The sequence below is a fragment of the Aotus nancymaae genome, unplaced genomic scaffold (assembly GCF_030222135.1).
Source record: "Aotus nancymaae isolate 86718 unplaced genomic scaffold, 86718_ANA_hifiasm-v0.15.2.pri h1tg000041l, whole genome shotgun sequence".
NCBI classification, from domain to species: domain Eukaryota; kingdom Metazoa; phylum Chordata; class Mammalia; order Primates; family Aotidae; genus Aotus; species Aotus nancymaae.
Window position 1 is genome coordinate 34,965,887 of NW_026988455.1, and position 243,793 is coordinate 35,209,679.

Below are 243,793 nucleotides of genomic sequence, written 5' to 3' on the forward strand. Positions count from 1 at the left end.
GAACAAGGGAAGGGCAATTGTGAGGATACAGCCAAGCCCGTAATATGGATATTTAATTTATATATCTTATATAAACTCAATTAAATTTGTTCTGAGTTAAAAAGAGAGAAAATGATTATTATTTTTTTTTTTTTTTTTTTTTTTTTTTTTTTTTTTTGCGGGGGGAGATGGAGTTTCGCTCTTGTTACCCAGGCTGGAGTGCAATGGCGCGATCTCGGCTCACCGCAACCTCCGCCTCCTGGGTTCAGGCAATTCTCCTGTCTCAGCCTCTCGAGCAGCTGGGACTACAGGCATGCGCCACCGTGCCCAGCTAATTTTTTGTATTTTTAGTAGAGACGGGGTTTCACCATATTAACCAGGATGGTCTCGATCTCTTGACCTCGTGATCCACCCACCTCGGCCTCCCAAAGTGCTGGGATTATAGGCGTGAGCCACCGCGCCCGGCCGAGAAAATGATTATTGAAACCACATCTGTGATTTCACTCACCATTCTGCTCAATGAGCTCAGAGTCAAGAGTCAGGGGGAAATAGGGAATATCAATCTCTGTTCTCTCAGGAAGTCCCACTCCTTGGAGCCTCTCATTCCAGAAGCATCTTGCTTTTTGCATTTTTCAAGTGAAGGGTGACACAACATGCATCCCAAAATATGCCACTTTCGTATAAGAATTATTGTGAGCAAAAGGCACTTTAAAAATAGCAGATGCAAGAAGAACATCCTAATCTTGCCATTTCTTTCTAAAAGCAGAAGATAAAAACTCCTTCCTGAAAGATGCACCAGTCAATGGGGAGTCACGGCAAGGAGATTTCTGTACACACAGACCTTGTTCAAATAATTCTTATCTTCTTTTGGCCTCCCCATATAATTTAGTTACTTTTCCACAGTTGCCTCTCTTTGTTCAACCTAATACAAAAGAGTTTGGGTTTGGCCACTTCTTTGGGGCTTCATTTCTTTGTAAGGACTCTCATGTCACGTAAAACTGAAATGCTTTTCTTCTGTTCATCTACCTTATGCCAATTTAGTTCTCAAGCCCAGCCATGACCCTAAGAGGGTATAGATAGAGTTATGCCTGCTCTACACAAGCAAAATTATTCCTAAGGGCAAGCGACCCCTTCATCTGGTTCTCAAAGAAACAGCAGTCTCTCCTAATTCTAAGGGAAGAATTGACTACTTTGGCTCTTTGAGAAACAATCATGTAGGTTTCCCAAACGGTATAGGCCTAGGGAATTATTCAAAAATAATTAACCGTTATCAATGGGATTTTTTTGGTCACCAGAGTGGAAAGGGAAGGATAGGAAGGGATTTGTTAAAGGCTACAAAATTACAGTTAGACAGGAAGCATAAGTCCTAATGTTCAATACTACTGTAGAATGACTATATTAATGATGATACATAGTTTCAAATAGCCAGAAGAATATTGAACAGTCCCAACACAAAGAAATGATAAATGTTTGAGATGATGGATATACTAATTACCCTGATCTGATCACTATACACTATATGTACCGAAATATCACCATGTACCCCATGAATATGTAATTATTATTTGTCAATCAAAAAAATAAAATTTATCACTGGGCACTGTGATACGTACCTGAGGAAGCTGAGGCAGGAGGGTCTCTTGAGCTCACAAGTTCAAGGCCAGCTTGAACAAGATAGCAAGACCCCATTTCTGAAAAAATATAATAATTAATTTTTTAAAAAAGAAACTAACCTTCCCATCGCATATGACTTGCATAAACTGAAAGAGAAGAGAGAGAAAGGCAAGTGAATCAAGGGCTGCGAACCCAAGGAGTCCAGAGAGTTTGTGGAAAGCAACAGAAAGGGAACGTCCAGTTAGTGGCCTCCTAGGGAAGACAGGAGCCCAGTCTTTCGTGGGCTCAGCAAGTCATCTTCTCTTCCTACATCCTACACTTTCCTTCTCTGCTGACTCCTTTCTGCCCACGTTGAAATAGCCACAGGCTCTCCCCTGGGGGAAGTGCGCTCCCTCTCCTCTGTCCTTGGCGTCCCTCTGTTCAGTCCTCTAGTATTTCCCTTCACCACTGGGTTTCTCGTCCTGGCTTCTGTTGCGCCCCTCCCCTCTCCCCTTCAGTCCACTGCAGTCTGGTTTCTGCCCCGCTATTCTACAGGAACTGCTCTCCTTGAAGCCCATGATGATTTGTTTGTTGACAAATCCCAAGCACTATGTCTCACTCCTTACTTACGTGACCTCCAAGCACAGTTGAACCTATTAGATGATGCCTCTAGCTTGAAAACAGCTCTTTCCTGGGTTTCTGTGCCAACACCTTCCTGATTGTTTTCTCCCTCCCATCATGCCCTCTCAGTCCTCTTCTGAGCTTCTCTTTTCCGTTGGTGTTTCTCAGGTTCTGTGTCTGGTCCTCTGCTCTCTTCCTTGGCTGTCTCTCTGGAGGATCTCCTCCACTTCCCTAGCTGAAATCTGTCTCCCTCCAAGACCTCTCTCCACAGCTTGAGACCTCTATATATGACTTCCTGTGAAATATCTCCCTTTGAATGTCTCATACAGACACTCGAAACTCAACTCACCTGTATCAGTCAATGTTCGGTCAGAAAAACGGCCCATGAAAGGTCATTCAGCGAAGCATATTTCCTCTGATGATGGAAAAGCCAAAAGGCCAAACGGGAGGTCAAAACAGCCCACAGAGTCACAACAGCTGGAAGCCACAGCCACCCCATGGCTGGTGGGGACTGAAGGAGATGGTGTGACCGCAGCCCTAGCACAGAGCTGCCTGGTGAGGGCGGGGACTCCAGAGACAGAGCAACAGCCTGAGTAGACACAGGGGAGGAAACATGCTGGCTTCTCTCTTGCTTCTGTTCTCCAGCCTCCTGCCAATGCTTTCCATTGGCTGAACCTACCTAGAGGAGTTGGCAAGGAGCTCTGAGAGGTGGCATTTTCAGGGCCAGCCCCTTGTGACACCAAACAGAGCAGTGGAAAGCCAGGGACTGCATCTGAATCAAACCGGCAAATGATGCACAATACCCACTTCTTCCTTTGTCCCCTATTCGAGTGAGTGGACCATCTTATAGTGCATGGTATTAATATTTTAATATTTCATTTTGTGGCTGGGCACGGGTGGCTCACGTCTGTAATCTCAATACTTTGGGAGGCCGAGCTGGGTGGATCACCTGAGGTTGGGAGTTCGAGACAATCCTGACCAACAGGGAGAAACCCCGTCTCTATTAAAAAATACAAAATTAGCCTGGTGTGGTGGTGCATGCCTGTAATCACAGCTACTCCGGAGGCTGAGGCAGAAGAATCCCTTGAACCCAGGAGGTAGAGGTTGCGGTGAGCTGAGATCATGCCACTGCACTCCAGCCTGGGCAACAAGAGCAAAACTCCATCCCCGACCTCAAAAAAATTGTGTTTTGAATGTACCATAGTTTGTGGAACCCATTTCCTCGTTTGAGCATTTTAGGTAGTTCCTAATGCGTGAGCAGGTATAAATAATGCTGCCATCAAATAACTTTTCGTGCATATGTGTTTTCATATTGTTAGAAGTATGTCTTCAGGATAAATTCCTAGACGTGGGGTTGCCAGGTCAAATGTTAAATACACAGGTATTTGTTAAGATGTTGCCAAATTGCCTTTCATCAGAGTTATACCTTTTTGTATTCCCATCAACAATATATGAGAGTGCTTTTTCCTGAGGCCACTTGTAAGAACGGCAGCCTCTGGAGGGTGCCATATTGCTTGTATATTTTGAGTATCACATACCAACTCTCTTAAGAGAAAGTCAAATGAAAAATGTACCCTCAAATATACCCAAATTGCTTGTCTCTCCTTAATCGCTTTTTTAAAAAAATTAACCCCTGCTCTACCATTCAGATCTTAGCTCAAATGTTACCTCCCACCTCCCAGGTTGGATGGTGCCCCTCTGACATACAGTCTCACAGCTTCAAATGGCTTCAGATTTGACATCCAATTGTTTACTTGTTAATGTTTGGCTCCCCAACTAGGCTGTAAGCTCCAAGAGGGCAAAAGAAAGCAGAGTTTATTTGGCAAACTACCCAGGCTTCCATATGGCTTAGGTGTGCTTGACTCCATGCCCAGCCCCAAAGTGGGACCTGATTTTTATTCCTGCCAATTAGCATAGCTATTCCTCATTGGTTTAGGAGTGAGAACCTGACCTCAGACAGTCCAATAGGAACAAGGCTCGACACCATCACTGGGGAGGCTGACACCTGTTTTCATCACCTGGGCAACCTCATATGAATAGGCAATGTGAGGAATGTCTGTGCCCCGTGGTTAGAATAAAACAAGACATGAAGAAGGGCAGTCACTGAGCCCTAAAAAGGCAGGTCCTCTAGAGCAAACCAGACTTGGGGCTGGCCCTGAGTTCTGATTTAGATATGGTGTGTCTTGTTGAAAATTCATGTTGAAATTTAACTGCCAATGTAAAGGTGTTGAGAGGTGGTGGGATCTTTTTGGTTGCTTAGTATGTTTGTTTAGATCCAGGGACAAACTGGAAAAGAGGCATTTGAGTCTTGAAGGATCTACCCCCATGAGGGATTAATTTAGTCTCTCCAGAGACAGTGAGTTCTTGCTCTTGTGGGACTGGATCATTTACTGCAAGAGCAGATTATATCAATCAACTATATATATACATATATGTATTTTTTGCTTTAGGCAGTTTGGATCAAGTTTTTTATTTATTGTGAACATCAAAATCCTAATTGATGCAAAACCTTCATTATTTTTCTTGTCCCTGTATCTATGAGCACCCTGCTCATGGAGGATGCTGAATAACTACTGTATCTGTTGTATAATGTGCAGTTGTATTTGGGGTGGCTTAATTTAGGGGGTGACAGCTGAAGCCTTAATTTGAACTTATTTCCTTAGAAAATGTGTAATATTGCCCTAGATTTAAATGCATCTGAAATCCTAAAGTGTTTCCCTATGTATTTTATAGCAGAATGTTTGCTACCTGAGATTATTAAGCTGCTTACCTATCTTTTCCCAATAACATCTGCATATTTCTGCTTCAATCCTGGACTTTCAACCTCAAGAAACTAGGGTTTTAAACTGGGGAAGGGAGCAGAAAGGAGTGATTCAGCTCTAGCTGCTGTTCTCTCTGCTGGATAAGATAATCATTTTTTTTCTCCCCCAAAATGACCTGTAACTTCTTAGATTTCAACTTCAAGTCTCATTTCTCAGGCATTTAAGATGCCTTAGGCTTTTTACCTGGCTAGATGGAAGCCAAGATTTTATTATTCTCTTGAGGACTATTCTGATGAGCTAGAGCCATCAGAGGCAGCTTTAACTTTAGGTTGTTATATGATGTCTTTCAAAGTATAATCAGTCTGTGTGGTTCATGATCTGGCCATGCAGTTAAAGGTATGTGTTGCCAAAAGGCTGCACTTCTGAAAATACTGAGAGATAAACAAACTTGACCTGACAGAAAATGAAAATTCTCCAAGTTGAGTCTCTATATTTTGATCAGGGAATTTTTTCCCCTACTTTCCTGGTTCACCAAAAAGCACAGTTGCTTAGACTATTTACATTCTTGAAATGCATTTGTTACTCTCAGAGTTGCTGGAATATATATCCTACAACTACTGATTTTGACTACCCAATGTATTTTTTTGCACACTTTTGCTTATATTTTAGGGTGGTTTTTTGGGGGAGGAGGAAGAATAGATTGCAAAAAATACTGGTGAAAAAGCAGTGATAAATCACTTTACCTTTCCCGTCAAATAATTCCTCTTGTATTATCCTTTCTATGGAACATCTATGCAATTTGTTCGGTGAAGATCAGGATATTCAGTCTTAAAACATCTCCTTATAATCACTTATTAATTACAAATAGATAAGCAATAGCTCGACAGTGGAGAAACCTCACAGATACCACATGAACAAAGACACCAGCGACAATATCATCAACAAGACGAACCAACATCAGGTGCCTCCTGCCAGGATGCACTGAGGAGGACACGGTATGGCTTCCATGGTATCCCTGCCAAGAATGCTTAACCTGAAACAGTCATGAAGAAATAAACTTGAACAAACCCAAACTGCGGGATGCCACAACTTGCCTATACTTTTTCTTTCTTTTTGTTTCTTTCTTTCTCTTTTTTTTTTTTTTACACAGAGTCTCACCCTGTCACCCAGGCTAGAGTGCAGTGGAGCAACTTGCAGCCCCAGCCTCCTGGCCTCAAGTGATCCTCCCACCTCGGCCTCCAGTAGCTGGGGCTACACACACACACCAACCTAAAGCCCAGCTAATCTTTTTTTTTTTTTTTTCGGAGAAATGGTCTCTCTACCTAATGTAGATTTCTTATATGTTTAAATACTCCAAGTGCAAATTCCATACTTGTCCCCAGGTGAGGTCTAATGTTGTTACTATTCTTGTGTGTGCTAACAAATAAGCAGAGCTTTCTGCATAACCTAACTCTTGCAAACATAAACTTCTTGTAATATGCCCAATTTCCTATTTTCTTAGAAAATCCAATCTATATCTCTAGGGTTTCAGATATCACAAGCTCTTATTTCTGTTATATCAAATGAATAATTTTATTCTTCAGCTTCTTAAAATAGATTCAATAAGCCTTTGTTCATTTCTAGCTTTTCTCTCTCTCTCCTGATCTCTTTGATCAAGATTTTCTGTCCACTCTGGAATAATAATCCAGGAGTAATTATAACTTCTTACCTTCTTTTGCTCAAAAGGAACCGATTTATCACAAACTGTCAGGGATTCCATCTTTAAATTATCAAGAACCCAATTACTGACAGAGACCAGGAATCTTCCTCCAATTAAAGTGATCGATTTCTTAGCACAGCCGGTAGCATTTCACTTTTTAATTATATTCATTCCCATCAAATGTAAAATTCTTCCTCGTTTTATTCTCCTTCCAAAGAATGGGATACAACAAACATTAATCATGGAGGGCAAGGCCAGACCTTGTAATGCCTTGGGCAGAATTGGACAACATCTAATGTTTGTCCATTTTTATGTGCCTTCAGCTTTTAGAGTTCCTTCAGCTCTAAAAGGAGGGAGGAGGGACTATGTGTTTGTTACCTCACATAGTCCATGTAAGAGCATGCCAAACCTTCCAGCTTCAGGTAAGTTATGACGAGACAGCATTAGGTATTTCAGTGAACGGGCTCTAGCAGGGGATTCAGACCTTCGGGACAGAACACAATTTTGCTTCTCGTGCAAAGAACAGAATTGCAGTATTGGGGACAAAGCAGTGCATAGAGGTAAACACAAGAACAAATTTGTTTTTTCTTGGTTGTATGGCATTAGAATGATTACATGTTGTCAATTATTTTATTTTATTTTATTTATTCATTTTGAGATGGAGTTTTGCTCTTGTTGCATGGGCTGGTGTGCAATGGCAAGATCGTGGCTCACTGCAACCTCCACCTCCTGTGTTCAAGCGATTCTCCTGTCTCAGCCTCCTGAGTAGGATTACAGGCATGTGCCACCACGCCCAGCTAATTTTCTATTTTTAGTAGAGATGGGGTTTCACTATGTTGGGCAGGCTGGTCTCAAACTCCTGACCTCAGGTGATCTGCCCACCTCAGCCTCCCAAAGTGCTGGGATTACAGGCATGAGCCACCATGCAAAGCCTTAAACAATTTTAAAAGAAAAAAAAACTTCCAAGTTCAGTTTGGGGAAGAAGAACTATTTAAAGGCACCAAAGGAACATGAGGCAGCCCCTCTCACAGCCTCTGCAAGGCTGCAAAGACACCTGTCGATCTACTTTGCTTTCCATTTTAATCTTCAAGGAAAGACCAACGAGTTCTGGCTCCTTCGGTTTGCTGACCCAGAAGCCTGTATCCTTATCTCCCCTTTCACCCCTCTCTACATGGTCAGCAGGTTGGCATCAGTTCATTTTCTCAAGACATACAAAGGTCAAGTTTTTTACTCTGATGAAAATTTTCCAACAATCTCTATTCCAGAACCTCCCCATATGGCCACACACCAGTGATTACCCCTTGTCCATATGCAGTAGTTAACCATTTCCAAAAGCTTTCAGATTTATAAAGATGGTTATGGGGAAACTCACAAAATACTAAATTTCCACATTCAACCACAGAATCATATTTGACCATTTTAGTAGAAAATGAAGTTGGATACTAAGCTCTTGAAACACACACACACACACACACACACACACACACAAGTCCATATATGTGGCAGTGGCTCATGCCTGTAATTGCAGCACTTTGGAGTGGTGGCAGGTGCCTGTAATCCCAACTACTTAAGAAGCTGAGGCAGGAGAATCATTTGAGCCCAGGAAGCAGAGGTTGCAGTGAGCCAAGATCACACCACCACACTCCAGCATGGGCAGCAGAGCCAGATCCATCTTTAAAAAAAAAAAGGACGGGGCAAGATGGCTCATGCCTTTAATCCCAGCACTTTAAGTGGCCGAGGCAGGTAGATCACCTGATGTCAGGAGATCAAGACCATCCTAACACGGCAAAACCCTGTCTCTACTAAAAATACAAAATGTTAGCCAGGCGTGGTGGCACGCACCTGTAGTCCCAGCTACTCAGGAGTCTGAGACAGAATCACTTGAACCTGGGATGAGGAGGCTGCAGTGAGCCAAGATCACACCACTGCACTCCAGTCTGGGCGACAGAGCGAGACTCCATCTCAACAACAACAAAAAAAGTTCATGTCATGTGAGAGAGTGTACCTCTCTGCCTTTACTCCAAGCTCAGTTTACAATACTCAGGAAGATCAGTGTGACCTATGTTAAGATTTTTCATTCAGCCAGATGCAGTGGCTCTTGCCTGTAATCCCAGCACTTTGGGAAGCCAAGACAAAAGGATCGCTTGCAGCCAGGAATCAAGACCAGTCAGGGCAACATAGCGAGACCCTGTCTCTACAAAAAATTTAAAAAGTTAGCCGGGCGTAGTGGCATATACCTGTAGTCCTAGCTACAGGGGAGGCTGAGGCAGGAGGATCATTTGAGCCTAGGAGGTCGAGGCTGCAATGAGCTAGGATCACGCCACTGCACTCCAGCCTGAGTGACAAAGTGAGACCCTGTCTGAAAAAAACAGAAGACTTCACTGGGTAAGTAGGCTTTACCGAGCACCTTGAAGGGCAAGGCAGGACATTAGGTGCTGGAGATAGAGAACCATGGTTCTTTCCACGCTGCTCTATGGGGAAAGCACATAGGCAGCCATCTTGGCACCAGTAAACAAAACAGTGTGATGGGAGAAAAGGATCCCCCTGGTGAGAACAAAGGAAATGAACATTGTCCCAATGGAAAGGATGCCAATGAGGTTTGGAAGAGGTTGGCCAGTGCCATGAAGGCTGGTCTTCCTGAGTGGGCACAGAAACTGCAGGCTTATGTCATAGTGTGGGCAAATGCATGCCACATCCCAAGAATCATAAACACAGGAGAGGCACGAGAGGCCAGGCCCCATGCTACAAAGTCCTGAATGCCAGGCTAGGAGTATTTTTTTTTTTTTTTTGAGTCAGAGTCTCACTCTGTTGCCCAGGCTGGAGTGCAGTGGCACAATCTCGGCTCCCTGTAACCTCCGCCTCCCGGGTTCAAGAGATTCTCCTGCTTCAGCTTCTTGAGTAGCTGGGATTACAGGCATGTACCACCACGCCTGGCTAATTTTTGGTTTTTAGTAGAGAAAGGGTTTCACCATATTGGCCAGATTGATTTCGAATTCCTGACCTCGTGATCTGCCCACCTCGGCTTCCCAAAGTGCTGGGATTACAGGCGTGAGCCACTGCGCCTAGCTGGAGTTCTGGACTTTTTATGCATCAACAAGGAGCAAAAGGGGAAGTTATTGTCCAAACTGGCTATGGTGGGAGGGGTATATGGGGGCAGAGAAGAGGCTGCTGAATAATCCATGGAGGGCTGACACAGCAGAGCTAGCGTGCCAATGGAATGAAAATAAGTAGATATTCGAAAAGCACAGGTCTGGTACAGATGACAGGGATATACAACCACATATGAAAGGGTGAGGAAGGTTACTGAGCGTGACTATTATATGCGAACACTTAGTTGGAATCCATAGACTTCCTGGCTTTTGCTACTTAAGACTTTATTGTGGTTATTATTCACATCCTGCATCAAGCCCTCGTTTTAAACTTTTAAACATCCTTAAGGTAAGTAAGTGGGGGAGTTATTTCAACCCTCCTTTTACAGATGACAGAACAAAGCCTTGGAGGCTGTGACCTGAACAGGGGAGCCAACTAACCAGTGCAGAGATGGGACAAGAAACTGGTGGAGTCCTCATTATACAATCAGACGAAACAGGAAGATAGCTCAAAACAGTTCCAGGGGCATGTTTCTGGGGCAAATGGGACAGAGTTCACAGAACTTTACACCTTGAGCTTTGATGGAAGGTGGTTTGCTGATAACGCCTGTTCCAAAAGCAAATGGAAAGCTCCTACACTGTGCTGAATTTGTTTAAATGGATGCACGAGAGTAAAGTCTCACACCTTTGGTTGAACTAAATTACCCTTAGCAGGTGCTATTTTTAGACCTCAAGCTTTCACGTCATAAAATTTAAAAAAGAACTATTTGTCTGAAAAGCAGGTAGAGAAATTCATTGACAAGGGCTTAGATGTTTTAGGACTTTAATGTTCTTCACATATTTAACATAAAATACTGACAATAGGTTAACAATGGGGGAAGACTTTTCAGCAAAGTATCACTCTCATTGTCAAACATTACAAAGAAAACAGTCAAGAGAACAGAGGATAAGGTAATTTAACAGAAATGTTTAGTTTAATGGCATGATTAAAAAAACAACCAATCAATCAACTTTCTCTTCTACCTATGGAAAGAAGGGTAAAAATGAATCAAGAACTTCTAGCTCTTTTTCATAAAACAGCTTAAAAAGAGGAAGGGGAAGACTGAGAAGGGGATGCCACTGTTGCTAATGGAATGCTATAATGCACAAGGTCAAGGATTTAATAAGTTCTAAAAGTCTCTATGTGTATCAGTGATAACTGTATTATTAGAAATACAAATGCATAGACATATAAAGTATATGGTATTAAAAACAGAGCTTGTTAATATAAACATATATAAGGTATGTCACTTCTCTTGTAATAACAGTAAAAAGATGGATCTACAGTTTGCCCTTTGCCTGGTACTCCTAAACCATTCCCCCAATGGTCAGTGTTGACCTTGAATCAATAGCCGCTGAACCCATAAACCCCCATGGAAGACAGAGCTGCATTGTACTCTAAGCTGGGGAATTATGCAAAGGGTTTCATAAAGAACAGGAGGAAGGCACATCTTTGTAACAACTGGGTTGGCCTAAAAAATTATATAACTGCTACTCCAAGCTAAGCAGGCGCCTATGGATTTGTTTTATTCTGCATTTGAAAGAGTAAGCCAATTCTTTGCCAAGCCCACCGATGTCTAGACTCAGTACCTAGAGGGCCCCACCTACCCTCTAATGCTGTGTGTTCCCATGACTCCAGAAATAATTAATTGCAGTTTGCATTATTAAGTTCACAGGCAAGTTTGAAATCTAACTAGAAAAAGTAGCAGCAAAGGCAAAATAAGCTGGAATTTGTTAGAAAAGCAATGAGAAGATTTCTTAAAATGCTTCCAGTTCAAGTCAGAATTAAGGCGAACATTAGGTCCCACCAGCTTTGCAGAGCTATAGATGTTTTGCTGCTGTTCATAATAAATATGTTCATTTGAGAAAAATACTGTTTGTTAACTTTTTGTAGCCATCCCCAAGTTACTTTAAACTTTGTATGTTGTTCAAGAACAGAGCATATCCTGGTTAAGATGTGTTCATAGCTGATGCATCTCCAAAAAATTTTTCATGAAGGCGGCCAGCTTCTGAACATCTTCAATAGTGACAGCATTATACAGAGAGGCCCGGATGCCTCCCACAGACCTAGAATAACCAAAGATCCAACCATTATGAAGGAAAACATCTAACTTAGCACCAAAATGACATTTTCTAGCCACCAGCTCCTGAGAGTTGCAGCACCTGAGACCATTGTGTCCAGTCTCCCACCTGAAAACTCCAGACAGGTGGCACAGAGCTCCACACCTCTCAGTCATCAGAAAATTCTCCCTTAAGCTGTGAAGGTTCACCATGCTCACATTTAACTTAGAGTCATTCGAACTACTCACTCTTGGCAAAGAAAGAAAACAAGATGTGGGGAAGAAAAGATAAGCTGGAAGAAGATAGTTATTCTGCTCACCATTCATGAGCCTCCTGTGACACTGACATCAAGATGGGGGCCAGGCATCTCCCTGTTGCTATTCTTATGTGAGGACATTTATTTTTCAGACAGCATGCAAGACTAGCTATGCAATTTGACATTCAGAGGGAATAATGATGTTCTACCTTCAAACCAGAGTGGTGCCGGCCTCAGCAGAGATGGAATGGCAACCTCTGTGCTATACAAGCAGTGTAAGAGATTTTCAAAGGTAATTTTGCCAAAACCCCCATGGAAGATGTAGTTCCATTATACTCTCAGCTGGGAAATTATGCAAAGGTTTCCATAAACAACAGGAGGAAGGCATATCCTTGTAACAGCTGGGTTGGCCCAACAAATTACATAATTGCTTCTCCAAGCTAAGCAGGTTCCTATAGATTTGTTTTATTCTGCATTTGATAAACTAAGCCAATTCTTTGCCAAGCTTGTGGATGGCAGATGTACTCACCTATGCCCTTTCAAGGACAACATATTGAGTTCAAGAGCTTTATCGAGAAATCTTTTTTCTAAAGCATCATCTCCTTTGGCATTGCCAATGCGGAATGGAATATTCATCTTGCTTCTATTCTGGGGCTCCACTGGACATCTGAAAAACATGTTTCTTATTCCAGTTACTTTTCTGAAATGTATAGGTTGCCATCAACAAATCAACAGATTTTTTTTTTTTTTTTACTTTTTAATACTTCCTAGATGCACACATGAGATTTTTTTAAAAAACAAAACATCTGCCCCAGCACATTTGTTTACTTGGGGAAATCAGACTCTTGCATATGGAACAGTGGGTTATCAACCCCTTGTATGACTTGTACTTAATTTCCATCAGCCTCAGTTTCCTCTCCTGGATACTCGGAATAATAATATCTCCATTTCATTTCAGACAAGTTGTGACAGTTTAGTGGTATTACATATATGAAGCTTCCAACACATGGCAGCCACACGGCAACTGTGACTGACCCCTTTCTCTGCAAGCCTGCAGAGAAATAATAAGTTGGTCCTATAGTGGCTGTAAGGTAAAAATAATGAGCAGCAACTTCCAAAGGACTTACCATGGTATATTGCCCCAAGCTGTGTGACCTTAAGCAAGTTACTTAACCTCTCTCAGCTGTGCCTCATCTTCCTCATCTGAACAATGGGAATAATAAGGAACCTACCTCAACCGCCTCAAATTGTACTGAGGATTACATAAATCAGTGTTCATAGAGAATTTTTGTGGCCCTTTTAAAATTAAGAAGAGGTGGAATCTAGTTTTCCACCTTTTGAATCCGGGTTGGCCTTGTGACTGGCTTTGGCCAAGAGAGTACAACAGACTGCAACTTCCAACGCTAGGACTCAAGAGACCTTACAGCCTCTCTTCCCACTCTCTCTCTTTTTTTTTTTTTTTTTGAGACAGAGTTTCACTCTTATTGCACAGGCAGGAGTGCAGTGGCGTGATCTCAGCTCACCGCAACCTCTGCCTCCTGGGTTCAAGTGATTCTCCTGCCTCAGCCTCCCAAGTAGCTGGGATTACCTGCATGCGCCACCACACCTGGCTAATTTTGTATTTTTAGTAGAGACAGGGTTTCTCCATGTTGGTCAGGCTGGCCTCAAACTCTAAAGCTCAAGCGATCTGCCCGCCTCAGCCTCCCAAAGTGTTGGGATTGCGGGCGTGAGCCACCACACTGGTCAGGCTGGCCTCAAACTCCAAAGCTCAAGCGATCTGCCCGCATCAGCCTCCCAAAGTGTTGGGATTGCGGGCGTGAGCCACCACACCCAGCCTCTTCTCACTCTCTTAAAATACTGCTGTCACTTAAGCATGTCTGAAGTGACAGCATGCTGAAGATAAGTGTCCCAGCCAACAGCCAGCACCAACTGCCAGATATGTGAAACTACCGTAGACCATCTGGCTCCAAATGAATAACCAGATGATGACCTCAGTCGAATGAGGCCTCCCAAGACCAGAAGAAATCCCCAGCTAAGCTCAGCCCAACCTACTGACCCAAAGAACCATGAGGAAGAGAATGGTGGTTGTTTTCAGCCATTAAGTTTTAGGGTGTTCTATGATGCAGAAATAAATAACTGACACAATTTAAAACTGTGTCTGGAACATTAAACACTATATAAGCACCTGTTAATCCATTTATCTTTTTAAAAATTTTTTATTTTTAATTTTTCTGGGTACACACACAGTAGGTATATGTATTTATGGGAATAAATTCATCTTTTTATTCCCAACACCTTGCGTAAGGCACATACAGACTCTCAAAAATGATTATGAGTGAATTTTTGTCTAGAAAAGGTTCATGTTTGACTTCAGTTTCTGCTTTGGAAAATAAGCAGCCAAAATTATTTTTCACTGACAACCAAAGGAGATAAATGGAAAAATAGCTGACATTACTCTGCAATTAAAAAAAAAAAAAAAGTACAGTGGGTAATAACCCTCTCTTTCCCTTTGCCCAAGTATATCCTATTTTATTCTTATACTTCCATGGGGTAGAATTCATTAAAATTACAGCAAATGAAGGCAGTGTGAGAGGCACCCTGAGGCCACATCTGTAATTCTTGCTAAAGTTAATGAGAGTCTAGTACACACCTTCAAGCAAAAGAGAGGCCAAAATGGGGAACCAAATATATGGGAAAGACTTTGAGCCTGAATTCCAGGCCCCACTATTGGAAGTGGTAGGTTTCACAGCTGACACTGAAATTAAACATTCAGCAGCTACCCTCTTTTGATATTCCACTGCCTCAGGCTCCCTATGTGAGGCTCCAATCAGAGAGGTGGAGCAACTGAAAGCACATTTAATTAAAGAGAAACAAATTGGCCGGGCATGGTGGCTCACACCTGTTATCCTAGCACTTTGGAAGGCTGAGGTGGGAGGAGAGTTCAAGACCAGCCTGGACACAGTGAAACCCCGTCTCTACTGAAATACAAAAGAAATTATCTGGGCATGGCAGTGTGCGCCTTTAGTCCCGACTACTTGGGAGACTGAGGCAGGAGAATTGCTTGAACCCGGGAGGTGGAGGTTGCAGTGAGCCGACACTCCAGCCTGGGTGACAGAGCAAGACTCCGTCTCTACCAAAAAATAAATAAATAAATAAAGAGAGGGAGAGAGAAATTGAAAGCAGGAAGAATTAAGTATCTGTATTTACAGTTCCTTTCCCTACAATTTACCCATCCTATCGTGAAAATAGAAGATCTCACAAAGCAATAATGTCATAAAAGTGAGAAATTAAAGACTAAATTGTCATGCAACAAATATTTATGCACTACCCATGGGAGGATGTCTCTAGTATGGGACTGGAGGGAGAAAAAAAAGATTAAGGGAAATTAACAGCTCCTAGTCTACAGAGAGATGGCTCCAGAGGGAATCACGATTACTATACATAACAAAGGTTGCAAGGGCAGAGAAGCCAGATAAGGAATTCTGTGGAGGCAAGGCTGACAGGTTTCAGGGGAGGGGATGCAAACAGGTCACAATGGATGAGAAGAAGGAAGGGCATCTGGCAGACAGCTGCATCTGCAAAGGCACAAAGGCTTCGAGCAAGTCCGCTGATTTAACTGGAGCACTGGCTTCCCGGCTGGGGTGGCTGGGAAGACCCACAGGGCTGGGGCTGTGGAATGCCCTGTGGGGACCTGGACTGGATCCTTGAGCAATGAGGAGTAATTCGGTTTCTACAACAAAAGGTGGTCTGTGTTTTAGAAAAACAATTACAGCACACATAGGAGACAATGGAGGGTGAAGAAACTTGGAAGCCCAGAAACCTGCTGGAAAGCTCTTACGAAGAACTTTCTAGGGTTCCAGTGTCTAATATGGCCACAGCAGCCTTGATGACCAAAGTCATTTTTTTCCATTTTTAGGAAGCTACATAGGAACAACCAGATCCCACAGCTCTGAAGCTACTGTCATGTGAATGAACCTGTCTTCTGCATTATTCCCGAATACTGCATATCTATTTTGGATTGTACGTTGAGTTTGCGTACTTACACTTTGATTCATAGTAACATCTCATGCTATGGATTTGCACTGAATGCAAACTGTAAATTAAAAAAAGGAAGTGGCTGAAAAAAAATACTTTCTAGGTCAAAAGGCCTAGGGCCTGTACCAAGGTGCGGGCACTGAGGAGCTTCAAGCATGGGTGGCAAACTCAAAGCCAGCAGGTCCCTGTGCCACTCCCATAAATGAGTAGGACAAGTGCCCGTGTGGAAGGTGCAAATGAGCTCTCTCGCATTTTAAATGTGGAGGACTACTAGTCTTTACTTCCACAGAGAAAGAGGCTCTCCCTTTTTTTTTTCCTGAAACACATGGCTGTCCCTGTCAAAGTTGCTTTTGCCCATTCTCAGAGACACATGGATTATGGAATAAGAAACCTAGATCTCTAAGTATCTTCCAAGGGCCCAATGTTGGCTCAAATGGTGTATTTAAACAAGGGTGACCCCCACTGAGCATCACTATGGGCTGGATCTAGCCCCTGCTCCCCAGTGAGCAACCCCTGGAGTTAACACCAGATTTCAGAGGTGACCAGGTCTGTTGCTTGAATGGGTTGAGGGGCGCAGTAGGAGAAGGGGCCAAGGCGGGCTAAGAGGGCCCTGGATGGGTGCAGAACCAGCTGGTAACCCCAGGGCTACAACTATGTAAGCAGAAAGTCCAAGTGGGAGCCAGGGAAAGAGACACATTTCCCAACATCTAGGTGGAGCATGGAGAAGCTGTCAACAGGCATTCTGGGAAAGCAGTTCCCATAGCCAGAGAAACTAGGAAATGCTGCATTCACAAAGCTAGGCAGGCCTCCTCACTCCTGACTTCCTGAACCCTCTCAGTGGCTCCACGGCCACGTAAATGAGGAACCTCAGGAGGCTAGACAGGAATGCAGTGTTCCCCCACGACTCAAAAGCCCTTCCTATCGTGGGGATGACAGTTCCAGAGAGTCCCCTCAGGGAGACACTGCTCGGAGACACACCAGGACTTCCCAAGGTACTAGAGGAGAGGAACACGCGGAGATACACCTTTAGCCAGGGACACCCGTCCCACAGAGGTGGTAAGGCTCAGATGGGAATACAAGAAAGTTACAAGAGATGGGCGGGCGATGAAGAAACATCACTCCACAGTCCGGCCCCTCTGAAACGATGTGCCACATACACAGGGAACGCAAAGGAAGTGCACGTGAAAAGAGAGAAGCCCGCCAAATGCCTCTCTTTACTGCCCGGTTTTGTCAACAAAAAATTAATTTTAAATTTGTGCATGATTATGAAAATCTTGAATAAAAATACGATGCTCTGCCACCCCTGTTCCCACAGAGGTGGCTACCCTAATGGTCTGCTGCGTATTCTTCAAGATCGTTTTAGATATATACATGTACGTCTGTGTGTATATGCATATATACATGTATGTGTGTCTACGGGTATATATGTATGTATATATCACTGTTGTAGGCTTTTTGTTTTTGTTTTTGTTTGAGACAGGGTGTCACTCTGTCACCCAGGCTAGAGTGCAGTGGTCCAATCTCAGCTCACTGCAGCCTCAACCTCCCGGGATCAAGCGATCCTCCCACCTCAGCTTCCCGAGTAGCTGGGACTACAGGTGCACACCACCACACCGGGCTAATTTTTATTAGTATTATTATTTGTAGAGACAAGGTCTCACTATGTTACCCAGGCTGGTCTTGAACTCCTTGGGGTCAAGCAATTCTCCCACCTTGGCCTCCCAAAGTGCTAGGATTACAAGATCAGCCACTGCGCCTGGCCTTGTTGTCGTTTTCAAAGACTAATAGATTCGTCTCTTTCTGCACTTGCTCTTGCTCCTTTTGGTCTGATGACATAACACAGCCAATGACATAACACATATCTCCCCACGTCTGCTCAGAGACCTGCTCCATCTTTCTCAATGCAGTTATTCCATACCACCCACAGGTCCTAATTTATTTCATCAGACCCTACTGATGGGCATGTCTCCATATCTTCACCATTACATCCTACAATGGATTTGCTGGTGCCTAATTTTGTGCACAGCGCTGTATCCAGGCAGAGGGCTGGGGAGGGGTAGATGTGTAGACATAAAAATCCTTGGTCGGCCAGGCGCGGTGGCTCACGCCTATAATCCCAGCACCTTGGGAGGCCGAGGCAGGTGGATCACGAGGTCAAGAGATCGAGACCATCCTGGTCAACATGGTGAAACCCCATCTCTACTAAAAATACAAAAATTAGCTGGTGGTGGCGCGCACCTGTAATCCCAGCTACTCGGGAGGCTGAGGCAGGAGAATTGCTTGAACCCAGGAGGCAGAGGTTGCGGTGAGCTGAGATCGCGCCATTGCACCTCCAGCCTGGGTAACAAGAGTGAAACTCCATCTCAAAATAAAAATAAAAAATAAATAATCCTTGGTCAAAGCACATGTGAGTTTTGAATTACAATGAATGCTGCAATCTTTGCTCCAAATTTGTCCAGATTTATACTCTCACCAAAAGCACATTCCCTTGCTGGCACCAGATGTTACCAAGCCTTTTAATGTCTGCAGATCAAAGGCGAAATCTATCTCATGGTTTTAATCTGCATTAGCTAAGGAACTAATGGAGGCGGTAGCTTTCCATGTGTCTTAGAGGCAGTTGCATTTCTTCTGAGTTGTTTCCTCATACTATTAGCAACCACCACACCCCCCGTTTTTATGTTTCCTTATCCTTTTTCATTCATGTGTGGGTTCTTGCCTACATTAAGGATAGTAACCTTTATGTGTTATATACTACAACATCTTTCTCATTCTGTCATTTTTAATTCCATTTATGATGTCTTAAGTCATACAAAATTTTAAAATTTTAATGGACTTAAATATGTCATGCTTTTAATTTATGGCTTGAGCTGTATAGCCTCTTTAAGGCCTTCTGCACTCTTGGACTTAGACAGCAGCAGAGGCTCTGGAAGGAGGCTTCCACCCGCATGTTCATAGCCTGCTGGCCCCACTTCCCAGCTGCATCTTCGTTCTGTCTATGCTTCTGTCGCATAGGCTCAATGTCTACTTCACAGGGTTGTGATGACAAAATGCATTCACATGTGTAAGGTGCCTAGGACTCTGCCTGCTTCATTTTATTTTGGGGTCTTCACTAGACCCATTACTTGCCTCCTTCTCTTTCCTAAGGCCTGGCACCCACATAAGGTGATAAAGGTGACCTCAGATCCAGACATGGGATCTGTCACTTGGACATCCTTACGTAATAAAATTAATGTTTATTATATATATATATAAAATTAATTATATTACATAAGCTTATATAAGCACTTAGTGTTAGGAATATCCTGATTTCTTTACAGAATAATGATCACAAATAATGATATTAAGAGCTAACATGCAAGGAATGCTTTTTATATGCCAAGCACTGTTTCTAGAGCTTTATACAAATTAACCAGCACAAGAGTCCTCAATCCTTAATGTAAAAATGTTCTCAATCCTTATATTATATACTCTTGATTCAGAAACGTTTCCGTTTAATTCTCTTGACAGTTATAAGAAGTATGTATCATTATTACCTCCATTGTACAGATGAGAAAACTGTGGCTTAGAGCAGTTAGGTCATTTGCACGAGGTCACATGCACCACAATGGCAAAGTGGGACTTCTAAGCCCAGGTGGGTTCAACATGAGGTCAGCCAGCACAGTGTGGGTGACTGGGTTATGGAATCAACTTGGAGGCTTCAATTGTTCTCTTATCTAGTCCCAGCATTCCCTGCCAAGGTCACTGGAAGGGCTGGTGCAACCCCCAGCAAACAACCTGGAACTATGTTAAGTAAAAGAGCTGGCTTACGAGTCAGGGGGCATAGAAGTGGGCAGGTGTGCATCTTCTCAGAGACAAAACAGGAGCAAAGGTGGTGGTAAACTGCAAATTCTAATTCTAGGTATCCCTCTTTAAAAGTGCCCACCTCCCATGGGCCATGTTGCTCAAGTATTTCCACGGTTCCAGAGAAAAGAAGAATTTCCTGAAAACACAAGTGAGTTCAGGCACAGCCTGGGAGTCTCCAGCTGTAAACAGAAGAGAGACAGAGTAAAGCCTCCTCTCTACTCCAGCAATAAGGTAGCACAGGACACCAAGTGCCTGGGATGATGCTCAGGCAGGCAGCCAAGGGGGTGGTGGGAGTTCCCACAAAGAGGTTTATTCTGAAAAGGACCAGAAGTCCGGGGTCAAGGCAGTTCATAAATGAGTGAGGAATTCTGGGTGTGAAGGGTGACCAGATGCCCCAGAAGACCCGCCTGCCACATTAGCTCAGCAGGCTGCCTTCTGGGAGAGGCCCAGGTTGAGTGCTTGGAGTTAAAGGACATAGGGACACCGGAGATGGATTCAGGAGATTCCCAGAATTCCTTCTATGCTTTCCTATTTTGTTCCTGATTCCTTTAATTTTTTCCCAGAGGTATCACCCTTCTTTCTGTCCTCTAATATTGTGCCTACACATCTCCTGAGAAATACATAGAGCTAAAAGCTAACAGAAAAATTGGTCTCCTGTCCACTATAACCACCACATGCTTTTACTCACATTCAGGTTTTCAGCACTTTTCAGGGAGCCAGAAAAGATGATTTATTCTCTTGGTCTTCCACAATCCTAGAACAAGGCTAATCCAGAGTGGGTGCTCAGGAGCCATTCTCTGGATGGATGGATGGATGGATGGATGGATGGGTAGGTGGGTGGGTGGGTGGGAGAATGGATGAGTGGATGGATGGATGGATGGATGGATGGATGGGTAGGTGGGTGGGTGGGTGGGAGAATGGATGAGTGGATGGATGGATAGATGGATAGATGGGTGGAAAGATGGATGTATGGATGGATGGGTGGATGGATAAATGGATGGATGGGTGGGTGGGTGGGAGAATGGATGAGTGGATGGATGGATAGATGGATAGATGGATAAGTGGGTAGATAGATGGGTGGAAAGATGGATGTATAGATGGATGGATGGATGGATGGATAAATGGATGGATGGGTGGGTGGGTGGGAGAATGGATGAGTGGATGGATGGATAGATGAATAGATGGATAAGTGGGTAGATAGATGGGTGGAAAGATGGATGTATGTATGGATGGATGGATGGATAAATGGATGGGTGGGTGGGTGGGTGGGAGAATGGATGAGTGGATGGATGGATAAATGGATGGGTGGGTGGGTGGGTGGGTGGGAGAATGGATGAGTGGATGGATGGATAGATGGACAGATGGATAAGTGGGTAGACAGATGGGTGGAAAGATGGATGTATGGATGAGTGGATGAGTGAATGAATGGGTGTATATATAAATGGGTGGATGGGTGGGTGGAAGGATGGGTGGGTGATGAATGGATAGATGGATGAGTGAGTGGGTGGACGATGGATAGGTAGATGGATGGGTGGGTCAATGGTGGATGGATGAGTGGATGAATGTATAGGTGAATGGGTGGACAGATGAATGGATGAGTGAATGGGTGTATGGACAGATGGATGGGCGGGCAGGTAGACGAATGAATGAATAAATAGGTGGACTAAACACACCCTCGGAAGCTTCCACAGACCTTCCTTCCAATCCCAGCATAAGCCATCCCCTTCAAGCAGCCCATGCTCTGCTCCCCAAACACACTGTACACTCTTCCCTCCGTGCCTTTGCAGGGATGGTCCTAACCTTTCCAAAAGTACTTCTGCCCTCTTCTCTGCCTAATTCTACTCATGACCAGGGCTCATAATAAGCTGATGCAAAAGCCCTCTCTTCACCTCCAACCAAACGGTATCCCCCTTTTCCAGGCTCATGCCACATTCTTTAGCCCTTGGCTGTGAACCCCTTGGACACCTACTGCTAATTGTGCATGTTAAATGGCTTCTGTGAGCACAGGCAGGGTATCCTGTCCTCCCCACTCACACATCAAGGTCTAGGGTAGAAGCTTCCCCAGCACAGAGCCCCCAGCCTGCACTTGCTTCTCTGTTGTACAGAACCAGAGAACAGGGAGTAATGCAGAGTGTGTATCCCTTCCCTGAGATGGCATCTGGGAAAGGAGCCCAAAGGCCTAGGCATCCTGCCAAGCCTAATTCCCCCTGGACTGCAGCGAGACAAGGGCCACAGCATGCCAAGAACTCACAGGAGGAGGCAACAAGCATGGCAAGAACAAAGGTGGCAGCAGCAAGCCATCCAAAAAGTACACCAGCACTGCCCACCCATGGGTGGTTATGGAGATGTGTCAGTAAGCTTTGGCTAAAAAATACAATTCTAAGTTAGAACTGAGGCATCATTTTGTCTGTCCCATGTGGCCACTGAATTCTCTGAGAGAGAAAGCACAGTTCCAACTTACCATCAAGCAGGTATTTTGGTTACAACAGACTGAACCCCAAAGGGTAATGACCACTAAGAAGGGGGTTCTCAGTTTTGTGCGTGAGTTTAAGCATTTGTGTATATGTGTAGGTGCACACACGTGCACACAGCAGAAAGTCAGGTCTTCATATACCGTACCCACCTTGAGGGAAAGGGAAAAGCAAATGAAGATACCACCTGTCACTGCATCCCAGGCACTGCACTGGATGCTTCACACCTGGCATTTTGGTGAAGGGCCTATTGTGGATTGAATGGTGACCCATGAAAAGGTATGCCCATGTCCTAACCCCCAGAATATGTCAATAGGACCTATTTGGGGGAAAAAGCCTTTGCAGATGTCATTATGTGAAGGATCTTGAGATGAGATCATCCTGGATTATCTGGGCAGTCCCTAAATCCAAAGACCTCTCTTTTTAAGAGAAAGAAGGGAAGACACGGCAGAAAGGAGAAGGCCATGTGAAGACAGATGTGGAGGCTGGAGTGATACGACCACAAACCAAGGACCACCCGGAGCCACTAGAAGCTGAAAGAGGTAAGACATGGCTCTCTGGAGGGAGCAAAACCCTGCTGACACTTTGATTTTGAGCTTCTGCCCCCAGAAGAGTGAGAATTAGGTTTTCTGACGCTTTGAGCCACTAAGTCTGTAGTACCTTGTTACACCAGCCTCAGGAAACTAATACAAGACCCACATATTTTCTGTGGCCCACGCAGGTGCAGGGCCAGTGGTTAAGACTTATGCATTAATCATTTGGTCACAGAAATATTTAAACTGGAGTCAACCCATGCCAAAGTCAACTCCATTGACAGACTCTGGGATAACAGCATCTGTTTTATAATAAGGAAAGCAGTAACTTTCTTAAAAAGGGAAATATTGCACAAGAGGAGGCCAGGAGTGAGTATTTATCCCAAAGGTCTCTAACAGGAGTCCTTAAACTGACACATTCTAGAAAGTACACGTGTTTTTTCCCAGAAAACATACAAAGCAAGCAGGGAATAGATGGGACCCACCTCAAGGGATGAACTGAGATTCTTTCCCAGAGCGATGTCTTTGGTGTGATAAACCCACTGGGACACAGGTCCCATAGCCTGAGAGCCCCGGGGTGGCGTACAGGAGAGAAGAACTCACCACCCACTCCTCTGCTCATGGGGGCCTGGGTCACCCACCCACCCACACTCACCAGCATTTTAATGTCTCAGAGAAAGGTGAATACGTCCACTTTTCAAAGGTAGACTGCACATACACGGTTTTAAATTCACAAGCGGCAAAATATGAGATAAAATCCATTGACTTACACATAGAATCCTTGAGAATTATCAATAATCTCATAAATCATTTGGGATTTGATGGAGCTAAGCTTCTCCATGGCCGCGGTACCTCCATTATTTTTAATCCACTCCAGGACCAAGCCCATAACGTAGATGCTAAAATGAAGATTTTAAAAAAATGTATTTAGCTCATCTTTGCAAAAGTAGAACTACATTCAAGCAAATTTCTGTTTAAGTTGCATAAAAACAGACTTAATGCATTATTTGAAATAGACAAGATAGGTGCAATGGCTCACACCCCTAATCCCAGCACTTTGGAAGGCCGAGGTGGAAGGATCGCTTAAAGCCGGGAGTTGGAAACCAGCCTAGGCAACAAAGCAAGATCCATCTCCATAAAAAAGTGAAAAATTAGTTGGGCATGATGGCAGGCGCCTGTAGTCCCAGCTACTCGGGAGGCAAAGTGGGGAGGAATGCTTGATCCTAGGAATTTGAGGCTGCAGTGAGCTATGATCACCCCAATGCACTCTAGCTTGGGTGACAGAGCAAGACCCTATCTCCAAAAAAAAAAAAAAGAAAGAAAGAAAATACACAAGACAAAAGCAGGGCCTGTGTGGACAAAAGCATGTCATGAAGCAAGGATTAAGGTCAATCCAACTCTAGACCCCCGAGGGCCATTCGGAAAAAGGTTTAATGAGAGTTTTCAGTATCCTGTCAGTTCCTCCCTGTCCAGCCCAAGCCCTAATGTAAACTCTTCATGACAACCAGAACACACTTCCCTATCTCCACCAGAAGGCATCTGCCGACCCCAATCCCGCCCCTACCCAGGGTGAGTTCTTTACTTCCTCAACTCCCAGACCGCCTTGCCCATATTACCTGCACAGTTTTTTTCCACTTGCTCCTTTATCTTAAACTTCTGTGTGCCTGTGGTGTGGCCTGTGTGGTCTTGGAAGGCTAGAAGCACACACGCTGTTCATCTTTTCTACCGACAGCCTTAACACAGTTCCTTCCAGCCAGCAGAGAGCAGAGAGCAGTGTGGAGGAGTGGTTAAGAGGACTGACTCCAGTCACAGGGCAGCCACTCACTAACAGACCACCCAGGATTAGTCACCTTGGCTTTCCCATCTGGAACCGGGAGATACACCTACCTGCAGTGGACACTCGGCGTTTTATCCACCCTGTTCTTCCCACCTCCACCCTCCAGCCAATATGCAGTTCCAGTAAGGCCCCTGGCTCCCTGGTCTCAGAGTTGGGCATGGGACCTAACTGGGCTAATCAAGGCCTTCCCTGAGATTTTCTGAATTGGGAGTGGGGAGGTAAGAGTGGGGAGAGTAGAGAAAGAGGCAGAACATTAGTGCAACTGCGAGACAGGAGATGAGAGCCCTAGGGGATTGTGTTTCTAGGAAACAACTGAAGAAGGCCCCTCTGAAAATGAAGCCAACATTCCCGCTGAGAGAGGCCAGGATCAGAAATGGAGAACAGATGGAGGATTCATGTCCCTGGTTCCAAGAAGTCCAGCTGTACCTCGGCCCTTCCCACAGCTCAGGACCGTCCCTTTCTGAACTAAGTACTTCAATTTCTTCCTGCCAGACCAATGCTCAGCATAGGACTTGGCAAGTGGCAGGTGGGCCACACAAATGACAATTAGTAGTCCCTTCAAACTTATGATGAAATATGAAACACTAAGGAGCAGTGGGTGGTTTTCCCCAGTCTGGAAAGCCCTCTCCTTAAGAAGGTGCTAAAGGCTCCAAGTCTACTCAGTAAAAGCCCAGAGGACAGCAGCAGAGGTCTCCCAGGGAAGAGATACCATCTCCTTTGGGTTGGGAGTCTGGAGGTCAGCTGCCAACTATGCCCTCTCCAGAGGTGAGAATCAAAGGTCCCCTATGGGAATTGTGCAAAAATTTATTGGGAGCCAATGCTCAGCTAAGATCTGGGGGGCATACCCAGTTGCTTCCTCCTTTATTAACAGGAGGGGAGATGACAGGGTCTGGAAAATGCTCTAACAGCCAGCAGCTCGTCACAGGGAAGCTCCTTATACTAACTTGCTCATTCACTGTCTCAAGTGGGACCCAAGGCTTGGGTGTGGTGACTCATGCCAGCTCATGTTGGCAAAAGCCAACACCGGGCTGCCCAGAGGGGCCTTAGGCAGGGAGCAGCCAGCGCCCGCAATCATCCAACAACCTCTCCTGAAGCTTCGCTTCCCCAGCCTAACTCCCCAGACAGCACTGGGAAGAAAGCAATAGTGGCTGCTGGCAGAAAGGGAAGGTGGGGAGGAAGAGAAAACAGCCTCTGAGAAATCCACAGCCTCAGCGGTAGCTCTCTGGCTAATGTCCAAGAAGTCAGAGGGACAAAGGAGAAAGAAGAGAGAAAGTAAGAGAAAGGAATGAGTACTTCCTGAAGTCTACTGTGGCCTCAGCCTATTTTTATTGATAACAATAATCCTCAGGTTAAAACCACCATCATCCCATTTTGCAGATAAGGAAACAACTGAGGCTCAGAGAACTTAACTTGCCTCAAGTCATCCAGCGAGCAGCTTAAGCCAGGACTCCAGCTCCAGCCTGTCTGACTCCAAGAGTGCATGCTCTTCCCACGAGCATCCAGGCCCTCTACTTTGCCAGGGGCTGTAGGGCCCCAGCCACTAGCTCCTTTGCAAGTGGGACTACAGGGCTTAGCTCTCACCACACACCAGTCACAGTGGCCAAGTCCAGCACACAGCACACACGCACATGGGTGTGCCTTCCAGACGTGATGCTGCCCAGCCCTCTGTTCCAGGAGATGCTCTACAATTCCCACTCAACTTCCAACTGCTCCTCTCCCACACCTGCAGCCTCTCACCCCACACCTCCACAAAGAACCTCAGAAACACCCTGCCATGTGACTGAATCCAAGCAGAGCCTCCCTGTGCCAGGTCACCAACAATACTTCCAGGTGACCAAACTTCACTTTTGCCTGCAGCTCTGTTATCCCAGAGTTTCAAAGCTGACATAGGCCCTTGCTGCGCTGTGGATTTGGTTTCTCTAAATCCGAAGTACAGCAAGGGCCCAGGTCAGGTTCACCGTCCTAGCAAGACCTCAGTACTGACACCTGAACCCCTAGCTGGCTGCTGTGCTCACACTCACCGCCCATGCTTTCTGGCTTTCTTTTTTTTTTTTTTTTTTTTGAGATGGAGTCTTTTTCTGTCGCTCTCACTCACTGCAACCTCTGCCTCCCAGGTTCAAGCAATTCTCCTGCCTCAGCCTCCCAAGTAGCTGGGACTACAGGCATGAGCCACCATGCCCAGCTAATTTTTGTAAAGACAGAGTTTCACCATGTTGGCCAGGATGGTCTCAATCTCTTGCCCTCATGATCCGCCCACCTCCGCCTCCCAAAGTGCTGGGATTACAGGCGTGAGCCACCGCACCTAGCCGTTCTGGCTTTCTTAATGGGATCTGAGCAGGAGGAGCAAGCAGAAAGCTACCCACTTTTAGGGGCTGCCTGGAGCCAGCACCCTTAACCTGGGTCTATGAAGCCTCAACAAGAGGCAGACAACTAAGAAGCAAGCAGGCTGTCCTGAAGACTGGAAGACATCCCTGGGGTAGAAGGTCCTGCTCTTCCCTCCTACCTGGCCCTCTGCACAGTACTGATGTCTGGCCCCTGTGGCTTAACACAAGGCCCTTGCGGCTTCCAATTCTTTATTAACTCATGTTTCTACTCCCATACAATCTAAAATCTTGAGTGTATGGGAGTAGAAATTCCCAGACAAAGGCTCTAAAGTGCTTACGCAACTTAACAGCGTGGTATCAATTCTTCCCACTACTAGTGTGACCTTTTTAACAGATTTATGCCTTCATTTCTAAAATGCCACCTGTAAACACACAGGATAGAGTTCCTAAGTCTGCCTATTAAATGATTAAATAAATCAAAGTATGTGCATTCTATAGGACACCATATATATATTTTTTAAATGCCCAGTTGCAGTGGCTCGAGCCTGAAATCTCAGCACTTCAGGAGGCCAATGTAGGAGGACAGCTTGAGGCCAGGAGTTTGAGACCAGCCTGGGCAACATATTGAGACCATGTCACCATGAAAGTTTTTTAAAAATGTAGCCAGACATGGGCACTTGCCTGTAGTCCTAGCTACTCAGGAGGCTGAGGTGAGAGGATCACTTGAGCCCAGGAGTTTGAGGTTACTGAGAGCTATGATCACACAGCTGCACTCCAGCCTGGGCAACAGAGCACGACCCTGTCTCTAACAAAAATAAAATTTAAAATTTAAAAATAAAAATAGGCATTTGAGCTGACATAGCAGAATGCCCATGATATATTGTGGAGTGAACAAAATTTGTATGGTAAAGTTCAAGTTCCATTTGCATGATTAAATATATGACTCTATATATTTGCATATGCCCAGTTAAGGGTCTGTTAGAATACACAGCAAGCAGTGAATAGTTGTTACCCTGGTGACTCTGCCCACTTGCAAGTCTTTGCTAAGAGTGTGTTACTGTTTGTTTCTTTTTCTTTTTTTTTTTTTGAGATGGAGTTTTACTGTTAACCACGCTGGACCACCTCCCAGGTTCAAGTGATTTTTCCCACCTGAGCCTCCCAAGTAGCTGGGATTACAGGCACCTGCCACCACAGCCGGCTAATTTTTGTATTTGTAGTAGAGACTGGGTTTCACCATGTTGGCAAGGCTGGTCTCGAACTCCTGACCTCAGGTGATCTGCCCGCCTTAGCCTCCCAAAGTGCTGGGATTACATGCATGAGCCACCATACTCAACCTAAGAGTATGTTACTGTTATAAATTTTTTAAAGCAATACGAAATATTCCCTGTGCATCAGGGCTTAGCAAAGGACACCAGAAAGTCCCCCGGAAAACTCTCCCGGGCTGTTCTAAGACTCCAACTCTGCAGATGAGCTTCTGAAGTTGATGTTATGGCACAGTTTTCTCAGGAATTGGTGAAAGTAGCCACTGAGTTGAGCACTTTTCCCAGAGGAAAGCTCCCAAAACTTGCTCCATTACACACCCCACTCTGGATTCCAGGAATCTCTCATCCCACTGGGAGAAAATAGTCTGGGACCAGTGAAGCCCTCCAAACAGGCCCACAGACTTAATCTGCATGCTCCCATTCTTTCGTTGTTGTTGTTGTTGTTGTTTTTAAGACAGAGTTTCATTCTTGTTGCCCAGGCTGGAGTGCAATGGCGCAATCTCAGCTCAACGCAACCTCCATCTCCCAGGTTCAAGCGATTCTCCTGTCTCACCTTCCCGAGTAGCTGGGGTTACAGACATGTGCCGTCAGGCCTGCCTAATTTTTGTATTTTTAGTAGAGACAGGGTTTCTCTATGTTGGTTAGGCTGGTCTCAAACTCCCCACCTCAAGTGATCCACCTGCCTTGGCCTCCCAAAGTGTTGGGATTACAGGCGTGAGCCACAGCACTCGGCCTGCTCCCATTCTTTTAAAAGGTGGCCTAAATTAATGGTTTCTTTGTTTTGTATTTTTATTAGTTACTTCACTTCATACTGCAGCTAAAACAAATGTGTGCTTGTGTATTCAGTTAGTCATGGTAAGTAAAAAATATTTTGTGCAGTCAGAAGGCAAGTTTAGGGATCTTTTTCCCTATCCACTAATTGGGGTTAGTGTGTTCTACTGAAGGGTTAAAGAGAACAGCAGCGTGTTCTTTTTTCCACTCCAGTTCATCGCTCAGGGATACAGAGCAACAATTTGAAGGCAGTTTTATCCAGCACAATTAAATCAAAGTTCCCAGGGCCTATGGTCATTAGACTCTGCGGGAGGTAGGGGGAGAAGCATGGCATCTTTTCAAAAGTGAGGCCTTTTCAACTTTCAACTCTACTATGTGATACAAAGTTCTGAAGGATTCCAGGTACCCCATCAGGCTTCCATTTGCAGCTTGTTTTCATTGGGTGAGCTATGATTTTCTGACCTTGCATGTTTAAGTACTGCAAATGAACTCCATTTAAAGTCATAGATTTATGATTACTCTTCAATCATAAAGAATTATAACATTTTTTTTTCTTCTTATGGGGTAAAAAGAAAGCAAAGCAACTTCTAGGGAGTATCTTGAGTCAGAATACATTGATATCTTTGATCTTCTCTATTTACAAATTCTCATCATATTATTAACAATCCTGACTGGCCCTGAGATGGTCTCAGTGATCACTGTTCTGATCTGTGTAGGAGAGAAACTTGGCCCCTTTTCTGCCCTTGTTTCTGGCTCTGTCCTTCCTCAGGCAGAAAAGCTCTGGAAGAGAAAAGCTCTTCCTGCCCCCTTCCTACCCCACATCCTCATCCCCAGGTGGACCAGAGGAGCCCAACCACCGGTCAAGGCCAGGCCAAGGCCTGCACAGGGGGTGGTAGGGAAGTCAGCATATGAGAAACTCTTCTAGGACAACTTTCTGTGTCTCCAGGTCTGACTCTAGCCATCTTCATCTCCCATTAGAAAGACTGGCCTGCTTTCTCACTGTTCCCACGAATGGCTTCTCCCTTGATATTAACAAACAGCACGTGTTAATGTGATCTATCCTTTTTTAAAAAATGCTCTTCAAGGTAACCCTTGGAGAAGGCACCAGGGGGTGACTGTGCGCCCTGCCCCAAGCTGTACCCTGATCACAGTTTGCTGGCTGTGGAGAGTTCAGGGACAGCCCTCTTTCCCTGCCCCTCCCACCTTCTCACTTCTGAAACAGGTGATGGCCTTGGGCTCCTCTGAAAGCCTCCTCTAGCTGCAAGGCAGGCCCTGGCCCCATCTCCAAACAAGGACGGCCTCCTCTCCCTCCATCTGCCATGCGCACCCTGGCACCTCGACCCTTTCTCCAGGAGGCCAGCACTTGAGGTTCCCAGCTGTACCCTCACTGCTCAGCCTGCCCAGTTCTCCTGTCCCAGTTGGACAGTGATCACTGGTGCTTCCCCAGAGGTAAGATGGGCGAGTGGGAGGTAGGACTCAGCCCCATCCCCAACCCTACCACACATTATAGAAACATTTCAACCAAGGTGAAAGACAGTAGGGTTTAGAGCTGACCCGGAGAGTGCACCCCAGAACACCCTATTCCCTGAGGAAAGTAGGGGACACAATGTGAGGAGCTGCTCTGCATCATGTGACCATGCAGAAACCCAGTGGAATTTTCACCAGAATTCTAACATTGAAGAAAAATTCCACCCAGGTGTGGTGTCTCACACCTGTAATCCCAGCACTTTGGGAAGTTGAGGCAGGTGGATCACCTGAGGTCAGGAGTTCAAGAGCAGCCTGGCCAACATGGTGAAATCCCATCTCTACTAAAAATACAAAAATTAGCCAGGTGTGGTGGTGGGCACCTGTAGTCCCAGCTACTCGGGAGGCTGAGACAGGAGAATTGCTTGAACCCAGGAGGCAGAGATTGCAGTGAGCCAAGATTGTGCCACTGCACTCCAGTCTGGGTGACAGAGCAAGACTCCATCTCAAAAAAAAAAAAAAAAATCCTTTCTGTCCCATAGTAAGTTATGTAGAAGCCATTTTTCCTAAGCAGCACCTAGAGGAGGGGAAGCTCTGACAAAATCCTGACCCAGATGGAATCACCAACTGCACCAGCCTCAGCCCCCTCTTTCCTACGCTCCTTTAAGAGAACTTCCACCAAGACAGAAAAATCCTGTTGCGGGAAGAGCTGGACTCCAACAGTGATCATTCTCCTGAGGCAGAATCCCGTAAATCCACACTCATCCTTTTGCTGGTGAATGAAGAGAGAACACTAATGGCAGAATGTGCAGACCCACGATCTAGAGTCAGATGGCCTGGGTCCACAGCCCAGCCAGGCCACTTCCGAAAATACGACCTCGGCTTCTTCACTTGCAAAATGGGAATCATGATCCTAATAGTGGCTACCTCCCTGGGTGGTCGGGAGGATTAAACGGTTATATACACATGAAGAATCACCCTTCTGCATCATAGTGGCCCTGGAAAGATAAATCTACAAACTCCATACATACACATGCATACATCTAAATAAATATATATATAAATTTTAGATGTAATTTTTATATAAATAAATATATAGATGTAAATTTTACATAAATATATACATAAATTTATTCAGATGTATGTGTGTGTACATACACATGCATATATGTAAATGTACACATACATACATGTGTACATACACATACATATAAATGATACACACACATAAAATTAATATGTATATATAAATAAAATAGATGTATATCTCAACTGATTTAATCTTCACAGCAACCCAATGAAAAGGTACTATTATTACTTCTAGAACCTACTACACAGACATGTTAAGTGACTAACATCACACAGCCAGTAAATACTAGACTCTCTTAGGCAATTGTTAAATCTTAAGAGTCAGGAAGATTTCCTCAAAATATCCAAGTTTGGGAGTTATGGGATCCTGAGGCAGGGCAATCTTGCTCTCCCTGAAGTGCTGCAATGCAGCCCCCACTCAGCGAATGAGAGCCAGGCTAAAAGGATCTCTTCAATTAGGCTACAAAACAGAAAGGCGTTTAAACCAGTATGTTCACTGTCAGGCAGCCAGCTTCCCACAGGCCCAGCAGAGAAAGAAATGCAAGCAGGGGAGGCCCAGCCTTTGAAAGTTCTTCTCCAAAGCTGCACTGGTTGTTTGAGATGCAGGCCACAGCACCTCATCTACAGAGAGGTTTTGGGTTAATGGGTAACCCACCAGGCCCTGGATGACCAAGCTCAAACAAAAAACAACACAAGAAAGAGCAAGAGGAAAAGCTGACCAGATAGTAAAAGAGGGTCCAGAGGGAGAGCCGGGCAGAGAATCTGACCGGATATCTGGGGCATTCAGTCACTGGCTCCTGAAAACATGATTTACTTTATTTTATTATTATTATTATTATTTATATAGAGTCTCGCTCTGTCACCCTGGCTGGAGCGCAGTGGCGCAATCTCGGGTCAATGAAATCTCCACCTCTTGGGTTCAAGCAATTCTCCTGCCTCAGTCTCCTGAGTAGCTGGGGTTTTAGGTGTTTGCCACCACACCCGGAAAATTTTGTATTTTAGGTAAAGATGAGATTTCGCCATGCTGGACAGACTGGTCTCCAACTCCTGACCTCAAATGGTCCACCCACCTCGGCCTCCCAAATTGCTAGGATTACAGGCGTGAGGCACTGCGCCCAGCCTCACATGCTTTACTTTAAAATGTAACCTCTGTTTGGATGAAAAATAGTGAGACCCCTCCATAAGTCTACAGCCTGACTCCCAGAGTTACCTGAAACATGGAGGCGTGTTGTACAAGGAGTTGTTTCCAGCCTGCACCTTGTATTCCAGGACCGAGGGGCACTCTCGGAGGGCAAACCCCAGCAGGTCATCACGGACAATCACCACGGTGACCCCAGCAGAGCCAACATTCTTCTGGGCACCAGCAAAAATCACACCAAACTTAAAAAGAGAAAAACATGCTGTTTAAGAAGGATTTGGCCATTTTTCACACATGCACGCAAACTTCCCAACTCTTCCTAAAGCACAGTTTTTTAAGGAAATGACTCTATCCTGTGTGAGTAGCAGTCCATGCTCTAAAGCAATCTCCATCTGGGATGGCAAACCCACACTCAGAGTTTCAAAGCCTGAGGATGATCTGTCGGCCTGGTCCTCACCTGGATGGGGCTAACCCCATCACTGCAAAATCCTGGTACACACTCACACTCGCTCTGCATACCTCCTTTCTACTCCCAAGTCCATCTTTAAAGTGGGCCCTCTAACTCTCCCTGGTAACCAAGAAAAGAAACAGATTTTGTAATCTATTTAAATCTGTATAAAGGGACAGTCAGAAGATGCTGAGAAAGGGACTGCTATGACAAAGAGAAGGGGTGGGACAAGCTGCCTGAGGGAGAAGAAATTATAGAAAACAGATGTTTAAAGGTACTTTAGGTAATTCTGTTGTGCAAGATACAGAACCCTCCCCCAAGCCTCTCTCCATGAAACCCTTTGGAAAATCCAGCGTTGGCAGGGAGGTGGGGGTGGGGGACAGTAATTTATAGTTGTTTAAAATTGCCAGTGCCTCGAGGTCAGGAGTTCGAGAGCAGCCTGGCCAATATGGTAAAAACCCCATCTCTACTAAAAATACAAAAATTAGCCAGGTGTGGTGGCACGCACCTGTAAACCCACTACTTCAGAGGCTGAGGTAGGAGAATCACTTGAACCCAGAAGGCAGAGGTTACAGTGAGCTGAGATCATGCCACTGCACTGCAGTCTGGGCAACAGAGCGAGATTTCACCTCAAAAAAAAAAAAAAATTGCCAGTGCCTGATGATACTAAAAAGCAAACCATAAACCTAATACAGTATCTCTAAACAATGGAATATTATTCAGCCTTAAAAAAGAAAGTTCTGACATACACTACAACATGGATGAATCTTGAAGACGTTCTGCTAAGTGTAATAAACCAGACACAGAAGGACAAATAGTACATGATTCCCTTCTAGGAGGTACCTAGCATAGTCAGATTCACGGAGACAGAAAGCAGAACGGAGGCTGCCAGGCGCTGGAGGGTGGGGAGTGTGGGGAGTTCGCGTTTAACGTATACACTTTTAGTTTGGGAAGATGTAAATGTTCTGGAGACGCATGGTGGTGATGGTTGCACAACAATATGAATGCTCTTAATCCCACTGAACAGTGCACTTAAACATGGTTACCATGGTTACCATTAAATGGTAAATGTAAGCTAAATGATAAATTTTATTGTAAGTATATTTTGTCCCAATTAAAAAGGCAGAATACCACTCAGTCAGTTCAGCTGTTAGATTCTTTACCCGCATCGCCCCGAGGCATGGACCTGGAGCGCCGATCCCACTGCCCCACCTTGGTGAGCCACTCATAAAACCTATGTATCCTGTTGATGCTTTTGGAGTGGAGGTGGGTACCAGGCAAGGGGAAGCTCCCTCACATAAGTCCCCTGGACTCGGGATAATCTGCTTCTGCTCTTGAAGACAAGAAGTCACTCCCCATGTGTTGACCAAACAAGTTTCTAAGAAGCACTCTCAAAAGAGGACTCGAGTGGGACCCTGCGAGGCAATCCTCATCACGAGGCTGGGAACAGCAGGAGTCAGGTACTTCAACAGCCGGGAATTCGCACCTGGCAGCCTGCTCATTGGCAGCTGCCCTGGCTCAGGGGTTCTGCAGGCCCCAGACACCCATGGTTCTTCCTGTTCTTATACATATTAAAATGCCCCTGCAGAAACCAAGTCAGTGGGTTCCCCCCATGCTGCCTTTTATACTCTACCTTAGAAACATCCACTGGCTTGGAAAGGAAGTTTGAGGACATGTCACAAACCAGTACTGCTCCCTTGACGTCGGGTATGAAGTCAAACTCCACACCATGCACCGTTTCATTTGCGCAATAATACACGTAGGAGGCATCCGGGTTGAGGTTCCAGGTGCCTGGATCTGGAATTTCTATCACAGAAGACAAGTTTGAGACTCTGCACTTTCACTCTCCTCTTTCCTTATGCAGATGGGAGTCAACCAGGAGACTGACAGGCCTCCCCTAGCAGGGAAAGACTGACTCCAAAGCATTGCACACATGAAAGCACCAGTACCCTCCCAGCCTCATCCTTTGTTACTATCGTTACCAACATCCTGAGAGGATGAGCGATGCAACCTTTTGACTTTTACTGGGAACAAATCATCTTCAAAAATGTCATGGGAAGGTGGGCATGGTGGTGTGAGCCTATAGTCCCGGCTACTTAGGAGGCTAAGGCAGGAGGATCACTTGAGCCCAGGAGCTGGAGGCTACAGTGCATTATGATTATGCCTGTGAAGAGCCACTATACTCCAGCCTGGGTAACAGAAAGTCTCTGTCTCAACAAAATAAAATAAATTTTTTTTAAGGCATGGGAGATATCTGAGTTTTCACTTGTCACCCAGTATCCATCTATCCTTCATCTATTGATGGGCTAGTAGTTTCTTCTGGGGACCCCAGCCCTCACCGACTATCAGCCCATGTAGTTCCAGGAAGCCAATGAAACCCACAGCCAAGAGGTAGAATGCAACTCAGGCACAGTCACAGGGACTGATTCAGAATGGGGCACAGGAGACATGAGACTATTACTGGGAATGTCTGCAAAGGCACTGAAACTTGGGAGAATATAAGGTCAGAAAGAGCTGCAGCCACCTTTCAAGAAAAGGACAGCTTTTCCTGCCTGTGGAACCACCAGGTCCTGCAGACATTGTTGGAGCCCCTGATCAAGCCATATCTAAAGCCAAACCAGCCCCTGGACTTTTTCAGCTAATCAGCTGAAAAGCTACTACTAACTACTCACTAGCTTCTGCAATGAGAGTATGCATAGGCCAGGCACAGTGGCTCACTCCTGTAATCCCAGCACTTTGGGAGGCCAAGGCAGGCAGATCACCTGAGGTCAGGAGTTCAAGACCAGCCAGGCCAACATGGTTAAACTCCATCTCTACTGAAAATTAAAAAATTAGTCAGGTGTGGTGACGGACACCTGTAATCCCAGATACTTGGGAGGCTGAGAGGCAAGAGAATCACATGAACTCGGGAGGCGGAGGTCACAGTGAGCCAAGATTGCACCACTGCACTCCAGCCCAGGTGACAGAGCAAAACACCATCTCGAAAAAAATAAAAAATAAAATGAAAGTATTCATAGGCTCTAGTCTTAGCTAGTACAGCCAGCCAATCTAAACGTTAACAAACTAATGACTGACAAGGGGAGAAATGAACTGAAAACTACAGATTGCCCTGGGCAGGGGTAACCCACCAGTCAGCATTTCACCACCCAGCTCAGCTCCCAGAACTTACTTGTATAACACCCAAGTTTAGGGTGAACGATATTTATAGTCCCAAACTTCTTGGCTTCTTCTGCAGCCTTAGCTGACCAAGATCCTGTCACCACATAGTCCGCACACCTTCCTGCTTTCAAGCCAATCAGGTTTAAGGGGACAGCACTGAACTGGCCACACCCACCTCCTTGCACAAAAATCACCTTATAGTTGTCTGGAACGGCTCTGGGCAGAAGCACAGGTAACAGTAAATACATGGACTCATGCAGTCAAAGATTGAGAACAAGCGGTGCTCTACCAAGTTGGGTGGATTTACTACAAGAAATATGGTAACGTTCTAATACTACTTTATCTTCCGTAGTTCACTCATTTATCTATGCAATCCTTGGACAACTATTTACTGGGGACTGTGTTGAAAGCCTAGGGTTACTGTTCCTCCTCTTCCTAGTGACAACACCTTAATGTTCCTTTAGGAAATTACCCCTCTGCCACTCCAGTCCACATGGTTCAACTGTGGTCAACCCTGGATCAAGGAGATAAGCACCTACCCCAGGCTGGCCAGTGAAATTTGGTACTGAGACCTTTACTCCAACTTCTGGGTAAGGAAAGCTGTTTCTATTGAGGGAAAGAAGAAACTTGTAGGAGCTAATCCTGCAACCAATGGTGGCCACCTGATGAAGAGAACACATAAGAAAGCAGATCCAGAAGACGGGGGAAAACCACTTTCCTGGGATCATTTAGAAGCACCTAAATCCTCCTGCATTCCTCTGTTAGGTGAGGTAATACATTTCTTTTTACTTAAGCCAGTGAGTCGGGGGTCCTATAACTTGCAACCAATGATCCTGTGTTACGCACCATGCTATGAACCAGTGGATGATGGGCAGGAGTTTTTGATAATGTTTTAGGCCTAGCCATGAAATCATATATCTATTATACTTTAAAATAAAAAGCAAAATTCTTTGACTCCTGGATGAAAAATTAAGATAATGATGAGAATGTCTACAGGCAGTAGAATAAGGCCAACTCCGAAAGGACAAGGCCATGGAAGCTGGACCCAAGCCTTTGAGTAAGGTCAGAGCCTGGGAATGTGTGTACAGAAGCCAGACGGCCAGGGAACAGAGCTCCAGCAAAGATACAGAGGTAAATTAATAAAGGGCAGGGCAACGTGGCAGGGTCTTGGGGAATGGGTGATAGGTAAATAACTTGTCCCGAAACATGCATGACCTACATTCAGCGCTCAGGAGGATAGTAAGCTACCAGCAAGTCTTAGGAGACTCTAGCCATGAGGTTCTTAGCAGCTGGGAAGACTGAAAACCCAAGACAGAGTTCCAGGTTCATATTATGCAGATATAGAGCAGTTAACAAGGCCAGGAATTAGATGGAAGGAAACCAGGCTGAGGTCTATGCACAGGTATACAAGGTAGGACCCAGGTTAGGACAAGAAAAGGTAAGACCTTAAATTGAACTGGGACCCCAGTCAGAAGAAGCTCATAGCCATGTGGCCAAATGCCATCTCTCCCAGGCTAATGTTCCTAATACCCACTCCATGAAGGACAGGATTGTCCTGTGAATGTAACATGATACTCAGCAGGCCAGCAGATGTGGGAAGCGAAGCAGATGGCTACCAGCTCTGAACATTCACACTGTAATTAGCGTCTACTGCTCCTCACAGAAATACCACCAAGCCTGCCCCATCTGAATTATTTTATCAAAGCGATTTGAAAAAGAAAGTGTGAAATAATCAGTATAATTCTAATTTTATTACTGTAATAATGTAAGAATGGGTCCTAACATATTAGTGATTATCCCTGACTAGTGGGGTTAAAGTTAATTCCAGTTTAGTTGAAAGCTACAATGTTTTTACTGAACTGTCTACCATAAATGTGCATTATTTTTGTGATTAGGAAAAATGTGTTGGTTTATGTAAACATATTTATATAATATAAAAGAATCTCTCTTTAAACAGCAATCTATTTAAGAATAAGGTACCCTCTGGATAGGAAAGGCAGTTCAGATAACCCAGGTTTTATCAAAGCAGCAGTTCCTAGAGTTCAGAACTCTTACAATTACCCAAAGAGCCTATTAAAAATAATTTCTCGAGATTCTGATTTAGGTCTAAGTGGTGCCTACGACTTGAATTTTTTAATATTCCCCCCAACCAGGTGACTCTGATAGATGGCATGAGACCCCAACTTCGAGAACCCCTGAAGTAATTTATAGTCAATTACGCTGACAAAGATGACCATTTCTTTGTCATTTACATCCCTTTCATGCCAGTTTAACTACCACCATAGCTGAAAAATCTTTCTTAGATACAATGATTTCAAATCTTTGGAAATATCACATAAAATAAGAAGAAAACCTACAAACAGGATGGGGAACAAGTAAAAAGCATTATATACTGATAATGAGTTAGAAAGAATCTTAAAAGGATTATTTTTAATTATGGAATATTCTGAACAAACAACAGAGTATAGAAAATAATGGAAGACATCCAGGTTTAGGAAGTATCTAACAAAAGTAATGTAATTTGGTCTTTTTTAAACTTACAACAATTCCCGCACAAGATTCTCTGTATTGTTAATAATCTTGGCAAAATCTGACGATCTGTGACTCATTTCTGTGAAAGGAAAGATAAACAACAACAAAAAAAGTTCCAGTTTAAGACCAAATGAACAGAAACACCTATGAAATTTGCAAGTAAACAATAAAGGGAAAGTTCAGTTATTCTGCATACAAATTGTGGGCCAAGGCTCACTTAGTTTAGGGGACCATCCAAACTGATTTTCAAATTCCAAACATTTCAGCTTTACAGTCACGGCAGAAGGATTTTTCAAGTGGCACATTCATTGCGCAAGCTATTTATTAATTCACCACTCTGTGATGTTCTCTGTGATTCTTCCTACCATCTCTTTCTCACAAACAGGAATCCATGTGCAACAGGTGCCCTTTAGGATAAGAGCACAAAATTCTATGCTTGCTCTGAGACTGTATCTTTCTTATAGACAGCATTCGTTGAAAACAGTTGTATAAAAGTTTATAACCAAAATAATTACAAAGAATTTTAAAGACTTCTACTAAAGACTTCTACTTAGGTCTCACTTCATAGAAATCTAGGTATATGTCCCAAACCAAAAAGAACAAAATGTAACAGAAATAAGCAATACAGTAAACCCTATGGTCTCTTAATACCATACAGTCTTAGGAACTACCAAAAATAAAAGAAAATAAGTTTTAGAATGCAAAGGTCCTCTTCCCCAGAAATATAGGAGAAACTTAACGATGAAATTATTAATGTACAAGGTCTTCATAATAGGCTTGTATATTTTTTAACTTTAATAAGGTTGTATTTAAGTATAATAAAAACTGTAAATTAAATGTAACGCAATATTATAAATGTTTGGAGGCACTGTTATGCAAATGTACAGTATCTTCTAATCCTAGGTCTTGTGATTAGCAAAAACCAATTATGACAGGGTAAGCTGAGATGTCAGAGCCTCTCACTAGCATTTATGCTGTTTTCAAAATGGTTTTTATCAAACATGCAACCTAAGCTATTAAAGTTTAAAGATACATCTGTAAAGGCCTATAGGAAGACCCTACAGGCTCTGTAATTCTGTATTTGATGCATTTAAATTAGTTTCCTTTGGGCCATGGCTCGGTGGCTCAAGACTGTAATCCCAAAACTTCGGGAGGCCAATGTGGAAGGATTGCTTGAGGCCACAAATTTGAGATCAGCCTGGGCAACAAAGTGAGACCCCATCTCATGGGGTCTTTAAAAAATGTTTTAAACATATTTTAAAGATCAGCCATGTGTGGTAACATGTACCTATAGTCCTAGCTACTCAGGAGGCTGAGGCAGGAGACTCACTTGAGCTCAGGGGTTAGAGGCTGCATGAACTATGATCATGCCATTGTATTCCAGCCTGGGTGAGCAGGACCCTGTCTCTTAAAAAAAAAGTTTCCTTTGAAACTGGACATGCACAGAAGTCAAAGTAAATCTTACCAAGAACACTAATGCCAACTCCTTTGTAGTCTAATAATTCCTTTTGTATCTCTAACAACACCTAGAAAAAGATAAAAGAAAATAGGTGATTTCAATATGCTTCGCACAGCTTTCCCTCTGCACATACAAACCTGAGGGGACGAGGAAAGGTCTATAGTGAGGTCTTCAGGTATCCATCCCCGCCCACACCAGTCCCCTTCTTCCCCACGTCCACAAAGCCAGCGATGATGCAACTTACACACAAGGTAAGCATGAAATTAGGCAATGTGACTGATGCTGATACACTTTTTCCAAAGGCATGAGTGTACCGATTCCCTAGAAAATGTCCCCTTCACAAATCTCATTCACCACTCTCCTAAAGCTAAAGTACAGTGTTAAAGTACAGAATGCATAAGGTTCTGGGTTAAAGGAACAACAACAACACAAATTATGCCCAAATTATACAGGTAACTCAAGTTTCCGATCCCTTTTTGTCTAAGGTGCTAGACTGGGAAGCGTGGGGTGGGCAGGAAGAAGGAAGAGACTGCTGTGAATAAGATTTGTCCCAGGGTGCTGCAACAAGACTGGCACAATGTTGACAGTTGTTGAGTCTCAGAGATGGGTCCTTGGAGGTTCATTACACTACTTCTTCCTTTGTGTATGTGAGGATTCCCATAATAAAAAATAAAGAGAAAAAGAAAAGCTTTTAAAATGAATATAAAATAAGTGCAAAAGCAACCAGCCAGAGAAGGTCTACAAATAGGAGGCAGTTTTTTTTTTTTAAAAGGTGCTAGCTAAGGAGGGCATTATTAAAGCACAGCTATAACCTAAACTGGATTGGAACTTGTCTGAAAAAAACAATATTTTAACAATAAAGAATTAGACAAAGACTGCCTTGACGACTGGGTCTAAGAATGTGTTATTGTTTTCTGAAATGTTGGATGCTTGTTAGCACTGGCTGATCAAATAAACTAGAGTGAATCTTTTCCTTTAGTAAAGAGAAACACATTCATCTGTGAATAATCTTTGAACTTGCTCTGAGAGTGTATGTTTCTTATAGACAGCATTCATTGAAAACAGTTATATAAAAGTTTATAACCAAAATAATTACAAAGAGTTCTAAAGACTTCTACTCAAAAATCACACCTCCCTAATCTAGTAAGTTTTTTTCAAGTTGCAGAATGCATTGCTTTTGTGGATCACAAATTTTTTTTAAGGCTTGTTTCATTTTAATGGCTGATCCATGTAATCACGGAGGCCAGTATGTACAGACAAAGGGGGAGCTTTTATTGCTTGGTCTCTTCCTCTTTGGAGAAAGTCCTGATGACCTCCTCTTTCTTGGCCTGGAGGCCTCTTCACCGCACTTGCGTGGCTTCCTTGGTCTTAGACCTGCCGGCCTCAGCCTGGTCAGCCTTAAACTTCTGGGCTGAAGAGATCCTCCCACCTTACCCTCCTGAGTTGCTGGGAAAACCGGTGCACACCACCACAGCCAGCTCAACTAATTTTTTTTTAATCAAATAGAACAGACTAGAGTAGGATAGAATACAAAACAGTGTATATCACAGGTAATTGGGCTACACATCATAAGGCTTTTATTTTTATTACAATTGAATGTGTATCCTTTGTCATTTTGTAAACATGTTTTTCACTGTAGGTTACAGTCAAAAATAAGTTTGAAAGCTTCTCTAATCTCTACAATTCAACTAAATCAAGGAAACACATAAACAGCAACATTTGCCTGCCCCCTCGTCCTCTCACCCCGCAGGTTACATGAAATCCAAGGGCAAAAATCCTTCCAGAAAAATTAATAATAAATAATTGCGTTACTGATGACAATTGCTATTACAATTACTGTAATAAATTAATAACGAATTACATAAGGAACAAATATTTGGAACACTCCAAAACATGGGGGTTGGAGGAGGAGGCTACAGGAAACATTTCCACAGCTGGAGCAGGGAATCTCACCTAAAACGAACTGTTATCACTGAGAAAAGATAAGCCCTGTCCTCTCAGCTACTGTGAGCACTGCCCCTGGAAAAGCAAGACGCCTTTTCCCCTTTAAAAATGGATTCTCTGTTCTTACCACAACACAGAGGAGGCTCTGTCCTAGGGAGATTTCTACTCTGCTCCACAATTGATAATTGTAAATTATTTGGCTATGCCCCATGCTGCTCCAACATATTATCAGCTCTATCCCGGTTAGAAAAATAAAAATATAACAGCAGCGGCAGCCGCCTGACAATGGGCTCAAGGCACATCAGAGGCTTTGCCTTCTTTACTGCGGGTGGGCTGAGGAAGGGGGTTAGGCGAGGGAGGGAGGAGCCGGGCTGGGGCCTGGGAAGGCAGAGCGTGAGCTCCGCCTGCGTGGTCTGATTGCGGCCCGGGGGAGAATTCAATCATTCCGTTTACTCAGGGACGAAATGAAGAGAGAATTGGGTTACCCAAAGCCTACCAGAGTTCGAATACTCGAACGCTTTTAGGGGACAAGCAGGTTTAAAAGAGGGGGGTAGGGAGAGAGGCTTTAGGAAAGGTTAGGTTCTATGGGGGGCAAGGAGGGGAAAGTTGGACTGAAGGTTTTCAAATTTACATTTCTGAAAAGCAGTGTTCCTAAGTGCTGCTAAAGCAAACACTGGTGTAGGGGTCGAGGGTCACCCACACGCCGACCTTTTAAGTTTGCAGTCCCTTTCAGCTCACGTGACCCACTGCAATATGCAAAACCTGTCATCGGTTCATTCCCATTCACCACTCATTCACACTGTGTCCATTCATGCATCCGCTCCACACTGCCCGGGCTCGCTGCACAGCTGCGCGAGGCGAATGCAGAGATCAGAGTTCTTTTTTTTCCGCCCCACCTCAGCCCCGGGCGGCCCGGCCCCGCCTAGGAGATGGCACAGCCCGGGAGTCTGCAGGTGCGCCGCACCGGCGGGACAGCAGGCCCCAGCCAACTGAGTCGTGCACTGCCTCGCACCAGCAGGCAGCGCCGGGGCAGCTGCATGGGCACGCCTCCCCGAGTTTCCTCTCCAGCTGCATTCTTCCCGAAGCCCGCTTGCAAGAGCTGCTGATCTCGCGTGCACGCTGGTGCAAAGTGCCTGGGAGACTCAAGGCAGGCAGCGGGAATCCGGGTGCCACACGCAGGGATGCCAAGCGCGTGCTCCCGCTTGAACCTCACTCCCGGCGAGCGCTCGCGGGGACTTACTGAGTGTGGCAGCTTGGCGGGACCAGGTCCGAAGTTGACCACCTGCCTCGGGGCGTCCATGGTGCGGCGGCGAGGGCGGCGAGTCAGCAAAGGAGGACCGAACGCGTGAACGGCAAGCGTTCCCTGCAGCTGCGCTAGGAGTCTGCAGCCGGCTCTGAGCCCCAGCCGTGTTCCAGCGCCGAGTCGGCGGCCCATTGGCCCGCGCTGTCTCAGGCCCTGCGCTGATTGGTTCGCGTGAAGGAGCTCGCAACTCCATTGGTCGCGCTTCCGAGCCGAGTCGGAGCAGTTGCTCCTCCTCGCGTTTACTGTTTCAACGCCCCTTTTCGATCAATGCAAGGAGCGCGCGAGATTGCGCCAGCCAGCCAGATCCGCTGGGCGCCCGCCCGAGGGTCGTGGGCGGCGGCAAGAGGCTGCCCCTGCCAACCTACCTTCGCCCCTTAAGCCCTCCATCAGACTGGTTCGAGTCCTCCAACCCCAGCTCCTCTCTCTTGGCCGAAAGGGCAGTTGCCGAGCAGCTTTGTCGCCCCCATCCACCCACCTCTCCACCACCAGCCCCCAGTTTGGGCTAAGATGCATTTGTTCCAGAACCAGCAGTCGTTAATCTACAAAACTTTTCTAAGCATCCCCACGGGCGTCGGATACCCCAGTGGAGAGGGAGGACCCCCAGCCCAAGATGGAAGCGCAGGATGAAGGGCAAGGGGTGGGTGGATAAGGTTCTTTGTATTTGCACGTGCAGGATGAAAGAGCGGAGGTGGCCAAGGACGCAGGGGGGAACGATGGCCTGGGAAGGGTGGATGCCAGCCAGGCAAGGCCTTTAAAGTCGCTGATTCTCCATTTCCTCCTTTATGGAACGAGTGAGCTGGAACCCTGCGACAGCTCTCAGGTTGCGCCCGCGCTGACAAGCTGTGAGTTTAGAAACGTGAGGAGATAATTAATAAGAACGCGATACCCATAGGGTGCTGCAGCCCAAACCAGAGAAAGGTGGCCCCGAGCCAGGCCAGGCGCAGGGCCAGAGCTGCTCAAACTTTTCCACAGAAGTGTCCTTCTCAAAAGAACTCCAGGGGAGACCCGCATGGGGTTCTGAAAGAGAAAGCCTTCCCCCCAACCCTGCAAGGAAAAAGTTCCTTTGAAGTCTGGAATTTCATCATTTTTAAACTGTGGATTATGCATTCTGTGCTATCATTTAACCTAGTTTCTTTTAATGTAAAAATATTTTTCCACTCTCAGTAAAACTGATGCGCCAGGAGTATACACAGTGCAACTACCCCTTTTAGAAAAGACTTGTAATTGGACAGGGCTTTGGCTTTTGTTTGCTTACCCTGATGAGAATGTGGGCGGTATGGGGTTAGTGCAGAGGCACTGCTCTGGATCTGGGAGTTGACGGACAAAGTTTTCAGAAAAAGGCAAAATGAACAAGGCGTTCCTCAGCAACTTCATTAAGAAAACTACAACATCGAAGAGAGAATGTGAATCTCAGCCCAGAAATTCATGCGTGCATGAGTTTGGCGCAATCTCGCGCGCTCCTTGCGTTGATCAAAAAGGGGGATTGAAACAGTAAACGCGAGGAGGAGTGTCCCAAAAGATATGGCTGAGTTGTTTCCACTGCCCAGGTTGATGTGGCTGCTTCGGTTGATGAGCTCCCTACTACTTCTGTGTCCCACTAAGGGGCATAGGAATTTGGGGTGGGTCAGTGGTAGCTATTGTCTCATCTGCTAAGACATTCCCTGCAGCATTTCCTCCCTGGGGTCCTGCAGTTTCCAAGACAATATTTCAGGGACACAAGTCAAACATACCCTCAGCCTTGGGACCACCAACCTCTGTTTGTCTTCCTTCCGCCCGGGGGCAATCTCCTTTTCAGTCTAGGGAAGATCTATCTTTTCCATGTTTCTTCCTCACACTGTGTCCACAAACACCTTAAACCACAGCCAGAAACTCAAATGCCTCCAGGGGCCACTCAGGGATATGAAACAAGTAGTGGTGGAAATGGTGGCAAATTGAGTTCATTTGTCCATTTGTGGCAGAGGTGCACGCGGTCACTGCACATTTGTGATTCCCCATCCATGGGATAGGGTTGATGGCAGGAAGTGGCTCCCAGACTGGCTTCATGTTTCCCAGCTCCCCTTGCATCTAGGTGAGCCACATGACTGGGTCCCCCAGTGGAATGTGGGCCAAGTCATGTGTGTCACTTTCAGGCTAGGACGGTTGAGAAATGGGTGCGCTTCTCCACTTTCTTTTTCCCATTCCACAGGCTGAAAACAAAAAACTCCCTGGCCCCTAGGGACAGTGGAGACAGAGCAAAGAGGGAGCCCCAGGTCCCTGAATCACCTGCACCAGACTTGTCATATGTAAGTGAGAAATCAACTTCTTTTATGCTATGTCACTGAAATATGAGAGGCTATTTGTTACAGCAGCTCACATTATCCTAATTAATACGCCATCCTAAATGCAACAGCTGCAGTTCAGATCCAGCTGGTTGTTGCCAAGTAGGGAAATGAAGTTGCTTAAGCTATCTTCACATTTTGAAAGAAAAGCTAGAAACCCAGATTTTTATGTGACATCTCCTTATTTTTAAACATCTATAAATGTGAATTTCAGCAAAACACTGTACAAATCAATATTTTGAGAGGCAAACTCCAGCTTATCTGAGGCCTGATTGAGCCTACAGGTAACAAGCTCTCCAAAGGACTGTTTATAATGTTCTGCCCCCAGATGTCCTCCAGTTCAACAGGGAACACTCTCAGCTAAGTGCCTGAATAAAGGAGCAGCAAAGGGGGAAATATAATTTAGTCTCAAAATATTATTTTGTCCTTCTTGCCTATTTTGCCCTGGTCTATAAAGACAGCCCAGAGGAACCCCTGCGTCTCAGGAGGGATCCTCCCCTCTTAGTAGATTCTCATTTAGCAGGTACAAAGAAGCGTCTTTATGAAATACATATTTTGTAAAAAGGCAGAAATTCAATTTTCACAAGTGTTATTCATTGAGCACAAAATATGTGAAAGATGCCAGGCTCTGCCGCAATTCCCAATCAGATCTGGCCATCCTGTTTAGAGCGGGGTGAAAAGAGAAGAAGGCAACTTAAGCAGGGGAGAAAATCTATTTGGAATGAGACAAGATTCTTTCTGCTGCCCTTTTTGTAGTTGGAGCTAAAGATCCTTTTCCCTTATCATTATTCCCAGAGAAAGTGAGGAAGGGAAGCTGTGTGAGGTGGCTGATGCCTATAATCCCAGCACTTTGGGAGGCCAAGGCAGGTGGATCACTTGAGGTCCGGAGTTCTAGACCAGCCTGACCAACATAGTGAAACACCGTCTCTACTAAAAAAAAAAAAAAATTAAAAATTAGCCTTGCATGGTGTCTTGCACCTGTAGTCCCAGCTTCTCAGGAGGCTGAGGGAGGAGAATTGCTGACCGCAGCTCCAGCAAGCACCTTTCTACTTCCTCTCTCTATGAACCTGACCACTCTATGTACCTCCTGTAAGCAGAATCATACAGAATGATTGATCCCAGGAGGCGGAGGTTGCAGTGAGCCAAGATTGCGCCACTGCAGTCCAGCCTGGGTGACAGAGCAAGACCCTGTCTCAAAAACAAACAACAACAAAAACAAAAGTGGGAGAGAGGCAGGAATCATAGTTTATGTAGCAAAAAGAAGCCAAAAGTCAAAATCCTATTACTTTCTTTATTCTGACCCCAACAAATAGAAGATATCCATCCCACTCTGTTTACCTCAATTTATGTCCTTACCTTACTTTGCTTCATTTTTTTATTGTGACAAAATATGCATAACATAAAATTTACCATTTTCAAGTGTACAGTTAAGTGGCAGTAAGTACAGTCACACTTTTGTGCACTCGTCACCGCCATCCACCGCCAGACCTTTTCATCTTCCCACACTGAAACTCTGTATACATTAAATGATAACTCCCTCCAGTCCCAAGCTCCAGCAACCACCCTTCTACTTCCTGTCTCCATTGATTTGACCACTCTAAGTACCTCCTCTAAGTGGAATCATACAGAATTTGCCCTTTTGTGTGACTGGTTTATTTCGCTTAATATAATGTCTTCAAGGTTTATCTATTGTGCTTCATATTTTTTTTGTAGAGATACGGGTCTCACTATGTTGCCCGGGGTGGTCTCAAATTCTTGCCCTCAAGTGATCCTCCCGACTTGGCCCAAAAAAGTCCTGGGATTACAGGCATGAGCCACCGCACCTGGCCTCATTTTGCTTTATTTTTAAAGATCAGCATAGATCTTTAAAAGATCCACAAGCTTTGCACAAGTGAAGTCCCTAAAGAGGTTATTTAAGAGGCATGCTCTCTATGGCCTAGTGAACAAAACTACACAAAGGAGGCACACTGCTTCTACCTCTTACATCCTAAAAAGATTCCAAAGTGGAAAACCCATCAGAATTTATTTAACCTTTTTTTTTTTTTTTTTTTTTTTAAGATGGGAACACAACTCCTGGCACCATCTCTGTAGCATGTTTACACACTGGTATTCTCCATCCCCAGCCCCGCTGGTTCTGCTCATAGAAGTATGCATTTTTGGGATCAGCACTCTTCATGAGGGCTGCCTCGTAGAAAGCTTCCAAGTGGAAGCCTGAAAACCAGCCACAGAGCACTTGTTTCACCACCTGTGCTAAGTCAACACGTGCCTGTTTCAGACAGCCATTTGGGAATGACTTTTGTAGGGTTAATAATCTGTGGGTTGCTTTGTCCTTTCCTTTTCTTTATGAAGCCAGAGGAAATACTAAGGCAAAGCACAGAAACAGAACAAATCCAGAGATGCCGGGGCGGAAGCCGGTTCAGGACGTGAAAAGTCTTGCTTCTTCTTCTTTTTCTCCTGCTGAGTGCCAGCTCCAAAGAACCACACACACTGCCTCAGAGATAAGCAGGGACTGTCATTTAATTGTATTGTTTGGCTTATGTTTTGTATAGAAAGGCAGGAAAGATTAACTAAAAATAACAAGAATTCAAAGCTGCCAGGGGTGAGAGGCATTTCTGTATCTATAAAAATGAACTGGGGAGGGGCAAGGGGAGCAGCTGGCTGGAGGGGAGGGAGCTGGAGGGGAGGGAGGACTGGCTCAGCATATTGTGGTGTGCGCATCTGAGGCATATCCAAGCAGGGTGTGTGTGAAGACTTCTTAATGACATAGGAATACACCTCATATGAAATGTCAAAATAAAAGAAAAAGCCACTTCCCATCGGCATAACAGTTAACTATCTCCAAAACCTTTTTTTTTTTTTTTTGAGACGGAGTCTTGCTCTGTTGCCCAGCCTGGAGTACAATGGCGCTATCTCGGCTCACTGCAACCTCCACCTCCCGGGTTCCAGCGATTCTCCTGCCTCAGCCTCCCTAGTAGCTGGGACTGCAGGCATGCACCACCACACCCAGCTAATTTTCTGTATTTTTAGTAGAGATGGGATTTCACTGAGTTAGCCAGGATGGTCTCAGTCTCCTGACCTTGTGATCCTCCCACCTTGGCCTCCCAAAGTGCTGGGATTACAGGCCTGAGCCACCACACCCGGCCCCAAAAACAATTTTTTTAAGCTCACCTCCTTGGAGTCACAAATTCTACTCAGACAACAATTTATAGTCCCAAACCAAAACATCAACAAATGCATTCAGATCCATTCATTCAAAAAATACTGACATGCATCGCTTACCCACATGGATATGTTTTGAGAAATGTATCCCTGGGCGATTTCATCGTTGTGTGAACATCATAGAGTGCGCTTACACAAACCTAGATGGCCTGCACACACCTAGGCTGTATGATACAGCCTATTGCTCCTAGACTACAAACCTTCCCAGCATGTTACTGTACTGAATACTGCAGGTTGTATGGAATGATGTTTGTGAATCTAAACATATAGAACCTAGGAAAGGTACAGTAAAAATAGAGTTTTATAATCTTATGGGACCACGGAATGTGTGGTTCATCATTCATTATGCGGTGCATGACTATTGCATTTCTACTGTACAGAATGAAGAAAGCAGCATGGCCCTTGCTCTCCTGGAGCTTCTGGTATTTGGTATGTTTACATGGAATTGTTTGCTGTTTTACAGATGTCATCCACTGAATGCAGCTTTCTCGTCTGTTTAACACCACAACCTCTCCCCATCCACATCTGGTGCTCTGATTTCTCTTATCCTACTAACATTTTTCTTTTTCCCAAAGCAGGAATTGCCCCCTAATATGCTGTATAATTGGTTCATTTTTGCATGTATTGTCTGTCTGGCAGAATGCAAGTTCTATGCTTCTTTTCTGCTTGTTTTGCTGATATACCAAGAACAGTGTGTAGCCCAGCTCACAGTGAAGATTTGTTGAATGAGAAAATGAAGTGACACATACTATACCTATTGTGATAATTTTCCTAAAACAAAGAGAGGTCTGTTCCAAAGTTGATGTCTTCACCCCTAGAGACAGAAAACTGCTTAGTATTATTCATTATCCTGCACCACTTTCAACAAAGTTTCAAAGGAGGTTTCATATTTCCTCAGCCTCAAATTCAATCTGTTCTGCTTCACAACTTTTCTCCGCTCCATCGACTTCTGTCTCCATGAGGCAGGTCTCATCCAAGCTCCCACGATCTCTTCCAGATTCTTGGGCCTGGACTCCTTGCCTTGACTTCGCCACCTTAGAATTCATTCTCAAAACTGCAGCCATAGTCAACTTTTGAAAATGTACGTAAGGTAGATCATGTAGCTCCCCTGCTCAAAGCCCTCTAACAGCTTCCCGTTACATTTAGAACAACCGTCAGGGTTGGGCACAGTGGCTCATGCCTATAATCCCAGCACTTTGGGAGGCTGAGGTGGGCAGATCAACCTGAGGTCCGGAGTTCGAGACCAGCTTGACCAACATAGAGAAACCCCATGTCTACTAAAAATACAAAATTAGCCGAGCATGGTGGCACATGCCTGTAATCCCAGCTACTCAGGAGGCTGAGGCAGGAGAATCACTTGAATTCGGGAGGCAGAGGTTGTGGTGAGCCAAGATGGTGCCATTGGATTCCAGCCTGGGCAACAAGACAGAAACTCTGTCTCAGAAAAAAACAAAAACCATCAGACGGCTAATGGGCCCACAAGACCATACTTAGCCTGGTCCTTGGTCATGTCTTGACTCAGCCCTTGCCTGTTTCTCTGGAAACTCATAGCCTCTGCAATAGTACTTGCTTATTGTCCATTTCCACACTAGAATGTAACTTCCCAGAGAAGCTGAGACTGCGCCTGCCTTTTTCACCCATGTATCCCCAGCATCAAGCATATTAGGTGCTTAATAAATATTTCTCGAGTGAATGTACAGGGCAGGAAGAAGGAAATTAATGAAAATGCTTCAGGCTGTTGCTGGGTTGATAATTCTAAAAAAGTGAGGTGAGGATAGGCATAAGACCACCAAAAATCCCTGAAGATCCTGGATGCCACTCTGCACCCTACGAGAGCCTGTGGTTTCTCAGGCCCATCCTCCCACAAGTCATTTCTGCCCAGGCTGAAAGTCTCATCAAGTCCTAACACGTCGCCATGCAATTAGGATTCTAGGTCAGTGTCTTCAGTGCTGAGTGATGCTGCATGTGGGAGCTTACCAAATGATACGGTTTGCTCTGTGTCCCCACCTGAATCTCATGCTGATTTGTAATTCCCAATATTGGGTGAGGGGCCTGGTGGGAGGTGACTGGATCACAGGGACAGCTTTCCCCATGTTGTTTTCGTGCTAGTGAGTCAGTTCTCACAAGATCTGATGGTTTAAGTGTGGCACTTCCCCCCACCCCCGCTCTGCCCTATTAAGACGTGCTTGTTTTCGCCTTGCCTTCTGCCATGATTTTAAGTTTTCTGAGGCCTCCCAGCCATGCTTCCTATACAGCCCATGTAACTTTGCATTATTAAAACTCTTTTCTGGCCAGGCATGGTGGCTCATGCGTGTAATCTCAACACTTTGGGAGGCCGAGGTGGGCAGATCACAAGGTCAGGAGTTCAAGACCAGCCTGGCCAACATGGTGAAACCCCATTTCTACTGAAAAAATACAAAAATTAGCCAGGCATGGTGGCGTGCCCCTGTAATCCCAGCTAGTTGGGAGGCTGAGACAGGAGAATTGCTTGAACCCAGGGGGCAGAGGTTGCAGTGAGCCGAGATCACACCACTGCACTTCAGCCTGGGTGACGAAGCAAGACTCTGTCTCAAAAAAATATATATTTTCTTCATATATTACCCAGTCTCAGATAGTTCTCAGGAGTGTGAGAATGGACGAATACACCAAATAATTCACCTCCATTCATCTTGTACTGGATCCAGTTACACTTCTCCGAATTTGCAACCACTCAAAGTTCATGGCAGACTGTGACAAGTTGCAGATTGTTGAGGGGATGTATTTTGTGGAGGGAGAAGAGGTAGTTAGAGAGCCAGGCCCACAGGGTAGCATATGTTTGTTTCTCAAACTCACAGAACTGGAAGGAATCTTGGAATGTCATTTAGAATCATCTACCCATGCATTCTGAGAGCCAGTCTCTCCCAGCATTGTCCTAAGGCAGTGGGGAGGAAAAATTACATTGCCCTGTAAATCAGTACAAAGCCAATCCCAGATGAGTGCCCAAGGATTTGGGTGGATGCTTGCCGAACTGAGGAATGAGATGAAGGAACTTTTAAAGTGATAACATTTATGCTGATTCTGTATATCCTAGCATACTTTCATTGCCAAAATGGAACTCTTAGGTAACATAGAATGACTTGGTGTCCCAGGCTGGCTCCAGTGTCTCAAGTCTCTAAACATGCATAAACTTCCTTGGACAGCTGAAGATGATTAATGAATCCTAATCAGATATACTGACCATGTGGAATTTAGGAGCCAAAAGAAACTCTGCAAGTATTCTAAACTCTACGGTTAGAGATCGAAGAAAATCACCACGTGTGCTTATGACAGATAACGTCCAGAGCACCCACTCTCTTTCAGACAACACAGGCTCATTTTCATGTATCAAAATAGTATTTCCAGCGTGTCTTACATATATTTTGGGGTGTTTGTGATCGAATTATCCAATTCAACTCAAAAAAATCTCAGGAATTTAGGGCAGCTCCTTCACTTTCTGATGAGAAAAATGGTGCAAGGAGGTAAAGTGATGCTGTGAGGCCAGTTCTTCCACCTGTGGCTTCAGACATGGATGTTCTGGAACCTACTGGTAACATATTTTTCCACTTCACAGAAGGAAAAGCCAAAACCCAGATCAAGCATTTGTCCAGGATTACCAGGAGTCTGCTCTGGGCTTTGAACTACAGAGAGAACATCAAATCATTGCATTTCTATTCCAAAGAATACAACGCTTTGTGTTAGGCACGCTGCTTGGTTTTAAAAATGACTTAAAGCTAGTTAGTAAAGTCATTTGAATTATCCCAGAAGAGAGCAAGCTCCGAGTAATACAAGCTGGACCTGAGCAATCAGGTGGGATCTAAGAAGTCAAGGGTGTGAGCCCAGGAAGCTGTTGCACAAGCATGTGACATGCCCTGCCTTGCCCTGCTGCCTGGGGATGCTGCCGCTCCCTCAATAAAATGCTGCATCCTTTCCAAACAGAAGACAAGGGCCTCAAAGAGTGCTCCGGTGGCTTTTTGCTGGTGATGCCCTCCTATCTTGCCACCTGCAGATTTTATCCAGGTCTCTTAAGCAGCCTGGGTTGAAGTTTTCCATTTTTCTCTGTAGATTTCCTGTTTTCATGCTCAGCTAATTCTTACCTCTCATTGTCTGTTTAACATGTTAGCTGTTGCCATTGTCCTGGACTTCGATGTTTCTGTGATTGCTGAGTGTCATAGGAAAATGTCTAACCATCGTAGGGGTATGTCTCAGAGGAGAAACTATTGGTTTGCAATAAAAATCTTGAGATGTATTTATGTAGAAGATCCAGCGGACAGAAGAGTCTCTCTCCTACTCTACTGGTTGAACTTAACATGTTTATACACTGTTTAGTACCTGAAGAAACATCTGATACTTTGCCTTTATTTTTCTAGATCTCCTTATGTAGGAAAAAATTTTAATAGCATTTGTTGTTCCATAATGTTTTTTTCTCTTTTTAAGGTTTCCTGAGGCAAATGTGACACATGATCACTTTCAAATGTACAAACACTACAGAAAATTGGGAAAGGGAGTTTCCAACTCTCAAGGACAATTTTGGTTTAGGTTCTTAGTATATTTTTTGAATGGGTAAGACATTCACATGGCTCAAAAATCAAACATGTGAAAGATGTGCAATAAAAATGTCCTTGTCCTCCATCCATCCAGGTCCACCCCACCTCCACTAGTAGCCGCTTTTATCAGTTCCTTCTCTAAATGCCCAATTTCTTTAGCAACTATAAGCAAATACAAATATACAGCATACGAATTCCCTTCCTCCCTTTTACACAAAAGGTACCATACTATATGTGTTGTCCTTACCTTGAATATTTAACAGAACAAATATTAAGCATATTTCTATTAGGATGTAAAGAAACTGGAAGTAACTGTCCATGTGCACACACACAGAGATATGCACACTTTTCTTTTTTGGTATTACTTAGCAGGATTAAGTATTTGAGCCAATAATTTTTCAGCCTACTCCTCTGCATGGGCCTTAGGAAGACATGAAACCGTAGAAATTTCCATTTCTGACATAACAGTTTTGGATGAGAGGATCCCGTTCAATAGCTAGTAGCAGAAGGTTGGGGCAGGTGAGCCCACCTTAGAGCCAGAACAGCTCAGCTGTGTGTCTTGCTTGTTTAGAAGACACTGTGAGACCCAATTTCTTTCTGGGTTAACCAAAATTCGGGATGCCTCTTCTCTTTGGGCAATTTCATCTTTTGATTGTTTTCATCAGAGGAAAACAGAAATCACAGCATTTTTCTTCTTTACTCACTATGAGATACAGTGTTGATACAGATAAAAATCTCATCGGCTGTCTGAGGGTAAGACCTTTCAATAGTCCAAAGAGACCCGGACCCCAGAGCTGATGGAGTTTACTCCCCAGCACGTGTCCAATCGTGGGTTTCGCTGAAAAGCCCAGCCGAGCCTCTGAAAGCACAACTGTTCTGAGCAATCCTCTCACCCATTTTGTTACGTCTCTGAACACAAAAATTTTAAGTTCATGACGGTCAACCACTTACAATCTTCTTGAACTTACTTTGGACACACATACACCTTTTCAAGGGATAAGCAAGGATGTTTTTCAGAGGGACTTGTCCTTTCGAAAGAAATCATATTGTCCTCCTTTCTCACAACATAGACAAGATATTTTCTGAAAACAACACAGAAACCCTGGTGTGTTTTGCTTAAGAACAATAGTCTCAGTCTATTCAAAGTATCTTAAATGGTTATTTTAAGGGAACTCAGACTTAGTAAATTTAACTCAAACTGCTCTTCAAACAGCAGAACGCAGCTCCTGGCTACATCTCCCTTCTACGTCTGGCCACTCCCGTCTTGTGGTAAACCATTAGCTGGTGACAGCCTCCAACCTGGAGACCAGAATATGCCGAGGACCATTTGCCAGTTCTTTCCTTTGTCTTCTTTATGCCCAATTGTGGTCATAAATAGATATATTTTCTTTCTTTCTTTTTTTTTTTTTTTAAGACGGGGTTTCACCATGTTGGTCAGGCTGGTCTTTAACTCCTGACCTCAGGTGATCCACCCACCTTGGCCTCCAAAGTGCTTGGATTACAGGTGTGAGCCACCACGCCCGGTGATATATTTTCTTTATTAAATATCTGAGTGATTAGTTTAACTGGGGAGACATAGGGTGTGCTATTTTTTTTTCCTGTCTTGGTTCTTCTAGCCAATTTAGGAAGGACCAAAAGTTAAATCTTGTTAAAGAATTAAAGCAAGACATGAACAAAGAACTGAAGACAGAGTTGAAGTCAAAACCAACAGAAGACTCAGCAGGATAAACCACATTGACACTTCGGATCTGAAAGAATATCAGCGCTACACGCGGCCTTTGAATGTTGTTGTCTAACCCCTCATTTTACAAAGAGCTGGGATTACAAGTGCCCGCCACTGTGCCTGGCTAATTTCTGTATTTTTAATAGAGATGGAGCCTCACCATGTTGGCCAGGCTAGTCTTGAACCCCTGATCTCAGGCGATCTGCCTGCCTTGGCCTCCCAAAGTGCTGGAACTACAGGCTTGAGCCACCACGCCTGGCCTATGTCTTTCTTTTTTAACTTTGCTTCTCTCTTCACGTTTTATCCACTCGAACTGGCATTCTCCTCAAGCCTATAACCATGGTCAGTGATTATATCATCTTTGCTATGAGAGAAGAAGGGACTCTCTTCCCCTGTTTCTAGGTTAAACATCATCTCTCAGGACTTCAGTGCCTTTGGGTCACACACCCATCCTGTACGCAGGAAAGCAGAGCAATCAGATTGGCACCCACTTGAACCACAATACTGAAGTGAGGTAGAAACAGTTCAACCATAAAAGGGGTTCTTCTCTCTGCAGAAGAACCACAGAGGGCTGGGAAGGCAAACACTATATGCACCTCCCCTTCTGTCCTCCTTTACACAGCTCTGCCCAGTGACTCCATCTCCATTTTCATCAATGATCTGAAGCCTGAGATGTTTTGCTGATATATGCTGTCTCCCACACTGTTTAGTTCATCATCCACACAGGTGGACTACTTAGAATGAGTTACTAGCCCAGCAGAAATTCGAGTTTCAACAGAAAGTCAATGATTAACATTTTATCCCAAACCAAAGTGCTAGGTAATATTATAAAAGCAAGAAGTTTTTATTTTAAAATCACTGAATCCTTATTGCTCTGAATTGCACATGACCTCAAACAGCTGAACTCAGAAGACCATACCTCATTGAGAAATATTTACCATGCAAGAATTCTTTATCTAAGCTTTAGCAAAAAGCCCATCTTTCCTGCACACCCTGTCCTGTCATCTCAGATTGAACTACTGAGATTTATTAGTTGTATTTCTCTAAGACAACTCAAAAATAATAAATATTTCACCCCTTTCTTTTGTTAGAAAACTACAGAATTGTTTCTTCTGCAGAAATCTCAATGACTCTTCATTTCCATTTATGAACTGCATTGTCACAGATATTTTTCAGCCACAGGATTCCAGAGCTTCCCCACATCTCACTAATTTCAAATTATATGAAGGCCAGCAGTAGTGGACGTTCACTGCTCTTCCCTCCACACAAATGGGGGCTCCTGTGTTCTGAGCTCACTGCTAATTGGCCACAATTGGTTGCATCAGGATGATCTCCTGATCCAGGGGGTAGTCATCAAAAATCTTCCCCAGAATTTTTAAAAATTGTGGTAATAAACACTTCACATTAAATTTACAACCTTAAACATTTTCCAGGCGTTTAGTTTAGTTGTGTTAAGCACATTTACACCGCTGTGCCATCAATCTCAAGAATTTTTTCATCTTGCAAAGCTGAAACTCATTAAACATTACAGCTGAAGCCCATTAAACACCTCTCCATGGCTCCTTTCTCCAGCCCCTGGCAACCACCATTCTACTTTCTGTCTCTATGAATTTGACCACTCTAGGCACCTTCCATAAGTGGTATCATATAGGATGTGTCTTTTTGTGACTGGCTTCTTTCACTTAGCATAAGGTCCTCGAGGTTCATCCATGTAGTATGTGTCAGAACATCCTTCCTATTAAAGGTTGAAAATATCGTATCATATGTATTGTATATACCACATTTTTAAAATCCATTCATCCATCAGTGGACACCTTCGGGCTCTTGTGAATAATGCTGCTGTAAACATGGGTGTACAAATATCTCTTCAAGACCCTGCTTTTAATTCTTTTGGATATATACCCAAAATTGATATTACTGAATCATATGGTAGCTCTATTTTATTTTTGGTTTTTAGTTTTTGCATTTAAAAAAGTTTAAATAGCCAGGCGCGGTGGCTCACACCTATGATCCGAGCACTTTGGGAGGCTGAGGTGGGCAGATCACGAGGTCAGGAGTTCAAGACCAGCCTGGCCAACATGGTGAAACCCAGTCTCTACTAAAAATACAAAAATTAGCCAGGTGTGGCGGCAGGCACCTGTAATCCCAGCTATTTGAGGGGCTGAGGCAGGAGAATTGCTAAAACCTGGGAGGCGGAGGTTGCAGTGAGCCGAGACGGCGCCATTGCACTCCAGCCTGGGTGACAGAGTGAGACACTTTGTCTCAAAAAAAAAAAAAGTTTAAATAGACTTTGTTACTCAGGCTGGTCTCAAACTCCTGGCCTCAAGTGATCCTCCCAAAGTGCTACAATTATAGGAATGAGCCACCGCTCCCTGCCCTGTTTTACCTTGATTTTTTTGAGGAACCTTCATACTTTTTCCCATAGTGGCTACACCATTTTACACTCTCACCAACAGTGCACAAGGATTCAAATTTCTTCATATCCTTGCCAACACTTATTTTCTGTTTGGTTTTGTTAATAGTAGCTATCCTAATAGATGTAAGATACTTCCCCAGGATTTTTCACTAGAACTGAGAAAACTGGTCTTTCCTATGACAGAAGCTCAGAAGGCATGCTGTGGGGCTGGAACTCTAGAGTTGTCATGTTTCTTTCTCTTTCTGGTTTTTTTTTTTTTTTTTGGTCAGCATCTCACTCTGTCGCCCAAGGTGATGCGATCACACACAGCTCACTGCAGCCTTGACTTCCTCAGGCTCAGGTGATCCTCCCAACTCAACCTCCCAAGTAACTGGGACTACAGGTGTGTACCACCAAACCTTCCTAATTTTTGTATTCTTTGGAGAGATGGGGTTTTGCCATGTTGCTCAGAGTGGTCTCAAACTACTGGGCTCAAGCAATCCACCTGCCTCTGCTTCCCAAAGTGCTGGGATTACAGGAGTGAGACACCATGCCCAGCCACAGTCATGTTTCTTGACATGTGAAGGAAGATGATCCATACTGAGTGTTTAGGGTACTAATTACTACAATCCTTCTCCCCTCCAAAGTTCTGAATCCAACTGAATCCTGTTCACAGAAGCATAATAGACTCCGATAAAGATGGTAATAGCAGCTTCAGTCCTTTTCAAGGTGGATTGGAGACTATGACTGGAAGCCAGATGCAGGCTGGTCTTCCCATTCCTCTTCCCCAGCAAATGGAATTTACTTACAAGGCAGTGGCAGGCCTGCTATGTCCCGCCTTGCAACAGAGGCAGAGAAGGCCCCCATGAATCAACTACAGAAAATGAACAAGACCAAAGACAAAACCGCTTGCTACTTGGGGACAGGCAAGATCCAAAGGAGAAGCAGAGGGAAAAGGCCAGCCTGCATAATGAGCCTTTTGCCAACCTCAGCAGCCTGAATGAGTCATTCTTTCATCCTGGGAGGATATAGGTAGTCTGAAAAGAAAAAAGCTTGGTCCCCAAAACATCTGAGGACTTTATGACTTAGGCTGACATCTTTATGACTTAGGCTGACATCTGAAGAGAGAGGGAAATGTCCCTTTCCCTTGCCTCCCAGTGTTTCTTATGTTTGGCTTTCTTAGTTGTTGTTGTTTGGAGACAGGGTCTTGCTCTGTTGCCCAGGCTGGAGTGCAATGGCACTATCACGGGGTTCACTGCAGCCTCCACCTCCTGGGTTCAAGCGATTCTCCTACCTCAGCCTCTCAAGTACCTAGGATTACAGGTGTGCGCTACCATGCCTGGCTAATTTTTATTTATTATTATTTTGAAGATTTGTATTTACTTTAAGTTCCGAGATACATGTGCAGAACGCGCAGATTTGTTACATAGGTATACTGCACATTTTAAAACTTTCTGTAGAGATGGAGTCTTGCCATGTTGCCTAGGCTGGTCTCAAACTCCTCGATGCAAGCAATCCACATGCCTAAGCCTCCCAAAGTGCTGGGATTCCAAGCGTAAGCCACAGGGTTTGGGTCTCATTTGGCTTTATTAACCCCTAGGGCGTAGCATAACCAGATGCAGCTGTTCACCCTGGGCAAGGGAGCTGAGTGTCCCTGAGCCTTCCCCCTCATCCAGGAGCCTGATCCCGGCTGTCAATCACGACTCCTTCAGGAATCCTCCTGAGGTCAGTGATTGGACTCTGGAGGTTCTGAAATGGGTAAGAACAGAACATTGGTTGCATTTACTGAAGGTCATAAATGCCCTAGGCTGGAAATTCACTCCCCAGTCTGTTTTCCATCTTACATTTTCTCAGGTAGGACATTCAATAGAGTTCACTAGAGATTATGCAGTGAACTCAAATGAAGGCATAAAACTTCTCCAAATAATAAATGTCAGCAATATTAAAATGCCCTGATTTGAAATATATGAAATACTTCACATTATTAAATTCTCAGGGAGGTATTAAGGTCTAAAGAAAAATGTAATTTTTCTTGAAAATTGAGGTCTAAAGAAATTAAAAGTCCCAAAATTATTTCCTCTCCAATTTTTTTTTTTTTTTTTTTTGGTTTGGGGTCAGCCAGAGGGCTCATTTAACAATGGTGATAGTGTCTGGGTCCTGCACAGCTGCAGTCCCCTGCAGAAGAACCTTGGCTTCAGGCTCTCCAAAATGCCACTCTCTTGAGCAGCTGTCCTGAGTCCATGACTTGTGAACTTAACTGGCAGAAATCCAGTCATGTGAGGTCAGTCCTGCTGCCATGGGGCCCTCCCCAAGCCTGGCAGAAGTCCAGGGTTGCCTGAGGCCTGTGTTCCTGCTGGGGTAGCTCTCCTCTGAAGCTGCTGCTTCTCAAAACCATTAAAAGTAAACCCCTTTCTAAGAGGCATCTCTTAAGGTAAGATTTTCCCAGCTCTAGCAAGCACACTGCCTCATCCACATGGGACTGTGAAGTCCTTGGAGAAATGAAGTTATTTCTCATTTCCCTGGGAGTTTCTCCTGATAGGAGGCCCACTGGTGCTTCAGCCTGCAGGGCTATGGCAGATATAGGAGGCCAAGGACCTTTCCAACAAAGGCCAAAGGCATGAGACTTTCCTTCTATGGAGAACAGGTGAGATGGAATAGCCAGATGGATAAGAATAGTGTTTGTAGAGAAAAATCACAGATTTCCTGATGAGAAACATGGAGAAATCCTAAATGATTATAATCTTTGTAAACTGTGAAGATGATTTAACTCAGGTTTGTGGAAAGTTTCATCATGGTCCTCTTGAACAAAGCAATCACTTGAAAAGCATGGCAAAATCACAGGCAATTGATGGTTTTAGACCTGAAGCTCTGTTTTAAAATGAAAGGTCTAAAATGATAACCCCATGAAAAGACTCAAGACAAATCTTCTCTATTAGTGAGAGAAAACACCACACTCTATCTTGTCTTTTATATTCAACATCTAGGGCTTAACCACTATGGACTTCATATGCAGGGTAAATGATTTCAGGGAAAAGTTATTTAAATTAAAATTTTAAATATTTAATTTTTTTTTTTTTTTGAGACGGAGTTGCCCAGACTGGAGTGCAATGGCATGATCTCAGCTCACTGCAACCTCCACCTCCTGGGTTTAAGTGATTCTCCTGTCTCTGCCTCCTGAGTAGCTGGGATTACAGGTACGAGCCACCATGCCCAGCTAATTTTGTATTTTTAATAGAGACAGGGTTTCACTATGTTGGTCAGGCTGGTCTCGAACTCCTGATCTCAGATGATCTGCCTGCCTCAGTCTCTGAAAGTGTTGGAATTACAGGCGTGAGCCACTGTGCCCAGCAATTTTTACAAAAACAAAAATGAATGGAATGGAAAGCTATAACAAAACATTTTGAGGCATTAGCCAATTTAAACTTGCAGTTGTTATACCAACTAAATTGGAAAAGAGAGCAACTGTAGAAAGTGATATAAGTCTAGGTGTCCCTAAAGAATAGAAAATGAATACCATGTTTCTTAGCCTCATTTGCCGTTCCAGCCACGCATAACAAAAACAGCCTGCAGTTTCCTCTCCCGTGAGCAGCAATGTGAACCTGGGTATGACTCACTGCTGCAGCCTCTCTGATACATAGCTCTCTGTTCTTTTGCTATACTCGGTGACAGTAAATATTTGTGGAACAATATTTGTTCAGGAAAGATGCAAAGGCCACACGGTGAAGGAAGAAAACAGGTTTAGAAGTCAGCAAATCCTGCTTCTACCTTGTGCTACTTGAAGCCCCCTAACCAAGTTAATCTATACCTCTTGGACCTCATTTCTTCTTCTTTAAAATAACACCTTTTATTCCTTATAAGTTTGCAAGATTTGGAATAATATAGAAAAGTGCCTCCTATCGGTTATAATAAGGAACTCGATTCTTAGGTAAGATTTAGGTAAAGTTTGACTTTGGTATAAAGAAATAAGAGCTGGTTATTTGGCATACTGATTTTAGTGTTTTCAAACCCTAGTCAAATTTTATCATTTAAGATGCTGAACTAGGATTATCTAGCTCTTAAGATTTTGTGGAGTTTTCTTGTTTTCTTAAAGAGATAAAAGCTGCCTTCACATCTGAAGGACTTTGAGGACCATCTTTCTAAGACATTAAATAAACCAACTAATTTTCACTGATCTCTCTGGAACAAGCTAATTATTATTTAATCTATAAGTGGGTCCTTATCTATTTCTAAATTGTCAGGGTTGCCTTTTTTTTTTTTTTTTTTCCAATTCACAGTGGTTTAAAATGTGCAAACTGCACTAAGAGAATTCGGGCATTCTCTGAGCTGTTTCAGCCCCAATCACTCACTATGTGCCTTTGTTAGCAGCCAGGTGTACCAACCCAGTGCCCCAGTCAAAGGGCAAAGTCTTCTTGTACTTTAACTTTTTGACCAAATTATATTTGAAAACTCTCAGGTAGAGTGTCAATTTGAAGAAAACTCAGGTTTTCAGTGTCACGAAAGGGTTCTGAAAAGGGAAATCTGAAGAAAATGGCCATGAGACTAATTTAAAGTTAAAGAGCTCTAGGAAGGTAGGTCTTGGAAGTAATTTGCAAATGCAGAAATGACTTTTAGCCATAAAATAAAACAAATGCGGGAAAGACTTGTGTTGTCCTACCAGTAGCAGTTTTGTAAGAGGAGGACAGAGCACATGTTTGAAACGCTAGGCAGTGTTTCCAAACAGTAGGACATGACCTATCAGTGAATTGCGAAACATACTTAGTGGGTTGCCAACATAATTTTCTTTAAAGGCATGGAATAGAAAGCATATGCATGAGTCACTAGAAGTACAGTAAGAGTTGTTTGGTGCAATTTTCCATTAATTACATGTGCACACAAGGAAGGTGGGGCCAGGACTACTACATTTTACTTTGCAGAAAACTTCATTTTCACTGTGGGTTGTGATTAAGTTAAAAACCTTTGACTATGCTATGCAGGCAATTCCAACACTTCAGGAATACAAAGCTCTGAAAAAAGGTTATGTAGTAAAACTCATTTTCATTCAGATTGATAAAGAAATAGGTCAGACAAATTGCTGAAGAAAAAAATGGACACAGCATAAAGGATAATAGAGTATACATTTTCATTTACTATTATGAAAAAGAATTTTAAAAATTGTCTGTTTTGCATAAAAAACATGTTTATTTATTTTCAATCAAACATCCTAGAATCAAATGGAGTACAATGTGAGAAGCCCCCCTTTGTTCCTCCTTCAGCAGACAAAATCACTGTCAACAGCTTGATATGCATAACCGAGGATTCTTTTCTAGGGTGCACACACGCATATGTGCTACGAATAGGTAAACAGGTTTTAACTATACAAATGTAAACAGGAGTTTGTGGGTACTGTGCAAATTGTTCTTCCTGTCAATGTCTTAGAAATATTTTCTGTCCACATTAGAGAGCTATTGTCTTTATCTGCTGCAGAGTATTATATGTCAGACATTGGTATGTACTAATTCAACAATTTCTGCATTTCTGTACATTTATGCTGTTTCTAATTTTTTATTATCTTAAAAATACTTCACATAGTCTTGTATCTGACTGAGCACTTGTGTGAATATTTCTTTAGGTTGGATGCCTACAGTTAGTCATTAGATCAAAGGCTGGAGATGTTTCACATGTTGATAATCAACACTGTTAAACTGTCCACCCAGAGAGATGTATCAATTTCTACAATGACTGAGAGTACTCTTTTCCTCACATTATCTCCAGCACTATCACCAATCTTTAATATCCGCCATTTCAATGGATTGAAAAACAGGATCTCATTTTAACTTTAATTTTCCTGATTGCTTACGAAGTTGAATTTTTTCTATGTTTGTAGTCTGTATTTTTTATTTACAAAATATTTTTATGTCCTTTGCCCAATTTTCATTTTGTTTGTAGGTGCTCTTTATATTAAGTATCTTAAATCTTCTGTTTTATTACATATATTTTCCCATTCTTTTATTTATAAAATCTAATTTTATCAAAGTTTTGTAAAAAGTAAAAGGTTTTACTTTTTAAAAATGTAATCAAATCTATCATTTTTTTTTTTTCTTTCATGGCTTCTGGGTTTTGTGTCTTGGTTGGGAATGCCTTTCTTACACTACATTTATTACAATTTTTTCCAGTATTTTCTTCTAGTTACTTTTACATTTCCATGTTTAATTCATTTTGTTCATCCATGATATAAGAACAAGTAGTAAATAACCTCAATATCATTTACTGAATGGTTCAAACCCTTCTCTACCAACTTGTGATGCTATTTTATATATATATATGTGTATATATATATATAATGTATATAAATTGCTCTGTTCCTAGGTTCTTGGTTTCATACCTGTAAGTGATTGATTATTCCTGTGTGAACAGCACATTTACTCTAGCTCCACGGATGGCTTTGAGATCTAATCAAAATTGCTTTATGCCTGATGTCTTTCAGATGAATGTTATAATCAGGTTATTACATCCATTTAAAAAGTTTTGCTGTGGTTATATGAAATTGCTTTGAACTTATAAATTAATTTGGTAGAACTGATATATTTATTATATTGGGTCTTATAAATGGCATGCCTCTATTTTGTGTTTCTTTTATACATTCTAGCATAGATTTATCATTTTATTCATATAGGCCTTACATTTCTCTTGTTAACCTTATTTCTAGATAATACTTCTTGCAGCTATTGTGGATGCGAGTCTACTTCCTCATATGTTTTCTAATTGGTTATGCTGGTGTACACAAACACTTTTCATACCAGTGTGTTGGTTTGTGCACAGCCTCCTTACTAGGCTTTATTAGCTGTAAGAGCATCTCACTAGATCATCATGAGGAATTTTTTGTCCAAAAAAAAAAACCCATATTTACAAACAGTGACAGCCTTGTCTCATTTCCCAGAATGCATACCTTTTAGTACCGTTTTTGTCTTAGCAAAAACTTTTCACCAAGTTTGTTTTCCTGTAGATTTCCGTGAGGTATATTTAATCAAGCCAAGAAGCTAAGCTAAGGAAGTTTCTTTCTATTTCAAGACTGTTAAGAGCACCAGAGGATGTGGAATTTATCACATGCTCTTTCAGCTTGTGAAGATGACTGTATAATTCTTTAATCTGTTAATTTAGTGAGCTACAGTGAGTTACTCTTGACTCAATCTTGCATGTTTTCATCTAAATCTTACTTGAAAATGATGTATCTTTTACTACACTGCTGAATGCAAACTGCTAGTTTTATTGTGGATTTTTGCACCTACATTAATTGAATTTGGTTTAGTTTTCCTTGTGCTTTATTTGTGCAGTTTGCTATAAGGATTATGCTAACCATATGGAATGAATTAGAGAGTTTTACATCTCTTTTCTATCCTCTGGAATGGTTTACACATAAATGTGACCTTGGAAGGTTTTTCTTTTTCTTTTCTTGAGTCAGGGTCTCACTTGTTGCCTAGTCGAGAGAGCAGTGGTGGCATGATCACAGCTCACTGCAGCCTTGAACTCCCAGGCTCAAGCGATCCTCCCATCTCAGTCTCCTGAGTGGCTAGGACTACATGCACAAACGTTTTTGTTGTTGTTGTTGTGTTTTAAATTTTTGTAGAGACAAGAGCTTGCCTAGCCTGATGTCAAACTGCTGGTCTCAGTGATCATCCCACTTTGGCCTCCCAAAGTGCTGGGATTACAGGTGTGAGCCTTTGTCTTTTGTTTTGTTTTGTTTTTGAGACAGAGTTTCACTTGTCTCCCAGGCTGGAGTGCAGTGGTGCAATCTTGGCTCATTCCAACCTCTGCCTCCTGGGTTCAAGCAATTCTCATGTCTCAGCCTCCTGAGTAGTTGGAATTATAGGTGCCCACCACTACGCCTGGCTTTTTGTATTTTTAGTAGAGATGGGGTTTCACCATGTTGGCCATGCTGGTCTTGAACTCCTGACCTTGGGTAATCTGCCTGCCTCGGCCTCCCAAAGTGCTGGGATTAGGGGTGCGAGCCACCATGCCCAGCCTCTTTTTAAAAATAAGTTCTTGCCCTATTTTTTATTTCTCCTAAAGATGTTTCATTTGTTTACTTTTTCTACTTTTTATCAATTTTTACAATCCATATTTTTTAAAAGTCATCACATTTCATCTAGTCTTTCAAATTTATTGGTTTGATGCTATACAGTTATTTATAGTAAATTATAAATAGTACTCTTGTAATTAAAAATATCTGTTCTATTTGTAGGTATCCTTCTAAAATTATTCCTAATGCTGGCAATTTTTGTTAATTACTTCTTGCTTTTTATTCTTTATCATAGTTTACAATGGTTTGTCTTTTATTTTAAAAATCCTGTGTTTCACTGATCAAAATTTGCTATTTTACTCATTTCTGCTTTTTACTAATTCCTCACCTTTGTTTTTTTTCTTTTTTTGAGACGAAGTTTCACTCTTATTGCCCAGGCTGGAGTGCAATGGTGTGATCTTGGCTCACTGCAACCTCCACCTCCCAGGTTGAAACGATTCTCCTGCCTCAGCCTCCTGAGTAGCTGGGACTACAGGCATGTGCCACTATGCCCAGCTAATTTTTGTATTTTTAGTAGAGATAGGGTTTCTCCATGTTGGTCAAGCTGGTCTCAAACTCCCGACCTCAGGTGATCTGCCTGCCTCGGCCTCCCAAAGAGCTGGAATTACAGGTGTGAGTCACCATGCCTGGCCTGGTTTATCTTTTCTTTAGTTTTAAATTTTTAATTAATCTCTTTTGTCTTCTTACTTTCTGGAAAGTAAATCAAATTCTATAAAATTTCTCTAACACCTATTTGGGTAGAATTCCTCAGCTTTAGAGAAGTATTTTTTATTAATTTTAAACAGTTTGTAATTTGTTTGTATTTCTCCTTTAAATGAGTTATTTAGACGATCACTTGAAAATTTCCAAGAGGACAGCCCCTTTGCTATTATTATTACATTATACAAACACATGATCTGTATGATCTTTGAATTTTGTAAGGTTTTTTCCTTCATATGAATCATTTATATGAATATTCCATTGGTTTTCCAAGAGAATATACTTTGTATTCTTGATGGATACAAAGTATTTATATTCGATGGTATCTTTCATATCTTGATCTACTAATGGGCAAGCAAGATCTAAGTTTTTTTCAGCTCTAATATTATACAGTAAAACTGATATTTTTTTTGGAGGTGTGTGGCTCCGCGCAGTTTGTCAGGAGCTGGGCTTCCCAGAGTGAGCGAGCGGCGGCAGGCGTCTTAGGCAGCGCAATGGAACAGCCCTGTGCCCTGTCCAGCTGAGAGAATATCATCAGCACAACAGCCCTGGTGTTGGTACAGGAGCAACCGACACCAAAAGGCAAATAAATAGTGGCAGCAACACTGACACCACCACTTCTGGCTGCCACTCACCTGAGGATGAAAATAAGCCAATCTACCACCATCTGGCAGCACTCAAGTGGCAGGTAGAGGCTCAGGCTGATATCATCGGTGCCCAGGAGACAGCCCTACACTTCAGTGAGAATGCAGCCAGGCAGCTAGAAGGAGACTGCAGATACCTCTCCGGCTGCCTGCAACATGCCTCCCGACAGGTGGAGGACTTGAAGCAGGCTTTGTCTAATGTATCCAGACAGAAAAAGGTGGCGGACAGGTGCAATGAGGAGTTAAAAAAGGAGACGGATGGCCTGAGTCTGGAACTGTACAGGAACACTATAATCAATGAGGAGCTGCAGAGGAAGAACACCAAACTGGAAGAAAAACTTAAACTCCTGCAGTCCGAAAAGTCCAGCATCCAGCTCAGTGTCCAGGAGCTACAAAGAAAGCTGGATAGGGCCAAGCTCCTGCTGCCGCAGGTGCAGCTACAGGAGGAGATCGAGAACCTGAAGCAGGAGCTTCACAGAACCAAAAGAGAGCTCCAAGAAGCGCTGGATGAAAATAATCGCTGGGAACGCCTCTACCAGCAGCAGGAGGAGAAGATACAGGAGTGGGAACAGAAAATACGGGAGGAGGAACAAAAGCTGCGGCTGCAGGAGCAGAAAATGAGGGAACACCAGCAGATGATGCTGGATTGGGAGGAGAAAATACTGGAGGAGGAACTAACGATGCGGCAGCAGGAAGAGACGATGAGGGAACACAAGCAGATGATGGTGGATTGGGAGGAGAAAATACTGCAGGAGGAACTAACGATGCGGCAGCAGGAAGAGACGATGAGGGAACACAAGCAGATGATGGTGGATTGGGAGGAGAAAATACTGCAGGAGGAACTAAAGATGCGGCAGCAGGAAGAGACGATGAGGGAACACAAGCAGATGATGGTGGATTGGGAGGAGAAAATACTGCAGGAGGAACTAACGATGCAGCAGCAGGAAGAGACGATGAGGGAACACAAGCAGATGATGGTGGATTGGGAGGAGAAAATACTGGAGGAGGAACTAAAGATGCGGCAGCAGGAAGAGACAATGAGGGAACACGAGCGGATGATGCAAAGGCGAGAGGAGAAGATTCGGGGACGGGAACAGAAGATTCAGGAGCAGGAGGAAAAGATTTGGGAGGAGAAGAGGCATCAGGAGGAGAAAAAGATGCAGGAGGAAAAGAAGAGGCTGTGGGATGTGAAGGAACAACTGAGGGAGCAGGAGAAGAAAATACAGGAGGAGAAAGAACGGCTGAGGGAGTGGGAAGAGAAGATGGAGAAGCAGGAGGCGATGATGCAGGAAAAGAAGCGGAGGGAGCAGGAGATGTGGGAGAAGGAGGGGAGGCAGGAGCAAGTGGAGAAGAGGAGAGAGCAGGAGGACATGATGTGGGAGAAGGAGAACATGTGGGAGGAGTACAGGATGTGGAAATAGGAGAAGACAATGCAGGAGTAGAATTGTAAAATACTGGCTGGGTGCGGTGGTAAAATACAGTTAATATCAAATTTACCATTTTAATAAAAGTTATTTTAAAGTTTCTAAAAAAAAAAAAACTGATTTTTTTTGAGAGTGTGCAGTTCTATAAATTTGAACATATGTATAGACTCATGTTACCACCACCACAATCAGGATACAGAACTGTTTATCACCAAAAAAAAAAAAAAAAAAAAAAACCCAAAAAACCAAAAAAAAAAAAAAAAACCTCCTTCTCACAGCCTCTTTGTAATCAACTCCCCACAACCCCAACAACTGGCAACCACCAATCTGTTCTGTCACTATAGTTTTGTCTTTTCAAGAATGTCATATAAACAGAATCATACAGAATGCAGCCTTCTGAGACTGGCTTTTTCACTCAGCATATGATGTTGAGATTCATCCAAATTGTGACATGTATGCCATCATATAGATGCACCTCTATCCATTCACCTGTTGGAAGACATCTTGGTGACTATGGAGCTGCTATAAATATCCATGCACAGGTTTTGTGTGAATGTAAGTTTTCATCTCTCTAAATACCCAGGGTCACATGGTATGTGTATGTTAGCATTTAAAGAAACTGCCTGTTTTGAGTGACTGAGTCATTTTGCATTCCTACTAGCTGTGCGGAACTCCAGTTGCTCTGCATATTTATCAGCATATCAAATTGCAGATATGTTTTTAAAATCTTTAGCAACACCGTACAGTATCAGCCAAAAGAATCTTTGTCCCGTTTACTGATTTTCACTTGGGTTCTATTTAGTCTGAAGTTAACAAAGCCACGTTTACTCTTTAGCATTTGCCTGGTATATTTTTTTTCATCTCTTCATAATCTATGACAGTGTTTTAGATTTTGCAAATAGCAAAATGGGATTTCGTGTTTTTACTCAAGCCTAAGGATTCCAGAATTTAACCTGTTCATGCTTATTATGAGGAAATAACTTGGTCTTGCTATATTGTGGATTTTAAAAATTTCTATGTAGCTTGTTTCTTTTTTCTTTACTGTCTTGTTGGATCTAAAAATTCCATTCCCTCTTTTCAGGTAGTTTTGTAGCTATTAAAGTTGTTGATATATATTTGCTTCCCTCTCGTCTCATGGCAAATGGCAATTATGCACTTCTCTGGTCTGTTGAACTCAGGCATAGCCATGTGACTTTCTTTGGTCAAATAAATGTGAAGTGACATATGTCACCTCTAGACAAAAGCTTTAAGTCACAATATATGCTGCATCATACTCTTTCTTTCCTTGGACACTGCAACCAGCAATGTTCCAAATAGTGACATTCCACCAGCCTTGCTCCCAGATTAAGACTGGTATTCAATAGGGGCCGCTAGCCAATCTGCCAAAGGCAAATTGCACGGGCACAAATAAACCTATGTTGTTGAAAGTAATTAAAATTTGGGAGCTGTTAATGCATCATCACCTAACTTATCTTTACTAACATACCCTTAACTTTATATATATTTTAATATATTTTTTCAATCAACACCTAGAATCAAACACTACCTATATCCTTCCCTTGAATAAGACAAGATCTGGGACAAGCTTTCACTTTATATGCCCTGCCTTGTCTCCATTCATGTTAAAACCTAGAATTTTAGTTGGACTTTGTTTTCACATGTTCATTAGTATTTATTTAGATGTTTTCTGATTGCAGGCAACTCTAGTGATTATAAAGGGGATTTGCAGGTCACAAAGCCAAAGTAGTTGGTCTCACATCTTTATCAGTTTATTTGATTTAAACATCTTTCATTGGGCCGGGCACAGTGGCTCAGGTCTGTAGTCTCAGCACTTTGGGAGGCCAAGGTGGGAGGATCACTTGAGGCCAGGAGTTCAAATCTAGCCTAACAAAGATCCCATCTCTACAATAATTTTTAAAACCTAGCCAGCCCTGGTGGGGCATTTCAGCTACTTGGGAGGCTGAGCTGAGAGGATCATTTAAGTCCAACGGTTGTGGTTACAATGAGCTGTGATCCCATTGCCACACCCCAACCTAGGTGACATGAGACCTTGACTCAAAAAAAAAAAAAAAAACACTAATGGATTCATTGTTCATTTTGTTTAGTCACTCTGAGAAAGATTTCTTCTAAGTAATTTAGTTGCTGATGAAACATCTAATACCAATTAACATCTTCCATTTCATGAATTTAAGCTTTGACTGAATCCATTCTGCTATATAGTCCACTTTGAGTGTTTCAGTTTTATAATCATATTTTTAATTTCCAGAAACTCGAAATATTTATTTTTCATAGCATCCTAGTCTTTAAGGACACAGTATCTTTATGAATTGCTAAAGATCTTGATTCATTAATTTAAAATTTTCATGTTTCTCCTAGTAACTATCTTCTTGAACAGGTTAATTTGTTTTAATTTCATGCCTCCTTTTATGTTACTGGTTTTCTTTAAATTTGATGATTCTTGGCTGCCCATATTTATAAATGAGGGCCTAAGATTAAAGTTTGAAGTGTTGTTTTTTCATCCAAATGGGAATTCTGCTTCACTTTCAATGAGCACAAATGATTACAGGCACTTACATGGTGATTATAAACGGAAGTGGCAGGTCACCGTAGTCAGAGAGAGATCATGTGGGCAGCTTAACTTCAGTTCCTCCTTGTAGCCATTTTGGATAATTCCCTTATTCTCCGATCCCAGCTTTCCTGGGTCAGAGCTCCCACTTCAGACAGCTGCTTTCTCAGCCTGGTGGTAAACTCCAGAATCAGATGCTCCAAAGATGAGTGCAATGGCTTAGCTGTTCCACCCTTTAATTAACTGGTACTTCAAACATCTGCTTTTTATCTTCCAGAAATTCCACATTGTTCAATTTCTGGTTTTCCAACTCTGCTATCATTTTTAATATTTCTCCAGTCATTTCAAAGGGATTCTAGAAGAATAAAAAATGTGTTCAGTCATCCATGTTAACATTTTAGCACATAGCTTTTAATCAGAATTTTCCACAAAAAAACCCAATCATCTCCTATCTTGCCGATCCTCTGAAAATCAAGTGTTACTGTCTTGAGATTAGAGATTCTGTAAAAACCCATTTGAAATTAGACTAACTCATTATTGGACATAGAACTGGATGGGTAAGCAAGAGTGATTTTTGACCGCTAGTAATTATGTATGGATTTAAGGCAGGATGACAAGCTCTTTGCTATTATCACATCTGACAATTTTCTTAAAAAAGTCCTGTTTGCATAGATGGTATATGTTCTGCTAAGTACTCAGTAAAAGTGCATAATACATGCTTGTACCTTTCTCTAAATCAAATGAAAATACTGTATTTCAAAATTAAATGACATTATTTCAGGTATATTGAAAGTTTAACAATCACTTACAGGGCTAAAATTGTACATATTTAGCAGCAAAATATTCACATTTATAATTCCAGTGGTATGGTTTTAAATGTTTGATAAAATATATGTAAAATATGGAAGAATTTTAAAACTATAATTATGTGTATGTGTGTATGTCTTTTAAAAATCTGTAAAGAAAACTGGGGCTATCAGGTACAAGCTCATTTAACTTCTAACTCTTCCCATCTTTGTCTCTGTCCACACTTCCCAGGATCCCCCAACTCTACAATAATTTTTACATATTTTACAAGGTGACCCCATCCCTGATTTTATTTTTTTAATCTATATTTCTTTCCCAGATTCTCTAAGTTACTTATCTAACCATTTTGCACTACATGTATGGGAGCCATCTCAAGTTCATTGAGAAATCAAATATGTACATCCCCATCTGTTCAGATCTGTTTCTTTCAGTCTTAAGAACATTAAAGTATCTCCTGCTCCCTCCTTGTCTGAAATCCTGCTGCATAAATGAGGCTCTCCTTCTTTAACTGGTTCCTTCCTTTCACCTTACCAACATTTAAGTCCTTCTTACTCTAAAAAATTCCTCCTCAGCTAGCTTCATTTGCTCTTATCATCCAAACTCCTTCAAAGAGTAGCCTCTACCCAGTCTTCAATCTCCCCTCAGGGCATTCCTGCCCCTCAATTTACTGCAATCTGGCATTTTTATCAACCAATTCAGTGAACTGCTCTCATTAAGGTCTCCTGGGACCAAACTGCCAAAATCCTGTGGACACTTATTCTCTGTATTCTACTTCTTCCTTCCTGACACTCTTTTCACTTGTCTCTTTCTCAGAATCCTTTTTTGCTTATCACTTAAACCTTGACAGTCCCCACAATTCTCTGTGTTCTCATCAACATTATGATTTTAAATATGATTTTAACTACTGCTTATATGTGCTGATGACTTTCAAATTCTTTATTTCCATGTCTTCACATGCACATCCAATCATTTACCAGTCACTTCCTCCTGAAATCTACAGGTGCTGTAAAATTCAGCCTGTCCCAAACTAAACTCTTCTTTCCAAAGCAGTTCTTTATCCCATATTCCCAGCCTCAATGATACCACCACCCAACCTTAGTCACAGAAACACAAATCTACCCTCTGCCTCTTTTTTCCTTACTTCCCATAACCAAATCTTATTTAATCACTTAAATTAGATTAAAACTTATTCCCTCCCTTCATCTATACCTTATTTTAGATCCCTTTCTTGTCTTGCTAAGTCATAAGTTACCAAATTGGCATTTCGTGGCACTAGTTAGGCATTTCTATTAAAAAAGGATTCTATAATCAAGTATATTTGAGAAGGGTTGCATACCATATGACTCAGAATGAACACTAGCCTCTAGTACCCCTGAGAAGTACTACTGTAAAGAAACCTGCTTAATTCTATTTATGCAGCGTCTCCCTTATGTTTGTCTAAAAATTATTTCAGTATAATAGGAGAGGAAGTAGGAGGATAAGTCCTGTTTAAAAATCAAAGGCAAACACTTTTCAGAAGAGTGTGATCTCCATACTTCTTTAATGTATCAGCCTAAAGCTAATGATCTAAAATGCAAGCCTAAGCACATCATTTCCATTCTTTACTAGCTCACTATTTACTGAAGAAAAAGAACCAGCTCCATGCAATGTGGCTTATAAGACCCCATCTCATTCCCCTAGCTGCCTCCTTGAGCGACATCTGCTCGTTTCAGTAACTCTCAACTACTTGTGTTTGTGGTTCCTCAAACACACATACTCACATTCACGGCTCTGTACTTCTGCTTATGCTATTCCCTCTGCCCTGAGTATCCTTCACCTTCACCTCCTTATCCACGAGCCTCTAACTTGTTCTTTAAGACTTAGCTTAGGAATTAGCATGACCTTTGGTCTCTTTAGTTGACCTTTCTTGGCCCCACGGTTCTCCTCCTTCTTCCCCAAACACTGACTAAACTCCCTCAGCATTCCCACCATCAAACATAATACACTGTATTACAACATCTGCTTGTGTGTCTCCCCTTTACTCGACTGTTAAAGGGTCAAGATTACATCTTGCTCATTGTTTCAGTCCCATAACAGTCAATCCATGATTAATGAACTCAGTAGTATTGTAGTAGCCCTTTTGATAACAATCAGGTAAGACCATCCAGAAGGAATCTGACACTCCAGCTTCTCTCTCATCTCATCTCTCAAGTCACAGTCTGGTTGTAGGAAAGGTCTAATCTATGCATGTTTTACCAGGGAGGGATATTTGCTTCAAAGATGTATGTTCATACTCTAACTCTGCCTTTAAAAAATTCAACCCAGGTGTGCTTTCTTGATAGCCCCATTCTTATCTACTTATGGTCTTCATTGGCTTTTTTCTCAGAATCTTCCTTAAGTGGTTCCTCTCTTAACAGAGAAACAGAATAGCTGATTAAAGCATGAGTTCTGGTTCAGATCCCAGCCCTACCACATATTTACAGCTGTACAATTTTGGGAAATTCACAGAGGCTGTCTCCTCAGACTCCTTATCTATAAAATGGGCATAATAATATTAACATAGTTCCCTATCTTACAGGGTTGCTGTAATCCATGAACATGGTTAAGCATCTAGACATGTTTGCTGCTCTAGTCATATATTCAAGTATGTCAATGGCTTCTGGCCATGTGATATATATTTATTTCCACATTTAACCAAATTGTACAATTATTCCATTTATTCACTTCTATCCCTTTCTAGTCATCGTACTCTGCTTTGTTGTTTTTTGCTTTCTCCCTCCACAGAATACTAGTTCCTTGAGAGTAAATGCTTTGTTTTGTTTGCTGCTGAAAGCCATAGCACCCAGAATGGTATTGTAATACTAGGCCTTCAGTAAACACTTGATGAATGAATAACTATTAAAGGGAAAAACAGACTAAAAGTTTCATTAAAATAAAAAGTATAGAGAAATCATCCTTTAATGGCTTCCAATCCTATATTTTAAGACACCATACGCCATAATAAAAACATAAGAACATTTATTAAAATTTAAAGGCAAAAACATAATTTCAAAATATTTAGTCATATGTCAGGTGTGATAGAGAATGGATGCTTTCTTGAAATTCAAAATCAGATCCAAGAGTATCACTTTCAGAATGTTCTAGTGGATTGGGTTTACTTTTATTTGTCTTGGATGAAACAGTCACTATTTTACTTTCTTTCTTGACAGAAACATATTTTTTCAAAGACCCACTTTTACTTGGTTCATTAACCAAAGAACTAGTTTCCCCAATTCCTTTGCTTTTCCGGTTTTCAGGAGAGTCACAGTAGGAATGCAGGTACTTTCCAGGGTGTTTCTTACCAGAGTGTTTTTTGGTATAATCACCTGTTTTAGTCTTTTTCTCTGAAGAAGATCTGCTATTTCTGGACAACTCCTCTTCTTTTCTTTGATTTCCAGTTCCAGAAGTTGCATCTGCTAAAGGAGAACACATTCTAGCAATGAATCCTTCAAAAGACTCCTGCTGCTGCTCAGTGGCTGGGACTCCCAGGTTGTCTTTGGAAGTTACTAAGGCCTCTGGAGTAGAAACTGGAACAGTGAAGGAGTCAAGAGGCAAAGGAATTCTAGCATCACCTGTAATTTTCTGAAACTAGAAGGAAAAACAAAACAAAAATTTAGTGATGAATAAAGCCACGCATTAAAAAGCTGAGTTCAAAACGTCAGTGTTATTCTGTGACCTTAGAATTTTTCCAGCTCATTTTTCCCCTAATTATATCTTGCCAAGTGATTGCCAACTTAGCTATATCCAGGGGTAGGTCCAGCACATTTTCAGACTTTTGTGTTTTATGTAATTATTACTCATTTCTCTCTCCCTCATTAAAAAAATAAAACTTTATTCTAGAAGAAAATTAATTTCTTTCCTATCCTCCATATACATGTAAGCAGTATCCAATTTGTAAGTAGACTGAGTTTTCAAGTCATCAGTTGCCAAGACCAGTTTGAGACTGGCTGAGATGGGAGATGGGGGCTCCAAGTAAGGCCAGATGAAAAGCAGCAGGGGATTCCTGTGGCAGACAGGTTTTCCCCTCCCATTCCCATAGCTAGATGATGCCTATAATATATTGCCTGTTGGCTACTTATGGATTACTTATTTTGAAATATTATCTATATCAGTACTTGTACCTTCATTAGTGTTCCTTCATTGTAAGCTGACTGCATACAAATAGAAACCTAGATGAAATATGAATAGAATAGACATTTACAAAATTTAAAATTTAAAATATTTTCTCTTTCATTTCTCCACTGAGGATAGTCTGCTTTAAATCACAAAATTTCAAAAGAACTTTCTTATTTCTTATTTACAATATAATATAATGAAATGGGCACAAACTTACTAATCTCAGTCTTGGAAAGGACCCCAAAGATGCTTCTGGTCCCCAAGCATGTGAACAGATCACTTATTCTTTTCTCTCTGACTTAGTAATTCCCTTTTTGCTAATCACTTGTAAAATCATCAAGTTCCGTTCTATTCACCTACCTGGATATTTTGAATTTGCCCTAGGGCATTCTGCTTTGGTTCTGGTTTTTCTTCTTCAAGTGTCTTCTTTTCTTCTTTAGGTGGATTACTAACAGTAGAATTCATCTGGGGATGACCTAGTAATTGAAAATCTGACTGATCTATCCCAGCCATTGTGGCAAGCTGCCCAAGCCTGGTCAAGAGAAGAAAAGGAGGAAAAGGCAAGGATTACTAGAATCACACAAGGATAGCTTACATTTCCCCGAACCTACAAACATGAAATACTTCTAAAATCTTAAAACCCATTATCCTACTCCAGACCACACCCCCATCCTTCCCAATTTCTCAGACCTTCCCACATTTGTGCTTTGGGACAAACCATATCAGATCATCCAATCCTTTAAACACTGTCTCTTCCCCCAGCAATGTAGTAGATACCTCTTGACTTCATTTCCCTTACTTATTCCCTCCCTATTTTATATCTGCCTCAGTAGAAGCTGCAATTTCCACCACATACCTAGTGCCTCTCACCTTCATCCTCACACTACCACCTTTCCTCCAGTTCTCAAGAATAAGTTTATTCCTTCCTTCACCAAACTGTTTACCTACAAATCATAACTCCATCAATTATCTATATCGAACTCTCTTTTAGTATCTTCTTTCAGCAAAATCATTCTTGATTGAGGACCACTGATCTCTATCTCTATCTACTCTGTAGATTAATAACAATTGTAATGTCTAAGACAATTTTAATTCAAACTTACTTAACAAGTGAATAAAAGAAAAATTCCTATAAATTCCTGAATTTTTCAATTAAAATTACCTTCAATTTAGTCTTTAACAAGAATTACACCTACCAGTTACTCTATCTACAGGTTACTCATTTTTTTCTTATTAAGAGATGGGGCCTTGCTATGTTGTTCAGGCTAGCCTTGAATTCCTGGATTCAAGTGATCCTCCTGCCTCAGCCTCCTAAGTAGCTGGGATTACAGGTGCAGACCACCGAGCCAAACAGGTTTACTCTTTCATATTGGGCCCTCAACCAAGGCAGGTGTGTCATTTCACATTTCTTTTAAAATTAATTCCACATTTAAAAAATCAACTGTATTACCTATAATGACACAGTAAATATGACTTAAGGAAGCTATAAAAATTGCTCAAGTTACTCAGCAAACTACCATTAAAGTCATGGAGGGAAGAATGTCACAGGGAGAAATTAACTAACCCAGCATCTTTAAGGAGATCCAAGAAAGCATGAAACTTCTGAAAAGAATTCTCAATGCTGCCCAAAACACCTTCATCATCCAGGATCATATTTGTCAATGACTGTGCATGAAGGGCTTCAGACAAAGAGAAATTTATATTTCTTAACTGGGCATTTTCACGTTCCAGCTGTAAAAGAAGATTGAAAATGTGTGACAAGATTTTCACTCAGTATCACCAAAATAGTTTTTATGAAACTAAAACATTTAAAAAATATAATTAATTTGCAATTAATCTAACTCTACCAGTAAAGACAGACCATATTACATAACAATCAAAACCTGGAGACACTTGACAAAACTTCCTACATAAATAATATAAACATTACTTCATTAATGATATTTCAAAAAGATCACATTTCTAAACAGGTTAAATTCATACCTGGATCATTCTGTATTTAAAAATAGCTGTTTAAGGTTTCCTTTAAATTAGACAATGAAATATAGAGTAAGTATATTACAATTTGGCTGTTAAGGACTAATTTTTGCCACCAAGATACTTAATATATAAATTTAAAAGTCTCAAATCATACCCAATTTACTAACTGCACAATTACCAATATTCCCCCTTTGCTTCTTGAAAACTTGTACTCTCCTGCACACCATCCACCTTTATCATCTATTTAATACTATACAGAAATCTAATTCTAGTATTTCTCTGAAAGGCCATGTGTTCACAATGTACCTTTTGCTTTATACAATCAGGTCTTCAACCTTTGCTGAATGATTACGTGTCTTCCAATCCAATGCAACACTTTCAAAAATTCCTCCTTAAACTTACTTTGTAATAATAGTTATATAGAACTTTCTAGCTTATCCCCTGCTCTTATGCACATTCACCTAATTTAGTCCTCATGGTATAGATTTTTATCTTTCACTGTATTCTTACCAGTTTTCCATTATCTTTCATCTTATTTATTCATTTTCCTAATTCACCATCAGTAGGTAGTCTCATCCTCATCTTTTACATAATTGTATATATAGTATAAGCCTAATAAATGCATTCTTGAATTGAAGCATCATGAACAGAAAATAAGTTCCAGTCATATAAAAACACAAGAAAAAACAACAAACGTCAATTTTTACATTTTTAAAAACACGCTTTTTGGAATATAGATCACACGATCATCAAATATAAGTGAAACATTAACATAGTGTGACCAATATGCAATATACTATATTTTCTCACTTTAAAGTTTATAAAGTGTGTGTATATGTATGGCTTAAAGTTAAACCAAAACAAAAACAAAAAGCTCTCAAAGGTAAGAAAATTTTATTTACCTCACTGACTCGTTTATCAGCCTTAAGCCTTATCACTCTTTCCTCCTTTAACTGCTTTAAGCACTCCTCCAGTTTTTCCTAGTGATGTAATAAAGTAAATATTATAATTAATTCACAATATGATCCCCAAAGCTCTTCCAGCTGTTGATCTCACCAAGTGTTTAGGGACAGAGCCAGAAGTGAACTCAGATATCAGGATTATAGCCTACTGCTTGTATATCATACCATACTAGGGAAATTAATTACCAAAAACATATCAAATTCTCACATTACAGATTTATTTAAATCCCACTCTTTCCAAAATAAATCTGTGACAGCTCACTATAGAAGGCATGCATATATTTATTGAGTCAGAGATAAAAATTAAGGCTATGACTCATTTGTGGATCCCTTATAATAGGAAGCCCTAATAACACATTTAACACACCTGAATTATGTAACAGCAAATTAAAAATCAAGTAACCAATTAAAAGGGACAGGGCTCTTTTTGATAAAGACTGAAGTAGCTGAGCGCGGTGGCTCACGCCTATAATCCCAGCACTTTGGGAAGCTGAGGCGGGTGGATCACGAGGTCAAGAGATCGAGACCATCCTGGTCAACAAGGTAAAACCCTGTCTCTACTAAAAATACAAAAATTAGCTGGGCATGGTGGTGCGCGCCTGTAATCCCAGCTACTCAGGAGGCTGAGGCAGGAGAATTGCTTGAACCCAGGAGGCAGAGGTTGCGGTGAGCCGAGATCGCGCCATTGCACTCCAGTCTGGGTAACAACAGCGAAACTCTGCCTCAAAAAAAAAAAAAAAAGAATCCCTGCAACTTTTTAAGGGCCGGGCGCAGTGGCTCACGCCTGTAATCCCAGCACTTTGGGAGGCCGAGGCGGGTGAAACACGAGGTCAAGAGATCGAGACCATCCTGGTCAACATGGCGAAACCCCGTCTCTACTAAAAATACAAAAAATTAGCCTGGCATGGTGGCACGTGCCTTTAATCCCAGCTACTCAGGAGGCTGAGGCAGGAGAACTGCCTGAACCCAGGAGGCGGAGGTTGTGGTGAGCCGAGATTGCGCCATTGCACTCCAGCCTGGGTAACAAGAGCGAAACTCCATCTCAAAAAAAAAAAAAAAGACTGAAGTATAAAAGGAATTAGACATGAGGGAGATTCTCCAATTCCCTCCGGAGTGTTGAGGGAAGGAACTCTCCTGTATACTTACATTAGGAAAAGAAATTGGTACCGCTTTCTGGAGTAATCTTTAGTAAATACTACCAATTCTGTGTCTGGGAATTTACCCTAAGGAAATCATTAAACGTGTGGACAAAGATTTGTCTACCAACATAATGTCACAGGACTGTTTACAACTAATCCCTAGAAGCCAAAAGCCTCCAAATTGTGATTGGTTAAAAAAAATAGCACATCCATATGACGAAATGCTGTATGAAGCCACTAAAAACAATGATATGGGTCTTAACCAGAGTTAGGGAATGGTCACTTTTTTTGGGAGATGGTCCATAAGCTAAGTAAGATTCTCTGATATGGAAGAGCATTCAATGATGTGACAAAATATTTTGATACCTTTTTAAGATAAAAGGGCAAATTACAAAATATCCAGGTGTGTGTACCACGCAGAGGTGGTTTTTATTTCCCTCAATGTTTTTCACGATTTTCAAACATTTTCTCAAAGGGCGTATATTTTCATACTCAGAACATATGTTTCAAAAATCAGTAAATTCCCTAATAACTACAAATTCTTTCATGTTTCATTATCAGTTAAAGCCCACCAAGCTTTTATGGGAAAAAGGAAAAAGAAACTGCAAAATTCCTCTACTTACTATTTACATAATGGTTTTAATATTTAGAAAGTTATCAAAGAAGTTCTAAGCAAACATGCAAACAAGCAAAAAACTCATCACAATTGTAGAAAGACTAAAATCCTCCATTCCTAACTGGTTCTAAATGATCACACCAAAGCACAATTACATGAAATTGTTTCTCCCTCTAGTGGAGGAAGTGAGAACATAATGTTACATTTTTATGAAAGTGCTCTCTCCTCATTACTCCTTTAAAGAGTAATTCACACTCCTTAAAGAAAATAAGGAAATATGAAACAAAACAATTAGAAAGTAAAATCACTTAACATTCCACTACTTAAAAACGACTAATGGCAAAGTTTTGTAGTAATTTTCCTTCCTGACAGCTGTTCCCTTCTTCCCTTCTGTACGTGGACAAGTTGATTTTTTTCTGGAGCGCAGCCCCATAAATATCAAATTTTATCCTGTACAACAACACTTGAACATCAGAAGCTTGAAGTGTACAGACCCATTATATGCAGATATTTTTCAACCAAATGCAGATAAAAAATACAGTGTTCTCCGATGTAGAACCTCATAAGGAGGACTGACTTTTTTTGCATGCTGGTTCTACAGGCCAACTGTGGGGCCTGAGCATGTGTGCATGGCTTTGGGTATATGCTGGAGAATAGGGTCATGGAATAACCCGAGTATACTGAGGGATGACTGTATATCAAATTTTATGCTAGATATTCTTCAACATTGAATCAATTATTTCTCATCTGATAAGAGAGCTCATAACTTTGACTTTTGTAGTGGGCTATAAAATATTCCACTGAGCCCGCTTATTGGTTCATGTAATCGTTCCTTTATGGCTAACCAGACTGTTTCCAGCTTTTCAACATTAAGATAAAAGAACCACTTTTAAGTATGAAGGCTTTGTTCTCCCATATTTAGAATAACTTTCCTGTAATAAATTAATAAAAAACCAATTTTAGGTCTAGGCAAATAAACATTTTTAAGGCTCTGCGATATCTACATTCAAATTGCTTTCCAAAAGATTTTTAAGATTTTATACAGCTATTGGCAATGAAAGAGTCTATCACTTGGATATATCACCTCTACTCTAATTGTTGGCTTACCTTCCCATTTAAATAAGTGCAAGATATTTGAGAGAAGGGAGTATATTTTAATAAGTGTTTATTCCCAGCATCTGTGCCAACCACAAAACAGACAACCAATAAATAATTGCTGAATAAAGAAAATCCCTGCCAATATAAGATGTGTGTGTGTGTGTGTGAAACACAGAATATGTGTTTTCCTCTAATAGAGAAAAGCTTACTGTCTTCTTTAAATGTGCATTTCTTTGCTTACTAATTAGTATGTACATTTCTCTTTTAGGTTATTTTTTTGGAAATTCAGACTCTCTGAGGCAGTTCTGGCCCTTCCTATCAGCTGTATAACCTTGGGCAAGTTGAGTAACTCTAGGTCTTAATTTCCTCATCTATAAAATGGAGATAAATTCATGCATCATAGGGCCCTTGAAAGGAGTAAATTAACACACATATAAAACTGAGAAGAGTGCTTGGCATACAGAATATGTTCAATCAATGCAAAATGAATAAACATACAAATGGAATTAGTAGAGAAGAGCTTAAAATGAAAGTTAATCATCTCCTCCTCACTCACATTTCCAGCTTCCCAGAGGCAACCATTTCTTTAAACAGGTTTTTAATTTCAAAATATGCTACACATATTGAAAAGTGCACAGAACACACTATCCAGGAACACTCATGTAACCATATACCCAAGTTTGAAAGTACAACCAGCCAGCATCTCTGAAATCCCCCATATCTTCTACTCATCACAAGCTCCTCTCCTTCTCCCAGAATTTAACACCATCCTAATTTTCCTAATAATTATTTCCTTTATATGCACACATCCCTAACAATCTAGTTTTGCCTACTTCTAACTTTATGTAAAGGGAATCATAGTGAATGCAGACTTCTATATCTTATTTTTCTTTCAACACTGTTCTTAAAACTCATCTGTTGTTGCCTGTAGCTCTTGTTCATTCAATTACTTCTATAGTTTTCTCACTGTACAATCTAATTTTTAATTCTTAATGGACATTTGGGTTGTTTTCAGGTTGGGCTTTTACAAATAATGCACGTGGACCCTATTGTACCTGTTTTTCTGGTGCATGTACCCTCAGATGGCTTTTTGAGTCATAAGGTATTTATAAACTTTCAATTGATAGGCAATGCTAAACGCTTTCTAAAGTAGGTTTGCTGACTTATACTTCTGGTGCAAATAGAGTGAAAGATTCTTATTACACCCCAGGTCTACAATACCTTCCACTATAAAATTTTATTGTTTGCCAATGTGGTAAGAGGGTACATCTCATACTGATTACAGTTCATTTTTCTCTTATTATCTATATGGTTGAACACTTTCCATATTTATGGGCTACTTGGATTTCTTTGTGAGGTTTAAATCAACCATTCTTCTTTTTAATTCTTCCTATTTCTAAATAAAATATAAGTATTACATGACTGAATTTTAGACATTATTTACTAACTTCTTGCTTTACTAAGTAAGAGTTTGGTTCATTCTCACTTATTTACTTACTTATAGCCACTACTCTCGATGAAGTTGTATCACCATTAGTTTTTCCAATGGTCACGATCTCATCAACTTCTAGTTCTATACATTACTTAAAAATCTAAACTCTCTCAATGCCCTGCTTTGTAAAATAAGGACATACTTTTGTACCTTCTTTCCACCTGTGTCCACCTTCCAAACTTAGCTTTTACACTGTTCAAGTTAATAATATTTATATTCTGTTCTATATGCAGAGTTGTCTACTTTTTGAGGGACAGACAGATCAGTGTTTAAGAGAACAGGCAGAAAGCTTAAGCTTAAACCCCTGATCCAACTCTAAATTTAAGTACAGATTGGGCAAATTCCTTCTTTGTCTTAGCTTCTTTTCTGAAAAGTAGGACTAATAATAACACCTATAACAGGTTATTCTGAGGATCAAATGAATTAATATAAGCAAAAAACTTAGAACAGTGTCAAATATATGCTACATTTGATACAAGTTAGTTATTATTGCTATTATATGCAAATTGATAATCAAAGCTGCAGACCAAGGCAGTATTTCCATTACTATGATTAAATTAATACTGCCTACTGCAGAGTTATATTGTATCTCCATATATATACAGATTACACAGCCTTCTAAACAGTTTCAGTACACAGCCCTTGTACAGAATAACCACATACCTTAAGTTGCCCTGGACTGTTCCAGTTTACAACCCTTGTCTTGATATTAGTGCTAACAGCACCTGCTTACACTATTAAAGTGTTCTGGTTTGTACAGTAAATTAGATAGGTGGTCACCTACTGCTGTGCCACTGAAAAGGGTGGACAAGTTCAAGTGGATTTTTCCCTTCTGTACATCAGTGGTAGCTCAGAAATCTGTCATAGTGAGAGGGGAGACCCCCACTCCATCTCCCTCCTCACAGGCCGCCACCTCCTCCCCCTGAATATGGAGGGTAAAAAGAAATAAAATATCAAAGAACTGGAATCCGTGGTCAAGCAGCTTGCTGACACCACTGACCAGGCCATAATAAGGCCTAAGGACTGGGAAGATAACTCCCTTTTTGGTTCCCAACATCTAAGCTATCTATAAGCCTTGAAAGTGTTGCAAAGAATGTTATCACTACCGGCCAGAGCCCGGAACTGGGTCACGTCCTCCATGTTTGCACAATCCAATTCCCCTCCCCTTAAAAGTTGCATCTGCCACCAAATAATTTGCTGTCTTTGTTCAGCTCCTGTAACCCTTCCCCTTCTTTCCCTCCCGTGTGTGCCAAATATAAATTAGCAAATCTATGAAAGGCAAAGACTGTGAGGTCAGCTGCCTGGCTGATGGGCAATGATACAGTTTCACCTCTGCTCCCCCTTTAGAGTTGTGAGCCCTTAAAAAGGGACAGTTGCTGCTTCTTGGGGAGCTCAGTGAATGAGGCTGTAGCCCCCCACAACTCCCAGCCAAGTAAAAGCCACTTCCTTCCTCAGTTTGGTGTTCAAGAGGTTTGTTTCTCACTGCTCCTGCTTCAATAGTTTAACTTGCTTTATGTTTGTGCCAACAAAGCTTTCTCCTCCTCTGGAGTTTGATTCTCTTCGTCCCTCTTTTCTTCTCCTTTCTAACAGTGCCTAATACATAGTAATATGCTTCAAGGTTTTTTTAAGCTCGCAGTCACACAACCCATGGAAGCCTCTCAAATCCAGACCCAGTGCTCTCTGCATGGAAAGCACTGATCCCCGATATCCTATTATCTTCCTTCTTAGTTTATTCCCTCATTTTGCTGGACTACGTTTTCAAATAACAAGAAAAAGTATAGAATAGGTCAAAAACATCCTATTCAGCCCCAACTTACAATTGACAGTTTGGCTGGAGGGGAAACCCCAGGCTGACAATTATTTGCCTTTAAAACTTTAGAGGTATCTTTCTAATTCCAGGATCCATGATAGCTGATGAGAAGTATGATAAAGTCTGGTTTTTATTGTTTTTTAGGTGACTGGTATTTTTCTCTTGGGAATTTCTTTCTTTTCTCAGTATCTTGAAATATCACAACGAAGACTATCTACATATATGCATCTATCTAAGGCAAACTTTCTTGATTTTTTTTTTGTAATTTCCTTCCATCCATTTTTTTCTGTCTTCTGCGTTTTCTTACAGTAACATGTTAGACCTCCTAGATGCAACCTCGCTACCATATCATTTCTGTCAAATATTTTCCATTCTTGCCTTTCTGTTCTATCTAATGAGAAATTTCCTTAATTCCTAATGAATTTATCTCAACCATTATAATTTCCAAGAGACCATCCTTGCTTTCTGCTATTCCTTTTTAAAAAACACCCTATTCTGTTTTACAGGCACTGTATCTTTTGTTCTTGTGCTTAACAAACCTAAGGATGTTAAGTAGGGTTTTTTCTTAAAGTATTTTTGTCCTCTTAATTAGCTCTGGTCCTACCAGGACATATCTTTCATCTTTTATTTTCCTTGTCACGTTGTGAGTTTTACTCAACTATCAGGTGAACCAAGGTTGTTTTCTATTTAAGAGTAAGGGAGCAGAAGATCACTGGAAGCTGATGACCAGCTTCTCTTATGCATGAAGAAGTGGGTAGCCAGCATGGCAGGACATCCTCAGCTACCATTTTCTAGGGTGCAAAATCCACACTATCTACCCTAGTTCCCCCCAGTTACTTTACTGGTTTTCAAAATCAAATGATCTCATTTCAGAAGAGTGAAGGTAAGGCTGGGAGTCAACTCTTCCATATACAAACTGTCAAGGAGCTCCCTCTATGTTAGTCACATTTCTAGTTCCTTTCCTTCTTCCTATATGCATATCTGAGTATGGAGCTGTTTCTGCAGTGGGGATTAGATTCCCTCTGAGCTGTAGGCTTCCCTATGCATATTTTAGGTGACGGTTTTCCTTTGTTCTACTGCTTCGGTTTCATACCCATTTTCATCTGCCTTCTGTATTTCAAAAATACGTTGAAATTTCTTCAATTCTCTTGACTATTGTAGGCTTACATATTTCAGAAATTTTGATAACATCATTTTATGGGGTTCTTAAAATAGAAAAGAGCCGAGAGAATTCTCAGTGCATCTTGAATCAGAAAGTCCCAAGTTATATTTCCTAACCTTCTTGGTCTTTCCTAATGGCTACAATCACTTTCAGAATACAATTTCCTAATCCTCTGGTGAAGAAAATAAATATAACACATTTAAAACAATAATGAACATGACTTAGACATTCTAGGATTTTGTTTTTCCTCTGGAACTTAGTAATAAACCACTTAGGCACTACACACTGTAGGTGCTCATTTATAAAAAGAACAATTCTACATTATCTATAGATTTTTCCCTCTAATATTCTATCATTTTTGTAATTAGTTATCTTAAAAAAAATCTCTAATTACATATCATTAACTTTGATTTTAAAAATGAAAATCAGTCTTCATTTTTTGAAAATCAAAAAGTGACTTCCATCATCACATAAAAATAAGATAACAGCCCTTCCACCATGTGAGGACATGGTGAGAAGCCATCTGTGAACCAGAAAGCAGGCCCTCACCAGACACCAAATCTGCCCGAGACTTGGACTCCCCTGCCTCCAGAACTGAGAGACATAAATTCCTGTTGTTTATAAGCTAAATACAAGTATATAAAAAAGGGATAATTCCTTCTATATTTGTAAGTTTCATACTAAAAGAAAATTGTATTTATTTTGATAAATTAATTGTGGACTTCCTAGCACATACAAAAAAGATAAGGCCTCCCAAAGAGTCCTGAATCAGCTTGTTACATTCATTCAGTGCTTAATTTCTTTGAGTTTATCTTATGATCATTAAGGCCTTCCCTAAATCTAATATTCTATGATTCTAAGGAAAAAAAAAATATTACTGATGACATGTTTCAATTTTTATTTCTTAGAGTTCAGACGTCCTCCCTTTTACCTTGTTATATGATAAAGAACCATTCAAGGGATATGAGAAAGCAGCAAGGGAAAATCCCATGCAAGCTGTCCAGTGCACAATCAAGCTTTCACCAAAACTAACTGCAGTTTGAAATAAACTTCTCCATATCTTTAAAGTGATAGCTTCATACCTGTAATGCTTCTTGTTTTATGCTAGTTTTCTCAGGCACTTCATGAACACTCTCTGAGGAATCATCAACTTCTTCAGTTTCAGAGGATGAAGGACTCTCTACTGTCACAGTCACAGGAAAACCTGGTTGCTTAAAGAAAGAGGATAAGATTGCATAATAATATAAACCAAATAACAAACATAAAGAACATCTAATCAAAGTGATCTTTCTGAAGTGTTAAGTTATAAATGTCTATCACTACACCTTAGCCTAACACAATCAATAACAAAAAGACAACTATTCTTGCCATGTCACTGACAGAATTCTCTCATACAAGGTTTATGATTAATATGGAATTGCCCATTTTATTTATTTTCTTTTTTCATAAAATCTTTCCAAAAAGAACCCCTATTATTTTATTACATTCTTCTCACATAAACCAAGCGAGGAGGCGGGATAAACATTTTTTCTCAGATCAACTTTATAGTGCAGATGAGAAGTTTATTCTCTACCATTACACACAGTCTTAAAGAAAGAATAATTATTAGGAGAAAAATCCATCAGTGGAGGCTTCATAAAGAATTGCAAGAATAATTTAAACCATGAATAATAAACACTAGAATAGCCTGTAATCCCAGCACTATGGGAGGCCATGGCAGGAGGATGCTTGAGGTCAGGAGTTCAAGACCAGTCTGCAAAACATAGCAAGACCCTGTCACTACAAAATAAAAACTAGAATTAAAAAAAAAAAAATAATAACCAAATACATACACACAACTAAAACTGACACATCAAAAACCTCATCTTTTCCTCATTCTTAAGCCAAAACTAGTGAAATAACAATGCAATTCCATCAAATTTCAATGTTACTAGAATGTTGTTCAATATGATGTTTCCAAATATTTCAAAATTGACTGCATCACAATCCCCTAAAAAGTCCACAGATCAAATGGAATTTCTATTTCTAGATCCTTGAGGAATTGTGACACTGTCTTCCATAATGGTTGAACTAATTTACACTCCTACCAACAGTGTAAAAATGTTCCTTTTTCTCCACATCCCCTCCAGCATCTGTTGTCTCCAGATTTTTTAATGATCACCATCCTAACTGGCGTGAGATGGTATCTCAATGTGGTGGTTTTTCTTTTTCTTTTTTTTTTTTTGAGACAGAGTTTCGCTCTTGTTACCCAGGCTGGAGTGCAATGGCACGATCTCGGCTCACCGCAACCTCCGCCTCCTGGGTTCAGGCAATTCTCCTGCCTCAGCCTCCTGAGTAGCTGGGATTACAGGCACACGCCACCATGCCCAGCTAATTTTTTGTATTTTTAGTAGAGACGGGGTTTCACCATGTTGACCAGGATGGTCTCGATCTCTTGACCTCGTGATCCACCCGCCTCAGCCTCCCAAAGTGCTGGGATTATAGGCATGAGCCACCGCGCCCGGCCCCTCAATGTGGTTTTGATTTGCAATTCTCTAATGACCAATAAGCATTTTTTCATATGTTTGTTGGTCACCTATATATGTCTTCTTTTGAAAAGTATCTGCTCATATCCTTCGCCCACTTCTGAAAACCACCATGGCATGTATGCACCTATGCGACAATCCTGCAGGATGCAGGAAGTACACATGTACCCCAGAGCCCAAAGTACAAAAAAAAAAAAGTCCACAGATCAAAAATAGAAGAGTGCTGGATACACAACTATACAGAACAGAAGTCACAAGAATGCAGTATCTACTGCAAGCAATAAATCCTGCAGTACCTGAAAATTCTATATGGTAGAATGAGATGCATGCCCCTACTTTTGGCTATGCAAGAGGCAGTATGGACACACAGGTGCTCCTTCATGTCAGTAATGCTTTCTTTTACAGTGAAATTACAGTCTCTAAAAACAACTGAAAAGGAGAAACTGATACTTTAATAGAATTGGCTTGCTCTAACACCATGATGCAGAATGACAGGCAATGTGTTTGATCCTGATGAGGGAGGAAGAAAAGCTCCGAGAAAGCAGAGGTTTTAGGACTGGTTGCTTCAGGCTTTAGAGTGCGGAATTTAAACATATATAATATGTATCCCCCCAAAAACATTTCTTTTAAACTTAAGGACATTCTTGACAATGATAGCTCCATGTGTCGGGTGAGAAACAGTGGTCAAATTTGTTTTGCTGGGGCAACAGCTGATTTGTGGACCCAGAGAAATGACTTCCTTGTCTACAGATGAAACCACAAGGCCTCCATTGTGTGACATATCCACATGACTATACTGTGGCACTGGGAAATCCCAGAAAATCTTAAATGAATTTACTTCAGGGAGGGAAATGTTTTTGTAGGACTCTATTCAATTTAAAGAGCACAGAGAATGATCTTCCACCCTTCCCATTCCAACCCCCTACATATTATAAACATGGTAACTACGTACCTGCAACTGATTATATATGTCACGTGTTTTGATTAATGGGAAACCCCTAAAGAGATATCGATAAATTAAGTTATATTTTGATGTAAATACACCACCAGCTAACACTAGGTAATAACACTTGCTAATATTACGTACACTATCCATACATAACTAAAAATAAGGGCCTGCAAAGCTCTGCTATGGAAAAAATTGAACAATTTAGCAGAATGGCTCTGGGATAAGTCTCCGAAGATGCATTTCGTTCTTATATTTAGGATGGTTCAGATTTCCAATCTAACTTCTTTATCTGGTGATGTTAATTGTTCTCTAATTTACAACTCCTTGTGACCAAGATGGGACTTGAAATTAATAAGTATTTCAAGAAGATATAAAACCGCATAAACGGAAGTGTAAACACTGGGGCCTCAGCATTACAGTTAATGCAATAATAATTCACATTACCAGTTGTGAAATAAGTATAGTCATCAGTTGCCTAATAAAAATTATACATATTCAATTTAATCTGAGCAATTGAACAGATATTTTACATAGTACCTATTTCCAGTCCTAGGTAAAATCAGTCCTCTTTGTTTTCTTAAGCAATTGTTAATCCCCAATTTCTTGAATACTAAAAGTCAGTCATTTGAAAATAATTTATAGTAATCTAATTCATTTATTAAGCCTAAAATCATAGTACAATAATTTTAAAAGACTTTTTTGCCAAAAATTACTATGAATAGCTATCCCTTAGGTAACTGGCTAAAACTAGTTATATCTGGTTTGATTCACTAAAATGAGTTAGGCCAGTTAGCTGAGTTAGATTAAGTGTAATCAACACTTCCCATCCATTTTGCATTGAACTATTTCCTATGCTTTACAATGCCCACATTCTTAAATATCCAAATTCCTATTTCTGTCCTATAGGGCTTGGTTTAACTGCACGTGCTTTAAATGAAACCTTTTCTCACCTGCACAATTGTAGATAATTTCAGTTTCCTCTGGAATCCCACAGGGATACAGCTTGTTGTGACACTTAATCACTTGAAACCCTAATTAGAATTATTTTTTGATTTTCTTCCTTAAAGGATTCATGAGGCAGAAGCCATATATGGGTCATTTTTACCCTACAGATACAAGTGGAGAACTCTCACATAATAGAAGCTACAAAATAAATAATTCTGAATCCCATTTTTATCCTAAAAGAAAGGAAATAAAAATACCCTACCTGTTCCTTTTTGCACGTGCTGCAGTACGCCATGGCAAGAAACCAGACACACCAGGTGGTAGAGGTGCGGGCGCATAATATTCTTTACCAAGGGAGTGTTTTCTGCCACTACTTACAGGTTTCTTTGTAGCCAATCCTACTTGAGAAAAGAATCAAGATGCACTAAAGGTCTACAGATTAATTAGCACACGTGCATACTCTTAAAAGAATACAAATGTGCACTTGACAATGACACCAAGGCCATTAAAATAGGATCAATTTGTAAATATCTTTTTACATGGGCCAGTAATGTTTTAAAAATATGTCTATAGTAACAAGTTATCACTTAAACTAAAATAAAAGCTGAATATATGAGACATGCAGAGCACAAAAAAGTAAATAAAGCATGTAACCCAAAGAATGAAAGATTAAATGTGACACATTTCATTATGCATCATGCAGAAATATTAAGTTATTAAATCTCAGAACATTTTTGGCATTCCTGAATCCCAAGGACACTCATGATTCCTACCAAACAACCTTCTGAATTGGCCCAAAATTTCAATCTGAGATTAATTTTATCATGTAAAAAATTATCGAAGTTGTAAGACTGAAGGTAGCTGGGTGGTAGGTGTGTCAATGTTGCCCGCCTATAAGTCTGTTGACCTTCAGTGCTCATTTGGTTTTATAGAACACAAAGAAACAAATGCTAAAAGAATGAAATGTAAAGTCTTATCCTACATTTCAATAGTAAAGTCAAGTATCTTTGTACAAAATACTTGGTAGCAAAAGCTAGACCTACCTATTAATATTTTATTTAAAACAAATAATGTATTAAAATTCACATTTAAATATAGAATTGCTTCTAGTATCATGAGAACAAAGAATATAGGTTTATTAAAATGGTTATATTTATCCTTCCAATCTATTTTACTATGTAAGATCTACTTTAGCAGCATTAGAACAGCATCTACAAGAACGTGTATGTGGTAATACAGGACAAATATTTCCCAGTGTAACTTATTGATAATCATCACCACATGGTGCTATGGAATTTCTCTAGACAAATTTATATACCTCTTAAAATCTACAGGAGCTCTGTTCATCGTGTGCTGTTTTTAATATAATTATCCTCAAAAAATGTTCCTGTGCATTGTTTGTATGTGTAGAAAGTATTTGCTTGTTTTTCTTGGAGATGGACTCTTGCTCCGTCACCCAGGCTGGGGTGCAATGGAACAATCTTGGCTCACTGCAACCTCTACCTTCCAGGTTCAAGCAATTCTCCTGCCTCAGCCACCCGAGTAGCTGGGATTACAGGTGCACGCTGTCACGCCTGGCTAATTTTTTGTATTTTAGTAGAGAAAGGGTTACCCAGGCTAGTCTCAAACTCCTGAGCTCAGGCAGTCCGCCTGCCATGGCCTCCCAAAGTGCCGGGATTACAGGTGTGAGCCACGGCACCCAGCCACAAATATAAACTGTAATTAAAACCAAACTAATTTACTTATCTTGTTAGGAGATGATGAAAAAATTATAGTGAAAGTTCCTATCTTCTTTCTGCACACATAATTGCAATATGAATGTGACATAATTTGTATAAATTATATAACCCCTATACTCACTGATACCTATTAAATATACAGCCAGATACTGATTTGGCTTACCTCTATGTCTCCAAATAACTGAGGCAAATACAAAAAAAGCCCAAGAAATACAGTTACTCTTAAAATGCCTCAGTGAGCTTGCAAACTTCAGTCACATTTCCAATTTCTTTAATCATGCTAAGAAAAAAGATTTTGTTTTTTATTCTCATTCAATGATTTCCTAATATGTACCACTAGCTACTAAAATTACAACATTTCTAATATGTTTTATATTTTATGTCAAATTGTTTTATATCTTAGCCACTTTTAAACATACAGTTCAGTGATATTAAGTCAAATTATATCTTTAAAATATTTCAAGTAGCATCCAAATAAAAGATTATCCTGGTGTTAATTGTTCGGTGATCTTAATGTACAGGGTATGTAACTCAAGTCACCACAAACCTTTTTCTGTGATTATAAACATAAAAAATTTATTTTGTTTCCTCTGTATTAGTGTTCCTGGTTTTACTCTTTCAAAATTCAAAGTTACTAACAAGAAAAAGTCACTTTCATATTAGATTTGGATTAACTTCTTCCACTGTCACTCATTCTTATTAAAAAAAGGCTACTTATGACTAAAGACAATGTGTTCTAGAAAACAAAACTTAAAGACTCTTTAAAAACAATACGAAAATATCAGAACTAGATTATACCAAATTTATATATTCAGGAGAATGTGAAATTTATGCCATTAGCTGTAAGGAATTTTATAAAGATTTTTTTCATTACCCTTGGTCACAAAATTATAGATAATTTCAAAATTCTAGACTAAATATTATTTGGCAGATTAAATAAACAATAAATCTCAAACAGTTAGGGAATGTTTGTCTAAAATGTTCCATCTCTGGGTAATAAATTTACCTGCAGTATTGTTTTATAAGGATTACATACATTTTAAAGTTTTTCACCATTGAAAGAAGCAAGGTATTGCCTGTTTCAACAATTTTGGGTAAGAATTTGCAAGGAAGGAGGAGGAAACAAGGGGAAAAAAATGGAACTGGGAAAAATTTTGTTTTCTATAGTATGAAAGGGTAATTCTTCATTAACAACAACAACAACAACAAAAATCATACAGAAGCACTGCTACACTGTCATCAAAGTGCATCCCAAATTTCAATTACAAAGTATCAAAAGTAATCATCAATCAGAAAACATACCCAAAATGATGAATATTGTATGAAAAACAAACAAGGGTAATTTTAAAAAATGAAGTACTAGCATCCCTTTCCTAATGATTCATTTACTATTTCTACATTCCATAAATTCTCATAATCTTATCAGAACAATTATAGCCCTCATAATATGCATGGAGTCAATATTGGTTGTTACTGTCAATAGTACACAATGAGAAGAGATTTTAACACACTAGAACATTAGTAGCATTAAAAAGCCAAGACAGAAAAGGTTACCAATTCTAATAGTAGCTTTTCCTTTGTGACCACTTCCTAGAATTATAGTTCTCTTTTTCTGTTTTGCAGTTTTGGATGGTTCCTTCACTGATGGAGACGTTATCCACTGGTACTAGGAGAGAATAAATACTCCATTTCAGTTATAGGTCATTTATGAGGGCTTGATCTTAAATGGAATTGTTAAGACATTCTAAGTTAATAAAAGGTTTGCAATCAGCAATTCTAGGACTGTAAATTAAAGAATCATATGGTATTTACAAAAACAGAAAAGACATTTGATTTGACTGAAACTTTAAGATGGCAGAAAAGTGCCTTAATAGTTTCATTTTATTAAAAACAGACAAAAAACTGGGCACAGTGGTATATACCAATAATCTTAGCTACCTAGGAGGCTGGGAAGGGGGAAGATTGCTTGAGCTCAGGAGTTCGAGGCCAGGCTGGGCAAGATAGTAGTAAGATCCCAGAAGAAAAACAACAATAAAAGAGAAATTCTTTCTGGAGGAATAAAACATGATATACCTCTGATTTAGCACTCCTTCCATTCTGGAGAACTTTTTTGATAACTGCTTTCATCATAGAATGATCTAAAGTAAAATAAAATTGAAATTACAGTAATTGTTTCCCAATGAGTGGCTATTCCCATTTAAAAACAAAAGCCAACTAATTATTGCTTTTCCCATGAAATTAAATATAAATTCCATATAACGTAATTATATACCTTTTCCCCCTTTCAGTATTCGAACTTTTTCCTCAAAAAAGTATGTCAACACACATATTGTCCCTAGTGGCTACTATTTTGGCAGCAGCAAAGATCAAATCTAAACACTTTGGAACTAAAGCAGCTTTAGATACCTCTACATAGGAAATCAAAAGCCTAGACACCTGTCCAGATACTTAGATGCCTAAAAGGCACCTAATATACCCAAATCAAAGTCATGATGCATCCCCAAAGCTGCTCTTCTCCACAGTCTCCTTTTCTCTACAAATGGTACCACCCAGTTGTATGCAAAATCATCTAAGACTTTTAAAAAAATTACTATTTCCTTTATATCCCAAAAGTCTTGTTAGCTACACCTTGCTTCAACCACTTTTTACCACCTTCAACCTTCCAGCCTAAGCGAAGCCACAGCCATCTCTAACTTGGATCAGTGTGAGTCTCCTAACTGGTCTTCCTCTCCCTTTTATAGCCCCCTACAAGTCTATTCTCCACACCAAGTCATCTGAATTACTACTTGGAAAATAACCCTTACCAGCTCAAAATCCTCCCATGGTTTTCATTCCATTTAGAATTCTCTAAGTCCTTACTGTGACTTTCAAACCTTAGAAGATCAGGCCCCTGGCTAGTTGTCTGACTTCGTAGGATACCAGGCTCTTCCTCACTCAGTGCTCCAACCATGTTGGCCTTCTTGCTCTTCCTTAAATACTCCATTCACCCTGCCACCTATGTACCTACATATTCATTGCTTCCTCATCCTGGAGTGTACTTTATCTGCATCTTCCATGGCTTGTTCCTCTCTTAATCAGGTCTCTGCTCAAATGTCACTTTTTTAGTGAAGCCGTCCCCTAACAAACCTATCTAATATAGCCCCACCTGCCCCAATCTATCTTCTTACCTTAAGGTATTTTTGCACTTCCTACCATATAAATTACATTACCTATCTGAGCTCTGATATCACTCCCCTACTAGAATGTAAGCTCTATGAGAGCAAGGCTTTTTACTGCTATATGTTTAGTGCCTAAACCAGTATCTAGCAGATAAAAGTATTCAAAAATTACTTGTTGAATCAACAAATGAATGAAATACTATTTCCAAGAGTTCAGAAGTTCCACAAGAAGAAAATAAAGCACTTAGTGGAAGCAAATTTATTATCTAGGTTCACTCCCATTCAGATTAGCAATCAAGAGCAACTTAAGTGTAACTCTTTTCATCAGTAAATTATCTACTAAAAACATACGAAAGTGCAAGATTGTAGTGACATACCAATGAGTGGATTTTTTCTTATATCCAGAATGACCAGAGTTCTATTGGTTTCAAGAGCCTCTAGCAAAGCCTTTGCTCCTTCATTGGTAAGGCCGCACTGTTGCAGGTCAAGAGCTTTTGATGAAAGACAAAGGGTCACTTGTTAATTCCATACAGATTTTACATACAGACAACTCCCACTTATTAATGCCTGGAAGCCTACTGCCCAAGACTACTCATGGCCAGTTTTTAATCTTGGGTATTGAGAAAATAAAAATAGAAAAGCATATAAACACACAGTGTCCAAAAAAGAAACTCTCTTCTTAGATGTGCCATGATTATCTTCCCTTGAGTACCAATAAATTACCCAACACATTTTACAATTATGGAACTGAAAAACAACTCTATATAAAACATCACAGAATATCTGTTCACAATTAGGAAGGATGCTAGTGACAGTGTAAACCTCATAGGCAAAAACTGGGTGGAGCTCAGAAATTGCACTAGATTCATCTTCAAACTCAAATTCAAACTCGAAATGACTGAAAAAATTACATTAAAAAGGGAAAAGAAAATAGAAAAATGTGAAAACTGTTAGTTTTAGAATAAACATGACAAAGAAAGAACTCTAAGGGTTTAGAAACAATGAATCTAAAGAATGTGTGAATAGAGATTACACACTAAAAACCTATCAGGAAAAAATGATGGTCAAGAACTCTCCCTCAAGTAAAAGGTCAAAGAACTAAACAAATGCTCATGAATACTAGTAACACTGAGGTTAAACAATCTACTCATTTAAACCCAAAAGGATTATCACAAAAGTACAGGTATATACCATGTATACCATTACATTCAAATAACTGAAGTGTTTCAAAACCCTATGTTATCATGTTATGGACTACATGTTTGTATTCCCCAAAAATATATATTAAAACCCTAACCCCCAACAGAGTAGTATTAGGAAGTGGGGCCTTTGAGAGACAATTAGGTTCAGTTGAGGTCTTGAGAGTGGAGCCCTCATCGTGGGATTAGTGTCCTTCTAAGAAAAAAAGAGACTAGAGCTCTCTCTCGCCACCATTTCAGGATACAAAAGCCTTCCATACGCTAGGAAGAATGTCCTCACCTCACACTTGTCTACTGGCAGCTGGATTCTGGACTTCCCAGTCTCCAGAACTGTGAGAAATAAATGTCTTCTCTTTAAGCTACCCAGAATATAATTCTGTTATATGCTTCTGTAACAGAATATCAGAGAATATACCATGAAGCCCTAACTAAGACACCAAAAGACACACAGAAATAAGTCAGATACATGGATCTGATAGAATATGGTACAGCCTTTACAAATTCTTACTGCAGAAGAATGAGTATAGGATATAATTACCCAACTAGCCAAATTAATAAAAATAGCCAGTAAATCTCACTAGTAAATCAAATGAATATAAACTACAAGAATTAAATGTGATTATGCTTCTATCAGATTGGTGAAGGTCACATTTAAAAAAAAAAACCTTTAAAATATGCAGACTCTGTTAACACAGCAACTCTCCTTCTAAGGATTTACCAGAAGGAAATAATAAGAGACATGGGCAAGGACATGTATCAAAGTACTGTTTATAATAATGAAAAATTGGAAATAGCTTATGTATCTTAAAGGAATGGATAAGCTAACTGTACTATGGCATATTAACATAATGGAACTCTGAATAGGCACTAAAAATTGTGGGGTAAATGTAAATTTATTGATTTAAGATATGCTATACTGAGTGAAAAAAGTTGTAAAATTCAGAGAGCAATCCCATTTGCATTAAAAAAGAAAAAGCAGGGTATTTCTCATTTTTGTAAAGTTTAAGGTTTTAAAACAGACACAATTCAGTATTTATGAAACTATAATATGGCACAGCATTTCTGGAAGGCAATTTGGTGACATGTATCAAAAGTTTTTAAGAGATATATTATACTGAGTTACTCAATTTTAGTAATTTATCCTACAGAACTAACTTCAGGCTGGGTGCAGTGGCTTGTGCCTGTAATCCCAGCACTTTGGGAGGCCAAGGCAAGAGGATTGTTTGAGCTCAGGAGTTTGAGACCAGCCTGGGCAACACAGCAAGACCCTGTCTCTACAAAAATACAAAAAATTAGCCAGGCATGGTGGTGTGCACCTGCAGTTCCAGCTACTCGGGAGGGTGAAGTGGGAGGATACTTGAGCCAAGAGTTTAAGGCTACAGTGAGCTATGATTACGCCACTGAACTCCAGCCTGGGCAACAGAGCAAGACCCTGTTAAAAAAAAAAAAGTAAGTTCAATGGACACAGAGATGTATGCATAAGGAGTTTACCACAGAGTTGTTTATAATAGGGGAAAAGCACAAACTGTCTAAATATCAAATAGCAGGGAATTAAACTATTATGCGTCAGTGTAATAGAGTACTACATGATATATCATTAAATGAAAAAAGTAGAACAAAATGGTAAGTGCACCACAGTTCTGTTCTTGTAACTCTACGCACACAAATATATCTACAGGGAAAAAAATACTGAAAGTATATACACCAAAATGAACAGTTTATCTCTAGTCATTGAGTTCATAGGCAGTAATTTTTTTTTTGGTTACATGGTATTTTCTATAAAAAATACATATAACTGGCCGGGTGCGGTGGCTCAAGCCTGTAATCCCAGCACCTTGGGAGGCCGAGGTGGATGGATCACGAGGTCAAGAGATCGAGACCATCCTGGTCAACATGGTGAAACCCCGTCTCTACTAAAAATACAAAAAATTAGCTGGGCATGGTGGCGCGTGCCTGTAATCCCAGCTACTCAGGAGGCTGAGGCAGGAGAATTGCCTGAACCCAGGAGGCGGAGGTTGCGGTGAGCCGAGATCGCGCCATTGCACTCCAGCCTGGGTAACAAGAGCGGAAACTCCGTCTCAAAAAAAAAAAAATATATATATATATAACTTTTATAAAGGCTTAAAAGGAAAATAAAACCTATTAGAAAAAAGGAGGCTTTTAAAAAACCTTAGGACAACATTATTGTGCCAAGAGTTAAGCATATTTAATATCAAAAAATTCAATATTTTCATTTAACTTACCTCTCAGCCATAAATCCTCACTGAGAGAGTCTGCAAAAGCACTCGCACCTAGGTCACCAATGAGTGTGTTGCAATTCAATGTGATGCGCCGTAAGCCAGCCATACAGTCAAGATCAGGTCTCCTATAGCGAAGACTCTCAGCCCAGGTTTCTTCATGCCTTCTCATGGTCTGATACTTCAAAGATTTAATAAGATGAAATTAATACACTTGGATAAAGAAATAGGAACACTGAAAGGAACTAAATACGGCTGATTACATCAGAGCTTTACACACACCAAGTACATATGCCAGGAGGGTTAATCTGAGAGACTGATTAAGTTGATTTTGATTAAGGAGTCCAGTGACCCAGACCCTAGTCTGCCACTGACTAGTTGTGTGACCCTAACCGCTAATAACCTGTTACTGATTACTTTATGTAAACTGGTAACTCAGTTAACTTCTAATAATTTTATTTTCTTTATGCCAAGTGAAAGTATTGGTTCTAAATTCTATCATTGCTAAGCCTCTAAATTATATCATTCTGTTCTCTAGTGGTCTCTAAACACTTGACTGGCCATCCCACAAGTAAACATTTAACATGTATGTTATATATTAATAAACTATAAACAAGGAGTTTAATATACATATTTTATGTATATTATAAACCAAACAGAAACAAAAGATTTTTTAAATGATATAAAAACAAATATAGAGATTAATATTTTCTTCTCTTAACCTAACAGATCTCACATATTTCTAAGTGTATACACACCAAATTTAGAGGCCTGGAATATACAAAGCCAGGTTGATATGCCTTAGGAAATTGGTGGGTTGAATTTTAACCACAGGTATTATCTTAAAGGCATAATCAATTCTCTACATCCATAAAGTAAATTTTGGTAACAGGGAATACTCATTTTAAGAGAAAAAAAATCTTATTACATTCTAAAACAACAAAAGATTAAAAGCTCCTATGACTCTGACAAATGAAAATTGTGTCATTTTCTATTCAGAATAACTGTATAAAAGCAATAAGAGGAAATTACAGCAAACACTTAAGATAGCCAGGCACTATTTTATATACATTAGTTCATTAAATCCTCAGAATGATAGAGACAGTAGGTTTTCTTATCATACACATTTGATGGATGAGAAAACTGAGGCACAGAGAGGTTAAGTAATTTGCCCATGGTCACAAGTTATTAAATGGGAGAGAGCCTGTGTTTTAAACTAGGCCATTTGGCTTCAGAATCCACACTCTTAACCATTATCTATCCCATGGAGAGTGGGCTTTCACTGTAAAGGCCCCAAAATAAACATTTTCAGCTTTGTGGGTCATAAAGTTTCTTTTGCAACTAGTCAACTCTCCTAGTGTAGGGTGGAAGTGGCAATAGTTAGCATGTAAACAAATGGGCATGACTATGTTTCAAAAACTTTATTTACAAAAATAAGTGATAGGCTAGATTTGGTCCACAGGCCACAGTTTGACTACCCTTGATCTATACCATCAAATTACTAAAAAAGGCTTCATGTCAAATTAGTATGTAATTTTATCCTAAATATAGTAGTTATAACCACTATAAAGTTGTTAAGGCACCTTTAAAATTACTATTTTACAAACCATATTTATAGAAAAACGTTATTATATTTTAAGTCTCCTATTTCTAAGATTAAGCATACTACCTTTACTAAACGGTAGAATCCGAGGCTGAAAATTGGTCACATTCTTTAAACAAAGCTGCAATCCTCATATGTATCAAAAGACAAAAATAATTCCTGTCTTGTAACAAAATATTAATGTGTGGCAATCACATAACACACTTTCATGAAAGTTGGAACATAAAGTTACCTTTAAAATCTTGGCCATATGATCTGCTCCCTGCCATGTCAGATTACATCCTGTGAAGTTAACTGTCTTAAGAGTGATAGAGCTCTTTATACCTTGACAAATAACTAAAATGAAAAAAACACACACACACATAGAATAAGATGAAGTCTATACAACCCAGTCAATCTTGATTTATTTGCTCATCTTGTATCTTTTCTAATTTATAGTTGCAGTCTTAAAATCACTATCTACAATCTACCAAAGCAACTGATAGATTGGTACATTCTATGTACCATAAAATATGTCAGTAACAAAGAGCTACTCCATTTTATAGCAATAGTTCAATTCTACTTAGATGCTAAAATTGAATAGACTGAATATTGCCACCTTACTCCCAACCACACAGTACAGTTCTATATATGTTTTGAGACATCTGAAAGAAAAACATAAAAAACATAAAACTCTTCCTATTTTCATTTCCAACAGTAGACCTCAATCGATGATCAATTAACAATTCAGTGTCAACTACAAACACAGAATTTATTAGGTGCTATACTAGAGCATCTAACATACTAGAAGAATAGAAGACAGAGGACTTCAAACTCTCTGCTCCGTCAAACTGAAAAACAGGCTTCCTTACCCCTCCAGACCACTAGTCTACACAATGAACACAGATCAAGACTTCAGGATCCCAACCAATAGTCATCTTCTGTGATTATTTTCATGATCCCCTCCCCCTTCCCCACTGAGTTTGCCAGCCTTTTATATGCTCCTATATAGCACTTTGCTTATATTTCCTATTTTGGAACATATCATGGTACATTAAAGTTGATTGTATATATGTTTTAGCTATTTAAAATAATGATTTTTCTCTTTATATCTTGCTATTTCCTCCCCATAAATATTTCTTGAAGAAAACCCCTAAAAGGTGAACAAACACAAAAAACAGAGAATACCAGATGGTATGTATTTGTGTGGTCTGTGGTTTAACACTAACTTAAGTAAAGTTAGTTCAGATTATATTCAGCATGCCAAGCTTTCATGGTAGACTTGAGACTGGACCAAGGTTTGCACAAGCACATGAGGCAGTAGTAAGAGAAACGTACAGATGGGAATTAGCACAGCATGTAGGGAAACATGAAATCAGCCTGATAGGACAAGAGTTAAATGAGATTTAAACTCACCTTCTAAACCGCCATCTCCAATTGGACAATTTGCAAGAGACAGGTGCACCAAAGAAGCCGATTTATTCAATCCCTTTAATGAGGGAGAAAAGTTAAAAATGTTACTGAGGTCTTTTTCCTCCAAAAGCAACTATCAAATGTCTACAGGCCAAATTAGAGAAAGCTTACCTTTGCTAAAATAGTTAAATCCCTCTCTCTCAGAATCAGTCCATTTAGCTCCAGGTTCTTAAGCACACTTGATATACTTAAACAGCCTTTAAGAGCTTTACACAACTGGAAGCTCACATCTTTGCATCTTATCGCAGGAACACGACTTCTGCAAACTTTATTTATGTCAGAACCTAAAACAAAGATAAAGGAAAGTTAGTGACTTCAATCCTAGAATTTATCATTCAAAAACATCTGCTCTGTGCTAAGATATAGAAATGACCCATGTCCTTAAAGTCCTCTTAATGACAGACACATGTAAACTCAAGCCACATGAGATACACACAAACTACGTACATAGAGGTTCTTATGGAAGCAAAGAAGTTGCACTGAAGGGATGGCTTCAAGATAACCCTGAAGCTGAATCTAGAAAGATGAGAATGACAACATGGGGTCAGAGTGGGTGATGCACTAACCAGAGGGAGCAGCATGAGCAAAGGCATCTAAGCCTGACACCTGCCGGGCACTGGAAAACTGCAGGTAGAGATGACTAAAGCACAGAGGTATAGCAGGAAGAGTCAGAAATTTACAGAGGCAGGCAGAAGCAAGCCTGGGAGAGTTGGCTATTACCTCACAGGTGATGAAGACCAGGGCTACCACTGACACATTAAGGGTACTCCTAGCAGGTCAGAAAAATGTACCTCACTACTGGAGGACAAAAGAGATCAAGGAAATGAGAAAAGCTCCTCTTCCTCAAGATGAACTAACCCCAGGGGGTTTGACAGAACACAGCTGGGATTTCAGTGCCTCTGTGCAGAACACAAGCTGTGAAACTAATACACACTGGTCCTGTGTAGGCATACCACTTTAAGCATATCTTTTCCTTTTAGAAAGATCACTTGAACCAAAGAAAGCAGATGAACTGAGGGGCAGCAAAACTAGCTAGGAGCTTCTGCAATAGTCGAGGTAAAATGTAATTAAGGATGCACAAGCAATTTTAACCCCCTTTTAAGGAGGTGAAAATCTACAAACTAGACCGACCAGATGCAAGAGATAAAGAAGGTTCATTGAAGAATATCTGAAGAGAAATGGTCTGTAATACATTTTTCTTACATTCAGTGAAAAATATTAGGCAAGATCCAGTAGGCTAGCCTTGACTCTAAGGTCTCTCCCATCTTTAATTTCTTTTGGTTCCTGTGTGTGTGTGTGTGTGTGTGTGTGTCTGTGTGCGTGCGTGTGTGTCATGGACAGGGTCTCGTTTGGTTCCTGTGTGTATGTGTGTGTGTGTCATGGACATGGTCTCATTCTGTCACCCAGGCTGGAGTACAGTGTCACAGTCACGGCTCACTGTAGCCTCAACCTCCCTGGCTCAAGAGATCCACCACGTCCAGCTAATGTTTTTTACTTTTTGTAGAGACAGGGGTCTCACTGTGTTGCGAGACCAGTCACAAACTCCTGGCCTCCCAAAGTGTTGGGATTACCAGTGTGAGCCACCGTACCTGGCCTGGTTCCTGTTATTATTTAGGTTAAGTCAAGTCCCTTCAGAGGTAAAGAACAGTTCCTACACCTGAATGAGATGTAGAGAATAACCTAACTTATTTTCAGAAGTAGATGTATTGAACTGTCCTTGTAGAAGAGATGGTGCTAACCCCAGAACCTAAAAAAGGGCTAGGCACACGACAAGTGGTCAGGTTGTTTTTAAATATATCAATAATCATTTCCTCTCCTATATCACACACCCTCCCTCTTTCTCTCAGCTTACAAACATATTCACATCCACATCCATTTAAAAAACACCTTTCAGACCTACGATTATCTGCATCTTCTTTGTGGGTAATCTAGGTTCCTCCCATGCTTTCAAATACCTGTCCTCCCAAAAAGCCTAAATCTTGGGTCCACATCTGCCTAGCAGACACATTTGGATGCCCCACAGGCCCCTCTTAAAACATTAAAGACAAACTGAGATCCTCTTCCCACCCCCAGTCTCACTCAGCTCGGCTGTGTGTCATGGAAAGACGCTGCTGTGTTTCACTTACAGATGCTGCTGTAAACTGTCACCCACATTTGCTGCCCTACTCTTCGAACTGGTCACCAGGCCCCTCCATTCTCTTAGATACCTGAAATCTGGCCCTTCTTTTATTTTTTTCTTTTTTTTGAGATGGAGTTTTGCTGTTGTTGCCCAGGCTGGAGTGCAATGGCACACTCGAGGCTCACTGCAACCTCCACTTCCCAAGTTCAAGCGATTCTCCTGCCTCAGCCTCCTAAGCAGCTGGGATTACAGGCACCCACTACCACATCTGGCTAATTTTTTTTTGTATTTTTAGTAGAGATGGGGTTTCACCATGTTGCCAGGCTGGTCTCAAACTCCTGACCTCAGGTGATCCACCTGCCTTGGCCTCCCAAAGTGTTGAGAGTACAGGTATGAGCCACAGTGCCCGGCCCCAGCCCTTCTTTTCTGTACCTTAATTTGGGCCATTAGATTACAACAATTTACCCTCCTTCCAATTTTAATTTGCCTTCCGTATGGAGGTTAGAGTGAGCTCCTATGGAAATTCCATCTCATCATCCTAAAGCGTTTTCCCAAAACCTTCAGGATAAACATCCAACTCCGTGACAGGACAAACAAAGACCCTCCCTGTTTGGCCCCCACGAGGTTTCCAGCTTCAACTCTCTCTGCTCTTTCTCAAACCTTAAATTCCAGTCCTGTGCCTCAGCTTGCCATACTCTCTCCTACCTCCAAAACTTTTGCATAAACTGTTCCCTCCTGTTACCTAGCTAGCTTCTATAGGAAGCTGCCTCCATTATGTAAAAATTGCTAAGTTCTCGAAGGAATAACAGCATTTTATCACATATCATGGTTGACCTAACATATTTTCCGAAAAATCAGAGAATCTGGATCCCTAATTATACCACCTTACATTTATAAATGGCTTGTATTTGTAAAGCACTTTACACATTTCTTATATACATCTTAAAAAATGAAGACAGGCCGGGCACGGTGGCTCACGCCTGTAATCCCAGCACTTTGGGAGGCCGAGGAGAGCGGATTACCCGAGGTCAGGAGTTCGAGACCAGCCTGACCAACATGGTGAAATCCCGTCTCTACTAAAAATTCAAAAATTAGCCTGGAGTGGTGGTGCGTGCCTGTAGTCCCAGCTACTTGGGAGGTTGAGGCAGGAGAATTGCTTGAACCTGGGAGGCGGAAGTTGCAGTGAGTCACGATCCTGTCACTGCACTCCAGCCTGGGCGACAGAGTGACACTGTGTCTTAAAAAAAAAAAAAAAAAAGAAAGAAAGAAGACAAAGGCTGACATGTATTAACTTCCTACCTGCTTAGTTATCTATTAGGCAAATTAAGGTCATTCAATAAAATAGGTAACATCTGTCCAATGTTTAATGACGTCCCAAACTGGGCTAAGAGCTCTGCAGGCATCAGCAGCGCAGGGAATCCTAGCAATAGGCACATAACCCGGGTCTCTTTATTAAGTCCATGTTACGGATGAGCACGCTGAGGCCCTAGAGACCTTAAGCGACTCACCTAGCTCGTGAGTGTCCAGGCCGCACACCCAGTCCTTTGCACACATATCCCAGCACTGGACACCACCCACCTAAAAACCCGCTTCGCCGCACGGACTGAGGGGCCCTGGAGGCGGGAACTACAAACCTGTGTCCCCCAGCCAGGGCTGGAAGTAGCTCTTGATGGAGATCAAGGGCAGGTCTTTATTGATCTTGAGGGTGTTCAAGAGAGGCGCCCAGTCCACCCCGCGGAGGCGATCTGCGTTGAAGTCCAGCACGCCCTCCCGCAGGCAGGCGCGCAAGGCGGGCAGCGGAACCGAGTCCTGCAGCGCGCACAGGTACTCGTAGTGCGAGAAAAAGTCCGCCGCGCTGTCGCGGCGCAGCTTCACCGAATCGATCATGGCCCAAGCGCGGCCTCGGGGGATGCCCGCAGCGGAGACGCCGCCCGCGCCCACCCAGGAGCCCTAGGTCGCCGGCTGGCCGCCCCGGCGCCCACGGCCAGGCGGAGGCGGCGGCCCCGCACCAGGCTCAGGAGCGGGGGTTAGGTCGGAAGACGCAAGGCCCGAGCCCCAGGCTAGGCCGGCCGCTCAACGGCCGGCTCCCGAACTGCCTCCCGCCTAGACGTCCTGGCGGTTGGCGCCCGCCACATAGCCCTTTGAGGCGCGGGGTTTCAAGCCGGTGGGCGGTGCCGCGGGGCGGTGCGCGAAGACGTCAACGCGCTCGCTGTGCGTCGGCACGCAGGCCCCGCCTCCTGAGGGCTGGCTTGCTGGCTGGGACCTGAGATGGTGGTGAGGGTGAGTTTGAGGGTTTGTGAAAGTTTACGGATCTATCCGAATAAAAGCGAAATGTGTAGTCGGGCGCGGTGGCTCACGCCTGTAATCCCAGCACTTTGGGAGGCCGAGACGGGCGGATCACGAGGCCAGGACTTCGAGACCAGCTTGGCCGACGGGTTTCAGTAGAAACCCGTTTCTACTGAAAAGACAAACGTTAGACGGGCATGGTGGCGCGCGCCTGTAATCCCAGCTACTCGGGACGCTGAGGCAGAAGAATCGCTTGAACCCGGGAGGCGGAGGCTGCAGTGAGCCGAGTTTGCGCTACTGCACTCCAGCCTGGGCTACAAGAGTGAAACTCCATCTAAAAAAAAAAAAAAAAAAGTGAAATATGGATATAACAACACACTTTAATTTAAACATCTGAGGAATGTGTCTGCTCGCAGCGTCCAACCAGCACAGAGACTGCACTCGAGGAATGTAGGAACGGCTGATTGAACGTGAACTGCCGTCCATTAAATCTTTTATGTCTGTGTTAATGTCTGCAAATAAGCCTTAATTTCCGTAGTTTTTGCATATCTCACACAGTTCCTGGCAAATTGAAGAGTGTTTCATGAATTCAGGACTTCATTGTGTTTGCGTGAATCAGTTTGTTTTGTACTAATGATGTCGGCTAACTCCCTGATAACTAGTACTTATTTGAAATGATGTCCTCGGGATTATTTTAAGCACTGTTTAAGTATGAAATTTCATTCTCCTAACATCTCCTCAAGGAATATACTATTACATTCTACTTTACAAAAGAGGAAACTGAGGGACGGGGAAGTTAAGTGGAAGTATCTAGATAATGGACCCCTCCCTCTATTTGTATCCAATTACTAGAACAATGATAGTCCTCTGGTAGACATAGTGTTTATTGGATTCCTCTGCCACCCACTGCATTCTGGATACCCCAACTTACTACCAACACACACACACATGCACGTGACTCTAAAATTAGGGAGATATGATCACCAGTGATTTTTATGTGCGACATGCTCAAATCATAATATAGTAAACACTTATATATTCATAAACCAGCTTAAGAAATGAAACATTACCATTCCTGTTGAGGAGCCTTGTGTAACCACCGTCCCAATCACAACTACTCTTTAACTGACCCTGAGGTAACTGCTCTTCTGAACTTGGTATTCATTATTCCAATGTATGTCTTAATATTTCTGCTATATATGTAAGTAAGCAGTATATAACATTCTATGTTTTCTTTTCTTACTTTATTTATTGTTACCTTTACTAGGTTCATCCATGTTGACATATAGAGCTATTCGTTTATTTTCCCTGTTGTATATAGAATTTCCATGTAGAAACATAGAATAATGTGTCTATTTTTCTGTTGATGGAAATTTAAATTGTTTCCAACTATATGATTTTTTTTTTTTTGAGACAGTTTCTCTCTTGTTGCCCAGGGTGGAGTGCAATGGTATGATCTTGGCTCACCGCAACCTCTGCCTCCTGGGTTCAAGTCATTCTCCTTCCTCAGCTTCCTGAGTAGCTGGGATTACAGGCATGTGCCACCATGCCTGGCTAATTTTGTATTTTTAGTAGAGACCGGGTTTCTCCATGTTGGTCAGGCTGGTCTTGAGCTCCCAACTTCAGATGATCCGCCTATCTCGGCCTCCCAAAGTGCTGGAATTACAGACATGAGCCACTGCGCCTGGCCTTAGCTATGGTTTCTTTGTTTCTATATCCATTTTCTTTCTAGTCTCCAGCATCAATTAATGTAGTGTCCGTTGCCTCCTTAAAACTCCCTCCTCCCTGTTTCCCGTGAAGCCACCTGATTTTTTTTTCTTTACCTCTGGAATTTCTTCTTCTCAGTCTCATCCTTTGGCTTCTCTTGGTTACCCATTCTAAATGTTGCTGTTCTTCAGGTTTCTACCCTCAGCTTTCACCCCTTCTGACGTATTATAGTTCTCTGGGTATTCTTGTCTTCTGCTCAGCCTTAACTTCTCCACTCTAGGTGTATGACTTCTAACACAGATAGTTCTCTTCCTCCATCAAATTGCCCCCTAGGAAGCCAAGATTTCTCATTGCTGTTGGATCAGATCTATATTTTGTAGCTTGACATACAGGTTCCTTCATAATTTGACTACCTCTGTTATCTCTCTCCTTGCTATATTCTTCCTTGCATGTCTTCTCTAGACACACAGAACTGCTTGAAGTTTCTGATGTCCTATTGTTGCTATCTGGGTCTTTCCATAGACTGCTTCTTTATTTAGTGGGTTAACTTCCATTCTTTTCCCAGCCTTGGTTTGGGCACCTTCCCTAGAAAGCCTGTTTCTCTTTTACCCTCATCTCTCCTTCATTGCTTGTTTAGTACCTCACTGCTGTGCTCCCTGACATCCCTGCAGCATAATACTTAGAACATCCAATGATAAGCATCTTTTTAGATGGTTTTCCTTCCAGTCTGTAAGCCCTTTGAAGGCAAGGACCATGTCACATTCATGCTTACATTCCCTATGCCTAGCACAAGTGCGGAATAATTACTAATTATAGGAACATCCTTCCCTATTATCCCCACAAACTTTTGCCAGAACCCTGTGGCCACTGCCTATGCATGCAGCTCAGAGAAGACTTCCTCATATTAATAATCATTTAACATATTAATTTAAAATTTATGTTTCCTGCGCTTATTTTTAGTGTGGCAAGATTTCTTTCGAGACTTGCCTGAAATCTCTTCTCTGCTTCAGTTAAATTATGACTTAATAGTTGCTTCAAGAAAAAGTGGCTTCAGTTCACCTTTCAGCATCTGGTGGGTTCACCCACATGCTTCCCTGAACACTGGATGAAAACTGCCTCTCTGCGGTACCTCTGGGATCCTCCAACAAACCAGGCTCACACCTGGCCCAAGACGCAATGCCCTGGATTCCCTGCAGGTGCATGACTTGGGAGGGATATTCTATGGGGTGGTATAGGAGATGGGCTCTCCTCCTTCAGGGGATCTGCTGACTGAGTGTTTGAGTAGAATACAGGTAAATGGCATCATTTAAGCTCTTATTCACTGTACTCTACTCCCAGTCAATCCAGGCAACGTTATACCTAGACTCCCTAGCCCACTTACCTTTCCATAGAACCACAATGCTAATGTTGTCTGCTCATCTCTAACATTCATCCTGTCTGTACTTGCTTCCAGAGCAATGAAATTTGATGGATCCAGGCACAGAGCAATGTCAACCTGGTCAACAACATAAGCTGTCTTATTTTAACGGACATGTCGTCCCCATTTCTTTTTCCCATTACTTTCCTTATGGTGACTCACAATGGCTGTTCCAAATCTCCTTTATTCTTTTCATGTTGCTACTTGGTGTGGTTTGGCTGTGTCCCCACACAAATTTCACCTTGAATTGTAATAATCACCACGTCAAGGGCAGAGCCAGGTGGAAATAATTGAATCATGGGGATGGTTTCCCCTATAGTGTTCTTGTGATAGTGAATAAGTCTCGCAAGACCTGATGGTTTTATAAATGGGAGTTCCCCTGCACAAGCTTTCTTGCCTGCTGCCATGTAAGATATGCCTTTGCTTCTCCTTTGCCTTCTACCATGATTGTGAGGCCTCCTCTGTCATGTAGAACTGTGAATCCAGTAAGCCTCTTTCCTTTATAAATTACCCAGTCTCAGGTATGTCTTAGCAGCATGAGAACAGACTAATACACCATTATACTTTATTCTACATCCCTGCTCTGTCACCTGAACAGGACATCTCTTACTTCACCAGGCAGACAAGTTCCAAATGCAAACTTTCTTGTCTTCTTTCTTCTGAGTTCAGCCGCCTTTCTATCCATGCTCCACCCTGCAGCCACCACCACTTCCTCTGCAAATCCTTCTGTGACTTCCCTTTGCTCTGGGGATAAAGACAGATTTCATAGTGGTCTCAAATGGTACTCCGCTCAGTGTGGAGTACACAGACTGGCAATTGGTTTTAGAACTGTTACTGTTCTTATAAGATGAGGAGCTCAATCCAGAATGTAAATCACATGTGCCCTAAACATACTGCTTAGATTGGTAGGCAAGTTTTCTTCAGAATGAGACTTTCTTCATGAAAACAGCAGTATGTGGAGTTACATTCTAGAACAAGTTCTTTATCTCATTGTCCAGTGGCACTTTGAGTAGCACTAGTCTACAGAGTGCTGCATCCTCGGGGAATGATGGAGTAGGATCTCTGCAGCTTTGTGTTGTATACTAGTCTCTTTCATTCTCAGCAGTCCAGCGTAGAGTAGTTTCATTTCAGGCCTGCATACTTACAATAAACCATTGTCCATGCTACCCATCTGCAAGAAATTTTCCTTTCATTCTGCACTTAATTAGTGCCTCCACACCTTCTCATCTCAGTTCTTGTGTCACTTTGTCGAGGAAGCATTCCCTTCCTCCCTGACTCATCACATCCCCTATCATAAGCTCTCATAATACTATGTAACTCTTGTTAATAGCCTTCATAATGTTTTGCATTTCATATTGAAATAAATGTTTACCATATGGTCTGTGAGGAAGGGCTCTGGTCTGTTTTGCTTATTCTGTTTTTTTTATTGTTTTTTTTTTTTTTCCCCTGAGATAAGAGTCTTACTCTGTCCCCCAGGCTGGAGGGCAGTGGGGCGATCTCGGCTTACTGCACCCTCTGCCTCCCGGTTTCAAGCAATTCTCCTGTCTCAGCCTCCTTAGTAGCCGGGATTATAGGCATGAGCCACCATGCCCAGCCAATTTTTATATTTTTAGTACAGACAGGGTTTCACCATGTTGGCCAGGCTGGTCTCAAACTCCTGACCTTATGATCTGCCTGCGTCAGCTGTGAGCCACCATACCTGGCCTGAGCCACTGTGCCCCACTGCTTATCTTGCATCCCCAGCAGCTAGCCCAATTCCTGACAATATCTGCTAAATGAATAAATGAATGTATCCAACCAGTGACAAAGACATGACAGTTTATTCTTAATAGCATCTCCCATGCTCTTCCCTTCCTTCTATTTGCATTGCCATTATTCAGTTTCACCATTTATTATTTTACACATGAATTTTACAATTGTTGCTTCCAAGAATAACATGTCTTCCTACATTCAGGCTCTTCCTACATCCCTTATTACACCTCCCATGGTTCTTTGCTTATGCCATTGCTCTGTTCCAAAAACCTTCCATGACATGCACTACCAACAGAATATAGCCCAGTCTCTTAAGATTGACATCCAAGACCCTCCATAATGTGACTTATTGAACTTTCCAGGCTTTTGTACCTCATGTGTCTAATTATATCTACATCTTTGTTCCCTTCCAGCTCTTTCTATGATACTATATGTTTTTCTGGCTGCTGCCCTTATGTCTCGTTCTCTGAAGAAACTCTACTGTGTATAGAAGAAAGAACTGGTTACCTTCTGTCCTCTGGACTTGCAAATGGGTGAGTAGAACAAACCTGAAACTGCCATGAGGTATCCCTGTCTTATCCCCCTCCCTGGACTCTAAACTCTGTAAGAGGTTTGATCTCTGTGTTCTGTGCAATCCTCAGTATAGTGTTATGTACATAGTCAACCTGATCGGTAAATATTTCATGAGTGAATGAATGAATCTCTGTGAGAAGGTGTTCTCTGGCTCTTTCTCTCTTTTTTTTACATTCAGGTTTCTGTAGTTAGGGCTATGTGTGGACAGTGTGCCACTTCATAGCCACACAATGCCCAAACTCACAGCGAGTTACAAACAGCTAAGAGCATCCCATTGCCACGTTAGAACAGCTTTTTTTCCCTCTCAAGTGGAGAGAGCAAGATCCAGTATTTTTTAAGTACCTTTGTTCATTTGGCATTTAGAGGCATTGGGTGGGAGGATTGCTTGAGCCCAGGAGGTTGAGGCTGCAGTGAGCCGTGATTGTGCCACTGCACTCCAGCCTGGGTGACAGAGCAAGACCTTGTCTTAAAAAAAATGGTGGGAGGGAATGTAGCTATTAGGAATACAGTCTCTATATTTCACTGGAATGAAGCTAGTATAAATCTGAAGTAGATTCTAATAAAATGAATACCGTAAGCTTTAGGGCAACTATTAACTAAAGAAATACAACTAGAGATTGTTAATACAATTACATGTTACCCTAGAAAATATCCACCAATATAAAAGAAAACAGGACAGGAAGAATAGAGGAACAACAACAAAGAAACCTGTAGAAAACAAAAAGCAAATGACAGACATAAATCCTACCATATCAGTAACAAAATTAAATGTGAATGCATTAAATAATTCCATCAAAAGGCAGAGATTGTCAAACTGGATTTTTTAAAAGATGAAAATGTATGTTATCTATAGAAGACACCCATTACGTTCAAAGATACAAATATATTCTAAGTAAAAAAATGAAAAAATATATATCAGGCAAATGGCCAAAATATGAATGCTGGAGTGACTATACTAATACCAGAAAAAAATAGAGTTTAAAACGAAAAATGTTATTAGCTATAAAGAGGGACATTTTATAGCTTAAAAAGATCATCAAGAAGACATAAAAATTATTATGTTATATACACATCTTATTATGTTATATACACATAATAAGAGAGTACCAAAATACGTGAAGACCACTAACAGAACAGAAGGACAAAATAGATAATTCAATATTAGTTGAGGATGTCAATTGCACCATTAGGGCTAGGCACTGTGGCTCACTCTTGTAATCCCAGAGATTTGAAAGGCTGAGGTGGGAGGGTTGCTTGAGGCCAGGATTTGGAGACCAACCTGGAAAATACAGTGTGATTTCATCTCTTAAAAAAACATAGGCAGTTGTGGTAGTGTGTACCTGTAGTCCTAGCTACTAGGAAGGCTGAGGCAGGAGGATCACTTGAGCCCAGGAGTTCAAGGCTGCCACTACACTCCAGCCAGGGTGACAGAATAAGACCCTGTCTCTAAGTAAATAAATAAAATAAAAATTAAAAATACACCACTGTGTATAGAGGATAGATCAAGTAGGCAAACGATCAACAAGGTTATAAAAGACTTGAACAACACAATAAATTAACTAGACCTAGCAAACATTTATAGAACACTCAACCCAACAATAGCAAAATATACATTCTCAAGTGCGTGTAAAACTTGCTGCAGGATAAATCATACGCTTGGTCTTAAAACAAGATATTTAAATCCTCATACGTTGCTGGTGGAAATGTAAAATGGTGCAGCCATTTTGCAGAAGAGTTTGAGGGTTCCTCAAAATGATAAACAGACTTCCCTGACCCATCATTTCAACTGCTAGATTTATACTCACAAGAAATAAAAACTTATGTCCACTCAAAAACATGTACATAAATGTTCATGGAAGTGTATTTATAATACCAAAAAGTGAAAATAACCCAAATGTCAATCTACTGATGAATGAATAAACAAAATCTATCAATGGAATATTATTCAGCCATAAAAAGAAAATAAAATATTAATATAAGTGACAGGATGGATGACTCATGAAAGCATTATGCAAAGTAAAAGAAGCCACTCATAGACGATTACATGCTGTATGATTCCATTTATATGAAATCCTCAGAATAAGCAAATCTCTAGAGACAAGTAGATGAGTGGTTGTCTAGGGATGAGAAGGTTGTGAAGAATGGGGAATGATTATAATGTTTTTGTTGGGAGTGGGATAAAAATCTTCTAAAATTGGATTATGGTGATGGTTGCACAGCTCTGTGGATGTACTAAAAACCATTAAATTGTATATATTAAATAAATAAAAGTAAGGTATGTGAATTATAACTCAATAAAACTGTTAAAATTATAAATTTTATGCTTTTCAATTAGAAAATTCATCCAAAATTACAAATTCTTAAAAGAATGCAACCTAGCCAGGAGTAGTGGTGGGCACCTGTAGTCCCAGCAACTTGAGAGGCTGAGGTGGGAGAATCACCTGAGGCTGGGAGGTCAAGGCTGCAGTAAGCTGTGATCACATCACTGCTCTCCAGCCTGGGAATCTGAGTGAGACCCTGACTCAAAAAAAAAACAACAAAAAAAATGCAACCTAACAAAATTGACCCAAGGGAAAAAAGAGTATCTAATAATCCTATGTCTATTCAAAAAGTTGTTCATGTGTGTGTGTGGATTTTTTCAGATAGGGTCTCATTCTGTTGCCCAGGTTGAAGTGCACTGGCTGATCACAGCTCACTGAAGCCTTCATCTCCTAGGCTCAACCAATCCTCCCTCCTCAGTCTTCTCAGTAGCTGGGACTATAGGTGTGTGCCACTACACCTGGCTAGTTTTGTTTTGTTTTTGTAAAGACATTTTTGCTGTATTTCTCTGGCTGGTCTCAAACTCCTGGGCTCAAGCAGTCCTCCCACCTCTGCCTCCCAAAGTGCTGGGATGACAGGCATGAGCCATAGCACCTATCCTAAATGCTTCCTGATGAAATAATATGCCACTGTCTATAGTCTTTCCTAAGGATTAATCAAGCCTCTGGATCCAATTGCTACTCCTGTAAAGTACAGAGGATAGAGGAACATGCTGAACTGCATCATGCATACGTATTCAGCAAAATCCCTGTTATGGAAAACTCTACAGGTCAAATGACCTGGATTCTTTACCTGACAAATTTATGGGTAATAAAGGGTTAAAGACTGAGCTATAGATTAAAAGGAATTTGAAAGTCATTATTAAAACTGGGCAAACTAAACCATACTGTCTAGTGAGGCAAACTCAAGTGGTACGTTTATATAGAAATTTAAGAAAGAGTTAATTACAAAAGTTAGGAACATTATTGCTTCTTGGAAGAGAGAGGGGGTTATGATTGAATCAGGACACATGGAAGGACTTCAGGCAAAGCTTTTTTTCTTAATCTTGATGGAAATGACAAAGGTGGTTGTCTTATAATACTGTTAATTTACATATTTGCCTCTTGTGTTTTTTGAATATGTCTTATTTTACGATAAGATTTTTTTTTTTTAAATGTGGCCCAGCATGGTGGCTCACACCTGTAATCCCAGTGATTTAGGAGGCCACGGCAGGAGGATTGCTTGAGATTAGAAGTTCAAGACCAGCCTGGGCAACATAACGAGACCCTGTCCCTACAAAAACAATTATTGGGCATGCTGGCATGCACCTAACTACTTGGGAGGCTGAGGCAGGATTACTTGAGCCCAGGAGTTTGAGGGTGCAGTGAGCTATGATTGTGCCATTGTACTCCAGCCTGGATGACAGAGTGAAACCCCAGCTAAAAAAAAAAAAAAAAAAAAAAAGAAGGAAGGAGGAAAAAAGAAAGAAAGACACACCTAGGAATAAATGTAGCAACAACAAAAAGATTCTTTACAAAAATTTTACACAGAAAACTAAAAAACTTTTTTGAGAGAAATTAAATCAGACTTAATAAAATGGACAGATACATCATGGTCATTAACTGAATGATTCAATATTGTAAGTCAATAATCTCCAAACTTCTATTAATTCAATGAAAGAGCAATCAAAAGTTCTTTAGCTTGTATGTGCGTGTGTGTGTGAATTGACAAGCTGAATCTAAAATGTATGCAAAAATTCCGAGAGAATATTAAGACATTGTGAAAAAGTAGAAGAAATCTGGAGGGCTTACACTATCAAACAGCAAAATTCATCAACGCTATAATAATTAAAACAATGTGATATTGGCACAAGAACAGAAACAGAGCAATGAAACAGAATAGAAGGTTAAGACACTGACCCACACATATATGGTCACTTCATTTATGAGAAAGCTGACACTACAGTGAAGAAAGGATAGCTTTTTCAATAAATGTGATGTTAGTGTTCTGATAGAAAAAATTAATTTAGATTCTTCTATTATCCTGTACACAAAAATCAACTCCAGATGGGTTGTATATCTAAACATGAAAAGTAAAATAATAAAGCTTCTAGAAGCACACACATGAGACATTTTAACAACCTAGGGGTAGGCAAATATTTCTCAAGCAGAAAATAAATCTTAACTATAATGGAAAATATACATATGTTGCAGTGCATTTAAAAGAAGAAATATTAGCCAGGCACAATGGCTTACACCTGTAATAGTCCCAGAACTTTGGGAGGCTGAGGTAGGCAGATTACTTAAGTCTAGAAGTTCTAGACCAGCCTGGACAACATGGTGAAAATCCATCTCTACAAAAAATTTAAAAAAAAATTAGCCAGATGTGGTGGCAGCATCCGTAGTCCCATCTACTTGGGAAGCTAAGGTAAGAGGCTCACTTGAGCCCAGAAGATCAAGGCTACAGTGAGCTGAGATCGTGCCACTGCACTCCAGCTTGGGCAAAAGAGCAAGATCCTGTCTCAAAAACAAGAAGATGAAGAACTATTAAAGACCACTAAAGAGTAAAAAAAACAACCTCCTGTCATTCTCAAGCAGAGAATGACAGGAGGTTGTTTCAATACCTACCTGTGAAAAGAAATTGATTCTACCTTATGTAAGAATCCATTAGTGAAAAAAGACAGTCAACTCAGTAACAAAAATGGACAAAGCTTGAACAAGCACTTTGCAAAAGAGAATATCCAAAATAACCAAAAGACATGAAAAGGTGCAAATTTGCATTTCCCTAATAAAGGAAATGCAAATTAATTAATGTAATTAATAGAAGTTTTAAATGAAAATTAATTTATTAATCAGGGAAATGTAGATTAAAACCATAATGTCACACCACTACATCCCCACCAAAATGGCTAAAATGCAAATGCCAGAGCTAATGAGGATATGGAGCAACTGGAAGTCTCATGAACTTCTGGTGGAAGAGTAAATTGGTGTCAGCACTTTAGATGCTGCCAGAAGTGTGCATAGCCTATGATCTGGTAATTGTACTTTTAGTATATTCAGGAGATGTGTGAATATGTGCATCCAAAAAGGTGCATGGAAAAATGTTCAAAGTAGCACTAGCCATGCAGCCCCAAACTAGAAAAAACCCAAATGTCTGTCAAGAGGAGAATAAATAAATAAATTGAGACTAATTCATAAAATAGAATACAACAAAAGTGAATGAACTCTTGCTATATGCAAAAATATGACTGAATCTCAAACTTACTGTTGAATAAAAGAAGCCATACACAAGTGAGTACATATTATAAATTAGCTGTCTATTGCTTCATAACCAATTACCATATAACTTAGCATCTTAAAACAATGAACTTTTATTAACTCAGTTTCTGTGGGTCAGAAATGCAGGTGTAGGCTAGCTGGGTGTTTCAGCCTCAGGATTTCTCTCAAGGCTATAATCAAAATGGTAGCTAGAGCTGAGGTCTCATTAAAGACTCAAATGAGGGAGGATCTGCTTCTAAGTGCACTCCTGTGCTTGCTGGCAGGATTCAGTTTCTCCCAGGGTTTTGGACTGAGGGCTTCATATCCTCACTGGCTGTTGGCTGGTGACCTTCCTCAGTTCCTTGCTTTATGGGTTTTTCCATAGGACAGCTGATAACATGGTAGCTATCTTCTATCACAGCAGCAAGCAAGAGAACAAGAAAGGGGTTTTTGTAACCCAATCTTGGGAGTGACATCTTGTCACTTTTGCCACATTCTGTTTTGTAGAAGTAAATCACTAGTTCCAGCCCACACCAAGAGGAGAGGATTACACAAGGACATTAGTACTAGGAGGTAGGCATCATTGGGACTCATTTAAAAGCTGCCTATTACATGACATGATTTTATTTTTGAAGTACATAAATAGGTAAAATAATCCATGGTGATAGATGTTGGGATTATAGTGAATCTTAGTGGGGCTCAGGTTGCTGGTAATGTTCTGAGTTTGGAGTGCTAAGGTCTGGTCACACTAGTATACTTTATAAAAATGCATTGATTTAAATTACTTCTGATTTTTGTAGTTTTCTGTTGGAATGCTAAATTTCTATTTAAAAACTTACTTAAACATAGATTGGCATGGTGGCTCATGCCTGTAATTCCAGCACTTTGGGAGGCTGAGGTGGGAGGATTGCTTAAGGCCAGAAGTTCAAGACCCACCTGGACAATATAAAGTGACTCCTTCTCTAAAAAAAAAAAAAAAGTGTAAAGAATTAGCTGGGCATGATAGCACACACCTGTGGTCCTAACTACTGGAGAGGCTGAGGTGGGAGTATCCTGAGCCCAGGAGTTTAAGTCTACAGTAAGGTAGGATTGTGCCACTCTTGTCAAGCCTGGAAGACAGAGCAAGACCCTGTCTTAAAAAAGTAAAATAAGATAAATAAAAACAAAAGTTTACTTAAAAATAAAGAGTTTGCTTTGAGAGGTGGAGGCAGGCAGATCACTTAAGGCCAGGAGTTTGAGACCAGCGTGGCCAACATGGCAAAACCCTGTCTCTATTAAAAATACAAAAATTAGCTAGGCATAGTGTCATGTGCCTATAATCCCAGCTACTCAGGAGGCTGAGGCTGTTTTGTGTTTTTAAATTTAAAAAAGAGTTAATATTCTCTTGCAGAGGCCCATCCTGCTGATAAGCAACTTTAATTGCTCCTGTTCATTAGTCACTTTCCCTCTTCTGGGCCAGGCAGTAAAATGCAATCCTAATTTGTACTCTGCCTCTTAAAAATATAGTAAATTTAGCAAAGGTGCAGGCATCACTGCTTATGTTTAGAAAAAATATGGGTTGAGGAGTGATATGGTTTGGCTGTGTCCGCACCCAAATCTCATCTTGAATTCCCATATATTGTGGGAGGAACCCAGTGGGAGGTAATTGAATCATGGGGGCAGGTCTTTCCTGTGCTGTTCTCATGATAGTGAATAAGTCTCATGAGATCTGATGGCTTCATAAGGTGGAATTTCCCTTCACAAGCTCTCCCTCTGTGCCTGCTGCCATCCATGTAAGACGTGACTTGCTCCTCCTTGCCTTCCACCATGATGATGAGGCTTCCCCAGCCACTGGAAAGAGTCTCAGGTATGTCTTTATCAGCAGCATGAAAACATACTAATGCAAGAAGTCAGACTCTGATTCAAATCCTGGTCTTACCACCTGCTGATTGTGTAACCTTAGTCTTCATTTTCCTCATCTGTATTATTGGGGTGCATCAGAGGGCAGCATAGCAAGCTAACAGCTGAAAACCATACAATATACACATATTGTAAAATAACCTGAAGTTCCCCCAAAGATTTGTACTGATTTGTAATTGCAACATCTGTTCAGCCTTCGTGCTCATTTTGGCCTGACTCCCCTTTGTTCATCCACACTCAGACAGAATATTCCCGAAACGTTCTCTTAGGTTCAACATCGGACAGATTGCTCTACTTATCTCTACACATCTTCATCCTAAAATGATAACCTTCTTTTTATTTGCCTCAGAGAATATACTCATGCTAATATATAAAGAAGGTTTTTGCTTCATTTTCTCCTCAAGTATTTTCTTTTAGGAATCAGTGTTTAATTAATAGGAAAATGGTTAAACAAATTATGCTATCTCCATTTTATGGAATAGTATGTAGTCAATAAAACAGCAGCAGAGGATGTGCGAGGCAGATAAAGTCTTGGCAGAGCTGGGAGGGAAACAGGACATTCTATTTTTATTCCTGGGCAAGAAATCTTTACAGATCCCCAAGTGACACCCAGGTCACTCTCCAGCCAGGGACACAAAAATTTCCTTCTAACCTGTGCCGGATCACTTGATCATCCACCCTTGGCAACTATAACAATAGCCCTGCAGGGCGTCAGGAACAAGAATATCTTTCTGAAAACTGCCCCTGCTTTTGTATGCTAGCAAACGTAGCCAGTGTGCAGTGGACACAGATTTGGTTGGCCTTGGGTGACGGTGTGTGTTGTGGGTAGGGTGCTGTTCTAGTGTGATTGGGAGAGCCCAGGCAAAGCCTCAGAGGAGGAGCTGTCATGTCTAGAGTGTCCATCTGTCTGGCAACCCATCTGAACTCAAGCACGAGGTCCCTCCTGGCTAGGCATCTTCTCAGAGGGGAGGCCCTCTTCACTGAGTCCCTCCATGGTGCCTGGATTGGTGACTTCATGCAGAACAAAGGGATCACCCACCTGTCTATGGTGGGAGCATTCTTGGAGCAGCTACACAGAACCTGCAGGAAAATGAGAGAGTAAGGGAAAGATTGGTGGATTGAGTGGAAAAAGAAAAGGGGCGAAAAAGAGAAAGAATGAGGCAACAGAGGGAAGAAATGAGAATATCTCCATCATATTTAACATGTCTCCCATTGTGTCTTCCCTTCCCCACCAAACATGATCCAGGCCACATTACTTTGTGCCTGACCCAATCAATGTGCATCACCTGGGTGCTGTCCTGACAGGGGCATGAATGGCTTTATATGTGAATGCAACCACAACATCTACATGCATGGATATTGTCAGACCAAGCACTGACCAGTTTGGAGAAGGTTTTTTTCTAGCCACACTAAAGGACAATATGTCAGATCTTGTCCCAGATGCAAACTGTTCACTCATCTGGGTTGAATACCATGTTGTGCAGGTTTGTGGCCTAGGAGCCATAAACTGTACCAGATAGCCTAGGTGTGTAGTAGACTTTACCATCTAGGTTTGCATAAGTGCACTCTTATATTCAAATGATGATGAACTCACTTAGTGATGCATGTCTCAGATCCTATCCCCATTGTTAACCATGTATACATGTACGCAATCATGTTCTATGTCCCAGGATATAGCTTGTATTTTCTAAAAATGACCATAGTGCTATTTCCCAGTTCCTCGTTGTCTTCCAGAGCTTTGCTACCCTCCACCAAATGTTGAAGATGTATTACCTTTCCTTTAGAGTTGGGTGGAATCCATTGCTGTCTCAGTGAATGGAATGTGACATGAGTGCATTCATTTCCTAGAGCTCCTGAAACAAAGTTCCATAGATTGGGTAGCTTAAAAAAGAAAAACAAAACAAAACAAAACAGAAATGCATTCTCTTAGTTTCTGAGGTTAGACATCTGAAATTAAGGTGTTAGCAGGGTTGGCTCCTTCTGGAACCGCTTAGAACAACAGAAATTTATTTTCTCAGAGTTCAAGATGCCAGCAGTCAGAAATTAAGGTGTCTGCAGAGATAGTTTCCCCCTTTCCCTGAAGGCTCCAAGGGAGTATCTTTCCATACCTCTCTCCTCATTTCTGTTGGTAGCCAGTAATCCTTGGCATTCCTTGGCTTGTAGATCATCATTCCAAACTCTGCCTATGCTGGCACATGACATTATCCCCCATGTATATCCTGTGTTCAAATTTTCCTCTTCTTATAAGGACACCAGTCATTGGATTAGGGCCCATTCTAATGCAGTATGACCTCATTTTAACTTGATTATATCTGCAAAAATGTGATTTCCAAATAAGGTCACTTTCACAGGTTCCAGGGATTACCCTTGACAGTGAGAGTAAGGTTAGGTCATAAAAGAAAATCTCACTTCTGCCTGAATCTCTCTCTTAATAGATGATCACCTTTGGAACCCAGCTACTATTTTGTGGGGAAGCCTAGGACACATAAAGAGGCCACATATAAAACTTCTGACTGACAGCCCCAGTGAAGGCCCAGCCCACAGCTAGACGTTTAAGGGAACGGGCCTTCAGGTGATTCCAACCCCAGCCTTTCAGCTGTGCCAGCTGAAGCTGAGTAGAGCAGAGAGGAACCACCCCTACTCACCCCTGCTCCAAAATGCAGATTTGTGAGCAAAATATATGTAGTTGCTCTTTTAATCCACTAAATTTTAGAGTGGTTTGTTATGCAACATTCAATTACTGGAACATTACCCAATGTCCACTATCCTGCCTGAGACATTTGGAATCTCCTGTGGTAGGGTCCCCTTTTGTAATTTGATCTTGACCTGGGGATCTTGCTGTGGATTTCTTTTGAGTTCAACCGTCCTTCTCTCTGGACACAGTATGAAGCAGATTGGCTAGATACATAGGTGTTAACAGTTATAGCCTGGCTTAAGTAAAGATGTAGCTAAGTACTGAAAGAATTTAACTACTTCCTTTGCTGGTGAGGTAGCTCTCCCACCCTCTGGAGGACCAACCAGTGGCACAGAAGTGTACCTCTGACACCAGTTGTGTGATCTGAGCCAAATTCCTTAAATTCTCCAAACTTTATTTTCCATCTGTAAAATGGGCATAATCATACCCATCTCATTTATTTAAGCTTGTAGCTCCATGTCTGACTTATTTTAAGTGTTCAAGAAGTAATAGGTGACTGTTTTAATTGAAAGTTAAAATGTTCAAAAATTTTTTTCTATTATGTAAAATAATCTCATTGATGGAGGTTGTATGAACTTGCAAAACATATCCATATTTAGTAACCAACTGTAAGACTATGCTACTCTGGAATCTGGATTTTTCAGCATCAAATAAGGGACAATAGATATTTATAATAGCAACATAATCCTTGTTGCCACAGCTCACAAGGGCCTATTTATTAAAACAGGTGGCACTAAGCCAAGAATGCCTATTAAATTCGCAAGTTGAAAAGAATTTTTTTTTTTTACTAGCAACAGCCCCCTTACTAAGCAAAAGAAGAAGGAAAAAAAGGCCTACGTCAATCAAGTGGAGGCCAAATTTAATGCTTCTGAGTAATGTTATTTTTATATCTGAGATTCTGTGTACTATTTACTAGTAATTTTTTTCAGCCTTGTGCATGCATCTAAAACTCAGTCATTTTACAAAGTACAACATAAATAGGAATTCCATCCACACAGTTTTTGGCAGAAAGACATTTCTTTCAACAAAGTCCACTCAGTTTTGCTTGTTTTATTCTCCTACTTGCCAGTATATACTACAGAGAATCCATTCTTATTGATATTGCTGGCCTTTTAAAAAGATCTTCCCACTTGCCTCTTACAAACTCACGCTCTACTGACAAATGGCTTTTTCTCCCTGCATTTTGTGGAAAGCTTACAAATGCTGAATGCTAAGCGGAAGGCAACCAAAACCCAAATTCACAAATCTGTGCACTTGAAAATGTGCGATTGGAGTCAATCCTTTGCCTGGAGCCCACAGGAAAATACTTGATTCTGTTGCTAGGTGGCAATGTTCCTTTATCAAAAGGGTGGTTATTAGCGTCTGCTCTAAAACAGAAAGGAAAACACTGCCTTCTTGACCCTTCCTTAGCAACGTTTTAACCGTTGGTCTTGGCTTAAGACCACAAAGAGACATCAGTAATGTCGGAAATTGCAAGGCTGGAGTGCACAAACAAAAACTTACTCCCCTGGCCACTGTACATTGCAAAACTCTACAGTATAAAGCACGTGGTTGCTTCCAATGACTGTAAAAATCCTCTCCATGCTGGAACTAGAAGTCTATTCCAGGTCTTAGTGAGCAAGTGATATAATCTCACTTGTCCAATCATCAGTGGTATAATATTAATTTTATTTATGAGAAAACAGCCCTTGCATTGAAGTTCTTTTAAAAAAAAAAAAAAAAAAAAAGGGCGTTTCTTCCATCCCATTATCAGTTAGGGTTACCAGATTTAGTAAATCAAAATACAGGACACCTAGTTAAATTTGAATTGCAGATAACAATGAATACATTTCTTAGTATAAGTATGATCCATGCAATAATTTGCAACCTACTGATACTAAAAAAAGGTCTTTGTTGTTTATCAAAAAACGTTCTGAATGAGTGGACCTCGTACCTACATTTTAACAAATACTTACGGTGTTTTCAATACAGATGATTCTCAGATCACACTTTCAAATAGCAAGAATCTGAAGCTGTGGGATCACAAATCTCCTTGAGAATCAAGTCTTTTCCCAGAAAAACACTCATATAAACTCAGCACTTTCACACAACTTCAGTGAAAGAACTGAAATTCAGGATTGGTTGGAGCCTACAAACTCTGTGAACCCCAAGTTAAGCGCTAGCCTTGGTAATCTCATGTGGTTTACTAAAGCTTAGGTCTTCCACAGAAGTGACAGGAGAATAGGCTCATTCTGAGCCCTCCCACTTGGCCTACTCCTTGTTCTTCCCAATATTTCTCAGCACAAGAAGGTTTTTTTTTTTTCATTTTCCACAAGAAATAATCCCCTGCAACAGTCTGAGTTCCCTATTTAAGTGAGATGCTTTTCCTTTAGTGCCTCCGGTTAGCTCCGTAAAAGGGTGGTTTTGAAATAGGGTTCGCCTGAATGAAGCCTGGAAGATGTAAACAAAATTCATCTTCACCAATGATGCAAGTAACCAATTCAGGGCCAATCTCAACCACAAAGAGGTCATCTTAAATGCCCATCAAGCCATAAAAGGGTAGCAAGGAGATTGAAATTTTACACATGTATAAGGCAGGGAAGAAATACTGTAGTTAAAATAAAATAGCAGGCTCATACATTTGAAAATGGTTATTAAGCAGAGGTTCTCACCTTAACTCTGTGATTCTCAACCAAGGGCAGTTTTATCCCCCAGCCAGGGGACATTAGGCAATGTCTGGAGACATTTTTGCTTGTGGCCACTGTGTGTGTGTGTGTGTGCGCACGCGTGCGTGTGTGTTGGTGCTACTGTAATCTAGTGGGTAGAAGTGAGGGAGGCTGTAAAACATCCTACTAGATACAGGAACACTCTCCTCTTCTTCTGCAACAGTGAATCAAAATGTCCAGAATTCAGAATGTCCATAGTGCCCATGAGGAGAGTAAGACCATATCAAAGGCCAGCATTTCTCAGTCCTCTCAACTCCGCTTTTGAACAGTGACTGCCCCAATTTGTTTTCAGAGCGAAATGCCAGTGCCCCCAAATGGCAGTTACAGCATCAGTCAGGAGTCCCAGCCTGTCTCTCTCCAAATATCCCAGCCTCCCCTCTTCCTACAGCCAGTGAGAACTAGTCTTGCAGATGCCTTGAGAGGGAGGAGTCCCATTGTGGGACTCTGAGGGCCTTGGTGTGCTGACCCTGTGGCAGGGCCATTGCCCGCTAGGCACTAGCTTTGTGGGTGGGAAGTGTAGATGTTGCAGTGAAGTCCCACACCCATTGAGCAGCTGTGGTGCTGAGAAAGTATCTTAGAAGGCATAGGTTGTATTTAGAGACAAGGCATCCATGATGCCCATCAGAAGGCCCTTCAAGTGCTCATCTGGCCACTCCTAAAGCATCTAAGGCACCCTGGCCTCAGGTCAGGGAATGGAACCACAGTAAGGCTGTCCCTTGGAGCTGAAAAAAGTGCTGGGTGAGATGGCACTGGAACTTGGTTGAGTCACTAAGGCAGAAGCCCCAAGGCCCTCCATTAAGTTTCCCCACCTGAAAGTCCAGGCCTCATGAAGGTAAAAACTGCTACACAGGGGCCGGGCTAACTCCTGTAATTCCAGCACTTTGGGAGGCCGACGCAGGCAGATCACGAGGTCAGGAGTTCAAGACCAGCTTGGCCAACATGGTGAAACCCCATCTCTACTAAAAATACAAAAATTAGCTGGGCATAGTGGCACATGCCTGTAATCCCAGCTACTTAGTAGGCTGAAGTAGGAGACTCGCTTGAACCTGACACACACACACACGTAAGGTGTCTTTGAAGCTGCTGGAGCTCCTTGAGCTGGACCAGAGCCCTTCCGTAACCTTGGCACTCTTGCAAGAGAAGGTGACCCACTATATATATTACACTCTCATGGGCTGGAATAGGCCTGAGTCTCAGGCTTTAGCACTTTGGGTTTTAGGGATAGCTGCTTCTCCAGATGTACTGTGGTTAATTTATTTCAATGACTCTATTGGCTAGCCTGCTACTGGCTCTCAACCCAGCCTCATGGACCTCTTTAATTCGTAAGGGTAGGCTGGCATGGGGACAGTATTGCTCCATTTTCCTTCTGGAGATAAAAGTCAGTATATCTTAATTACAAGACAATGGAGTCTTCCTTCCTTCCTTGGATTTGCCTAACCAAGAAAACCTCAGAGTGGCATTCCAAGAGCAAACATGAACATCTATTCTGAAAACAAATGAACAAACCAAAAAACTTCCTTTCGACTACAGAGCTACAGCAGGACACTCTTTGTGGTGAAATGATTGAGTCAAGGGATATGGGCATCTGAAAAGCCCTCTTTTGTGTGACCGCTATGTGGAATAAACACAATTCATGTGATGGAATTGTAAAACAATTCCTTATTTCCCAGCACTCAACCTTAACTCTTTTGTTCTTCCTCTCTCCTGATTGAAAACTCCTACGGTCCCAGGTGATGATCAAAAGTTTAATCTTCATTCAAAGATAAATCATCCTGCCTTTCCCACTATGGCACTGTTTCAGGACATGGTCGAATTCTCTGTCCTACCTAGAGCACTTTCCCTCCATCTGCCCATCAAGGGTGTTTTGGCTTCCTCAGGCTGGAACTGGGAGGTAAGAAAGAAAGTGAAAAGGGCAAGAAAGTTCTTATTTGACTGATGTTGTCAGTGGATGGCTTCTGCTTGCTGGAGCATGAGGCTGTTATGTGAATTTTCTGTGGGTTCTCATGAAAGCTGCAATCGTTGGGGATGCTTCTTTTTCCATTTCTTTGATGTGGGCAAATGATGTCTCTTCTAGATGGTCACTGGCAACTCCTCTTGCGACCTCTTACCATCCAGTGACCCACAGCTAGCTTCCTTCTGCTGTGTTCGATTAGTCTTCAGACAACCTCAGAAAGATTCTTCATGCTCCCAGACTGCCTGCCTCTCAAGAGTGGTACAAACCTGTTTCTCAGGAAATATACTTTCTTTGGTCACAGCCACCTCTTCTAGATCAGCTTCTAAACATTTCTATCTCACTGTGTTTATGTTTCTCAGTGGGAATCAAACACCAGTATAGTCCCCTAAATCAAGCTTGTTCAACCTGTGGCCCGTGGGCTGAATGCAGCCCAGGATGGCTTTGAATGCAGCTCAATACAAATTCATAAACTTTCTTAAAACATTATGAGATTTGTTTGCGATTTTTTAAGCTAATCAGCTACTGTTAGCGTATTTTATGTATGGCCCAAGACAGTTCTTTCAGTGTGGCCCAGGGAAGCCAAAAGATTAGACACTGCTGCCTTAAACTGAATGTGGCACATCTTGAATTCTCTATGTGGGCTTCTTAAAACCATTAAGAGGGAAACATTTTCTATTCCTTACCCTGGTTGAGGTATCTAGCACTCCCATATCTATCTCCAAAATCCTCCTCCCAGTTTCACCTTCAACCTCCATAGACTTCATCCTCTTTATATTTTTAATGTATGTGAGGGATGAATTCTGTCATTGGTGTTCAGATGTTTCTTTTGAAAATTTGTATTTTGCTTTAGCAACTCACTTTGAAATGCAGTTTTAGTGTATCTTGATTCCTCAGTCAAAATTGTCAGGGAACAGCTAATTGCATAAGAAAGATTTGCTTTTGTCACATAATCATAATTTCACATCAGGTATAAACCTGAAGGATTTGCAGGGGATGTTACGGCAGCTGCCGTTTACTAGCCATCCGCAATATTCATTTGCTCTTGAGATATTATTCATCGGTGGCCCTATGGAAACCGGATCCTCATTTTATTTCTCGTTGATATGGTCATTGCTAAATCTTTGAAGGTAGGAATCAACTTTTCCATTTCCTCCACAAGCCTCTTGGGCTCATCCACAGAGGCATAAAAGTACTGAAAAAACTGGTTGATATGGTTACTATTTTTCTTACACCCTCAAAAAATTAAATACAATGTATTTATTAAAGCAAAAGTCAATTGATGACTTACATATAATAAAAATCATATACATTTATCACAAAAAGCTCCAATTGCAAAGAAAATTAAAAAGTGGAAAAAAGTAATGTGTAGTCCTGCCACCCAAAGAGGTAGTGAGATAGTTTTACTTAATTATCTTCATTTTTTTCATAGCTGTAATAATATGTACTGATTATTGGCTCCCACCCCAAGTATTCAGATTTATTTGGTATGGGGGCATATTCCAGACTCAGTGTTTTTCAAAAGCTCCTTAGGTGATTGTGACAGGTGGCAGTTTGAGAGCTACTGCTCTAGGCACCTGCCATTGACTTGTTCTCCATGCTCTTTCTGTATTCTTGGTTGATTAGGCCATGCAGAATGGATTGTAGAACCCACTGAGAATCAACTGTAATCGTAAGTGTGTGTCAACATGAGAGGGAACAAGTCTTCTAATTACTAGTTCATACTGGATGGACATCTACATCTGGCCACTCATGATGGATAGGGATAAGTTGATTCCCTTATCACCATGAGGACAGCCTCACTGCTTCCCTACTCTCTAACTCTTCAGTGCTGGCATCAGAGACTAGTTAGCTTTCCATGTGGGAGGATTTACTCCAAGTGAAATCACTGTGGCAGTCTGACTCTCTAGTAGTCACAAGTCATAGTTGCAAGCGCTTTTTAATCCAATGGCAACTTTTAGGTTGCACTGAACTGTGAGAAAGGAATTCGAAGAGTCTTGGGGCTTATATTATGAGAAGTCTCAAGGAACCTTTTATGGTTGGTTGCACCCACAGACAACTCCATAATCACAATGACTTGCTCCATCATAGTTTCAGAGACCTTGGAGGGGAGGACAGAAATGATTGGGACCCTTCTCAATGCTTCCTCTTCTCAGGAGGCCACATATCAGAAACAGATGTGTTAGCCCTCAGATTGATGGGGGGAAATTGTGTCAGGAGACTCAGAATGGAGATTCATGTGCTCAGATCACATACTGGCATTGCAAATAGCTTGTGTTATAATTTACAAAAAAATTATGGTAGTTAGCAGTCCAGCTGATAGATCTTGTTATTTATTAATAAAGCAGCACATATTACATAATATTTTAATATTTTGTCAACTGTATTTCAGTGTTACTGGTATAATCCTAGGTTTTTATAATGTATTTACAAATATGAACAGGCTTTTGTTTCATATTATTTTGATAAGTGATGCATGTCATTTCCATTTTTAATTTAGAGGTGATTTTGGAATTGGGAGGAGAAAACTAGCAGAGATAACTAGGAAAATTTACATTGTTATAGCTTCTATTTTTGAAATTCTATACTTCATTTCCTGTGTTTCCAGGATGCCTGTTATCTGATATTATGGCTTACATATGCTAATTTGTTGTCACATTTTAATTACCTTTCCCAGTGAATAATTATTTGCTTCTAGATAGTGGGCTGGTACAATTCCCGCTGGTTCTATTTTGGAACCAATGATAAGGTACATTAACGAGGCTCAAAGTTGCTCCCACGAGACTGTTTTCCTTTTCCCATTGATGTGACCTCTTCTTTTCACAGTATTAGAAATTGTAACTCAGGCACAATGCTTATTAGCTTATTCTCTTATCCCCAGATCACAGATGGAGATGTGGTTTTTAAAATATCTCATATTAAAAGTTCCAAAATCAAGAATAGGGTGATATACCACCACTCCCAGGTTGATATCCTAGGAATAAATGTCAAGAGTAGAGATCCATCGATACCTAGTTTATTGAGGGTTTTTAGCATAAAGGGCTGTTGAATTTTGTCGAAGGCCTGCTCTGCATCAATTGAGATAATCATGTGGCTTTTGTCTTTGGTTCTGTTTATGTGGTGAATTACATTTATAGACTTGCGTATATTGAACCAGCCTTGCATCCCCGGGATGAATCCTACTTGATCATGGTGGATAAGCTTTTTGATGTGCTGTTGCAATCGGCTTGCCAGTATTTTATTGAAGATTTTTGCATCTATGTTCATCATGGATATTGGCCTGTAGTTTTCTTTTCTTGTTGAGTCTCTGCCGGGTTTTGGTATCAGGATGATGTTGGTCTCATAAAATGATTTGGGAAGGATTCCCTCTTTTTGGATTATTTGGAATAGTTTCAGTAGGAATGGTACCAGTTCCCTTTGTATGTCTGGTAGAATTCGGCTGTGAACCCATCTGGACCTGGGCTTTTTTTTGGGTGGTAGGCTCTTAATTGCTGCCTCGACTTCAGACCTTGTTATTGGTCTATTCAGGGTTTCGACTTCTTCCTGGTTTAGGCTTGGGAGGAGGCAAGTGTCCAGGAATTTATCCATTTCTTCCAGGTTTTCTAGTTTATGTGCATAGAGTTGTTTGTAATAATCTCTGATGATGGTTTGAATTTCTGTGTAATCTGTGGTGATATCCCCTTTATCATTTTTTATTGCATCTATTTGGTTATTCTCTCTTTTCTTTTTTATTAACCTGGCTAGTGGTCTGTCTATTTTGTTGATCTTTTCAAAAAACCAGCTCCTGGATTTATTGATTTTTTGAAGGGTTTTTCGTGTCTCTATCTCCTTCAATTCTGCTCTGATCTTAGTTATTTCTTGTCTTCTGCTAGGTTTTGAGTTTTTTTGATCTTGCTCCTCTAGCACTTTCAATTTTGATGATAGGGTGTCAATTTTAGATCTCTCCTTGCTTCTCATGTGGGCACTTATTACTATATATTTTCCTCTAGAGACTGCTTTAAATGTGTCCCAGAGATTCTGGTATGTGGTGTCTTCATTCTCGTTGGTTTTGAAAAACATCTTTATTTCTGCCTTCATTTCAGTGTTTATCCAGTCAACATTCAAGAGAAAGTTGTTCAGTTTCCATGAAGGTGTGCAGTTCTTTGTGGTTTCTGAATTCTGAGTTCTAACTTGATTGCACTGTGGTCTGAGAGACTGTTTGTTATGGTTTCTGTTCTTTTGCATTTGCTGAGGAGTGATTTACTTCCAATTATGTGGTCAATTTTAGAGTAGGTGTGATGTGGTGCTGAGAAAAATGTATATTCTGTGGATTTGGGGTGGAGAGTTCTGTAAATGTCTATTAGGTTTGCTTGTTCCAGGTCTGAGTTCAAGTCCTGAATATCCTTGTTAATTTTCTGTCTCGTTGATCTGTCTAATATTGACAATGGTGTGTTGAAGTCTCCCACTATTATTGTGTGGGAGTTTAAGTCTCTTTGTAAGTCATTAAGAACTTGCCTTATGTATCTGGGTGCTCCTGTATTAGGTGCATATATATTTAGGATCGTTAGCTCTTCTTGTTGCATTGATCCTTTTACCATTATGTAATGTCCTCCTTTGTCTCCTTTGATCTTTGTTGCTTTAAAGTCTATTTTATCAGAGATGAGAATTGCAACTCCTGCTTTTTTTTGCTCTCCATTTGCTTGGTAAATCTTCCTCCATCCCTTTATTTTGAGCCTTTGTGTATCCTTGCTTGTGAGGTGGGTTTCCTGGGTACAGCACACTGATGGATTTTGGCTTTTTATCCAATTTGCCTGTCTGTGTCTTTTGATTGGGGCATTTAGTCCATTTATGTTTAGGGTTAGTATTGTTATGTGTGAATTTGATCCTGCCATTTGGATTCTAGCCGGCTGTTTTGCCCGTTGGTTGATGCAGATTCTTCATTGTGTTGATGCTCTTTACCATCTGGTGTGTTTTTGGAATAGCTGGTACTGGTTGTTCTTTTCTATGTGTAGTGCCTCCTTCAGGAGCTCTTGTAAAGCAGGTCTGGTGGTGATGAAATCTCTGAGTACTTGCTTGTTCACAAAGGATTTTATTTTTCCTTCACTTATGAAGCTTATTTTGGCTGGATATGAAATTCTGGGTTGAAAGTTCTTTTCTTTAAGGATGTTGAATATCGGCCCCCACTCTTTTCTGGCCTGTAGGGTTTCTGCTGAGAGATCTGCTGTGATTCTGATGGGTTTCCCTTTGTGGGTAACCCGACCTTTCTCTCTGGCTGCCCTTAGTATTTTCTCCTTCATTTCAACCGTGGTGAATCTGACGATTATGTGCCTTGGGGTTGCTCTTCTAGAGGAATATCTTTGTGGTGTTCTCTGTATTTCCTGGACTTGACTATTGGCCTGCCTTGCTAGGTTGGGGAAGTTTTCCTGGATAATATCCTGAAGAGTATTTTCCAGCTTGGATTCATTCTCTTCGTCACATTCAGGTACAACTATCAAACGTAGATTAGGTCTTTTCACATAGTCTCATATTTCTTGTTGACTGTGTTCATTCCTTTTTACCCTTTTTTCTCTAATCTTGCCTTCTCGTTTTATTTCATTGAGTTGATCTTCGACCTCTGATATCCTTTCTTCTGCTTGGTCAATTCGGTTGTTGAAACTTGTGCATGCTTTGTGAAGTTCTTGTATTGTGTTTTTCAGCTCTATCAATTCGCTCATGTTCCTCTCTAAGTTGTCCATTCTTGTTAGCATTTCGTCAAGTCTTTTTTCAAGGTTCTTAGTTTCTTTGCATTGGGTTAGAACATGTTCTTTTAGCTCACGGAAGTTTCTTATTATCCACTTTCTGAAGGCTGATTCTGTCATTTCATCACACTCATTCTCCATCCAGTCTTGTTCCCTTGCTGTTGAGGAGTTGCGATCCCTTGTAGGAGGAGAGGTGTTCTGGTTTCGGATGTTTTCATCCTTTTTGCGCTGGTTTCTTCCCATCTTTGTGGATTTATCCACCTGTCGGCTTTGTAGTTGTTGACTTTCTGATTGGGTCTCTGAGTGGACGTCCTGTTTGTTGTTGATGAAGTTATTTCTGTTTCTTAGTTTTCCTTTTAACTGTCTGGCCTCTGCTGTAGGACTGCTGAGGTCCACTGCTGGCCCTGCTTGCCTGGGGATCACTTGCAGCAGCTGCCGAACAGTAAAGGTTGCTACCAGTTTCTTCTTCTGCTTTGTCCCAGAAGGATACCTGCCAAATGTCAGTCTGAGCTCTCCTTTATCAGGTGACCCTTTGGATATACGGGGGTCAGGGAGCTGCTTGAGGAAACAGTCTTTCCTTTATTTTAGCTCAGGTGCTGAGCTGTGAGCCCCGTTGTTCATTCAGAGTTGCTGGGCTGGTAAATTTAAGTCTGCAGCAGCAGAACTCATAAACCCCCCTTTTTTTCCCCAGGTGTTCTGTCCCAGGGAGTTAGGGCTTTATGAGTTTCCTCTGTGCTCCTGCCTTTTTTTTTCTTCAAGGCTGCCCTGCCCACAAGGAGGCAGCCTAGTCGCTCTCAGCCTGCAGAGGCTTCGCTGAGCTGCTGTGGGCTCCGCCCAGCTGCTGTGTGAACTTCCCTGCAGCCCTGTTTATATGGGTGTAGTTAGAGCTGCTTCCGCTATGTTGGCCTGCCTCTGTAATGACGGACTCTCTCTGTAATGGCAGGTTGTCTCGGCTATGGCAGGTTGCCGCCTCAATGGCAGGCTGCCTCAGTAATGGTGGACGCCCCTCTCCCACAGAGCTGGACCCTCCCGGGTTCAGCTGTGCTTGCTGTGAAACTCTCAACCCAGAGCGTTTCCAATTGCTGTTTGTTTTTGTTTTTGTTTTTGTAGGGGTGGGACCAGCCGGGCCTGACCTCCTGGCTCCCTGCCTCAGAGCCTTTTATTTTTTAGTTCAATGGTCAGCTCTGTCCCAGGTGTCCTGGTCACCTGTTGAATAGGTGCTGGGATCTGTGTGATTTCCTGTGCGGCGACCCTCTGCGCCACTGAAACTGTGGCTCTGAGATTCGTGGCGCTTTTTTTGCCCGGGAATCTCCTGGCCTGGCTCCGTTTCAGCTCCCCTTGCTGGCTAAGTGGGAACACAGTCCCGTTTACTCTACACTGGGAGCCGCTGTGCCTGGGCGCAGGCCAAACAGCCGCACCAGCCAAAACAGCCGCGCTGGCGACCTGTGGGGCTCCTCTGCCTGGGAATCTCCTGCTCTGTGGGCAATAAAAATCCGTCTGGAAATGTGGTGTCCACTCACTCTCTGCACTTTCGCTCGGAGCTGCAATCCTGAGCTGGATCTAACCGGCCATCTTCGAGAATTACCGGGAAAGCTTACTTTCTAACAGTTGAAAGAACCCAGTCCACTCCACACTGAAATTGTACAATGCTGGGAGCCATGATCATACCCGCATTCTTGCTTTATTTTATTAAGTTGATTTTCAATCTTTGATACCCTTTCTTCCACTTAATTGATTCAGCTATTGATACTTGTGTATGCTTCACAAAGTTCTTGTGCTGTGTTTTTCAGCTCCATCAGGTCATTTATGGTCTTCTCTAAACTGGTTATTATAGTTAGTATTTTCTGTAACCTATTTTCAAGTTTCTTAGCTTCCTTGCATTGGGTTAGAACATGCTGCTTTAGCTAAGTTTGTTATTACCCACCTTCTGAAGCCTACTTGTGTCAGTTCATCAAACTCATTCTCTGTCCAGTTTTGTTCCCTTGCTGGCGAAGAATTGTGATCCTTTGGAGTAGAAGAGGTATTCTTGTTTTTGGTATTTTCAGCATTTTTGTGCTGTTTTTTTCTCATCTTCATGGATTTATCTACCTTTGATTTTTGATATGGGTGACCTTCGGATGGGGGTTTTGTGTAGGCATCCTTTTTGTTGGTGTTGATGTTACTGCTTTCTGTTTGTTAGTTTTCCTTCTACCAGTCAAGCCCCTTTTCTGCAGGTCTGCTGGAGTTTGCTGGAGGTCCAATCCAGACCCTGTTTGCCTGGGTATCACCAGCGGAGGCTGAAGAACAGCAAAGATTGCTGCCTGTTCCTTTCATTGGAAGTTTCATCCCAGAGGGGCACCTGCCAGATGCCAGCCAGAACTCCTATATGACATATCTGTCGACTCTTGCTGGGAGGTGTCTCCCAGTCAGGAGGCATGGGAATCAGAGACTCACTTGAGGAGGCAGTCTGTCTCTTAGCAGAGCTCTAGTGCTGTGCTGAGAGATCCTCTGCTCTAGGGAGGAATGTTTAAGTATGCTGAAGCTATGTCCACAGCTGCCCCTTCCCCCAGGTGCTCTGTCCCAGGGAGATGGAAGTTTTATCTATAAGCCCTTGATTGGGGCTGCTGCCTTTCTTTCAGAGATGCCCTGCCCAGAAAGGAGGAATCTAGAGAGGCAGTCTGGCTACAGCAGGTTTGCCATGCTGCGGTGGGCTCTGCCCAGTTTGAACTTCCCACAGGCCTTGTTTACGCTGTGAGGGGAAAACCGCCTGCTCAAGCCTCGGTAATGGCAGATGCCACTACCGCCACCAAGCTCAAGCATCCCAGGTCGACTTCAGACTGCTGTGCTGGCACCAAGAATTTCAATCCAGTGGATCTTAACTTGCTGGGCTCCATGGGGGTGGGAACCACTGAGCAAGACTGCTTGGCTCCCTGGCTTCAGCCCCCTTTCCAGGGGATTGAGTGGTTCTGTCTCACTGGCATTCCAGGTGCTGCTGGGGTATGAAAAAAAACTCTTGCAACCAGCTCAGTGTCTGCTCAGCTCAAATGGCTGCCAAGCTTTGTGCTTGAAACCCAGAGCCCTGGTGATGCAGGCACCAGAGGGAATCTCCTTGTCTGCATGTTGCAAAGACCATGGGAAAGCATAGTATCTGGCCTGGATAGCACTGTCCCTTATGGCACAGTCCCTCATGGCTTCCCTTGGCTAGGGGAGGAGTTCCCCTACCCCTTGCTCTTCCCAGGTGAGGCGACACCCCACCCTGCTTCTGTTCCCCATCTATGGGCTTTATCCACTGTCTAACCAGTCCTAATGAGATGAACCGGGTACTTCAGTTGGAAATGCAGATATTGCTTGTCTTCTGTATTGATATCACTGGGAGCTGCAGACCAGAGCTGTTCCTATTCAGCCATCTTGCCAGCCCTCCCCTGATAAATAGTTCTTTACCTCACTATTCCCTTCATCTGTTCTTGGGTCTAGGATCTACAAGGAGGATACAAACATATCCCCTCTCCTCTTGGCATTAACCAGGAAAAAAGACTACATGGCCAAGGTATGGAATTTCTTCTAGGGAATGCTGCTCTGCTTATTTTCGGGGAGGTTATAGTTCTCCGGTAATCTATTTTATAGCCTCTCCTTTATAGACACAATAGGGTATATATTTTCACTGTAATAATGCATTCAGTTTACATATGCTTAACTTTAAACAACTCCAACTGTAATGGAGAATGATTATGATGAAGGAGTGTTTTCTATCTTTTGTTTCCAACAAAAATAGCCCAAAAATCACTTCATTTCCAGACATTTATTAAAATAACTATTTGCACAGGATTCTATTTGAACAAACCAATTCCTTTTGGACTTCAGTGGGTTATAATGTTGTGAAGAAACAATTGCATATGTCAGTGCATATCTCTTCAAAAGGCGATATGCTACAAGCTGCAGAGTATTTAAGGATGTTCACTGCCTTGATGACCTTCAAATCTTGTAATGGAGGAGAGATAATACATAAACAAGGCACAAAGCATAGGGAGGTAAATGACATAAAAGAGATATATGTAAAGAACTTTGGGAGTTCCAAGGAAGGTGAGCATCAAATTCCAAGCCTCACTCACAGAAGCTCATTTAGAAAGTTTGCAGTGTGGCACAAAATCTGTAACACATTTCAGAGCATCTGAGGCAGGTGGTTCTTGGACCACACTTTGGGAAATACTGATCTCATAGTCTTTTAACAAAGACAGCTTTTATGGGGCAGGGAGGAGTATCTTTCTCTTACTCAGTTTCAGAACTCTATCTTGTAAGTAACTTTTAATAGTATCCAGAACACAGCATTTATATACCATGACAGAAAAGACTCTTTGCTATGTCTTAAAAATTACTTGTAGGTCCAAAATCTCTTATCTGAAAACTTTTTGGCCAGATGTGTGTCAGAATTCAAAATTTTTCTTTAAAGGTCCTAAACAATTAATCTCTAATAAAAATGTTAACTTACATTCTTCTATCAGCATCAAAACTCTTCAGGATCTATAACCTCTCTCTAGTCTTCCCAGTACAACCCTACCCACAGCACTGCTTCCAAGGCCGTCCATGTTTTTCGGAAATGATGTACAAGTTTAAGTCTAATTATCAAATTTTCTTTATATTATGCTTCTGTTTTTATTGACATTAAGCACTCCAGGTCTGGGCAACAAAGCAAGACTTTGTCTCAAAAGAAAGAAGAAAAAAAGAAAGAAGCCTGGGTGTGGTGGCTCCTGCCTGTAATCTCAGCACTTTGGGAGGCCAGGCAGGAGGAATACCTAAAGTCAGGAGTTCGAGACCACCCTGGCCAGGATGGGGTGAAACCCTATCTTTACTAAAAATGCAGAATTAGCCAGGTGTGGTGGTACATACCTGTAATCCCAGCTACTTGGGAGGCTGAGGCAGGAGAATTGCTTGAACTCTGGGAGCAGAGGTTGCAGTGAGCTGAGATGGTGCCACTGCACTCCAGCCTGAGCAACAAGACTGAAACTCTGTCTCAAAAGAAAAAGAAAGGAAAAAAGAAGCCTTAAGTTTTTAGATATAGTGATATATTTTTGCTCACTACTGCTTCTTTTCTTCCATGTGTTACCCCTCTTTGTTCTTCCTGGAGCACATTCTTGCTTACTTCTTTATAAAATGATTATGGATGATAAATTTTATGGAAAACGTTTCTTCAACAGTCATCCTTAAATACTGCTTTAGATTAAAGAAGAACTATGGACCAGAATTTCCACAGAAATTTGAAGACATATTTCTTCTCCCTCTTGCATACTGTACTTTAAATGAGTCACAGGTCAATTTGATTCTTTCTTCTTTGTACATTTTTATTCTCTTTGAGTAACACAAAATATTCATTTTATACTTAAAATTTTACTAGGATTTGTAGGTATTTTCACTATTTTTATAGGTATTTTAAATTATTTTTCTTGCTCACCATTTGGTGGACAAACCTTTCTAATCTGAATGTTGAAGGCTTTTCCCAAGGCAGGAAGATTTTTCTATTATTTGATTCTTTCTTCGTTTCATTCTACTCCTAAAGCTGAGACATTAGAGCACCAGGGATCTATCCTCTGAGTCTCTTATCTTTTTTTCTAACATCTTTCATTTTTTCTCTTTTACACATTCTGCACGAATGAGGTAGACTGACATTCCACTTTACTAATTCTGTCTTCAGCAGTGTCCCTCAAGCCCTTCATCAAGTATAGTTTTGTGTTTCAGGAATTGTTTTTAATTTACAAACTTTCTGAGTGCCTATTTTTCACAATAGCTTTCTTTTCCTTGATAAAATCTCTTCCTAAGTTCATCTAAAGTTATGACTATATTATTCGTCTATTCTTTGAATTGACTCTGCTTCCATGAGGATTAGTTCTATATGTTGCGTTTAGAGCTTCTTTCATGCAACCAATTTTCCGATGAGTAACTCCTTCTCTTAACTCCAACTATTTCTGAGCTTGGGAATATTTGAAGGCTCTTGTTGTAATATTCACTTTTTTCTCTTAGGAAGTTGAGAGTTGCTTATCTCCCCGGGGTTTTGTCATCAATCTATTCCTTCTTGGATCTTCCAGAAATCCCTGAGGGTTTTTGAAGTAGGGTGGCATATCTTCAAGCCTGCACCACACACAAGTGTATGTTTATGGTTGTATATGATTCTTGTAGTTAATAAAAAGTTATTTTGTTTTCTATTTGGTTATTGCTTCTTGCATATATTTAGTCTGAAATCCCACAAGAAGGAGAAGTGAACAACAGGGAAGGTCCCTTTCATTCTTGGCAGTAATGCCGTCACTATAGCATACAAAATCCCTCCTTCCCAAAGCGCATATATATTGACTACCAGTGAGGGTCATGCAGATATCTACATAAAAACTAGTATTGGTTGGGCGTGGTGGCTCACGCCTGTAATGCCAACACTTTGGGAGGCCGAGGCGGGTGGATCACGAGGTCAAGAGATCGAGACCATCCTGGTCAACATGGTGAAACCCCGTCTCTATTAAAAATACAAAAAATCAGCTGGGCATGGTGGTGCGTGCCTGTAATCCCAGCTACTCGGGAGGCTGAGGCAGGAGAATTGCCTGAACCCAGGAGGCGGAGGCTGCGGTGAGCCGAGATCGTGCCATTGCACTCCAGCCTGGGTAACAAGAGCGAAACTCTGTCTCAAAAAAAAAAAAAACTAGTATTGGGGGCAAAGTATCACATAGGGAAGAATGAGGTCCTTGGTGTACCAGTGACAACTGATATTGTAACTTGAATTAATACTAGTTTTTAGGAAAAGAAATACTTCGGGGTCAGAAAATGCTCATCTCAAAACAGAGCTTCCATATATAAATGTTTTAGGTCTGGCAAGTGGAGTAATTTTTAAAGAATTTTTCACCACAGCTTTTTTCCCCTTTATTGTAGTTCTCAGGGAGGACAATGGGCCAGTATTTTAATCTGTAAAAGCCATTTCATTCCTAAGGACTAGAGAAAACTAATGTGTGAAATATTTGAAATTTAAATTCTTAGTGCACTAGAATGGTTGTTCCAAATCTAGTCTCTCTTTATGCTGTTTTGAAGAGAAGGCAAGGAAAAGAAAATTACCATAGAATTCAGCTTTGGATTCACGTGGCTTGTCCCTAGGTCCTCGAATTTACCACCTGGCCCCTCCCCATCATGGTCTCCACCAGCCTATGCCCTTGTACTGGTTCTCACTTGTTCATTTCATTAGCTCAAATCTTAAATGTGAGCCCAGCCTGTGGGGTCAACTGTGATGGGCTGGAGCTGGGGATTGGCATGAGGGTGATCTTGTTTTATGTAATGAATATATAAAGAGAATTGGAAAGCCACATATTAGTCAGGTTGATGTAGAGGGAAAAACTCAGTGTAATTGTTAGAAGTCCAAGAGCTGAAAAGGAAATTGAAAAGCTTGTGCCCAAACACTGTGCCTCCAGGATGCAGGTTTGCTTCAAACTTCAAAATGGAATGTGATCATCTCATGAAACAGGCATTGGTCATACAGTCAAGACAGGCAGAATATGAAACGCGTCTTTATTTTCTCTCTCATTTTCTTTGTCTACCCACCTTTCCCAAGAAAACATTGAGTGTCTGCTATGTTCTTTGACAGCCAACAGCAAGGCAGTCTGGATTATACCATCTGCTGAGATCTAGAGAAATAACTTTGCTTGGAAGTAAACTGCTGTCATGACTCCTCATTGGCTTTATTTTGTGGGCATAGGCTAACCCACTGATGTTCTTGCATATTCTGCTGACCCTTATGAATGTCAGAAAACCAGAGTGGTGAGACAAATGGGGTTGGATTAATCCTATTTTAGAGGTGTCCGAGGGAGCTCCATCCATCCTGGTGGAAGATGTTCCAGGCCATGGCTTCTGAAAAAGGAATTGAAACTCCATCTGAGTTTAGCAACTCCAGCTGAGAGCGAACAAAATAAGAAATGAGGATGGTGAGAATAACAGACTATAATTTCTTTCAGATTTTAATTTCAACCAAAGAAGAAAGATTTTGTTTCTCAGCTTAATGAGTTAAATGGGAGAAAGTTCATATTTTTTCAAGTTTGGCACATTATTTATTGCATTACTTAGGCTTGTGGAATAAACTCTAGTGAACTAGTCTGAACATCATGATTGTGCATAGGAAATAGAAAATAGGAGTGAATTTTTTCCCCTTAAGTAATCTGCAACCTTTAAGTTAACTTAAAATACTGTTGTGACTCATTTCAGGGACTTTTGGGGGCAATAGTTAAACAGATTCTAGGAGGGTTCTAAGGGATAATAGATGAATGGATAGGAGCCAGGTATAATATTGGGGAAATTTCTCAACGTCTGGTGGAACCTAGCTACTTTACGATACTATTGGGCTCTGACCAACTGATCATGTTTGCCTGGGATGTTCTTAATTTTAGCATCCCAGGAACCCTCATCCTATTCCTGTATGAGTGGAGGATAGCCCACCATCCATGGACCTTAATCCTTGTTTGGCATCCCTGGAGGATGAGAAGCAATCAGAAATGACGATGAAATTATAAGGGACACTTTAGTTGTCTCTCCCCACCTGTTCCTGAGGGAATATATTCTCTTCCTGGATCCACAAGGGGTCATAGTTTCAAAGGCAAGCACTTCCCAGCACCATACCTACACCCACCTCTCCATGCGGGATCTTAGAGGTCTTTGACTTTCATGCACATGGGAAAATAATTAAAGATTAATCACTCCAGCGGAAGTTTAAAGGAACTCCTTCCATAGGCCAGGAAACTTTGAATGAGGCAAGAATTTCTCCCAAGTTTAAAGCCCCTGTCTCCCACATCCAGGCAGATTCCATATCTGGATCCCCTTCCACGACCTCATGGAAGTTGCTTTTCTTTCTCCTTTTTCTCTCTCTCTGCCTAAATAAATAACTTTCTGCAAAACTCTTTGGGGTCTGATATTTACTTACAAGCACACCAGGCCCATCAGGGTCCTCTCTCCCATTCTTGGGTGAGTAAGGGACCAAGAGCCTGGAAGAACACATCCTAGGGAGGAGCTGAGCCTCCCCTGACCCTGGAACCTGGTCACATTCCCTCAGAAGGATAAAGGGTGGGTTGTTTTTTTTTTTTTACTGATCATCATCATCTTTTTCTTTTTCAATTTTTTTTTTTCTTAGAGAGAGAGACAGGGTCTTGCTCTGTCACACAGGCTGGCATGCAGTGACACCATAAGAGCTCACTGCAGGCTAAACCTCCCAGGGTCAAGAGATCCTCTCACTTCAGCCTCCTGAGTAGCTAGGACTACAGGCTACTCCCTTTTGCTGTTTATTCTTTATATTTGGTTCCTTCTTGATATATATCCCAAATCTTATCTTGAATTGTAACTCCCATAATTCCTATGTGTTGTGGGAGGGACCTAGTAGGAGATGATTGAATCATGGGAGTGGTTTCCCCCATACTGTTCTCGTGGTAGTCAGTAAGTCTCATGAGATCTGATGGTTTTATAAGGGGAAACCCCCTTTGCTTTGTTCTTATTCTCTCTTGCCTTCCACCATTGAGATATACCTTTTGCCTTCTACCATGATTGAGAGGCCTCCCCAGCCACATTGAACTGTGAGTCCATTAAAAAACCTTTTTTTGTTTATAAATTACTCAGTCTCTGGTATGTCTTTATCAGCAGTGTGAAAACAGGCTAGTACACCTCCATTGAGAATTCTGTAGGGAAGAGTGATGAATGTCAAGCTATGACATGGTTATTCCTTGTTCCTGGGCTATAGTGCTATCATAATATCATGAACACTTTGCCTCCATCCATAGCTCATCCTCTATCCACGTATCATCAACCTTTCTCTCTATGCACAGTCTTTCCTACAAGTGGGAAGAAAACATGCTCATATTTCCTCCTACTGTTTAACAAATAAATAAAAAATTTAAAAAACACAATAAAAGCCCCTTTTCTTGATCTCACATCCTTGTTCTCTTTTTCATTTAATAGTGAAGCTTTTTAAAGAGAATTGAGAAATGGCAAAGTAACATAGCCAATATGTGTTCCATTAATATGTGGTGGTTGATGAGGCGAGCCTGTGCTCAGACACAGACCAGATACATGGCCACAAGCAAAGTATAGGTTATTGCTTTCATGCAGCCTACCCTTAGTAAATATTGCTAAGGATGAATAAAAAAATTAAGCAGTTAGACTGGAGAGGGAAAATGTGGCACATATACACCATGGAATATTATGCAGCCATCAAAAACGATGAGTTCGCGTCCTTTGTAGGGACATGGATGAACCTGGAAACCATCATTCTCACCAAACTGACACAAGAACAGAAAATCAAACACCACATGTTCTCACTCATAGGTGGGTGTTGAACAATGAGAACACATGGACACAGGGAGGGGAGCACTATACACTGGGGTCTGTTGGGGGGGAGGGGGGGATAGAGGGGGGTGGGGAGTTGGGGAGGGATAGCATGGGGAGAAATGCCAGATATAGGTGAAGGGGAGGAAGGCAGCAAATCACACTGTCACATATGTACCTATGCAACAACCTTGCATGTTTTTCACATGTACCCCAAAACCTAAAATGCAATTAAAAAAAAAAAAAAAAAAGAAAGAAAAACAAACCAAAAGATGGAAAAAAATGCTAGCAAAATAGCTAGCTATCTTTAAAAAAAAGGAAAAAAAAAAAAAATTAAGCAGTTGAATCATCTTTCAAAGCTCTCACTAAAATCTGATGAAACACTAAGAAAGTAAGGAAAATTCAAAAGTTCAGGATCTTCTAGGTTGGGAACAGATACTTCCAACTCTGGAAGCCAGATTCTCACCTTCCCTTGCTCCCTTACAACTAGGACACAAGCATGTGACCTACAGCTCAGCAATCAGATGCTTGGAGGCAGACTTTGACTCAGTGACCAACAACACAGAGTCAGGGAATTAGTGACTGTACATAGTCAATTATCAGGATTGATCCTGGGAAACTCCACCTTCCAGAGGCAGTAGTGATGTTTTCTTTAGCCAGATCCAAGGTCCACAGGGGTGATGAAATTAGTACTTGCTAAGTTTCTTATCCAGTCATGGAGGCAGTGTGGACTATTGAGGCAGTGTGGACTCAGTGGGATCACTTTTGTGGACTCTGGATGTTTCTTGCTATGTAGCTGCTAGACCTGGTTCTTCAGCTTTCCTGGATATGAAGAAAGCTTCCAAATATAATTTACTACATTAGTTTCTGATTCAGTTGCCCAAAATTTGTTTCTGTTGTTTGTGACTAATTAGATATTTAGAATATCTAAATATCTAATTTGCAAGGCATGGTGGCTCATGCCTGTAATCCCAGCACTTTGGGAGGCCGAGGTGGGCGGATCACAAGGTCAGGAGATCAAGACCATCCTGACTAACACAATGAAACCCTGTCTCTACTAAAACTACAAAAAAAAAAAAAAAAAAAAAATAGCTGGGCATCGTGGCATATGCCTGTGGTCCTAGCTACTTGGGAGGCTAAGGCAGGAGCATTGCTTGAACCTAGTAGGTGGAGGTTGCGGTGAGCCGAGATCACACCACTGCACTCCAGCCTGGGCAACAGAGCAAGACTCTGTCTTAAAAAAAAAAAAAAAGAACTCTAATTGGTACCCAGCTGAGGCTCCTTTGGCCAAGTGGCAGCCAAATGTGGTATAATTATGAAACTGTCAGGCCCTGTTGCAAAAAGGGCAGTCAAGCCAATTGTTGAATGGCAATACCATATTTGATTAATTCATCCCTGATTTTTCCTTCTCTCTTCCCTCTTTCCCCACTTGTGGTAGCTATCTCTTAAAATAGGAGTGGTATCAAAATTCTTTTTTGGATCTTAGGGTGAAATTTCTTCTTGTCCCTTAAGCTATACCTAAGCCTTGGGCACACAGTAATAGACGAATAAAAAGAAAAGAAAAAAAGGCAAAAGTAATAGGAAAATTAAAAAGAAATGATAAGAAATATGGATATAAACTGTTCAGATTTTAATATTCTATGTCAGAAGTCTACAAACATTTATTATAAAGGATTAGCAAAGGGTTGCTGTACATATTTTTGGCTTTCTGGGCCATAGGTTTTGGTCACAATGATTCAACTCTACCGTTGTAACATACGAGCAGCCACAGATAACACATAAACAGATAGGTGCTATTGTAAATAAAACTTTATTTACAAAAGCAAGTGGTAGGCTGAATTTGGCCCATTGGTCGTTGTTTGTTGGCCCTTGCTCAATGACAGGGTAGGTGAGGAATTTTTTTTTCCTGTTTATATTTAGAGTCAATACTCTTATATTCATTCATTCATTCTGGAATGACTTCTTGAACACCTATTTTGTCCTACAGTCCAAGATTTCTATAACTGAAGGAGCTCACATTCTGGAGTGGATTAGGTGGCAGTAGTGCCATGTTGGTGCCCTGACCATGTTCCATCAAGCTTAACTCTTCAGTGCACACAGACCCAATTTCCTACTGCCAGCATCTTCATTTCTTTGCCTGGGAAATATCTGTGGCCCTGATAGTATGCAGTTGTATTTCTCAAAATATTCCAGTGTACTCCTCTTGAAGTTGAATGGGCTCTGTGACTATTTTGAGCAATGGCATATACAAAAATGAGTCCATGTACTATTTGGCCCCAGGCCGGAAGGGGTTAGCAGCCTACATTTCCCATTTTGGGGAACATTTGCTCTTAGAATCTAGCCACCATACTGTAAAAAGCTCAAGCAGTTGCGTGGGAAGACCTATGTGGAAAGGACTATCAACTTGCTAGCTTTGAGAATAAACCATTCAGGAAGTGAATTCTCAAGCCCTAGTCAAACTATACCAATTAAAGCTGTGTAGAACAAGGATAAACTATCCACACTGAGCCCAACCCACCGTGCTGATTCATAAGCAACATGTATACATAAAATGTAGTTGTTTTAAGCCTGTAAATTGTTAAAGGTTTTTAATGCAGTAAAACCCAGGACACTCACCCTAGCCTAAAATTAGTTATTATAATCAGCCTTTAACAGATCAAGGATAGGAAATGTAGAGAAAATAAGTGTAAGGGTTCCTGGGTTCTTGCTGAGTTTAAAATGAAGAAACTGAGGCCAGCACAAGAAGATCCAATGCGAATTTATTCAGCTCCCGGGCGAGGTTCTGCGGTCCGACAGGAGGGGCTGGAGAAGTCGCACAGACTTCTCTCAGACGTGGGGTTTTACAGGGAGCAAGCAAGCCTGCTGTTGGCAGGTAGGCAGGGTTTGAATGCTATTGGGTAGATTTACAAGACTTGACTGCTATGGGGTAGATTTACAAGACTCGACTGCTATTGGGTAGCTAAGACTCGAATGCTATTGGGTAGATTTACAAGACTTCTTTTGCATTTTGGTGGGGTTCTTTAAGGGAGGGCTAGGCTGTGTGAGGGGGTGGGCGTGTCCGAGCTCCCAGAGAGGGGGGTGTGTGGGCGTGTCCGAGCTCCTGGAGAGGGAGCGGGTGCATCCGAGCTCCCAGCGAGGCGACCAGCCTTACAATAAGCACATCTTGTTCCGAGTTCTTCACAAGTAGTAAATTACAGATTAGGATTTCAAAGGCAGGTCTTTTTGATCCCAAAGCTCAGACTCTATCTTGTTGCCTAAGCCAGAAACTAAACTGAAAATAAATGAAATAAGACATAATGAAAGAAAAAGAGGTAATATGAGTCACGTCAAGATGATAGATGCTTGCAAAACTAAGGCTGTCTGGTGCCACTTTTTTGGGAAATGTTTCAGAATGTTGCTATCCCCACACATCCATCCTACCTGTGTTAACTGTATGCCCCATTTTTAAACTGCTGTCCTAACACCTATCACACACATTATTGTCCATCTTCATGTGTGGGTGAAGCTCTTCTAGATATCTTAAATCTATCCCTATGCCTGGCCTAGTGCTTTCCTTGCTGCAGGTACTCTAATTTTGGGAATGGATGAATGAATTCTGGAATATATTGTGGATGCACAAAGAACTTTATCAATTAGATGGGAGATACAACTATTAGACATGTGCTGTCTATAACCTGGAGAACAATGCAAAGATGTTTCAAGAGTTAATAAGCTCTCCCACTCCATCCATCCCCACCCACACCTACCTCCCCAAGGTAATCCATGTTAATAACCTGGTTGCATCCCTTCACACTTTTCTTCACAGTCATACAAATGTATACAAACACATTGTATGGTTTGGGGGATTGTTTGTTGTTATTCACATGTTAGATTACTTTCTATTTCTCTGAAACTTGTAAGCTGGCTAAAAAGAACAGGTTCTAGAGTCCAACTGATTAGGCTTAAATTCTGGCTCCTTGTTTACTAGCTCTGGTATCTTTGGCAAATTATTTAGCCATCTCTGTACTCAGTTTTCTTATCTATAAAGTAAAATGGGAGAAATAATGGTTCTTGTCTGACAAAACTGTAAAATGCACAGCACTGCCATCGATAGGTAAGGATCTAACTCTTGAAATAGCTACATAGTATTCCACAGAATAGAAGTACCAACATTCATTTAACCATTCCTAATGATGGCCATTGGTTATTTCTAGTCTTGTTACTGTTATAAACTTTGCTTCAGTAAACAGTTTTGGACTTAAATCTTAGTGCTTTTACTTCCATCAAATAGATTACTCAAAGTGGGATTGCTGTGTCAATTTAATTGAATAGATTTATACTTGGCACAGAGAGAGGTCTATCAACTTCCATGCAACTGGATCTCAGAGATTAACTACTGCAACCTCAGTGATATGGTTTGTCTATGTCCCCATTCAGTTCTCATCTTAAATTGTAACTTCTGTAATTCCCACTTGTGGGAGGGACCCAGTGGGAGATAATTGAATCATGGGGGCAGTTTCCCCCATACTGTTCTCATGGTAGTGAGCAAGTCTCATGAGATCTGATGGTTTTATAAAGGGTTTTCGCTTTTACTTGGCTCTCATTCTTGTCTGCTACCATAAAAGACGTGCATTTGCCTTCTGCCATGATTGTGAGGCCTCCTCAGCCACGGGGAACTGTGAGTCCATTAAATCACTTTTTCTTTATAAATTACAGGCTAATATATTCAGCCTGTTCGAGGAGTTTGGCCAGAGACTGGGCAGTCATTGTCCATATAAATCACATGAATTGCCATGAGTCATATGTTCATCTGCCTTTTGGTTTGAAGTTCACATAAGTTCCTTTGGTCTAGGATTCATGAGAATTTTGTCTTTTTTTAGGTACATTTATTTTAATCACCATGCAGTCGAGAGTGTTGAAGAAATGCTCAAAAACAAAATCACATTGGAGCTACCAGCTTCTCTAGCTTAGTAGAGTGTCTGTATAAAATTTAAAACTCAGAATGAAATAATAAGCCAATCTGTTACAAATTGGGTATGCCACATTCTTTTAGGTTTCTTATTTTATGTGACTCCGTTTGTAACTGATCTTCCACTTGGAAACCTATTGGTAATTTAAACAACTCTCAATAAAAGTGTGTGCTGCATAATATAAGATCTTTGTCCAGTTATTCTTCAGCAGAATAGGCTCTCTTTTTTCTCAATTGGGTTCTTCTCCTTCCATACTTTTTCATTTCCCCTTTCCTTTGTACTTAGACAACAGACCCTTGGTAGGCTCACAGTACCATCACTGAGACTTAGAAACAGATTACTTTCAAAGTGCCATTTCCTTACCATAAAAGAAACTTTTCTGATTTCTTGGGCATTAAGGATTTCCAAAGGTCCTGAGACAGAATATGCAATATTCCTTGACATGTTCCTGCTTATCACTGATCTTCCCTCCTAAATATTTTTTAGAAATTTTTTTTGCTCCCCTTCTGTGAAACAAAATTGATCTAGCTTCTTTCTGCTACTTTCTAATGGAAATGAATACCAATACACCTCCCAAAATAAATAGGCCTCAGTCACCCAGGAACACAAAAAAGTACTCAACCATGCAAAGGTATTTGAATCTGTACTCAGCAGCAATTTTTTGCCAGTGTACAAACAAAACAGAGGCCAAGCCCAAGCCCAGAGTCCTTCTGACTTACTCCTGGCCACCCTTTGTCAATCTTAAACTGAGAACATGGGACCACGCATACAAGAAGTATGAGGGAAAAATGAGTGATTTTAACAAACTGGCCTATTTTACTGTTTTCTATGAGAGACTTCAAGAACAACAATATGGCTTTAGGAAGCTTGGCAGAGCCCTAAGATAGAGGACTGGTATTTATAGGCTAATTTTTGTATTTTTTGTAGAGAGAAGAATTCACCATGTTGGCCAGGTGAATTCTGAACTCCTGACCTCAGGTGATCTGCCCACCTTGGCCTCCCAAAGTGCTCATATTACAAGCATGAGCCACTGTGCCCGGCTGGCTGGCTTTCTTTCTTCTTTTCTTTCTTCTCTTTTTCTCTTTCTCTCTTTCAATAAATGGTGTTGAGATAACTGGCTAGCCATATGCAGAAGAATGAAACTACACCCTTACCTTTCACCATATACAAAATTAGTTTCTTTCTTTCTCTCTTTCTCTCTCCCTCTTCCTCTCTTTGTCTCTCTTTTCTTTCTTTTCCTTCCTTTCTTTTCTTTTTCGAATCCTCTTCTTCCCTTGACCTCCTTTCTGTTCTTGCTCTGACTTCAGGCTCTCTCCACATTCTCTTTACATTTTTTTTTTTAATCTTCTTATTCTCACTTCTGGTTTCTGGTCTTCGAGGAGGATGGGAGGGAAGTTGGGAGGCTGCCCAGGCTTCTCCCCCCAGCATGATGTGTACCAGCTGAACACAGCTCTTGAAAAGCTCCTTAGATTAGATCTCTTTCCAGGATTTCTTTGTCCCAGGGCAATTTTCTAAATTGTAAATGGACTCAGCAGCCCTTTTAAAATACAGAGAAATGGGCCACTCAAAACTTCTCTTAATTTCTCGTGAAAAGACAAACTCTCACTTAAGCCAATTTGTTTCTTCTTATCTTTTCAATTTCCCTGGTTTTCCAGGCCACTTTGTGCAGATGTCAAGAGGAAACAGCATTCTATAAGCAGGAAGAATAAAATGTCCATACTGAAAGATGCTGGCTTCCAAAAAGGGTTACATACATTTTTTTAAAAGCAAAATAAAACAGAAGGTTAAAATAAAAGGAAGGACAAAGTTATGTTAGGTAAAGGCTAACAAAAACCAAAATGTGTTACAATATTTAATTAAACATAGCAGAATTAAAAAGTAAAGAATTAAATTAAACTAAGAAGAGTTTATTGAGAAAAGGTAGGATCCTCCAAGAAAATAAAAGAGTTACAAGCCTTCATGCCACAAGTGACACAGAGTCAAAATACATAAAAGAAATACTGTTAGGAATGCTTAGAGAAAATGAAAATGGCAGGACAAATGTGCAATTGTGGCAAACTGTAACATATGTATCAGAATTGATCTGCTGGGTGCAGCAGCTCATCTTGTAATCCCAGCACTTTGGGAGGCCAAGGTGGGTGGATCACCTGAGGTCAGGAGTTCGAAACCAGCCAGGCCAGCATGGTGAAATCCTGTCTCTTCTAAAACTACAAAAATTAGCCAGGCATGGTGGTGTGTGCCTGTAATCCCAGCTACTCAGGAGCCTGAGTCAGGAGAATCGCTTCAACCTGGGCGGTGGAGGTTGCAGTGAGCAGAGATCCCACCAGTGCACTCCAGCCTGGGCAACAGAGCAAGACTCAGTCTCAAAAAAAAAAAAAATATGGATGTATCAAGTATTCAAAATTTAAATAAGAATATAAAGCATTCCAAATTAAAATATCCAATTAATAAGAATGATTTAATAGCTATATTCTTAACTATGTTCTCAATGAACAGAAAATTGTGCTTTTGTTTTTTGAATAGCCTTAAAAAATATATGACTATGGACCAAACAGTGGGCTATTTAAAAACCTCAATAAGTTCTGGGGAAATATACTGTTACATTCTTTGACAATAATCAAATAGAATTTAAAACACAATATTAAAAGATATTTATATGTGTATGTTTAAGTCAGACATACAACTGGAATTTGAAAATAGTTTTCTAAGCAAATTGTGGGTTGCAGATTTTAAAAAGCTAAATTACCAGTTAATTTGTAAATAAATAATTATCAGAAGCCCATGTACTGTCAATAGGATATGGCCAAAGATATAGATAGAAACAAATTTATTAATAAATAGTAATGATTAAAAAACAAAAGCAAAACAAGACAAAGGAAGTGATCAATAAAGATATTAGAAGAAATCAACAAAATGAAAAGGAAATTAATAGTTCTTAAAAGGAAACTTGTTCTTTGATGAGTATAATAAAATTAACTAGACAGACTTTGTTATGATTTATCAAGAAAGAAGGAACACACACATAAAATCATTAGGAAGAAAAATAGAATATAAGTACAATCAAGGACACTTAAAAATTAAAAAGAATAATATGTTAAACTTTTATGAAAATAAATATTAAAATTTAGATGAAACAGATGATTATCTAGAAAAATATTAATCACCAAATGAAACAAAAGAAAGGCCACAAATAAAATTTAAAGACAGGCTGGGCGCAGTGACTCACTCCTGTAATCCCAGCACTTTTGGAGGAAAAGGTGAGTGGATCGCCTGAGGTCAGGAGTTTGAGACCAGCCTGGCCAACATGGCAAAACCCCGTCTCTACTAAAAATACAAAAAATTAGCCGGGCATGGTGGCACATGCCTGTAGTCCCAGCTACTCCAGAGGCTGAGGCAGGAGAATCATTTGAACCTGGGAAGGGAGGTTGCAGTGAGCCAAGGTCGTGCCACTGCACTACAACCTGAGCAACAAGATCAAAACTCTGTCTCAAACAGCAACAAAAACAAAAAACTTCAAGATAATCAAAACTTCATCCTCCTTCTAATAAAAGGCCCCAGACATAAATGGTTTTATAACTGAGTGCAAACAAACTTTCAGGAACCAAGTAATCCCTATGTTTGTAAGCTCTCTCAGAACGTTATTAAAAATACAAGGTTCCCCCAAATTATCCTACAAGGCTGGCATAACCCTGCTACCAAAGCTGACAAAGACAATAGAATTAGAATAAACAAATTACAGAATAGTATGATTTATGACCAGAGAGGCAAGAATTCTTAATAACCTTTTAGCAACTAGAATACAGCACAATATTTTTTAAAATACTTCTAATTAAATAAGTAGATTTTCGACCATGAATTTAAGAATGGAAGTCTAGCAATATAATTTATTACATTTTAGATCAGTAGAAGTGAAATTGATGATTATCTCACTAGATACTAAGTAAACATCTGATGAAATTCAGTGCAATTCTTTTTTGTTTTATAAGCTCTAAACAACCTGGAGGAAAAGAAAACCTCAGGCTGCATTCTCTGAAAGCAGATGCTGAGACAGCATTCAATGTGCAAGATATTTATTAGGATTTACTCCCTGTGGAAGGGAGGAGGCAGTAGGATTTCGCAGAGAGAGAGAAAGCCAATCAGCAATGTTCTGTGTTGAACCTATAAGATCTGGCTTTTCTACCCCTGCTTCGATCAATAATTGGATGCCCGACATTGCAGGAAGGCTGTGCTGTTGGCTGAGGCGGCTCCCTGTAGCTGAGGAATACCCCAAAGGAATTGTTGCAGCAAGTCCTTCCTTGAAACGGGTTGGGCAGTGCATCTCCTACTATCACCATCAATTTTTTTTTAAAAGCGACTTAGAATCACCTCTAGTAAAGGTTGTAATAGTTGTAGTAAAGGTAGTAAATGTGTTAAATGTTGATCGCTAACACCACTACTATTCATTGCAGCAAATTATAGACAATGAAATAAAACAGAAAACTGGTGTGAGGCATACACGTTGGAAAATAGGAGCCAAAACTATTATTTGCAGGCAATATGATTGCATGTACAGACAACCAGCCACCCCCCGCAAAATTGAACTTTTATTTGTTCCACAAGATACACAGGATACAAAATCAACAGATAAAATGTTTCTCTCTAAGCAGCTTTTCCAAATATCCACAACCACAATTATCATCTGAAAAAAATATTAAGTGGATCAAGTAAAGTTTTTTAAAAAGCTTTAAAAACATTGTGTTAATATGGTAAACTGAACTGATATGGACCCCTCTCCCTCAACCACAAGCACATTGAACTACTGGATAAAATATGGGTTAAAAAAAAAAAGTCAATACTTAACAGCTCAAAACAAAGAGGAAATTCTCCAGAGAACTCAGATGGAATATAGTCTGTAGAGGCCACTATCACCCACCAGCTTAGAGGAGCTACAGAATGATGTGAATGGCCACCATAGCACAACTCCCATGGGAATCCTATTCCCTAGAGTTGGGGAAGATAAGAGCCTCATTGAGAAAGATAAATTCTAGATAAAACCAGGATCCTGGAAAGGCTGCCACTTCTGGAAAAGAAGAACTGAAAAAATCTATGTCGCTGGTTCTGGGAACCAAAAGAGCACTTGACTCTATGAGCCTCCAGGTAGGACTTAAACATGTCTACTGTGAGAAATCAAAGCCCCACATTTGGACCATGCATAGGGTAAAATATAAATGTATATTACACATTTAGTATAGCATTCCTCACATTGAAATATTAATATAGAAATGGATTTCAGGCCAGGCGTGGTGGCTCATGCCTGTAGTCCCAGCAATTTGGGAGGCCAAAGTGGGAGGATCACCTGAGGTCAGGAGTTTGAGACCAGCCTGGCCAAGATGGTGAAAGCCCACCTCTACTAAAAATACAAAATTAGCTGGGCGTAGTGGTGCACACCTGTAGTCCCAGCTACTCAGAAAGCTGAGGCAGGAGAATAACTTAAACCTGGGAGGCGGAGGTTGCAGTGAGCCAAGATTGTGTCATTGCATTCCAGCCTGGATGACAAGAGCAAAACTCCATCTCAAAATAAATAAACAGAACAACAGGTTTTGGATTAGTGAAACCTCAGCTGAAGTAAACATTTAAACAAACAAAATAAAGCCACAGCCTACTTTTATGGGTCTGTGTTTATAAAATTCCCACCAGGGAAAACAATTGTTGATGAAGATTTGCTCATTATAAGAAAATTACATGCCTCATGGGGAAGTGATCAACTCTGAGACAGTCAACAGATAGTGTAGGAGGATTATGACCCTAAGAATGTAAGTAATAAAATAATCTGAACAATTCTTTAAAATAAGTTTTTATTAATATGTATATAGTTACATTTTTCTAAAAGAATAAATGCTATAATAGATACTACTGATTTTTTACCAAACAGCTATTTCACCCAATTTCTGGCATATCACAGATGTTATTATAATTTTGTTTAGATTTTAAAGCAGCCAGAGCTTCAGGGGATCCTAGTTTCCTGCCCAGTCAGAGGAGACAGATCATGATTGGTATATATCAGTCATCATAATTCCATCTCCTTATAATTTAAGAAGGATGTGTGGCAGAATTCTGGTCAAAAAAACATGAGGAAAAATCTGCTGTGAAGTTTTTGGAAAAGTCTTCTTGGTTCATATACAGGGACATTTGAAGTTATATCCTCTTCCTGCCACTAGATAATCTATGTGAGGATGAGGTGCTTGCAGCTGCTGCAGGCATCTTGTGAACCATGAGGGGAAAGGCCCAAAGCACAGCCAAACGTTAAGGATGGAGAACAGAAAGATGGAAAGACCCTGATATTTGATGATATTACTGATCCACTGAATTTCACTACTCTGGAGCTGCCCTATCTTTGAAATTTTTATTGTGTGGTGTAAACTTCTTATAGTTTAAATAATTTGCACTTGGTTCTTTATTAATTACAGCCCAGATCAAACCAACTGATAAATTGCACCAGGAAAAAGAGGATAATGGTGAGAGGGGGAGAACTGGCAATGTTTTAAAAGAACCAAATAATATTTCTAGAAATGAAAAATGTGAAGTGTTAAAGTTATAAACTTGTTGGGCAGCTTAAACATCTATATGTTTTATATATATATATATAAAATACTATCTTTATATATTCATCCATTGATGGATATTTAGATTGCTTCCGTATCTTGGCTATTGTGAATAAGGCTGCAGAGAACATGGAACTGCAGATATGTCTTTGACATCCTACTTTCGTTCAGTTTTTGACTATATACCCAGAAGTGGGATTGCTGGATCACATAGTAATTCTATTGCTAGATTTTTAAGAATGCTCATGCAGTTTTCCAAATTGGCTGCATTAATTTACATTCTCACAGTGTACCAGGATTCCCTTTCCTCCACATCCTTGTCGACACTTATAATCTTTCATCTTTTTTATGGTAGCCATTCATTCTAACAAGTGTGAGGTCATACCTCATTATGGTTTTAAATTGCATTTCTCTAGTGATTAATGAAGTTGAGCATGTTTTCATATATTTGTTGGCCATTTTGTGTCTTCTTTTGAGAAATGTCTATTCAGGTCTCTTGCCCATTTTTTAACTGGGTTGTTTTCTTGCTATTGAATTGAGTTTCTTACATATTTTGAATATTAGTTACTTTTTACTCTTAACAGGGTCTTTGGATGAACTTATTCTTAATTTTAATATGGTCCAATAATGAATATTTTCATTTATAAATTGCAGTTTTTGCCTACCTCAAGCTCATGAAACTGTTTTAACAAACATTGTCATTTTATGTGTTATAGTTCCTGAGTGCTTGACTTTGATTCTCAATATTCTCATGTTCCCAAGATGCTTGCTGGAATGCCAGCAATAATGTACACATGGCTGGTGAGACAAAATGGTGTGCCAAGACACCTACCCATATTTAAAGCATCTGTCCCAGAAATCTCTCCTGTCAATGTCTACATATAGTCTACATACAGTTACGTGACCATAGCAAGCAGCAAGGGAGCTTTCAAAAATTTCAGGTGAAGGTATTGCTCTCTTAAATAAAGCTTGCTTCTATTATTAAACATGGGAGAAATAAATATTGGTGGAGACTTCTCACAGTTTACTGGAATCCAATCTTACCTCTTCCTTGGCACGTGGCTGCTTAGCTGAAGGTTATTTTCCTAGCATATTTTATCGTTCTTTATGGCCTTGTCATTAAGTTCTGGACATTGTAATGTGAGTAGAAGTGGTATGTGCAACAGTGGCTTTACTTAGTTAAAAGAAAATATTTTACCTTGGTAATTTCCTTTTCTTCTTCCTGTGATCTGTAATATAGATATGCCTGCAGCCCAGCTTAGAAGATGCATTTGAGGAAAATCCTTTAAAGATGGAAAAGAATTAAGACGAAAGGAAAATTGGTTTTCTCATGTAACAAAATAATGCCAGATCCCTACCTCATACCATCTAAATATATAAATGCCAGAGGAATCAAAGATATAAAATATGATGAAACAAAATTTCAGACTTTCCAAAAAAAATCTTTATGGTATCTGGATCAGAAGAGATTTCTAAATAAAATACAGAAACAAAAATAAGTTGAAAATTTTGACATTAAACTTTAAAACTCTTTGATGGTGGAAGAAAATATAAATAAATTTAAAAGACAGGATAGGCTTGTGACTAATCTCTAATATACAAACTATTTCTACCCACTGACAAAAATTAAATTGCCTAAATAGAAATATAAACAAATACTTGCACAATCAATTTATAGACAAGAAAATTCAAAATGGCCAAGGAGCAGAAGAAATTAGCTTGGCCTTGCTGTTGATAAGGAAATGCTAATTAAAGCAACAAGGTATTTTTCCTCATAACAAAGATTGTAAAGACTGGAAATATCCAGTGCTGTCACAGAACAAGAAAACAACCTCACTATAAAGACAGAAATCATTGCATAAATTGGCAAAGATTCATGCTACAAGATATTATGCAGTTATTAAGAGAATGAGGTAACTTCATATTTATAGATCTGTTTCTGATCTTTTTAAATTAAAAAAACCTGGTATAAAACAATAAACATAGAATTTTTTTTTAATCAAATGACCTTCCTTCTTGTAAGTAAGCAAACAAACCCCTGTAAATGTGTGTAAAAGGAAAACATTGGTTGATATTAAGTGGGTCCATTTACTAAGATAATTCCTGTATTACAGTATGGGAGCTTTCAAGCAGCTGTGAGCAATGCACTTTTTGTCTATTGGCACTGCTATTCCATTTACTTGTTTTCTATTATTTATGAAACCTAATATACAAGTTTTGGCTTTTATAGTAATACCTTTCCTAAGGGCACATTGATAAAGTAGATGAGCCAAGCGACGTGCACAGGCTTGGATGTTGTTAGTGCTTCTTTGATATTTGTATAAATGCTTCCGAAATGTTTCAGCAGTCAGTGGGCAAAAATGTGCTGCCTGTGCCTGTTCATATACAAATATTCAAAAGCTGATTCTGCTGAGAATTTTGTGCTCAAAATCATTTTTATGTTATTCTGAAGTTGCAATAAACCAGCCTTTTTAAAAGGGTGTTAATCTATGAGGCAGAATCTGCCATGTAGCCAAGTCACTTTCTTTTAGTATATTTGACATTTGGGTAGAATCATTAACTTGTTCATGCCATTTAGGATATGATTATTTAGTGCACCAGTAATGGCTAAATGCTTCCCTGGGAAACACTTATTCCCAGGGAGATTCTTAAGAAGGACAGAATTCATTATGTTCACTGATGCCGTGATATTAGGAATCAACAGAGAAACACAGCAATCACAGGGTGATACACAAGCTAGAGAATGACAAGGACACAGGCTGCATAATACAATAGAAAATACGCTTTGCTTGCTGGGGCTGGAGACCTGTACTGTAGACCCAGCTGTACCATTGTGTAACTCTGTATGCTGTTGTGTTCCCATCCAAGAACAAGGAGCTTATCTTAGAGTGTAACTTTTTAGGCAATGTTTCTATAATTCGTAGGCTTCTTGAGGGTGATTTTGAGAGGGGTAGTACAGAGAAGTAACGAAGATGGGGCACTAATCTCAGGCCTGGTGAAACCAGAACAGCTCTGTTTCTTTCTTTCTTTCTTTTTTTTTTTTTTTTGAGACTGAGTCTTGTTCTGTTGCCCAGGCTGAAGTGCAGTGGCTCAGTCTGAGCTCACTGAAATCTCTACCTCCTAGGTTCAAGTGATTCTCTTGCCTCACTCACCGAAACACCCAGCTAATTTTTGTATTTTTAGTAGAGACGGAGTTTCACAATGTTGGCCAGTCTGATCTTAAACTCCTGACTTCAAGTGATCCACCTGCCTTGGCCTCCCAAAATGCTGGGTTTACAGGCATTAGCCACCGTGTTTGACCTTTTGTTTTTTATATTAGGGTCCTATGTAACATTTGGTATGAAATAAAGTTTGAAAATCCCTACATCAGATTATTTACTTGCTCTCAAGAAGTCCTCAAAATTCTGTGGCTTTAAGTACAGATGGAAGATGTTACAGTGGACTTTCTTTAATGTACAGTCTTTATTTTGTCAACATCAATGTTTCCCAAAGTACATTCTTTAGAACTGTGATGTTAATAGAAAAAAAAGGAAGAGGGGCTATTATGTAGACAAATATGTCTCATAAAATCTTCATCACAGGACTTATTAGTCCAATGTGATGGAATCCCTTAAGTACTTTACCCCATATTTCTTTGCACTTTATCTTTTTTAAATATATATTTATATTTTATTGCACTTTAGGTTCTGGGGTACATGTGCAAAATATGCAGGATTGCTGCATAGGTACATACATGGCAATGTGGTTTGCTGCCTCCATCCCCCCATCACCTATATCTGGCATTTCTCCCCGTTATCCCTCCCCAACCTCCCTACCTCCCACTGTCCCTCCCCTATTCTCCCACAACAGACCCCAGTGTGTGATGCTCCCCTCCCTGTGTCCATGTGTTCTCATCATTCAACATTCACCTATGAGTAAGAACATGTGTTGTTTGTTTTTCTGTTCTTGTTTCAGTTTGCTGAGAATGATGGTTTCCAGGTTCATCCATGTCCCTACAAAGGACACGAACTCATCATTTTTTATGGCTGCATAGTATTCCATGGTGTATATGTGCCACATTTTCCTTGTCCAGTCTATCATCAATGGGCATTTGAGTTGGTTCCAGGTCTTTGCTATTGTAAACAGTGCCACAATGAACATACGTATGCATGTGTCTTTATAATAGAACAATTTATAATCCTTTGGATATATACCCAGTAATGGAATTGCTGGATCAAATGGAATTTCTATTTCTAGGTCCTTGAGTAATCACCACACTGTCTTCCACAGTGGTTGAACTAATTTACACTCCCATCAACAGTGTAAAAGTGTTCCTCTTTCTCCAGCATCTGTTGTCTCCAGATTTTTTAATGATTGTCATTCTAACTGGTGTGAAATGATATCTCAATGTGGTTTTGATTTGCATTTCTCTAATGACCAGTGATGATGAGCATTTATTCATGTTTGTTGGCCTCATATATGTCTTCTTTTGAAAAGTGTCTGTTCATATCCTTCACCCACTTTTGAATGGGTTTGTTTTTTTCTTGTAAATCTGTTTTAGTTCTCTGTAGATTCTGGATATTACCCCTTTGTCAGATGGGTAGATTGCAAAAATTTTTTCCCATTATGTTGGTTTCTGGTTCACTCTAATGATTGTTTCTTTTGCTATACAGAAGCTCTGAGTTTAATTAGATCCCCTTTGTCTATTTTGGCTTCTGTTGCCCATGCTTTTGGTGTTTTAGTCATGAAGTCCTTGCCTATGCCTATGTTCTGAATGGTTTTGCCTAGATTTTCTTCTAGGGTTTTTATGGTGTTAGGCCTTATGTTTAAGTCTTTAATCCATCTGGAGTTAATTTTAGTGTAAGGTGTCAGAAAGGGATCCAGTTTCTGCTTTCTGCACATGGCTAGCCAGTTCTCCCAACACCATTTATTAAACAGGGAATCCTTTTCCCATTGCTTGTTTTGGTCAGGTTTGTCAAAGATGAGATGGTTGTAGATGTGTGGCATTGCCTCCAAGACCTCTGTTCTGTTTCATTGGTCTGTATCTCTGTTTTGGTACCAGTACCATGCTATTTTGACTACTGTAGCCTTTTAGTATAGTTTGAGGTCAGGGAGCATGATGCCTCCAGCTTTGTTCTTTTTGCTTAGAATTGTCTTGGCTATGCAGGCTCTCTTTTGGTTCCATATGAAGTTTAAGATAGTTTTTTTCCAGTTCTGTGAAGAGGGTCTTAGGTAGCTTGATGGGGATAGTTTTGAATCTATAAATTACTTTGGGCAGTATGGCCATTTTCACAATATTGATTCTTCCTAACCATGAGCATGGAATGCTTTTCTATCTGTTTGTGTCCTCTCTTATTTCCTTGAGCAGTGGTTTGTAGTTCTCCTTGAAGAGGTCCTTTACATCCTTTGTTAGGTGGGTTCCTAGGTATTTTATTCTCTTTGTAGCAATTGTGAATGGCAGTTCATTCTTGATATGGCTCTCTTTAAGTCTGTTATTGGTGTATAGGAATGCTTGTTATTTCTGCACATTGATTTTGTGTGCTGAGACTTTGCTGAAGTTGCTTATCAGTTTCAGGAGATTTTGGGCTGAGACAATGGGGCCTCCTAAATATACAGTCATTCTTCTGCAAATAGAGACGATTTGACTTCTCCTTTCCTAATTGAATACCCTTTATTTCTTTTTCTTGCCTGATTGCTCCGGCTAGGACTTCCAATACTATATTGAATAGGAGTGGTGAGAGAGGGCATCCTTATCTAGTGCCAGATTTCAGAGGGAATGCTTCCACTTTTTGCCCATTCAGTATGATATTGGCTGTGGGTTTGTCATAAATCGCTTTTATTATTTTGAGATACATTCCATTGATACCTAGTTTATTGAGAGTTTTTAGCATAAAGGGCTGTTGAATTTTGTCAAAGGCCTTCTCTGCATCTATTGAGATAATAATGTGGTTTTTATATTTGGTTCTGTTTATGTGGTGGATTACGTTTATAGATTTGCGTATGTTTAACCAGGCTTGCATCCCCGAGATGAAGCCTACTTGATCGTAATGGAAAAGCTTTTTGATGTGCTGTTGCAATCAGTTTGCCAGTATTTTATTGAAGATTTTTGCATCTGTGTTCATCATGGATATTGGCCTGAAGTTTTCTTTTTTTGTTGAGTCTCTGCCAGGTTTTGGTATCAGAATGATGTTGGTCCCATAAAATGATTTGGGGAGGATTCCCGCTTTTTGGATTGTTTGGAATAGTTTCAGACGAAGTAGTACCAGCTCCTCTTTTATGTCTGGTAGAATTTGGCTGTGAACCCATCTGGACCTGGGCTTTTTTGGTTGGTAGTCTATTAATTGCTGCCTCAACTCCAGCCCTTGTTATTGGTCTATTCAGGGTTTCAACTTCTTCCTGATTTAGGCTTGGGAGGGTGCAAGTGTCCAGTAATTTATCGATTTCTTCCAGGGTTATGTGCAGAGTTGTTTGTAGTAATCTCTGATGGTAGTTTGTATTTCTGTGGAATCAGTGGCGATATCTGTTTTATTGTCTTTTATTGCATCTATTTGATTCTTCTCTCTCTTCTTTTTTATTAATCTGGCTAGTGGTCTATTTTGTTAATCTTTTCAAAAAACCAGCTCCTGGGTTTATTGATTTTTTTGAAGGGTTTTTTTGTGTCTCTATCTCCTTCAGTTCTGCTCTGATCTTAGTTATTTCTTGTCTTATGCTAGGTTTTGAGGTTTTTTGATCTTGTTCCTCTAGCTCTTTCAATTTTGACAATAGGGTGTTAAGTTTAGATTTTTCTTTTCTCCTCATGCAGGCATTTATTGCTATAAATTTTCCTCTAGACACTGCTTTAAATGTGTCCCAGAGATTCTGGTATGTTGTGTCTTCGTTCCTGTTGGTTTCAAGGAACATCTTTATTTCTGCCTTCATTTCATTGTTTATCCAGTCAACATTCATGAGAAAGTTGTTCAGTTTCCATCAAGTTGTGCGGTTCTGAGTTAGTTTCTTAATCACAAGTTCTACTTTGATCACACTGTGGTCTGAGAGACTGTTATGATTTCCGTTCTTCTGCATTTGCTCAGAAGCAGTTTACTTCTATTTATGTGGTCAATTTTAGAGCAAGTGTGATGTGGTGCTGAGAAGAATGTATATTCTGTGGATTTGGGGTGGAGAGTTCTGTAGATGTCTATTAGGTTTGCTTGGTCCAGATCTGAGTTCAAGTCCTGGATATCCTTGTTAATTTTCTGTCTTGTCTAATATTGACAGTGGAGTGCCAAAGTCTCCCCCTATTATTGTGTGGGAGTCTAAGTCTCTTTGTAGGTCATTAAGAACTTATGTATCTGGGTGCTCCTGTATTGGGTGTGTATATATTTAGGATCGTTAGCTCTTCTTCTTGCATTGATCCTTTTACCGTTACGTAATTCCCTTCTTTGTCTCTTTTGATCTTTGTTGGTTTAAAGTCTATTTTATCAGAAACTAGGATTGCAACTCCTGCTTTTTTTTTTTTTCTCTCCATTTGCTTGATAAATCTTCCTCTATCCCTTTATTTTGAGCCTATGTGTGTCCTTGTATATGAGATGGGTTTCCTGGATACAGCACACTGATGGGTTTTGACTTTTTATCCAATTTGCCAGTCAGTGTCTTTTGATTGGGGCATTTAGCCCATTTACATTTAAGGTTAATATTGTTATATGTGAATTTGATCCTGCCATTTTGATGCTAGCTGGTTGTTTTGCCTATTAGTTGATGCAGTTTCTTCATTATGTCAATGCTTTTTACCATTTGGTACATTTTTGGAGTGGCTGGTACTGGTTGTTCCTTTCTGTTTAGTGCTTCTTTCAGGAGCTCTTGTAAGGCAGGCCTGGTGGTGCCAAAATCTCTGAGCAATTGCTTGTTCATAAAGGATTTTATCTCTCCTTCACTTATGAAGCTTAGTTTGGCTGGATATGAAATTCTGGGTTGAAAGTTCTTTTTCTTTAAGGATGTTGACTATTGGCCCCTACTATCTTCTGGTTTGTAGGGTTTCTGCCGGGAGATCTGCTGTGAGTCTGATGGGCTTCCGTTTGGGGGTAACCTGTCCTTTCTCTCTTGCTGCCCATTTTTTCCTTCATTTCAACCCTGGTGAATCTGATGATTATGTGCCTTGGGGTTGCTCTTGTGGCGTTCTCTGTATTTCATGGACATGAATATTGGCCTGCCTTGCTAGGTTGGGGAAGTTCTCCTGGATAATATCCTGAAGAGTGTTTTCCAAATTGGATTTATTCTCTCCGTCACATTCAAGTACACCTATCAAACGTAGATTAGGTCTTTTCACATAATCCCACATTTCTTCGAGGCTCTTTTCATTTCTTTTCACTCTTTTTTCTCTAATCTTGCCTTCTCATTTTATTTCATTGAGTTGGTCTTCAATCTCTGGTATCCTTTCTTCTGCTTGATTGATTCAGCTATTGAAACTTGTGTATGTTTTGCAAAGTTCTCGTGTTGTGTTTTTCAGCTCCATTAAGTCATTTATATCCTTCTCTAACCTGTTTATTCTCGTTAGTAATTCATCAAACCTTTTTTTAAGGTTCTTAGTTTCTTTGCATTGGGTAAGAATACGTTCTTTTAGCTCAGAGAAGTATGCTATTACCCACCTTCTGAAGCCTGTTTCTGTCAATTCATCAGACTCATTCTCCATCCAGCTTTGTTCCCTTGCTGGTGAGGAGTTGTGATCACCTGGAGGAGGAGAGGCATTCTGGTTTTGGGTGTTTTCATCCTTTTTGCACTGGCTTCTTCCCATCTTTGTGGATTTATCTACCTATGGTCCTTGTAGTTGGTGACTTTCGGATGGGGTCTCTGAGTGGACGTCCTTTTTGTTAATGATGAAATTATTTCTGTTTTTCAGTTTTCCTTCTAACAGTCAGGCCTCTCTGCTGTAGGACTGCTGGAGGTCCACTCCAGACCCTGCCTGCCTGGGGATCACCTGCAGCAGCTGCAGAACAGTAAGGGTTGCTGCCGGTTTCTTCTTCTGTTATCTTTGTCCCTGAAGGATACCTTCCAGATGTCAGCCTGAGCTCTCCTTTATGAGGTGACTCTTTGGATATACGGGGGTCAGGGAGCTGCTTAAGGAGAGAGTCTGCCCCTTATAGAGGCTCAAGTGCTGTGCTGGGAGCTCCATTGTTCTATTCAGAGCTGCTGGGCAGGTACATTTAAGTCTGCTGCAGCAGAACTCATAACTGCCTTTTTTCCCAGGTGCTCTGTCCTGGGAAGGTGGGGCTTTGTTTGTAAGTTCCTGACATGCTGCTGCCTTTTTTCAGTGCTGCCCTGCCCAGCAAGGAGGTAGCATAGTCACAGTATGCCAGCAGAGGCATTGCTGAGCTGCCATGAGCTCTGCCCAGCTGCTGTGTGAACTTCCTTGTGGTTTTGTTTGTAGAGGGGTAGTTAGAACTGCCTCAGTAATGACGATCTGCCTCAGTAATGGTGGACTGCCTCGGTAGTGGCAGACTGGCTTGGTAATGGCAGATGCCCTTCCCCCAACAGGCTGGACCATCCTATGTTCAGCTGCACTTGCTGTGAAACTCTCGGTGCAGAGCATTTCAGATTGCTGGTCTTTGTAGGGGTGGGACCTGGTGAGCCAGATCACCTAGCTCCCTGTTTCAGCCCCCTTTTTTTCAGTTGAATGGGTGGCTCTCCCAGGCATTCCAGGCACCAGTTGAAATGGCCACCCAGATCACCCAGATACATGTGAGTTTTTATGTGGAGACCTGCTGTGCTGGCTGAAACAGCCGTGCTGGAAACTCATGTCACTTTTCAGCCTGGGAATCTCCTGGTCTGTGAGCAGTAATTACTGGTCTGGAAATGTGGTGTTCACTCACCCTCTGCATTCTTCTTGCTGGGAACTGCACTCCAGAGGTGTTTCTATTTGGCCATCTTGGGTCCCACACTTTATCTTTTTTATCTGGTTTCCACTGAGCTCCATCTTCCAACACTTTTCCATTGTGTTCCTAGGAAGCTGGAAGTTAGGACTTCAACATGTGAATTTGAGCTCTGGATGGGGAATCACAATTCAGTCCATGCCAGGAGTCATTTGTTACTAGGATATAGCCTAGTGTATCCTCATATACCATCTACTGCTTGCAGACACCAATATTTAGAAATTACCTTTGGCTTCTTTCACCCTTGACACAAATATATTAGCGAGTCCTGTAATATTTGTCTATTAAGGATCTCTATAAAATGTTCAGCATCTTCATTCTCACAGTAATTAGCTCAAGCCATCCACGAGGAGCAGTCTTGTGTACTCAATGATGCTTCCCGTGCTTCCAGTCCAATCGGGCTCTTTCTCCCATAAAAGTCAGCTGGGAAACAAGGATGCTAGGTAGCCCCAAGTGACCGTGTGCTGTTGAACATGATGTGATGAAGAAGAAGCTATAAGCTGTGTGCACATGGCACAGAGAAACAGTGTCTAGGGAAAGAGAGAAAAAAGGCAGACATGATGAGGAGGGAGTAGAAACCCTGTGCAGGTTGGGAGAGAGGGAACCTAGCTGTCTCTGTGCTTAGTGGCTTTCCTGGTCCAGATTTCTTTTTTTTTTTTTAGACAGAGGCTCACTCTGTCACCCAGGCTGGAGTGCAGTGGCTCAATCTCAGCTCACTGCAACCTCCACCTCCCTGGTTCAAGCAATTTTCCTGCCTCAGCCTCCTGAGTAGCTGGGAATACATGCACCCATCAATATGCCTGGCTAATTTTTGTGTTTTTAGTAGACATGGGGCTTCGCCATGTTGGTCAGGCTGGTCTCAACCTCCTGACCTCAAGTGATCCCCCTACCTTGGCCCCCCAAAGTGCTGGCAGTACAGGAGTGAGCCACTGCACCCAGCCCTCGTCCAGATTTCAATCTCTGGCTGTACTTCTTTCCTTGCCTCCATGTTTCTGCCCTGGTTTTGCTCCTGACAGTTATCTTCCCCCTTTCTGGCATTCTCTAGTTCCACTACTACCTTGCTAAGCAGTGCGTCAGTGCTGAGGGCAGCAAGACTCTTCCTTGAAAATCCTTCAGAGTCAGAATTCCATCCCACCAAAACAGCATTTCTAGGGCCCATCACAAGTATATGTATTGTCATGGAATTTTATGAAAATTTTGCAAAACTGTATTCCATGAAAAACAGAAATCTCCAAAACTCAAAAGCAGCATTTCTTTCTTGCTACTTAGTATAGGATGCCTTGTGTCCCCACAAAAGAGATGTGTCGGAGATCCAAGATGGCCGATTAGGAGGAGCTCAGGATTGCAGGTCCGAGTGAAAGCGCAGAGGGTGAGTGGACGCTGCATTTCCAGACGGATTTTTACTGCCCACAGACCAGGAGATTCACAGGCGGAGGAACCCCACGGGTCACCAGCATGGCAATTTTGGCCGGCGTGGCTGTTTGGCCTGTGCCCTGGTGCAGGGGTTCCCAGTGCAGAGTAAACTAGACTGTGTCCCCTCTTAGCCAGCAAGGGGAGCTGAAACGGGGAGCCAGGCCAGGAGATTCCCGGGCAAAAAAGCACCACAAATCTCAGAGCCGCGGTTTTAGCCAGCACAGCGGCTCCCAGTGCAGAGTAAACAAGACTGTGTCCCCTCTTAGCCAGCAAGGGGAGCTGAAACAGGGAGCCAGGCCAGGAGATTCCTGGGCAAAAAAGCGCCATGAATCTCAGAGCCGTGGTTTCATCTGGTGCAGCGGCTCCCGGTGCAGAGTAAACAAGACTGTGTCCCCTCTTAGCCAGCAAGGGGAGTTGAAGCAGGGAGCTAGGCCAGGAGATTCCTGGGCAAAAAAGCGCCACGAATCTCAGAACTGTGGTTTCAGCTGGCGCAGTGGGTCGCCACAAGGGAAATCACACAGATCCCGGTGCCTATTCAACAGGTAACCAGGTCATCTGGTAGAGAGCTGACCGTTCAACTAGAAAACAAAAGGTTCTGAGGCAGGGAGCCAGGTGACCAGGCCTGGCTGGTCCTACCCTCATAAAAACAAAAACAAAAAAAACAGCAATTGGAAATGCTCTGGGTTGAGACTTTCACGGCAAGCACAACTGAACCCGGGACAGTCCAGCTCTGTGGAGGAGGGGCGTCCACCATTACGGAGGCAGCCTACAGTTCCCGAGGCAACCTGCCGTCACCAAGGCAACCCGCCATTACAGAGAGAGTCCGTTACTACAGAGGCAGGCCAACATAGCGGAAGCAGTTCTAACTACACCCATATAAACAGGACTGCAGGGAAGTTCACATGGCAGCTGGGCAGAGCCCACAGCAGCTCAGCGAAGCCTCTGCAGGCTGAGAGTGACTAGGCTGGCTCCTTATGCACAGAGAAAATGGCAGCAGCACAGCGGAAACTTATAAAGCCCTAACTCCCTGGGACAGAACAACAGGGGGAAAAAAAAAGGGATTTATGAGTTCTGCTGCTGCAGACTTAAACTTACCAAAATCAGAAAGTCAACAACTACAAAGTCGACAAGTGGATAAATCCACAAAGATGGGAAGAAACCAGCGCAAAAAGGATGAAAACATCCGAAACCAGAACACCTCTCCTCCTACAAGGGATCGCAACTCCTCAACAGCAAGGGAACAAGACTGGATGGAGAATGAGTGTGATGAAATGACAGAATCAGCCTTCAGAAAGTGGATAATAAGAAACTTCCGTGAGCTAAAAGAACATGTTCTAACCCAATGCAAAGAAACTAAGAACCTTGAAAAAAGACTTGACGAAATGCTAACAAGAATGGACAACTTAGAGAGGAACATGAGCGAATTGATAGAGCTGAAAAACACAATACAAGAACTTCACAAAGCATGCACAAGTTTCAACAACCGAATTGACCAAGCAGAAGAAAGGATATCAGAGGTCGAAGATCAACTCAATGAAATAAAACGAGAAGGCAAGATTAGAGAAAAAAGGGTAAAAAGGAATGAACACAGTCAACAAGAAATATGAGACTATGTGAAAAGACCTAATCTACGTTTGATAGTTGTACCTGAATGTGACGAAGAGAATGAATCCAAGCTGGAAAATACTCTTCAGGATATTATCCAGGAAAACTTCCCCAACCTAGCAAGGCAGACCAATATTCAAGTCCAGGAAATACAGAGAACACCACAAAGATATTCCTCAAGAAAAGCAACCCCAAGGCACATAATCGTCAGATTCACCAGGGTTGAAATGAAGGAGAAAATACTAAGGGCAGCCAGAGAGAAAGGTCGGGTTACCCACAAAGGGAAGCCCATCAGAATCACAGCAGATCTCTCAGGAGAAACCCTACAGGCCAGAAAAGAGTGGGGGCCGATATTCAACATCCTTAAAGAAAAGAACTTTCAACCCAGAATTTCATATCCAGCCAAAATAAGCTTCATAAGTGAAGGAAAAATAAAATCCTTTGTGAACAAGCAAGTACTCATCACCACCAGACCTGCTTTACAAGAGCTCCTGAAAGAGGCACTACACATAGAAAAGAACAACCAGTACCAGGCACTCCAAAAATGCATGAAATGGTAAAGAGCATCAACACAATGAAGAATCTGCATCAACCAACAGGCAAAACAGCTGGCTAGCATCCAAATGGCAGGATCAAATTCACACATAACAATATTAACCCTAAATGTAAATGGACTAAATGCCCCAATCAAAAGACACAGACTGGCAAATTGGATGAAAAGCCAAAACCCATCAGTGTGCTGTAACCAGGAAACCCATCTCACATGCAAGGATACACAAAGGCTCAAAATAAAGGGATGGAGGAAGATTTACCAAGCAAATGGAGAACAAAAAAAAGCATGAGTTGCAATTCTCATCTCTGATAAAATAGACTTTAAAGCAACAAAGATCAAAGGAGACAAAGAAGGACATTACATAATGGTAAAAGGATCAATGCAACAAGAAGAACTAACGATCCTAAATACATATGCACCCAATACAGGAGCACCCAGATACATAAGGCAAGTTCTTAATGACTTACAAAGAGACTTAAACTCCCACACAATAATAGTGGGAGACTTCAACACACCATTGTCAATATTAGACAGATCAATGAGACAGAAAATTAACAAGGATATCCAGGACTTGAACTCAGACCTGGAACAAGCAAACCTAATAGACATTTACAGAACTCTCCACCCCAAATCCACAGAATATACATTCTTCTCAGCACCACATCACACCTACTCTAAAACTGACCACATAATTGGAATTAAATCACTCCTCAGCCAATGCAAAAGAACGGAAACCATAACAAACAGTCTCTCAGACCACAGTGCAATCAAGTTAGAACTCAGAATTCAGAAACCAACCTAGAACCACACAGCTTCATGGAAACTGAACAACTTTCTCTTGAATGTTGACTGGATAAACACTGAAATGAAGGCAGAAATAAAGATGTTCTTCGAAACCAACGAGAGTGAAGACATCACATACCAAAATCTCTGAGACACATTTAGAGCAGTCTCTAGAGGAAAATATATAGCAATAAGTGCCCACATGAGAAGCAAGGAGAGATCTAAAATTGACACCCTATCATCAAAATTGAAAGAGCTAGAGGAGCAAGATCAAAAAAACTCAAAACCTAGCAGAAGATAAGAAATAACTAAGATCTGAGCAGAATTGAAGGAGATAGAGACATGAAAAACCCTTCAAAAAATCAATAAATCCAGGAGCTGGTTTTTTGAAAAGATCAACAAAATAGACAGACCACTAGCCAGGTTAATAAAAAAGAAAAGAGAGAATAACCAAATAGCTGCAATAAAAAATGATAAAGGGGATATCACCACAGATTACACAGAAATTCAAACCATCATCAGAGATTATTACAAACAACTCTATGCACATAAACTAGAAAACCTGGAAGAAATGGATAAATTCCTGGACACTTGCCTCCTCCCAAGCCTAAACCAGGAAGAAGTCGAAACCCTGAATAGACCAATAACAAGGTCTGAAGTCGAGGCAGCAATTAAGAGCCTACCACCCAAAAAAAAACCCAGGTCCAGATGGGTTCACAGCCGAATTCTACCAGACATACAAAGAGGAACTGGGACCATTCCTACTGAAACTATTCCAAATAATCCAAAAAGAGGGAATCCTTCCCAAATCATTTTATGAGACCAACATCATCCTGATACCAAAACCCAGCAGAGACTCAACAAGAAAAGAAAACTACAGGCCAATATCCATGATGAACATAGATGCAAAAATCTTCAATAAAATACTGGCAAACCGATTGCAACAGCACATCAAAAAGCTTATCCACCATGATCAAGTAGGATTCATCCCGGGGATGCAAGGCTGGTTCAACATACACAAGTCTATAAATGTAATTCACCACATAAACAGAACCAAAGACAAAACCCACATGATTATCTCAATTGATGCAGAGAAGGCTTCGACAAAATTCAACAGCCCTTTATGCTAAAAACCCTCAATAAACTAGGTAACGATGGAACGTATCTCAAAATAATAAAAGCTATTTACAACAAACGAACAGCCAATATCATACTGAATGGGCAAAAACTGGAAGCATTCCCTTTGAAATCTGGCACTAGACAAGGATGCCCTCTCTCACCACTCCTATTCAATATAGTACTGGAAGTTCTAGCCAGAGCAATCAGGCAAGAAAAAGAAATAAAGGGTATTCAATTAGGAAAGGAGGAAGTCAAATTGTCTCTATTTGCAGACGACATGATTGTATATCTAGAAGACCCCATCATCTCAGCCCAAAATCTCCTGAAACAACTTCAGCAAATTCTCAGGATACAAAATCAATGTGCAAAAATCACAAGCATTCCTATTTAGCAATAATAGACTTAAAGAGAGCCAAATCAAGAACGAACTGCCATTCACAATTGCTACAAAGAGAATAAAATACCTAGGAATACAACTAACAAGGAACGTAAAGGACCTCTTCAAGGAGAACTACAAACCACTGCTCAACGAAATAAGAGAGGACACAAACAGATGGAGAAACATTCCATGTTCATGGTTAGGAAGAATCAATATCGTGAAAATGGCCATATTGCCCAAAGTAATTTACAGATTCAACGCTATCCCAATCAAGCTACCAATGACCTTCTTCACAGAACTGAAAAAAACCACCTTTAACTTCATATGGAACCAAAAGAGAGCCCACATAGCCAAGTCAATTCTAAGCAAAAAGAACGAAGCGGGAGGCATTACACTACCGGACATCAAACTATACTACAAGGCTACAGTAATCAAAACAGCATAGTACTGGTACCAAAACAGAGATATAGACCAATGGAACAGAACAGAGGCCTCGGAGGCAACACAACATATGTACAACCACCCGATCTTTGACAAACCTGATAAAAACAAGCAATGGGGAAAGGATTCCCTGTTTAATAGATGATGTTGGGAAAACTGGCTAGCCATATGCAGAAAGCAGAAACTGGACCCCTTCCTGACACCTTACACTAAAATTAACTCCAGATGGATTAAAGACTTAAACATAAGACCTAACACCATAAAAACCCTGAAGAAAATCTAGGCAAAACCATTCAGGACATAGGCGTAGGCAAGGACTTCATGACCAAAACACCAAAAGCATTGGCAACAAAAGCCAAAATAGACAAATGGGACCTAATCAAACTCCACAGCTTCTGCACGGTGAAAGAAACAGTCAGTAGAGTGAATCGGCAACCAACAGAATGGGAAAAAGTTTTTGCAGCCTACCCATCTGACAAAGGGCTGATATCCAGAATTTACAACGAACTAAAACAGATTTACAAGAAAAAAACAAACAAGCCCATTCAAAAATGGGCGAAGGATATGAACAGATACTTTACAAAAGAAGACATACATGAGGCCAACAAGCATATGAAAAAATGCTCATCATCACTGGTCATTAGAGAAATGCAAATCAAAACTACATTGAGATACCATCTCACACCAGTTAGAACGGCGATCATTAAAAAATCTGGAGACAACAGATGCTGAAGAGGATGTGGAGAAATAGGAACACTTTTACACTGTTGGTGGGAGTGTAAATTAGTTCAACCATTATGGAAGACAGTGTGGCGATTCCTCAAGGACCTAGAAATAGAAATTCCATTTGACCCAGCAATCCTATTACTGGGTGTATATCCAAAGGATTACAAATCGTTCTACTATAAGGACACATGCACACGAATGTTCATCGCAGCACAGTTTACAATAGCAAAGACCTGGAACCAACCCAAATGCCCATTGATGATAGAGTGGACAGGGAAAATGTGGCACATATACACCATGGAATATTATGCAGCCATCAAAAACGATGAGTTCGCGTCCTTTGTAGGGACATGGATGAACCTGGAAACCATCATTCTCAGCAAACTGACACAAGAACCCAAAATCAAACACCACATGCTCTCACTCATAGATGGGTGTTGAATAATGGGAACACATGGACACAGGGAGGGGAGCACTATACACTGGGGTCTGTTGCGGGGGAGTGGGAGGGGACAGTGGGGGGTGGGGAGTTGGGGAGAGATAGCATGGGGAGAATTGCCACATATAGGTGAAGGGGAGGAAGGCAGCAAATCACCCTGCAACGTATGCACCTATGCAACAATCTTGCATGTTTTTCACATGTACCCCAAAACCTAAAATGCAATTAAAAAAAAAAGAAAAAAAGAGATGTGTCTAAGTCCGAATCCCCAGGACCACGGAATGTGACCTTATTTGGAAGTAGGGTTGTTGCAGATATAACTAGTTAACATGAGATTATACTGGAGTAGGTGGGCCTTTATATGAACATGGCCATGTGACGACTATACGAGGACACACAGGGAGATGGAGGCAAAGACTGGAGTGATTTATCTACAAGCTAAGGAAGGCCAAGGATTGATGGCAAACAGCAGAAGCCAAGGGAGGCAAGGAAGTTTTCTCCCCTAGTGCCATTAGAAAGAATACATCCTTGCAGCCACCTTGAATCCAGACTTCTAGCCTTCAGAACTGTGAGATAATATATTTGTGTTGTTTTCAGCCACCTAGGTTTTGGAACTTTGTTCCAGCATCCCTAGGACACTAATACCCCAGTGTTCTGGAGGTCCAGGTCTGGGGGATGCCATTCTTTCTTCACTGAGGGATACTGAGTTCTCCCTGGGCCCTGCCACTCACCATGCAGAGACCAAGGCAAAAAAGATAGGCCAGGTTTGGTGGCTCACTCCGGTAATCTGAGCACTTTGGAAGATGGAGGCAAGTGGATCATTTGAGGTCAGGAGTTTGAGACCAGCCTGACCAACAGGGTGAAACCTCATCTCTACTTAAAAAAAAAAAAAAAAAAAAAATTAGCCGGGCATTCTGGTGTATGACTGTAGTCCCAGCTACTTGGGAGACTGAGACAGCCTGGGCGACAGAGTGAGACTCTGCCTCAAAAAATAAATAAATAAATAATAAATAAAAGAGCAGGTAGGTGGGAAAGGCAGGCAGCTCCTCCTCCCTCCTGATCCACAGTAGACCCCTTCTGCTTGTAAGAAGGAGGTGAGTGGTTTTGGTGCCCCATCGAAACCTCCAACTCCACATTGCTTCTCTGTTCTCTTCTCCCTGACCCAGCATCAATGCCCACTGCCACCAGCCTCCTGTGTCTAAGTTTTTAAACAAAATTAATTAAAGGAGGTTTGAGAATATTATACTCATCAGTATACGATCTGGAAGTACAACCAGTTAAGATGATGGAGAATCAGCTGATTGATTTGGGCCCAGTGGTTGAAAGCCTTGTATTTATCCCAGGCCACGGGACCCTTAACATCTCTCAGTGTTGTCTCCTAGGCAGCCTCCCTCTCCTTGCTCTTTCCCCACAGTCCTGGCCTGTCTCTCCCTAACCTGACACCCTTCTTGGTTTACCAGCTGTGCTCAGTGTGTCTTAGAAAGCCACTTTCTTTTCCTTGTAGAATCTAAACTGTGAAGACACTGAGTCAATAAATGTCCTTTTCTGGCCAGGCGTGGCGGCTCACGCCGGTAATCCCAGCACTTTGGGAGGCCAAAGTGGGTGGATCACCTGAGGTCAGGAGTTCAACACCAGCCTGGCTAGTATGGCAAAACCCCGTCTCTACTACAAATACAAAAAAATTAGCTGGGCATGGTGGCAGGTGCTTGTAATCCCAGCTACTATGGGAGGCTGAGGCAGGAGAATCACTTGAATCTGGAAAGTGGAAGTTACAGTGAGCCAAGATCGTGCCACCGCACTCCAGCTTGGGGGATAGAACGAGACTCTGCCTCCAAATAAATAAATAAATAAATGTCCTTTTCTGCGGAAACTTCCAGACCCTGGTGAACACCTACTCCCTTCACTATGGAGAATAGATTTGAAAAAAGTGAGGAAAGAAAAAAAAAACAGTGCATCAAGTATAAGCCTGATTACGTCTCCAAAGTGGGCTGGACAGATTCCATGTCATATCACCAGGGTAGGGCTTCTAGGTATGCTAAGCAGCTCCTCTGACTATGTCAGTAGAAGAACTTCAGGATTTCAACAGCCACCTGGCAACACCAGTGTTTTCTCTGGAGTAATGTGATTCTACCATAACATAAGTAAGTAGCAACAATAACTAAAGCCAATGCAGATACAAAGACTCCGGAAGAAACACAGCAAAATGTTAGCTATTGTTTTTTCTAAGAAGTACAACTAAGAAGGAATTTTGCTTCTTTGTTTGTATACCTTTCTGAATTGTATGACTTTTTTTCGTTTTCTTTTTTTGAACAATAATAGGCTTCCATTTTAAATCAGACAAAGGTGTCTCAAATTTGGAAGGCAACCACTGTCACCCAACTCAATGTAGGGAATGGGAAATATGATGATTTAGCTTAACCAGAAAGAAAAATTTCTGATTAGCTGGTAAATAAAAACAAAATAGAAAAGTGGGCATTAATCTGGCCATTTTACTAGCATTGATTATTAGATTGCTATGTTCATTACAAGGCTGTACACTGTAAGCTTATCATGGATATACTGAAAAGGTGGTATGGCTTCAAGGTACAGAACATCTGACTAAAATGGCTTAAATCATAGAGGTTTATTCTCATGTAACCAGTATGTGTAGGTAGGCAGTGCTAGCTTCAGCTTCTCTGATATTCTTTTGGCCTCTCTTTATGGCCTCAAGATGGTGGTTGTAGTTCCAAGCCTCATGCTTTTGTCAGGGAAAAAAGCAAGAAGAAGGGGAGGGTTTCTACATTATTGAAGAAGAAAATCTTTCCTAGAAGCTTTCCTAGCACATTGCTCTCAGTTCTTATTGGCCAGGGTTGGGTTACTTGTCCATTCTCTACAGCTAGGGATGCTGGGAAACAATACTGACATCTTCAGACTGTGGTAAAAAGCAGTCTCTTACCACTAAGAGACATCATGAGCACAAAGAGCAGAGAACCTGGAGGAGGCAATCCAGAGCAAAACATATCCCCAAATATTAAGTCCTTTATAAAATCTTTTATAAGCATCTGAAATTTCTTAACCTGAATAAAAGAAAACTAAAGATCAGATTAATAACATGCTTCAACAGTATGACATTTTTATATCACAGATATCTGGTCACTATCCATCATATGCAAAGGATGATTCTCAATGCTTTTAAAAATATGGAAATGTGATAAGGGAAGGAAAAATACTTACTACATGCTTACTCTAAGTCATACACTGTACTAGGTGATTTAAATATATTATTTCAATTACTCCTTTAAGGGAGTTACTGGATTTGTTTTATAGATGAGGAAATGGAAGCCTCAGGGAACCAGAGCATTTTTGCCACCTGACCTTCCTGGGCCTTTACACCTCATACCAATTCCACAACTAGCAAGACCTCTTCTAGGGAAAAACCACAACCAGATTATACTGATATAAACAGAATATTACTAAAGAAAGCTGTGAGTTTATGCATCGATAAAAGATAGTGGAGTATCTGTTCATATCCTTCGCCCATTTTTGAATGGGCTTGTTTTTTTCTTGTAAATGATGAACCTGGAAAACATCATTCTCAGCAAACTGACACAAGAACACAAAATCAAACACCACATGTTCTCACTCATAGGTGGGTGTGGAACAAGGAGAACACATGGACACAGGGAGGGAAGCACTATACACGGGGGTCTGTTGTGGGGGAGGGGGGGACAACAGGGGGGTGGGGAGTTGGGGAGGGATAGCATGGGGAGAAATGCCAGATATAGGTGAAGGGGAGCGAGGCAGCAAATCATACTGCCACGTATGCACCTATGCAACAACCTTGCATGTTTTTCACATGTACCCCAAAACCTAAAATGCAATTAAAAAAAAAAAAAGATAGTGGAGGTAAATATGAATGATCTCAAAGCTGGTTAAGCTTTGATTATTTACCCTTTAAATTGTCTTAATCCAGGCCAGGCATGGTGGCTTACGCCTGTAATCCTAGCACTTTGGGAGGCTGAGGCAGGCAGATCACTTGAGGTGAGGAGTTTGAGAGATGGCCAACATGGTGAAATCCTGTCTCTACTAAAAATACAAACAAACAAACAATTACCCAGCATCATGGTGCATGCCTGTAATCCCAGCTACTTGGGAGGCTGAGGCAGGAGAATTGCTTGAAGGATGCAGAGGTTGCGGTGAGTCAAGATCACGCCACTGCACTCCAGCCTGGGTGACATAGTGAGACTCTACCTCAAAAATAAGTAAATAAATAAATATTCTTAATCTTAATGATGTTTTAAGAGTTTGTTTGGAGGTTCTAGCAAGGGAGTATAGCACTCATATACCCTTGACAGAAGAATGGTCCTTCTCTGTGGAGGAAGGATCTGATCAATTCCAGGGCTTTGGTTGGTATGCACATGGAGCAGTGAGGTAGAAAGGGGATACCCACCTAGCTAGCCAGATCAGCTGAATCAACCCTGCCAGTCAATGAGGTGACAGATGGCACAGCCAGAATGCCCGTACATCCCTTAATGGTGTTTGGAAAGTTGAAAAAGCTTTTGGAAGTTTTTGTGTAGGCCCAAGCTAAGATGTAAAAGCACTGTGCTTGGCTACCTGTGAATAGTACACTTCCATATTTACATTGTTTCAGTGGTTTAAATATAGGAGTTGCCACCTTATATATATTATGTTTTTATATTCATTAGCATGTGGATATATCCCATTATTAATACTTTAAAATAGTTTGTTTGGTGAACGGTTTAAAAATATACTTTTTGCCCAGAGAAGTATAAATACAGTTGTTTAAAAGGTTGAAGCATGTTGTTTTTCCTCTCAAAAAATGTATTCATGAAACAAAAAAAAAACAAAAACAACAAAAAAATGTATTCATGTAAATTATAGAAACTTTGCAGTAGAAAGGAAAGAAAAATCATCATTTTTTATATGATATGAAGACACTGAATTTATCCAGAATTTTATTTTTATTTTTTATTAAAAGACTTTTTACTTTTTTAATAAAAATAAAACATTTATGTCTATAAAAACAGCCATCTAGTCCCCACACTCCTACTTCCCAATTTTTGTTCCCCAAGTGCAATTCTTCTAAATTTAACTTTTTGTCTTCTATTTTAAAAGAAAGGCTAGATATTATGTGTTGACTTTCTCCTATAGAAGATGAAAGTTCACACCTCCGTTTCTTTCCTGCTTCTTGACTCCCAAATATGCACTTCTTCTCTGTCAGTTACCCCAACGGTATTATATAACAACTCAATAAGTGTATTCCATATGTATATTATTATAACTGTGCAAATAATATTCACAACTAAGCCATGAAATTAACTTTGATTACATTTTCTTCATTGTACAACTTTTTGTATTATACAGTATAAATATTTTCTTTGATTTTCTGATTGCTTCATGTTCTATGTTATCATTAAAAATTTATTCTTAAATTATCTGAAAGAAGCATATCTGAATTTAATTAATTAAATCAGAAAAATTCTAGCCACTTCTCCTTTACTCTTTTATTTTCCTTATTTTGTTGTTTTTTGGAGTCACCCTTCCTGAAGCCCTTTGTCCTCCACCTCCAATCTAGACTCTCTGGTCTCCTTTCTCTAGGTTGAAAAGTCGCTTTCTCTTAGAGTTTTGAAGTCATAGTCATATTATTTTCTAGCTGCCATCTAATTCCCATTTGTATGTGTGGGCCTGATTTTTCTCTCTGAAAGCTTTTAGAATTGTAGTTCTACTCTTGATAATCTAAAACTTTGTGATGATATCTTTTGGTGTGGAACACATTTTTCATCTATTATTCTGGGCACCCAGTTTGCCTTTTCACTCTGAATTTCTATCTTTCAGTTCTGGAAATTCTTATTTGTATAATTCCTTAATAATTTTCTCCTCTTTACTTTCTCTGTTTTTTCTTTCTAGAATGTCTGGTAGATGTGGAATATCCTGTCTGATCTTTTAATTTTCTTGTCTCTTCTCTTCATTTCTATCTCATTGTCTTTCTGTTCTAAAGATATCCTCACTTATTCTCCAGCCATTCTAGTGGCTTTTACATATCAGCTATTGTATCTTTAAATTCAGTACGGCAACCTGACCCACTTTGGAATGTAATAACTTTTTTCATATCTCTGAGGATGTTAATGATTTAGAGTCTTCTGGTTTTGGATTGACTATTTTTGGTGTTTCTTTTTATTCCCATTTGATCTGGTCTCTATGCTTAATTGTAGGGGTTGTTGTCAAATGGCTGGTGATTCTTGGCTTTCCAAACATGTTAATATGCGAAGGCCTCTCAAAAGCTGACTACAAGCTCTTTGTGAAAGTGGGTGGTGGGCTTTCCTAGAAGACAGCCTGTCTGTTCTGTGAGGGAATCTCCACTTGTCAGTATCTTAGGCCTTTTTTCATAAGCCAGAATAGAAAGGAATTCAGCCTTCAGTCTTAAAAAAGTATATGATCTGACAGGCTGCGTTCTTGGAGGTAAGTAAAAGAAAACAGAACAGGGATGATCTTGTGTTACCACTTGTGTATCTGCTTTCCAGAATCTAAAATTTAAATAAAGTCTCTCATCTTCTTGCATCTCTAACCACATTTTCTTTGATCTCTTAGTTTATTGTTTGTTTTTAAACAACTATTTTATTTTATTTTACTCTGGTTTTAGGAGGCAGCAGAAAAATGCTCGCATTCAGTTTATGTTTAACCAGAAATCTCATCTAATATTCCACATACTTTTGAGTTTAGTTTACATAGTTTTAATCATATTGAGGAATACAATTTAGGATCCTACTTTTAAAATGTATCATTTATCCTAAGCATTTCCCAGATAATATGTCAATACTTTTTGAACACTAGTATGACATAGGATGATATTTATAAAATTCATTCTTATTTCAAGTATATAGTTAACCTAGTCTCTAATAAGCCACTGTATTCTTCTCTGTGTGTGTGTGTGCACGCACATGTGTGTGTGTGTGTTACATATGCATAATGGCCTGAGAAATGCTACCAAACCATTTGAATAGGCCACTGAGTTACAGAATATCAAATAATAATCTCAGATCTGTCTTATAGTATCATGGAAATAGTGTTTATGTTCCTCGAAGAGGGAAAAATGAATTTCAGTTCATTAAGCATTAGGGAAAAAATGGTATTTTATCTAAGAAGAAAACCTCACACCCAGTAATTAAAAGCAATCATGAACTTGCCCTTAATGATATGGGAGTGGTGAAACCTACTAATTTCACTACCTTGCTCAAACACATGGAGAGCTTTACATACATTGAACATATTTCTGAGTTTGAGCAAAAAAGTCTAAAGACAGACTAAAGGCCCTGTTTGGCTTTTAAACTATCCAAGGTAGCACCTAGGATGCTTATATATCAGTATTGATTATGTGTGTCAAGAGATGTAAAGGTTGCTGGACTTTGGTGCTTTTTTAAAAAAACTCTATTTTTTTGTACTCACTTTAGTTTTCTGCTCTGACTGCTTTCTGTACACTAATCTTTCAACTGGCCTGCCAGCATTTGGTTCTTTCACATTTTGTATTTAGGACACACACAACCAGATACTTTTTAATGCGATGTACACATTCCTTTTCTATAAACTTTATATACATTCCCAGAAGGAGTCAATATGTGTCTGATATAAAATTATGGTCATAGAAAATTTAATGCAGTTTTCAAATCATTAAGACTCACAAAATTCTAATCAGTAATAGAAGCATGGGCCCTGTTTATATTTACCAGATGCCCAAAAACAACTGCTTCCACTCCTGTTTTCCTTCATTTTCATTAAAAAAACAATCGTTCCTAGAGCCTGAGATTTTTCCTCCTAATTAAGGGGGTGATGGGTGTTAGCAGCATTGCCTGCATTTTGCTGCCTTATTCTTGCTATGTAATACAATAAAGGGCAAGGGTCTAGAGGGAAATAACAGGTAATCATTATTCAACTATGTCTTCAGTGATGACACACTGCTATCTAGAAAGAGCTTTATTCTATACTAAAGCTATTTAAATATGTCTAACCCATCAGTAAAATGAATTCAGAAGCCATTTAGATGAAATTAAACAAAGACACAAATAGGGTGAATGTTATAAGAGAATATGTTTTACAAACTCCCTAAAAAATGCTTCCTTCATGCAGATTACAAAATTGGAGTAGAGATAAGATATAAAAAGGATGGGGAGCTTCTCGTGAGCAGACAGATGTCTGCTCAATGTCCCATTCTTCTAAAAACAGAGCGCTGGCAAATTCTGCCCTGACGATCACTTTCCTTCAAAGTGGGCTGTGGAAGGAGTGAAGGGAAAGACTAACTTGGACCTAATTAGTAAGAACAAGGAAAACATTATTGTGAAGTAGAATGATAGAATTCTGAGTATTATCAATGTGAAGAGTATCAGGGTAAAGGACAGGAAAGCTGAGAAATAATCATGTATATCCCTTAGACTCTTAAGAAAGTTGTTTTAAAAATACAGAAAATAAAGCTAATCAAATGGCCAGAGAATAAGGGATTCTATAAATAAAATTCTTTATCTTTAATGTGGAATGTTTTTGATGCAAAAGAAAGTTCTAAATATATTTCATGGTATACAAAGCCAATTGTGAGTTTATACTTTAAAAGAATATGTGCAGAAGTTATTTTCCTTATAATGCTTGAATTCCAGGAAAGTGAGACATAGATTAATACACAATTGCACTGGCTAAAAACTTCTTAGGAGTTTTTACTAGTTATCAAGATATTTTGCTCATTTTTTCTTCCTGCCATGAGGCACTAAGAGTCTGCAATTAATCTCTCACCATAAACAACTAGAAAGATGGATGAAATATAGGAAATATCTATATTCAGACATTAAAAAAAAGCAGCAATGAATTTTGATTCCTGAAAAAAGGGAAATAAAAGAAGTGAACCCTACTACTGCCTAGGTTTTTTCTCTCCTGGGATAGTTCTTGAACTGTGACATAGAAAGAGTTTGGCAATCTTCATAAATTAAGCAGACAGAGACTGTATTTCAGGCAACTAGAATTTGTTGGACAGAGTACCCGAGAAGACAGATATACACAGAGAATGAACTCTGTAAATTCACTTAAATGTTTCCTCACATTTTGACAAAATATTTATCTGCAGATGTGTATGATGAGACCCCATGGAGCTGGAAAAGAACAGCTCTGGAGGAAGAAACAAATACTGGGGAGCTGTAAGATGAACAATTCCCAAACTCACACATAAATTATTAGTGTTTCTTACAACCAAACTGGAGAGACTCAGTTGAGTACCTTTAGTAGCAATTCAGATATACCTCATAAATAGGATGAAAAGAATTAGTTCCAGAAAAGGCTCTTCTAGATCCACTCTGAAAGAGTGGATTTTAAAACAACCTCAAAAAGTTCAAGCCAAACTGCCAATAACCTATCTATCAGCAAGAAAATACTTAGTATTTTTAAAGGAATACAACATTCAGCCTTAACAATATAGAATTTACAATGTCCAGCATCCAATCAAAATTATTAGACATACAAGGAAGCCCAAAATGGGACCTACATAACCAGGAGAAAAATTATTTAATAAAAATAGACTTATAAATGGTAGAGATAAAATAATTAACAGACTATAACATTAAAATAGCTATTATAAATGATCGATGTTAAAAAAAAGATAAGATACAAACACGATTAGGAGAGAAATTGATAAATAAAAAAAAATGAGGCTGGGCACAGTGGCTCACGCCTATAATCCCAACACTTTAGGAGGCTGAGGCAGGCAGATCACCTGAGGTCAGCAGATCGAGTCCAGCCTGACCAACATGGAGAAACCCCATCTCTACTAAAAAATACAAAATTAGCTGCATGTGGTGGCACATACCTGTAATTTCAGCTATTTGGGAGGCTGAGGCAGGAGAATCACTTGAATCCAGGAGGCAGAGGTTGTAGTGAGCCAAGACTGCACCATTGCACTCCAGCCTGGGCAACAAAAGTGAAACTCCTTCTCAATAAAAATAAAAAACAAGCAAACGAAAAGAAATAACTATAAATCAAATAAAATAAAAAATTACATTGAAAAATATATTAGATAAAATTAACAGTAAATTACAGACATTGCAGAAGAAAAAAATCAGTGAACTTAAATACAAGCAAGTTTTTTGGAGCACAGAGTACAGAGAAGAAAAAAATACCAGAAAAAAATGCACAGAGAAGCAACGAGCCCTGGAGAATATAAAAAGATGAACATATAATAATTGGATTCCAAAAAGAAGAGGAATGGAAAAGGAAGAAAAAACATTGAAAGAAACTTTAGTCAAAGTATTTCTAAACTCTGTGAAAACTAAAAACTATAAATAAAATCAATGAACAGCAAAGAGAAAAAAAAAAAAAACTACCCTGAGGCACATCAGAATCAAATTGCTGAAAGCAAATGATAAAGAAAAAGGTCTAAAAAGCTGATTGAGAAAAAAAGACTGAGTATGTACCAAGGATCAAAGATAAGAATGACCTCAGATATTTCCTCATATATTCTGCAAGCCAGGAAACATTGTAGCAACGTATTTAAAACAAAGTAAAACACTGTCAACTGAGTTTCTATAACCGGTGAAAATATCTTTCAAAAATGAAAACAAAATAACGGAAGTCTCAGAAAAACAAAAGCTGAGAGAATTCACTGCCATTTGTGAGGCTCTTGCTATATACAGGAAGTTGTATGATATTAGAGGGTAAAATGTGACAAGACTAATATTTTACCGTAAGCCCTAGAACAACCCTAAAAACATAAAACAAAATGATATGTTTAATAATCCAAGAGTGGAAACAAAGTGGAATCATAAAAATACTAAACAAAAATGTGCTGCCAAGAGAAGGCTGGAAAAGAGAGAAGAAATAAGGAACATATTCAAAGAGAACACAAATAACAAGTAAGATGCCATCATAGATACCTACATAAAAACCACTTTAAGTATAAATACACAAATAAGTTAAAGGCAAAAATTTGGCAAAAGAAAAACCATATAAACACTAATCAAAAGAAATTTGGAGTCGCTATATTGATATGAAAGTACATTTCCAAGCAGGGATAATTCTAGGGATAGGAAGGAACATTTTATAATGATAAAGGGATCAAATCAATATAAATACTTAGTAAGATTAATAACTATGCACTTACACTTAGAGCCTTAAATTATGTGAACCAGAAACTGATAGACCTGAAAGAAAAATAAACAAATCCACAATTCTATTGGATATTTTCATAATTAAGTGATAAAACAAGTAAAATATCAAAAAGGCTATAGAACACTCTTAACAAATTGACCTAATTGACATTCATAGAATTTTCTACTCAATGATGGGAGAATATATATTATTTTCAAATCAGATTGAACATTTGCCAAGAAATAACATTTCCTGGGCCATGAAACAGGCTTAAAATTTATTTTAAAGGTTGAAATTATAAAATGCATATTCTCTGACTACAAAACACCAAACTAGAAATCGATGAAATAATGATAGATTTAAAATCATCCTTTAAAATCAATAAAACAACACCCTTTTAATAACCTATGGTTCAAAGAAATCACAAGAGAAATTAGCAAATATTCTGAAGTGAATATAAACAGAGCATACCAAAATTTGTGTAATACAGTTAATACCCTGTTAAAGGAAAATTTTAGCATGCAATATTGATATTAGAATAGAAAAAAAGATTGACATCAATTATTTAAGCTCTACTTTAAGAAACTAGAGAAAGAACAGCAAATTAAACCTGAAGAAAGAAGTTTAAAAAATAATAATGAGAAGAAACAAATGAACTAGAAGATAGAAAGATAAAAGAAAAATTGAACTAAACCAAAAGTTGATTCTTTGAAAATATCAATGAAATAAACAGCTAGCCACACTAATCAAAAAGAGAGAAACCACAATTTTTCAATATTACAGATGAAAAAGGGGACATCCCTACAGATGCTAACAACCTTACAATTATGTTAAGGGAATACTGTGAAAATTTTATACCAATAAATTCAGTATCTTAGATGTACAAATTCTTTGAAAGACATAACTACTAAAGCTCACTCAAGAAAAAAATGAATAACTTCAGTAGCCCAATGTTAATTAAAGATATTAAATTCACGGTTTAAAAACCTTCGTATAAAGAAAACTTCAGCCCCAAATCGCTTTACTGGTAAATTCTATGTAATATTTTTATTAAAAATTTCACCAATCTTACACTAACTATTCCAAAAAATGGAAGGCACACTTCCCAACTCATTTTATCAGGCTAGCATCACCCTGTTACCAAAATTAGACTGCAATATGGCTAGGAAAGAAAACTGCAGACCAATATTCCTCATGATGATTCCCTAACAAAATATTAGCAAACTAAATCCAGAAATAGGTCGAAAAATAATAGTTCATTACCAAATTAAGTTTATTCCAGGAATACAATGTTTGTTTGATGTTTGACAATCAACCAATGTAGTTTACCAGGTTAATAAATTTCCTTCCCTCCTTCCCTCCCTCCCTCCCTCCCTTCCTCTTTCTTTCTTTCTCTTTCCTTCTTTCTTCTTTCTCTCTTTCTTTCTTTTTCTTTCTCTCTCCTCTCTCTCTCTCTCTCTTTCTTTCTTTCTTTTTCTTTCTTCTTTTTTTTTTGAGACAGAGTCTTGCTCTGTCAGCCAGGCTGGAGTGCAGTGGCACGATCTCAGCTCACTACAACCTCCAACCCCAGGTTCTAGTGATTCCCCTACCTCAGCCTCCCAAGTAGCTGGGCACCCACCACCATGCATGGCTAAGTTTTTTGTATTTTTAGTAGAGACAGGGTTTCCCTCCATGTTGGCCAGGTAGATCTTGAACTCCTGACCTCAGGTGATCCACCCACCTCAGCCTCCCAAAGTGCTAGGCTTACAGGCATGAGCCACTGCACATTAATAGATTTCAAAACTCACGCAATTACCTTAAGATACAGAGAGAAAGCATTTGACAAAACTTAACACCCTTCATGATAAAAACTGTCAGCTAACTAGGAATAGAAGGAAACTTCCTCAACCTGAAAAACAACCTCTACAAAACACCTAAAGCTAATATTACATCTACTTGCAAAACCTGAAAGCTTTCCACCCAAGACTGGAGAAAGGTAAAGATGTCTGCTCTTACCACTTTAATTTAATTTGGTATTGGAGGTCTTAATGCCATAAAGCAAGAAAAAGAAAGAAAAGGCATACAACTTGGCAGGAAAGAAATACAACTCATTATTTGCAAATATTGTGATGCTCCTAAGGAATCTTAAAAATTAAGAAAATATATTAATATAATTAAAGTATGATTTTGTTACAATTTATAATTGTTGTAGATGAGTAAAACATCATATATTACATTATAAACTTAATGTTAAATAATTATAAAAATGTAAACAATTATAATTAAAATTAATAATAGGAAATTCTTTTTTTTTTACTTTTAGGTTCAAGGGTACATGTTCATGATTGTTAGTGTTAGATAAGTAAACCTGTGTCACAAGGGTTTGTGGTACAGATTATTTCATCACCTAGATACTAAGCCTAGTACTTACTGTAAGGTCTGTTCTCGCCAAGTGTAAGATGAAGAAACTGAGGCCAGCATGAAAATAATCCAATGTGAAGGGTTTTATTCAGGCTCCCGGACGAGGTTCTGCAGTCCGACAGCAGGGGCTGGAGAAGTCCGGCGGACTCCTCTCAGAAGTGGTGTTTTATAGGGAGTGGAGGCTGATTGGTTGTGCCCAAGGTGAGACAAAATGGCAGGGAGTGGGGCCCAGATAGGACAAAATGGTAAGCAGGAAGACAAAATGACAGGCACGGAGTGGGGCCCAGATAGGACAAAATGGTAGGCAGAAAGACAAAATGGCAGGCAGGGAGTGGGGCCTGGATAGGACAAAATGGTATCAGGTAGGTACCGGCGGGACTTTTTTTCCCGGGCTCCCAGGAAGGGGGCAGGGGTGTGTGTGCGAGCTCCCGGCAAGGGAAGGAGGTGTGTCCGAGCTCCCGGCAAGGGAAGGAGGTGTGTCCGAGCTCCCTGTGAGGGGAGGGGGATGTGTCTGAGCTTCCTGCAAGGGAAGGGGGTGTGTCCGAGCTCTCCGCGGGGGAGGGGGGTGTGTCCGAGGTCTCGGAGATGCAACCAGCCTTACACCTACCAGTTATTTTTTCTACTCCTCTTCCTCCTCCCACCCTCCACCCTCAAGTAGGCCCCAGTGTCTGATGTTCCCTTCTGTGAGTTCATGAGGGCTCATCACTTAGTTCCCACTTATAAGTGGGAGAACATGCAGTATTTGGATTCTGTTCCTGTGTTAGTTTGCTAACGATAATGGCCTCCAGCTCCATCCATGTTCCCACAAGACATAATCTTGCTCTTTTTTATGGCTGCATGGTATTCCATGGTATGTATGTACCACGTTTGCTTTATTTAATCTGTCACTGATGAACATTTAGTTCCACTGATGGAATGTTGATTCCATGTCTATGCTATTGCGAATAGGGCTGCAGTGAACTTTCATGTGCATGTGTCTTTATAGTAGAATGATTTATATTTCTCTGGGTATATACCTATTAATCAGATTGCTGGGTTGAATGGTAGTTTTGTTTTTGCTCTTTGAAGAATTACTGTATTGCTTTCCATAATGGTTGAATTAATTTACTCCTGCTAACAGTGTAAAAGTGTTCCCTCTTCTCCACAACTGCACCAATGTCTATTATTTTTTTACTTTTTAATAATAGCATTCTGACTGGTGTTAGATGGTATCCCACTGTGGTCTTTATTTGCATTTCTCTAATGATCGGTGATATTGAGCTTTTTTTCATATGCTTGTTGGCCATATATACATCATCTTTAGAAAAGTATCTGCTCATGTCCTTTGCCTACTTTTTAATAGGAGTGTTTGTTTTTTTCTTGTAAATTTTGTTTAAGTTCCTTGCAGATGCTGGATATTAGACCTTTTTCAGATGCATAGTTTGCAAATATTTTCCACATTCTGTACATTGTCTGTTTACTCTATTGATAGTTTCTTTTGCTGTGCAGAAGCTCTCAAGTTTAATTAAATACCATTTGTCAATTTTTGATTTAGTTGCAGTTGCTTTTGACATTTTCATCCTGAAATCTTTCCCCAATCCTATGTCTAGGATAGTATTGCCTAGATTGTCTTCCAGGGTTTTTATCATTTTAGTTTTACATTTAAGTTTTTAATCCATCTTGAGTTGATTTTCATATATAGTTAAGTAAGGAATCCAGTTTCAATCTTCTGTATATGACTAGTCAGTTATCCCAGGACCACTTATTGAATAGGGAGTCCTTTCCCTATTGCTTGTTTTTAATCAGCTTTGTTGAAGATCAGATGGTCATAGGTGGGCAACATTATTTCTGGGCCCTCAGTTCCATTTGTCTATGTGACTGTGTTTGTACTAGTACCATGCTGTTTTGCTTACTGTAGCCCTATAGTAAGTTTGAAATCAGGTAACGATGCGCCCAACTTTGTTCTTTCTGCTTAGGATTCCTTGGCTATTCAGCCTCCTTGTTTGGTTCCATATGAATTTTTAAATGTTTTTATTTTCTTGTTCTGTGAAGAATGTCATTGGTAATTTGATAGGAATAGTATTGAATCTATAAATTGCTTTGGACAATGTGGTCATTTAAATGTTATTGATTGTTCCTATTCATGAGCATAGGATATTGTTCCATTTGTTTGTGATATCCCTGACTTTACTGAGCAGTGCTTTGTTATTTTCATTGTAGAGGTCTTTCACTTCCCTAATTACCATTATTCCTAGGTATTTTATTCTTCTTGTGGCAATTATGAATGGGATTGTGTTCCCAATTTGGCTCTCAGCTTGGCTGTTGCTGATGTATAGAAAGATTATAACTTTTATACAATGATTTTGTATCCTGAAACTTTGCTGAAGTTGTTTATCAGCTGAAGGAGCTTTTGGGCTGATACTATGGGGTTTTCTAGATATAGAATCATCTTGTCCACAAACAGGGATAATTTAAGAAAAATGTTTTAAATGCACCACACTTATAAGTGAGTTTCACAGGTCAATATGTGAAAATCAATATCATTTCAATATAAGATCAAATAGCAATTAAAAACTGAAATTTCTTAAAGGAAACTTGCATTAACTATAGCACCAAAAAACATGAAATACTTGGAGTTAAATGTAATAAAATATGTTGACCTGTATGCCAAAATCTGATTCTTTGAAAAGATCAATGAAATAAATATCTAGCCAGACTGATCAAAAATAGAGAAAGCACAATTTTTCAGTATGACAGGTTAAAAAGGAGACATCACTACAGATGCTAATTACCTTAAAATTATAATAAGGGAATGTTATGCATCATTTTTTACCAATAAATTTAAAATCACAAAAAAATTACAAAGAGAAGTTGAGAGACCTAAGGAAAAGGGGAGATATTCTGTGTTCATGAATTAGAAGACTCAGTATTATTAAGATGCCAATTTTCCCTAAAGTGATCAGTAGATTCTTTCCAATCACAATAAAAATAGCAGTAGGATTTTAATATCCAGCAGTGATATTAAGCTGGATCTAAAACTCATATGAAAACACAAAAGACAGAATAAGCAAAACAGTTTTGAAAAAGAACAAAGTTGGAGGTATATTACCTGGCTTAAGACTTACTATAAAGCTTCAGTAACCAAGACATGTGGTATGGCATAAAGATAGACATATGTATATGTCTAAATATTTATATGTCTATCTATATCTGTATATCTTCACAGAACAGAACAGAGATTTCACAGAACAGAATACATACGTATCTGTCAATTGATGTCTACCTACCTACCTACCTATCTGTCTGTTTATCTATCTATCTATTTATTCACAGAACAGAGTAGAAGCTCCAGTAATAGACCTATACAATTGATTTTTTTGGAAAAATGTTCTAAGGTAATTAAATGAAAAAAGTATAGTTTTTCAACAAATAGTAATAATAATTAGGCCTCAAAAATGAGCTTCAACCCTTGTCCTCACATCATATGCCAAAAATAATTCCATATAGATCATAGACCTAAATGTTAGAGCTATAATTATAAATATAGGCCAGGTGCAGTGGGTCATGCTTGTAATCCCAGCACTTTGGGAGGCTGAAGCAGGCAGATCATTTGAGACAAGCCTGACCAACATGGTGAAACCCTGTCTCTACTAAAAAGTATAAAAATTAGTTGGGTGTGGTGGTGCATACCTGTGATCCCAGCTACTCAGGAGGCTGAGGCATGAGAATCACTTGAACCCAGGAGGCGGAGGTTGCAGTGAACTGAGATCATGCTACTGCCACAGCCTGGGTGACAGAGCAAGACTCTGTCTCAAAAAAATAAATACATAAAATAAAATATAAATATTATTGAATAAACTACAGAAGGAGATTTTGTGATTTGGGGCTAGGCAAAAATTTTTGGTAGGACACAAAAAGCATAAACTTTATAAGAAAAAATGGATAAGTTGGACTTTTAAATGTTTGCTTCTCCAAAGACTCATTTAAATACATAGAAAGTCATACCACAAAGAAGCATGAAATCTTTACAAAACATATATTGGATAAAGAATCTATCCAGAAGTATGCAATATTTTTACTATTCAATAATAAGAAACTAGTCAAATTTTTTAATGTACAGAAGATTTGAACATATATATCACAAAAGCTATACAAATAGCAAATGAAAAGGCACTCAATTTCTTTAGTTATTAGAGAAATACCAACTGAAACCATAATGAAATACCATTACATATTCATTATAATGGCTAAAATTTAAAAGGCTGACAATAACAACACAGGCAGGAATATGGTGCAATTGGAGTTCTCAGACATTGCTAGTGGAAATGCAAAGCCGCTTCAGAAAACAGATCGGTAATTTCTTATATATTTAAACATACGCTTACTGTATCACCCAGCAATTTCAATATTAGGTATTGACCTGACTTAAATGCCTACAGATGTTCATATCAAAGAATGTAAAGGTTTGCAATGAGCTTTATTCACAGTAGCTGCAAACTAGAAGTGCTCCGAATGTCCAACAGGCTTAATGAACAAACAAATCTTGGTTATCCACAAAATGGAATCCTAGTAAACAACAGCAAAAAGAATATGATTGATGCACAAACATAAATAAGTCTCAAAACCATTAACTGCAGTCAAAGAAGCCAGAGTCAAGAGACTACATACCATCTGATTCTATTTTTATGACATTCTAGAAAAGGCAAAACTATGGTGACAGAAATCAGATCAGTGGTTGCCAAAGAGTGGAGGTGTGAGAACAGAGTTGAATGTTATGTGACAGAAGGCAATTATAGTGGGTGATGAACATATTCTATAGCTTGATTATGGTTGTGGTTACATGACTACATGCATTTGTCAAAACTCATCAAACTGTACATTTAAAACACATGAATTTTATGTTTTATAAGTTATACCCAATAAAGCTGGTTGAAATTTCTAAAAATAGAGGCCAGGCGCAGTGGCTCACACCTGTAATCCCAGCACTTTGGGAGGCCGAGGTGGGCAGATTATGAGGTCAGGAGATCGAGACCATCCTGGCTAACACAGTGAAACCCCATCTCTACTAAAATACACACACACACAAAAATTAACCAGGTGTGGTGGCAAGCACCTACAGTCCCAGCTACTCAGGAGACTGAGGCAGGAGAATCACTTGAACCCAGGAGCCGGAGGTTGCAGTGAGCCATGATTACACTACTTCACTCCAGCCTGGGCTACAGAGTGAGACTCCATCTCAAAAAAAGAAAAATTCTAAAAATATTCTGTTCATTTCTACCTTTTACTCCTCTCACATTCTGTAGTAGTTATTAGTGCTATTCATCAAAGAGTCCCAGTTCCCACTTTCCAAGCACATGATGGGTTTGCACTTCTTGGTTCTCTTGTGATTGGATGGGACCATGTAATTTATTATGGCCGTTGAGTCATGAGAGAAGTGATGTCACTTCCCTATGGGAAAGCTTATATGAGCATGCAAAAAGCCCCAGGACTCTCCCTCTCCATAGACCAACAACCAGCAATTTTGGTATTGTGGTTGCTCTATCAGCATGAACTTTGATAGACTCCAAAGAGCAAAGTTCTGTTCTGAGCTAAATAGATATGGAACATGAATAAGAAATACATTTTTGCTGTTTGAAGCTACTGAGATTTTAGGATTGTTTGATGCCACTGTATAATTTTTCTTTTCCAACATGATAAAGAAGGTGGTACCTAGAATTGCTGGGGGTGCCATTTAAATAATTATATACAAGTCTACATATGTAGAATGATAGTACTTATATACATGCCTAGAAGAGACAGGGATTTTTTTTTTTTTTTAACCAGAGTCTGGTAGAAAGTTTTCCAGGTTTATGTGAGGGGGAAATATTTGGTAAATTATTACCTAAAATAACTTGGGAGGCAGAAATCTGTTCTGAATAAATATGCTCTGAATTAGTTCATAGGCCTAGGGAAGAGGTTGAAAAACAGAATGCATTTGTTTATTATTATTATCATTATTATTATTTATTTGAGGCAGAGTTTCACTCTTGTCACCCAGGCTGGAGTGCAATGGAGCTATCCCAGCTCACTGCAATCTCCACCTCCCAGGTTCAAGCGATTGTCTTGCCTCTACCTCCTCAGTAGCTGGGATTACAGGTGCCTGCCATGTTAATTATTATTAAATACGTTTGAGAAAACATTAAAATAAAGACAAGAGTTCACTTTATGAGCAAGAATAAAAGAGAATAGAGAGGGTTCAGAAATTCAGGGACTTGCAGAAAAAGTAACTTTTTCTTCTCATCCGCAACTGGCAAAAGAAAAAACCAGGAAGACTTTGGGTGAAAGTCCAAGCAAAAATTTGACACCCCAGTTTCTGAACAACATGGCTTAGGAAAAAGATAATGCAAGCATGACTTTCCCCTCAGAACCTGACAGACTCATGTACCCACAAGCAAATTGAGAGAGGCATGAGAATGAGAAAGCCTGGAGATACTGGAACTCTAACATGCATGTCTAGAAAATAACTTGAGTATGGCTACTGGCATGTTGCTGTTGTTAGGAGTCAAACATAAAAAGCTTGCCAAACCTTTGGAAGCATCATGAAGCAGCAATCTGGAGAGGGACTTGTTCTTCACATGGAGGGCACATGGAACGGTGATGCAGTAGACACTGCCTGTTGTGGCAGTTTTATAATATGGCCACACATTCTTTGACCCTTTTTTATCTGTGTTTCTTACTGCTTCAACCAACAGAGCACGAAAGACCACGAGGCTATGTTCTTGGTTCACTGGAGCATTCATTTTTAGAGCCCGGCGCTGCCATGAAAGAGGTCCCTCTTACCTGAAGAAGGCCGAGTCACAGGGGAGGCTACTTATAGCTGTTAGGTTGACAGTGCCATCTGAGTACACCCTGCAGCCATTTCAGCCCAAGCATGGAATATGTGAGTGAAGAAGCCATCTCAGAAGTGAATCCTCCCCCCGAGCTCTCTATCAGTACCCCACCATTCATTCAATCCATCCCAGCTGATACCCAGACATCATGGAGACTGGCACACAGTGCTCTTTCTGAACTTCTGACCTACAGAAACCATGAGCAGAGTAAAATTTTGTATTTTACACCATTTGTTGAGGTGATTTGTTAGGTAACAATAGATGTTATGGGCTGAAAAATGTGTCCCCTAAATTTATATGTTGAAGCTCTAATCCTAGTACCTTTGACTATATCTGTATTTGGCGACAGGGCCTCTAAAGAGGTAATTAAGTTAAAATGAGGCCATTCGTGTGGGTCCTAATACAATTTGATTGGTGTCCTTATAAGAAGGAAAGATTAGAGTGCACAGAGAGGCACCAGAGATGAGTGAATACAGAAGAAAGACCTTGTGAGGACACATTGAGAAGGTAGCCATCTGCACGCCAAGGAAAGAGGCCTCAGATTAAACCAAACCTGCCAATGATTTGATCTTGACTTTGATATAGTTTGGATATTTATCGCCTCCAAAACTCATTTTGAAGTTTGATCCCCAGCCAGCATGGTGGCTCATGCCTGTAATCCCAGCACTTTGGGAGGCTAAGGCGGGAGGATTGCTTGAGGCTAGGAGTTTGAGATCAGACTGAGCAACATGGCAAGAGCCCATCTTTACAAAAAATTAAAAAATTAGCTGGTCATGGTGCCATGCACCTGTAGTCCTAGCTATTTGGGTGGCTAAGGTGGGAGGATGCTTGAGCCCAGGAGTTCAAGGCTACAGTAAGCTATGATTGCACCACCACACTCCAACCTGGGTGACAGAGCAAGAACCTCTCTCAAAAAATAAAAAGAAAGAAATTCAGCCAGGTGCAGTGGCTCACACCTGTAGTCCTAACATTTGGGGGAGGCTGAGGCGGTGGATGACATGAGGTCAGGAGTTCAAGACCAGCCTGATCAATATGGCAAAACCCCATCTCTACTAAAAATACAATAATTAGCCAGTCATGGTGGCATGCACCTGTAATCCCAACTACCCAGGAGGCTGAGGTACGAGAATCACTTGAACTTAGGAGGCAGAGGGTGCAGTGAACAGTGAACCGAGATTGTGTACCACTGCACTTCAGCCTGGGCAATAGAGTGAGACTCTGTTAAAAAGAAAAAAAAAAAAATGAAAAAAAAAATTGTCTCCAATGTTGGAGGTCGTCATGAATGGCTTGGTGCCATTCTTGTGGGATTGAGTCTTTCTTCTTATTTCCTGCAAGATATGACTATTAGAAAGAGACTGGCGTCTCCTTCTCTTATTCTCTCCCTTGCTTCCTTCCTCTCACCATGTGATGTCGGCTCCCCTTCACCTTCTGCCATGAGTGGAAATTCCCTGAGGTCCTCACCAGAAGCAGATGCTGGCAACATGCTTTTGTACAGTCTGCAGAACCATGAGCCGAATAAACTCATTTTCTTTATAAATCATCCAGCCACAGGTATTCCTTTGTAGTGTGACACAAACAGACTAAGAGAGACTTCTAGCCTTCAAACTGTGAGAAATATATTTCTGATGTTTAAGTCACTCAATCTGTGATATTTGTTATGGAAGCCCTAACAAACTAACATATACAGATAACTGGAACACTGCCAAGCTCAGGAAAAATCTTTTCTCCCCTATTTCCACCCAACTCTGCCAAATACACTGAGCGAGACTCCAGTAGCCTTTTTTTTTTTTTTTAAATGATGTGACCCTTATCCTTAACATTTACTTAAAATCTAGGCTTGGGCTCATGACTGAAGCCTAAAGAATGGGATCCTCTCAGATAGAAATTGGTTTTAGCATTCAGGGAGAACTAGGGAATTTTCTCAATGTGGGCCCAAGAGTAGAAAAGTCAGAGGCGAGCTCATGGAGCAGACACTCAGGAATATGTAGGTAAAAGAGACTGGACAAGTTCTCTAAGACATTTCCTTTTCCTAATCTAGTAGAACTTTTTTGAGACAGCTATATTCAGTCTATTCTGAGAGATAGCCAAGCGTCCTTACTGTAAACTCTCAATCTTAATTAAGTTAGCTCAAGTTGGTTTCTATGACTTGCAATCAGGACATCCCAAATAATCCAAGTGCCAGCTTGGACCTAGTAACTGCAGACAACCATGGGATGGGGGCCTAGACAGAAGCATGTGAGGGGACCCCTATTCCCAGCTCTCAACTCATCCCTAACACACCCAGAATTGACTGGAGAGACCTTTGGGGAGGTCAGGAGATCTTACATGGGCACATAGGCAATATGGGTCAGAGAAATTTGAGTTTTTATGGTAAATGTGACTTTATTTATCCTCACAACCTTCAGAGGCCTGAGGAAATTTGAGTTACAGAGATTTAGAGGAAAATAAAAATTGGCCAGGAGTGGTGGCTCATGCCTATAATCCCAGCACTTTGGGAGGCCAAGGTGGGTGGATCATGAGGTCAGGAGATCAAGACCATCCTGGCTAATACGATAAAATCCTGTCTCTACTAAAAATACAAGAAATTATCCAGGTGTGGTGGCATGCTCCTGTAGTCCCAGCTACTCAGAGACTGAGGCAGAGAATCGCTTGAACCCGGGAGGCGGAGGTTGCAGTGAGCCAAGATCATGCCACTGCACTCCAGCATTGGTGACAGAGGGAGATCTCATCTCGAAAAAAAAAAAAAAAATTACAGAAATCTGTGACAACAGTGCCAGGCAGACAAAAACCCACGATGGACTGGGGTTTCTAAAAAGTGCTAAAGAAAAAAAAGTCACTTCAGGAAGAAAACAAGACAAATTGAATCCTCTGGCAGCATACCATGAAATGACTAGCCATGATGAAAAATCAATAAATCAATCAAAAAGTTTTTCAGGAAGAAGCTTCACGAGCCACAAAGGAAGTCCTCTGATCTGGCTGGTAATGGGGGTGGAAAGGAAGCAGACCACACTTACTCTTTGTCAAGCCTGGCCTAAGCCTGGTCAGGCTACAGCAGGCCCAGACTCCACAATGGATTCTCTGATGGGATGAGGAGAAGGAGAAATTCTGGAAAGCCTGGCTTGGAGAGAATCCAGGAGGCCAATACACCAGCCAGCGACTCAGTCCTAGCCAATGACTCAGAAGCTTCTTGTTCCAATGCAATGGCACATATACCCTGATAGAGAAGCAGACATGTCCTGATAGGTACATATACCCTGATAAAGAGCTACCTATTTCCTGACAGCAACAACACATACGGTGAACTTAATGATCATCCCTGAAATACTCATTATCCTAGAGAGGACAGTATTTTCTGCACCACTGATGCGAGGCCAATCCATGAGATTTGCTCTGACCAGTGAAGTATGAGCAGAGGTGGCATGTGTCATTTCTAGACAGTTGCTTTTAGACCTGGTGTGTGGCTTGCTCTTTCTCCCTTTTCTCAACCACGAGATTGGTAATGTTCTAGATAGAGGCCTATTCATCAGCCTGTGTCCCAGGGTGAAAGGAATATGAGCAGAGCTGCAACGATTTGTAATAATCATGAAATGTGGCCGGGTGCGGTGGCTCAAGCCTGTAATCCCAGCACTTTGGGAGGCCGAGGCGGGCAGATCATGAGGTCAAGAGATTGAGACCATCCTGGCCAACATGGTGAAACTCTGTCTCTACTAAAAATACAAAAAAAAAAATTAGCTGGGCTTGGTGGCGTGCGCCTGTAGTCCCAGCTACTTGGGAGGCTGAGACAGGAGAATTGCTTGAACTCATGAGGCGGAGGTTGCAGTAAGCCGAGATTGTGCCACTGCACTCCAGCCTGGCGTCTGGGGACAGAGTGAGACTCTGTCTCAAAAAAAAAAAAATAAAATCATGAAATGTAATGAGAAATAAACCTTTGTTACAAGGCTTTGTGATTTTGGGGATTATTTGTTACTGAAGCATAACCTAGTGTATTAGTCCGTTTTCATACTGCTATAAAGATACTACCTGAGACTGGGTAATGTACAAGGAAAAGAGGTTTAATTGACTCACAGTTCCTCATGGCTGGGAAGGCCACAGAAAACTTAAAATCATGGCAGAAGGTGAAGGGAAGCAAGTACCTTCTTCACAAGGCAACAGGAGGAGAGAGAGTGCAGGGGAAATGCCAGACACTTATCAAACAATCATGTCTCCTAAGACGAACTCACTGTCATGAGAACAGCTTGGGAAAAACCACCTCCATGATCCAGTCACCTCCCAACAGGTCCCTCCCTTGACATGTGGAGATTACATTTTGAGATGAGATTTGGGTGGGAACACAGCCAAACCATATCACCTAGCCTCTCCTGGCTACAACCTGCAAAATCAACAGCATGGGGATGAGAATACAGCATTTCTTATCACCAGGAGGAATCTACAGCCTTCAGGGGATTAAAGTGAAAGTGTATTACAGGAAGTACTGGGACAGCCCATCAGAAACTCAGGAGTAAGAGATACATTTGAGAATTTGTTTAAGGGCACAGAATCAGAAATCCCCTGAATAGCAAATACATTATTTACTTTTACCCCAACTGGAATAATAATGGGCAGATTAGGTCAAATAAAACAGAGGCTATATTAGATACTGAAAAGGATTTGGGGAGATTTGAGATTTTGTTCATTTTGCTTTGTTTTTTAGCTAGGTTTTGAGCCAAAAAGAGGTAAAGATTAATCTCACTTAATTGAGGAGAAAGATAAATGGTGACAGATTGTGAGAAACAAACTCACTTGTTGAAAACCAAAGAATGGACTCAGAGACCTGGAGAACAGCAAAAGTGGGACTTTTAATAACAGTTTTGCAAGATTGAGTGTTTGATAGGCAGGCACACCCAACACAGTTAAGCAATTTATCCCCTGGTGCGCAAGTCCCTCCCACAGCTCCTCATAGGCTGAGTACTATGGGGTCACAGTCTTCCCGGATGTTGCCTATTGAATGTTGAGTAGGGACTTCAGGTGTTTTCTTTAGGGTTGTCTTGCTGCATTTTGTTGCAGCCCACAATGCACTGCAATCCTAGTTAGCTCAAGGGCTCTTTAAGTATTTGACTTATGACCTAAGTAGCTGGGCAGGCTGGTAAGAACAGAAAAAGCGAGCTATTGTGAAGCCTAATAAGCTTTTATCTTAGACTAAACTGGTTTGGTTTGGGTGAAGACAACTAAGATGGAAGTAGAGGGCTGACAAGCAGGCATCGCTGTCTAAGCAGGGCCTAGTGTATGCTGTTTCTTCTGTAGTTTGCTGACTTAAACTGATTTAAGGCACTTCGTCTTGGAAATGGACCATTGTATGCATTTCTTCCATCACAGATGCACACACAATCCCTAAAACCACTGTTGGTTTTTCAGTATAGTCTTTTGGATGTAGGACTCAGGATATGGTGCTCTGTAGATGGCCCAGGCCATAATCCATTGGGTGTGACTCCTTTTCACATAGTGTTTCTGTCTCCATTATCAAAAACCCAGTTCTGGGCCGGGCACGGTGGCTCACGCCTATAATCCCAGCACTTTGGGAGGCTGAGGCAGGCGGATCACCTGAGGTCAGGAGTTTGAGACCAGCATGGCCAACATGGTGAAACCCCATCTCTACTAAAAATAAAAAATTAGCCGGGTGTGGTGGTGCATGCCTGTAATCTCAGCTACTCAGGAGGCTGAGGCAGGAGAATTGCTTGAACTCGGGAGGTGGAGGTTGCAGTGAGCCGAGATCATGCCATTGTACTCCAGCCCAGGCAACAGAGCGAGACTTCCTTTCAAAAAAAAAAAAAAAAACCAGTTCTGGCTCCCTATTTATTTTTCTGTTCTTCACAGCAGCCTTACCTTGCTTTAGGCAGCTTCCTTTCTCCAGACGGGAAATGTGTCCCAGAACCTTTGCTTGGGGGCAAGATCCTGGTTTCTCTGGGTATAAATGTCTCTTTGCTGTCTGTCTGCCTCCTGGATTCTGATGTCCCACTTGTGAAGGCACCAGTACCATCTTGGAATCTTCTATCTCCCATCTCCTTGCTGGCCCTTTGCCTGAAATAAAACAGAAATGGTTGGGGCCTTAGGTCACCATTCTTTCCTTGCTAACCTGAGATTCTGTATTTGTCTCAACATTCAGTCTCCTCTATGTTGGTCCTACCCATTAGTAACTCTTGTGCCCAGCTCTTCTCTGTCATTGTAAAGCTGTACTTTTCACAAATCAGAATGACAGCTGATATAAATTAATGGGAGACTCACCTTTAAAATGACCTGAACTAGTTTTCATGAGTTATCTAAACCAACAGAAAAGACTCCACCAGGAAAGTTTATTTTTTGAAGAGATGGCGGCTCACTATGTTGCCCAGGCTGGGCTCTAACTCCTGGGTAGAAGTGATCCTCCCACCTCAGCCTCCCCAGTAGCTGAAACTACAGGCTTGAACCACCACACCAGCAACCAGGTTTTGTAGGCACACTCAAAGGTGGAATGACATGACTCCATGATGGGGAAGATCCAGCCTGTCTGCTGTTCATAAGAAATGGGCCTGAGGATAATCAGATTGACTACAGGAACCAGTTGTGTAGTGTAGCTACTAAAAAGCTTTCCAAAGAAAACAGGGACTCATCTCTCTTTAAATTATTTTTGCCTATGTCTGGAGGAGGCTGCAGGTTCTTACCTGTGAGGTTGAGGTTGGTCAGAATGGCTGGATTAAAATATTAACTTGAGGCCAGGCATGGTGGCTCACACCTGTAATCCTAGCACCTTGGGAGGCCAAGGCAGACAGACTGCCTGAGCCCAGGAATTTGAGACCAGCCTGGGCAACATGGCGAAACCCTGTCTCTACTAAAAATACAAAAAAATTAGCCAAGCATGGTGGTGCACTACAAGTCCCAGCTACTCAGGAGGCATGAGAATCGCTCAAACCCGGGAGGCAAAGGTTGTAGTAAGCCAAGATTGCACCACTGAACTCCAGCCAGCGTGACAGAGTGAGACCCTGTCTCCAAAAAACAAAAATAATAAAATAATAAGAAACCATTAACTTGAGCAGTGCCATAAGATTCACACAAAGTTGGAGGAACTATTCTAGTTTAAAGGAGACTAAAGAGTCATGAAAAACAAATGCAAATGTGTGACCCTTTATTTGATCCTAGATTGAAAAAAGAAAATAGAAGAAAACATTATTTGAATAATAGGAAAATTGTATATGGTCTGTACCTTATATATTATTAAGTGTATTAAATTACTGTTAATCTTAAGTGAGATAATGATATTGTGGTTTTGAAGACAACAGCCTTGTTCTTAGAAGACACACACTGATGTGATTTAGCATGAAATGGCATGATGTTAGCAATTTACTTTCAAATGATTCAGCAAAAATTTTATGTATGTATCTTATATATGTATAAAATCTAGGTGAAGGACATATAGGTGTTCATTGTACTAGTCTTCATATTTTTGGTAGGTTTGCAAATTTAAAGGGAAAATTTGATTTTCAGAAACTGTTAAAAGAAAGAAGAGATAATTTTCTCTGAAAGACATGAAGAATGAAAGAAGTTAAGATTGTTCTGCTTAATTATATGAGGAACTACATCAGAAAAAAAGGGATGGGACTTCTTCAAAATGTCTCCAGAGAGCAGATGTAGCATCTAGGCATGGGAGAAACCAGAAAGTAGATTTTGGCCTACAAGAAAGAAAACTGTGTAATAAGACTCTCACTCCTTGGCTACAACCAGGCACTCTAGTAGCAGAAGAGAAGACATAATTTTAAAGGTGAGAATGTCTTTGTCACTAAACACAATCTTTGCTTTTTTATTACCCAAGAATGACCAGAAAAATCCCCTAGGCTTCCTGTCCACTGCCGTCCCTGGGCCCTCTAGGAGGAAAACCCAGAGGGAGGGGCCCCTCATTCTTTCAAACTCAGTTTCTCCCCACCCTCCTTACCCCGCTGGGCTAGGTCTCCACCAGGGAGAGCCTCAATTTCTCCTCAACAGGCCCGAGGGCAGCCCTTCCCCTGCCAAGTCCCTACCTGAGTGCCAGCCCTGCCTGCCAAGTCTCTGCCCACCTGACACCCCCTGTGCAGGCTCCCTCCCTGCCACAATGAAATAAACCCTCCCACCCTGCGAGAGAGAGAGAGAGAGAGAGAGAGGCTGTTAAAAAAAAAAAAAAGAATGGGTTAGCTGGAAAAGGAAGTAGGGATGTGAAGTGTTTCAAACAGAGGTAACAAAAGGTACAAAGGCCCCAAGGCGGGAAAAACCTTGCAAATCAGAGAAAGTGAAAAAAGATGTGCTTAGGGCATACTAAGTGACCATAAGACAGATAGGAAGGACATTCTAGGCCACAAAGGATTTTGTATTTTATTCTAAGTGTTATGGGAACCCATTAGTGAGTTCAGTACAGTAACATGGTTGACAGAGTAGGTGTAATTATTTTCATCTTACAGATTATGTTACTGAGTCTCAGAGAGGCTGCTGCTTTCAGGATCACACAGTAAGTGGCAGAAAACAAAAACAATTCAACTCCTAATGTAACATTCCTTGGACTATTATATTTTGATTATTGGTCTTAATGATGACCTCCACTTGATGCTGGGAACTCAACCTCCAGTTTGTCATATCTGCCACTTGTGAGTCATTTGCTTAAAAGACCCACATAGCTCTCTTCCCTTTTGCGGCCATCACCTAAGCGGGAGCTGCCAAAATGAAGTTCAATCCCTTTGTGACTTCCGACCGAAGCAAGAATCGCAAAAGTCATTTCAATGCACCTTCCCACATTCGCAGGAAGATTATGTCCTCCCCTCTTTCCAAAGAGCTGAGACAGAAGTACAACGTGCGATCCATGCCCATCTGAAAGGATGATGAAGTTCAGGTTGTACGAGGACACTATAAAGGTCAGCAGATTGGCAAAGTAGTCCAGGTTTACAGGAAGAAATGTGTAATCTACACTGAACGGGTGCAGCGGGAAAAGGCTAATGGCACAACTGTCCACATAGGCATTCACCCCAGCAAGGAGGTTATCACTAGGCTAAAACTGGACAAAGACCGCAAAAAGATCCTTGAACAGAAAGCCAAATCTCACCAAGTAGGAAAGGAAAAGGGCAAATACAAGGAAGAAACAATTGAGAAGATGCAGGAATAAAGTAATCTTATATACAAGCTTTGATTAAAACTTGAAATGAGGGGAAAAAAAAAGACCCACGTAGAGGGGAGCCTGAAAGCTGGTTACAGTGAGGCTTTGCATTGTCTGTAGATTTCAGTTATCCATTCTGCCCCAATAATGGAGAACTAATCACTTTTCAGGAAAAGATATAGATGGGTGAAGGAGGTAATCTTTATAAAAATTAATAGTAAAATATAATTTTTCCTTTAATGGTGAAATCAACTTAAGGTTTATTTTTCATAATGGTAATCCAGCATCATCATATGAAGACAGAGTTTTGAGCATTGCAGGCATTAAGTATATTAAGGGCTGTGTGAGTTTTACGGGGACTGGCAGGGGCAAGACTTTGGAAGATGAGATATTTTTCAGAACTAAACATTAAAAAGCTCTTTATTGAAAGCACAAGAAGAGAAAACTGGATTTTACACCTAGGAAATTTGGACTTTGTCAAATACCACAAGAATGCTATGAGGAACCTGGAAGGGAGGCACCATTGGTGGCATTATAAGAAAAGTGGTGACTTACTTCTTGGGAGGCCGCAGGCTTCTTGGGAGACTGCAGGTGAAAAGCTACTGGTCCAAAGGTCAGAAAACCAGGGGTCCAAGTAACCCTTCCACCAACAAAATATGTCACCTTGGGTGAGTTTTTTGGTCTTGGCTTTCTCATTTGTAAAGCCAGAGTTTCAAAATATTAGGTCTTAAAGGTTCCTTTCAGGTCTAATATACTACAATTTAGAACTTAGAGTTCAGTTTTCTAGTCTGTATGTCCAAACCATACAATCAAGTCTAATTTTTCAAACAGTAGAAGAATTTAACAATTATCTAGTGATTTTGAGTGTAACTAGCTAACCCAAATAAATGATGGCAAAATAATTGATTGAAGTTTCAGATTGCCACTAATGCTTGCTCAGGTCCTCGTATTACTTTGGCTAAATAGTAAGTTTAAGTTCAATTCAGCCTCAAACCTTCAATGTCATCCTTCTTTTTTCTTCTTCTTGCAAGGTCATCCCAACCTCTATGACTATTTCATTTGTAGAGAATACAAATGGAATTGTAAATACCTGTGGGAATTTGAAATTAGAAGTGGCACTTCGGTTTTCTTTATTTCCACTTTTTTTTTTTTTTTTTTTTGAGACAAAGTTTTGCTCTTTCTCCCAAGTTGGAGTAAAGTGGTCCTATCTCAGCTCACTGCGACATCCGCCTCCCAAGTTCAAGTGATTCTCCTGCCTCAGCCTCCTGAGTAGCTGGGATTACAGGTGCATGCCACCACACCAGGCTAATTTTTATATTTTTGGTAGAGACGGGGTTTCACCATGTTGGCCAGGCTGGTCCCAAGCTCTTGACCTCAGGTGATCCACCTGTCTCAGCCTCCCAAAGTGTTAGGATTACAGGCATGAGCCACCACACCTGGCATATTTCCTCATTCTTGAAGACACAAATATTTATTGCAACCCCTTCCAAAACACACACATACATCTATATAGACACACATTGACTAACACCTAGATCTCTTCACCTTTAGTAAAACTTGACCTATTCAGTGGTCATTAAAAGATTTCAGAGCCAAAGACATGAATGATTAATGATTGGCCAAGATGGGTATTTGACTAAAAGGTTAAAAGGCCCTACTTTTAAAAGGTATTGAATTTGGCCCTGAGCAAAATGAAACTGCTAATTGAAGAAGTCGAAGGTTTCTTGGATGGAGAGATAACTTCCTCTGTGTCACTGTGTAGGTTCTTAGAGGCCAACTGGGATGGTACATTGACAAACCTTGAGACGGACCTGGTCAAAAGTGACTTAACAGATTTTTCAAACATCATACACACCTAAGCCCAAATAAGGAAAGCCTACCCACTGCTATTTGCTGGAAATTTTTTATAAATAGTTCAGTGTGGCTTTTACTCTTTGATGCTTCTAAGGGTTTTTCTGGCACTTGAGGAGTTACATACCCATTCATCTGTCAAAACTGAAAGAGGGACATTATTCAAGAGAGTGTTCATAGGCACATGTCTGAATAAATGCAGTGAAATAAGACAAGTGAACAATGGCTCCGTCCTAAATGTCCTAAGCATTCTGGGAAGCGTGTGTACATTTTAAAACTGATTGCTTTTTTTAATTTTCTGTGTATCATGTTCATGACTTTTTAAAAAATTTACTGATTTTCTTGATGAAGAGTTTAGCAAATGCAGAAATTGAATCTTACTTTCCAAATGCTTTGATTGCTTCTAATTGCCTTTAGTTTTTTGATGTGTTTCAGTTTAATACCACAGAAAGCTTTAGAATCATTAGCTCTAGAAACATAAGCTTGCCACTTAATCACACAATGAGTGAATCACTGGCATCCAGGCTGGCCAGAGAGCCAGACCTGGAAGTATCTGTTCTAAGCCTCGACTGAGAGATTCATCTATCTTAACCTGCTCAAATCACTTCTTGTCTTAGTGGAAATTTTCAGAATGCCCTCACAGCTATAAATTTCCAACATGGTATAGAAATTCATTAGCCCACCACAACTGACTCTTCTAGGGAGTGGAAGAAGCTTTTAGCTATATTCATTTACTGAAACAAAAAGAACTCTTACGGCCTCATATCTGTCTATGTCCTCTCCTTCACTACCCCACCCAACAGCAGCAATGGTATAGTACAAAGATAGCCCCCAAAATTACATGTACCAAAGGTTATGGATTGGTCTTGTGTTAAGAGCACAAACCTCAAAGTTAGACCTGGATTCAAATCCAGCCTCCCCACTTTTCATTATGGGCCCTAGGGAAGGTTATTTACTGTCTCTGAACCTCAGTTTCTTCATCTACATAATGGAGAAAATAATCTCTACTTCAAGTGGTTGTTATAAGAATCAGATAAGATAATATATAAAAAACAGACAGCCAAGTTCCTGGCAGGGAGTGTTTTTGTTTGTTTGTTTGTTTTGAAAAAGGATCTCATTCTTTTGCCCAGGCTGGAGTTCAGTGACATGATCACGACTCACTGCAGCCTCAACCTCCTGAACTCAAGCCAGCCTCCCACTTCAGCCTCACTAAATGCATCTGAAAAAAACTAAAAATAGTGCAAAATAATTAGAAGGGAGAAAACCTAATCAGAAGAGAAATATTTTGAAGATAGTAGATAAACATTGCAAAATAATTTAGAATACCTATGCAAACAACTGTTGTAGGAGAATAACGACTTCGTTATGAATAATGATAAACAGTTTTCATTTTGATTTTCTAAAGAAATTTTTCCAGGAAAAATGGTGTCGGATGCAAAGTCTAATATATAGTCTCCATACATATAACTTTGTATACATTACCAAAAAAACACTTCATTTAAAGTTTTGTTTTTTCTTCTAAATGTTTCAGCTAAACAAGAATGTTTTGGAGAGAGGAAGGAAGAGAAAGAGACCTAGTGTTATTTTTCTTCTGCTACAGGAGGGAATTTACCAAGAAATAGAAAATAGATGCCTTATCGTTGGATTGCAGCTAAGCAGTTCTCATTGCTGGAAGCACTTCCGCTGAAGCCCAAAGCAGAAGAAGGAATTAAGTGTTTCTTGCTTAAGGTGAGTCTCAAGTGTCTTGCTGGTAGCTAGAACATTAAAGGGGAGGTCAAGGAGAAACTGTGACTCCATGCTCCTCTCTTGTGCCGGCACTAGTTCAACTTTGTTCTCTTTGGCTGGCAGCCTCCTGCCCTCAGTGCCTCTGACCTACCCCTGCCCTGGTTGGAGCATTGCCAAGGATCTCTTTTAGCCTATAGGCCCAGCCTAGGGAAACTTACTGGGCACATGACAACAGTCATACACAACACTGCTATGGTTCCTGAATCCTATTAAGAAAGATTCCTTTTATTCTTATTTGTATAGCAGAATGTGCTTGTCATAAATAATATAAATATGGTGAAACATGTCATAGAGAGTAGAAAAGCAAGTACTCTTTGCCCACAGTACTAAAGTTTTTGATTTTTTTTCACTTGACATATATCTTGGAAGCCTTTTCCGTAGTCAATAGAAATCTACTTCATTTTTTTAAATCTTTTTTTAATACTATATTACTTTCAATATAGTAATCCATAATATAAATGTGCTATAATTCATTTAACCATTTCCTGACTGAGAAAAATTTGTCCCATTCTAATTTTTCTTTACTAGAAATAAAGCTGCAATGACCATCCATGTTTATTTACTTTACAAACGTGAATATTGTTAGACTTCTCTCCGAGTTTAATAAAGAAACAGAGACCGGAGTGAGGAAATTAAAAGCCAATTTATTCAGCTCCCGGGCGAGGTTCTATGGTCCGGGAGGGGCCAGAGAAGTCGCGCTTCTCTTCTTGGGGCGTGGGGTTTTATAGGGAGTAGAAGTGGCTGATTGACTACGGGGGAAACAAAGACAAGGTAGTTCTATTGGGTATTAAAAGACTGGGGACGGGCGAGGTGAACAAAGCGGGGGCATTTCCATTGGGTATGAAGGGAGTGAGCACGGACGAGGGGCTGGCCGAGGATGTACGAGGGAGCTACCATAGGGCAGGCTCTTGGCAGGCCTTTTCAAAATTTATGGCAGGTGCAGGGCTGAGATTGGAATGCGGAAATGGGCAAGGGGAGCCTGCGTGGAGAGGGCAAATGCTGAGCAATGTGCTCAGTATGATGACGTAGTTTTTAGGCACGGAGAGAGAAGGGCATGTCCATTCGGCTCCCAAGGAGGCACCGGCCTTACAAATATTTTCACATTCTTAGAAATGGGATTTAAGGACTTGAAGGATATGCTTATTTTAAATTTAGATAGATATTTCTAAATTATCGTTTAAAAAGCTTATACTGATTTATACTCTTGGAAGCTGTGTGTGAAACTGCCCATTTTCACCTGATAATACTGGTAGCAATCTATTGAATTTTTAACAAACTGATTAGTTGGTAATATAGTGTATCTCACTGTTTATTTTGCATTTTCTTTATTACTTTTGAAATTAAGCACCTTTTCATATTTTATTTCTTAATTTTTTTGTGAATTGTCTCCATTTCTTATGCTAGTTTTTATATTTTATATTTTTTCATAATAATTTTAGGTGCCTTTAATGTATTTTTTATATTATACTTGGTTTCATATATATTACAGAGACTTCCACTGTGACCTTTTATTTTGGTGTCTTTTGTCATACAGATCTTTTCTGTTTTTTGACATGAATCTGTTGGGTTTTTTTTGTTTTTGTTTTTTTTTTTTGACAGAGTTTCGCTCGTTATCCAGGCTGGAGTGCAATGGCGCGATCTCGGCTCACCGCAACCTCCGCCTCCTGGGTTCAGGCAATTCTCCTGCCTCAGCCTCCTGAGTAGCTGGGATTACAGGCACGCGCCACCATGCCCGGCTAATTTTTTGTATTAGTAGAGACGGGGTTTCACCATGTTGACCAGGATGGTCTCGATCTCTTGACCTCGTGATCCACCCGCCTCGGCCTCCCAAAGTGCTGGGATTACAGGCTTGAGCCACCGCGCCCGGCCTGTTGGTCTTTTTTTAATGGCTTCTGGAATTTGTGGCTTTCTTAGGACAGCCTTTATCACTCCCCAAAATTATAAAAAATAATGTGCAATAGCTTACTCTGGTTCCTTTCTGCTGCGTTTTTGTTTTTCGTTTTGTTTTGTTTTTGAGACAATTCTCACTCTGTCACCCAGGCTGGAGTGCAGTGGCACTATCTCGGCTCACTGCAACCTCCGCCTCCTGGGTTCAAGGGATTATTCTGCCTTAGCCTCCCGAGTAGCTGGGATTACAGGCACTGCCACCACTCCCAGCTAATTTTGGTATTTTTACTAGAGACAGGGTTTCACCATGTTGATCAGGCTGGTCTCGAACTCCTGACCTCGTGATCCGCCCGTTTTGGCCTCCCAAAGTGCTGAGATTACAGGCATGAGCCCCCGCACCTGGCCTGTTTTTAAAAAATATTTGATGTTTTAGAATTTAATCCATTTGGATTTTTGCATATGATGTGATACAGGATTCTAATTTTTTTTTTTTCCGTATCTGCAATCTTCTCAGTATCATGTTTGGGTCTTTTATTGTTACTGTTTGGTTTTTTTGAGACACAGTCTCACTCTGTTGCCAGGCTGTAGTGCAGCTGCGTGACCACAGCTCACTTCAGCCTTGACCTCCCAGGCTTAAGTGATCCTCCCATTTCAGCCTCCTAAGTAGCTGGGACTACAGGTTTGAGCCGCCACATCCAGCTAATTTTGTATTTTTTGTAGAGATAGGGTTTCCTCATATTGTGCTAGGCTGGTCTGGAACTCCTGGGCTCAGGCAATCCACCCACCTCGGTCCAAAGTGCTGGGATTACAGATATGAGCCACCATACCCCGTCTCAGTGTGGTTTTTGAACCATCTGTCCTTTCCATGCTAAGTTGAAATGCTACCTTTTTATATTCTAAATGTTCCTTTATGCATAGCTTTGTTCCTGAATTTTTGGTTCCATTTGTCTATGTCTTTGTTCTGAACCAATAAAATATTGTTTAATTAATATAAACTTCTTATATTTTGATACCTAAAAAGTCAGGTTTTTCCTTGTTTTTCTTTTTTGTAAATTTTGTTGCTTGTTCTGAGGTATTCTCTTTTTCAACTCTAAAACCAGCTTTTCAAATCTTATAAATCTTCTGTAAAGATTTTTACTAGGTTTGCATTGAATTTATGGATTAATTTGGAAAGGTGACATTTTAGGAATTTTTACTGTTTCATCTGGAAACATATATAGCTTTCTGTCTTTTCAAGTTTTCTTTTATGTCTTCAATAAGATTTTATAGTTGTCTTCATGCAGACTTCCACAGTTCTTTTTGGTTTACTTCTAGGGGATTGCTTTTTAAGTATCTGTTGCCATTGGGAATGATTTTTTGAAAAGAATTTATTTTTCTGAAAAGAAAGAGGTAAAAGAGGAAAAAGAAAGCAGGAGTTGAAAAAATGTGATAGAGAAGGAAAAGAGAAAGAAAAATCAAAAGGGGAAGATGAAATTGTACAACAAAGGAAAGAAGAGAAAATTTGATTTTTATTGGGCATCTATTATGTGACATGCACTGTGTTAGAAGTGTTCACGTGCACCATCTTGTGTGTACTTTCAACCAGCTGGCTTGTTTAACAACACTGAAGTTTAGAAAAATCAGCAAGGGAGTACGGAACAGGAAATGGAAAGGAACAGATTTGGAATGAGACCTGGGAAACAATCCCAGATTCTGCTCTCACCAGCTGTGTGATCTTGCTCCCTGTACCTAATTACAGTCCTCATTTGTAAAACTTGGATAATTGCTCAGGTGACTGTGAGGACCAAGTGAAATAATGTATCTAAAGTGCCTGTTGTATAAGGAGTGCACCATAAATGCTGGTTCTCACCCATCAATCATCTCTTCTCACCCCATGGCCTTTCTGCTTCCTGCACCAGCCTGCCATGGAAATCTGAGTCTGCCCAGGACAACATGGAGCCTTAATATGAATGTTCTATGAGATGTTGATTCCATGAGTGGGTAACACCCAGGAACACATAACAATTCTTAACAAACAAGATAGGAAGGACAATTATTACGAGTTGCGATTTGATTTGATAAAAGTCACATAAGCCTGAAAAAAATAAATCACCCATTACAAAAGGAGGCATTATTGAAATGTGGATCCTTATTTGAGCCTAAATCCCCAGTCAGAAACACCCTCTATTTCTACTCGAACAATAGTTTCTTGTTTGGGAAACAATGCTGGCTGCATAGCCCTGGAAAGCGTCAAATCCCCATGGCAATAGCAACGGTCTCTCCTGCAACACTGAAACAGTGTCTGGAGAAGCAACTGCACCACCTGGCCAGGGCCTCGGCCATTGGACAGAGGCTCCAGTCTCAGCCTGAGCTGCAGGAAAACAGAACTGGCCCAGACGTTCTGGCTATACCTTATATTTGCTGCAGGGATCTGATCATCCAGAGGAGTTGTGCTCATGAAATGGGAGCATGAAGTAGAGAGAAAGATAAAAATAAGACATAACTGAAATGCCCCAAATGAATGTTCTCTTCTTGGAAGCATGTACGCTTGTTCCCAACACCTCTTGATCATGAAGAAAATTCATGAGCCAGCCTGGATTTAAATCCTCCCCCTCTGCAGCTGGAGGCTCTTGAGGAAGTTTGTTCACCTCTCCAAACCTCATTTACTTCATCTGAAAAATGGGGTTAATAACACAGACCTCGGAGAACTGCTGTGAGAATTAAATCACACAAATATAAAAATGTGCTTTATAAAAACCAGAATCATTCTTTCATCACTACAGGGAATTGCATTCAGAGCCTATGAATGTCTTCAATGCTTCTGAGTTTCACTTTTCAGGGAGAAATTTGATTTCTTTCATAGCCAAGTGTCATATGATCCTAGGAGTAATATAAATGATGTATGTGATAAAATGTTTTCTACTTTTGGAAAAGAAGTGGACTTTCTTAAAAACTGAGCCTGGTTCCCATATGTGACTTGTAAACTGACCTTGACCCACTGGATCTATATTCAAATTGCATCCAGAACCCAATCACTTCTCACCACCTCTTCTGCTACCACCTGGTCAAATCGAAGCCATCACTATCATATTTTTCCTGGATTATTGAAAGTAGCCCCCTAACTGATTTCCCTGCTTCTACTCTTGCCTGAAACATATTTTGAGCAATGGCAATATCTTTGAAATAAATGTATCCTCTCCCCAGAGGAGAACCTTGGCCATCATGAATTGAATATTTATTTATTCAACCAGATGCCAGCACTGTTCAGACTCTGGAAAAAAAAAATACAACAGGAAACACAGCAGGCACATTGTGGAGCCTCACGGAGCATACGTTCTTGAAGGGCGCAATAACAGATAAACAGACAAACAAGCAAAGTATAGCCTGTGCCCGATGGTGATGCATGATGTAGAGGAAAATAATGCAAAGTAAAGGGAAGAGAGTGGCACAGACAGAGGGGTTGGGAAATAGAGACTGGTATTTTAAGTATTGTGGCTGGAGAAAGCCCTCTCTAACAAGCTGACATTTGAGTAGAGACCAGAAGGAGAGGAGGGAGTGAGCTCTGTGATCAGGTGGGAGGAGGGAGAGGGGAAGGTGTTGCAGACAGAGGAAACAGCAGGTGCAAAGGCCGGCAGGCAAAGTGAAGGGGCCAGAATGGCTGGGGCACAGTGAGTGAAGGGAGAACAGAGAGAAAGGGGGTTACAGACACAGTGAGAATGGAAAAGGGATCACGGTGGCCCTGTGAGCCATTGCAAAGACTCAGGATCTTATTGAAATGAGTTGGTAATGTCACTGGGGAATTTTGAGGGAAGAAATGATGATGATCTGATTGACTTTTTTAAATAATTATTTGGCCACTCTGTAGAGCAGTGGTTCTCAGACTTGAGCATGCATCAGAATCATATTGGAGGGCTTATTACAACACAGATTGCTAGAGTTTCTGATGGACTAGGTCAGGTGTGGTCCAGGAGAATTGGCATGCAAGTTCCCAGATGATGCTGATGCTGCTGGTCTGCTGCCACCCCGTAAAGACCACGGGTATAGAGAATCATTTGTAAGGGGCAATTGTAAAAGCAGGGAAACCACTTAGGGGGCTATTTGCAATAAACCAGATGAGGATGGCTTTGATCCAACCAAGTGGTAGCAGAGGAGGTAGTGAGAGTGATTGAATTTGGGATACAATTTGAATATAGAGCCAATGAGAGTTGCCAGATGATCAAATGTGGGGCATTATGAGAGAGAGAAATGAATCAAGAATTCTAGATTATGCAACTAGATTAACGGAATTGCTATTTACTGAGATAGGCAAGAAAGACGCTTGGGGTGTAGGGGAAGAATTTAGGAGTTTAGTTTGGGAAATGTTAAATTTGTTATGCCTGTTAAAGGTACGCAAATGGAGGTGTCAAGTAAGCCTTTCTTTAAAGGAGTCTGGAATTCACGGGAGAGTCCTGGTCCAGAGATAGAAATGCAGAGATCGTCAGCATACAGATGGTATCAGAAAAACTGAGCTCATCACTGGAGGGAATGAAGGTAGAGAAAAGATTCAAGGGCTGAACTCTACAGCAATCCAGTGGTTGGAAGTCTGGGTGATGAAAGGAACCAGTAATGAGAGAGAACTGGCCAGAAAGGTTAGAGGAAATCCTGGACAGTATGATGCCCTGGATGTCAAGGGAAGCAAGTAGTTCAAGTTCAGGTTCCTTTGCTACAAAGCCACCTTGTCAAAACAATTACTACCAAGAATCCACTGTGAAGGAGGAACTAATGGCTATGATAAACTCTGCTACATTTTGGCCTTACGAAGAAACAATTCCAACAAGAAAAGATGGTCTCTAAGATTGAGACTTATTTTCATTTTTATATGTACTTTTGAGGTGATTTTATTTTGGCAACCAAAAAGTACAGCACTGACCCAATTTAATCATTGAAATAGAATGATGGAATCTTTTCTTTCACCTTCAAATGTTCCGTCTAATTGGTAGTTTTCCTTGAAGCAAATACTCCAATTCTGAGAGATAGCACTATAAATCTAAGTGGTTGTATGTGTGGTCAGACTGCTAGGAATTTGTGTGGGTAAATTTGATAAATGTTTCCAGAGGTGAAGTACAGGCACTGTTTTTCTTACCTCTCCCCTTTTATTCTCTGGGAGTGGTTCTTGGAATTCTGTTTATTCAATAGTAAAAACAAATTAATACCTCAAATTGCACATTCATTAAGCTTGATCAATCTGATCTTTAATTTCTTACTTTTTCTAAGCAGGTTAGGAGCAGTCATGCCTGTTACGGCTGGGGAAGACTAGAGGTGGAACCTGGGTAGGATTTGGGGTTGGTGACTGGGTGGGAAGAACAGCATCTGGATTTATTTTGGAAGCCTGAAGCTTTGGGGAGCAATCTACTATCAAGGTTGAGATAGGTTCTGCCATTCATCCACATGAGTTGGTCTAGCCAAGTAGAGGACATGAAGAATACATGGCCCAGAGCCCCATGCTGCTCATCCTGATGAGATGCAACTACAAGCACATCACCTTTGCTCTCCAAACTGAGGCCCCCACGTTATGACAGGAAAGAACTGTCAGGCCTGCTTGTCTGTGAAAAATACAATTGCTGGCAACTCAAGATGCACGACTCAGAACCATTTATTGCGTCTATTATCAAGGCATATCTGGTGACGAGTCAGCCCTACTCAGCAAAATCTCATTTCAGAACATTAATCTCACAGAATTTTACATTGCTTCATTTTGTGAGTTATAACTTCAGGGGACTTACCTTTAAATTTAAATAGTATATAAAAACATACACCATAGACCATGTATTGCCTCTCACTGTAAGGAATGCTGACTTGTGAGTCAGCATTATTTCTGCCAAGTAAATTAGGTAAATAAGATAATGCTCAAATCTGTGGATTGTAATTCTTCAGGTGATACAACTGCTGGGGACTTGACTTCAGAAGAAGTGGATGACGACAGCACATTGCAGTATACTATTTCTCTGGGGAACTGTAGGTGCTGGTATTCAGCACTGCTGCCCATAGAAACTGCCCAAGCACAGGTTGCATGGAGCTATAGTTTGCGTCTCTATAAGGAGAAAACAACTGTTTGTTATTCAAGTTTTCTTCTCAAAGTAGTTATTGAAATACTTAGGGCTTGGTGTGTAATCTCTCCATGTCTTGTTTATTAAACAAACATTTCTTTTACATGTCAGACACTGATCTATGTGCTTGGAATATGTTACAGAAACATGCAAAAATATAAAAATTCTTGCTGTCTTGGAGTTCATATTCTAGTTAGGGGAGAAAAATTAACTAAAAATGTAATAAATAGTTAAATTAAATAACATGTTGGAAAGCCATAACATGCTATGGAAAAAAGTGAAGCATGATAAGAAGTTTGGAAATACAGAGAGAGCAACAGGTTACAATTTGAAATAGCTGAGTAGCTTCATTGAGAGGATGACATTCGAGAAAAGATTTGCAGGAGGTGAGGTAGTAAACTAAGTGGATTTCTTGGGGAAAATGCTCCAGGCAGATGAAAGAGCCAGGGCAGAAACAAGCCAGGCATATGATAGGAAGAGCATGGAGACCAGTATGGCTGGAGTGGAGTGAATGAGGGAGAGAATAACAGGGGTTGAGGTGAGAGACGTGATGGGGCTCTGCTTGTAGATGGCCTTGTTGGTCATCTGAGGGACTTGGCATTTAGTTTGAGTAAAATGGGAAGCCTTGGAAAGATTTTAAGCAGGGAAATGATATGATCTGAGTTACATTTTAAGTAGATCATTCTGGTTTCTGTGTTGGGAATAGTCTCTTGGAACACAAGTTTGACAGCAGAAAGACCAAAAGGAGGCTGTAGCAAGACTCCAGGCGAAAGATGATGATGACTCAACCCAGGGTGGGAGTGGTGGCAAGTGGTATGAGTGAGAGGGTCAGCAATGACACCAGGGATTTTAGTATGAGCAATTGGGAGCTTCCATCAGCTGAAATGGGAAAATCTTCTGAGAAGATGAGAACTTCATTTTTGGACAGGTTAATTTTAAGGGGTCTCCGAAAAATCTCAGTGGACATATCAAGTAGGCAAGTGCATATATGAGTCAGGGATTTAGGAGAGTTGTTGGTTACAATACGAAAATTTGGTATTCGTTAGCATATTGACAAAGGAGTTTATTAAGAAAGTGAGTACCGAGGAAAAAGAAAACCAAGGGCTGATTCCTGGGGCAATCCAAATGAATTGATCTGGGAGCAGAGGGGACTGCAATGAAGACCAAGAAGGAATAATCACTAAGTTATGAGGTAAATGAGAAAGGAAATGGTGTCCTGGAAACCAAATAAGGAAAATATATTAAGGAAGAGGGTAATCAACCATGCCATTGGATTTGCAGGTAAATTTCCTCCTCTATAAAATTCAGGTCATATGCTATTTCGATATTGGGGTACCGTCTTTAAAGAATTTCCAATTAAAAGCTTTTTATTCATTAAAAAATAAAATAAACATTGGGAGTGGCTTACACCTGTAATCCCAGCACTTTGGGAGGCCGAGGTGGCCAGATCACCTGAGGCCAGGAGTTCAAGACTAGCCTGGTCAACATGGCAAAACCCCATCTCTACTAAAAATACAGTAGTAGCTGGGCATGGAAGTGGGTGCCTGTAATCCCAGCTACTCAGGGGGCTGAAGCAGGAGAATTGCTTGAACCCAGGAGGTAAAGGTTGCAGTGAGCCGAGATCATGCCTTTGCTCTCCATCCTGGGCAATAAGAGTGAAACCACGTCTCAAAAAAATAAAAATAAAATAAAATAAAATAAAATGCAGGTAATGATAGCATTTGCTTTATAAACTTAAATAAGATACCATATGTAAATTGTCAATCACAATACCCAATGCTAGCATAAGCTAAACTATACTGTTTATTATTTTTATTCCTAACATCTCTGAAAAGTCACATCACTATAAAGCTGTTCACTCGCTCAGCTAACCCCAAGGGGGCGCTAAAAGCCTTCCTTTCTTCCCCATTATTTTTCCTGCAAAAGAGACCTCAAATTTAGATGTAGGACAAAATGGACTCTCATTGGCAACTGAGCTCTTTTGTAGCAAAGACTGGAAAACTCAATGCAGCGAGTGTCAAACTTCAGTGTCGGTAAAAGTTACCGACGAGCTTGTTAAAATGCAGGTCCACGGCAGGCCCAACAGATTAAGTAAACCAGAAGGGAACCTGAAATTCTGTATTTTCCCACCCCAGCTGATTCGAATGTATGTCTTCCCATGATGCTCTAGTATGGGGGGTGGGGTATAAAAATAACTAGCCTGGAGTAAACATTCTCTTCCTCTTTTCTTCTTGGGACCTTTAAATGAGTTTTGCTTCTCCTTTTTTCCTCTCTTCCATGTAGCCAGTGAGGTAAGCCATCCCTGGTGTTTCCTTGGACTGGAAGGCCCAAGCAGGACCAAGGTGTTTCTACAAAAAGCACACATGAAGAGGGTGGCTTGGGCTAGCTTTTAGTCTGTGCACATCAGAGGACACATTGTGATGCCTGCCTGTCCACATCTGACCCCCAGATCTGTTATTGACCAGAATAGAATTGACCCATCCGATAGTGCTTTAATAAAATTTTAATTTTTTTTCCAACATTTAAAACTCAGAAAATTTCACATACAAACTCAGATTTCCTGCTTCTCCAGAACAATAAGAAGATATGAAACCTGACCCCATGTTCTTATATGGCAAAGCTGCCTCCTTTAGATGGGCATGAACTCTGGAATCTGCCGCTATCCCCTTCATTTCTTATTGTTCTCCCCAAAGCCAGGTGTCAGTTGCTATTTATCATCCTACGTACACTCCTGTTTTCCTTAAAGTTGAAGAAAATGAAATATTTCTTTAGAAAATAAGGATATAAGAAGAGGAACTAGTGTTTTCAAAAATAAATTTTCTTATACCAGACCCCTTCTCTCATTTACATTATTTGCCTGGCTTCTCTAGGTATTCAAGTTTGCTATCTCGGGTCTAGCTCTTAATCCAGGGGTGAAAGGTGTCTTTCTGTTAAAGAATGATGTGGAATACTACCCAGCAGTAAAAAGGAGCAGAACTACTAATGCACACTAAAATTACTGAATTCCAAAAGTTAGGCTGAGCAAAAGAAGTCAGACACAAAAGTATGATACTATATAATTCCACTTATATGAAAGATTCTAGAAAAGTTGAAACTAAGCTATAGTAACAGAAAGCAGAGCAATGGTTTTCTAGGACAGAGGTTGGCTGCAAAGGGCATGAGAACAAGTTTCTGAAATGATGGAAGTGCTCTAGCACTTCACTGTAATGGGGCTTATATACAGAGATATACATTTGTTAAATCTCATCAATGTGCATTTTACATAAGTCTGTTTCTTGTATCCCTATTATACCTAATAAAGTTGATTTTTTTTTTTGTTACCAAATAGAATTGCCCGAGGAAAGAGATGAAATAAAGTAGGCCCTTGCCTAGGGCTCTTTTTTGCATCTCACTGTCTGAAATTTACCACAGAAGGTGGCAGGACAGGATTCAGAATTTCAAGATTCATAGGCATCGTGACCAATATTTATGTCTCCTGGAGATGTAAATAACATTTGGCAGAAGGCAACAGACCCAGTTGAGAGCTGAGTTGGTAGAGGAGGCATGAATTGGTGCACAAGTTCCCCAGGAGACTTTAAACTGCTGGAAGACCTGCTCTTCAGCCTCATTCCATGTGAAGAGAGCCTCATGGCAGCCCTGGAAGAGGAGCTAGTAAGCTGGATGAGAGGCTGGCAGAAATGTGGGGGCTTTCTCCATTCCCTTCCTTCCTTCTTCTTACTCCTTCTTTGATGAACTCGCACTCCAGAACCTCAGTCCTCCAAGGCATCTTTCATTCGTGGTGGATGACATTCCTTGGTGAGAGAGCAAAATCTGGTCTGGGCAACCCTGGACATCCTCCTCGAGGGCCAGGGCAGGCTCACCTCCAAATACACAGGGCTTTGAGGTATAGGCTTTTGGCTTGGTTGTATCTGACAGTGTGGGCAAAGGCCCCATCTTTCCTCCTTTCTTGTGTTTCTTAGTCAGGATTGAGAAACTGACTTGCACTGTGAAAAATGCAAAGCAATAGGATTTTTATGGTTGGCTTGGCCGACTTACAAGAACCTGACAGCGCTCTCAGTAAATTCAAAACTGAAAAACTCATTATGTGGGAGTATTAACAGATGCTATGGGTACCCCACCCGTATTCTCTTGCCCTTACCACTTCCTCATAAGCTGTTTGATTTCAACAGCAGCACCTGCATTTCTTTGCCTGAGGGTTTTCCAATGTGGTTGTACCATTGTGTATTCCCACCAGCAATATCTGAGTGTTCCAGTTGCCGCTCATCTTCAACAGCACTTGCTATTATTGTCAGGTTCTTTTTTAAAGTTATTCTAATAAGTGTAGCATTGTCTCATCATGGTTTTAATTTGCATTTCCCTAAAGACAATGATGTTGATCACCTTCCATATGTTTATTGGCTACCAATATATCTCCTCTGGTGAAGTGTCTGTTCAAACTGCTCTTTTTTAAAAAAACTTGGTCATTTTGTTGTTGTTGAGTTGTGTAGTTCTTCATATATTCTGGCTTCAAGTTCATTTTCAGATGAGTGCTTTACAAATATTTTCTCTCTGACTGTGGCTTGTCTTTTCATGTTTTGTTTTGTTTTGTTTTTTGAGGCAGGGTCTCACTCTGTCACCCAGGCTGGAGTGCAGTGGCACGGTTTCAGCTCACTGCAACTTCTGCCTCCCAAGTTCAAGTGATTCTTCTGCCTCAGCCTCCTGAGTAGCTGGGACTACAGGCACATGCCACCACACCCAGCTAATTTTTGTATTTTTAGTAAAGACAGGGGTTTGCCATGTTGGCCAAGCTGGTCTCAAACGCCTGAGCTCAAGTGATCCACCTGCCTCAGCCTCCCAAGATGCTGGAATTACAGGTGTGAGCTACCATGCTTGGCCCATCCTTTTGTAATGTCTTTCATAGAGCAAAAGTTTTGCATTTTTATGAAGTTCAACTTATCAACTGTTTTTCTTTTGTGGCTGTGCTTTAGGTATCAGATCTGAAACTATTTGCCTAATCCAAGCTCACAACCAGAAGCAACACCTGTTCCTGATTCATTTTGAGTTAATTTTTTGTATGTAGTGTGAGAAATGAATCAAAATTCATTTATTTGCCTAATTCTTCCAGTTATTTTTTGATTACGTATTTCATATAAAGTCTTTTTCCACCATTACTCCACTTGTTTTTCTTTTCTTTGCTCCCCAGACATAACTAATCTCAAGATTTTTGTGCATATCCTTCTGATGCAATTTTACACATTTGGGTATAAATATGTGTCAATACATACAACCTAGTATTTATTTTTACATGTTTTAAGCTCTATTCATCTTGATACATATAGATCTACTTTATTCCTTTTAACTGCCTATAATATTGCACCATATGAGTGTACCACTTCCATCTCTTTATTGATGGACATTAAGGTAGAATCAATTTTTCAAGAGTACAAATGCTACTACAATAACCACCCTTGCACACGTTCCTGTCCTCATGTAAGAGTTTGTCTAGGATATGTAATGGAAATTCAATGGCTAGGTACTAGGATGTGTCTTTTTATTGAAGTGGCTGAACCAATTGACAATCCCACAGCATAGTACGATTTACAGTCCCACAGCTTCACCAGATCACAAGACTCTGAAATCACTGCCAGTACAATAGGTGTGAAATAGGTTTTTCTAGAAAATGGCATTCACCTGATTACTAGTGAGATCAAGCATCCTTTTACATGTTTATTGTTCATTTCTGAATTGGACTGTTCTATTTCTTCCTCATATAAGTTTTTAATTTTGATAAAGATATTTCTCAATATTTTCTGATTTTGTATATCTTGTTTATGAGCTATTTTTCTACTCTGAGCTTATAAAAAGATTTTCTTATTTTTTCCATATATAATTTTTCAGTTGAGTAATTTTCCCCAAAGTTGTCTACTGAGATAAATCTTCATACAGTGAAATACTCAAACTTTAAGTACAAAGTTTCATCAGTTTTGACAAATATATACTTATGTAATCCATACCTCACTCTAAATATAGAACATTTCCATCACTCTAGAAATTTTCCTTGTGCCCCTTTCCAGTAATGCCATTCCCTGGAGCCACAACTGCTCTGATACTTTTTCTGACATAGATTCTATTTGCCTATTCCAGAAATTAATGTGTAGGATCATACAATATGTACTCTTTTGTGGCTGGTCCAGCTTTTTTCACCCAATACAATAGTTTTGAGGTGTATGTATATTGATGCATGTATCAGTATTTTATTTTTATTGCTAAGTTTTTCCATTGTATGGATGTATTAGTTTGTCTTGCTGATGGACGTCTGAGCTGATTCCAGTTTGGAGCTTTATAAATAAATTTGCTATGAACATTCCCACACAAGGTTTCTTGTAGACTTAGTTTTTCTTTTCCCTTAGATAAATATTTAGGAGTGAAATTGTTTGGTAGCCACTTGGCATTTTAAGTTCACAGATGGTGGTCACTGGGCAGCTGGGTTTGATTGATTGCACTTGGTGAATAAAAACCAAGAAGTTTGCCTCCTTTTTTTCCTCTTCATTTTTCTCAGCCCATTCCTTCTCAGACTCCCTACTATTCAAGGTCAACAGCTAGAACAGCAATGTGATTCTAGATTATAAAACATTTATTGGAGTCTGGGAACACTACTACAACTTGAAAAATACTGTTTTATAAGGCAAAAGTTGTCAAAGTTTTGCAAAGGAGTGAAACCTATTTTCCAAATGAGATCTGAGGAGCCCCAATATAAAAAATGCTTTTTAAATAGGGAGCTACTTTAGTTTTGGGGGATGCCACTCTGCTTGTACCTACCATACCATCCTTGCTAAGCAATTCCTTAATTTCTATAGAACATATTTTGAAACACTTTGGTCTAAGGAAACTGATACTTAGGCTGTGGCCAATTTTGTGTTGTTTAAATTTTATGGGTGTGGGTATAGCTTGTTGTGATACTTTATGTGTTAAGTTGACACTGTGAACTTTTAGAAAAGTGACATGCATGAAGACTTAAAATTGGAATTCTCTAACTCTAGAGATTCTGAAAGAGCTACTTGTTTCTAATGGAAGGCCCCCCAGCCCCTCCCCCCTACCCCGCCGCTACAGATCCTCAAAGAAGAGAATTTGTTATTTATATAGGACTCCTCTGGGTTTTGCAAAACTTTAATTTTTCTATGATAAAGAGAAAATTGTTAATGACATGCATGTGTGGGTGTGTTACTGAGTTATTTTAATACTATAACATAATGCTTATAAATAAAGTATATTGTTTTACCATAAAAATCTAATCAAGTAATTTTTTTGTTATGCTTAGTAGTTGGGAAAGAGACTGGGGAGGGGCAGGCCTCCTTTGTTTAGTGCATAATATGGCTTGAAGTCCACAATGTGACTTGAAGTGAGTCACATTCTAAAGCATATTTCAGATACGTTAAAGCATCATTCACATATGGTCTTGAAAGCCTGAGTTGTCCAAGTCACTGGTCCCAGATAAATCAGAAGACTGATGGTACAGGTTAGCAAAAGCTGTTGTCTTCTGACATTCAGCTGATACTCCTTTGTGGAGTAGTAGGAACCATGTCAACTCTGGTTGATCTACAGTGTAGCTGAGTTAGTCCAGGAAAGATAAAAATGGAAGGGAACCTTAGCCCCACATGCAAACCCCTAGGGAGCACTGAAAGTTTTATATCTTCCCTCACTACCTCACTATTCCCTCTAGGGGTGGATATAGGGCAAGGACAAAATATAGGTGGATATAGGTCAAGGATAAAATGGACACCAAGGATGAATTTAAGCCACTGTACTAGGCAACAGAGTTCTGGTGGAAGGAGAAAGGGGGTATAAATAAAATAGAAGTGAGGCAAACACACTCTTGGACCTTTTTAGGAGTGCTTTACATTAGAACTCGTAAAGATACATGGTCCCTGAGCTCCTTTTTATGCTTGAAATGAAGTGCCCCACCTTTGAAACACTCTCCCTGTGCTCCCACTTGACTCCCATTCAGTTCAGCTTTTCACCTTGGATTTGTCCTTTTCTGTTTGTCTTATTCCTTGTTCCTGCTCTTTGGACTTGCTCACTTACCTTCATTTCCCTGACATCCCTCTGCATTCTTGATGACTCGAGTTTGAGCTCACACTTCGGAGCCTCTCCTTTCCTTGTCAACTCAGGAGGCAGCTTCAATTCTAGTTTGTTCACCTCTCCCTGACCTCAGATGCTGGTGTGAATGCACCTAGATAAATGTCTCGCTTGACTTGACTCTTCTTGATTTAGACACCAATAGGGACTTCAAATTCCATGAATATTTGTAGCAAATTTTGAAAAATAAGCACTGTTCTTGTCCTTAAAGGATTCCAATACAATACCAAAATAAAAGATTGAGTGTGACATCAGCAAAATCATGTAAAGCATTTCTTTTTTTTTTTTTTTTTTTTTTTTTCATGAAACTCTGCTCTAGAACATGTAAAGCAATTCTTAATCAGGGTAAACCTAACCTGGTTCACTAATCCTAGTGTCACCTGAATTCATTTATTGCCTTGGACTCTTAAGATATCTAAAATTATTTAAATACTTAAGTAAACTGGCATTGTGGTAGCATTTATTAGAAAAAATTTTGATCTGTCATTTAAACACATGAAAAAAAGTTAAATTCTGTGTAGCAGAAAATAAAATTCTGTGTAGCAGAAAGGATTCTTTGAAAACACTTTTAAGGAACAGGTAATACTCAAGTTTAGATTTAAATCAGGAGAGAATGTTAACCAGCATTCAATTATTAATTTAATGAAAAGACAAATATAATATTATTTGGGTTTTGTGGGGGTTTTTTTGGTTTTTGTTTTTAGTAAGGACAGGGTCTCACTATGTTGCTCAAGCTGATCTTGAACTCCTGGCCTCAAATGATCTCACCTCGGCCTCCCAAAGTGTTGGAATTACAGGCATGAGCCACCACACATGGCAGATGATATTACTTGTGATTATTACTGTTGGATCAAAAAATTTATCAAATATATCTAGCCCTTAGGTGAATCTCATAGCCCTTACAACAAACGTTGATAATTACATGACATACTTTGTCAAAGTGAAGCTTGAACACAGTTTCCCCTCCTAAACCCAAGAAAATTAGAGCTACTAGTATGTTCTGTGGTGGTTATTTACACAATAAGGTGCAATGAAATGAGAGAAAACCGTTTGGGACTAAGTTTACCAATTTGTTTCAAGATGCCATCTAGCAAGTTATACTTCTCCTCTCCCATTAGTTTCACCTAAATTAACACACATTCTGATTTTTGATGAAATGTCTTCTTACAGTTTTCTGTAGGCCCAACTAAATAATGATAACTAACTCCAAATATGTTATCTAAGATGCAATATAGGCTGGGTGCAGTGGCTCACACCTGTAATTCCAGCACTTTGGGAGGCCAAGGTGGGCAGATCACTTGAGGTCAGGAGTTCGAGACCAGCCTGGCCAACATGGTGAAACCTTGCTCCTATTAAAAATACAAAAATTAGTCAGATATGGTGGTGCATGCCTGTAAGCATGCCTGTAATCTCAGCTACATGGGTGGCTGAGGCACGAGAATCAAGTGAGGTGGGAGAATCACTTGAACCGGGAGGTGCAGGTTGCAGTGAGCTGAGATTGCATCATAGCACTCCAGCCTGGGCAACAGAGCAAGACCCTGTCTCAAAAGGAAAACAAAAGATGAAATATATTTGCTCCCAGGATTCTACTAGGAGATGAGAGAGTTGAATTACAGCCTTGTGTTTAGTTCCTGAAGTTTTTCAGGTCAAAAGAATTCTAGCAACCCATCAACCAGGTTTCAACTGGTTTGTACCAGGTTATCTCTGAAATATTTGTTCCCCATTCAGTTCTTGTTCAAAAAGACTCCTAAATAATGATTCAAGCTCAGTTTGATGAGGAACACCATGACCATCTGGACTGGTTTTCAGTTCAAACCCTCATTTGATTTCATCTTCTCCCTCACAAGCTGCAGGACCTTTATTAGCTCACCAAATAGACTTTAAGTTGTTGAACAAACATGGGGTTTCAAGTGTCATAAAAGATAAATCAAGTGCTTGAAACCTGAGTAATCAATAATTGCTGCAAACACACATTAGAAAAAACAATGCGCTTGCCTGTTTCTCTTTCCCATGTATTTTTTTTTTTTCCATGAATCAGCTTTTTGGTCTGTTTTCACTGTTCACAGAAATTTGCTTATCAACTTTTATTCTAGTTAGAACAATTCGTCTAATCTTTTTTGCATCTGCAGCGTCAACCACCCCTATTTTTCTTACAGTTCAAACATTATAAAAGATACTAGCATGTGTTATCTAATGTCCTGATCTTTCTCATGGTGACATCCTGTAATAATCGCAAAATCATAGCTAAATACCAATATGATGATGCCATTTACTGCTTTACAGTTTGTTGACTTGGTGGTACAAAAAACATCTCCAAAAAATGTGTTTATGTACAAAGTTAAAGATCAGTCACAGGAGTGTAGAATTTTAAAGTAAGACAAGACCTTGCAAAGAGCATTGAGTCCAACATCTGCATTTTACAGATGAGAAAAATGAACAGAAAGTGTAAATGACTGGTGCAAAGTCTTTCAACATTCTTTAAAATATTCCTTATTGTATTCAAAAAAGTTATAGCAGCATCTCAGCATAGCCCAGCTCACTCCTCAGTTTCAGTGTCTTCCCATGCCTAAGATTTAATCCGTCATTAGATCTTACTCATTTCACCTATTGATATCTCCCGAATTGTCTCTTTTTTCCATTTTCAGCATCACGGTTATATTTTAGATCATCAATGGCTTCAAGATAACGTCCATACTACTTACCTTGGTAAGAGCTCTTTGTGGGCTTAAACCTTATCAATCTCTCAACTTTTATGTCTTTACCTCCCTCTTTCATTCTATACCCCAACAAATGATTAACTACACAGTTCTTTGAGTAGGCCATGCTCTTTCTCATTTTAGTTCCTTGTGCTTGTTTTTTCAACATACAGTTGTTTCAACACCTTTCATCCATTTACTGATTCAATCTTAGCTGAGATATCCTTACCTTTTAACGTAATCTCATTTGAGGTCCTTTTTATGTATTCTCATGACACCCATATTTTTCCCTCTTACAGTATTCAGGACAGTGTATTGTAATGATCAGGTAGCTTATCAGATCTATATTTGGACAAGGACAGATTGTATCTTGTGAGGTGTTATGTCTTCAGAATCTAACCTAACCCCAAAAAAGTAGCTATTCAATAAAGAATAATAGCAGGGCCAGGAGCAGTGGCTCATGCCTGTAATCTCAGCACTTTGGGAGGCTAAGGCGGGTCTTGATCACAAGGTCAGGAGTTCATGACTAGCATGGCCAATGGTGAAACCCTGTCTCTCCTAAAAAATACAAAAAAATTAGCTGGGTGCAGTGGCAGGTGCCTGTAATTCCAGCTACTTGGGAGGCTGAGGCAGGAGAATAGCTTGAACATGGGTGGCAGAGGTTGCAGTAAGCTGAGATCATGCCACTGCACTCCAGCCTAGGGGACAGAGTGAGACTCAGTCTCAAAAAAAAAAAAAAAAAAAAGAATAATAGCAACAACATCAATAATAATAGCTAATTTTTATTATTTATTTCCTGTGTTAGATGCTGTGGGAAACTTGCTACCTGCATTATCAGTACTGCTTTCATGATAGTTAATTTTATGTGTATATTTGGCTAAGCCATGGTGCCCAAATATTTGGTCAAACACATCTGAATGCTGTTGGAATGTATTTTTTAGATGAGATTAACATTTAAATCAGTAGACTTTGAGTAACAAATGTGGGTTGGCCTCTACAATGTGGATTGGCTTCATCTACCATTGAAGCCTTAGGAAGGTGACTGATCTACCCCTAAGTAAAACTGCAACATCATTTCTTCCATGAGTCTCCAGCCAGCTGGACTACCCTTTAAAGCTTGGACTCTCCCAGGCTCCATGATCATGAGAGTCAATTCCCTGATATAAATCTCTCTGTCTCTCTCTGCCTCTATGCCCTCTCTCTCTCTCTCTCCACCCCTCTTCATGTATGTATATGCACACACATACATATATACATCCTTTTGATTCTCTAGAGAAATCTAACATACATTTCAGTAGCCCTATGATGAAGATAATATTATTGTTTTCATTTAGAAATGAGAACACAGAGCCAAAATAAGTCAATAATACAAATTTCCAAGGTCATTTAATTAGTGCATGGAGAAACCAAGACATGAATCAAAGTCTATTTGACCATAAAATTAATGATCTTATCTACAGTATGCTAGGAATAAATGAATTACTAAATGAATGACTCAAACACCAAATGATACTGGCTAATTCTTCATGTCGACATTGTAAGTAGTTAAAACTAATATTTCTAAATGCTGTAATGATTCACAATCTTCTATTGGAAATACATCTGCAAAAAAATCTAGTCACTCAATCTGTTGTTTTACTGATGAGAAAACTGAGGCACACTGTTGTCATCCAGTTAGTGAGTTTCTTGAGAGTTATAAAATCCAGGACTCTTCAGGGTCAATACTAGAATCTTTCTACTAGGTCAACACGACCTCTTGCATAATAACACTTGGTCATCTACTCCAATTTTCTATGAGAAATTGATGATGTAAGCGAATGTTCCTAGAGCAGAATCCTGAGGCCACAATGCTGCTCAACTCCAGGGAGCACCATTTCTTCTTTTTTCTCCAAAAACTACCAAACCACAACTGTAATATATGAGAATTCCAGCGTAGCCAAGGCATCCCTCAAACCACAGTATGGTTTAACATCTGGGGCAAAACAAGGGGATAAAGAAGAATAAACCTGACAATACCAAAGTGTACTCACTGAATTCTTCAGCCACAGTTGATAGCTTCTCTTGTTCATTTTCCCATAGACCTTGGAAAAGAACTCTAAAATTTTATCCATCACAAAGGCTTTTCATCTTTTGCTGACCATTAGGTTAATGGTGCTTAATGGTGCCTGTGACATTTTCAGTTTTCACAAAATATACACTCAGTAAGTATTTATTCAACAAATAGCTATTCAAAAATAATTGCTGAGCCTATTTGACTGATGGAGATTTCAGTACAGCAGGTAGTCTCACCTTAACTCCCCAAACATGTTTTTTCTCTCACAGCCATCAACATGAGTGCCTTAAAGCTGCCATATTAAAGAGAGCTCATAAAGATATGCAAGGAGGGGCATATTCCCTGCCATCTAGAAAAACACATAGCAATATTTTCTTCCCTGATTATTCATTACAGTGTTTATTTCTACAGTATAATGAGATCTCTGGTCTTTGTGTTTAAAAGATTATGTAAGTATGGTGGGAACAAGAAGATGCAGTTACGAGAAGAGAAAAACCGATAGCAGCTTAAACTCTCTGGGGAGAGAAACAGGAACTAGGAAAATTTTATCTTTCCTTTAGAAAGATGCTTCCATGTTTCTGTTGGTGGTGAAAGAGAGGGCCCAGGTTAGCAGGGATACAGATACTGCATAAAAAGAAGGCTCAATTCCTCTCCATGATAATGTAGTGGTGAAATCCAGGTGGGCTCCTGGTACTTCGAGAGAAATAATTGGGATAAAGGGTTACAACAGAAACGATAGATTCCCAGCCTGAGTAACATGGCAAAATCCCGTCTCTACAAAAAACAACAACAAACAAAAATTAGCCAGGTGTGGTGGTGCCCACCTGTAGTCCTAGCTACTTGGAAGGCTGATGTGGGAAGATCACTTGAGCCCAGGAGGTCAAGGCTGCAGTGAGCCATGATCATGCCACTGCACTCCAGCCTGAGTGACAGAGTGAGACCCTGTCTCAAAAAAAATAACAAGAAGAAAAAATGATACTTCCCAACACATAGCCAACATAGCAGTTGACAGAGATATAAAGAGTGGCAGCCTGAAAGAGATTCTGTCTGTCAGAGAAGGGCAAAGGTTTTAAGACCAGTGATGTCCACTCTCCATTATTAGTTGTTTCTTATCTTGAGATAGAATTCACCTCCATTATTCCTACCCCTTAGTAAAACCTGAAACACACAGAGTATTGTGATAGTTGTGCTTCAGGTCGTGATTGAGGAGTGAAAGAATGTGGAAACACAGAGCTGACGGGGAGGCCAGAACATCAGCTCAGAAGGAAATGTAAGTGCATCGCCCTGGAAATCACTCTCCAGAATTTAGAGGAGATGTGGGACATTTCACCATTACTCTGAAGAGCTCAAGTATAACCAAGGGTTACCTGAGCTGCCTGGAGACTTTGAGGACTTAATATCTAGATAACACAAAGTATCAGTTTAGGTGACTCTATTGTTCTCACACTGCTATAAAGACATACCTGAGACTGATTGATTAATTTATGGAAAAAGGTTTAACTGACTCACAGCTCTGCAGGCTGTACAGAAGGCATAGCTGGGGAGGCCTCAGGAAACTTACAATCAGGGAGGAAGGCAAAGGGGAAGTAGGCACAATCTTCACATGGTGGAGCAGGAGAGAGAAAGTGAAGGGGGAGGTGCTGCACAACTTTCAAACAACCAGATCTGACAAGAATTCTACCTGGAGAACAGCAAGAGGGAACTCTGCCCCATGATTCAATCACCTCCCACCAAGCCCCTCCATCAATACTGAGAATTCTGATTCAACATAAGGTTCGGGTGGAGACACAGAGACAAACTGTATCAACAACTATTGCAATTTAAGGCAGAATTCTGGGTAATTACATACTTGTCTCATTCCACAGCAGTGAGAAAAAAATCCTCCCACTGCAAAATAGAGAAACAGAGAGAGACTTGCAGAGAGAGACCAGTAGGGAGAGAGACTATTCCCACTTGGTGAACTAGGGTGTCTCTCTTGCCGCAGGCAAAACAGAGATTCCTTTTTGCCTATGGCCCTCACTTTCTGTGTCATACCCAGAAAATATCTCATCTTTCTCTCCTATAAGAGGGTAATATATACCTATGGTGCAAGATTGTTGAAAGAATTACAGCTAATTCATAATGTTTGGTACAAATAGATACTCAATGAGTGCTATCTATTGTATTTTATAGTACCATTTCTAAATAAAATCATACAAATAGTAATCTGAGCTCTTGAGCATAAAGAGAGCTGAAGGAATAAGAAAAATCTTTCTTTGCTTCTTTCTGGAGCCTCTTTGTGTCCTTTGGGACAATTAAGGAAAATAACAAAGAAAGGGACGGGGTGAAGGGGAGGCACTCTAGAGTATTAGGTATAGTGAGTTTAGATTCTGGTTTCCAGGAGTTGCTGTGAAATACTTCTGTCCTGGGTTCACACCATCGGTCTCATATTCACTAGGCCAGATCATCTCAGTTTACATAGGCATTATTCGTTTTGTATTTCTGCTCTACTTCTCTCCTTGTTGGGGTTGTAATGCTGGCCAACATTTTCAATTAGCTTGAACAGCTATTAAAACTCATCCATTAAAATTCACTTTCCCACAGAGCCAAAGAGTAATTTTCTGCATAAACCTCTTAGGGTTGTTACAAGGACCAAATTAAAGAAATTGTGAAGAAGCCTTGTGCAGGCTGCTCTGCTGAGAGCGCAGAGAAGTAGAACATGGCATTTAGAATCAGAATTCCTTTATTCAAAGCCTTCTGATTGCTTCCTTTGTACTCTATTCTTTGATTTTCTTGCTTAAAAATAATAATGATAACTACCATTTATTGGATGGCTTCCATCCCGTTGATTAAATTCTGACCATGGTATGTGGGTCAGATACTTCATTTGGCACTCAGACTCTTCCTAAGAGCATGACTCTATTACTTTTTCAAGTTTACAAATGAAGAACTGATGATCAGAGAGGTTAGATAACACTTAAAATCACATAGCTATTAAGTGATACAGCCATGAGTCCAACTTTGATTTAGTTGGACTTCAAAAGTCATGCTGCTTAGGATGCTATTGTGAAGACCAAGTGAAATAATGTATGTGAAAGGCCATTTTAAACCGCAAAGCTTTATGGCCTTGCTAGTAATTATTATTCTAGTTGAAAAGGCTTGCCCTCAAATGAAACAAGGTGTTCAGAATCAACCCTGCATAGACAGAAGAAAGAACATAAAAGGTCCTCTACCTTATGTTAGTTTACATAAAAAACAGAGGACTCCAACTTGCTGCAAGCAGGTACAGTTTTTCCAAGTCAGAGATTCATTATTATCCCATTGAATGAATAATCACTATGCCGCACACCATATGAGACGGTGTAGGAAATGGACTCTAATTAGGAGAGAGGACAAGCAAGTATGAAAAACACAGGGATATGCAAAACAAAGCAGATTTGCGTAACACAGTGCTAATGCACACAGAGTGAGGCTGACTTTGTTGGATTAATCATCAACAATGTCTTATGGAAAATTCTGGAAGGTTTTGAACAAAGAAAGCTCAGTGTGAGAAATTATAAACAAGGCATTGGGCACACAAAATGGCCTGTGTGTGTCTCAACACCAGGAAGATGAAGGGAGGGAAGAAGGGAGCTGATATGGAAGAGCAGTTAGGATGGGTTAAACACTGTCATGTTTACTTTGTTTATATTGTCTCATATATTCTTCCTGACTACCCAGGAGGAAAATGTGTTCATTAATTCATCCATTTTCCTGACAATTATTTGTTAATGTCTATTATATGCCAGGATTTGTGTGAGGTATCAAAATACGTAAGATGAGTAAGAAACAACTTCAAGAAACAGCAAATCTAAGCACCTAAGGTTTATTTTGGTGTCTCCATTTCGATTTTCTCTATTTCCAATGAGGAAATTGAGGCTCAGGGAAATTATTTAATTTGCCCAAGTTCACCCAATACTGTAAATTACTACCTGAACTAGGATTAGAATTGATGCTCACATCTTCATTTTCATGAACTTAATGTGAGCAAGAACTTATGCCATGGTAACAGGTCAGATGCATTCCACTTGCTTAATGGGGCAAAGTGTGAGGATTCAGCAACACTTGGTAGTGGTGAAATAAGTATCCCTTTCTTATTCTCAATAGTTGTGCTCTGAAAGATTTCATAATGAAGAAGATATTTTTAAAAGTCTACTTGGTAACTCAAGTACTACCTGGAAATATTGCCTTGATATCATGGATCAAGTGAGTTAATAACACCAGAGACCTGCTGTTTAAAATAAGAAAGCATTCGGTTTCTGTTTCTGAGAGAAGATCTAGAACTATATGGCTTTAGATCAACTAAACTCAGAGTAGTTTCCTGAGAGGAATGAAAAACTTATAATCATGGGCTCTATGGTGAAAAGAGTTCCACTGAATGCAAGTGACAGAAACTCATTTCAATGTACATTAAGCAAAAAATGAAAGATAATTTCCACATATACTGGGAGATTAGAGGTGAATTCAGCGACTCAAGTGATGTTCTCAGGAAGTTTTTCTCTCCTTCTCTAATTGGCTTTAATTTCTCAATCTAATTTTACATGGCAGGATTTCTCTAGAGTGGGGAAAATAGCTGCCAGCTTTCCCAGATTTTCATCATCACGGCTCTATATCCACATATCAAATCTCAGGGAAGAACACTGACTGGCCATGGTAGGATTATATGCTTTTCCTTGGACCAACCACTATTATCCAAGCACCATAGTACCATGATTGATCAGGCCTGGACATCATGCCCACCACTGTAACCACTAGTGCTTGAGAGCCTCACCAAAATTTCATGGTGATCTTGTCCCAAAGAAGGAAATGATGGGAAGGAAAATGAGCAAAACAAAACAAAACAAACCACTATGATAAAATCTCTCTTCAAAATACTGTGGCCTTTGAAAGTTTGATTTAGCTAAAAGTGACAGAAAGACTTCAGTGACTTGAGATTTATTGTTTTTTATTTTTTATTTTTAGCGTTTATGAACTGTAGAAGGGAAACTCCTATACAACTCAGGGGCACCATTCACATTATCTACAATTAATTATATATTAACTAAAATGTGAATGGTGCCCCCTGAAGTTATGCAGTGTGATGGACCTGAACTAGGATAAAGTGATTAGAAATGGGTCCAATTGAGGTTCAAAGTTTTGTCTAGGTGATTGCATATACATATAAACTAAACACGCTGTTTGTAGTTTTAGTGCATTTGATTGGTTGCTGACAACAGTGTTTACATCCTGAGAGAGCAGAAGAACAAATTGTTGCATAAATTGCTGTCAAGTCTGAGTTCTTCTAGCAGGAGAGTTATTTATTGACTATAAAAAAAATCTTGCTATTTCCATCTGGCTCTCAGCTTGATGAAACATACTTCCAAATAAAATGTAAGCAGACGAAAATCCCTTTTGTTCCACCTAAAAACCATCATTGGCTTCTAGAACATAAATACTATGCTCACGTGTAAACCTGCTCCTAGGGATACTTCCAAAGAGGGTTATTTAATAGCTTTAGCTTTACAAGAACAATTAAGGTTGCCATTAGTTTTCAATATTTCAAGCACAAATCTTTTAAATAGCATCAATCTCAAAGCAATGAAGAAACTACCCATTTCCTTGAATTTTTGTCTCAATCAATGCTGTTTAAAATGGTTAAAAAATAAATTTCATTGAACATGAATTATTTCTTAAATCAAATAATTTGCAGAGCATGAAGGACTTTTATGCATTTAATAATTTGCTAAGATGAGAACTATGATTTACTTGGTAAAAAAAAGTTACAGCTCACGAATCATTGGGTTACCATTCATAAGTTATTTTTGACTGTGTTAGGATGGTATTTCACAGAAGAAAAATATTGTGACTTTCACAGTACAGTAAGCATTATGGTAAGAATGACAATTTTTTCGTGAAAACCGGTAGCAGAATTGAAAAGGGCCTCTGGGGCAATTGAGTTTCTCCCCAGATTTGTTGACTGAACAGCTGCCATTATTCTTCAGGGCTTTCTTAACAGGTGGCTGTCAGATCCAGGTCTGCATGTTATTGGTGACAGCATTTCTTTAACATCAGCCAGCATCAGGCCCCATTATCTTTAAATCTTTATAAGTTTTCTTTCCTTCAGCTTTAAAATTTCCTGTATTAGTTCATAGTCTTTCCTGTTTTTACAGGAAAATTCCAGATCTCTCTTTCTCTAAATCAAATTTGATCTGTTAATAACATATAGCATATACATATTTAGAATGTCATCTTCCCCTTGCAGACTTTCAGTAAATATTTTATTGTCAAGGTTTGCCCACAGTTACTCCTATCCAAATCTGATTAATTGACTTGCTGAATGGTATGCACTCTGAAAACTTGGTCCTGAATGTTGAGTCTTTTTTTTTTTTTTTTTGAGACGGAGTTTCGCTCTTGTTACCCAGGCTGGAGTGCAATGGCGCGATCTCGGCTCATCGCAACCTCCGCCTCCTGGGTTCAGGCAATTCTCCTGCCTCAGCCTCCTGAGTAGCTGAGATTACAGGCACGTGCCACCATGCTCAGCTAATTTTTTGTATTTTTAGTAGAGACGGGGTTTCACCATGTTGACCAGGATGGTCTCGATCTCTTGACCTCGTGATCCACCTGCCTCGGCCTCCCAAAGTGCTGGGATTACAGGCGTGAGCCACCGCGCCCGGCCGAATGTTGAGTCTTTAAAAATATATATTTGTCTAGTTATTTGCCAATCCATTCACCCCTGCGTTCCCTTACACACACTCAGAAATTGGCACACAAATTGCATACACAGTTCCTGGAGGCTTGGAGAAAGCATCAGTTAGAGCCTGCTCCTCAAAGCTGCCTTATGTTGTGATGTAGATGCACATAGAGTTTAGAATCAAGAATGTTAGAGCTGAAAGTAACCGATGGAAAACTGAGGCCCAGAACTGTTACTGTCATGTGCCTGAGCCAAGTCCACATCGAGTTCAACATGACGCATCTCACCTTTTAGGTTAGTGCACTTTCTGCTCCCCTTGTTTTCCTACGTGAATTTGATCTTGAAAATTAGCTACATGTGAAGCAAGCCTAAATCAACCTTCCTCTGTAAAATAGACAAAGTGAATTCAAGATTACTGTAGCTCGGCTCTTAAATTCTGTCATTTAATGGTCAATATTTCTGTGAAGTAAATAATGACTCCTTAATTTATATTCTTTTTTAAAAAAATAGAATTTTAGTTTAGAGTTTCTTTCAATGTACTTAATTTTTGCAAAGATAGTACAGAGTTCTCAAATGCCCCACACCCAATTTCTCCTATTACTAACAACTTTTCTTATGGTATATTTGTCACAATTAATAAACCAATATTGATATATTATCATTAATTTTATCATTTTTTGTAATATTTTAGTTTGGATTTACATTAAGGGAGATGTGCTATCATTTTTGAAGGCACTGTGTAATCTTATCTGATACAGTAAATGAAAATTATCAGCAAATCATTATTATTTAATGTTATTCTTCATCTTTCTGATCTCATGTCCTTTTTTCCAATGAGCAAAGCTGTCATCTATTTGTTAATCAAACACTTATATGGTGTTTACTGTATGTCAGACACTGTTCTAGGCCCTCTATAAACAGTAATCATTTGATCCTCATAACATACCTACATATTATCATCTTCAATTTGCAGATGGGAAACTGATGCTCAGAGAAGTTAACAAACTTTCTCAAGGTCACACAGTGCAGTCTAGCTCCAGAGTCATGTTCTTCATCTCACATGTGCTCCTATGCTTCTTCTCTAGGGGCCAGAATCCAGCCTTACCTTGTCTATTTCTATAACCCTTCACCAACTCCTGCACCATAACTTGCAAGTGGTGTGGGAGATGTTTTACTCTGCTCCGGCTGCCAAAACAGAATACCACACACTGGGTAGCTTACAAAACAGAAATGTACTTTCTCACAGTTTTGGAGCCTGGAAGTCCAAAATTAAGGTGCCAGTGGGGCTTGTTTCTGGGAAGACCATTCTTCCTGGCTTTGAGATGGCTGCCTCCTCTCCGTGTTCTCACAGGGCCTTTCCTCTGTGCAGGTTGACTCCTGACATCTCGTCCTATTCTTGTAAGTATGCCAGTCCAAGGCCAGGCACCATGGCTCATGCCTGTATTCTCAGCACTTTGGGAGGTCAAGGCGAGTTGATCACAAGGTTAGGAGTTTGAGACCAGCCTGGCCAATATAGTGAAACCCCGTCTCCACTAAAAATACAAAAATTAGCCAGCCATGGTGGCACGAGCCTGTAATCCTGGCTACTCAGGAGACTGAGGCAGGAGAATTGCTTGAACCCGGGAGGTGGAGGTTGTGGTGAGCCAAGATTGCACCACAGCACTCTAGCCTGGGCAACAGAACAAGACTCCATCAAAAAAAAAAAAGCCAATCCTTTTGAATTAGGGCCCTACACTTAAACTCTCATTGAATTTTAATTACCTCTTTAAAGGCACCATCTCCAAACAGTCACACTGGGGATTAGGGTTTAGGGCTTTAACATATGGATTTTGGAGTGGGGAGATGGGAGTTGGAACATAATTCAGTCCCTAAACGTAGGCAATAACGAATGTCTGCTAAGTTGAATTTACATTTTAAAGCAATGCACCCAATATCCAGTAAAGCAGGCACTTTTTATTGTTGTTGTTGTTGTTGTTGTTGTTTTAATTTCTTTTGAGACAGGGTCTCACGCTGTCACCCAGAGTGAGGCACATATCACTATGCCCAGCTAATTTTTTTATTTTTTAATTTTTATAGAAACAAGGTCTCCTTATGTTGCCCAGGCTGGTTTCCAATTCCTGGGCTTAAAACCGTCTTCCCACTTTGGCCTTCCAAACTGCTGGGATTATAGGCATGAGCCACTCTGCTCAGCCAGTTTTTTCTTTAGTCACCTCAGATGCACATTTGCAATAATATTACAGTTATATCCCAAGTCTTTTATTCTGCACACAATCATCTTCATAGTTTATCTCCTATTCTTTCCAAGTCATTTCCAATAAACAAGACATTTGCCATTGAAATTATTGTTACAAACATGTGCATTTGTAATTTTTTCATCATATGAACATATCATAGTGAGATCAAGGCAATTAATTTATCATTACTAAAAAAAAATTGCTGGGCACAGTGACTCATGCCTGTACTCCTAGCACTTTGGGAAGCTAAGGTGGGTGGATCACCTGAGGTCAGGAGTTCGAGACCAGCCTGACCAATATGGTGAGATCCCGGTATCTACTAAAAATAGAAAAATTAGGTGGGCTATGGTGGTGCTCGCCTATAATCCCAGATCCTCAGGAGGCTGAGGCGGGAGAGTTGCTTGAACCTGGGAGGCAGAGGTTGTAGTGAGCCGAGATCACACCACTGTACTCCAGCCTGGGCAATAGAAAGAGACTCTGTCTCAAAAAAAAAAAGCATTAAAGCATTATGCTGTCATTTAAAGCATTCACTTTTGTATTTTAGATGCCAACTGATGATTTATTTACTTATTATCTTTAGGAGCCATCTTTAAATTTCAAAGATAATGAATTGCAAACAATTCAGACAATACAGAAATATGTAAAGTAAAATACATCGTCCTTCCACATTGTCTCCAACTCCATCCCACCATTAACCACTATTAACATTAGGTGGCATTCTTCCAGATTTTTCTATGCATGTTACATAGATAGATAGGTAGATACATACATACATACATATAGTTTTGTTTTTAATGTTTTTTCAGTAGTCATACTAGACTTGTTGCTCTGCAGCTCTCCTTTATTAAACAATGATACATCAAAGCAATGATGCTTGTCATCATGTAAAGGTCTGCAGAGCAGATTATCTGAACCAGCACTGAGCACATGTCTGTGGATTCTATTGACCTACACATTTCTTTTCCAAACCAGAACATCAGGACCTGTAAGGGAGAAGACAAAAAAACAAAAACAAAAAAAACTCTTAGAGATTAAGGTCCCTGCAAACTTAAGATCAAATTTGTTGCTTTATCTTGCTCCCCAACACCTCTTTCAAATTTTTCATGTATTTAATTATATGTGGCTTATGTATGTATGTGTGTATTTAAGCTTCACTTACTTCACAAATGATTTTTATGAAGCTTGTTCTCACTTATGAAGAGCAGAATAATTCCAGCTTCCAGAGCAAATTCCACCTTCCGCACTGTGTACTGCCACAGAAGGAGGTGCAATAGAGAGCAACAGGAACCAAAAAGCATTTAATTATCACAACAATATCCCCCTTAATTTGACTGCTGCACAGCTGTCAAAGAAATTGCCTAGAAAAATAGGAAATGAACTTAGTGTAGATAGAAAGCTGAAAGGCATGAACAGATCAGGGCATCTCTTTTCTGCTTAACAGCAAGACAATGAGTCATTAGCAGCAATAACCAGCCAGTTTTCTCTCTTTTTTCCTGCCTGGTGCTCACAACCCCCCTGGCTTGTGTAAATGCAGATGTAAGGCAAATTTGCGGAAGAGGAACTGATGAATAGAAATGAAAGTGGCAGCCTCCAAAAAGCGGAATGCTGCCATCAACTTTGGAGTAGATGGTTATGGATTACCAAATTGTATAGCTTATTAAATTCTATGAATCTACTCCAAGGTGGTGATATCAAGCCATCCACACACTTTTGAATGGTTCTTCTGCTCTGCCAGGGGTGTACTGTGCTCTTAGACATTGTTTTTCCTTTACTTTTACTGCAGTTCCTCTTCCCCTGTCTGCTAAAGTCTGTGTGCTTTAACCTCATTCCATCTGATCTGAGTATCTCTCTTTTCCAAATTCATAGCATAAGTTACCTATATCAAGTATTTGCCAAACACGTAAGCATTTTTTGACATATATAGTTGTCTTGTAATGGGATTTAATTTTTACCAGTTTTGCTTAACTCCCTAACTATATTAACTTTCTTAAGGCTTTGCACTATGTGTTTTAAAAACTTCTGATAGTTTCCAGGAGGCTTCCTCAAGGACTAGCTCAAAAAGTATATTTTCTCTGAAGTCTTGCTCAAGAGGTCTGTGAGATTCATGGCTTCCCATTTCACCAGTGTGAACTTGAACAGTCCTTCTGAAGTAAGAAATGAGAAATAATCACATTTTTCTTAAATGCTTAAAGATGTCAAAGTTTAAAGTTGGCTAAGTAGAATGATTCTTAGGCGCAATTTAAGGCTAACACCTAATGAAAGCATGTAGTAAATGACAAATTCTGAGGTAATACGCAGCTAGTCAATGAAACACACAGACTTGCAGCCTTGGAGGTGGTAGATAAAGATAGGACCAGCCAGGCAGAGTGGCTCATGCCTGTAATCCCAGCACTTTGGGAGGCTGAGGTGGGCGGATCACTTGAGGTCAGGAGTTCAAGACCAACCTGGCCAACATAGTGAAACCCCATCTCTCTAAAAATACAAAAATTAGCCAAGCATGGTAGCAGGCACCTGTAGTCCCAGCTACTCAGAAGGCTGAGGCAGGAGAATTGCATGAACCTGGCAGGTGGAGGTTGTGATAAGCTGAGATTGTGCCGCTGCACTCCAGCCTGGGCAACAAACAGAGACTCCATCTCTAAGTAAATAAAGAAAGAAAGAAATAACATTGAACCAATTAAAAGGAGATCCTGCTGTTTGTCTTAGGACCATGTTTCCATGAACAGCAGTCCACTTGCGATTAAAAGCCATAATCTAGTTGGGCCGTTATCTCAGCTAACGCAGTAGAATTTTCTCCAGTTTTGATCCCTTCCTGTTTCTTCATGGTACATAAAATATATGAGCTTAGAAATGACCCCCCACACACATATACTTGCGTACTTACACACATACATATATATATTCTAAATGGCCATTCTGTGACTTAATCAAATTGAGATTGCCTTTCTGTGATAATACCACCTTTCTCCCTTCAAAGCATATTTGTTCAACCACTAAGTAAAGTAAGTCGTTTTCTCCCATTGTTTGAAAGTTTACCTTGTTTGATTACATAATTTTGATGATTTTCTTTTATCTCTGAAAATATGAACAATTTTATAGCTTTTTAATATGCAGCTTTCGTGTAGAGTAATTCTGTATATGTCATAGGCACACTAAGATAAACGAAAGCATCCTAGATCATTTCCCCTCTAAATCATGGTTTTGTTTTATTTTGTTTTGAGATGGAGTCTCACTCTGTCGCTCAAGCTGGAGTGCAGCAGTGGTGTGATTTCTGCTCACTGCAACCTCTGCCTTCTGGATTCAAGCGATTCTCCTGCCTCAGCCTCCCATGTAGCTGGGACTACATGCACATGTCACCATGCCCGGCTAATTTTCGTATTTTTAGGAGAGATGGAGTTTCGCCATGTTGGCCAGGCTGGTCTTGAACTCCTGACCTCAGGTGATCTGCCTGCCTCGGCCTCCCAAAGTGCTAGGATTACAGGTGTGAGCCACTGCGCCAGCATTAAATCATGTTTTTTTAAACCTTCTTGTTTAAACAAATCACAAAAAAAGCAAGTGTCCCTTCTATGAGAGCATACTGCTGAATTACATTTATTGAATTATAGTTCACAAGATTTAGTGGACTCTCAGTATTCAAGAAGGTTAATATTTGTGGTTCTAAATACTTACAAGTTTTGGGAGGCTGGTGGGGGCGGGTAACCTGGGGTCAGGAGTTCAAGACCAGTCTGGCTAACCTGGTGAAACCCCGTCTCTACTGAAAATACAAAAATTAGCCGGCGTGGTGGCTCATGCCTATAATCCCAGCTCCTCGGGAGCCTGAGGCAGGAGAGTTGCTTGAACCTAGGAGGCGAAGGTTGCAGTGATCTGAGATCACACCATTGCACTATAGCCTGGGCGACAGAGCAAAACCTCATCTCAAAAAACAAAACAAAACAAAAAAAACCTTACAAGCAACCCTGAACCCTGAAAGTCTGTGACCTGTAACTATTTATCATTTTATTTGACACACAATTTTAATGTTTGAGAGTTATGAGCCTGGCATCCAGAATCAAAAAATCATTTAGATAATAAGTGAGATTAACCAGTGCTCAGCACTTTTGTTTCAACATGACCTCGTGGTTTTCTACTTATTACAATTGCCCTGTGTGATGATTCCTGTTAAAAAAGAAAATACCATAGAGTGGGTAGCTTATAAACAACAGAAATTTATTTCTTACAATTCTAGAGGCTGAGAAGTCCAAGATCGAGGTGGTGACAGACTCAGTGCCTGGTGAGGGCCCTCTTCCTGGTTCATAGATGGCCACCTTTTTGCTGTGTTCTCACTTGGTAGAGGGGCGAGGGCTCTCTCTGGTGTCTCTTTCGTAAGGGCACTAACCCCATTTATGAGAGCTCCGCTCTTCTTGTAATCACTTCCCAAAGGCCTCATCTCCCAATACCATCCCACTGGGGATTAGGCTTTAACATGTGAATTTAGGGGGACACAAGCATTCAATCTATAGCAGTGGAATAATAATACTTCCAAAGTCTAATGCATCTTAAATTCCAAGGCTCTCTTCTTTCTCTTGTTACTGGAAGGTAAGTTCCTTTAGTGTAAACATATTAGGCTTTAGCACTACTGTAACCCCTGGTGCTTACCACACTGCCTGGAATATACATATTGGAAAACTAATCTCGACCTCCAAAATACACACAGTGGTGCTCACATGCACATTTGTGCACACACATAATCCCACACAATCTGTATATAATAGTGCCATGATTTCAAAATAATCTGCTCTTTTGGATTCTATCTGCCTCTGCTTTATTCCGTTAGGATGGACTATAGAGAATTGATTTGATATTACCAGGTATGATCATTTGCATTGCTTAGCATATTGGTATAGGGCAATGGTTCTCAAACATGACCATATGTTAGCACTACCTATGAAGTTTTATAAAAATCAGGTGTTTAGGCTGTACCCCCAGATCAAATAGCTTCTCTGGGGACAGGACCCAGACATTTGTATTTTAAATACTTTCCAGGTGATTCCAATATGCTGCCAACATTGATCACTGCTGGAGTAGATATTCTCTCATAAGTGGAAAGAAACATAAAGGCCACATCTGGTGTGCTGGAGAGAATGCTGAAGAGAACTTGGATCTAAGCTCCAGCTCTACTTACAGGCTGCACAACATTAGGCAGTGATCCAGCTGCCTGCTCTAGCGTAAAAACCACCCCCAAATCAGTAAAGAAACAACAAGCATCTCATTATGCTCAGAAATCCCACGAATAGGGATTCAAATAGTTCACTGTAAGCATGGCCTGTCTCTGCTCCAGAATATCTGAGTTCTTGGTTGGGAAAACTTAAATGGCTTGGACTGGAATCGTCTAGAGCCTTCTTGACTTACTTGTTGGCTAAATGGGCTGGGGCTGTGTACTGGTTCCTCAATGGCTTGGGCTTCATTATGGCTTAGTAGCCTCAGGATAACTGGACTTTCTACATGGCAGCTCTGGGCTTCAATAGTTAGCACTATTTCCTTTCCTTTCCTTCCTTTCCTTTCCTTCCTTCCTTCCTTCCTTCCTTCCTTCCTTCCTTCCTTCCTTCCTTCCTTTCTTCCTCCCTCCCTCCCTTCCTTCCTTTCTTCCTTCATCTCCTTCCTTCCTTTCCTTCCTTTCTTTCCTTCCTTCCTTCTTTCCTTTCTTCCTTCCTCTTTCTTCCTTTCTTTCCTTTCTTCCTGTCTTTCCTTCCTTCTTTCTCTCTTTTTCCCTTCTCTGTCTGTTTTATTTTTTGACAAGGTTTTGCTCTGTCACCTAGGCACAATCATGGCTCACTGTAACCTCAACCTCCCAGGCTCAAATGATCCTCCCATCTCAGCCTCCTGAGAAGCTGGGATCACAGGCGCACACTACCACACCCAGGTAGTATTATTTTTTGTAGGGACAAGGTCCCACTACATTGCCCAGGCTGATCTCAAACTCCTGCACTCAAACAATCCTCCTGCCTTGGCCTCCCAAAGTGCTGAGATTACAGGCATAAGTCAATATGCCCAGCCCAAAAGTGAGCATTTCAATCAAGATCGAAGCTGAATGGCCTTCTACAATTCAGCCTTGGAAGTCACATAGCATCACTTCCAAGATAACCTATTGATGAAAGCAATAAATTGCGTGGCCAGATGCAAATAAAGGGGACATAGAGCTCACTCCTGGATGGCAAGAGTGTCAAAGAATTTTTGACCATGTTCTAATGTTTCCACAGATAGGTTACACTCTGGCTCAGTTTACCTCTGGTATTAGTTATCTATTGCTGCAAAACAAATTGCCACAAATTTACACATTTATTAAATGTTCATTAAACAATACACATTTATTATCATGTAGTTTCTTTGGGTCATTAATCTAGGCAGGACTTAGATGGCTTCTGTACTTCAGGGTCTCCCACAAGCTGTAATCAAGTATTTGGCTGGGCTGTCGTCGTCTCAAGGTTTCACTGGAGAAGGATTCACTTCTGTGCTCACATGGTTGTTGGTAGAATTCAGTTCCTTGTCATGTGGGCCTCCCCAACACGGTGTCTTGCTTCCTGCAAGAATACAAGCTAAGAAGCAATAGAGAGAATTTGCTTCTAAGATAGAAAGCACAGTCTTCTCAATCTAATAATCAAAGGGACATCCAATCACCTTTGCTGTATTCTCTTGATTAGGTGCAAGTCCCTAGGTCCAGCCCACACTCAAGGGGACAGAATTACACAAGGATATGAATGCCAAAAAGTAGGCATCCCTGAGGGGACAATCTGAGAAGCTGACATGCCAAACCCTTCTATAAAATGCAATATGAACCCTGGGCCTACCCAACTCATGGGGGTTTTCTGAGAATCCAGGAAGCTGGTATGTTTGACAGTATTTTTCAAGATGTGTGTCACTCTAGAAAAGTGAGTATTTTTCGACAGAGAATACATTGTTACTGTCTCAGATCAGCCTTTCATCAGAGAGGGAGGGAGTCTCAATGTGAACTGGCACATTCAAAGAGTGAGAAGGTGATTTAAGTTCTTTTTAATCAGTGATTTCTGTGTGATTTCCTTTTTACTTACAGCTACCTAACATTGTTCAAATATAGAACATGACCTCTTATCCCCAGGAGAAATGGAATTTATTTTTTATTAAAAGCATTTGCTAATGCTAAGATCCATCATATCGTGTACATTTCCAAAGCAAACTTAGCAAAAGGTCAACGTAAATGCTCTTATGAATCAAATTCTATCATGTTCACATCCTACAAAGGCCAATCTTGAGATAAAACTGCCGAGAAATTCTTGTTTTAAAAAATGATGCTTTCTAGTTCTTAAGCTAGAGAGAATTTTTGAGGTCCAGAAAGTATTGACTAGTATGTTTATTTGTGTATACCTATTTTTAAAAGGTAAATAAATGCTTCACTTTTTTTATCCAATAGCTCTATTTGCAGATGTCAAATACCATTAATAAAATGTTATACAGTATATAAACTGAAGCCTTAAACGTCAATCTTTAAATTTTTTTTTTTGAGATGGAGTTTCACACTGTCGCCCAGGCTCGTGTACAGTGGCACAAGCTCAGCTCACTGCAACCTCTGCCTCCCAGGTTCAAGTGATTCTTCTGCCTCAGCCTCCCAAATAGCTGGGATTACAGGCATGCATCACCACACCCAGCTAATTTTTGTATTTTTAGTAGAGATGGGGTTTCACCATTTTGGCCAGACTGGTCTCAAAACTCCTGACCTCAGGTGATCCGCCCACCTCAGCCTCCAAAACAGCTGGGATTACAGGCGTGAGCCACCATGCCAGGCATAAAATTTTTTAAGTGAAAAATTTTACATCTCTGGTAAGATATAAAAACAAAGCTATGCATTAAGACATACAATGTGATTCTAATTTTTTGCAAAAAGTAGATACAACTTCTACCCAAGACAGACACCAAAATGTTAAAAGTGATTATCTCTAAATACTATAATAAGATGTTGGAATGTTTTTATTTTATTCTCTTTGCCTTTTTGTGAGTTTTCTACAAGAAACATTTTTATTTTTATAGACACAGAAAAGCTGTAAAAAATTAAATGGAAAAGAGCCTCTATGTTTCCAATTCTAAAGTACTCGTGTCTGGTCAGAGCATCATGGTTACGGAAGGATGCAGTTTCTTCATGGTGATGGAAAGAGAAGCAGCCTTTGGGCCCAAACCACTCCTGCCCTTCAGAAGCCCTGGGGGACTCTTGCTGTACCCTTGCGATGCTTCTCAGCACAGGTTAGAGCCCTGTGCAGGCAAACCAGAGCTAACAAAACTGAAAAATACCACCCCCATCCATGTTTTGGTTCTGATGTGGAAGTAGACTTCTGAAAGCACTATCATGAAAACAACTACCTCTTGAGCCACTTCTGGTTAATACTTAAAACTTTGAGTTGCATTCATTTCTAACATCTCTGAAGTTGAAAATGGGTAACGTAGGTTTACTCCAGGTGGCTGCTGTTCCTTCTCCAGTGTCTACAGGGGTAAGGTGATTTGTTTCACATCTACTCCCAAAACAGGCCACAGCAAAGGATAGCCTTCTCTTAAGAGCACTCTTTGCTACTGTATGGAAACTGCCCTGCTAATTTTGTTTCCCCAAAGCACTGCTCTAGATATGAGAGGTGAGATAGCAGGATGTGTCTGCTTCATAGAACAGAATCAACTGTCTCTCAACACCAATGGGCTGTTCTCCACCACAGATATCTCTCCCAGGCCATGACTCGCCACCATGTTAGTCATTTTCCTCTTTCTTTCTTTCTTTTTTTCCCGAGACGGAGACTCACTCTGTCTCCCAGGCTGGACTGCAATGGCGCGATCTCGGCTCACTGTAACCTCCGCTTCCTGGGTTCGAGTGATTCTCCTGCCTCAGCCTCCTGAGTAGTTGGGATTACAGGCATGTGCCACTGCACCCGGCTAATTTTTTTTTTTTTTATTTTTTTTTTTTTATTTTTAGTAGAGAGAGGATTTCACTATGTTGACCGTGCTGGTCTCAAACTCCTGACATCATGATCCACCCGCCTCAGCCTCCCAAAGTGCTGGGATTACAGGCGTG

At 40.6% G+C, this 243,793-nt stretch overlaps 2 protein-coding genes, 1 long non-coding RNA gene and 1 pseudogene across 8 annotated transcripts; 2 read left to right on the top strand and 2 right to left on the bottom strand.

Moving 5' to 3' along the window:
• Positions 1–10,549: 10,549 nt before the first annotated feature.
• Positions 10,550–43,790, bottom strand: PSAT1 (phosphoserine aminotransferase 1). Its single transcript, XM_012464239.2, has 9 exons — positions 43,649–43,790; positions 40,471–40,531; positions 39,015–39,084; positions 36,484–36,689; positions 34,948–35,120; positions 32,939–33,108; positions 23,752–23,880; positions 12,629–12,766; positions 10,550–11,849 (listed from the first exon to the last, which is right to left on the bottom strand). The coding sequence occupies exons 1-9, from the start codon at positions 43,706–43,708 to the stop codon at positions 11,744–11,746; spliced, it is 1,113 nt and encodes a 370-aa protein (XP_012319662.2). The 5' UTR covers positions 43,709–43,790; the 3' UTR covers positions 10,550–11,743.
• A 19,239-nt stretch (positions 43,791–63,029) lies between these two features.
• Positions 63,030–106,606, bottom strand: CEP78 (centrosomal protein 78). 4 transcript variants are annotated; one of them, XM_064361626.1, is made up of 17 exons: positions 106,078–106,606; positions 102,436–102,608; positions 102,268–102,340; positions 101,105–101,208; positions 99,276–99,450; positions 96,211–96,324; positions 94,749–94,813; positions 94,230–94,341; positions 91,199–91,334; positions 89,995–90,040; positions 87,600–87,728; positions 79,141–79,218; positions 77,823–77,989; positions 76,619–76,790; positions 76,264–76,311; positions 75,469–75,730; positions 63,030–71,672 (listed from the first exon to the last, which is right to left on the bottom strand). In XM_064361626.1, the coding sequence occupies exons 1-17, from the start codon at positions 106,328–106,330 to the stop codon at positions 71,662–71,664; spliced, it is 2,118 nt and encodes a 705-aa protein (XP_064217696.1). In that variant the 5' UTR covers positions 106,331–106,606; the 3' UTR covers positions 63,030–71,661. The 4 variants fall into 4 exon arrangements, with proteins under 4 accessions (XP_064217696.1, XP_064217695.1, XP_064217698.1 ...); XM_064361625.1 differs by having other exon boundaries at positions 91,199–91,337; XM_064361628.1 differs by lacking the exon at positions 76,264–76,311.
• Positions 106,607–106,647: 41 nt separating this feature from the next.
• LOC105725249 (uncharacterized) lies at positions 106,648–243,029 on the top strand. Of its 3 annotated transcripts, none has more exons than XR_010337024.1 (5): positions 106,648–106,723; positions 112,019–112,138; positions 204,744–204,940; positions 223,710–223,770; positions 242,770–243,029. It is a non-coding gene; the product is annotated as an uncharacterized LOC105725249 (long non-coding RNA). The 3 variants fall into 3 exon arrangements; XR_010337023.1 differs by having other exon boundaries at positions 204,813–204,940; XR_001109247.2 differs by lacking the exons at positions 223,710–223,770; positions 242,770–243,029 and adding an exon at positions 216,278–220,015 and having other exon boundaries at positions 204,813–204,940.
• Positions 200,919–201,472, top strand: LOC105725248 (large ribosomal subunit protein uL24-like; annotated as a pseudogene).
• Positions 243,030–243,793: the final 764 nt, after the last annotated feature.

Coding starts and splice junctions, on each gene's coding strand:
- CEP78 (XM_064361625.1), bottom strand. CDS start 106,330: ATGATCGATTCGGTGAAGCTGCGCCGCGACAGCGCGGCGGACTTTTTC. Junction 76,791..77,822: donor GATCTCCTTAAAGATGCTGG/GTTAGTTAATTT, acceptor TCTCTTGACCAG/GCTTGGGCAGCTTGCCACAA. Junction 76,312..76,618: donor GGCAAATTCAAAATATCCAG/GTAGGTGAATAG, acceptor TATTTCATCTAG/GTTTCTATTTGTATGCAGTC.
- PSAT1 (XM_012464239.2), bottom strand. CDS start 43,708: ATGGACGCCCCGAGGCAGGTGGTCAACTTCGGACCTGGTCCCGCCAAG. Junction 39,085..40,470: donor AGTTGGCATTAGTGTTCTTG/GTAAGATTTACT, acceptor TTCCTTTCACAG/AAATGAGTCACAGATCGTCA. Junction 33,109..34,947: donor AGCCAGTGGATGTTTCTAAG/GTAGAGTATAAA, acceptor TCTCTTTTTAAG/TTTGGTGTGATTTTTGCTGG.